The sequence below is a fragment of the Moschus berezovskii genome, chromosome 17, assembly GCF_049115385.1.
Source record: "Moschus berezovskii isolate FMDL1 chromosome 17, NW_MosBer_1.0, whole genome shotgun sequence".
In the NCBI taxonomy this organism is placed as follows: Eukaryota; Metazoa; Chordata; class Mammalia; order Artiodactyla; family Moschidae; genus Moschus; species Moschus berezovskii.
The window spans coordinates 23955362-24243719 of NC_142476.1; the positions used below are offsets into that span (position 1 = coordinate 23955362).

General features: G+C 38.7%; 1 protein-coding gene and 1 pseudogene across 1 annotated transcript; one reads left to right on the forward strand and one right to left on the reverse strand.

Annotated features, from left to right (window-relative positions):
- Window positions 1-65857: 65857 nt before the first annotated feature.
- Window positions 65858-219089, reverse strand: PLA2G4A (phospholipase A2 group IVA). The gene is made up of 18 exons (XM_055419083.2): window positions 218965-219089; window positions 191185-191287; window positions 175694-175775; window positions 150246-150394; window positions 149356-149469; window positions 135928-135965; window positions 133158-133299; window positions 121087-121223; window positions 111873-112095; window positions 110854-110968; window positions 102813-102950; window positions 102632-102724; window positions 98182-98253; window positions 93325-93567; window positions 85436-85620; window positions 77010-77205; window positions 75093-75250; window positions 65858-66443 (listed from the first exon to the last, which is right to left on the reverse strand). The coding sequence occupies exons 2-18, from the start codon at window positions 191215-191217 to the stop codon at window positions 66312-66314; spliced, it is 2250 nt and encodes a 749-aa protein (XP_055275058.2). The 5' UTR covers window positions 191218-191287; window positions 218965-219089; the 3' UTR covers window positions 65858-66311.
- LOC129551279 (ferritin light chain pseudogene) lies at window positions 194789-195644 on the forward strand (annotated as a pseudogene).
- Window positions 219090-288358: the final 69269 nt, after the last annotated feature.

Here is a 288358-nt window from a genome sequence, read left to right on the forward strand (position 1 = left end):
GAGCATAACACAGAAGGCATGAGAAAGGATTGAAAACCATCCACTAGGTAAATATTTAAATAGGAGCCAAGTTTACATCATAGTGGGTGAGGCATATTTCCACATGGTCTTGGCAACCTTTATTTATGATGTGGTCAAAAAATGACCCCCTAGGAGTCCATGTAGAAGTAGTAGCAGTTTTCTTCTGGAGGAAGACAGAAGTGGGGAACCCCAAATGGAGGCCAAAAGAGAAACTTATCCTTGTGAACTTGGCTTAGAAAAAGGCTCCAACTTAGGTCATGGATGCAGAAACACTGAAAATAAAACAGAAATACTGCATTCCAAAGGATTTGGGCAGTTAGAAGGGAGATTGGCAGTTACCTGCAAAGTAGAGAATAATGAAGGGTGCCAGTGATGAGCTCCAGGCCAGTCTCTCTGTGACAGGTTAACAGGCAAGATTCAATAGGCCGTAGTTATTCTGTACAAAAAGCCTTCTCTGCTTCTATTTGGTGGATAGTCAAGGGCATTATGATATAATGAAAACAGCAGAGATTGTGTAGGCTGAAAACTTGGGCTAAAATTCTGGGTCTTCTATCTACAGATTATGACAAAAGCTGCTGGCTCTTCACCAAAATGTTATCTCTTTTTTCTTGGACACCCAGTGAGGTTGCATTTCTCAGCTTCTCTCACAATTAATCATATCACATATGACTGTGTTCTAGCTAGAAGAATGACAACAAAAATAATGTTGGTGTGATTTTGACAAAAACAAAGATGCTTAGGAGTTGTCCTAGAGGGGTAATTAAGCATTTGCCAGGTGGTCTGTTTTAGAGTGTGTGCTATGCACATTCGCAAAAAGTAAAAAATGGAAGAATCCTCATGGTTCTCCCGAACTCTGTGTTCTTATTCAAGAACAAACTGAGTCCATGCTGCTAGTCCTCTTTTCACCATGAAAAGAAAAGAGAGGTTTTATATGTATTAGAAATGAACTTCACTAATAAAAGATATTTACAAAACATCAAAAGTAAGCGTCACACTTAACATTTGATGAAAATCAGAAATATTTTTCTCTACTATCAATTAAAACACTGTAATGGGGCATTTTGCCAGAGCACTAAGACACTAAACGAAAAACATTTTTAAAACCCTGTCAAAGAGAAATCAAAATATGCCAGACTTTGTTTAAGGAAACTATAAAATTATCCAGAATGACAGAAATAATAATCTGAATAAGTGAAGAAATTCATTATAATTCTCAAAAAAAAAAAATAGTCTTAAATTTAGCGTAATCCAAATCCCAATTCCAACAGAATTTTTTATGGAATTTGATAGGCTGATTCACAATATCATGTAGGAGGTCTTAACTATAAGAATATCAGAGACATTTTTGACAAAGAAGAAAGAAGTGTATTATGAAAGCATATCTAAACAACATACAGAAATTAAATTGGCTAGGATCACAATAGGGCTTCCCTGATAGCTCAGTTGGTAAAGAATCTACCTGCAATGTGCGAGACCTGGTCGATCCCTAGGTTGGGAAGATCCCCTGGAGAAGGGAAAGGCTACCCACTCCCGTATTCTGGCCTGGAGAATTCCATGGACTGTAAAGTCCACGGGGCAAAGAGTTGGACACAACTGAGCAACTTAATAAAAAAAGAAGAAGAAGAAAAGGATCACAATAAGAATAGCTTATCAATCAATCAAAACAAAGAATCAAGAAACAGACACATTAATAAATATAGATTTTGTAAATAAATAAAGTTGGTGTTTTTAAAACTTAAGGAAATGATACATCTTTCAATAAATGGGGTTGGAGCAGTTGACTACTAATTCTAAAAAATGGTAAAGTTAAGACTCTACCTCACAGAAATCACAAAATGGGTTCTAAATTAATTCAAGATAGAAGTCTAAGGAGAAGGAAATGGCGACCCACTCCAGTACTCTTGCCTGGAAAATCCCATGGACAGAGGAGTATGTAGGCTACAGTCCATGGGGTCGCAAAGAGTCGGATACAACTGAGTGACATCACTTTCACTTTCATTTTCATAAGTCTAAGGCAAATTTTAAGATAATTTTGAACAATATATCTGTAAGCCTGGAATAAGTGATATCATCACTTAAAAACAAAATATTAAAGGAGTAATAAATTTGACTACATCATGTATGGCAAAACCAACCAATATATTAATGTAAGGTAATATGCCTCCAATAAAATTAAAAAATTTAAAAAAAAGACTGAACAGCAACAGCAACAGCAAAAAAAAATTAAAGCCTTATCTATGATAAATGTGACCATAAACTTTTTTAAACCAAACAATAGAAAAGGGAAATATATTTGAAATCTTTATCACAAGAAAATAGCTAATGTCCAGCCATATAAAAACACAACTCTTACAAATTAAAATTTTAATGCTCTACAAAAATAAGGAAAGAATATAAATTGGCAATTTCAAAGGGGAAGACTAAACAACCAATAAACAAGATATGCAGCCTCATGGGTCAGGGAGGAAATGGGAATTAAGGCAACCATGTGATGCCATGTTTAAAAAAACAATCTAATTAGGGGGAAAATGCTATAATATCAAAAGCTATTGAGCTTAAAGGTGAAAAGAACTCTCCAAAACTGCTAGTAGTAAATTGGTATAGTCACTTGGAAAGCAATTTTGTGGTATTTGTTAGATTTTTTTTAATTGGAGAATAATTGCTTTACAATGTTGTGCTTGTTTCTGCTGTATAACAACCAGAATCGGCTATATGTATACATATATCCCCTCGCTCTTGAACCTCCCTTACATTTCCCAACCTCATCCCATTCTTCCAGGTCATCACAGAGCACCAGGCTGAGCTCCCTGTGCTATATGGAGCTTCCCACTAGCTCTCTGTTTCACACATGGGAGTGTATACATGTCAATGCTATCCTTTCAATTTTCCTTGCTGTGTCCACAAGTCCATTCTCTATATCCGTGTCTCTATTCCTGCCCTGCAAATAGGTTCATCGGTACCATTTTTCCAGACTCCATATATATGCATTAATATACAATATTTGTGCTTCACTTTCTGACTTACTTCATTCTATATGACAGATTCTGGGTTCATCCACATCACTAAAAGTGACCCAATTTCATTCCTTTTTTGGCCAATATTCATATATATAGACATACAAATACATATATATATATATATGTGTATATATATGTATGTACAAGAACTTCTTGAAGCACATCTCCTATGTCTTGCCACTTCCAACCCTAGAGATCTCTAGAGACCCATTCCAGTAGTGTGCCTGGAGAGATATGCATGAGGTATTGCAGCAATTTTTAGTGGTTAAAATTGCTTGTTTAAAAAAAGAGAAATAAGCATATATATCAACAAAATGATGATCCTTCAATATATTATATCCTTTTTCTGAACTTTTAGTATCTTATGGGAAAATGTTATCTGGATATGAGAATATACATTATCATTTATATCTTTAAAAAATAATACTATGTACCATTTTTGTATAGAGACATTTGTTTACGCAAATATATAGAAAGGCCTCATAGCGTATATGATATTCATTGATAGTAATGGCTACTTGGGCACTTCCCTGGTGGTCTAGTGGTTAAGAATCCACCATGCAAGGCAGGGAGCTGTATTCAATCCCTAGCCAAGGAACTAAGATCCCACAAGCTGTGGAGCAGCTAAGCCTGTGGGCGGCAACTGCTGAGCCCGCGCTCCAGAGCCCAAGTGCCACTGCTAGAGAGTCTGTGCCCCACACAAGTGATCCTGCATGACAATGAAGACCTGATGCAGCCAAATAAACAATAATGGTCACCAGAAGGGAAGAGCCTGGACGTTAAATGCGATGGTGAAGTAAGACATGTTGTTCAGTTCAGTTCAGTTCAGTCGCTCAGTCGTGTCCGACTCTCCGCGACCCCATGAATCACAGCACGCCAGGCCTCCCTGTCCATCACCAACTCCCAGAGCCTACTCAAACTCATGTCCACAGAGTCGGTGATGCCATCCAGCCACCATCTCATTCCCGGTCGTCCCCTTCTTCTCCCGCCCCCAACCTTTCCCAGCATCAGAGTCTTTTCCAGTGAGTCAACTCGTCGCATGAGGTGGCCAAAGTATTGCAGTTTCAGCTTCAGCATCAGTCCCTCCAATGAACACCCAGGATCGATCTCCCTTAGAATGGACTGGTTGGATCTCCTTGCGGTACAAGGGACTCTCAAGAGTCTTCTCCAACACCACAGTTCAAAAGCATCCATTCTTCGGCGATCAGCTTTCTTCACAGTCCAACTCTCACATCCATACATGACCACGGGAAAAACCATAGCCTTGACTAGACGGACCTTTGTTGGCAAAGTAATGTCTCTGCTTTTTAATATACTATCTAGGTGCATAATATTTTTGCATATATGACAATGAGAATACATTTATGTATTCATTATTAATTGTGTAATATAATAAAACTTAAAAATATTTTGGCATGTTTAGACTCCGCTGGAATGGGTTTCAGGAGCTATCTATATCCAACAGCTTAGTGAGGCAGACAGAATAATGGTCCCCCCCAAAAGGTGCATGTCCTAATCCTTGGACCATGTGAATATGTTACCTCACATTGAAATGGAGACTTTACCGATGTGTTAAAGACCTTGAGTTGTGAAAGTATCCTAGAATATCTGGGTGAATCCAATGTCGTCACAAGGGTCCTTATAAGAGGGAGGGAGCAGCGTCAATCAAAAGCTGATGCGTATACTAACGCATATATATGGAATTTAGAAAGATGCAAATGATAACCCTGTATATGAGACAGCAAAAGAGACACAGATGGATAGAACAGTCTTTGGGACTCTGTGGGAGAGGGTGAGGGTGGGATGATTTGGGAGAATGGCATTGAAACATGTATGTTGTCATATGTGAAACGAATCGCCAGTTCAGGGTCGATGCATGTTACAGGATGCTCGGGGCTGGTATGCGGGGATGACCCAGAGGGAGTATAAAGGGAGGGAGGTGGGAGGGGGGTTCAGGAAGGGGAACTCATGTACACCCGGGGCGGATTCATGTCAATGCATGGCAAAACCAACTAATATAATATTGTAAAATAATTAGCCTCCAAAAAGAAAAAAAAGCTGATGTGACAATGGAAGTAAAGAAAGCAAGATTGGATGATGCCACACTGACTGCTGGCTTTGAAGATGGAGGAAGGGATCACAAGCCAAAAATTGCAGGTGGCCGAGCCTGGCAGGCTACAGTCCATGGGGTCGTAAGAGTTGGACACAACTTAGTGACTAAACTACCACAATCCAAAAGCTGGAAAAGAAAAGCAACCAGATTCTCCCTCAGAATCTCAAGGAGGAACGCAGCCCTGCTGGTCCGTTTTGAACTTTTGACTTCCAGGTTGGAATGTAATAAACCTAGGAGTTGGTGGCAATTTGTTACTATAGCAATAGGAGACCAACAAGACTAGTTATAACAATAATTTATGAGTCAGTAGATAAATAAGGCAGGCGACCTTGATTATTAAATATCTTCTACTTCATTGTTGTTCAGATGCCCAGTTACGTCCAACTCTTTGCGACCCCATTGGCTGCAGCAGGCAAGGCCTCTCTGTCCACCATCATCTCCAGACTTTTGCCCAAGTTCATGTCCATTGCGTCAATCTCATACAAAAAAAGTGTTAATTTCAGGATATGTTTAATAAAAGTTCCTAAATACAGAGATAGTATATCAAAATACAGATAAAAGAGTAAATATAAATTATTAACACCAGTGACTGTTTTTTATTAAAAATGCTGTTTATCACTTTTTTATTCCTGTCAAGGACATTTTTAGTGATGTTATCTTGCTTCTGGGTCAAGTTGTGGAGATATTTTTAGTACTGTTTATGAATAAGTTCTCAGTTTCAACAAATATATATCCTACTTACCAGCTCATTCATCTTTTTAATCAGATATTGGTCTTACCTGAGATACAGAGCAAGTTTTTATAGCTCTTCCGCAGGCAGAAACCAGCGTTGTAGACAGGCTGGGACCATCAGAAGGCATCTATACCAGAGAGGGAGTTTTTCGTCAGCAAACTTTGCAGGTCACTCTAAGTTGCTTTATCTTCTTAAATAACAGAAGAAAAGCACACATTTTTACATTAATTTTTATTGGAGCATAGTTGCTTTACAATGTTGTGTTAGTTTCGATAGCAAAAGAAAATAATAATCAACTATACATATACATATATCCCCTCCCTTTTGAACTTCCTTCACACTCAGGTCACCGAAAAAACTACATTTTTTGTAAAATCTATTTTTAGAGTAGTTTAAGATTCATAGCAAAATTGAGAGGAAGGTACGGAGATTTCTCATATACTCTCTGTCTCCACACAGGCACAGCCTCCTTCATTATCAACGTTCCCCACCACAAACTAGTGACTAACAGAGAAGAAGCAGACTCACAGATACAGAGAACAAACTAGCGGTTACCAGTGGGGAGGGAGGGGGAAGGTGCAAGACTGGGATAGGAATTAAAAGGTACAAACGATTACGTATAAAATATATAAGCTACAAAGCCGTATTGCACAATGCAGGGGGTATAGGCAGTATTTTGTAGTAGCTATAGGTGGAATATAGCATTTAAAAATTATGAATCACTATGTTGGACACCTGTAATTTACATAATATTGTACATCAACTGCACTTCAATTTTAAAAAGTGAAAAAGAAAATCCCTCATCAGAGTGGTGCATCTGTTACAACTGATAAACCTACACTGCTGCTGCTGCTGCTGCTGCTGCTGCTAAGTCACTTCAGTCATGTCCGACTCTGTGTGACCCCATGGATGGCCTCCTACCAGGCTCCCCCATCCCTGGGATTCTCCAGGCAAGAACACTGGAGTGGGTTGCCATTTCCTTCTCCAATGAATGAAAGTGAAAAGTGAAAGAAAGTCGCTCAGTCGTGTCCGACTCTTAGCAACCCCATGGACTGCACTGACACATCATTATTTCCCAAAGTCCACAGGTTGCATTGGGGTTCACTATTGGTGGTGTATATCCTAAGGGTTTTGACAGATGGAGAATGTCATATACCCATCATTATAGTATTTTCACTCCTTTACAATCCTCTAGGCTCTACTTACTTATTCCTCCTTCCACTCAAGTCCCTGGCAACCACTGATCTCTTTACTGTCTCCATAGTTTTGCTGAGTAAAATTTTTTTTAAAAAAAGACTAACAAAGAGTATTTTTAAATTCCTGTCTGATTTTCCCTTCTGTTAAAATCAAACTGATCAAACTCACTCACCAATTGCATTTTCCACTGACAGCATTTTTCCATAAAGTTGTCTCCTGATTTATTTTTCAGTGTCAAAAAGCACTTAAAATATCAATGACCCTCTCCAGAACAAGTTCATGGATGAAAGCCCTTGACTGGCTACTGATGGATCAAGTTTATAGTCTACCTTTTTAAAAATAAAAAACTTTATCTCCAAGTCCAAGAATTTCAAAAAGACTACTTTTTAGAGAATACTTTGGAAAGTCTAGAGTGAGAGATGCTATTTTGGGGAGAGGAGTGGGATGAGGCGAGAAGAGGTTTAAGATAAACTTTCCCTTTGATGGGATTAGTCTATTATCTTGAAATTGAAACATAAGACAAATTGCCCTCCTTTCCACTTCTGCTATTAATGTCATCTTTTCAGTTGACAGTGTCTTATGGTTCTTGAGAAAGTTCTTCTGCTGAAAATCACACTGAGCACAGAGTGTAAGGGGGCAGGTTAGGAGGATGATAGAACACAGAGTAGTGGTCTGTATAATCCAAGCACTGAGGAAGAATTTACTTGGAACAGGTCATATTATTTTCTGTTTTCAAGGCAATTCAATTTAATCATTTTATGGAGCTCCCTCAAGTAGATGTGATTTTGTTCTTTTTAAATAGCAGATCAAGATAGAATCTGAAATCGAGAGAATCAGATTTTGAATTACATCTCTGCCAGTTCAGCTTCTTCCCTAGGATAGTTTTCATCCAGTGCTTTAAGGTTTTGTTTCCTCATCTGTTCAATGGAAATGGGAAACCTCCTTCACTTTCTGTCATGAGTACCGAGTGAGATAGAAGCCTCCTTGCACTGTGTCAGCACATACTAAGGATTCAGTGGACAATAAATGTTCCTGTTTGATTTGTATTTTTTAAATCATGGTGATAATCAGGAAAATTTATTGCTATCACTAATAAAATCCATCCACTTCTTTTAAGCCAATTTCTTCTTGCTTAAATCTCTGCAGTCCTAGACTGAACACATACCATGACACCTACTTAATTATGCAAATTGGGCAAGAAGTAATTTAATCCATAAGGTCAGTCAAATCCTCTTATTGATGGAATGGACTAGAACAAACAATTATGTTGGGTTAGGTAATAAAACTGAAGCAGATATCCTTTATATATCACATTTCTCCAGTAATGGAATACCCCAACTTAATTTCTACCAAGACTACATATTGAGAAACTAACATTAAATTCTGTTACTTGAGCAACCCTCTGTTCCCTGAGACATTTATCCTCAAAAAGGAGAATGAACCAAAAGGGGCACTATGGCGAAAGGCTCCAGGTTAGAGTGTGGGTCCATGAATAATTAGTCTCATTTATCCATTTAATCAATACGTGCATTTTGAACACACTAGTCAGGCATAGTTCTAGGAGCTGGGAATAGAACAGAGAATGAAACAAAGCCCAGATTAATGTCTAGGTCATACTATCAAAAATAATGCAAGACAGGATTGATAAGGGGTGCCAGCTTGGTAGTGGGAGCTGGGGAACAGAGATAGCCTTCTGAAAAGATGATAATTGGGCAGATGTATGAAGGAGTGTGCCATGCAGGTATCTAGGTGTAGAATGTTTCTGGCAAGGATTCTTGTACTAACGTTACACATTATATTTAGTGGCTTAATGGCGGTGACTAGGTCTCAACTAAAAATCTTCCAGAAAGAGTAAAACAACATTCTGAACTTACATTCAATTCAGTTCAGTTCAGTCGTTCAGTCGTGTCCGACTCTTAGCGACCCCATGAACCACAGCACGCCAGGCCTCCCTGTCCATCACCAACTCCCGGAGTTCACTCAAACTCATGTCCATTGAGTCGGTGATGCCATTCAGCCACCTCATTCTCTGTCATCCCCGTCTCCTCCCGCCCCCAATCCTTCCCAGCATCAGAGTCTTTTCCAGTGAGTCAACTCGTCGCATGAGGTGGCCAAAGTATTGCAATTTCAGCTTTAGCATAAGTCCTTCCAATGAACACCCAGGATTGATCTCCTCTAGAATGGACTGGTTGGATCTCCTTGCAGTCCAAGGGACTCTCAAGAGTCTTCTCCAGCACCACAGTTCAAAAGCATCAATTCTTCGGCGATCAGCTTTCTTCACAGTCCAACTCTCACATCCATACATGACCATGGGAAAAACCATAGCCTTGGCTAGACAGACCTTTGTTGGCAAAGTAATGTCTCTGCTTTTTAATATGCTATCTAGGCTGGTCATAACTTTCCTTCCAAGGAGCAAGCGTCTTTTAATTTCATGGCTGCAATCAGCATCCACAGTGAACTTGCATAATTAATGAATTTTAAAATATTTTTTCAGTTTTACAATTCAATGACATAACAAAGTCAGCAAGAATGGAATCTTAGAATGTGTATAATTTTCCAGTACTTTGGTAAAACCAGTCACCCTGGTGAGTCTGCAAAGAATCAGATGCAGAGCAATGTCCAACGAGCTGTTTTGTTGTGGACTGAAGAGGGAGGTGATTCCAAACTGGTAAACAGGAAAATGCTTTACCATAGGATGTGGATAAATGAGAAGTACAGTGGTGATGGTGGCTCAGAGGTTAAAGCATCTGTCCCCAATGCGGGAGACCCGGGTTCGATCCCTGGGTTGGGAAGATCCCCTGGAGAAGGAAACGGTAACCCACTCCAGTATTCTTGCCTGGAGAATCCCATGGACGGAGAAGCCTGGTAGGCTACAGTCCACGGGGTTGCACAGAGTCGGACACGATTGAGCAATGGAACGGAATACGGAACAGTGGTGATGGGCTTCCCAGGTGGCGCTAGTGGTAAAGAGCCCATCTGGGAGTTCTATCCCTGGATCAGGAAGATCCCCTGGAGGAGGGCATGGTAACCCACTCCAATATTCTTGCCTGGAGAATCCCATGGACAGAGGACCTGCAGGGCTACAGTCTACATGGTTTCAGAAGAGTCAGACACAAATGAAGTGACTTAGCACGTGTGCACCATGGTGACAGGGCACTTGGTGCCAGCCGTAAGAGGTGGAATTGTTCTGTTAGAGAAAAATTTTCAGGCCAACCAAAAGGCAAAATTCTTTAGTCTCAACAGCCTTAGACAGGAGCCACAGTTGTTCATCAAGAGATGTACCTAACACGCGTTCAATGGGAAAAGACACAGATGAACAAACAGCAGCTTCTTCTAAAAAGACAGTGATGCAAAAATGCCCTTTTTCGATGCCCAAGCAAAAACACAAGTTTATTCCATTTCATATGTCTTGGTCACACACATAATAAGTATTCAGTTCTCAATGCTATAAAACACTGCGTGGTGTGAAAATATTACATTTAAAGTAGAAGAAACAATTTAGCCTTACTCACCAAGCAGTTTTATGAGGGGGGAGTCTTGTCCTGAATTATAAAAAACCTGTCTTAATATTCTCTGCCATCATTTGGCTTGAGAAGACCTCTGTGTCAGAGGCCTTGGGCTTAGATCTCATATTTTTATGGGTTGCATTTTCAAAGGAATGCAGGTGGCTGCCAATATATCTGACACATGCTGATCAAGCAACTATACCTCAAGCAATCTGCTAATGCAAAATTTAATAATGTGATTGCAAAACTTGCACATGTTCATACTAGAGAAGCTTTTGCCTGTCTGATTCTGTATCTGCTTCCCAGGACTGATAAACTGATAAATTGTCTTGACCCTTCTCCTCGGTTTCTTCCTATTCAGTATCACAGACTCCTGGGCTTCTTGGGAAGGTTGTCTGAGCTCATTCAGAATAGAGGAGTCATGAAACACATGTCAGAAGTTTCAAGTTTGCTGTGGATTATCAGTTGTTGAAAGTGGTGCCATATTGTATAAGGCAGAAACTATGAGGCAATTTATACATGACAATCACATTATTAAATGTTAAGAGCCAAGCTCTGTGCTACATAAAGAACAAAGTGAGAAAAAAAAAACTGTTCCTAATCATAGGGTGACTGTAGTGATTTAAACATTTTGATAGATTCTAACTTGTCAGTTATATGGAAGTTTCAGTTCAGTTCAGTTCAGTCGCTCAGTCGTGACTGACTCTCTGCGACCCCATGAATCACAGCACACCAGGCCTCCCTGTCCATCACCAACTCCCGGAGTTCACTCAAACTCATGTCCATCGAGTTGTTGACGCCATCGAGCCATCACATTCTCTGTCGTCCACTTCTCCTCCCGCCCCCAATCTTTCCAAGCATCAGAGTCTTTTCCAGTGAGTCAACTCTTCACATGAGGTGGCCAAAGTATTGGAGTTTTAGCTTTAGCATCAGTCCTTCCAATGAACACCCAGGATCGATCTCCTTTAGAATGGACTGGTTGGATCTCCTTGCAGTCCAAGGGACTCTCAAGAGTCTTCTCCAGCACCACAGTTCAAAAGCATCAATTCTTCAGCGATCAGCTTTCTTCACAGTCCAACTCTCACATCCATACATGACCACTGGAAAAACCATAGCCTTGACTAGACAGACCTTTGTTGGCAAAGTAATGTCTCTGCTTTTTAATAGATTATCTAGGTTGGTCATAACTTTCCTTCCAAGGAGTAACTTGAGCATCTGAAATAAACAAGATGGGACATGTTTGAGTGATCAATTATAGAACACCTCTGAGTGCCAAAGCCAAGATATAATTGCACCTGGAGAATTAATTGAACATTAAGACATGTCTGATCAATTTATTTCAACATGGATTTTTTAATTCATTAAGGACCTTGGAATTGTGAAAATCTGTAAATAAAGTCTAGTATGATTAAGTCCTACAGGATGGAATCAGTTAAATATAGAAGTTGAGAAAATACACTTCTAAACCAGCATTTCGTTTTCTGGCAAAGATGGTAAAGTGAATTTTAAACATACAAACACACATACACATCAAACCACTCTTTATGTTTCTTCATTCTATCCATTGGCTTGAATCATTTTTCTTAATTTAATTAATGCTAAGCCACTCCAGTACTCTTGCCTAGAAAATCCCATGGATGGAGGAGCCTGGTAGGCTGCAGTCCGTGGGGTCGCTAAGGGTCGGACATGACTGAGCGACTTCACTTTCACACATTGGAGAAGGAAATGGCAAACCACTCCAGTGTTCTTGCCTGGAGAATCCCAGGGACGGGGGAGCCTGGTGGGCTTCCGTCTATGGGGTCACACAGAGTCGGACACGACTGAAGTGACTTAGCAGCAGCAGCAGCAGCCCATATTTGAAGTGACTTCACAACCCTAGAAGGTTACTGCTGCTGCTGCTGCTGCGTCACTTCAGTCGTGTCCGACTCTGTGTGACCCCATAGACGGAAGCCTACCAGGGTCCCCCGTCCCTGGGATTCTCCAGGCAAGAACACTGGAGTGGGTTGCCATTTCCTTCTCCAATGTGTGAAAGTGAAAAGTGAAAGTGAAGTCGCTCAGTCATGTCTGACCCTTAGCGACCCCACGGACTGCAGCCTACCAGGCTCCTCCATCCATGGGATTTTCTAGGCAAGAGTACTGGAGTGGCTTGCCATTGCCTTCTCCGCTAGAAGGTTAAGGTCATACCAAATTAGTAGTGCTAAAGGCTTTATCTAGAGCGTCTCAATTAATCCTCACAATAACCCTATAAGACATCACCATATCAATCCTGTCATGTGGGTTATTCAGTGAAAACACACTTGACCTCAAGAGCGTGATTACTGAGTGTGACAAAGGATGCCAAAGCATGTTAGACTGAGCAGATGGCCTCTTGTATCCAGCAAGGAGCCCTCACTAGACAATGGCACAGCTCTTATTTTTACAGTTCACACCTTGGCAAGGACAGCATGTTTCAGCAGTCAGTTATTTTCTTGACTTTTTCGGAAAGGTATAAATTTAAGTACCAATGTTCAAAACATTAAATGTAGACCAGGGAAAATCCAGCAATGTGAACAAGAAAGCCCAAGTTCAAGGGAGGCAGGGATTCACCGATATCTTCCAGATATCTAGGAGAATACCTGACACATACACAGTAGATACATAATAATATTTGTTTAATAAGTGGCCATATGGATTTAAATATACTGTTTGAATGCAAAGTTTTAAGTTGCATGTACCCATGTTTGGGGCAAGGGTCCATACTTTTCATCAGATTCTCAAAAGGGTCTGTGAAATGAGTAATGAGCCACAGCTGGAAGAAAGGGTTCTATGTGTTGGGCAGCAAGTAGGACTAGATGACCTCTAAAGACTTTTCAACTCTAACATTTGACCTCGAAATACTTATATCTCTTATAATGTTAGTATGTTTACACATCAATCACATCAGTCTTTAAAGCCCAACTTCTACTCATGAGATTGAAATTGCTTTTCTTAGAAAGGAGCTAAAAATTGTATTGAACCAGAGGGGAGCCTGATGAAATTCTAGAAACCTGTGATATAGGGCACCTCTAGCGCTGCTATTAATATTATAGGAAGCCCTGCCCTTTTGTCTTTTTTCCTATCAAGATTAGGCCACCATAAGCACCTCAGAACAATCCACGTGTTGTGAATTTCCAGCAGTGGGAGTAGATTTAATTTATGGCAACCACATTTTCTATTGTTTCATATAACTAATTACACTACTATGTATACTTTCTAAACAACTAATTAGTGCCTAGAGTCTATAAATATTTGACTTGTGTTTCTATAGAAAGTCTCTTATTGTCATAAAAATATAACAGGAAATCCTCTTTACTTGAAGAATGGATTTGTGGTGATCATAAATTCTAAACCCGACATTTGGGACACAAAGCCAAAATTTTTGATCCCCAAATTTATTATTCTAAAACCACATAAAACTCTACAGGAAAACCATATTAAATTATACCTTTGGTATGTGTGTGTCTTATGGTTCACAGGTAAAGATGAGAAATTATGAATTTTGTATACTTATAGCCTCAAATTATCATCATGTGCCTGATTCCAATTTCAATATTCTATAAAGGTTAAGAAGAAAGAGCAAAAATTCAGGAAGTTGAGATTTCCCTGAAGTTTGGATTGAAAAAAACAGCAGAATAAAAAGAAGGACAAGAGGGAGGTCTGGGAAGGGGATGCGGGCATGGTTACGCTAGATGAGCAAGAATTTCTCTGAATCCTCTGGCTCTAAGTTCACTTCCTCCCTCATGACCTGCCCTGATCTCCACCGTCTCCTAGTTGATTCCCTTCCCTCCTTCTGAATTTTCCCCACTTTGTTCTTAAGGAAATTCCTCTAACATGGTGTAAGGATCTCTATTCACAGTGCAAGCTTGGTACATGCTGTTCAACTAAACAAACTTGATACCATTTTAATCCTATTACGCAGTCCTAGGCTAAAGTTATTACAAAGCTTGTATTATCCCACAGTGAGCAGAGTGCTATCCTTGAACTTGGAGCTGCATAGAAGAAAATCAGGTGGAACTATTATGTCTCTCTGAGTGCCTCATTATCCCCGCCAAGGAAAGGAGTGTTTCCTGACTCTTCTCTGTTGTTCTCCAGCATGAAGCCTGGGTCTCATATTTATTGACACTTTTACAGTTGACCGTCAAGCTGCTTGACAGATTTCAACAGTGATGTTTAACAATGAGAAATAAATCATCTTCCCTACCAACACTGTGCTGTTGATGGCTCCCGCTCCTCACTTTCTTAGCTCTATTATTTATTATCATCTCCTAACATAAATAAAGAACCAAAAGTAGATTCATATAGTGTTGACCTGTGAACTACATTAGAAAAAGTGTAGCTTACTCAATATCATTGAAAAATAGAGCAAAATGCTAAGGATAAAAAAATGCCTTTCTTAAAGAATAAGGTTTGAAGCAGATGCTTTTGAGTCTATATTTTGTATTTACAAATCCTGGCAGATATGGACCAATGCTTATAAATAGAGATTTTTCTATGTGATATATTTTGTCATTTTTCAGAAAACACAAATATACTGAACAGGTCAAATTTTACTTCTCTTGTTGTAATACCCAGGTTCTTCCAATTTAATACATTGTATGTGCTCAGTTTTTGGTCGCTTCAGTTGTGTCCAACTCTTTGTGACCACACGGACTGTGGCCTCCCCAGTCATGCCCTCAGGGGATCTTCCCAACCCAGGGATAAAACCCATGTCTCCTGCATCTCCTCCATTGCAGGCAAATTCTTTACCACTGAGTCAACAGGGAAGCCTCAATATATTCTATATGGATATACTAAATATACATGTGTGTATCATTTTTAACTGTTTATTTATATCTAGTTATATATATATCAACTTTACATACATTATTTTATGGTATTTATTATTTTTAGAAGACTTACAGAAATGTGAATGCTTAAGACAGTTTAAAACTACATTGAAAAGCATAAAAATGTTATTTAAATTTGAGCTGAAGGAAGTGGTCTTTGAAAATAGCAAAAAGCTAAGAGCATTTCAATTATTTTGAATTTAATCATTCCCTATGATCATAATATTCTGTTAATAAACATATTCGTATGGAATATAATATACTCTAGACTGCACTTGGGCTTCCTCAGTGGATCAATGGTAAAGAATTTGCCTGCAGGAGACATGGGTTTGATACTTGATTCAGGAAGATGCCCTAGAGAAGGAAATAGCAACCTACTCCCGTATTCTTGCCTGGAGAATCCAGTGGACAGAGGAGACTGGCAGGCTACAGTCCACGGAATCATGATAGAGTCAGACACGACTTAGAGACTAAATACACACACAGATGGCACTTCAATTCAGTTCAGTCGCTCAGTCACTCTTTGTGACCCCATGGACTGCAGCATGCCAGGCTTCCCTGACCATCACCAACTCTCGATGTTTACTCAAACCCATGTCTGTAGAGTCGGTGATGGCATCCTACCATCTCATCTTCTGTCGTCCCCTTCTTCTCCCACCTTGAATCTTTCCAAGCATCAGAGTCTTTTACAATGAATCAGTTCATCTCATCAGGTGGCCAAAGTATTGGAGTTTCAGCTTCACCATCAGTCCTTCCAATTAATATTCAGGATTGATTTCCTTTAGGATTGATTGGTTCCATCTCCTTGCAGTCCACGGGACTCTCAAGATTGCATTTATACATCTATAATAGTGGGAAATTAAATTAAAATAATGAATTAAAACATTTGATAAAAGCATGGATACCATGGCCTCTGAGCATTTTGCCAGAAGGAGCCAGAGAGCTGAAGAAAGTATGTGATTTGAAAATTCATCTTAAATGATCTAAATGTTAAAAAGGAGGAGGAATGTGAGAGACTTGAATGTCATGAAAAAAATTTAAAACTAGCTAGAACTATCAGGTTTTAACTATGCAGTTTCAGTAAAAAAAATTAGTCAGGTGTGTGTGTTTTTTCTACCCAATGCCAGAGACGATTTATACAAAAGCACTTTGAAAAACTGTATGCCTGTGACTAAACAGAACTTTGCTAATTGTAAAATTTTTTGGACCTTGGAACAGGCTGCTAAGATAAAAAGAGTACAATTTTCTTCCCTGGATACTGTTAATGCAGAATAAAGAGTTGTCTGGCCTTCTTCCTGCACAACCTTTTAGGGTTCTTTTCATTTTGCCATTTTATAAAATTTTCTAAGGCTACAAGGATTAATATTGGCATTCTGCAAGCTCTCTTGACTTTGGACTTTTATTTCCATTTTCTTTAGCAAGGAAGAATCCAATCTGGGTAGTAAATGATGGCTTTGAGCTTTAGTACTTCGAGATTTTCTCCTACTTCTTGTTTGTTGTAAAATATGTAGCAATGCCTCATAGAAGGAAGCTGTGAGCTTTCTGTAGTATTACTGGAACAAATGAATCTTGCATGCTGTCCTTGGTACTCCCTTGATTGTTGCCCACATATCAAATCCTGCTTCATCAGAGCATGACATTGATAATCCTCATAAATTCAGTATGACTGTGATGAACAGCCATGTAACCCAAATGTTCATGGGTTCACTGATCACAATGTGGTGAAGCTTAGCCATTGTACTCTCTACACAGACATGATCTATGGATGTGGTCTCACTAGGTTAATTAACATAAAGCAATTTCACACATTAACCATCATTTTAATGTGGGTGAGAAAAATTTCGAGAATTATGACCTACTTGACTGTGTATTTGGTCCGTTCCCTTAGATAAGCATGACCATATAATCTATTATCCAATTTCAGTTCAGTTCAGTCGCTCAGTCGTGTCCGACTCTTTGTGACCCCATGAATCACAGCATGCCAGGCCTCCCTGTCCATCACCAAATCCCGGACTTCACTCAAACTCATGTCCATCGAGTCGGTGATGCCATCCAGCCATCACATTTTCTCTCGTCCCCATCTCCTCCCACCCCCAATCCCTCCCAGCATCAGAGTCTTTTCCAGTGAGTCAACTCGTCGCATGAGGTGGCCAAAGTATTGCAGTTTCAGCTTTAGCATCAGTCCTTCCAATCAACACCCAGGATTGATCTCCTTTAGAATGGACTGGTTGGATTTCCTTGCAGTCCAAAGGACTCTCAAGAGTCTTCTCCAGCACCACAATTCAAAAGCATCAATTCTTTGGCGATCAGCTTTCTTCATAGTCCAACTCTCACATCCATACATGACCACGGGAAACATCATAGCCTTGACTAGACAGACCTTGGTTAACAAAGTAATGTCTCTGCTTTTTAATATGCTATCTAGGTTGATCATAACTTTCCTTCCAAGGAGTAAGTGTCTTTTAATTTCATGGCTGCAATCAGCATCTTCAGTGATTTTGGAGCCCCCAAAAATAAAGTCTGACACTGTTTCCACTGTTTTCCCATCTATTTCCCATGAAGTGATGGGACCAGATGCCATGATCTTCGTTTTCTGAATGTTGAGCTTCAAACCAACCTTTTCACTCTCCTCTTTCACTTTCATCAAGAGGCCTTTGAGTTCCTCTTCAATTTAGGACACTTTTAAAAGCAAAGCAAAGGATGGGGGCTACTGCTGCTGCTGCTGCTGCTAAGTCACTTCAGTCGTGTCTGACTCTGTGTGACCCCATAGATGGAAGCCCACCAGGGTCCCCCGTCCCTGGGATTCTCCAGGCAAGAACACTGGAGTGGGCTTCCATTTCCTTCTCCAATGTATGAAAGTGAAAAGTGAAAGTGAAGTCGCTCAGTCGTGTCCGACCCTTAGCTACCCCATGGACTGCAGCCTACCAGGCTCCTCCATCCATGGGATTTTCTAGGCAATAGTACTGGAGTGGCTTGCCATTACCTTCTCCAAAGGATGGGGGAGTCATCAGTAACAGCCCTGGGACCACACATATGTATATGGGGACCATCCTAGGAAACCTGGGAAATGTGGCTGCCCTGCTCTGAATTCGAGCACTAACAGAGAAGAATGCTGTCCTGACTGAAGCACAATATTAGAGAAGCTTATCACTCCTAGTTATTTACTGAAAAGGTAGACTGCTAAGTGGGAAGACATAGGACAAAGGCATCTATCACTTTTCTTATGCACTGTAACCTCTTCACAAGATGCATATTATTAAAATTTAATTTCAGTGATGTCTATCTTTTGTACAATGAAGGTATTTGCTTTTATTTTAAGGGTTTTGATTTAGGTGGCTCCAGTTCTTACATCTTGCATAATAACTTCCCTGAAGAGAGTAGTATAAAGCAGAAGCAATCATTTCTTATCTCTTACAATTCTGGTAGTTGACTGGGCATAAAGTAGTCTTTGTTCCATGGACTTTTCTTGAAGTTGCAGTCAAATGGTGTCTGGTACGACTGTCATCTCAGAGGCTTCCCTCTTGTCATGACAGGTATTCATTGCTGACTATCAATCAGGACTTCAGATGGGCTTGCCAGCCAGAACCCCTCACAGCCATTAACAATACAAGATAAATACAGAATAAATACAAAATAAAAAGTTAAAAAGAAAAAACATGAAGATGTTCTTGAAAGAGAGAGAGATTCCTGAAGGTGATAGAGTTCATCTTGCTCAGGAAAACTCACAGAAACAATACAGTAACGCATGAGAGTTGGAAGTAATTTTGGTCTGCTCTAGGGTGAACTTTGATTATGACAATGAACTATGGGTCTTACAAGAACTTGTTTAACCATTTAACTCTTTGGGGTGCAGAAGAGCATCCTTAAATGTATTAAAATTGATCCCTTTCTCAGTAATTAGTGTAATTTCGAACTGTACCTGTAGTCATCAGAGTTTAATTTTCAAAGAATAACTTAGAATTGTGATCTTCCAAAAGTATTTACGTAAAACACTCATTCTACGTACCATCCTAAAACTTAAGTTCAAACTCAGAGTGACAAGAGGAAGGTACAGTTGATAGAGATGGTGATAAAGGTGACAAAGCTGGGGGAATGGCTTGAGACATCACATTAAATCAGCTACTTTCATGTCTCAGGCCAGAGAGGCTCGGAGCAGAGAGAATAGGCTGGAAATTATGGACCCCTAAGACCCACAGGGCTGAATGAGAAAACATGCCTGGAAATGTCTGGTCTGTAAACCCACAGTAATTCTGTCCCACTCCTTGAGGATATATGAAAATAGAAAAATTTTGTCTTGAAGCCAATTGTTCTGCTTCCTAAATTCTGTCTAATTTGATTCAAATTGCTCACTGATGTTATGAATTTTCCAATGCAGCATTCCCTCTCACCATAAGCTTGGAAAGAAACTATTTGGAAATTAAGTCATAATGCATTTTTCTTTAACTATTTCAAAATAATGGAAAGATCATCATCTAAATGTAAATACCTGGTCAGATATCTTTCCACTCTATCAGCATTAATTTAAATAAATGCCTGTAAAATTTGTTTGGTCTTCTGTTACTGTTTTCAGTGTAATAATGTTTGCAGTTTCATTTCTGGAATAAATCACTCATGTTTTAATTATAAGCACTACGTGCGTGTGCATGCGTGTTCAGTCAAGTCAGTCATGTCCAGCTCTTTGCCACTCCATGGACCAGAGCCTGCCAAGCTCCTCTTTCCATGGGATTCTCCAGGCAAGAATACTGGAGTGGCTTGCCAAGGGACTGAATCTGCATTTCCTATGTCTTCTGTATTGCAGGTGGACTCTTTACCCACTAAACTACCTGGGAAGCCCTGTAAGCAGAAGAGTACTGGGGGAAAAGAGCTTCCCAGGTGCCTCAGTGATGAAGAATCTACTTGGCAATGCAGGAGATGTGGATTTGATCCCTGGGTCAGGAAAGTTTCCTGGAAAAAAAAATGGCAATCCACTCCAGTATTCTTGCCTGGGAAATCCCATGGACAGAGAAGCCTGGAGGGCTACAGTCCATAGGGTTGCAAAAGATTCGGACACTACTTCCAGACTAAACAACAGCATCAACAACAGCTAAGAGAAAAAGTGAGGGTTAGAATTCTGAATTTGCAACTTACTAAATGTGTCACCTTGGATAAATTATTTAACTTTTCTGAGTTTCAATTTTTTCACCTATAAAAACAGGATAGTATAGTGTATAATAGTATTCAAAATGGTAACTATTAATACTAGATATTTATGTGGGAGGGCTTCCCTGGTGGCTTAGATGGTAAAGAATCCACCTGCAATGAGGGAGATCTGGGTTTGATCCTTGGGTTGGGAAGATCCCCTAGCGGAGGGCATGGGAACCCACTCCAGTATTCTTACCTGGAGAATCACATGGACGGAGGAGACTGATGGGCTACAGTCCATGGGGTCACAAAGAGTCAGACATGACTAAGCACAGCACAGCATATTCATGTGGGATCTTACCACAGATCACACCAGAATCAAAAGCAATCATATTCTGCCCATAAAATCTGGAGTGGTTTGTTCTTTCAGTGACAAGAAGAAGCCACAGGAATTGTTTTCTGATAAATCTGGAAACGCAAAGCTCTTGTTAACCATTTCCCCATCAGGACACAACTGAGAGACTATCACTCATCACTCACTATCAGCGACTACACCAACAGATATTTTTCATACCAAACGTTTAACTCCTGAACTCTAATAACTCCAAATGCTCTCAGAAAATGACTAGTCCTTTGTTCTAAAGATAGCCCTCCTTTTTAGAGAAGGAAGAAAGGAAGATTCAAATGTGAAAAGAAAGGACTTCTTTTGAAGAAGTCTATTTAATATGCGATACCTGTGATTCCTAGACTTTCCATAAAGGAAAAAAAATGAGTTATTTTAGTAACTCTTTGCTTGGATAATATTCAAGAGGGGCAGAGGAAATGATGAAGGTGTCTGATTCTGCTTTCCTGGTTGTTCTGAGGCAATTGAAGCTAATCTCTTTCTACTCTGAAATGATGACTGATAGACCTTTTCATTCAACATAACAGCTGGAAGTCATGAATTGATTCAGAATAATATGAAGAACTGTCCATCAATAATTTAGTGTATCAGTTTTTCCAAGTACATCAGGGCTAGATTTCTGGAACATATTTAGCCTGTGGCAAAGAATGTCATGTAGTCATTTATTTGGACTAGGGTGGGTTCGAGATCTGAAGTAGAACACCGGAGATACCAAAATGTTCCTTCTGCTTCTTCCAAAAAAAAGTCCACTTGGAGCAGTATAAACGTAAAAGAGGTCACAGGATGAACAGGAGAAAAGGGAAATGAAGACATAGCTAATGATCACTAGACAATATTTTAAAGGTTGGAATTTATGAGTTTGCAATGGAATGAATGTTTGATGTCTACCTATTGATTCCCCCATTCCCTTTCCTTAACTGACTCTGGATTCTTTGAGGATGTAGCTTTTTCTGCAATTCCTTTAATGTGAAACTCTTTACTCACTCGTGCCCAGGCACTGCAGTGTCCAAATGCACAGTGAACACTGTTAGTTTACCTGGCCGCCCACACTCATTGCTGCTCGTTTCCTTTCATTTTCACCTTCACTTGAACCCTCCTCCCTCCTTTAGCGTTCATGACGTTTCATTACACCAGAAACTAGCTGTATTTCTGCTGATCGTGTTCCACCCGGCCTGGAGGCTGTCAGGGAAGCTTCACATTCTCCTGGCTCCTCATACGGTTTCCAGGCCCCTGGTGACTGTCCTCATTTCACAGAAGCTCCTTCTTTGAACCTCATCCCTCCAGCTGACACCAGCTTCGTTTAATTGCCCACGTTTCTAGGCCATTTCTGTTTAACAAGGATATTAGCACCAGGTTCACTTTTCCTCTCTAGATTGGCTTCTTCTGTCAACCAAGGAGATCTGACGGGCTCAAGATCTCTATATCATAGCTCTCCAATCCACTCTAGTATAATGATAGTAATAATTCGTATCTAATTTTATAGCCCAATACAAATATTAGTCCCATCTCTAGATGAGAAAACAGATAAAGGTTTTTTTTTTTTTCATTTGCACAGGAGCTAAGTAAGAGAACTAAATATACATCCAACTCTGATCTCAAAAGCTGAGCTTTTGACAACTGAGTTCTGCTGCCTCCTAATGATCCTCATCTCGATTCGGGTTTCTTTCCTCAGTTCTAAGTTCTTTTAGCATGAAATGCATCATTGTCCACTTTGATTCACTTTTGAAATACTGAGCTACGAAACCTCCAGTTATAACTACCAACTTCGTGCATTCCATGTCTCACTCTTTCTGACAAAACCCTCTTTTAAAGTTCACCACAACTTTTAATATCTAGATAACACCCTGTTTTCTCAATCACCCTGCATTCCCCTATTTGTCATGCTGAATTCCATTGATAGAATAATCCAACTCTATTTTCAGTGGTTTCCCTCCCTTGCCTTGCCACCGCAAGTTTGCCAGCTGTCCTCTTTTTCACTCCAGACCCAGGGTGTTGCTGAAAGGGGTATTAACTGATTTTGTGCACATTTAACAGACATGGCAGCTAATACAATAGGATGAATATATACAACCCAATCTCAAAGAACATATAATCTGGAGGAAAATGGCATCCAATAGTTAAGCACAATAAATGTTATTTAAACAGTTTGTATTCAGTGAATACAGATAAAAGTCCATTTAAGTCCAGGAAATAAAAAGTACTGTTGGATGGTTGTCTATGTGAAAATTGAGGTCTCCTAGACAACAGGCAGAACTTTGGATAGAAGAAGAAAAAACAATGAGTCCTTTGTCAAAAGTTCTACATTATTTTATTAGTGAATAAAAAAGGGGCAGTTAGGAGGTTCAGTGTTGCAGTTGAAGTATTGGTGAAAATAGGAGCTATCACTTTTCTTCTTTTGACAACAATCTTGATTTTCCTTTGGGAATTCACCCTTCCACCTCTCTGTGTCCGAAATTGGCCCAAATACAGTGAATAAGAGAACTTTGGCAAGAGCTACCAAAAAAGAGACTGTCTCTTTAGAACTGAATTTGAACTTGAGCTACGGCAGACATCTAACCATCATGCAAAGTTTGAGAGTGAAACCAACCTGCCAAAGGCAGCATAAAGTAGCAAAGACACAAAGTTAGATCTCTGATGAAACTGTTGGAGATTGAAATTAGACTGCCCCTGAAACCAGCTCTACTCCTGGATAAGTTTTCAAGTTCATGAAATGTTAAGTTTCCATTTTTATTCTCCAGAGGTTTGGATTGCATTTTTCCATTACCCGCAACTGGAAAGAACCAATAGACCATACATAATAAGGAAGGTAAATGGAGCCAGACCTAAATAAAATGTACATGTTTCTTGTACATACAAAAAAGATCAGAAAAGAGGCTAATAAATTACATTCTTACAAGCAGATTGCCTGTATCTAAATTCCAGATTTGCTGCTCATTCTATGTGTAACTTTGGGCAAGTTACTTAAGTTCTCCATACTTTCATAGGTAAAGTGAGAACAATACTAGTTCCCATCTCATAAATTTGTTATGAAGATAGAGTAATCAAACTCTTAGAATGATCTCGGTGCTATTTGTCAGAGCGGGATAATCTGAGAAAGGTAAGGAGTGTAGGAGAAGTGGAGAAGAGGAATTGCAGCAGAAAAAGTGAAAATTTATATTTAGAAAAATCAAACAGTGGCATATGGAAAGCAAAGTGAAAGAAAGTGTAAGTGTGAGTCGCTCAGTCATGGTCAACTTTTTGAGATTCCATGGACTGTGGCCAGCCAGACTCTTCTGTTTGTGGAGTTCTCCAGGCAAGGATACTGGAATGGGTAGCCATTTCCTTCTCCAGGGGATCTTCCTGACCCAGGGATCGTATCTGTGTCTCCTGTATTGCAGGCAGATTGTTTACCATCTGAGCCACCAGGGAAGCCCAAGCTGGAGAAAACTCCAAGATCCCAAACAGGCTGATGTCAAAGAGAGTTTTGGAGGGAGAATGAAATTTCATGGTCTGAGGCCTATGAGGGTAAGAGGAATGGGGAAAGATTTTAAGAATGGAATAGATTTTCAAAAGGGTTAGAGTGGTTTATCAATTGGTCTTTTACAAATCAAAGAGATGAGGCAACAAAAGTTGTAATGTGTATCCTGCTCTAAGCCTGGGCCAAGCAAAGCTTCAGCTCATAGCCGTTTTATGTATTCTTTGACAGCATCACTGGTTTAAAAGCAAGATAAAGAGAAGGACAGAGGAGTGGAAGCAAAGTTGAGAAAAGATTGAGGAGCATGTGGAGGTTTTCAAAGGCTTTCTCATGTCTAGTGGTAGAGGAGTCAATTGATTTTCATGATGAAGGAATCCTATTTCTTTAAAAAATAGAAACAAACAGCTTCCCTGGTTAGCCATGGTGCTATCTCCTGTGGGGAAGAGGAGGTGTTTACACATACATGTGTTAAGTGCCAAAACACTGTTGACTGAATAATATATGCACCATCTCATTACTGACTTCAAATCTCTTCTCCTGTTGTGCCCATGGATGAAAAAAGGAGAAAAAAAAATACAGTCCATCTCACCTGCTGCTGATTCATAGACACTATCAAGATTTGTAGTATCATTAAAATATTTGAGGGAAGTCTATGTATAAAATATCCAAGGTAAAACCACCTTTGTACTCAGTCATGTCTGACTCTGTGGCCCCATGAACTATATAGCCAGGTTCCTCTGTCCATGGAATTCTCCAGGCAAGAATACTGGAGCAGGTTATGCATGCCACCTGGGAAGCCCATCCAAGGTATGGTCTGTCTGTATTTGAACAGTAGCAATAATTAGTCAAGATTTTAAAATTAATGACCTAATTACCCAAGTGTAACAACCAATACAGACAAAGATGTTTTCCACGAATCTCCTGGCACTAAAAAACTGGAAGCAATCTAAATGCCCATTAATATGGAATGGTTAGATTAATTACAGCATAATAAGTACATTTTTGTGTTGCTTAAATGTGTTACAAGTGTGAATCAATTTCATAATTAGAAAATTTTAATGTCAAATTATATAAAAACTGTAATGTGTGATGTAGCTGCTGAAAACAATAAGGTGGATATGTATGCACTTACATGGGAAATATTAATGATATAACATTTTTAAATTTAAAAAAGCTACAAATTATAGTAGAATCTCACTTTTTAAACGAATGATTAAAATTCAACTATTATTGGTGCTATTTGTATATCCTTAGAAGAATTGTACAAGGTTACATATCAAACTGCTATCAATGGTTATCTACTGAGATTGGTACACAGAAGATTGTAATTTTTTAACATATAGCTTTTGTATTATCTGGATTTTTAATAATTACATATTTATTTTATTTAGCATAAAACAAAACAATAAACTGTAAATAATCAAATATTTTAAAGGATATTTAAATAAGTGGCTTTTTAAAAAGCTATTTTAAATCATGTGACGAGCTCTTTTTCAAGATCTTGAAATATCATTATCTTGATGTTTTTTCTGTGAGTACAATAAAGGAAAATGAAATACTTGTATGTGGGGAATAAAGTTATATGTAAGATTCAGAAAAATATAACTTGTGTAACTGAGAATCAGAATTCATGCTTATTGTCAAGAACATTATCTGGATATTTGCTACAATCTAGAGACCCTTAAGAATGAACTAGGATATTTATATGCTAAATATTCACTATTTCATTTCAGTCACCCATCGTGTCCGACTCTTTGTGAACCCATGGACTGCAGCATGCCAGGCTTCCCTGTACACTACCAACTCCCGGAGCTTACTCAAACTCATGTCCATCGAGTCGGTGATGCCACCCAACCATCTCATCCTCTGTCATCCCCTTCTCCTCATGCCTTCAATCTTTCCCAGCATTAGGGTCTTTTTCAAGTATCAGTTCTCATCAGGTGGCCCACATCAGTCCTTCCAATGAATATTCAGGACTGATTTCCTTTAGGATTGACTGCTTTGATCTTCTTGCAGTCCAAGCGACTCTCAAGAGTCTTCTCCAACGTCACAGTTCAAAAGCATCAGTTCTTTGGTGCTCAGTTTTCTTTATAGTCCAACCCTCACATCCATACATGACTATTGGAAAAACCATAGTTTTGACTAAATGGACCTTTGTCAGTAAAGTAATGTCTCTGCTTTTAAATATGTTGTCTAGGTTGGTCATAACTTTACTTCCAAGGAGCAAGCATCATTTAATTTTGTAGCTGCAGTCTCCATCGGCAGTGATTTTGAAGCCCAAAAAAATAAAGTCTCTCATGGTTTCCATTGTTTCCCCATCTATTTTCCATGAAGTTATGGGGCCAGATGCCATGATCTTAGTTTTCTGAATGCTGAGTTTTAAGCCAACTTTTTCACTCTCCTCTTTCACTTTCATCAGGAGGCTGTTTAGTTCTTCTTCACTTTCTGCGATAAGGGTGGTGTCATCTGCATATCTGAGGTTATTAATATTTCCCCTGGAAATCTTGATTCCAACTTGTGCTTCATCCAGCCTGGCATTTTGCATGATGTACTCTGCATAGAAGTTAAATAAGCAGGATGACAATATACAGCCTTGATGTGCTCCTTTCCCAGTTTGGAACCAGTCTATGGTTCCATCTCAAGTTCTGTTGCTTCTTGACCTGCATACGGATTTCTCAGGAGACAGGTAAGGCGATCTGATATTCCCATCTCTTGAAGAATCTTCCACAGTTTGTTGTGATCTACACAGTCAAAGGCTTTGGCGTAATCAATAAAGCAGAAGCAGGTGCTTTTCTGGTATTCTCTTGCTTTTTTTATGATCCAACAGATGTTGGTAATTTGATCTCTGATTCCTTTGCCTTTTCTAAATCACCTTGAACATCTGGAAGTTCACAGTTCACATATTGCTGAAGCCTGGCTTGGAGAATTTTGAGCATGACTTTACTAGTGTGTGAGATGAGTGCAATGGTGCGGTAGTTTGAGCATTCTTTGGCATGGTCTTTCTTTGGGACTGGAATGAAAACTGGCTTTTTCCAGTCCTGTGGCCACTGCTGAGTTTTCCAAATTTGCTGGCATATTGAGTGCAGCACTTTCACAGCATCATCTTTCAGGATTTGGAACAGCTCAATTGAAATTCCATCCCCCCCACTAGCTTCCCAAGGCCCTCCTGACTTCTCATTCCAGGAAGTCTGGCTCTAGGTGACGCTCCCACTACTTAGCCATCTACCATTCCCTCCTGTTCTGCAACCAGTGTTTGCAAAATCTAATCTACTGTTTTGCTCTGGAGAATAGACAAAGACAAAAATGTAAATAGTGTGCATAAATAAATAATTGCATATGTAAATTCTTTAATGTGTTGTTATGTATTTTTTCATTAAAAAAATAAATTTTTAAAGAGACTGTTTTCTCCTGCTGAAGTCCAAATGAGTTGCCTTTTCATTACTTATCAAATTGGTAATTCTTCAGCAATGATTATGGAATGCATTGATATAGGTAAAAATCTATATTTTCATAACAAATCAATATAGAAAGTCTAAATAATTATGGCAGTATTATAATAAAAAAATTCTCTTTATGATTATAGTTTTAGCTGGAGTTATGTTTAATTATTAGACTATTTCCTTACTTCCACCTCTCCTTCTGAAGAGCTTAAAATTCAACAGATGTGACATACAAAGTGAAAATTCGTAAAAAAATTATAAATAAAATAAAATATTTTGTCGATTACTTTATTCTTTTTGACTCTGGGGTGAACTTGTCAGAAAGTTTTATTTAAAGAGAATTATGAGGTAAATTATTTTGTTATAAGCTGTTAATATTTTTTACATTCAAAATCACTTTTATCTATAAAAGAACTTCCAAAATATTTTTAGTGAATATTATCTTCATAAATATTGGTATTTCACTTCAGAAAATGAAGATAAGACACTAAAATACAGAGCAGTAAATGATATATAGTGAAATTTTATGACATAGATTTCTTGACTAATGCATTTTGCAATATAATGTGTTTGTATATTTATACAGCTTGACCAGGTTGCAACAATGAAACTTCCTTGGGATTGATATGAGGGTTCCATTTATTGTCAAAAAAAGAAGCTTATGTTAGTAATAAAAGCATGCTGTCCAAATGATCACCTCAAATTATAGAGAATTAAATTGGTTGTGATACAACATTGGGGAAAAAAACTGGTAAAAAAGTCTGATTATAGTTTGAGTGTTGTTTTGATGCCAGAGAGTATTTGTCCCCTACTGCAACATTATTGTGCTTTGACTATAAGGAAAAATATTAGAAAGGAGTATCATAAATATTAGTCTTTTTGTTTCTTTTCAATAGAGAACTTACCTTATGTTTTGAAAATTGTCCACTTTTGAATCTTTGTTTTCTCTTGAATATAGAAATTAAGAAGGCAATAAGTTTGTCAGATTTAACAAATAAAAACACAGCATGCCCAGGTAAATTTAAATTTCACATAAACAGAAAATAAATTTTCAGTAAAAGTATGATCAATAAGGATAGCCTCCAAATCCTGCAACCCTAGAAGACAAGATCTTGCTTTCCCAGTCTCCTATGGAGTGAGGATGTGACACAGAATGGTCCTGTGACCTAAGATTAATCAATTAGATGCACTAGATTGACCAGATCTTGAATCAGAAGAAGCAGGCACAGTGGGGACTCCATTTAGTCACTGGCCTGGCAGAAGCCACAGCAGCAGTGTCAAGTTTCTATGGTAACAAGGACACTTGTGATGCAGTGGTGCCCAGCAATGAAAGCTTTGGCATACTGTGTCCAGTAGCAGCAGCAGAAACAACAGTATCTCCACTGGTCTGATTCAGGGGTGTGGTTTGGCTCCTTAGCTTCTCTTCTTCCCAAAACATTGCCAAGTTCAATTCTTTGGAATTCTTGATGATTATTTGATCTACCCAACATCCTTTCAAACCTAGACAGCATATTGGAAAGCAGAGACATTGCTTTGCCAACAAATGTTTGTCTAGTCAAAGCTATGGTTTTTCCAGTAGTCATGTATGGATGTGAGAGTTGGACCATAAAGGAAGCTGAGTGCTGAAGAACAGATGCTTTTGAACTGTGGGGTTGAAGAAGACTCTTGAGAGTCCCTTGGGCTGTAAAGAGATCAAACCAGTCAATCCTAAAGGAAATCAGTCCTGAATATTCATTGGAAGGACTTATGCTGATGCTGAAGCTGAAGCTTCAATACTTTGGCCACCTGATGCAGAGAACTGACTCCTTGGAAAAGACCTGAGAAAGATTGAAGGCAGGAGAAGAAGGGGACAACGGAGGATGAGATGGTTGGACGGCATCACTGACTTGATGGACATGAGTTTGAGCAAGCTCTGGGAGTTGGTGATGGACAGGGAGGCCTGGTGTGCTACAGTCCACGGGGTTGCAAAGAGTCAGACACGACTGAACAACTGAACTGAATCGAACTGAACATCCTTTCAACAAATTCCTTTCTGTTGAAATAGTCCAGAATCACTTTTGTTCTTATATAAAAAGTGAAAGTCATTCATTCAATCATGGCTGACTATTTGTGACCCCATGGACTGTATAGTCCCCATGGAATTCTCCAGGCCAGAATACTGGAGTGGGTAGCCTTTCCCTTCTCCAGGGAAGATTCTTTACCAGCTGAGCCACCAGGGAAGCACAAGAGAGTGATCTGTGGAGGGAGAAAAAAAAGAATCTAAGCCTTTAAACACAATACATTTCCAGTCATTCTCTTGAAGACAGTAGAATCTTCACTCCCAAGAGCAACAGAGCAGTGTTGAAAGTGGGTGCTGGAGCAACAGCCCAGCTCTGCCACTTACTACCTAAGGAACATTGAGCGCATTGCTTATTTCTTCTGTGGTTCAGAAAAGTCTGTTTCCACACTTGTAAAATGAGCACAGGAATGGTTTCTATCTTATAGAATTGTCTTAAATTTCAAATGGTTAATATTTAGAACAGGTACTTGTATATAATGGGGTTTCCTGATGACTCAGACAGTAAAGAGTTGGCTGCAATGCAGGAGAACCTGGTTCAATTCCTGGGTTGAGAAGATCCCCTGGAGAAGAAAATAGCACCCCATTCCAGTATTCTTGCCTGGGAAATCTCATGGACAGAGCAGCCTGGTGGGCTACAGTCCATGGGGCTGCAAATAGTCAAACACAACTGAGTGACTAACACTTTCACTTTACTTTTCACTGGTATATAAAGAGCACTATCAGTTCAGTTCAGTTCAGTTCAGTCGCTCAGTCGTGTCCGACTCTTTGCGACCCCATGAATCACAGCACTATATACATGTTTAAAAAACATGTTTAAAAAACAACCCAATCATCATTCACAATTTTGAGCTGTATTCAGAAGCAAAAACAGTCAATCATAATTAGCATATTGGCTCTCTCCTCCAGTGCTAGAAAAGGGCTTCAGAGGAGACTTTCATGTGATAAACTATTTCATGACTCATACATGTTTGAACAAGCAAAACAGTCTTAATATTAATACCCAGACCTCTAGCATCATAATAAAAAACTAGTGAGGTAGGTGGCCTTATTTTAAAGTGAAATAGGTGAGATTTGATAGGAAGTATAAAAATATATATAAAAACATCCATATACCAACAACATCAACCCTCACCCCCCACCGCCAGCTTGTTGTGGTCTTAGAGAGATATTATCAATGGGCTAAACAAAAAAGGTGCATTTTGAGTGATCAGATAGCTAAAAAATCAATAGCAGATCATATAGGAGAATGGATTTGATTAATTAATTGATATTACAGGTCCTAGAGTTACATCATACAGGATGTAGAATTTTTAGTAGAGTCCATGATGAGAAGCAAGAGAGGGGAATTTTATCACCTCTTGATGAAAAGAGAGGGTTGTGTGAGTTGAGGTCAAGAGCAGGACAGAACAATAGTCCTAATGTCAGGAATCTGAGTGGGTATGAGAAGGAGATGGTGGGAGAATGACAGCTCCAACTGACAAATGACCCTTTATTGACTCATTTAGCAAATACTTATTAAGTGCCTCCCCTATACCAGACATAATTTTATCTAGACTCTGTTTGGAACAACAACAAAAAATAAGGGGTAGAATATATCATTAATGAGATAAAGTTAAGCCTAGAGCCAGTGCTGATTCTGCTTGAATTTCCTTAATCAATAGGCTGAAAAAGCAATAGACACCAAAAACCATTTGGCATAAACTAGAATCAAAAGGAACCACGGGAATAGATAGCACTTATTCCAAAGCCAGAAACACATGTAAGAAATGGAAACAGATTTCTTTTCTTGGCAATTAGTTCTGGAAATTCTTTTAAGAAAATACTGAATGTATTCTTTAAAAACTATGTTGATAAACATTTTGCCAGGATGGGGAAGTCCCAGGGGACATAGTCAAGTGAACAGAAACAAGGGTACTAAATTCTTTGTAGGGCTCCATTAAACTTAGTACACTGCCCAGTACCCAAAGGATAAACATTTTTCTTCTGAGTGTTTGGTAAACTGATTTTTCTTTAAGCTCCCCATCTTATTAATGGTTGAATTTAAGCAGTACGTCAAAACAGCTTTCACAGTTTTTCAAATACTCTATTTAGGGTAGGACAGCTGCTGCTGCTCCTGCGTCACTTCAGTCGTGCCGACTCTGTGTGACCCCATAGACGGAAGCCCACCAGGCCCCCCTGTCCCTGGGATTCTCCAGGCAAGAACAATGGAGTGGGTTGCCATTTCCGTCTCCAATGTGTGAAAGTGAAAAGTGAAAGTGAAGTCGCTCAGTCGTGTCCGACCCTTAGCGACCCCACGGACTGCAGCGTACCAGGCTGCTCCATCCATGGGATTTTCTAGGCAAGAGTCCTGGAGTGGCTTGCCATTGCCTTCTCCGCTATTTAGGGCAGAGGGGTCTGTAATTGCACAGATTTAGGCCATATTGTTATAATTTCTTTGGAAATTCTTATTTATCTTCAATTTTTTGGCTTAGTTGGTGTCCCTAACATGAGACCTCTAGCAAAGAGTAAATAAAGCAATCCATTCACATAATTTTAATGGCTCAAAATTCCTCCTTAAAGAGAAGTTGAGAAGTACCTTGTCACTGAGGAAGGTGGTAATGAACAACCTTCTTAACAACTTTCACATTTTAAGAAATATCTGTGTTTGGTGACAACAAAAATTGGAAAATGTATTTAGATTCCAGAAATGAAGAGATTATTGCATCAGATCAAACCTGACAAGAATTATTTTGGTACTTATTGTGTGTCAAGCACCATTTTAGCATCTCTCAAATGCATTACCTTAATTTTCAGAAGAATATTGTTAGTGTTAATCTCATTTCTCAGATAAAGAAGCAGGTTATAAAAATATTATTTGTGGGAGCAAAAGTACCATAAAGCTAGAATAGCATATTCTAATTCTACAGATTTGGGTACCAAAATATAGAGAGTTTGTTACTTAAAGTCATTCATCAAATCCAAATATAAAGCTGATTTCCAGCTCCATTATTTTTGGAATACTCACAGTTCCTTAAGCTTTCTAGAGCATTTGTATTTTTAAAAGTGATAAATCACCCACTGCATTTGGAGGGAAGATTACGCTACTTAATGCATGTAGGACACTTGGAACAGTGCCTGGCAAAGATAGGCACTCAGTAAATACTACAAACTGTTACTATTCATAATATTAATGCCAGAGTTTGAGCTTCTAACAATATGAAAACATTTGGGGATGGGAGAAAGATATCTGGAACAAGAGACTAAACAAATGGTCAGGATAATGTGGTTTAAAGTTTGACCCTGAAATAAGCTGCTATCTAGGCCCAATTTTTTCTGTTAAATCAAGCAGCATTTATTAAGCGTCTACCTGAAGTACAGGATTATGTCAGGTACTGTGGAGAACATAGAAATGAATGAAACAGTCACTATAAAACAAAGCATAAAGGGACAAGGATCATGTGAAAGTAATTCATTACCATGGCAATACAGAACAGATTCCTTTCAAATAAGGCTGTGAGCAAGAAGTAGCATCTGAGGCAGATAATCAACACAGAAGCTATTCAAAGAAAATGAATATCTTAAACACAGGGACAGTACGAGCAAAGGCATAAAACAAGAAAAGAGCTGGACTCATTCATTATCCAATCACTCATTCACCAAATTATTATAAGCCAGACACTGTCTGAGGTCCTAGAGACACAGAAATGAATAAAAAAAAGAAAAAAACACTTCCTGTAATCAAAGGCTTTGTCGTTAATTGGGAGAATACAGGGAAGCAAGTAAGAGTCACAAATTATTAGAGATACCATAAAATATATATAATAAAGACAACTGGGCGGGAATATCTGGTTACAGAGGCAAGTTCATAGAGTTTTAAATACTTCACAGGCAAGTGTCTGGCCAGTCATAGCGGTTTATGGCAAAAAGGGAACAATTAGTGAAAATAGACAAGAAGTGATGTCTCATAGGGATAAAAAATAAACCACTTACTTTACTAAAGATTTCTGATAATCCCAGGTAGTCTAGAGTCTGCAACTCAATAACCACAAAAATACAGAGGTATGACTAGATAGAAATTAAAATGAGACAGCTATGTGAAGCTGGTATACCCAAAGATATTCTACAGTCGATGTAAGATCCAGGTAAATTGCAGCCACAAAGAAAGTGACTTCCAGTCTCAGATTTGGCTCTGGGTAGACTGGAGTTGAAAAGAAAAATGTCTTCCTTAAAAGTCATAAACAACTGGGTGATATTCATGTGACACAAATTTTATGAATGTGGCCCAAAAAACTGCAAGTCAAAAGTTTAGTCTGGAGTAGATTCAAGTTGACAATCCTCCCAGGTTGCTATTAAATAGCTCGCCAGCTATCATTTTTATTGTTGCCAGTGACAAGTCAGCTGTCAAGTTAGTCACCACGTTTTGCAGACACTGGGATGCAGCACAAGCCTGATCAGAATAAGTGTTGTTCAATTCCCAAGGAGACAACTCATAGAAAAACCACAAGTGTAGAGTATACATCTTGCATAAATGTACTTGGCAGCCCTCAAAATTTCTTTTCTACTTTACAGTTTCTTTGGTACTTTTTATATTCTTGTTTGTCTTTGAGGTTCTCAATTTCACTGCAAAAAATCTATATATAGATTTATTCTTTCTTATTCTACTTGAGTTCATTTGGGTTCTTGAATCTAAATTTTGATGCCTTTTTAATTCTGAGAAAAATCTCAGCCATTCTTTCTCCCCATGTTGCTGTCCCCCACTCATTCTTTTCTTTTGTTCAGAATATCCTCTTTTTCTTCTGTTTTTTATTTCGCTCACTCTCTCTTTGATTTGCTTTATTTTTATCTCTCGATGTTAGATTTTGTGTAATATCTTAAGATTATCCTCCAATTCACTAATTTTTTCCTTGGTTTTGTCTAATCTTCGATTTGGCCTGCTTAACGAATTTTTTCAATTTTTCCAACAATAATTTATTTATAAAAGTACTTTCTTGATATTTGCTTTGTTAATTTTTATAGCCTCTTATCATTTCACCATACTTGAAGTTCTCTTTTTTCTTTCTTTAAATATATCAAGTATATCCTGTATCTAAGAATTTTAATACTTTTGTCTGATTTTTCAGTTTGAATTTCTGCTAATCTTGCTTATGGTGACCTGTTTCTAATGTGTTTAGTGAATTTACAAATTGTGAGCTTATGTTTCTTCTATATTTGTTGAAATTTTTAAGATCTACCATTGTAGATAGAATATTTGAAATGCTAAGATAAAATAACATTCAATGTAAAAATTTGTATCCAAAGAAACTATCTCCCAATATCAAGCCTGAAATAAAGAGTTTTTCCAAAAATTGGTAAAAAAAAAACTGAACAAGATTACCACAAAGATGCTTCACTAAGAATCTTCAAAAGATGAATGAGAGGTTGGAACAAGATGGCGGAGGAATAGGACGGCGAGACCACTCTCTCCTCCACAAATTCATCAAAAGAACATTTGAACGTGAGTAAAGTCCACAAAACAACTTCTGAATGCTGGCAGAGGACGTCAGGCACCCAGAAAAGCAGCCCATTGTCTTCGAAAGGAGGTAGGAAAAAACATAAAAGATAAAAAGCGAGACAAAAGAAGTAAGGACGGAGCTCCGTCCCGGGAAGGGAGGCTTTAAAAAGAGAGAACTTTCCAAACACCAGGAAACACTCTCACTGGCGAATCTGTGGCGAGCCTTGGAAGCTCAGAGGGCCACATAACCCTCTTTTTTTTTTAAGATTTTTTTAAAACCCACAGATTACCCGCCAAACGGTAACTCCCAGTGGAGAAGCAGCGCAGACGCCTGCATACGCCATTAGCAAGCGGGGGCTGGGCAGGGAGGAGCCGGCTGAACTGCTTAGAGAGAGGACTGGGCTTGAATGCCGCGAGAACAATTTGAGAGAACTGGGGAGAGCAAAGCAGACTGTGGGATAGCTTCCCCACGAAAAGGCAGAAAGCTCTAACCTATGACTCGGCCAGCCCCACTCACAGAATAAAGGACTGAGCAGAGTGAGCCGGCTGTGGCTGGCCCATCCCCCATCCCCCGCCGAGACAGGCAGGGAGCGCAGCCAGAGCCGGAGCGGGCAACCGCGGCCCCAGAAAGGCATCTGATACAAACTGCAGACAGGCTTGTTGCTAATCAGGACTTCTTGGGCTCGGGCCGGTTGATATCCCCCTGAGAAGGTGCGCCGGTTGTACACCCAGAAAACTGAGTGGCGGGGACTGGGGAGGCGATAAGTCGCAGAGACCGCGCTCGCCAAACACCTGGTCCCCTGAGCTGCTCGGACTGGGGAAGGCACAAAATGCAGGCCCAACCAAGTCTGCGCCTTTGTGGAGTACCTGAGAACCTGAACTTGAGCCGCTCAGACCTGGGAAGTGCATACAACCCGGTGCCGGCCTCAGACCATTCCCGGCAGAGCAACCTAGAGCCTGTGCAGTATAGACTGGGACAGCATACGTGCTGTGAGCGGGGGCAAACCCAGTGTGGCCGAGACGCTGCAAGCACTCCCCACAGACGCCAGAGATAATCGACTGCAGTGTTCCTCCCTTCCCAGAACAGGACTGAACAACTGAGCCTTAAAAAGTGTCCACCCACCCCCTAGTACCAGGGCGGAAATTAGACACTGAAGAGACCAGCAGACAGAAGCTAAAACAGAGGGAACCACCTTGGAAATGACAGATAGAGACGTCTAGAGACTACTCCAAGAATAAGACCAAAAACCAGAGGCAAGAGGCTTAAGCCCGAATCCTGAGAACACCAGAGAAGTCCTGACTCCAGGGAACATTAATCGATAGGAGCTCATCAAACGTCTCCATACCTACGCTAAACCCAAGGATCAACAAGTTCCAGAGCAAGACATACCACGCAAATTCTCCAGTAACACAGGAAAACTAGCCCTGAGCTTCAATATACAGGGTGCCCAAAGTCACTCCAAACCCACTGACATCTCATAACTCATTACTGGACACTTCATTGCACTCCAGAGAGAAGAAATCCAGCTCCACCCACCAGAACACCGACACAGGCTTCCATAACCAGGGAACCTTGACAAGTCACCTGTCCAACCCCACACACAGCAAGGAAACTACATAATAAAGAGAACTCCACAAACGGCCAGAAGAGGGAAAGGCCACCCCAAGCAAAGCATTATAAGCAAGATGAAGAAGCAGAGAAATACCCAGCAAGTAAAGGAACAAGATAAATGCCCATCAACACAAGCAAAAGAGGAAGATATAGGGAATCTACATGAAAAAGAATTTTGAATTTTGGTGGTGAAAATGATTCAAAATCTTGAAAGCAAAATGGAGTTACAGATAAATAACCTGGAGAAAAGGATTGAGAAGATGGAAGAAAGGTTTAATAAGGACTTAGAGGAAATAAAAAAGAGTCAATATACAATGAATAATACAATAGATGAGATCAGAAACACTCTGGAGGGAACAAACAGTAGAATAACAGAGGCAGAAGACAGGATAAGTGAACTAGAAGATAGAATTGTAGAAATAAATGAAACAGAGAGGAATAAAGAAAAACAAATTAAAAGAAATGAGAACAATATTAGAGACCTCTGGGACAATGTTAAACTCTCCAACATTCGAATCATAGGAATCCCAGAAGAAGAAGACAAAAAGAAAGACCATGAAAGAATACTTGAGGAGATAATAGTTGAAAACTTCCCTAAAATAGGGAAAGAAATAATCACCCAGGTCCAAGAAACCCAGAGAGTCCCCAACAGGATAAACCCAAGGCGAAATACTCCAAGACACATATTAATCAAATTAACAAAGATCAAACACAAAGAACAAATATTAAAAGCAGCAAGGGAAAAACAGCAAATAACACACAAGGGGATTCCCATAAGGATAACAGCTGATCTTTCAACAGAAACTCTTCAGGCCAGGAGGGAATGGCAAGACATACTTAAAGTGATGAAAGAAAATAACCTACAGCCCAGACTACTGTACCCAGCAAGGATCTCATTCAAATATGAAGGAGAAATCAAAAGCTTTACAGACAAGCAAAAGCTGAGAGAATCCAGCATTACCAAACCAGCTCTCCAACAAATGCTAAAGGATCTTTTCTAGACAGGAAACACAGAAAGGGTGTATAAACTCGAACCCAAAGCAATAAAGAAAATGGCTACGGGATCGTACTTATCAATAATTACCTTAAACGTAAATGGGTTGAATGCCCCAACCAAAAGACAAAGGCTGGCTGAATGGATACAAAAACAAGACCCCCATATATGTTGTCTGCAAGAGACCCACCTCAAAATGAGGGACACATACAGACTGAAAGTGAAGGGTTGGAAAAAGATATTCCATGCAAATAGAGACCAAAAGAAAGCAGGAGTAGCAATACTCATATCAGATAAAATAGACTTTAAAACAAAGGCTGTGAAAAGAGACAAAGAAGGAAATTACATAATGACCAAGGGATCAATCCAAGATGAAGATATAACAATTATAAATATTTATGCACCCAACATAGGAGCACCACAATATGTAAGACAATTACTAACAAGTATCAAAGGGGAAATAAACAATAATGCAATAATAGTGGGAGATTTTAATACCCCACTTACATCTATGGATAGATCAACTAAACAGAAAATTAACAAGGAAACACAATCTTTAAATGATACAATAGACCAGTTAGACCTAATTGATATCTATAGGACATTTCACCCCAAAACAATGAATTTCACCTTTTTCTCAAGTGCACATGGAACTTTTTCCAGGATAGATCACATCCTGGGCCATAAATCTAGCCTTGGTAAATTCAAAAAAGTTGAAATCATTCCAAGCATCTTTTCTGACCACAATGCAGTAAGATTAGATCTCAATTATGGGAGAAAAACTATTAAACATGCAAACATATGGAGGCTGAACAACACGCTGCTGAACAACGAACAAATCATAGAAGAAATCAAAAGAGAAATCAAAATATGCATAGAAATGAATGAAAATGAAAACACAACAACCCAAAACCTCTGGGACACTGTAAAAGCAGTGCTAAGGGGGAAGTTCATAGCAATACAGGCACACCTCAAGAAACAAGAAAAAAGTCAACTGTATAACCTAACTCTACATCTAAAGCAACTAGAAAAGGAAGAAATGAAGAACCCTAGGGTCAGTAGAAGGAAAGAAATTGTAAAAATTAGGGCAGAGATAAATGCAAAAGAAACAAAAGAGACCATAGCAAAAATCAACAAAGCCAAAAGCTGGTTCTTTGAGAAGGTAAATAAAATTGACAAACCACTAGCCAGACTTATCAAGAAACAAAGGGAGAAGAACCAAATCAATAAAATTAGAAATGAAAATGGAGAGATCACAACTGACAACACAGAAATACAAAGGATTATTAGAGAATACTATCAGGAATTATATGGCAATAAAATGAATAACCTGGAAGAAATGGACAAATTCCTAGAAAAATACAACTTTCCAAAACTGAACCAGGAAGAAATAGAAAATCTGAACAGACCCATCACAAGCACAGAAATTGAAACTGTAATCAAAAATCTCCCAGCAAACAAAAGCCCAGGTCCAGACGGCTTCACAGCTGAATTCTACCAAAAATTTAGTGAAGAGCTAACACCTATTCTACTCAAACTCTTCCAGAAAATTGCTGAGGAAGGGAAACTTCCAAACTCATTCTATGAAGCCACCATCACCCTAATCCCAAAACCTGGTAAAGACCCCACAAAAAAAGAAAACTACAGGCCAATATCACTGATGAACATAGATGCAAAAATCCTTAACAAAATTCTAGCAATCAGAATCCAACAGCATATTAAGAAGATCATACATCATGACCAAGTGGGCTTTATCCCAGGAATGCAAGGATTCTTCAATATCCGCAAATCAGTCAACGTAATACACCACATTAACAAACTGAAAAATAAAAATCATATGATTATCTCAATAGATGCAGAGAAAGCCTTTGACAAAATTCAACATCCATTTATGATAAAAACCCTCCAGAAAGTGGGAATAGAAGGGACATACCTCAACATAATAAAAGCTATATATGACAAACCCACAGCAAACATTATCCTCAATGGTGAAAAACTAAAAGCATTTCCCCTAAAGTCAGGAACAAGACAAGGGTGCCCACTCTCACCACTACTCTTCAACATAGTTCTGGAAGTTTTGGCTACAGCAATCAGAGCAGAAAAAGACATAAAAGGAATACAAATTGGAAAAGAAGAAGTAAAACTTTCACTGTTCGCTGATGACATGATCCTCTACACAGAAAACCCTAGAGACTCTACCAGAAAACTACTAGAGCTAATCAATGATTACAGTAACGTTGCAGGATATAAAATCAACACACAGAAATCCCTTGCATTTCTATACACTAATAATGAGAAAATAGAAAGAGAAATTAAGGAAACTATTCCATTCACTGTTGCAACGAAAAGAATTAAATACTTAGGAATATATCTACCTAAGGAAACAAAAGACTTGTACATAGAAAACTATAAAACACTACTGAAAGCAATCAAAGAGGACACTGATAGATGGAGAAATATACCATGTTCACGGATTGGAAGAATAAATATTGTAAAAATGAGTATACTACCCAAAGTAATTTATACATTCAATGCAATCCCTATCAAGCTGCCAACAATATTTTTCACAGAACTAGAACAAATAATCTCACAATTTGTATGGAAATACAAAAAACCTCGAATAGCCAAAGCAATCTTGAGGAAGAAAAATGGAACTGGGGGAATTAACCTGCCGGACTTCAGGCTCTACTACAAAGCCACAGTCATCAAGACAGTATGGTACTGGCATAAAGACAGAAATATAGATCAATGGAACAAAATAGAAAGCCCAGAGATAAACCCACGTATCTATGGACACCTCATCTTTGACAAAGGAGGCAAGAATATAAAATGGAGAAAAGACAGTCTCTTTAACAAGTGGTGCTGGGAAAACTGGTCAGCCACCTGTAAAAGAATGAAACTAGAACACTTCCTAACACCATACACAAAAATAAACTCAAAATGGATTAGAGAGCTAAATGTAAGACCAGAAACTATAAAACTCCTAGAGGAGAACGTAGGCAAAACACTCTCCGACATAAATCACAGCAGGATCCTCCATGACCCACCTCCCAGAATATTGGAAATAAAAGCAAAAATAAACAAATGGGACCTAATTAAAATCAAAAGCTTCTGCAAAGCAAAGGAAACTATAAGTAAGGTGAAAAGACAGCCTTCAGAATGGGAGAAAATAATAGCAAATGAAGCAACTGATAAAGGATTAATCTCCAAATTATACAAGCAGTTCCTGCAGCTCAATTCCAGAAAAACAAATGACCCAATCAAAAAATGGGCCAAAGAACTAAACAGACATTTCTCCAAAGAAGACATAAAGATGGCTAACAAACACATGAAAAAATGTTCAACATCCCTCATAATCAGAGAGATGCAAATCAAAACCACAATGAGATACCATTTCACACCAGTCAGAATGGCTGCTATCCAAAAGTCTACATGCAATAAATGCTGGAGAGGATGTGGAGAGAAAGGAACCCTCTTACTGTTGGTGGGAATGCAAACTAGTACAGCCACTATGGAGAACAGTGTGGAGATTCCTCAGAAAATTGGAACTAGAACTGCCATATGATCCAGCAATCGCACTCCTGGGCATACACACCGAGGAAACCAGAATTGAAAGAGACACGTGTACTCCAATGTTCATTGCAGCACTGTTTATAATAGCCAGGACATGGAAGCAACCTAGATGTCCATCTGCAGACGAATGGATAAGAAAGCTTTGGTACATATACACAATGGAGTATTATTCAGCCATTAAAAAGAATACATTTGAATCAGTTCTAATGAGGTGGATGAAACTGGAGCCTATTATACAGAGTGAAGTAAGCCAGAAAGAAAAACACCAATACAGGATACTAACGCATATATATGGAATTTAGAAAGATGCAAATGATAACCCTGTATACGAGACTGCAAAAGAGACACAGATGTATAGAACAGTCTTTGGGACTCTGTGGGAGAGGGTGAGGGTGGGATGATTTGGGAGAATGGCATTGAAACACGTATGTTGTCATATGTGAAATGAATCGCCAGTTCAGGGTCAATGCATGTTATAGGATGCTCGGGGCTGGCATGCGGGGATGACCCAGAGGGAGGATAAAGGGAGGAGGGAGGTGGGAGGGCAGTTCAGGAGGGGGAACTTATGTAAACCCGGGGCAAATTCATATCAATGTATGGCAAAACCAACCAATATAATATTGTAAAATAATTTGCCTCCAATAAAAAATAAACTAAAAAAAAAAAAAAAGATGAATGAATGAAGAAGAATGATCGAAGAAGGTCAAATATTCCACTCATATTATGAGCCAAAAAAAGAACTGCTAAACTTGAGTAAATTGAACAAGCAGGCTATATAAAACAATAATAAAAATGTTTAATATGTGAGACAAGTTTTTAGATAATAATGTCATGAATTGAGAGAAGAATAATTTGGGATACAGAATTTTAAGTTCTTTTTATTGATTGACAGGATGGTGAAAAATACTAGTTGTCTATAGAAATTTGCTAACTATATCAGCAAATATTAAAAGAATAAAATTATAAAAGTATAACTCTCAAATTAGCAGAAAGAACAAAATTGGAGAAAAACGAATTTTAAAAACACAGAAAGGAACAAATAGAATGCACTAAATAAAATGGAAGGAATAAAACCTAAGACCTCAATAAACATAAGCAATTTGAATAGACTAACTTCTCCGGTGGGGGTGGGGGGGGGAGGAAATTGTGAAACTAGACTTTTAAAAGCTCAAGATATACTCTAAAAGAAATGCAACTGAAACATCAAGATAAAGTTTTCAGTAAATTTCTAACATAAAAAAATATATACAAGTGCTAACCAAAGAAATCTGACATGACGAAAACAAATATATAGATGAGAGAAACAGAAGAAAGAGCCCAGAAATAAACCCACAGGTCTGTGGTCAATTAATCTTCAGCAAAGGAGGCATGAATATACATGGAAAAAAGACAGTCTCGTCAACAAATGGTGTTGGGACACCAGGACAGCCTCATATAAATTAAAGAAATTAGAACCTTCCCTCACACCATATATAGAAATAAACTCAAAAAAAAATGGCTTAAAGACTGAAATATAAGATTCAAGAGCCAGAATCCCTGGTTTGAGTTTGAATTTCTGCCGCTTGGTAGCTTTGTAATACGAAACTACTTATTTTTCTGAGAAAAGTAAATTATATACCTATAACCCTGATAGCTCAGTTGTTAAAGAATCCACCTGCAATGCAGGAGACCCGGGTTCAATTCCTGGGTCAGGAAGATCCGCTGGAGAAGGGATAGGCTACCCACTCCAGCATTCTTGGGCTTCCCTTGTGGCTCAGTTGGTAAAGAATCAACCTGGAATGTGGGAGACCTGGGTTCGATCCCTGGGTAGAGAAGATCTCCTGGAGAAGGGAAATGCTACCCACTCCTATATTCTGGCCTGGAGAAATTTATGGTCTGTATAGTCCATGGGGTTGCAAAAATTCAGACACAACTGAGCAACCCTCACTTTCGAGAAATGTTAAGTTTACAAAAGTTAGATTATCTTTTCACTTTCCATATTTCATCATTCATAAAGTTCACATGTTTCAAATTTTAACATCTTCAAAATTGACATCTTACAATCACTGGTGTCTCGGCGTCACTGTCAGCGATGTTGAAATTGCAACGTGTTTATCATTGACTGTGAATCTACAAACATGACTGTTTAATTCCTGGTAATACGACTAATTGCAATCCCTTGGTGTTTTGGTAAGTAAACCAAATAAGAATCTTTTGCGGAAGGAATATAAACTCTTACTGGCATCTAAAAATTTAGATGGAATTGACACTGTAATTAAGAATATTAATTCTTATGAATATTCTGAGTATCTAATATACAGCATTAGAAACTGAAATACTGAAGCTGAAACTCCATTACTTAGGCCACCTCAAGCGAAGAGCTGACTCACTGGAAAAGACCCTGATGCTGGGAGGGATTGGGGGCGGGAGGAGAAGGGGACGACAGAAGATGAGATGGCTGGATGGCATCACCTACTCCATGAACATGAGTTTGAACTCCGGGAGTTGGTGATGGACAGGGAGGCCTGGTGTGCTGCGATTCATGGGGTCGCAAAGAGTCAGACACGACTGAGCGACTGAACTGAACTGAATGTACAGCATAGTCACTAGAGGCTATTATCAGTTCAGTTCAGTTCAGTTCAGTCGCTCAGTCGTGTCCGACTCTCCGCGACCCCATGAATCACAGCACGCCAGGCCTCCCTGTCCATCACCAACTCCCGGAGTTCACTCAAACTCATGTCCACAGAGTCGGTGATGCCATCCAGCCATCTCATTCTCCGTCGTCCCCTTCTCCTCCCGCCCCCAACCTTTCCCAGCATCAGAGTCTTTTCCAGTGAGTCAACTCGTCGCATGAAGTGGCCAAAGTATTGCAGTTTCAGCTTTAGCATCAGTCCCTCCAATGAACATCCAGGATTGATCTCCTTTAGAATGGACTGGTTGGATCTCCTTGCAGTATAAGGGACTCTCAAGAGTCTTCTCCAACACCACAGTTCAAAAGCATCGATTCTTCGGCGGTCAGCCTTCTTCACAGTCCAACTCTCACATCCATACATGACCACGGGAAAAACCATTGCCTTGACTAGACGGACCCTGGTTGGCAAAGTAATGTCTCTGCTTTTTAATATACTATCAAGGTTGGTCATAACTTTCCTTCCAAGGAGCAAGCGTCTTTTAATTTCATGGCTGCAATCAGCATCTGCAGTGATTTCGGAGCCCAAGAAAACAAAGTCTGACACTGTGTCCACTGTTTTTCCATCTATTTCCCATGAAGTGATGGGACCAGATGCCATGATCTTTGTTTTCTGAATGTTGAGCTTCAAGCCAACCTTTTCACTCTCCTCTTTCACTTTCATCAAGAGGCTTTTGAGTTCCTCTTCACTTTCTGCCATAAGGGTAGTGTCATCTGCATATCTGAGGTTATTGATATTTCTCCCGGCAATCTTGATTCCAGCTTGTGCTTCTTCCAGCCCAGCGTTCCTCATGATGTACTCTGCATATAAGTTAAATAAGCAAGGTGACAATATACAACCTTGACGTACACCTTTTCCTATTTGGAACCAGTCTGTTGTTCCATGTCCAGTTCTAACAGTTGCTTCCTGACCTGCATACAGGTTTCTCAAGAGGCAGGTCAGGTGGTCTGGGATTCCCATCTCTTTCAGAATGTTCCACAGTTTATTGTGATCGACACAGTCAAAGGCTTTGGCATAGTCAATAAAGCAGAAATAGATGTTTTTCTGAAACTCTCTTGCTTTCTCCATGATCCAGCGGATGTTGGCAATTTGATCTCTGGTGCCTCTGCCTTTTCTAAAACCTGCTTGAACATCTGGGAGTTCACGGTTTATATACTGCTGAAGCCTGGCTTGGAGAATTTTGAGCATGACTTTACTAGCGTGTGAGATGAGTGCAATTGTGCAGTAGTTTAAGCATTCTTTGGCATTGCCTTTCTTTGGGATTGGAATGAAGACTGACCTCTTCCAGTCCTGTGGCCACTGCTGAGTTTTCCAAATCTGCTGGCATATTGAGTGCAGCACTTTCACAGCATCATCTTTCAAGACTTGAAATAGCTATTATAGTATACTTGAAATTTGCTAACAGGGTAGATTGTAAGTGTTCTCACTGAATACAAGCAAATAGGGCTTCAGTGATAAAGAATCTGCCTGCCAGTGCAGGAGACAATAGTTTGATCCCTGGTCCGGGAAGATCCCACTTGCCCCCTGGCAGCTAAGCCCCTGTACAACAAGTACTGAACCTGTACTCTAGAGCCTGGGAGTCAAAACTAATGAAGCCCTGTGCCCTAGACCCCTTCTCTGCAACAAGAGAAATCATCACAGTGAGAAGCCCGTGCTCGCCGCATCTAGAGAAAGCCTGTGAGCAGCAACAAAGACCAGACAGCCAAAAATATATAAATAAATAAAATCATTAAAAAAATAAAGTGGGAAGAAATATGATTCTTTAAAAAGCAAGCAAACAAAAATAATTAAAAAGTTAGTATGTGAAAGATGTGTTAATTAACTTGATTGCAGTCATTTCCCAATGTATATCAAATCACCCCATTGTACCCTTTAAATATATTACAATTTTAATTGTCAATTATGCCTCCATAAAGCTGGTGGGAAGATCCTAATCTAATCCTCCCCTGCCCTCCTGACCTGATATGTCATCCTAGGTATGAGCTGCATGGGGCATCCATCACCTCCATCCAATATACACTTTACATTCTTTGCCTCAAACACCCTGAAGTCATTTCAGCCCCAGGCCTCAATACTGGTTGTTGATTCTGCTTAGAATTTCATCCCCCACAAATTCCTGCAATTGCTTCTTCCTACTCCTTAGGTTTTCAGTGAAATTATATATCCTCTGAGAAAATATCCATGGTCACATGATCCAAAATAACCCCACTCTACTCCTCTATTTCATCTTATCCTCATGTTTGTGTTTCTATGTCACGTGCTTCTGTTTAAATTTATTTGTTAAATGTCTGTTTCTCCCCCTAGCCTGCATAGACACTTAAATTGCGTATAACTCCAAGAGGGTAGTGTTCTTACCCATCTTTGCAGATTGGTTCTAAATTTGTTCCTGGCCTTCAGTGGGATCTTTGGCTTGAACCAGTGAATGCTCACAGCCACCTAATGCAGTGGGTAATGGCATTCTTGTTTTACAATTGGAAATTCAGGCTTAGAATACTTGGCTCAAACACTCAGCTGTTAAGTAAACAAGATTCCAAATCCAGGTCTGTTGTTCACAACACTTGACTATCCTCCTAGGCCAGGAAGTGACTCTTTTTAAGCAACAGGAAATTGAGAAGACATTCTACTCAAATGCATAGTGGGAGTCTGTTAAGATATTTGCAACTCAAGATCCTTGGTTAGTAGGAAAAACAAAAGATAATTTTAAGACATTTTTTCATGTGATTTCCATTTGGCACAACTTGCCTTTTGCATGTTTGTAATATTCTTCCCTCTTCTCTGTTTGGCTTACTTCTACTTGTCCTTCATGCCTCTCTTTGATGCCATCTCCTCTTGGATATATATTCTGACTTTTTAGACCTGGGCTGGGTGCCCATATTATGTTCACCTAGATCACCTTGGAAATGAATCATCTTATTGCCCTGTATGTAATTAACTGTTTACTTGCCCAAAGTCCCCGAAGGGACATAGTCTTGATCACTGCTATTGTATACCTGCTACTGTGTCTAGCATATAAGGTCTGTGTACAAAACATTCAGTTGAATACGTCACGGTCCTTAAATGGCAATTGGAAGAAAAAAAACTGTCCACACTTTTAGCAAAATAATCACAATTCCATCAATAAATATTTACTGTTCTGGTCACTGAGGTTACGAAAGGGGACAAGGCAAGCTGCCATCTTGGAACGTAGTGAAAATCAACCAACTATATAGTGTCTACACTGTATCGTCTGCTTCTGTATGCATGCTCAGTCATGTCCGACTCTTTGTGACCCATAGACTGTAGCCCTGCCAGGCGCCTTTGTCTATGGGATTATCCTGGCATGAATACTGGAGTAGATTGCCATTTCCTCCTCCAAGGGATCTTCCTGATCCAGGGATCAAAGCTGCGTCTCCAGCTTCTCCTGCATTGGCAGGCAAATTCTTCACCACTGAGGCACTTGGGAAGTCCACACTATATAGTACATTATGTCAAGTGGTGATGAGTGCTATGGAGAAAAATAATCTTAAGAGGAGCAGACAGTAGCCCACGGTTGCTACTTTGCACACTATGATGGTATCCTCAAGTGAGGAAGACTAAGTATCCAAGTGACAAAAAATCCAGTCAAAGAAAAGGATGAGCAAGGGTCCTGATATGAGAGAGGATCTGGTAAGTTTCCAGACTGCATGACTGAAATAGAACATTTACAGGAGAAAAAAAAAAAAATCATAGGAAATGAGGTTAAAAAAGTAGCCCAGTCATGTGGTGGCTTTTAGCCATGAGGTTTGTTCCAAACGCAATAGAAGCCATTGGAGAAGTATCTCTTGGGTGCTTGACAAAGCGAATTGGGACACACTGACCTTTTCTACCCCACTGGGGTATCTCTTGGTTAGATTTCTTAAGGAAGTCATTCTTTTAGCTGCTTCACCCTCTAGCAAGCCCGTATGTCTTCCTGTCCAGATTGTTGTAGATTTTTCCCAGTACCACTGCCTATTCTTCTTTCAGATAATACATGGAGAGTCTCTGGTGGGAAAAAATTTTGAACATCTTACTGTTGGGGACATGTGGGTCACATCTGGATGTAATGGATTCCAATGGTTTAACTATAATAACATCCTCAGTTAATATTTGTTGCTTGGGTTTATCTTCTCTGAGCTAAGGTTGCCATTTTGTTTCTCTTCCTGATAAGTCATCCTTTCAGCATCTCAAGTTATAGCACATTATGGCAACACACCTCTGGGAATGCAGTCACCTGGGAACTAAGTCTTCTGTTTGACATGCTAGGTTTTGTGGGGAGTGTTAATTAAGTGACTTCCCTGGTGGCTCAGATGGTGTTGGAATGTCAATGAGTTTGTTCTTTCACTACTAAGTTGTTTTCTGTGGGTGCACACACACACTGTTATGCAATCAAAACCAAGAAGCTTTAGTGTTTTGCGAATTTGATGCTACAATATTAAGATAATAATTTTTTTTTCTTTTGCTTTTCAATTGTCTGGGATTACTGTATTAATCTTTATGAAACCTTGTAATAGATGATTACAATACTTAAGAATATATAAGAAAACACAATGAATTCCCCAGGAATAATATGGCACTGCATTGACCAGCACAATTTACTGACAAAATATGAATTGAAAAGTCATAAGTAAGTAAAGAGTGCCACACTGTGGTTATAGTCCCTAATTTCATATAAACTTGACCATAAAGTTTTTTGAAGCTAAAATAGGATTACTTTGTTGCTATTAAAGTTTCTTCCATAACTAATATTAAAATAAAAAATTTAAATCTGTCAGTTGTTTAGCTTAAAGATTCTCTTAAAATAGACACATATGGTGATTTATTATTCTTAATTAAAGGCCAAAAGCCACACTACTGGTAAATGGATGAGCAGTACTAAATTTTACTTTTATCTGATTTCAAGTTTTATGCTTTTGATAATCTATGATGTAAGCAAACGCTTATATAACCTAAAAGATATCCTCCACCTCACCCCACCACCACTGCAATAACTAATGATCGTGTCTTCACAGGATCAATTACTATACATATTTTTCATAAATCACAATACCTCAGACAGGACATATCAGATTGGAGGGACTTTACAGTAATCTTGTCAAACAGAAGAGATAGTAATATTCATTTTTTTTCAACCAAGGAGAATAAAATTCAAACCATATAGATACTAATGTTTATATGGCACTTAAGTGACAGAGATCAGACTGGGGTTTCTGGTTTGTAGTCAGTACATTTGGATGATTATGAGAACATGTGGGGTCAGAGGTCAGGAGACCAGGACTGCAAGCTAATCTCTGTCTGATTAGTTGTATAGTGGTAAGCAGGTTGGGAAGATCCCTGGAGAAGGAAATGGCAACCCACTCCAGTACTCTTGCCTTCAGAATCCCACGGATGGAGGAGCCTGGTAGGCTACAGTCCACGGGGTCGCAAAGAGTTGGACACGACTGAGCAATTTCACTTTCACTTCACTCACTAAGCAACTCACTTAAATCCATGAGTTTCTAGTTCTTTTTTTGTAAATGAATTAATTCTACTCCCCTTGCTTGTCTTTAGAGACTCTCCTATCAATCAAACGAAATAGTATATTAAGCACCTTTTTACAGACTGTGAAGTACTATACATGTTAGCTGTTTTATTATTTTCTTTTTTTTTTGTTTTGTTTTATTATTTTCTTTCTACCACCACACCATAAGAAAGCTTCAATAACATGGTGAAGTTTAATCATTGTTTTTCAAAATGCAATTAACCAATAACTGTAACCTAAGCTAAAATGTCCATTTTAAATTACTCATTCAAAATTAAGATTTTTATACCAGTCTGGGAAAATGCATAATCATCAAATTCTTATGATATCCTATCATTTAGGGATGCAATGTTATTGGCTTAGTAAAGAGTCTCCACTAAGTACAACATATGTATCACATGTAGTAAAGCAGATTTGGAATTACAGAAGGTGAGCTTTAAAGATAATGTGATAGTAATTCTGATATTAGATAAACCTTCAAAAAGTCCAAACTGTACACAAAGGAGATTAAGATAACTCACATCTCACAGGACCTAACATGGTAATAAATTTAGATGTTTGCTCTTTAAAATTGGCTAGAAGACCATCTCCTTGACTAGCAGGTGACAGCAGTAATTCCATAAAAGTTTCTTGAAAGTATTGCCAAGGAATCAAGGGGTATATTTCCTATATGTGGTTCAGACCTGTTTAAATTCCGTAACTCTAGGTTATCTGTTTTTATTCATAACATTAGTTATTAGTCATAAAATGAGTTCAAGCAAGTTCTGAAATAAGGTTATCTACATCCTTTTATATTACAACATTGTTATAAAATTAACATAACAGCTTTAAAGAGCATTTCCACATTCACAAAACAATGTAAGAAATTCTGGGCTTTTACAGCTCTGTTGTTGCATAGTCACTAAGTCGTCTAAAGGATAATTATCTACAGGAGAGTGCTGTAGTGCAGATAAGCACAGGGCGTGCAGGTGAAGGAAAGAAACTAGAGGAGAAACGGGTCTTTTTTGCCCTTAGGATGAAGGTCAGGAAAAAAGCGGAGAGCAATCAGCACCTGGAAAAGCTAGGATTTTGCAGAAATTCCAAGCCCAGGAACAATATGTAGAAAGGCATGGCTGAGAAAGTGTTAAAAACGGGAAGGTGATTCTCCGAGTTGGGTAGATCATTCACTTGTAGGTTTTCATTATGTCTCTTATTACTCCATTTTATTCCTGGGTATCTTTAAATTATTTACACTGGCAAACAAAATGAACAAAAAGATGGTAGAATCATTTTTTAAAATATGTGTTACACTATTGTAATCCAATTACATGATATTATACATGTTTTCTAAGTACAGGATATGCTCTGAAGTTATATTTCTCGTTAGACAAATGTAACTATATTTGCATTAACGGACCTATTGACGTGCCAGTGTTAGTCGCTCAGCTGCGTCGACTCTTTGCAACCCCATGGACTGCAGCCCACCAGGCTCCTCTGTCCATGGGATTCTCCAGGCAATACTGGACTGGGTTGCCATGCCCTCCTCCAAGGGATCTTCCCTATCCAGAGATCCAACCCTGATCATGCACTGCAGGCGGATTCTTTACAGTATGAAGGCGTGCTGCTGCTGCTGCTGCTAAATCGCTTCAGTCGTGTCCGACTCTGTGCGACCCCATAGACGGAAGCCCACCAGGCTCCCCTCGTCCCTGGGATTCTCCAGGCAAGAACACTGGAGTGGGTTGCCATTTCCTTCTCCAATGCATGAAAGTGAAAAGTGAAAGTGAAGTCGCTCAGTCGTGTCTGACTCTTAGTGACCCCATGGACTGCAGCCTACCAGGCTCCTCCGTCCATGGGATTTTCTAGGCAAGAGTACTGGAGTGGGGTGCCATTGCCTTCTCCCATGAAGACGTGCTAATGTAGAACAATTTTGAAAAAATGCTTCCATCTAGTGGTCAAACTGAGAATTTCAGTCAGTTCTGTCGCTGAGTCGTGTCGGACTCTGCGACCCCATGGACTGCTGCACGCCGGGCCTCCCTGTCCGTCCTCACTAACTCACCGGGCCTCACCAACTCCCGGAGCTTGCTCAAACTCATGTCCATTGAGTCGGTGGTGACATCCAACCATCTCATCCTCTATTGTCCCCTTCTCTTCCTGTCTTCAGGCTTTCCCAGCATCCGGGTCTTTTCCAAAGAGTCAGTTCTTTACATCAGGTGGCCAGAGTATTGCAGTTTCAGCTTCAGCATCAGTCCTTCCAATGAATATTCTGGACTGATTTCCTTTAGGATGGACTGGTTGGATCTCCTTGCAGTCCAAGGGATGCTCAAGAGTCTTCTCCAACACCACAGTTCAAAAGCAACAATTCTTCGGGGCTCAGTTTTCTTTATAAATCCAACTCTCACATCCATACATGACTACTTGAAAAACCATAGTTTTGACTAGATGTACCTTTGTTGGCAAAGGAATGTCTCTGCTTTTTATGCTGTCTAGGTTGGCCATAGCTTTTCTTCCAAGGAGCAAGCATCTTTAAATTTCCTGGCTGCAATCACCATCTGCAGTGACTTTGGAGCCCCCCAAAATAAAGTCTGTCATGGTTTCCATTGTTTCCTCATCTATTTGCCATGGACTGATTCACTTACATGCAAATATATCTCTCAGTGTTTCTTATGAGTTTTATATACTGATTAAATATCTTGTTATTCATTAACATTTAATAATTTCATATTTATTTTCATTTATTGGGGGTGCTAACAATTAAGTCTTGTACCTGGTCTCTTGATTCTTGAGGAAATATCTTCTGTAAAGAAAAAATAAGTCGTCAAAGAAAGACCTTGTATTTGTTCAAGTTTTGTTGTCAATTCTTAATTAATTAATTTTAATTGGAGGTTAATTGCTTTACAATATTGTGATGGTTTTTGCTATACATCACCATGAATCAGCAACAGGTATACATGTGTCCCCTCCATCCTGAAACCCCCTCCCACCTCCCTCCCTACACTATCCCTCTGGGTTGTCCCAGAGCACTGGCTTTGGGTGCCCTGCTTCATGTATCAAAATTGCACTGGTCATCTATTTTACATATGGTAATGTACACGTTTCAGTGCTGTTCTTCCAAATCATCCACTCTCGCCTTCTCCAATGAGTCCAGATCTTTATATCTGTGTCTCCCTTGCTGCCATGAGTGTAGGACCATAGGGACAATTTTTCTAAATTCCATATATATGTGTTAATGTGCAGTATTTGTCCTTCTCTTTCTGACTTACTTCACTCTGTATAATAGGTTCCAGGTTCATCCACCTCATTAGAACTGACTCAAATGTGTTCCTTTTCATGGCTGAGTAATACTCCATTGTGTAAATGTACCACAACTTCCTTTTTTTTTTAATTTTTTTTTATTTTATTTATTTTATTTTTTTTAACATTTATTTTATTGGAGGCAAATTACCTTACATTAATATATTGGTTGGTTTTGCCGTACATTGACATGAATCCGCCCCGGATGTACATGTGTTCTCTTTCTTGAACCCCCCTCCCACCTCCCTCTTCCCCATCTCCTCCCTCCATGTCATTCCCGTGCACCAGCCCCAGGCATCCTGTATCATGCGTCGAACCTGGACTGGTCACTTATGACAATATACATGCTACAATGCCGTTCTCCCCAATCATCCCACCTTCACCCTCTCCCACAGAGTCCCAAAGACTGTTCTATATGCCTATGTCTCTTTTGCAGTCTCGTATACAGGGTTCAGGTTTCCATCTTTCTAAATTCCATATATATGCGTTGGTATACTGTATTGGTGTTTTTCTTTCTGGCTTACTTCACTCTGTATAATAGGCTCCAGTTTCATCCACCTCATTAAAACTGATTCAAATGCATTCTTTTTGATGGCTGAGAAATACTCCATTGTGTATATGTACCAAAGCTTTCTTATCCATTCGTCTGCAGATGGAGATCTAGGTTGCTTCCATGTCCTGGCTATTATAAACAGTGCTGCAATGAACATTGGAGTACATGTGTCTCTTTCAGTTCTGGTTTCCTCGGTGTGTATGCCCAGGAGTGCGATTGCTGGATCATATGGCAGTTCTAGTTCCAGTTTTTTGAGGAATCTCCACACTGTTCTCCATAGTGGCTGTACTAGTTTGCATTCCCACCAACAGTGTAAGTGGGTTCCCTTTTCTCCACACCCTCTCCAGCATTTATTGCTTGTAGACTTTTGGATAGCAGCCATTCTGACTGGTGTGAAATGGTACCTCATTGTGGTTTTGATTTGCATTTCTCTGATTATGAGGGATGTTGAGCATTTTTTCATGTGTTTGTTAGCCATCTTTATGTCTTCTTTGGAGAAATGTCTGTTTAGTTCTTTGGCCCATTTTTTGATTGGGTCACTTAGTTTTCTGGAATTGAGCTGCAGGAGCTGCTTGTCTATTTTGGAGATTAATCCTTTATCAGTTGCTTCATTTGCTATTATTTTCTCCCATTCTGCAGGCTGTCTTTTCACCTTGCTTAGAGTTTCCTTTGCTGTGCAGAAGCTTTTGATTTTAATTAGGTCCCATTTGTTTATTTTTGCTTTTATTTCCAATTTTCTGGGAGGAGGGTCTTGGAGGATCCTGCTGTGATTTATGTCAGAGAGTGTTTTGCCTACGTTCTCCTCTAGGAGTTTTATAATATCTGGTCACACATTTAGCTCTCTAATTCATTTTGAGTTTATTTTGGTGTATGGTGTTAGGAAGTGTTCTAATTTCATTCTTTTACAAGTGTCTGACCAGTTTTCCCAGCACCACTTGTTAAAGAGACTGTCTTTCTCCATTTTATATTCTTGCCTCCTTTGTCGAAGATAAGGTGTCCATAGGTGCGTGGATTTATCTCTGGGCTTTCTATTTTGTTCCATTGATCTATATTTCTGTCTTTATGCCAGTACCATACTGTCTTGATGACTGTGGCTTTGTAGTAGAGCCTGAAGTCTGGCAGGTTAATTCCTCCAGTTCCATTTTTCTTCTTCAAGATTGCTTTGGCTATTCGAGGTTTTTTGTATTTCCATACAAATTGTGAGATTATTTGTTCTAGTTCTGTGAAAAATATCGTTGGTAGCTTGATAGGGATTGCATTGAATGTATAAATTACTTTGGCTAGTATACTCATTTTCACAATATTTATTCTTCCAATCCACGAACACGGTATATTTCTCCATCTATTAGTGTCCTCTTTGATTGCTTTCAGTAGTGTTTTATAGTTTTCTATGTACAAGTCTTTTGTTTCCTTAGGTAGATACATTCCTAAGTATTTAATTCTTTTCGTTGCAACAGTGAATGGAATAGTTTCCTTAATTTCTCTTTCTATTTTCTCATTATTAGTGTATAGGAATGCAAGGGATTTCTGTGTGTTGATTTTATATCCTGCAACTTTACTGTATTCATTGATTAGCTCTAGTAGTTTTCTGGTAGAGTCTTTAGGGTTTTCTGTGTAGAGGATCATGTCATCAGCGAACAGTGAGAGTTTTACTTCTTCTTTTCCAATTTGTATTCCTTTTATGTCTTTTTCTGCTCTGATTGCTGTAGCCAAAACTTCCAGAACCATGTTGAAGAGTAGTGGTGAGAGTGGGCACCCTTGTCTTGTTCCTGACTTTAGGGGAAATGCTTTCAGTTTTTCACCATTGAGAATAATGTTTGCTATGGGTTTGTCATATATAGCTTTTATTATGTTGAGATATGTCCCTTCTATTCCCACTTTCTGGAGAGTTTTTATCATAAATGGATGTTGTATTTTGTCAAAGGCTTTCTCTGCATCTATTGAGATAATCATATGATTTTTATTTTTCAGTTTGTTAATGTGGTGTATTACGTTGACTGATTTGCGGATATTGAAGAATCCTTGCATTCCTGGGATAAAGCCCACTTGGTCATGATGTATGACCTTCTTAATGTGTTGTTGGATTCTGATTGCTAGAATTTTGTTAAGGATTTTTGCATCTATGTTCATCAGCGATATTGGCCTGTAGTTTTCTTTTTTTGTGGGATCTTTACCAGGTTTTGGGATTAGGGTGATAGTGGCCTCATAGAATGAGTTTGGAAATTTTCCTTCCTCAGCAATTTTCTGAAAGAGTTTGAGTAGAATAGGTGTTAGCTCTTCACTAAATTTTTGGTAGAATTCAGCTGTGAAGCCGTCTGGACCTGGGCTTTTGTTTGCTGGGAGATTTTTGATTACAGTTTCAATTTCCGTGCTTGTGATGGGTCTGTTCAGATTTTCTATTTCTTCCTGGTTCAGTTTTGGTAAGGTGTACTTTTCTAGGAATTTGTCCATTTCTTCCAAGTTATTCATTTTATTGCCATATAATTGCTGATAGTATTCTCTAATAATCCTTTGTATTTCTGTGTTGTCAGTTGTGATCTCTCCATTTTCATTTCTAATTTTATTGATTTGGTTCTTCTCCCTTTCTTTCTTGATGAGTCTGGCTAGTGGTTTGTCAATTTTATTTACCTTCTCAAAGAACCAGCTTTTGGCTTTGTTGATTTTTGCTATGGTCTCTTTTGTTTCTTTTGCATTTATCTCTGCCCTAATTTTTATGATTTCTTTCCTTCTACTGACCCTGGGGTGCTTCATTTCTTCCTTTTCTAGTTGCTTTAGATGTAGAGTTAGGTTATACAGTTGACTTTTTTCTTGTTTCTTGAGGTGCGCCTGTATTGCTATGAACTTCCCCCTTAGCACTGCTTTTACAGTGTCCCAGAGGTTTTGGGTTGTTGTGTTTTCATTTTCATTCATTTCTATGCATATTTTGATGTCTCTTTTGATTTCTTCTATAATTTGTTCATTATTCAGCAGCGTGTTGTTCAGCCTCCATATGTTGGCATTTTTAATAGTTTTTCTCCCGTAATTGAGATCTAATCTTACTGCATTGTGGTCAGAAAAGATGCTTGGAATTATTTCAATTTTTTTGAATTTACCAAGGCTAGATTTGTGGCCCAGGATGTGATCTATCCTGGAAAAGGTTCCATGTGCGCTTGAGAAAAAGGTGAGATTCATTGTTTTGGGGTGAAATGTCCTATAGATATCTATTAGGTCTAACTGGTCTATTGTATCATTTAAAGTTTGTGTTTCCTTGTTAATTTTCTGTTTAGTTGATCTATCCATAGATGTAAGTGGGGTATTAAAGTCTCCCACTATTATTGTGTTATTGTTAATTTCCCCTTTCATAATTGTTAGTAATTGTCTTACATATTGCGGTGCTCCTATTTTGGGTGCATAAATAATTATAATTGTTATATCTTCTTCTTGGATTGATCCTTTGATCATTATGTAGTTTCCTTCTTTGTCTCTTTTCACAGTCTTTGTTTTAAAATCAATTTTATCTGATATGAGTATTGCTACTCCTGCTTTCTTTTGGTCTCTATTTGCGTGGACTATCTTTTTCCAGCCCTTCACTTTCAGTCTGTATGTGTCCCTCGATTTGAGGTGGGTCTCTTGTAGACAACATATATGGGAGTCTTGTTTTTGTATCCATTCAGCCAGCCTTTGTCTTTTGGTTGGGGCATTCAACCCATTTACGTTTAAGGTGATTACTGATAAGTATGTTGCCATTTTCATTATTGTTTTGGGTTCAAGTTTATATACCCTTTCTGTGTTTCCAGTCTAGAGAAATCCTTTAGTATTTGTTGGAGAGCTGGTTTGGTGATGCTGAATTCTCTCAGCTTTTGCTTGTCTGTAAAGCTTTTGATTTCTCCTTCATATTTGAATGAGATCCTTGCTGGGTACAGTAATCTGGGCTGTAGGTTATTTTCTCTCATCACTTTAAGTATGTCTTTCCATTCCCTCCTGGCCTGTAGAGTTTCTGCTGAAAGATCAGCTGTTATCCTTATGGGGATCCCCTTGTGTGTTATTTGTTGTTTTTCCCTTGCTGCTTTTAATATTTTATCTTTGTGTTTGAAATTTGTTAATTTGATTAATATGTGCCTTGGGGTATTTCACCTTGGGTTTATCCTGTTAGGGACTCTCTGTGTTTCTTGGACTTGGGTGATTATTTCCTTCCCCATTTTACGGAAATTTTCAACTATTATCTCCTCAAGTATTCTCTCATGGTCTTTCTTTTTGTCTTCTTCTTCTGGGACTCCTATGATTCGAATGTTGGGGCGTTTAATATTGTCCCATATGTCTCTAATATTGTCCTCATTTTTTTAAATTCTTTTTTCTTTTTCCGACTCTGTTTCATTTATTTCTACAATTCTATCTTCTAGCTCGCTTATCCTGTCTTCTGCCTCCGTTATTCTACTGTTTGTGCCCTCAAGAGTGTTTCTGATATCATCTATTGTATTATTCATTGTATATTGACTCTTTTTTATTTCCTCTAATTCCTTATTGAACATTTCTTCCATCTTCTCAATCCTTGTCTCCAGATTATTTATCTATAACTCCATTTTGCTTTCCAGATTTTGAATCATTTTCACAATTAAAATTCGAAATTCTTTGTCGGGTAGGTTCCCTATATCTTCCTCTTTTGTTTGTGTTGGTGGGCATTTATCCTGTTCCTTTGCTTGTTGGGTATTTCTCTGCCTCTTCATCTTGCTTAAATTGCTGTGTTCGGGGTGGCCTTTCCGTCTTCTGACAGTCTGTGGAGTTCTCTTTATTATGTAGTTACCTCGTTGTGTGTGGGGTTGGTTGGGTGACTTGTCAAAGTTCCCTGGTTAGGGAAGCTTGGGTAGATGTTCTGGTGGGTGGAGCTGGATTTCTTCTCTCTGGAGTGCAATGAAGTGTCCAGTAATGAGTTTGAGATGTCAGTGGGTTTGGGGTGGCTTTGGGCAGCCTGTATATTGAAGCTCAGTGCTATTCTCCTGTGTTGCTGGATAGCTTGCGTAGTATGTCTTTCACTGAAACTTGTTGACCCTTGGGTGGTGCCTGGTTTCAGTGTATGTATGGAGGTCTTTGATGAGTACCTATCAATTAATGTTCTCTGGAACCGGAGATCTCTGGTGTTCTCAGGATTTGGCCTTAAGCCTCTGCCTCTGGTTTTCAGTCTTATACTTGAAGGAGGCTCAAGGCTTCTCCCTCTTCTGTTTTCTGGTCTCCTCAGTGTCTAATTCCCGTCCTGATACCAGGATGCTGTGGTGGACACTTTTTTTTTTTTTCCCCAGCTCTCTTATTCAGTCCTGCTATGGGGAGGGAGGAACAGCTAACAAATATCCCTGGTGTCTGTGGGGAGTGCTCTCGGTGTCGGCTACACTGGGAATGCTCCAGCTTGAGGCGTGTGTGCTTTCCCTGTTTATGCTGCTTAGGCTTTAGTTTGCTCTGCTGCAAGCTGTCCGCGGGTGGCGCTGGGTTGCATGCACTTCCCAGGTCTGAGCGGCTCAGGTTCAGGTCCTCGGGTACTCACAAAGGCGCAGACTTGGCTGGGCCTGCGTTTTGTGCCTTCCCCGGTCCTAGCAGCTCAGGTGACCAGGCGTTTGGCGAGCGCGGTCGCTGGGACTTATCGCCTTCCTGGTTCCTGCCGCTTGGTTTTCTGGGGGCACAACCAGCGCAGCTTCTCAGGCGGATATCGACCGGCCCGAACCCAAGAAATCCTGGCCAGCAAGGAAGCCTGCCTGCAGCTTGGCACGGGAAGCCTCTCTGGGGCCGCGGCTGCCCCCGCCCCGGCGCTGGCTCCCCTCCCCGCCCGCGTCGGCGGGGGCTGGGGGAAGGGCCTCCCGCTGCCGGCTCGCTCCGCTCTGCGCCCGGTTCTGTGGGCGGGACTGGCTTGGGGCTTTTTCACAGGCTTTTTCCAGCCCTCTCGCCCTTCAGCTGCAACCTCTGCTCTGTTATCTTAAGTTCGAGCCCTCAGTTTGCCCTGGGGCGTTCAAGCCCAGTTCTCCCTCTAAGTGCAGCCACCAGTTCTCCCCCTAAGCGCACAGTCGTTCTCCCTCTAAGCGCGGGCGCCGGCTCTCCCTCTAAGCGCTGCCACCGGTTTTCCCTCTGAGTGCCGCCGCTGGTTCTCCCTCTGAGCGCGGGAGCCGGCTCTCCCTCTAAGCGCTGCTGCCGGTGCCTCCCTGCCCAGCCCCGACTTGCTAGTGAGGGGTGCAGGCGTCTGCACCGCCTCTCCGCTGAGAGTTTCCTCTGGGCACTTAGTCTGTGAGTTTTAATTATTTATGTCTTTTGTCTCCCAGTTATGCGGCCCTCTGAGGTTCCACTTGCCAGTGTTTCCAGGTGTTTGGAAACTTCTTTTGTTTTTTTTTTTTAAAGCCTCCCTTCCCGGGAGGGAGCTCCGTCCCTCCTTCCTTTGTCTCTCTTTTTATCTTTTTATCTATTTCCTACCTCCTTTCGACGACTATGGGCTGCTTTTCTGAGTGCCTGATGTCCTCTGCCGGTCTTCAGAAGTTTTTTTGTGGGATTTACTCAGCGTTCAAATGTTCTTTTGTTGATTTTGTTGGGGGGAAAGTGGCCGCCCCGTCCTATGCCTCCGCCATCTTCCTGTGCCTCAACTTCCTTATCTATTCATCTGCTGATGGACTTCTAGGTTGCTGTTGCAATATCCCGAAGTTACATGTGCCTTTTCAATTCTGGTTTCCTCGGTGTGTATGCCCCCCAGTGGGATTGCTGGGTCGTATGGCAGTTCTATTTCCAGTTTTTAAAGAAATCTCCACACTGTTCTCCACCGTGGCTGTACCAGTTTGCATTCCCACCAACAGTGTAAAAGGGTTCCCTTTTCTCCACACCCTCTCCAGCATTTATTGCTTGTAGAATTTTGATAGCAGCAGTTCTGACCGGCGTGAGATGGTACCTCGTTGTGGTTTTGATTTGCCATTTCTCTGATCGTGAGCGATGCTGAGCATCTTTTCACGTGTTTGTTCGCCATCTGTGCGTCTTCTTTGGAGAAATGTCTGTTTAGGTCTTTTGCCCACTTTTTGATTCAGTTGCTCTTTTTTCTGGAATTGAGCTGCATGTGTTGCTTGTACATTTTGGAGATTAATTAAAGTTTTTATACACCTTTATCATTTGATACTCATAGTCATCTTATGAGAATATAAAAGTATTTAATTTTATTCCCCCTTTTATAGGTGAGCAAAAACATAACAGAGTAAGAAATTTACCCCGAGGGTGTCATGCAAAAAACTGACTCATATCAGGACAATTCAGTTTAAATGTTCCATTTTCTTGATGCATTACAGATTTGTTTCATCATTAACTCTCTAGGTAAAGCTATGAATCCTTTATGTGATATGAATTGTATCGATTCTGTAAGTCTGGAATTTGGAAGATGTGAAGGTTTTCATAATGTAACGTATTAGTCGGCATAGGCTACTTAATGCCAGCGTAATGACTCCTAGATCTCAGGAAATTCACACAAGAAAGTAGTACTTCTCATCTTGATTCAGCAATAACTTACATCACCTCTGCTTGCAACTCATCAGGGAAATGAATGGGAGCAAATTACATGTTTGAAAAGGATTACTTTCCACCACAGGAGCTATACTCCATTTTCTCATTTATTAATGGGTATATAAAGCAAGGCTCTTGGATCATTAGGCTTGCAAAGCGTTCCTGTGTTTTTGCTTTTATTTCTGTTTTGTTTTGTTCCCATAAAGGACTTCAAGATCACAGAATTGTTTTCATCTTAATCCTTAGCTCATGGCATTTTCATGATTGGTCCATGTACGCATGTATGTGTGCTAAGTCACTTCAATCATGTCCAACTCTGTGCGACCCTATGGACTGTATAGCCTGCCACACTCCTGGGTCCATGGGAGTCTCCAGGCAAGAATACTGGAGCGGGTTGCCCTGCCCTCCTCCAGGGGATCTTCCCACCCAGGGATCGAACCCACATCTCTTATGTTTCCTGCGTTAGCAAGTGGCTGCCACTAGTGCCACCTGGGAAGCCTGGCCCATGTATAGCTCACTTCTAAGTACGTATATATGCCTGCATGTGTGTATTTAATAATGTAATAAGCACTCTGGACATAAGAGCAAATATGAAATTTCAGACTTTGGCAGCAAATTACATCTAATTGTGTGGTCCCCACTCCATCCACCTGCTGATCAACACACACTCCTTAAGCCAGAGTGAGTTACCTCACAGATGACAAACGGGCCAAGCTCAGTTTCATCTCTGCACCCCAGCTCATGTTGCGATTCAGACTTAGAACTTTCTCCTAACTTCTCATGGCTTCAGGAACCCACCTGTAAATGCTGAAGTCCATATTCTTCTTGCCCTTCCCCAAACATACATGATAACTAGCACATAATTCAGAAATCCTAAAGGTATTTAATATTTGTTTTTTATTTACTAAAAAAAATATAGTAAATTGCTTAATGACAAGGGTCTTCGTTTCATATGTGTCCTTCAAAATTTATTTTGTTTAAATGCATTATCCCATCAGCAAAAAATACTATGCCAATCCCTAAAATGTGTTTTCCCAGGTACAGAGTCACCAGACAAAATAAGTGGTGTGATTACTCTTTTAAAAATAAGTAGCCTTTAAACATTTCTGATCATTATTCTTGTTGTTTAGTCACTGAGTCCTATCCAACTCTTTCGCCCACCACTCTCCTCTGTCCATGGGATTCTCCAGTCAAGAATCCTGGAGTGGGTTGCCATTTCCTCCTCCAAAGGATCTTCCCAACCCAAGGATTGAACCTGGGTCTCCTGCATTGGCATATGGATTCTTCACCACTGAGCCCCCTGAGAAGCCTACGAAAACACACACACCATGACCAGCACAAACTATACCCATTGAATGAGGAGGTTGTATGAGATCCAATTGCCAGTTTGGATGGTCCATTTGAAATGGGCAAATTTGAAATGTCAAATAGGAGGTTTGAAATGTCAGGTAGCAGTATGATCAGGCTTCCTCGGGTCGTGTTTCAGACAGGTAGAACAAGTGAGGCAGGCACACTTTTAGCCTTGTTAATGTTCCCGGCCCCCAGCCCCCACCCCCAACACAGATTCAGGAGTCCTCCCTCTCATTTTGTCAATACATCAAGGTTTTAATGCATTTACAGTGGGGGAGGGGTGGGTTTTAGCACCTCTAGTAGGGGCAGGTTACTAGTTGATCTGAGCCAATATTTCTCTCTCTTTTTTCAAACCAGCATTTTTTGAATTCCAATCTCATTTTTCCTTTTCTGAGACCAATAACTGGGCTTTTCTAGCTAATTTTTCTTAAGTTACCATTTTAAGACATAGCCCTTCAGACCATGACAGAGATCTGGCCGCTGATGGTTCCTTGAAAGGCAGCAATCCTGTCGAAAGGTTAGCAAGGTGGTTTCCTCTAGCTTCCAGAAAGTCAAGTGTAGAATGCCCCAGAATCTTACTAAGAGCTAAAACGTTAGGTAACAATGTCAGAAATTCAGTAATTTCTGGCCATAAGGGCCATTTAAAAATTTTATTTCTGCTGAAAGTAAGGAAGACATGTTACTTCCACGACATTCCAAAATCATGAACTACTTCAAAATATGTCCACTGTCAGTGTAAATATTGGCAATTTTGCCCTTGGTTAAAGTACAAACTCATCTAAGAATATATAATTGATCCTGTTGGGTCAACATGGTCATAGGCAAATACGCTGCCTCAACAATATCAACAGGATTGCAATAGTATATCCAGCACAATATTTGCCATTGTTACCTTTTAAATAAAACCATCAGTGAACCATGAGAAGTCAGTGTTACTCAGAGACTTTTCCTGCAGATGATCCCAAGGAGTCTGGAGGAGATTTGTCAGCATTAAGTAGCTATAGATAAGGATGCTGATATTTTCCATTTCAACCTAATACTACTGAATACATTCTGGTTTTCATTTTCATATTTGTTGAGAATTTCATTCTTCCTCTGAGATGAGAAACCCGGCTTCCATTACACTGAACACATTTAATTAATCTCCACGCGTGTAACCCATTTACATCATCAGTGCTCTTCCTCTACCTGGATGTCTTCTGACACTCTGCTTATTCTGATGTCTTACTTTGATTCACAGTGGCTCCATGACTATCACCATCTCTTCCTACCTGTCTCTGCCCCCACTTGATGGCTTTAGGATGAAATAGTTCAAGAATTAAAGAGAGGAGAAGGAAAAGAAAAGAAAGAGAATGATCGCCAAAATTTTTAAAGAAGGTTTTCAATATCAGAATAAAGCACTTGTGTCTAGGATTATCTCTTTCATAGAAATGAAATTATGTGTCTAGGTATACAGACACGCACAGACATGCACACACACTAAACTTTATCTTAAAGTTTATCACACTTAAACTTAGTTAAGTTTATCACACTTAACAAAAATAAGTTACCTGAAATTTGTCAGCCTGTGCTGGGTGAAGTAAAGTAGGGTCCCAGTCAAGAACATGAACAGCAAGCAAATGCTTACTTCAAAAAGCAAAGAATTAAGCCAGAATTACCGGTGCACGTGGACAGTTTGCACGAAGACTAATAGCACATCTCACTTATCAGTCATTCATTCAGCCAGAGATAGGATGAAAAAACACATTGATAGATTTAATTTGCCATCGAAATGTGTTTTCGTAAAATCAGAACTCTAACAAATTTATAAATGAATAAATTGTTAACACTGAATTAGTTAACAAGCCTCTGTAAGTAGCAACATTTAAGAAACCAAAAGCCTGTGAACAACGAGAAAGCAAGGATCCTAGATCATTCCAGTTTTACAATCACTAGTCTTTAAAGTTTCCATCTAATTAATTTCTTGGAAGCACCAGCAATTATGATACAAATGCCATGAGGTCAGGGCATGGGACACCAGCTCAGACATTAGTAACCTTGGACAAGTCTCTTAGGCTCTCTGCTGGTGGTTTGGTCACTAAGTTGTATTCGACTCTTGTGACCCTATGGACTATAGGCTGCCAGGCTCCTCTGTCCAAGGGATTCTCCAGGCAAGAATACTGGAGTAAGTAGCCATTTTCTTCTCCAGGGAATCTTCCTGATTCAGGAATTGAAGCCAGGTCTCTTGCATTGCAGGCAGATTCTTTACCAACTGAGCTACAAGGGAAGCTCTCTGGTCTTGTTATTTCCCAGGAGTATTTTGAAAGACAAATTAAATATAAACAGTATTGCCACATCTTGAAAAAATAAGTGAAAATTAATTTTTTACATTTCCCACTCTGCTCTGGGCACATTAGTCTCTTTTCTATTCCTGGAACATGCTTGGTGCTCTACCTGAGAGCATATGCATCTGCTATCCCCTCTGCTGGGTATGTTCTTCCCTTAAATATCCACAGGTCCTGCCCACTCAGCTCCAGTATTCTTGCCTGGGAAATCCCATGGACAGAGGAGGCTGGCGGGCTACAGTCAATGAGGTTGCAAAAGAGTTGGACACAACTTAGTGACTAAATAGCAACAATAACCATCTCATTGTGATCTTCCCTAGGGCTAACATTCTAGGAACTTATTTTTACAGATTATTATTGGTCATCTCCATTAGAAAGTAAGGTCCTTAAAAGTGTGAAAGTGATTGAAGCTGGGTCTCCTGCATTGCAGGCAGATTCTTTGCCACCTGAGCCACCAGGGAAGCCCAAGGTCCTCGAAGGTAGGCACTTCTGTCATTGTCCAATGCTGTGTCCCCAGCCCCTGCAACATGCCTGATGGCCTGTAGAGGGCAATCAGTTGCCATGTGCATGGATCAACCAATGAATGAACTTTCAGGGTTCCCTTCCTGTTACCTTGTCTTTCCTCACAGGTAGAAACGTGAATGAAAGGTGAGAGGAAAAAAGACACATGAACAGAGAGATTAAAGAATGGTAGACTCAGAGCAAGAAAAGTAAGGAAGCCCTTCTCTTTGGGGTACTAACTCTGAACTTTATGGTTCAATAGTAACAAACCACAGTCATGCAATGCAGACTGTCCCTAAGACAAGTCTTACAGATGCAGCACTTGTCACTCTTCTGGATTTTCCTCTGAGGTCAACTGCTGTCTGTAGCACAAATAGGATAGTATCAGCAAAGTAAACTAGAAGGAGTTACATTTTTTTCCCTATATTCTGAATAAATATACACCATTTGCTCAAAAAACACATACTTTCTCTTCTAAGAAAAATCACCATGATTTAAAATGTTGTTTCACATTTGAGTTTAGGGTTAACAATTTTTGTGTCTGGAAGCCATGAATCTGAGCATCTGTCATAGCCACAGTGCAATAGTGCATTAAAGATAACAAACAAAAACTCAGTTACCTCTTGCTCATTTGTATACAGATGTATTTATTTCATATATGCATATATAAATAAAAAATAGTGTTGTCTCATGGCATGAATAAATCCAGTCAGTGAATTACATTCACACACAATACAAAGTCTTTTAAAGATTGAACCGTTAAATATTCTAAGGAACCACCTTTTAAAAAAGAGGACACATAGATAGTTGATGAGGAATGTCTAAAAAATACAGTATATGTCCCTACATTTGCATCAGGAAATTCATACTGATAGAAAATGTAGCTAAGCTATATTTTTACAAAATCCACATCATCTGTCAATCTAGCGAAGTTTTACAAGTATTGTTCTCATGCAGCTAAGTAACTGCAACCAGTTTCTTAAGATCAGTGCTAATACCTCTCCTGGGCTTTTAAATCCAGTTGTCGTGGAATTTCAAATGGCCTCTGCATCAGAAATCGCTACCCTTTCCAGTACACAAACTATGCTGTGGGTTTGCTTAGAAACTCCTTGTTGAAGAATCTTCTTGCCTCAACACTACTGAGGGAAACAGAGCAACGAGACGGATTCTGCCTTCTATATTCAATGCTTTCAACGAGAGCATTCTTTATTACCTGCAAAGAGAGGCAAAAGATGCATAATTAGTGTTGTTCGGAACGCACTGAGACAGTTGTTTGGGCAAGATATACGCATATCCATCTGTCTATCCCTATACATCGTCTATCTGTCACTATCATCCATCTGCCCATAAATAAGGCAAGTCTGAGAAGTTTACAACATCATCGCTCCTCCCACCCAGAGCTGGCGTGGCCCACTTGGCCTTGGAGATGCGTGCACAATAGGGTTTTCCCCTTTCCTCATCCAATCTCCATGGGCAAGCCGGGAGAAGAGAAATGTGTGACTTGGGTGATGCTAACCTACATTAATCTTCTGTGACTTATGTGAGATCCACTGGGCAGAGCCCTCTGTTCTCTAATGGTAACTTTAAACAAACTGTCATATTCTAAAAAGAGGGATTTATCATGGGAATGTGATACCTTTATTTGCTTTAAGATTTTTAATTTTATATATGTTTTTCCCAGAAGACAACTATATATATAATTTTAATTTTAGCTTTATTTTATAATTTTCCAATTTAATCATTATAATTAAAATTTATAATTTAGTTATAATTTTACAATCTATATATAATTATATATATAATTGTCTACTGAAAAAGATGAGTTCAAATGTTACTGAATCTTTTAAGTAAAGCAGATATCCACTGACCCCCATCTTTCCCATGAGTCAGGGAAACATAATTCTACAGAAATAGAAGAGGGGGCTTCAAGTCTATGATGGAGACCTTGCTAGAGGGCCTCCAGGTACAGGGACTTCTTGGCTGTGGAGATCAAGGGGAATTAACTTATATCTCCCAGCCATTTCTTCTTCTTTAAAATGGAAATAATAATATTAATCTGGGCTCTTGTGGGAACTGGAGATCATTTATTAATGCCTGGCACATAAGAAACATTTCACAACTAGTGTCTATTTATTGTTGGTATTTTCACTAACCATACATGAGAAAATTTAGGAGCTTTACCTTAGGTGGCAGGCTGTAATATTTACTAGAAATAAACACACCATATATAGCCAATAGCAGATTTTTTTATGGTAAAAGTCAGCAAATCAATTACACTAGCAAATGTGCCCTACTATGTCTCCTTTTAGTTAATCTCACTGTCATTCTAGAAATCATGTCAGCAAGTTTTCAGTTAGTTTCTCCTTCTGAAAAGAGCGCCAGAGCGACATGAGACATACCAACCCTCATTGCAGAGAACCCAAGTAAAATTAAAAATCAACTATTTACTTCCCAAATAACTAAAAACCTTTAAAATATATAAAAGATCACTGGGGACATTGCACTGATAATGACTGCAGTCAACCCCTTTACAATGAATTCACGAATACAAAAAACATATCAATGCTTGAGCAAAAACAACAACATGAGTATCACAAATTAGTGGGTTTATCATAGTTGGAATCTGGCAGATACTTTTAATAATAAAGGGTCATTATTATCAAGGAAAATGGATATCCACATTTATAACTCTGAAAAACCTAAATCATATGCAGTTAGAATGTGTAATCTGAACCACTAGGTGGCACATTAACACTATGAAACCATTAACCAGGATTTTCAGACTTGCAGAAAATACTCATTGGTTGTTCAACAGGAATGACTGAGCTTAATACTACATCAGTGGCTAAATTCAAACCTTTTGGCATGATGCGTGGTACAATTAGACATGTTAAAAGAGGCATTAAGTTATATTTGAGCCTTTCTATTTTCTTATTAGACTAGGAGTAATTATTAATAGGATAGTCACTCAGTCATGTCTGACTCTTTGCAATCCCACGGACTGTAGCCCGCCAGGCTCCTCTGTCCATGGAATTCTCCAGGCAATACTGGAGTGGGTTGCCATTTCCTTCTCTAGGGGATCTTCCTGACCCAGGGATCGAACCTGGGTCTCCTGCATTGCAGGCAGATTCTTTACCGTCTGAGTCACCAGGAAAGCCGCTGTTGTAAATAGTATTTACATCTAATTTTTTTTTTTCATTCCCCTCTGAAAGTCACTGAAACTCAAAATCCTTCCCATCAGTGTCATTCTAGCACAGATCCTCATATATCAACCTCCTCTATCCCCATCACCTATCCCTAAATAAGACATGGGTCATCTTTCTGGTACCATTTAATGGTCTCCCAATCTGCCAGATCCTTTAAATATTTGGCAATAAAGGCAAAAAGTAAGAAAACATGCAACATGTCATCACTGCCCAAAAGGAACAAACTTAGAAACATGAGATTGGAAGCACTCCACAAGTAAGCACTGAATTCTCAGAATAGAAAATTTTAAATGAGCCTTAAAAGAAAGTTACAGTATATTCTGCAAGAGAAGTAAGACTTCTAAATATAACAAAAGGCAAGAGGATAGTCTGGCCTAAATTACTATGGATTTGCTGGTTAATGCTTGCCTTCTGAATAAAAACTGAAGTGTTATGAAAGCAAAGGTCTTACTAGTCTTCTCAGTTTTGATTCCCGCACTTAGAACACGGAAGGGAAAGAATAAATATTTGTAAGATTAATGACTGTCCAGAAGGTGCTCACTGGAGATCAAATTAAACAGGATAAAGCTCAACCCATGGGGACAATGAGACTTGAGCTGAGGTGAAGGACAAGCAGGGTTTGATACGTGGAGTGGAAAGACCAGGTCTTCTCAGTAAAAGGATAGTTTCACAAAGAGGTTGAAGGCATGTACAGGAAATACCTGGGAAGTAGGCTGGCTGGAAAGGAAGCTGTGTTTGGAGTAACTAGGCAATAAGGCTGCTTGAGAGACAGATAGTTCAAAAGTGAGGAAAGAGTGAGAAAAAAAAAAATCTATGTCCCCATCTCAGCCCCTCAACAAAACTGTGTGGCTTCCAGAAATCAGCTACAGTAATCCATGACTCAGCTGTCTCACATAGAAATAAAAATACCTACCTCATAGGCCAGCTCTGAGTGCTCAATATTTGAAAAGGATGCATCTGGTTTATATCAAGCACTCAAAATTTTTCCTTGTTCTTTTCATGTTGGGCATTATTTATCCTTAGTTCCTAAAACAGTGCCCGGCATAGTAGATACTCAATAAATATGTGTTGAATTAATAAATAAATAAGATGTAAAAAGATTATAGGTAGCATTAAAGGTAAATGAATTTGGGCCTAATATTTAAGGCCATGATAACCAACAAGGACCTAGTATACCGCACAGGGAACTAGACTCAATATTTTGTAGTAACCTGAAAGGGAAAAGAGCATGCAAGGGATGTATATGGAGAGAGAGACAGATATATATATAAAACTGAATCACTGTGTTATATACTTGAAACTAACTTGAACTTTAACATTGTAAATCAGCTATGCGTGCGTGCATGCTGAGTCGTTTCAATTGTGTCTGACTCTGTTCGCTCTCTTGGACTGTGGCCCACCAGGCTCCTCTGTCCATGGAATTCTCCAGCAAGAATACTGGAGTGGGTAGCCATTCCTTTCTCCAGGGAAATCAGCCATACTTTAATTAAAAAACAAAGAAATGCCTAGAGATATCACATTTTTAAAAGGTTATGATATATAATAAGCTGCTAAATTATTTTGTAAAAGATAAAAACTTTAACTTGTACCTAAATACTTTTAACATGATGATGAACTATCAACAAATAAAGAAATAGATACAAATACTTATGGATATATGTTTTTCCTCATTTTGAGTGAAAAGTGAAATTTGCTCAGTTATGTCCAACTCTTTGTGACTCCATGGACTATATAGTCCATGGAATTCTCCAGGCAAGAATACTGGAGTGGGTAGCCTTTCCCTTCTCCAGGGGATTTTTCCAACCCAGGGATCGAACCCAGGTCTCCTGCATTACAGGCAGATTCTTTACCAGCTGAGTCACCAGGGAAGCCCTTTCTTCATTTTAGTTAACACCTAATATTTAATACTTTATAGGATCATTGGAGAAAGAATTTTAAAAGCTCATGATTATTCAGCATTGGTATATATTGAATAAACTGTCACTGTTTTTATAGTATGCCTGCTATATTAAAACACTGAATGAGTGAAACTGTGTAACAGTAATTTTCCTGGGATAATTGAATCATCACGGTCTTGGAAAAGAAACCTCAGAAGGTATGTTACCTCCAGATCAAGGTGGCAGTTTATGGGTAAAGCATGTAACCACATTACCTGGTCAGCATGCATTTCATGGAGTTACTCCATGGTCAGGCATCTGCCTCCAGAGTCCTGTATCCTGACACTCGCTACCCGCTTCTCCTATCATATTAAACTCTTCAACAGTTTCAGCCAGTAAGTCGATGACATTTTCTAAACGAATTGTGGACATTTTATTACATATTTATTTTGGTACTGGCCATTGTGATCAGTATCTCTAGAGGATACAAGGCAAATAAGGTAAGCCATTGCTTTTAAAAGGTTTAAATGTACAATTAAAAGCAGAAGATAAATATGAACACGGATAAAAATTAACATCATTGTCATATTACCCATTTCAGTTTATTAAGTGTCTCATGCATGCTAAGCTCGTAAATTATCTTATTTTACTAATCCTCATCCAGATCTTATAAAATATATATCACTCTTTCCATTTACAAATGAGGAAAGTAAAATTTGGAAAAGTTAACCAACATGCCCAAGGTCACACAGCAAAAATTTGAGCATCAAATTTGGTCTGACTCCAAAGCCTCTGCATTTTCCACATACCACCTGTATACCAGTGTAAGTTACTGTATGTTAGGTTTCCCTTAAAAAAAAAAAAAAAAAGACCAAAAAAAAAAAAATGATATGCTGCCACTGTAAAAGCACTTGAGCAATGTTCAGTGAAAAAGAATTTGGGAGGACTGAGTAAGTGCAGAAACCCGACGTTAATGAGAAACCCAGCCCACTGTCACAAGTGAAAAGAAACAGAAGCTTCTTAAGACGAACTGGAATTTAGCTTCAGTGAAGCTGGCCCACTGAGATCTCTGGAAAACGAAGCAACAGAAGCACACAGCCGTCGGAGACAGGTTGGTCTTTTCAGAGTCAAGGTTTAAGACGGAGTGTGAATTGAAGAGGAAAATTTGCCTTAAGTCACGGTGGTCGTGGCCACAAAGTTGAAAACTGCCTCCATGGGACAGGCAGTCAGATGTCTGTGCGTTAGAGGAGTTTGTATTCACAGTGTCCACAACTGGTGAGCAAGTCTATGGCAAGTAAGTGTGTGCTGTGTTGCTGCTGTGTGAATTAGTCACTTACTCTCGTCAAATGGTGTGGGAGCAAGTGACTTAGCTCATGACTGAGCCTAATGACCCAGCAGCCTACCTCAGAGTTTGGCTGTTCTTTATTTCTCATCACTTACCAAGAAGCTTTGATTCTGATAAAAAATATTTTCCTGGTTAAAAACAAGGAGTGGGCATCAACAAAGGAGAGATAAATGTCAGTGAGAACTGGAAGTCGTACCTGGGTATGAGGTGCACACACACATATACACACCCAAGAAAAATCTCAGTGGTTATAGAATTTAAGAGGGAAGCCTAAATTCATTCATTCAAAAATACATGCATTTACTGCCTAGGCTGCTATTACCTGTACGGACTTATTTCTATTCTTACTTCTCACCATTTGCAAAGGTCTTGACATATATTCATCATGGTGCAGGATACAGACACACATAGGTATAGTTCCCACTTATTAAGCAGCTTCTGCTTGCAGGGAACTGTTTGTTCATCCATCACCTGACTGAGGGACTTCCCTGGTGGACCAGTGGTTAAGACACTGCCTTCCAAGGCCAGGGACATGGGTTTAGTCCTGGGTTGGAGAGCTAAGATCAATAATACCAATAACCTCAGATATGCAGATGACACAACCCTTATGGCAGAAAGTTAAGAAGAACTAAAGAGCCTCTTGATGAAAGTGAAAGAGGAGAGTGAAAAAGTTGGCTTAAAGCTCAACATTCAGAAAACTAAGATCATGGCATCCAGTCCCATCATTTCATGGCAAATAGATGGGGAAACAGTGGCAGACTATTCTTCTGGGCTCCAAAATCACTGCAGACAGTGACTGCAGCCATGAAATTAAAAGACGCTTACTCCTTGGAAGAAAAGTTATGACCAACCTAGACAGCATATTGAAAAGCAGAAGCATTACTTTGTCAACAAAGGTCTGTCTAGTCAAAGCTATGGTTTTTCCAGTGGTCATGTATGCATGTGAGAGTTGGACTATAAAGATGGCTGAGCACAGAAGAATTGATGTTTTTGAACTGTGGTGTTGGAGAAGACTCTTGAGAGTCCCTTGGACTGCAAGGAGATCCAACCAGTCCATCCTAAAGGAGATCAATCCTGAATATTCATTGGAAGGACTGATGCTGAAGCTGAAACTCCAATACTTTGGCCACTTGATGCGAAGAGTTGACTCATTGGAAAAGACCCCGATGATGGGAAAGATTGAGGGCAGGAGGAGAAGGGGACGACAGAGGATGAGATCGTTGGATGACATCACTGACACAATGGACATGGGTTTGGGTGGACTCCTGGAGTTGGTGATGGACAGGGAGGCGTGGCGTGCTGCACTTCATGGAGTCACAAAGAGTCAGACACGACTGAGTGACTGGACTGAACACCTGACTGAAAACTCACTGCTGCCACCATGATAGGTACTGTTACACTTGTTTCAGAGGTGAGGAAATTGAGGCTCAAAAAGTTTAAGTAGCTTATTCAGTCATAAAAATAGCCCATCTAAGAGCTAAACATGATATAAAGCCCATGATCTTGCTTCTACTTACTGTGTCAGATAACTTCTTAGAAGTAATGAAAACCTGCTTAATTGAATGGCTTGTGAAAAATCTGTGTTTGATGAGCTCTAAGTCAGGACAGTTATTTTGGGATTCAGTCTGGTTTTGTTTAGGCATTAACTTTTTCATCTATGTGTCAAACAAAGATGAATTCTTCATACTTTGAAGAATGCTTGTAAAATATATAAATAGAACTATATCATTCCCTAAATAGCTTAGTGTTTTATATAAACCAGAACTGAAAACAATGAGAGAAATGAAGTTGTGTAAATTATATACACCTATATGTATATATATGCCATATATATATACACATGAATATATACATATATGTTGATATACAGATATACTTGTATGTACCCTTTAATTTTCCCAAGTCCAATGGGTATTTATACATTCCTATAATCTATTTTTTTAATCCGTTTGAGGACAACTGACCAAGTTTAATACATTTCATCCCAATGAGAAGACAATGCAATTATTGTTTACTGGCTTCATACTGGAAAAATAGGATTATTGCTTTATTAACCCTTAGTTCTTTTTTGTTAAACAGCATGAAGTTTTATAAAACACAACTCTATTCTGAGAATATCTGCTCCCTAAAATTACAGATTAAAATGTTGATTTTCTTCTATTATTCTTTAAGTTTTCACCATCACCACAGAAACACTGTAGCATACAGATTTCAGATTTTCACTGAATAATAAGATAAAAGAAAAGGAATAAATCTATTTAGAAAATGAGATGTACTATAAATGTTGTTATTCATGTTTTACTTGAACTATCACATATTATTCACAAATGAACACTGACAAGAAACACTTTGGAGTTGCAGAAACTGAAGGTTATTGGGAAATTTTCATATGTTTAAAAAAAATTAAAGCTATTGATTAATAAATGTATTATGGTATAACTGTTACAACTGCACACACTTGATCATTACTAGTTTCAGACCAAACTAAACAAACTATATGTGCCAGAATTCTATTAGATCACAAAAATCTTATGAAATCTCATATGCACAGAAGACTCATTCACACATGGTACATTCTTTTACTCCATTCATACAAACTCCAAAAGGACTGGCAAATCAGGTGTCATGCCTTTTCCTATCCATTTAATTTTTCTTTCTTTTTCTTTTATGCTTTTTTCTAACGTACAAAGTCCAGGTAGACTCATGAACTTGGGCTTTTACCACTGATCATCATTTGTCAGACACTATAATGTGGAACCACAAGCCAACATGACTGCAGTTACACAACAGTGGTCCTAAATGGTGAGTTAGCAGCTAAAGAATTTTACACAGATACAGAATCTCAGCAGCAGATATACTAGTGATAGGAAAAACACTGAAGAGAATGACTTGTTTTAATGTTTCTGAAGCAAGGCACACTTGATATCTCCAGGGCTAAACTTGGAGAAACTGCTACTTCAGGAGACCAACGGTTCCAAGAACCACAAAAATACCGTCAGTTCCAAGATCCACAAAAATAAATCATTTAAAGGCATGAGTCTGTTCATTAAAATTCATGCTATTTTTGTAGATTAATTACACTTCTGGTAGCACTCACTTCTCTACTCATATTTCCATTGGATCACTTTTCTTCCAACTTATACTTTATCATATGATAAACCTACTAGATATTTTGGGAAAGAAGCTGAGGATTAATTAATCCTTCAAACGATAGCATAAAATGTGAGCTCTGCCAATTTGGAGGCACTGGGTTTCTTATTTGTGAATTTTATGGGTTCTTCTGGAGATTAATAGAATTCACAAAAAATGAAAATGGTACATTTTTGGGTGGTATCATTCATAAAAGTTATTTTTAATGAATTAAAATGGGGTATTGCTATGTTCATGTGATATGGACATATTTGACATTGTCAGTGATCATAGGAGATACTTACATCAATGTTGTTCAGGGTATTGAAGTACATGAGATCATGTAGCCTTTTAAATGCTTGATTTGGGTATTGAAAGTTGAAGGTCGAAAACGGTGATTCAGGGTCATCAAAAATATCAAAATCAGCCATTTCTTTCTCTTCATTAGTTTCTCTCGGAACACCTAAATATAAGAAGAATTTCAAATGATGTTATTTCGAAAACCACAAATTATCTCTAAAGTCCAGAGCATAAAACATACAAATAGCCATAAACACAACCTTGGGAGCCCCTTCAGGAGTCATATAACCCTTAGTATATAAACACTGTGAGGCCTCTGCTCATATACCCTGGACTTGACCATTTCTGTGTACTCTGACTGGGTACCTTCCAATTGCCAGAACCTGCATCTCTGTGCCTAAGGGCTTTCTGCTGCTACTGTTTAGTCTGACTAAGTAGTGTCTGATTCTTTTGCAACCCCACAGACTGCGGCCCACCAGTCGCCTCTGTTCATGGGATTTCCCAGGCAAGAATACTGGAGTGGGTTGCCATTGCCTTCTCCAGGGGATCTTCCCAACTCAGGGATCAAGCCTGTGTCTCCTGCTTGGCAGGTGGACTCTTTACCATTGAGCCACCTGGGAAGCCCAGAGGGCTTTCTACCCCTCCCTGTATCTGCTCAAGGCTGCTTTGCTCATTAGCAGCAGGCTGGAAGTTCCAGTCAATAATACTCTGTCCCAGGAAGCAGTCAACCAAAGACTTTATGGTGTTGGTATATAAATTCCTTGGTTCCCTTGCCACTTGCTGTGTAAGTGGAAAGCATGATCTGACTATAGAGTCTATTTCATTTCCTAGAGTTTCCCAGTAGGATCAGGTTCTCCTTGTGGTAGCAGGTCTACTAACACAACTTTTGATGTCTGCCTTTCTTCCTTTTATCAGTTCTCAGCTCTCTTACTAAAGTTTCCTACTTCACCCAAATAAACTATTTGCACTTGAACCCTTTGCTTGGAATTTGCTTCTGGTAGAACCCAAACCCAGACATTAATTAACTGTCTTCATGTCACAAGAATCCCCTCCACAGCCTATTTTTGAGAATTAATAGTGATAGAAAATTCAAAATTTCCTATGCTTTAGGTATTTCACTGTTCAATAACTAAAAATTCCAGCTAATTCTTCCTGCTTTTGTGTTGAAGTATGACTCAGGAGAACCTCCACCTCTATTGACCTCTTCTCTGATTTCGTCCACTATCTAGAAAAAGATCACTTTCCTCCCCATAGTCTCAAATCTTCCATGACTATTTTTTCATCTTTTCTTTAACAGCTACATTTTCTGGTCTGAAAATCATATAACTTTGAGGCATTTAGTATCTTGCTGGTCAATCTCTAGCTGTCCTTTTGTTGATCAGTATCTTCCAGGATATAGAAGAGTCCATTGACTCCTTTTGATGTGGCAAAACAAAATGCCGGTGCCTTGAACTTGATTCTCTTTTTCTAAAGGAATGTAACATGGTGACCTAAAATTACTATCCATATTGTACTGCTAGATTTTATGAATTTTTATGGTCAGTTAACATTCCCACAATTTTTTGTACGATTTGTTCTGAAACAAGGCCTCCCTTACAAAGGTAGCAATCAAAATATTTAACAATGCCTATGACAAGGGCACCGATTCATCAGAACAAATATAACCCGAGATTGCAGAGTAAAGCCCCAGGGGTTTTATTGAGCTAGTTAATCACCCTTCAGTTTCTGGATTGTGAGGAGCTCAGGAGACTCTGGGGTGAGAAAGAGGTGGAGTGCTTGGGGTCTCAGGATGGTAGCCATTTATCAAGGTAAAGGAAGTGTTCAATGTTGTAACAGCTGGTATGGCAGTGCCAGCATGAACCACCTTAATGTCATTACTCTTTATCAGCTTTCTGCCTTACAGACTATAACTCCCGATATACCTGGAGCCTTGTACTTTCTGAAGTTGATGTTGGCCAGAACAAAGTGAATGATAGTCGGGCAATCTTTCTCGACATCAGGATTCTTGGGTTTAAAAACATAGCATTCCTTCAGTCCTTCTCGATCGAACACGTAAGGATCAATCTTTGGAAAGGGGAGCTTGTTCATTTTAGCCCACTTTTCTGCAAGTAGAAGTTCCTATGGATGAGAGGGAAAGATCATTTGTTCAGCTGGTCTGCTCATCATTCACTGTTCATTAGCTATCTACTGTGTTAGTATGCTCCTTGCTAAAGATGAGCAACGATCCTGTTCTTAAGAAACTTATCAATCTCAAAACATACAAAATTACTCCATAAACAAACTCACGATCATTTTTTTAGTTCTTTATATAAGGCTAGTTCCACAGGAGGCATTGGAAAAATTATTAATGAACTGAACTTACTGAAATTACACTGATGCAATTGCTAGAGATTCTGGGCAGGCTTTCCTGGTGACTGAGTGGTAAAGACTCTGCCTGCAAGGCAGGAGACTCAGGGAGGATACCCAGAGTAAGAAATGGCAACTCACTCCAGTATTCCTGCCTGGGAAACCCCGCGAATCGCAAGAGTTGGACACAACTGAGCGACTAAACAACAACAATGGGATCTGGGCATTTACAAGCCACGTGAATGTTTTTTAACCCTTCAAAGTTAACAAAATCTGTTGAGGTAGAATGAGGAACACTCTGTTACTGATTTTTTACCTGCATTTTCTGCACAAAACTGATTAAAGATGAATACATTTTGTGAATGCAAAAACATTTGAGCTGCTCGGAATTAGCTTCTTTTTTTTTTTTGCTTCTCTTTATGAAAAGAAGCTGTTCTGTTGACACATAACATGACCAAGAAGGACATGTTTACTGTTGACTACTGAGGTTTTAGGTTTGTGTTCGCATGAAGGATGACTAACACAGAAGGTAAATACAAAAAATAATTCCAACTGGAGAACATAAATCAATACAGAGAGGTGCAGTGAATAGAGCTTATTTCTATTGAAATTCAGCTTAAAGGCACAGGGGACAAGTAAGAAACAGACCACGGTAGCGGGGAAAGCACTGACTCTGGGGCCAGACTGCATGAGTTAAAGGGCACGCTCTGGGACCTTGGGCATGTTCCCTAAGGTCTCTGCACTCAATACCCTCAAATATAAAATAAAGACAGTAAAGATAATACATATCTCATAAGACTGTTATTAGAATTAAATCAATTAACATGAGTACAATAGTAGCATGCCTGTCACATTACTTTCTATACACTTTTGCCAAATAAAAGTCAGTAAAGAGAGGAAAAGATATGGAAGCGGGAAAAGTGAAGAAAGAAAAGAAGAAGAAGGAAGAGATAGCGCAACAGTATTGGGGAAATCCCTAAAGAGCAGAAGCTTTAGAGAAATGATCACTACCACCTTCAGTTTTTTTTTTTAACTACTCTTGTCATCACATTGATTCCTTCAATGATAATCATTAGTTGTCAATCTAAGCTCTATGCTAGGAGGTGGGGACATAATGGTGAGTAAAACTCTTATTCTTACAGGATGAACATAGCCTGGTGGATGAGAGACAGTAATCAAACAACCCTTTAGGTTTAAAACTGTGGCAAATGCTATGAGGAAAGTATTTATTTGCCATGAGATTTTGCAGCATACCTGGACTATTTCCTCACAGTGCATATTAATTCACCCAACATTATGATTGAGCACATATGTTCCAGGCATAAGAGAGGAGCTATCCTTGAATACTTAGGGATCATAAATTAATGGGGAAGGTAAAGAATAGATATGACAGTGCAGTATGAAAGAGATAGGGAACATGACGGATGGCTCCATACCTGGGCTGTGCAGCCTGAAAGGCCCAGCCTGTCTTGACTTGCAAGCTGGATGATCTGAGACAAATTGCTTAGCACAATAGCTCCATATGGAAGAAATGATTTTGTGTACAAAAAAAGAAAAAAGAAAAGGCAGTGATGCTCCTCTAATGGCACCATAGGGATCATAAGTAATGACCAACACACATGGACAGGTTGTGTACTGTTTTTGAAGTAGCAGACTCCCAATCCCATTCTGGGGCTTCCCAGGTGGCTCAGTGGTAAAGAATCTGCTTGCCAATGTGGGAGCTGCAGGAGACAAGGCTTCGATCCCTGAATCAGGATGATCCCCTGGGGAAGGAAATGGCAACCTACTCTAGTATTCTTCCCTGGAAAATCCGATGGACAGAGGAGCCTGGAAGGCTGTAGTCCATCAGGTTGCAAAGAGTCGGACACGACTTGGTGACTGAGCACACACACACAATCCCACTTTATCTACATTTCAGCTGTTTCTTATTTGTTAGCAACTTATTTGTAAATAAATGAGCTTTAAAATAAAGTTGATACTATTATCTTCCTGAGCATTGCTGTGAGGATTAAGCGAAATCATGTATTTCTTTAAACTCAGTAATTTATATTTAAGAAAAGTATTTATTTATATGTGAGTTTTCCCCCATGAATTATTTTAATTGGATGAAAATTGCTTTACAAAGTTGTGTTAACCTAGTTAAGAAAATAGTAACTTTAAAATAGCACCTTACATTTAGAAAAAAATATATATATATGCTTTTCATTGAGCGTTCACTGTTTCTGATGCTTCTGGAGTGTCATGAACATCAAGCTGATCGACTCTCTCAATGCCATACACTGAGAAATAAAAATCTGGGAAAACAGATTTATATTAAAACATTTGTTCCATAACCTGTCAAGCTAAATATGATTATATTTCACTGAAAATCCCACATGTACACAGGGACAATTGCATGTTTGAAACTTGAGAAAACTTATCTCTAAATTCTTTTTCTTCCTGTTCAGCTGAATTATTCAGCCTGTATTTCTTGTCTAGCACTGTTCAGAGTTATTCACTAACGATTATTCAACATCAAAATAAAACCAAAAGTTCACACTGTGGGACTGCATGAGAGCAGGGGAAAGGAAGGGCTCTGCAGTGTTTACAAACATGACTCAAGGCTGTGGCCAGCGGCGCGCGAATGTGTGGAGAGAGGAAACGGGCCTTGCGTGAGGCAAAAGACCGGGCTATTTTTAGATGGATGTTTTATGCAGGAATCAGGAAGTGATGGAAACTTTCCCTTTCCTTATATGAGCCTGGTGTGGAAAGGATTAAAACCCGATGACTGTAAAGGCAGTGATTACAGGATGGAAAAACTGTCTCCTCTCCTCCGACGTCTCGTTTTACTGTTTGTAAAGGCTGAGAAACAATGACACAATTATGAGTGGAACAGACGAGTTTGAAAAGAATATTTTAAAAGAATGCGGTGAGCAAAAAAATTGCTATTCCACAAATTACAGTAGAACTGAGTTCTAACCATCCATTTTGGTTACTGCTTGACACCGCAGATTTCCACAGACTAATTCATGGTAAATGTACATAGTATTAACTAAAATGATTTTCTGTGAAGATAAAAAGTTGAAAGTATCCTTCAAAGTGATACTTTGCAGGATGTTTATACTCATTTAAGAGTACTAAAGCACTTTGAAAGATAGGAAAAATAATCTGACTAATATAAAAATATGTACAAACTACAGTGTGAATGGCATATATATGCCATTTTATTTATTTATACATGTAGATAAATATATACGCTAAATTTATTATATTTATATACATATTTATATACTTATAAATATAATAAATTAGCTTTTCTCCAGAGTAAATTAGGTTTTTTCCTCTAGGGCATGTGTTTTCTCATTATTTAAAATCTATTATTAGATTGGTTAGAGGAGTATAACTGTGTAAGTAAATTTACAGAATTCTAGGAAATTTTTGAAGGAACTAATGTAAGATACAATGGATAGAAACAACAATTTAGAATTTATTATTTTGTGGTTATGATCATTCTCACTTCCAAAAAAAGTGTTAGGTCCCAAAAGCTTTACAATGCAATAGGTACAAAAATAATTTTCTATATATAATAGTGTACAGAGCACTTTACATTTCTCCTTAGTTCTTCTTCACTGAGAGGTTACTGTACATTCACAAAAATATGTAAGGAGAAATTAATGTTGAGTATATCTCCTCATGACAAGGCCTCTAATATTCCATGACCAAACAGGTGTAGTGGGTTGAATGGTGGCCCTCCAAAAGATAAGTCTAACCCCCCAGGACCTGTGAATGCAACCTTATTAGGAGAAGCGGTTTTTGCAAGTGTAATTAAGTTAAAGGTCTGAAGATGAGATCATTGTGGATTAGCTGGGTGGGCCATAAAATCCAATGATGAATGGTCTCATGAAAATGCACACACACCAAGGAGAAGGCCATAGGAAGACGATTCATGTGATTCATGGGGTCGCGGAGAGTCGGACACGACTGAGCGACTGAACTGAAGGTGGTGGAGCTCTGATTCATGTATAAAATGATGACTTTGACATTTTACACTTCCACTGGTGAAATGAATAATCAGGCTCTTCCACCTCCAGAATGAGCTCCTAAATTATCACAATGGAGTCATGCATTGAAACTCACCTCCCCATTGCTGCTCATCCATCATCAAATCCTGCTCTTGGTTTTCACAGTCACCCTCCCTGGTGCATACTTCACCGTCCTACACTTACATTACAGTAAATCCCTCTTAATTTTAACCTTTTGCTCTCCATCCTCCAATTCATCCTATTTTCCGTTATCAGATTAATCATTCTAAAAATTCCAATTTCATGAAGTCATTTGTCTGCTGGAAATTCTTCACTGATTTTCCATTTGCTATCAGTTCAGTTCAGTTTAGTCGCTCAGTCGTGTCCGACTCTCCGTGACCCCATGAATCACAGCATGCCAGGCCTCCCTGTCCATCACCAACTCCCGGAGTTCACTCAAACTCATGTCCACAGAGTCGGTGATGCCATCCAGCCATCTCATTCTCCGTCGTCCCCTTCTCCTCCCGCCCCCAACCTTTCCCAGCATCAGAGTCTTTTCCAGTGAGTCAACTCGTCGCATGAGGTGGCCAAAGTATTGCAGCTTCAGCTTTAGCATCAGTCCTTCCAATGAACACCCAGGATCGATCTCCCTTAGAATGGACTGGTTGGATCTCCTGGTGGTACAGGGGACTCTCAAGAGTCTTCTCCAGCACCACAGTTCAAAAGCATCAATTCTTCGGCGATCAGCTTTCTTCACAGTCCAACTCTCACATCCATACATGACCACGTCACCCAACCATAAATCCTTCTTTAAAGCCCTCCTAATGGGAGTGTAAAATCTATCACTCTAATAGATCACTCCTCAGATGTGCTCATTGCCTTTTCTGTGCCATTTTCATCCTATTTCACTTATTTCCCTGCTTATCTACTCCAGAACACCCCAATCTATTTTTGAATGGGTCTCTTATAACACACATAGTTATTGCTGCTGTTTAGTTGCAAAGTCAGGTCCAACTCTTTTGTGATGTCATGGACTGTAGCCACCAGGCTCCTCTGTCCATGGGATTTTCCAGGCAAGAACACTAGAGTGGGTTGCCATTTCCTTCTCCAGGGGATCATACTGAATCGGATTCTTCCTGAACCATTGGCAGGTGGATTCTTTACCACTGAGCCACCAAGGAAGCCCTATATACATGGCTGTATAAGTTTACATAACATACATAGTTACATAAACCCAAATAACTATTTAACAAGAACATTTCTCAATTTCCTTCCAAATGACTTGTGTTTAGAAGTCTCCCCACCTGCCAAAAGCTAAAATGTTTTAGACATCAAGAACCACGTTTTACCACTAACTGCTGCACACAGCACAGAAAGAAGAATATGTATAGTATAGATAAAGCCAGGCAGCCAGTGAGGCGAAAAGAGTGTTAGAGTCTCATCCTGGATCCTTGGAATCTAGTCCACCTGGACCATTACTTGCCTAGTATTTCCCCAGCCAGATCCTGCACCATGTACCTTTTTTTTTTTTTTGAGGTAGACCATTTTTAAAGTCTTTGTTGAACTTGTTACAATATTGCTTCTGTTTTATGTTTGGTTTTTGGCCTGAGGTATAGGGGATCTTAGTTCCCCAACCAGGGATGGAACCCATGCCAGATGCATTAGAAGGCAAAGTCTTAATCACTGGACCACTTGGAAAGTCCCCTTGGCTATGTTCTTTTCACCCATTGCTGTTGTTTAGTCACTTAGTCATATTCTTCTATGACCATCATGGACTGCAGCCTGCCGGGCTCCTCTGTCCATGGGATTTTCCAAGCAAGTATACTGGAGTGGGTTTCTATTTCCTACTCCAGGGGAATCTTCCCAACCCAGGGAGTGAACCCATGTCTCCTGCATTGCAAGCAGATTCTTAATGGCTTAATGGGAAGACCTTTCATCCATTATCTTATTTAATTTCTTGGCATGATAAGGTTTCTTATCTCATAAATCCTTGTTTCCTTCTATGAATACTACTACCTACCTCAAAAAAGGTGAAATATGAAAGCACTTTTAAAATATGAGGCTTATATATGTTAAAGAGTTATTATAACCACTATTGGGTCTCAAGAACATCGTAATTATGTACAATAGAAATGAAAACATGTCCAAGGACCTGGGTTACCACCAACTCTTCCTAGTTGGGAGATTGTGAAACATTTCACTTAATCTCTATGAGTATCTGTTTCTTAATTTATGAAACAAAGATATTAACTTCATCTCTATTATAACATTTCATTCATTCACCCACAAAACATATCCTATATACCATAATTTGGGCTAGCACTTGTAATTAGAACCAAATGATTAAAACCAAACACAAATACACACACACACACAAACACACACACAAGTTAATGTTCTAGTCTCCAAGGAGTTCAGAGAGTGGAAGCAATATGTATGCAAACAAATATAGGCAGTATAATATGAAACTTGCTGTGTTAGGAGAATTTACTGTCTTTCATACTAAAACTATACCTGTGGAGGTCAAGAAAGGTAATACTTGAGCTATATTGAAAGGAAGTTTAAAGTCAAGGGGACAAACAACATTCATGTCTCACTTAGATGCTGCCCAGCAATCTTTCCACATGACCCTAATTAGAAATTTTCCTTGTTTCTTCAGACAGGCAGACCTGTTGTCCTTGTACCCCTGGCTCTACCTCCTCTCTACTCAAAAGATAGTGCTGACTCTGATTTCCTCTAGAAGTTAGAAGTCATCACATGAGTACTTTCCCATCTTTCCATCTCTGTGCCTACAACAAGCCTCCAGTCCACAACCACAATACCCCGCTTCTCTCTTGTCCCAATATGGATGTATCCAGACTCCTCTCTATCTGTATTTTGTATCTCCCCTCCACTCCCCGCCCCTACAATCTCCCACGGATGTGATTCTGTTGTATATGCCATTGCTCCATCCCCACAACATTGCTTCATTCATAAGTCCTAGACATCAAAACAGTTAAACACACTCAAGTATTTCCAACCCACCCCTCCACATACATGCAATTTTCCTATTCCCCACATCCTCCTGTAGATATAGTCCGTTTCCTTCTTCCTGGAATAATTTATAGGATTGTCTCCATTTTCTTAACTTCCACTTAACCTTCAAATCACTGCAGTATGACGTCTGCCCTCCCAGCCCTATTGAAACTGCTCTCATCCACTTAACCAAAAACATCTTGTTGTTAAATATCTTCAGTTAGTTTTATAACACTGCATACTTCCTTCGTTTTTGTACTTTTCCCCAGATACTGCTGTTGAATCATCAAGATACTATTTCATGTCTTCTTCTCTCCTCATGGTATACATTCCCCATGCACGGCTTTGAAAAGTTAGAGTAAAAGTCGTTCAGTCGTGTCTGACTCTTCGCAACCCCATGGACCATACAGTCTATGGAATTCTCCAGGCCAGAATATTGGAGTAGGTAGCCTTTCCCTTCTCCAGTGGATCTTTCCAACCCAGGGATTGAACCCAGGTCTCCCTCACTGCGGGCAGATTTTTTACCAGCTGAACCACCAGGGAAGCCCAAGAATACTGGAGTAGGTAGCCTATCCCACTCCAGGGGATTTTCCTGACCCAGGGATGGAACTGGGGTCTCCTGCATTGCAGGCAGATTCTTTACCAACTGAGCTACCAGGGAAGCCCATGCATGGCTTTCCTTGGCTTTACTTATCTTTTATCTGCTATCTCTCAAATTTCAGGCTAATTTGCTTCCTGAACTTCAGATATATTGTATTGTTCTTGTCCTGCTCAGGACTGTGAACCTGAATGAGGCTTGGGAAATCAATTAAAGGCTTTGTAAGTGGAAAAGTGATTGAATCACATCTGTGTTTTAGAAATATTACTCATAATAAAGTAGAAAATAGGCTAAAGGGATAAGAAATTGGGGTTCAGAAGACTAAGATAGCTTCAAGACATGCAAAAGAATATGGTGGATGATGGGATGCTATATAAATTCTCCTTACCTTGAACGGAGGACTGGAGTCACTCGGTCTTGCAGAAAAGTCAAAGGAGATGATGAGATCAACTCCCCTCTGAGGTCTCAGGATCAACGGGTATGGAAGGTTAAATGTGAGGCCACTGTCCACCACATGAATCTTTTTACTTTTGACATCCAAAGGCTCATATATCTGCTCAAATTCATCAGGATCTTTAAAAAGGAAAGAAACAAACAGAATGGATTAAATGATCACTTAACATTATTTGTTATGTAAATATGTGTGAAGAATTCCATATGGTTAGACCCTCAGGCCTTGGAGACTCTTCGTCTATAATATCAGAGTAAAAGATTCTATCAATAAGAGTGCTGTGAGGAATTTAAGATTTTTTTTTTTTTTTGGATGTGGACCATTTTTAAAATCTTTATTGAATTTGTTACAATATTGCCTCTGTTTTGGTTTTTTGGCCATGAGACATGTGGGATCTTAATTCCCAGACCAGGGATCAAACCCGAACCCCTTAGGTCTTAACCACTTGACTGCCAGGGAAGCCTCTGCTGTGAGAATTAAGTGGGACAAAACATTGAAAATGTAAGCAAGGCTCAGGCCCTAGGAGTAAGTCTAAGCTGTGCACCATGAGCCCTGCTCTAGCATTGCTTACATTACATAGGTCTTCACTGATTTAAAAACACTCACTTAGGCATTAGCTTGTTTAAGACTTAGAACAGATGTGAGGTAGAGGATACTATAAATGGAGGATGAAATACATGAAATTCGTCTCTAAAGTGGCACAGCTAGGGAGCGACAGAGTCCGAAGGATCCCAGAAGCATCTCTCTAGGTGATGGAAGTCCAGGAGAATAGACCAGTCAATTGAGCAAACACGCACTGTCTGCTACTCTTTAGGCACTACTTAAGTGCTGAACAAGAGATGCCAACTCTGCTCCAATAGAGCACACTGCTGGTAAATCAGCAAACAAATGTATTAAAAGATGGTTCAGGCACTGATAAAAGGAATGAAAAAAACAATAGAGGGTAATAGGAATGGGGGGAGGTGCTTCTCTGGTGACTCGATGGTAAAGAATCCACCTGCCAATGCAGGAGACACGGGTTTGATCCCTGATCCGGGGAGATCCCCTGAAGAAGGACATGGCTACCCACTCCATTATTCTTGCGTAGGAAATCCCATGGACAGAAGAGCCTGGTGGGCTATAGGCCATGGGCTGCAAAACCATGGATGCGACTTAGTGACTGAACAACAATAGGATAAGAAGAACTTCAGTTGGATGGTCAGGAGAGGCCTCTCTGAGAAGGAGACTTTAAGACTAGATTCAGGCACTTTCCTGCGAGTCCAGCAGTTAAGAATCTGCCCTCCAATGCAGGGGACATGGGTTCAATCCCTGGTCTGGGAACAAGACCCCACAAGCCATGGGGCAACAAAGGCTGCACCTCATGCACTGGCAGGTGGGTTCTTTCCCACTGGCGCCACCTGGGAAGCCCCTTTGTTATATTACATATATATCATCAAACCCAACTTTAACATCTGTCCCTCTGAAATTTTTATTGTTTAACAGTTTTATAAGATAAAAATTTGTGAGTCTGTGTAAGTTTTAAAATATTTTACTAAGATGCTGGAAAATTTTTATTTGGGTATTTTTATTCCTCCTAAAATCAGCTTTATTTGAGTGTATATAATATATTGTATAGTAGTAGTGCTCTGTCACTTAGCCATGCCTGACTCTTTGCAACTTCATGGACTGTAGCCCTCCAGGCTCCTCTGTCCATGCGACTTCCCAGGCAAGAATACTGGAGTGGGTTGCCATTTCCTTTTTCACAGGATCTTCCTGAGCCAGGGATCGAATCCGTGTCTCCTGCATCACAGGCAGATTCTTTACCACTGAGCCACCTGGGAAGCCCATATATTAGTAATTTCATATATAAGATTTACCAGAAGACAAAGGAAATATCACTTATATCATTTTAGAGGTAAGGCTATGAGGCCCTAATAGGTCCAGTGTAACATAGTAAGAATCAAGATTCAAAGCCTGGTCCACGAAGTCTAAACCCTACACACAGTGTCACACTGTCACTTCAGAAAGTGAGTGGCACAGCCATAACTAAAGAATTTCGAAACGGGTAATTTTAAAACTCAATGACTGCAATGCACAGAGGTAATCTACACATGCATCTATCAATCATGAAAACCACGTTGATATGCATATTTCACAATAAGCATATAAATTTAAAACATTAATGGGAATATTTGTTTACAATGCAGTGATTTTCCCTAAATAAAGAAACTACAATGATAATTCACAAATAATTCTTTTGGTTTCATAAACTGATGCTTTAAATTTCAGCTAAAAGGTTAACTAGTAACAGATTATTTCTCTCTTATTCTAACTGATTTGCTCCCTCTCATCATGAAACTCATAGTCTCCTTTTTCCCTCTTTTAAGTCCAAGATTACATTTGAGAGAAAAATCTTTATGTAGACCAACTCACAGCTCTGGCATGTAGCTAACCACCATGATTCCAACTATCCACCTAAACTGACAGGAAACAATATTTCTTAACTCTGTTGTAAAAAATACAGTTTTGCAAGATATTACCAGATATTCTATGTAAAAAATAAGAGTTTCATGATTAAATCGGTTTGAGAAATACAGGATTCAAGAACTTAAAGTAACAGCAAATTATAATGTGTGTTCCCTATATTCCTTACTATGCCTTGGACTAACAGCACTTTTTAGAGGAGATGCTACTTAATCCTGACAATAACTCTAATAGACAGTTAACAACTATTTCTATTTTAAAGTCAACCTTTGGGGTAAACAGTAAGGACTGCTGCATACTCACTAACCTACAGGTTCGTCGGGATCAGGGTGCTGCTTTTAGTTTCACTCTAATTTTCTCTTGTTGTTTAACTGAGGTTGTGCTTAGTAATGGCACAGGACTGTCCAGCTAATAAATGACACAACTGGGATTCAAATACAGCTGCTGCTGCAAAGTCGCTTCAGTCGTGTCCGACTCTGTGCGACCCCTTAGACGGCAACCCACCAGTCTCCCCCGTCCGTGGGATTCTCCAGGCAAGAACACTGGAGTGGGTTGCCATTTCCTTCTCCACAAATACAGCTAGTCTGCTTTTAAAGTACTATACTTGAGCAGTCTTTAAGTAGGACTTCTCAAACTCATTAGAGCATCCCATTGCATTGTGAAGAGGGATGTGGAGTTGTTAGTTTTACCAAACTTATTTGAACTTGATCCCTATTTATTACCATCCACTAAACGACGAGTTGACTCACTGGAAAAGACTCTAATGCTGGGCGGGATTGGGGGCAGGAGGAGAAGGGGACGACAGAGAATGAGATGGCTGGATGGCATCACCGACTCGATGGACATGAATTTAAGTGAACTCTGGGAGTTGGTGATGGACAGGGAGGCCTGGTGTGCTGTGATTCATGGGGTCGCAAAGAGTCGGACACGACTGAGCGACTGAACTGAATTGAACTGAACTGAAGATGTTATAGAAAGTTTGATAAGTGCCCCTATGAAAGAACATCCTCCCATAAAGTAAAGCATACATGGTTTCCAAACCTGTGAATGAATGAATCAGGTTCTTTGATAGGTATGGAAACGTGCTCTGTTTTATAATTATGAACCATTTCCTTAAAGTGATTCTGCTATGGAAATTTTATGATGGTCATTTTACAAATACCTCAACTGATTCCATTTATAATGCACAAATATTTGGATGTTTGTGTTTTGAACTCTTCCCTAGATGAACTCATGTCTTGATTTCTTATTCCAGATGGCGTGTGTTGCAGAAAATAACATAAACACAAAAGTAAACAGGAAAGAAGTCACGTAACTAATGATCAGCTCATCCAAAATTAGTTTCCACAGGTATACAACTATTTTGAAGCAAACAGATGAAGGGAGTTTTATCATCTGGTTTCTCTTGTTTTCAAAAGAGGGACTGCAAGGTGAAGTCATAAGCACAAAATTAGCACACTAACTTTTTCTCATTTTAGTCTGATTGTTTTCAGATCCTCAAATTTTAATCTGTTTAAACAAAATAGTAAAGCAAATGTGCAATTTTCCCAACATAATATATAGATAAGATAAAAAACTCTAAATATAAGATAAAAGAGAAGTAACCTTAGTGTTTTAATTAAATTGTAGTGTTTTAATTGTATAATAAATAAAACTTTTAATGAAGACTTTATGAACCAAGTTGACTACCATTTATGCTAAACCTTGTAACTTTTCATTCCAAACATACAATCATTCTAAACCTTGGAAATAACCAGAAGGAGATAAATGGAGTCCATCTTGGTAAAAGTTTTATCTGAAAAAGCACTAATCAATTCAGTACATTCAGTCTTTGAATGAACTTGTCACTCATCTGACTGGATTTTTGACTAGTCAACATTCTGTATACATTTTTTCAATCAGATAAATACAAAATAACAAATATAATTTGATGAGATATACACTGACAATACTTAAAGTTCCTTCCAAAGTTCATTACTTTAAAATAATTTTGGGCTTCCCTGGTGGCTCAGACAGTAAAGAATCTGTCTGCCATGCAAGAGACCCAGGTTTGATCCCTAGGTCGGGAAGACATCCTAGAGAAGGGAATGGTTACCCACCCCAGTATTCTTGCCTGGAGAATTCCATGGACTACAGTAAGCTACAGTCCATGAAGTTGGAGAGTCAGACACAACTGAGCTACTAACACTTTAATAATTTTAGGTTAGAACAAATCAAAATTTCCCAACAAAAGAAATATTTATTTAATATCATATTTTAATTGTAATATTAAAATATGTAATATATTTTAGGATGAAAAGAAGAGGAAAATGAAGAACAATCTGAAATAAGATGAGCATAACCAAAGAGGCACACTTCCTAAGGGTACTAAATTTATCTAATAAAAACGTAGGATGTCCAGTTAGATTTGAATTTCAGATAAAGAGCAAATAATTTTTATACGAGAATGTCCCAAATGTTACAAAGGAGCATACTTATATTCTCTCTCTCTCTCTCTCTATATATATATATATATATATGAATTGAAATTCAAATTTAACTGAGCACTGTGCTTTACCTAGCAATCCTAACACTTCCAAATCTACTGTGAAATCACCAGGAAGTTGTTAAAATGTTGAGTGCAGAGCCCATGCTGGGTAAACCACAGAAAGATCAAAGTGGTAACATAAAACAGATGTAATAAGCACACACAAGGAAACTTCCATTTTTACATCAGCAAGACAATGACTAATAAAACCAAAGGCTATGAGGAAGGGGGTGAGCAGAAGGGAAAGGCTTCTGAGCAATGTCAAGAGGCCTATTCAAGTGTCCCAATTCCAGTTCAGTTGAGCAATTCTAGGCAAACATGATGCTGTCTCCCTTGATTCCTTTTCTATGGAGTAAAATACTAATTATTCTTTCTGGTTCTAAATGCTCTGTGAGGCTAAGTTGTTTTTTTTTTCCAAGCCCATCATCACTCATCTATAAAGCCTAAGTTTCTAAAGAAGATGCATTTAACTGGTATTGCAACAGCAATAAGGAAAATCATCAGTTCAGTTCAGTCGCTCAGTCGTGTCCGACTCTCCGCGACCCCATGAATCACAGCACACCAGGCCTCCCTGTCCATCACCAACTCCCGGACTTCACTCAAACTCATGTCCATCGAGTCGGTGATGCCATCCAGCCATCTCATTCTCTGTCGTTCCTGTCTCCTCCCGCCCCCAATCCCTCCCAGCATCAGAGTCTTTTCCAGTGAGTCAACTCGTCGCATGAGGTAGCCAAAGTATTGGAGCTTCAGCTTTAGCATCAGTCCTTTCAATGAACACCCAGGACTGATCTCCTCCCACACACAAATAACATCACTGATTGCATGGTCAAGGGTTTTTATTTTGGAAGAATTGAAAAGGAGACACTGACTTTATCACAAATATTCATTGACTTTTATTATAGTTAATACGAAAGGGTTTGCACGGCAGGTTTATAATCAGGTATATCTCATATCCTAGTCTTTGATGTCACAAACATAATGCAAAATATAGTGAGTTCCCACTTCTCTTGTTTAAAAACAGGGGTAAATTTTGCTTCTGCAATTTTTAAACTCAAGCAACAAACAAACAGCATTACCTAAACAAAAACATCTAAAGCCATGTCCTAATTTTGACAAATATAGGTAGAATCCTTCAACAAAGAGTAGCAGAAAGTTTTTTGGAAAATTTTCCATTTACATTTTCATAGCCTCCTGTCAATGCTCTTAGGCAGAAATGATTGAAAAATGACATTTGGGCAGTTAAGGGAAACAAGATGGCATGATGAAGCAGAAAAAGTTTACGCGCACAGGAGCATTATAAGAAAGATGATTATGTAGTGATTAGTCACCAAGGCAGATTTACCTTTTAATTTGTAACACCCATGGAAATGAAGAATCGAGGGAAGCATTCTTCAGTTTGGCTAACTGACAATCCTGAAAGTGAGTGGGTTCTTAATGAGATTCTTAAGGGGCCTTAAGAAAGTTACCTAATCTTTCAGAGAACTGGAGGGACAAATTCAGTAGCCTGTTAATGTATGATATTCCTTTTTCTCTTTCTGACTTTACTTCACTCTGTATAATGGGAACTCTATGGGGTCCAGAAAGATAGTAGTGATGAACCTATTTGCAGGGCAGCAATGGAGACGCAGAGAGAACAGACTTGTGGACACTGTGGGAGAAGGAAGGAGAGGGACGGATGGAAAGAGTTAACACTGAAACATATACATTACCATGTGTAAAACAGATAGCCACTGGGAATTTGATGCATGAAGCAGGGAACTCAAACCTGGTGCTCAGTGACAAGCTAGAGGGGTGAGATGTGGTGGGGGGTGGGAGGGAGGTTCAAGAGGGAGGGGACATACGTATGCCTACGGCTGATTCCTGTTAATAGTTGGGCAGGAACTAACACAATATTGTAAAGCAACTGTCTTCCAATTAAAAATAAATTTTAAAAAATTCAAGAGCCAGAAGGACACTGCAAATAGGGAAACTCAGCTGACTCTCACCCCTAGGGGGCAGGCATTACTGCTCTGCACTCCTAGGGGCAGGGGTGGGGAGGACTTCATACATAAGATTCCCTCCCAGCTCTGGGTCTGCTGAGACTTACTTCCTTTGCCAAGGAGAAACACCCACATGAGATTTGAAGGAGGAAATGAGGCAGAGACTGCGTTTGTGCTATTTCTACTGCCAAGCACTGTTGTGGGGGCGTTTGTGGGGGTGATTCTGAAGTTTTTTTGGAATCATTCCTAGATGCTTAGCCTGGAGCTTGCTCCTCCATGCCTCAGAACAGTTTTGTAAGCACCCAATCCCATTCTTTAACCCCCTTTCGCTTAAATAAGCAAGAGGGTTTCCTGTTTCCAGTGAGTGAGCCTTGACCGACGCAGGGAAGCAAAGTACCTCTCAATATCTCAATGAAAATTGTTGATGCTGACATGACAATGCCGTTTCCTGTCCAGTGTATTTTTTCTTCCAAAAAAACAATAATTCATAGTCCTTCCCCCATTAAAAAGAAAAGAAAGTGAAGTCGTTCTGTCGTGTCCGACTCTTCGCAACCCCATGGACTATAGCCTGCCAGGCTCCTTCATCCATGGGATTCTCCAGGCAAGAATACTGGAGTGGGTTGCCATTTCCTTCTCCAGTGGCTCATCTGGATCCAGGGATCGAACCCAGGTCTCCCACATTGCAGGCAAACTCCTTACCATCTGAGCCACCAGGGAATTTCCTCCCCCCATTAAACGCATGTTTTAAAATTGGATTATAAATGAGTTACTAGTAACAATAATTAAAATGCTCCTCCCCAGAGAAGGAAGAACCACCTTTTGAATTAGCTTCTGTGGGTTACACATCGTGTACCTACCTGCGACAGCAGCATCCAATTCATCTTCATCCAGGGACTCTTGCGTGGTAAAGTCTCTCAAAGGAGACATTGGATAGGATGTATTGAGATTCAAGCCCAGCATGAAGTTGTGCACCTTCCCGGCACGTCCTTCTCTGGTATTGAACAAAGCTGAGTCACTCACCAAGGCCATGAGCATACGTTGGACCCAACTTGCTTGATTATCATTTTGATATTCCCTTTCTGCTTCTTCATTTTCAGTGCCTAAGGAAAAAGATCATTATACATTATCCAAAATCCACATAAATGAAAAAAAAGATCTCTGGACTATGGAATGTTAACATTAGGGGAATGCAGGCTCTCAGTTCCCTGACCAGGGATTGAACCCATGCCCCCTGCAGTGGAAGCACAGAGTCTTAACCACTGAACTACCAAGGAAATCCCTCCAGTTTTTGATTCAACAAATGTTTATTCATGTAAATTAATACAGTCAATATTTTAGTTAATCATTTTTGTTCTTAAATTGTTCTTACTTTACCCTCTACCAACTTCCCTGGTGGCTCAGACAGTAAAAGCATCTGCCTACAATGCTGGGGACCCAGGTTTGACCCCTGGGTCAGAAGATCCTCTGGAGAAGGAAATGGCAACCCACTCCAGTACTCTTGCCTGGAAAATCTCATGGATGGAGAAGCCTGGTAGGCTACGATCCATGGGGTCGCAAAGAGTCGGACACGACTGAGCGACTTCGCTTTTCTTTCTACCCTTTACCTATAGTCAGTCTAAAGGCTACATTCTTGACAGTGTTAACTTGGCTTATTCCTTGATTTCCAGAGAAACTTCTATTTTTCCATTTTTTTTCCCTTTCCCCAATTCTTTTCTTCTCTTTTCTTGGCTATGGCTATGCATAAGAGGGAATATCCATAGTAGCTAATCCCCTTCCTTTCCCAAGTTTCCTTCCCTGCCATGTTTAATAAACATCCAGAAATCATGCAAACTGAAAGCAGACAATTGAAGGATTCAACATATATTTGCTTCTCAATAAATGCCCTCTGAAATGTCATTGCACTCTTGCTTATAAAATTTTGGGTTTAAAAGTCTATAATAGCGACTGAACTGAACTGAATTCATGCTTTAAAATGGCTTAAAATTAGACAATCTTCCAAAGGAAGCAGTTTTCAATGACTTTTTCCTTAAAATCGATGCACTCGTCACTACCACTGGGAAGCCATACTGTGTCATTATTTAGAGCACTGGTTCCAGAATCAGAGTGCCCAGATTCCAATCCTCTCTCCACTGTTTACTAGTTAATTGAACCTTTTCAGTATATTCCTTATCAGTAAACCTCATTGGGTTGTTATGAGGATAAACCAAATTAATTCATTCATGCAAATTTCTTAGAAAAGTGCCTGGCCTACATTAAATTCTCAGTAAACACTTGTTGTTAGTAGAAGTAGTTGTAGTAGCAGCAGCATCGTAATCATCATCAATATTCTTCATTCATAACTCAAATCTAAGAACATTGTATGGTAGAGGATATCCCCTTACCTAGAACACTTCTGTTCAGATTTCTGGGAACTTTGAATATAAATATAAATGCATACATAAATCTATATGTGTGTGTGTGTGTATTGAGGAAAAAGAGAATCTATATTCAAACTTCATAATTTTCAATAAATGCTAACTAAACATACATAACACTATAATATCTTCAAAAGATTAGCTTAACTGAGCTCAGTAAGTGAAGGGCTCTTTCTCTCCATAACCAATCCAGATGACTGCATAGTCATGAAAAAACAAATATACACTCCTTTCTACTCCCACACTTTTCTAATGTCAAATATGACAAAGAAAATCTTTCACTAGAACAAATCAAGTTTTAAAATAGGTGATTTATATCTTCAGTTACACAGGATATGAATAAGATACTCAATTATTTTCCAAAGATTTGGTGCTTCCTCTTCTTTTCCTTTTTCATCATCACTATTGTTGTTATTAAATTTATCTCACTTCTATACCAGCAATGGATCTACCTTCCATATGACATATTTGGAAATGGCAACAAGATAACATAAATGATATATCTTGCTTATTAGCTTTAATACTAATAGCAAATTTCTATTTATTAGCCTTTCACAATTTAAAGCACTTTGTATGCATTTGCTAATTTTATGATTACAGCAATTCTGTAAGAGGAGACAAAATGATGCCAGTACAGATTTGAAAAAACTGAAGCTGAAAATGCCGAAAAACCATGTTCAAAATCACTTGACTAAATACAAAGAAGCCTCAAGAGAAAAAGAGAAGCTACAGACTGGGAGAAAATATTTGCAAAAGACTCATGTGATAATGGGGTATTACCCAAAATGTACAAAGAACTTTTTAAAACTCAACAATATGAAAACAAACATCCTGATTTAAAAATGGGTAAAAGACCTTAACATACACCTTGCCAAAATAGGCATACAGGGGACTTCCCTTGTGGTCCAATGGTCAGGACTTCACCCTCCAAAGCAGGGGTGAAGGCTCAATCCCTGGTCAGGTAACGAAGACACCACATACCTCCAGGTCAAAAAATCAAACAGGAAACAAAGGAATATTATAAAAAATTCAATAAAGATTTTAAAAACTGTTCACATAAAATCTTTAAAAAAAGAAGACATAGATGACAAGTACGTTTATGAAAAGATGTTTCATCACATGTCATCAGGGAGATGCAATTAAAACCGAGATAACACTACACACCTATTAGAAACGTCAAACTCCAAAACAGACAACACCAAATGCTGGTTAGAATGTGAAACAACAGGACAATCAAACACTGACGGTGGAAAAGCAAAGGGGTACAACCTCTTTGGAAGTTTCTTACAAAATAATTATACTTGGATCACATGATACTGCAGTCACTCTCCTTCATTTTTACCCAAAGGAGTTGAAAACATATGCACATAAAAATCTGAACATAGATATTTATAACAGTGCCATTCATAATTGACCAAATTTGAAAGCCATCAAGATGTTCTTCAGTAGGTAAATGGATAAACTGTATAATACCCAGACAATGAAATACTATTCAATGATAAAGAGAAATGAAGCCATGAAAAGACATGCAGGAAACTTAAATGCATATTACTAAGCAAAGGAAGCCAATCTGAAAAGTTTATCCACTGTATGATTTCAACTAGATGACATTCCAGAAGGCAAAATGATGTTGACAGTGAAAGGATGGGGTTGCCACGGGGAGGTGGGTGGGAAGCAGAGGTATATTTAGAGCACAGAGAATTTTAAGGGTAATGAAACAACTACTCTTATGACACTATAATGTTAGATATGTGTCATTAAACATTTGTGAAAACCTGTGGAACACACAATATCAAGAGTGAACCCTAAAGCTTAGACCAAACTGGGTGATAATGATGTGTCAGTATAGGTTCATTGACTGTAATTAATGTACCTCTCTAATACAGGATGTTGAAAGTGGTGGAGGCAATGTGTGTGGATACAGGGAATATATGGGAATTCTCTACTTTTTGCTCAATTTCGCTGTGATCTAAAACTACTCTAATAAATAAAGGTTATTTAAAAAGAAAAAAGAATATTAACAGCTAATAAGAAACCCTCAAAAACACCCTAAATATCATTCTCCAATGTTGGCTGGTATTGAAACCAAAGCAGCCATATATTCAGAGGGTCCTTGAGCTTCTCAACTTTAAGATAATCTGCCAGCACCGGCAGAGGTGATCAAATGCACCGATGATTTTGGCAATTTACTTAATAATCAATAAGCCATTATTAATCTACTTGATGGTCCTAACATCAGTAAAAAATTAATTCTATGAGTGGTAGGCACATGCTGTCCATCATTTTTTCTATCCCCCTTCATTAAAAGGAAATTCAAAATAGAAGAAAAAAGACCTGAACAACTGAAAAATAATAGCCTGGCTATGAAAAGAGAACTTTAGTTTCAGTGTTGATTAAGCAAAGATAAAACAGCCTCTTCTAGTAGCCTTACCTTAGCTGATGGAGTTCATTAAGTTTTGGACAAAAAAGTATTTAATCTCTTTTAAAATCTAGATGATTTTATTCAAACTATAACAGGACATGTTCATCTAGTTGTTGTAAAATCTTCTCATTGTTTTTTTTTTTTTTTGGTTTTTGAGTTATTTGGAACATTTGCCCAAATGGCTCTGTCCAAATGTAAAATCATTCCATTTTACCACATAACAATTGCAACAAATATGCCAGATCTTTCCCAGAGCTCTTCCCTGACTCCACACTGACTATTGTGATCCACACAAGGTGAAAACTGCCTTGTCAAGGTGTAAAAGAACTCATTTATACAACAAAGCGATACACAACACAAAAAGTTCTCAATAAATCCACTCCATCACTATTCTCAATAAATCTACTCCATCAGTACTCCCTTTCAGAGAGAGAATTGTGGCAATGGGATAAAGCTCAGGAATGGAGTGAGAATTTAATTTTTCAAATGTTACTTAATAATAAGATTTTAAAGGATGAAACGTTAGTTATTAAAGCTACATAAAAATGTTCCCACATCACCATTTCTATGCTTAGAAACCTAGTGCTCTAATCAGATTTAACACAATTTAGTATTTCTGTTATACCATCTCAGTTTGTTCTCTGTTCCACTGATAAAATTTTTGAGGTATATAAAATAAAATGAAATAAGCTATACTTATATGTCGCATATTTTATTGCATATATGGCACAGATTCCATCTCTGAATTGAAAGCTACAATTCTGTCACTCAGTGCCTTAAGCAGAGACTACCGTTAGTATCTTCAGTGAGAAAATCAGACCAAACATTCACAGTCTTTCTTCCTGCAGTTCTGTCAGAGAAGTTTCCAGCTCTCTTACCTTTGGGTTCTTGTGCTTCGTCATCACTGTCTGAGCTATCATTACTCACAATATGCTTTGCTGTAATATTTTCTGTGGAAAGAAAACAAAACAATGAAAGAATCTCAGGTGTCAAGACTCACAGTGAAATTTACTGTAAGGAAGTACTCTCAGCAAAACCACAGTGAGCTCTACTAGATTTATCAGTGTAAATCTAGATCAATTAAGTAAATTTAAACGTATCAGATTTACTAGTATTTTTCAAATTTCTCATTGGAAAACAAAACTTCCCAGAGCATGAAAAATTAGTTTAGAATTTATTCATATGTGATTTAAAGGGGGAATTTTTATATGTTTATATTAATTCTGACAGGAAGAATAGCTTGATTATAGAATTATTACCAAAAGATACATTTTTCTGTAATTAAATATGTTGAAATGATGTTTATGAAGGTCAATATAAGGTAAAGCCAAAATCTACAATGGGGCTACAACAGTTAATATATTAAGATGAATGAAGTTACTAATATGAGGGGACTTTTTTAAAAATAATAATGGATATCATCTATTGAAATATGTGTTTTGGTTTTGATTTGTTCTCAGAGTGTATTAAAGGAACAGTTATAAAAACTAAAATAGAAACCATAAAGACAAAAATAAGAGTAAATCATTATACCTAGCTCTCTTTTTTCAAGTAAAAAAGGACATGGACCATTTTATAATCATCATTTATAGAAAAATCAAACTTTGGGGGGACATTTACATGAAATCCTTTTCTGTAGAGGGACTTTTTTTTCCCCTTCTATTAGTCAATAGAATTTTTATTTTTTTGACTGACTTCAAATTTATAATTTTCAGTGATAGAACCATTTGGGCTTTTAAAAATCAGAAAAATATAGGTATAACACTAGGTTTGCCCATACTACACTCCAAATTGACCTTAAAATCTTTCTTTGAAAGAGAGGAAAATGAAACTAAAACCACCTCTGAACATCCCTTTAAGAGGCAGGCTCTAGTTGGCTGATGAATGAAAGGGTCACCAGGAGTCCTGAGATTCCCCTCAGTCACTCACCTCTCTGGTCTCATTCCTGGAAACCCTTCCCTAGTCTGAGATAACATGCATCCTGCTGGCCGGGGCTTCTCAGGACACAATATTCCCCTTAATTCTGACACACAGGGAAAGTAAACAAGCTGCCAACCACTGGTCTCAAAGGGGACACCTAACAACGAAGAATATTCTCAGGAATATTGAGTATAAACATTCTCCTTTTCCTCGGCCTTCAGCTATTGTCTCACCCACCCTCAGCTGTGTTGTTTCAGTCCTATTCTCTTCCTGTCTCAGGAGGAAAAAGCAACAAACCATGGGCTTATCTGGATTATTCAAGAGAGAAGAGCAAGAGAAGCAAGCCTCACAAAAGGCAGTAATTCTGTTCCTTTACTCTAGGGTTTTTCTTTTTTTTCGCCTAAAATCTTCATATAACTTAGAGAAAAGTTCATTATACCCACAAAATTAATGGTGAGAACAGGATATTCATCTGGGACACAATGTTCATTAAAATAAGTCACATCAGAGCATTTCAGCATTAAACACTTTGCCTTGCAGTTACCCTTAGGAGCATGTGGCTCTGTGGTTAAGATCGGACAACGCTCCAGAGTTCCACCAACCTTGGCGGCTTGTTCCCTGGGTGATGCTCAGAAGACAGGAGCAAGTTAAAGGACAAAGTGCCTCTTTGGTTGCTTTTATTTTTATCCTAAAGTCTTTCACTCTAGGGAGATCATAAGATCACTTTCATGTTATTTATTAAGAATCACACCCAAAATATTAAGGACGATAGAAAGTTGCTGCACTTAATACATACATCACATATTGAAAATCAACTCTTAAGGAAGAGTGACTTCACACTTCTTAAAAGTTAAGTTGGGGTACATCAATTAAAGTTATAATTGTATTTTTGTCTTGCATATAGAGCTTAATTAAATCAGCTGTCATTGTCTGCAATAACTAAGGACAGCTTGTTAGAAAAAAATCCTATAGTAAGTTGTTAAGGTGCAAGTGTTTTTCAAAGAGATTGTTGAAAAAGTCATGTATGTTGTTCTGTTAACTCTGAAATAGATGTGGGATTCTTCGGAGGCACAGTAGAGGAGGTACGGAGGTACTTTGAGGCTAATCTCCAGGATCCTTCTCACACCCTGCTGGGTTGGCCCCAAATTCAATTCAGCATTCCCTTGATCCTTCCTACTTCCAGTCAAAATAGTCATAAGGAAAATTCAGGGTTGACTACAATACAGACGGCATGGCACCTGAAAGGTCCTGAATGCATGTTTTGTGTAAATCAAATTTATTCATTAAAGATAACATGTTTCTATGGCATTAATATTATAACAAATGAAAACTACTGGTCTTCAATTGAGTTCGTCTACTTTTTACAAGTTGTATAAAAATGACTTTTAGTTTATTATGGGCTCGTGAGTTAGATTTGAAGAAAATTATTAGCGGTAATTTATTAACTGTGATTTGAAATTTTTTTTTCATGTTTTTGGTATGAATTAGCTATAAGATAGAGAAGGAAATGGCAACCCACTCCAGTGTTCTTGCCTGGAGAATCCCAGAGATGGGGGAGCCTGGTGGGCTTCTGCCTATGGGGTCACACAGAGTCGGACACGACTGAAGCACCTTAGCAGCAGCAGCTATAAGAAGCTAACAGAATTCTAATGGGGTAGTATTTAAGAGGTAAATAAACTATCAAGCTTGAATTTAAGTGTCACAAGCTTCAATTTAAGTTGAATTTAAGTGTTCAACTGTTGATGAATCTAGTCGTCCAAAAGCTGCCATTATTCACAAAAGGAGAACACATCTCCTTCGACTCATGATGGAGTTACATCCCAATAAGCCTACTGTAAGATGAACATTTTGTCAGATGCATCAGGCATGCATTTAATACATCTATTCTACTGAACACCACAGCTTAGTCTAGCCTACCTTAAACATGCTTAGAAACTTACAGTTAGCCTACAGTTGGGCAAAATCATCTACCACAAAGTCCACTTTATAGTAAACGTTGAAGAGCTCACATAATTTATAGAATGCTGTACTGAAAGTGAAAAGCAGAATGCTTGAGAGGGTGCAGAATGGTTTTAAGTATATGGGTTGTTTACCACTGTGATTGCATTGCTGACATGAATGGAAATGGCAGCTTGCTATTGGGAGGGAGTATTGTACTGCTTCAGAGAAGGCAATGGCACCCCACTCCAGTACTCTTGCCTGGAAAATCCCATGGATGGAGGAGCCTACTGGGCTGCAGTCCATGGGGTTGTTAAGAGTCAGACACGACTGAGCGACTTCATTTTCACTTGTCACTTTCATGCACTGGAGAAGGCAATGGCAACCCACTCCAGTGTTCTTGCCTGGAGAATCCCAGGGATGGGGGAGCCTGGTGGGCTGCCGTCTATGGGGTCACACAGAGTTGGACACAACTGAAGCGACTTAGCAGCAGCAGCAGCATTGTACTGCTTATCGCTAGCCTGAATAAGATCAAAACTCAAAATTTGAAGTATGGTTTCTACTGAGTAATATCACTTTTACACTATTGTATAGTCAAAAAATTGTCAATTGAACCATAGTAAGTCAGGGACCACTTGTATTCTCTAATATGAATAGTGTGTTTTGATACATAATAACTAAAAGGAATAAAGATGCTCTAGTAAAATTGATTCCACTGTAGGTATATACACTGAAATACTACTCAGCCATAAAAGGAATGCATTGAGTCGGTTCTAATGAGGTAGACAAACCTAGAGCCTATTATACAGAGTGAAGTAAATCAGAAAGAGAAATATAAATATCATATACACAGATCATATAAATATATGCAATCTAGAAAGATGTTACTGATGAATTTCTTTTCAGGTCCGCAATGGAGAAACAGACATAGAAAACAGACCTAAGGACATCGGGGGAAGAGGAGGAGAGAGAGGGTGAGATGTGTGGAGGGAGGAACATAGAAACTTACATCACCATGTGTAAAATAGATATCCAATAGGAATTTGCCATATGACTCAGGGAACTCAAACAGGGGCTCTGCGACATTCTAGTAGGGATGGGGAGGGAAATGGGAGAGAGGTCTGGGAGGGAGGGGACATGGGTGTACCAATGGCTGATTCTTGTTGATGTGTGACAGAAAACCACAAAATTCTGTAAAGCAAACATCCTTCAATTAAAAAAATAAAGTGGAAAAAAAAAAAAAGATTCTCAGAAATCAGTAGTTTCTGTGAACTCCACAACTTCAATGTCAAAACAGTAGTTAAGAGGTAAAAGCATATATTATTAGCAAACAATTATGTTGATTCAACTAAAATATTGATAGCATTAGAATAATTACAGTTTTATGAAGATTTAACTTTATATGTATGTGTTAATGAAGTTAATCAATATAGCATAATTATGATCAATGAAAGCATGTTTTTACAATACCTAGTTCTTCTTCCATTGTGGAACCTTTACTTTGTGATCCAGAAACTCCCAAGACTCTGTTGAACAATATAGAAAAGGCACTACCCCAGACACCTAAAGGAGAGCAAAAACAGAACATGACTTAGAATGTACCAAGATTTGAAACAGTCAAACAAACTCATGGTAGATTTGAATCACTTACCCATTAAGAAATGCAAGGGGTTTTCATCATATTTCTTTACAACTGTTCCCATAAAAAATTTGCTTCCAAATAAGTCAGGTGCCATAAAAGTACCATATTTAGCCATGCCAATCTCAAACGGACTAAATTCAACCCAATCTGAAATGATTTTTAAAAATGCAATCCATTAGTAGAAAAATACTAGAGATACACACACAGATTACTCCAACACTGGCATAATTATTCTCATTCATTTAAAATATTTTAAAAAATTAACAAATATCTATCATGTATATGAAAGTGAAAGTGTTAGTCACTCAATCGCGTCTGACTCTCTGCAACCCCATGACTGTAGCCTGCCAGGTTCCTCTGTCCCTGAAATTCTCCAGGCAGGAATACTGGAGTGGGGAGCCATTCCCTTCTCCAGGGGATCTTCCCCACCCAAGGACTGAGCCTGGATCTTCTACACTGCAGGCAGATTCTTCACCGTCTGGGTCATCACAAGAGGAGAAGCGGGTGACAGAGGATGAGATGGCTGGATGCATCATCGACACAATGGACATGAGTATGAGCAAACTCCAGGAAGCAGTGAAGGATGGGGAAATCTGGCCTGCTGCAATCCATGGGGCCTCAGAGTCAGACATGTCTTAGTGACTGAACAACAACAAACAATCATGTACATGCCAAGATATCAAAATTGGGGAGGAAGCTCATAGATGAATAAGATGAGAACACAAAAGGATTCCATACTTCACACACATTGAATACCCTTTGGCATTTAAAAACTCAGATGTCTTTTATAAAGTGAAAAGTGAAAGTGAAGTCACTCAGTCATGTCCGACTCTTGGCAACCCCATGGACTGTAGCCCACCAGGCTCCTCCATCCATGGAATTTTCTAGGCAAGAGTACTGGAGTAGGTTGCCATTTCCTTCTTCAGGGGATCTTCCCAACCAGGGGATCGAACCCTGATCTCCCGCATTGCTGGCAGACACTTTACCATCTGAGCCACCATCTTAATTAGACCGTTTTAAAACTGCTGACTCAGATGTTTAAAATCCATGGACAAAAGAAATTAAACTCTTTCTGATAATGGAAGCAGACTATAAAAATGGAAGAAAGTGGTGTCTAACATTTGCCTTTTCTTCATCTTTCCTTAATTTTGCCTATTAACCATTATTCTAACTCACAATATTACAATGCAAGGCTTTTATGTTGTATATATTCAGAAATGCATAAGAAGAGAGCCAACAGTTTATTTTCTCAGAGCAGAGGCTCTGCAGGCAGAAACTTGGGCTCAAATTCTGTTGTGTTGTTTACTAACTATGCAGCTTTGGGTAGATTACATGTGTTCTCTGTATCTTAGTTTCTTAATCTGTAAAATGCTAATAAAATCATTAGATAGTTTGCAAGATTTTGGGGAGGAACCAGTGAGTTAAGAAACTTAAAGAACTTAGAAGAGGACATAGTACATGTTAATCACTCAGTAAATAGTAGCCACTATTATATTTCATGTATTCCTGTGGTTATAACTATGTCTAAAAATCATCTGAATCTTAATCTATCCAAACAGAATTCCAAGCTCTGAATCCCACAGCCTTGTCAGTCTCTCATCTTCCCCTTCTTCGTAAATGGTACTTCTTTTCATATATTCATACCACCATCCATACCATCCTTACCATACTTTAGAATAACTCATTTTTAGAGTTTATATTTTTTTTTAATGTGGGACATTTTTAAAGTCTTTATTGAATTTATTACAAGATTGCTAAATACTGTTTTTTTGGCCACAAAGCATGTGTGATCTCAGCTCCCTGACAAAATATTGAACTCGACACCCCCTGCATTAGAAGGCGATCACTTGACTGCTGGACTGCCAGGGAAACCCCCAAGATTATTCTTGATGGTCCTTTTTCTCTTATATCTCAAAGAGAAAAAAATCAAGTTCTGTAGGCTCTATCATCAGATGTGGTTAGAAACTGGCTAGTGATCCATTTGTTCACCAAGACCATACTGGTATAAGCTGCCATACTCTCTCCTGGATCTTCACAACAGCCTCTTAAAACATTTTCTCTATTCCCCTGCTATCTTTTAGATACCCTGTTGCCAGAATGAATTTTTAAAGACACAAATCACAGAATACTAATGCCAGTTGAAAACTTTCCAATGGCTTCTTATTTACTGAAATAAAAACATGGTCGAGAAGTGTTCACCATGGTCTAGCTCATGCTCCCTGACTGACCCACGTCCTAAACAATCTCCTAGCACATTTTGTCTTGCTTTTTCCACTTCAGCCACATACCTCCTTAATTTCCTCCAAGAGACCAAGCTCATTCCCACCTTGCAGCCCTTATGCTCATTATTTCCTTCTGTAATCATAAGGCTTACTCCTTCTTACCCTTTAGTTCAAAGTCTTTGTTGACCATTTTCTATGGAATCCAACTACCATGCAGCCCTGCCTAACCCCACACCCTCTGTCCTCCTTTTTTCATCTCAGTTTTCCCCTTTCTAAAATTTTTGCATGTCTCTAACCCCTTATCCAACAATCTGAAATCCAAATAACTCCAAAATTCACATTGGATTTTGCAATTCCTTTGCTATTCATTCGATGGTAAAATTTGCCCTGAATTCATTTAGTAGAAAATCAGTCTTAATCTTTACATGAGGCTTAATCTTTACATATTCCACACAATGTGAATATCAATACATCCCACTGGAGAAATCACTATTTGATTATAAGACCCCAGTGGGGCATTATGTAATATATAGTATAAGCATATATAATATACAGTGTAAGTATAACTTCAAAATCTAAAATATTCTGAATTTTAAAACATCTGTCCTCAAAGTTGTGGAAAAAAATCATGGATATGTATGCTTTTATTATTTACTCAATAATATAGAATGTTCTACTTTTGTGAAACACGTTATAAATCACAATTGTGATGAGAACACAATGCAATTCATTTCACATCAAAGCCAAATGGCATATATACCCTTCATGGCAAAGTGGTCTGTTTTATAATGATTTACATGGAGTTAGTGAGACATGACTAGCAATGAATCAGAGACCATCAGGAAACTTTCTATATCACCACAAGTAATTTCTTATCTGTGAGTTTCACACCCTTATCCACAGTACTAAAACAAAGATTTCCTGCTTCCTACTTCTCCAGCAATCTTTTATTGTTTAATGCTGTGGTTTCGTGCACACAGTAAAGAGAGACATTTTTGAGAGGCAGGTTTGCTCTCTGATCCTTACTAAAGAAGTCACCATGGTATTTTGACTACTATTTCTCTGCTGCTGAACTAGTACATTTCAAACTTGAACTTCTCTCATGAACCCCCATCTATTCATCACCAACTCCCTGTTGTGCATTTACACTTGGGTATGCTGTCATCACATCCCACTGCACTTGCCTGGAAAGGAATTCATCACCTTTCTTCCTGGTCTAGCTCACCTGTTTCTATAAACCGTGCTATCACAGCCCAGAAAAAGACTCTTAACTGAAATCACTTATACCCACTCACATCAAATCCGTCCATCCATCACACATTTCACTGGTAATATTTAAGCTTTGCACATCCATCTTCTCTCTTTCCTTATCGGGATCTCCCAGGTTCTAAGCCCTTATTTACAAAAACATAGTAATACCACTGCTTTCAGTTTCTTTCCGTGCCAATCTACCCATATGAACTATCAAAATACTTTTTTTCAAAAACACAACTTAAATAGCTTCCTACCAAAAATCACGAAATGTTTTCCCTTATCATAATTGAATAAAAACATTTCTATCTGGAAGTCAAATCTTTCTACAGCTTGACACTAATGGTTTTTCCAAATATATCATCTACTCTTCACCAGTTCATACATTAACCAAATCTAGTGTCTTTTTACTTCTCCCTGAAACACACCTTTGGCTTCCCTTCTGAGCATTTTCTTATACTGTTTTACACAAAGATGATGTTTCACCCCCAATTGGTAGATCTTTCCAAGTTCAACTTGAACCCGAGTTCTACCACCTTTATGAAGTCTTTCTTACAACTGCACTAAGTCTCTAATATCTTACACTTTTTGTCAGGTTTATATACTCTAAACAGACAACAGTGTTCTGTGTGTATTTTTCTTGCCAATAGGAATGGAATCTTCTTGAGGAAGAGTACTATGTTTTTATTCTGTAATGTCTGTTAAGGGACTTAACATGATGTGAAGTTGTAAATTGTGCTCAGTAATTGCAATTCAATGACCACGCAAATTAAAGGTTGAAATCCTATTAGAAATGTAGTGAAGTAGAGGAGTCAAAAATATGTAACCATTTAAACAACTAACATTTATTTGCTTAAAGTCTTCAAAAGGTGAAAATGTTTAAAACTTTTCTAAGAGGGAAGAAAAACATTCTCTAGTATTATTGAAATAAAGTTGATAAAACTTCTGTAAGCTAAGATAACTGGGATCTTTGACTTTTTACAATATAATTCAAATATTTTAACTTTCTTCCTGAATAGCTGATCCATTTTAATCTAAGCAAATTTTAAAGGCATAAAGTATAGACATGGCTCTCTTTTTTATTTTTCCACAACTCAAGCTCTTTGAACATTCATAACATGCCCCTTTGAATGTCTTATCTGCATGCAAGATCCACATAACTATGCTTCATGGTTTTGTCCAACTCTGTTGGAAGAAACTGCTTGAACCTCCTTATCATAGGAGCTTAACAATGAAGGTTAATGGGGCTTGTTTTATCTTGGTAACGATATCTCAGTTAGGCAGTTGGCCCAAATCAGGCACGTTCATGTTGAAAGACTACTAACTGAACATAAAGTAGCCTTTTCCTACTCTGGATGAATCAAAAATATTCACTCGCTAAAATATTATTCATTCTTTAATTATTTTACTGAGATTTTTTCTTGAGAACAGCCACTGACTGGAAGTACAGAATAAAAAGAGTCAACTGTGAAAATACTCTAAGAATCATAACAGTGATAACAAAACTATTATATTTTAATGTCTTTTTCACATTCAGTCTTATCCATATCTCATTCAATTGTCTCAATAGCTCTGTAAGATAAAACTGATTTATTAATATCCTTTTTAATAATGAAAATAAGAATCAGAGAGAGTAAGAGACCCACTTAAGGTGTATATTTACCAACCAATTTCTAAGCATTCCAAGATTTCACAAGACACCAGCTAAAGGAAAACAAACAAGCAAAACAACAACAACAACAAAAACAATTTATCATGGCCTTTTCTTTTCATATATGATAGAACGTGAATCAAGAGAAGTTCTAGATATACAAGCTGGATTTAGAAACAGCAAAGGAACCAGAGATCAAGTTGCCAACATTCGTTGGGTCATAGAAAAAACAAGATAATTTTTTATAGAAAAACATCAACTTCTGCTTCATTGACTACACTAAAGCCTTTGACTGTGTGGATCACAAAAAAAATGGAAAATTTTTAAAGATACCAGACCACCTTACCTGCCTCCTGAGAAACTTGTATGCAGGTCAAGAAGCAACAGTTAGAACCAGACACAGAACAACAGACTGGTTCCAAATTGGGAAAGGAATACATCAAGGCTATATATTTTCACCCTGCTTATTTAACTTCTATGCAGAGTACATCCTGCAAAATGATGGACTGGATGAAGCACAAGCTGGAATCAAGATGGCCAGGAGAAATATCAATAAACTCAAAATGCAGATGACATCACCCTAATGGCAGAAAGAAAAGAGGAACTGAAGAACCTCTTGATGAAGGGGAAAGAGAGAGTAAAAAACTGGCTTAAACTCAATATTCAAAAAACTAAGATCATGGCATCTGGCCCCATCATTTCATGGCGAATAAATGGGGAAACAATGGAAACAGTGACAGACTATTTTCTCAGGCTCAAATATCACTGCAAATGGTGACTGCAGCCATGAAATTAAAAGACACTTGCTCCTTGGAAGAAAAACTATGACAAACCTCGACAACATATTAAAAAGCAGAGACATTACTTTGCCAACAAAGGTCCATCTAGTCAAAGCTATGGTTTTTCCAGTGGTCATGTATGGATGTGACAGTTAGACCATACAGAAGGCTGAGTGCTGAAGAACTGATGCTTTTGAACTGTGGTGCTGGAGAAGACTCTTGAGAGTTCCTTGAACTGCCAGGAGATCCAACCAGTCCATCCTAATGGAAATGAACCCTGAATATTAATTGGAAGGACTGATGCTGAAGCTGAAGCTCCAATACTTTGGTCACCTGATATGAAAAGCCAACTCACTGAAAAAGACCCTGATACTGGGAAAGATTGAAAGCAGGAGGAGAAGGGGACAGAAGAGGATGAGATGGTTGGATGGCATCACTGACCCAATGGACATGAGTTTGAGCAAGTTCTGGGAGACAGTGAAGGACAGGGAAGCCTGGTGTGCTGCAGTCCATGGGGTTTCAAAGAGTTGGACGTGACTGAACAACTGACAACAACAATGATCTCTTTCACAAAATGTGGCTCCTTATTCCTGCTGAGTTGCCATGATTATCCTAGGACATCCTAGAATGAAATCGAATGTCTAATCTCCATCTGACAACTAAATTTGCTTTCATATACAAATTCCATTCATCTTTAAAATCCAGACCTCTAACTTTTTTCATACAGTTTGCACAGAAGATTCCAAACTGTTAAGATTTACTGAAACTTCATTTGGGCTTACAATTAAGTTCTTTACATACTTTACCTCATTTACTTAGCAAAAACTACGAGAATCTCATCTTCACTTTAACAAAAGAGGAAACAAGCTAAAAGATATCATAATTTGGTCAAGGAAACAGTGCATAGTACCATTCTGCTCTTCTTTTGCCTTAACTTCTTTAATAACTGCTGTAAATTTCTCAAACAGATTACTAGGTCTTACAGGAAAAGGGTAACATACTGTGGAGGGGAAGAGAGTTCATACTTTCATGCCTGGAGCACTACAGTCTACACCATCAGCAATCAGAGAAATCAATATTTTCGTAAAAGGAGCAAAGTATTTCAAGACCAATTCTTAGCTCTTCTACTTACTTTGTATGTGGCAATCATTGAATCTTTCTGAAATTTTGTTTTTTCTTCTTTGAAGCAATGATAAATAGATTTCCCTCCCTCCCTAGATTATAGTTTATGTTGAATAAGATAATAAATATGATAAGTGCTTTCTGAACCATATGCATGGGAAACATTTTCATCAAGATAATTGATAGACACTTGAATGAATGATTTCCAGGTGTTCTGCTTTTATAAACTATTCCAAATATTGCTTGAGGGTAGTCAGTTGAAGAAAAAGTGAGACTTGGAAAAATGCAAAAGAATTCTAGATATAAATCTAGAATTAATTTCATGCCATTTACAATGATTTTTTTTAAGCTCATGATGTGACTAATGTCACTGAGGTACTTTTCCTACAAATACAGTGAACCCTACCAGCCACAGTCATAGATGCTACCACACTGCAAACTAGGACAGTGGCCCCCAGAAAGAAGTAGAGAGTCATGTATTTTGAAAGCACGCACCGAGAAGCAGCGCTACAGAAAAAATAAATGTTTATATCTGAGACTTAACAGAATGAGGCATTTTATTCACCATCTGTCACAAATATAGACTGGTACTTTTAAGGTGCTAAATTATAAAAATTAGAATAGAGTTTTCAATGATAAACATATGTCATGTTACCCAGTTTAATGAACAGACAAGCAGCAAGCAAAAAGATATCCATTGCCTAAAACAGGCAAGCTATCTTGTTAAAAATCCTTGACAAATGGATAATTAAGATTGAATATTGACTACAGTCATGATTTACTTTTTTATATCTCCTTTCCCACTGATTTGAATGAAGATATATTAGTAACTAGTTTCATAGGATCTCTCTACAACCAGAAAATTATCTAGTGTAAAATATTCTTAGATTTTCAAATGTTTTTCTGTTACAGAAAACATATTAAAATAAGCAACTAAAATTGCTTATGATCTTCCTCTAATGAAAATCATTAAAAACCACAGTTCCAAGTTTCCAGAAAATGTTTTGCAAGAGGAAATTCCATACCTGCAAACATCAGCTCTGAGACATCGGGTTTGACATGGAGACAGGTGAAAAGAGGCAAAGGACACTGTCCAGTATTGACTTTTTCCTTCAAACTACTCAAGGTTGTGTTCATTCTCTGTCCACAGAAGAAAGAAAAGGTTTTACATATAGAAACTGTTACAGATAAGAAAAAAAAAATCTATGTACAATAGTGCTTCCAATCAAGACCCTTAAAACTTTTATGATAAAAATTAGCCTTATTATTATCTAGAAATCTTTGATCTCGAAAAAAAATAAAAGCTCACTGGAAGTAATTATCTTCATTCTAAAAAGCAGCCATAACTCTGGGGACTATGTTGACATTTGAACTGGAAAATGATTTGGCAGCGATGGAGCCCAGAAGGAATTCAGCCCCCAGATTCTCTGGCACAGGCTCCACCCGCCTACTTTATCTTCAGATAGAATATCACCCGATGGCCATGTGTCAAATGTGTTTCTTCCATGTGATTCATTCCTTTTTTCCTGGCTTTCTCCAGGCAACCTCCATTCTTCCTCTGCCACTTAAATATTACTTGTATTCACCTCTTTATCTAAAAATATTGCTACTTGGGCAGAATGAACAATTGAGGGTTAAAATGTGGAGCTTTCTAAAGAAAAAGAATACAAAAGTATTTCCCTATACATCAAAACTGACCCATGGGGAGTTCCCTGTAAGTCCAGGGGTTAGGACTCCTCACTCAAACTGCTGAGAGTGTAGGTTCTGTCCCTGGTTGGGGAACTAAGATCCCATAAGCCAAGCAGCACAGCCAACAACAACTACATATAATTGACACACATAGCTAGAATAATTTAGTAGGCACAATTGTAGCATTAAATGAAGAAGAGTTCTATCTGGCAGGCAGTATGTACTCAGTGCATGTTTACAGGGTAATGGGAGTCAACTGACTTTTACAAAAATGCAGCACATTTTGTTTTATTTAAAAACATGATATACATGGTCTTCTCTTATTAAAAGGATTGTAGACAGAGACAGAGCTTACATTGTGAATTAGTGTTTCTCCTATTAACATCCCGAAGATATCAGTAAAGGTGACAGGTTGTCCAGAACTTTTTTTCCTCCATAAAGACTCAACATATCTTTTAATTTTCTGTGGTGTGAGAAGTAAAAGTGGGTTGTAGCTGACATTTTTCATTAGCTCTTCGTTAATCTCCTCTGGCCCTTTCTCTGGAAAATCAGGGTGAGAATATAGGGTTGACATATACCTGTAAAGAAAATAAAAGATAATCAGTAAAGATAAAGGGCATCACATAGTAAGTAGTCTCCAAAGAAAGCAGGCATCTCTGCTATCAGAAAAAGAAAGAATAATGGAAGTAGTTGATTAACTGATCTGATCAAAGCTGCTGCTGCTGCTGCTAAGTCGCTTCAGGCGTGTCCGACTCTGAGTGACTCCAGAGATGACAGCCCACCAGGCTCATCTGTCCCTGGGATTCTCCAGGCAAGAACACTGGAGTGGGTTGCCATTTCCTTCTCCAATGCATGAAAGTGAAAAGTGAAAGTGAAGCTGCTCAGTCGTGTCGGACTCTTAGCAATCCCATGGACTGCAGCCTACCAGGCTCCTCTGTCCATGGGATTTTCCAGGCAAGAGAAGTGGAGTGGGTTGCCATTGCCTTCTCCATCTGATTGAAGATATTAACTCATTTAAGAAAAGAATGCATCAATCAGAAAATAACTGGTCTACAACAGACATAAAGGGGAGGTCTCAGAGGAAACACTGGACTTCCCTTGCATAGTACAGAGGAGAGAATGCCTACTGGGCCAACTCTCCACTCTATTCTCCAGGAATGGGCATCCCTATCTGACCATCAGACACTGATGACACAACACATTGAGAGCCATTTGAATAAATGGGACTTTTCTGGATATAATGGGCTTCCCTGGTGGCTCAGACAGTAAAGAACCTGCCTGTAATGCAGGAAACCTGACTTTGATCCCTGGGTCAGGAAGATCCCCTGGAGAAGGAAATGGCAACCCATTCCAGTATTCTTGCCTGGAGAATTCCATGGACAGAGGAGCCTGGTGGGCTATAGTCTATGAGTTCCTAAAGAGTTGGTCATGACTGAGAGATTAACACTTCACTTTTTTTTTCCTATATATAATACTAGCCAAACAATCTGATAATTTCACTTTCCATGGTGATTATCTATAGGTAGAGAATGTGCTATCCAGACTATTGTGAATGCCTAATTCTCCTGATACATGTGGTTTTTCTTTTAATTGTACATTGGCCAACAAGACAAAAATCCCAAGCCTTGCCAACTGTAAGTCTCAGAATTTCTGAGAATACAGATCTAGTGGTGAAATCCTAGAGAGAATAGTGCTGTCAGGTAAATGTTTTCTTAGGAAGATTCTGTCATCAGCCATTTGGCCACTTAAGGTGATGCTGGAAATCAACATGTAGCTTAGTATTTGATACTGAGATGATAGATGAAGCCACAGTCTTCCCGGAAACCAGTATCTTTACTACCATAGCTCTCATACTAAATATTAATTATTAGTTTTCTTAACAGTCTCCCTTAATTAGTTATGATCACCATCAGGGAAAGCTTTACTTATTTATATTTGTTTTTATCTCAATGACTAGCCAATGCCTAGTATATGACAAGCATGGTTGTTTTGAACTGTTGAACTGAGAGCACAAAATAATTAAATATTCCACCACTTCATCCAACCAAAGAGAATATAGTGAATATATTTAAATCTCCTGTTTCCTCATATTCAAGTCAAATTGCCACCACAATGATTTATTTTCCCTTCATACAGGGGATAAAACTAACTCTGGTATGTTCTAGGCCTGAACAGGCTAATTGCTCATAAGCTATTGTCTTGAAGATTTGTGATAGCTTTCAATTCTTCTATTTTAAAGATAAGCAGAGGATTGATGAATTTAAATAACAAGTTCACAGTTCCCCAATTAGTAACAGAAGAACTCAAATTTAAATTTGTCCTCTCCCCTGATAGGTTTTATTTCTTAAAAAATCTTTAAAATGAGTTCAGGTCTTAGAGACCAAATGATTCCCACAACATATTGAATTGGAATTTTTTGCTGGATTCAGAGTTATTTAGAGACAAACTGAGATTAACCATAACTTAACAAATGGAGAGTGATTATAGACTGAAAATGGAACATATGCTCTACAAAAAAATTAAAAATTCTTAAAAGATCTTTATTACATAAACATTTCTTAACATTTCTCACAACATGCAATAGTATCACTGACTCAATGGACATGAATCCAAGCAAAATCCAGGAGAGAGTGAAGGGCATGGGAGCTTGGCATGCTGCAGTCCATGGGGTCACAAAGAGTCGGATACAACTTAGAGACTGGACATAACAACAACAAGGATTAGGTCAAACAGGCTTACTCTGAACTCAAGCCTGGTATAATCAACAAACATCTACTAAAAATATAGCTGACGTTGCTAGAAAGATGGAGAGTCCATTCATTTCTATAGCTACTCCAATGTCTACTACATGATTCATCTATATAAACAAAGATCCAATTCTGGACCTCACCATACTTTTCAATAAATGCACATACTGGTGTAATGATATTGGTTTACATTTAAAGATACAATAAAAATGGAAAAACAAAAATTCTCTTTGAGTCTCTAAATGATCAGTTCTGGAACTATTCATAATGTGTTTCATCCTTTATGATAACATTAAGAAATTCTTTATTGGTCTTACTTATTATCAAGAATAAGTTCTACATCCATGGACCACTGGCTTGCCCTTAACTTACAACAAATGTATATTACGTAACTATGCATTGTTTGGATTTAGCCTTGAAGTCTAGAAAACTTAAACCCAAGCCTATGTCTCATGCCTCACAAAGCTACAGGTGATAGCATGAATTTTTAATTTAATTTATAGTTCTATACATATATGTATACAACACACATATATTGATACTTATTTCCCACTTCTATCTTTATTGTATGAAATCCAGTTTTACTTTACTTGTAAAACTACATTAAATCATTTCCTTAATGAAGCAGAATTAAAAACAAGGAAAAGGAAAAGAATCTACACAATGTCAGTAGAAATCAATTCAGTCACAGAATAAATTTTTTAAAGGTAGGTGAAAAGGAAACAATATGATAATTCTGCTATTGGAAGTTGTTTTTAACAGTTCAGCAGAAAGATGTAATTACTCAAATTTCATTTACATTACTTAAGACTTCTCTATATTTAGTTGGTCTTTCAGTGAATTAATGTATGACTTTAATAAGCACCTTCAGTTCAGTTCAGTTCAGTTCAGTCGCTCAGTCGTGTCCGACTCTTTGCGACCCCATGAATCATAGTATACTAGGCCTCCCTGTCCATCACCAACTCCCGGAGTTCACTCAAACTCATGTCCATAGAGTCGGTGATGCCATCCAGCCATCTCATTCTCTGTCGTCCCCTTCTCCTCCTGCCCCCAATCCTTCCCAGCATCAGAGTCTTTTCCAGTGAGCACCTTAGCCTCATAAATTTCCTCCAGAAAAATCTGGAGCCTCCTCTTTTCTTGTTCCTTCCTCCCAGTGTTAGACACTGGATCTAGATTGAAAATCCTTCCTCTCAGGTTAAGGGATTGCTCAAAATCTAGGACTTTGTGTCACAATTTCAGAGCTAGGTCTTTATAAGTGGTCAAATGTATATGGATGTCAGCTCAATTCTGTTTTTGCTCCATGAAGAATGGCTGCAGTCCATTTTCTGCTATCTAAAGGTTGAAGTTATCTCATTCACATAGGGAGTCTCTTTCCCCTTTCTTTCTTCCTATCTCATGAGAAGGTTGGCTCAAGTATACAAGTCCTATACAGAGACAGAAAGACCTAGAACACCTCAACCATTTGCACTGGAGCTAATGTTCTCTGTTTGTTCAGTATTTATAAGCCCATTTCCCTTAGAATTAACAAGTGTGAATTGGATAGACCTTTGATGACATCATTGCAGTGACATCTATGACTTGAATTTTTGCTTTGGTGATGGCTAAAAATGGAATAGAAGGCAATGGCCAATTTTCCTAAAATAACTTTTTAAAAAATTTTTTTGTATTCACCTTTAAGTTTTTCAACATATGTATATGATGGGACACCTCATTCTCTCCATATGAATGCATTTTAGGCTAAATACAAGTTAAGAAAACAAACAAACTTAAAATTATTCTGGACAGCAAGGAATTCTCAGTTCAATTCCTGATGCCAAATCACAGAGTTGATGTTTTAAAATATTACTGCCTGGTGCCTCAGGACCTTCCTAATCATAATCTTCAGGGATAAAGATTTAGAATTTCTGTGTTTAAAATGTTCCAGAAGTAATTCTCATATACAACTAATGCTGCACATGTCTTGATAAGGCCCTCAACACTGTGAAGCAAATATCCTGAAACCCTAAAGAAATTCTTAGATTAATTTTTCCCTAAAATGCAATTACTTATGCAAATCTTCATTTAGTCATTAAATATGTGACAAGTGGGAGAGGTTCACTGGCATACAAAATAAGCATATTCCCCACCTCAACCAACATATTTTTTCTAACAAAATCTTCATCTTTTAGTCTATCATTTTTTATGGGTCAACTGCTATTAAAATTGAATCATTTTTCAATGTCCCACAAATTCTTCAGACTGTTAAACTGAAAGTTTTCATTCTTGAATTCCATTTTATAGCTTCAAATCAGGTCTTATGGTCTATAGATACAGAACTGTTCTCATTTTTCCTTTCAATGATAATGACAGACAAATACAGCAGTCAATATCCAAGTCTAGCAATCCCACTACTGGGCATATACCCAGAGAAAATCGTAATTCCAAAAGACATGGTTCACTGAGGCAGTATTCACCATAGCCAGGACATGGAAGCAACCTGAATGCTCATCAACAGAGGAATGAGTACAGAAGATAAAGCATACCGACACAATGGGATATTATTCAAGCTATAAAAAGGAATGAAATTGGGTCATTTGTAGAGACATGGATGGACCTGGAGACCATCACTCAGATTGAAGCAAGTCAAAAAGAGCAAAACAAGTATCGTATATTAGTGCATGTACGTGGGATCTAAAGAAATGGTGCTGAAGATCTTATTTGTAGACCAGAAATAAAGATACGGACGTAGAGAGTAAACATAGAGACAGCAAGGAAGGGAAGGAAAGGCTGGGGTAAGTCGGGAGATTGGGATTGACATACATACATTATTGATAGCATGCATAAAATAGATAACCAATGAGAGCCTACTGTGGAGCACAGGGGACTGCTCAATACTCAGGGCTGACCTAAACAGGAAAGAAATCCAAAAACAAAAAGAGGGGATATATGTATATGAATAGGTGATTCACTTTTCTGTACGGCAAAAGGAATACAACATTGTAAAGCAATCTGCTCCAATAAAAATTAATTTATTAATTAAAAAAAGGAGAAAAAAATCAACAGCCCTTTGATACTCCAAACGAACAGCTGTGCTGAGGGAGCGCGCCGTGTTCACTGAGTTAGAGAACACAGGGCTACTGTCACTAGTCACTCAGGCCAGTCCTCCTGGTTGGCTAATGCACTTAATGAATAACAACCATCATCCAAAAGTCATTCCAGAAATAATTACTATAAAGGTAGCAGCAATTACAAGAGAAGCTTTTGTCTTACATAAAGTTCTCTTCTATGATCACAGAAAACATTATGGGAGGTCCCAGCCTTCCCCAGATATTCCCGTATTACCTAACTTGTGCCAGGGAATGGTCATGTATCAGCAGAATATAAAAACTTACACAAGAGTGTAATTTATTTCTCCAAGTCTTTCTGAATCCCTTCGTTTGAACTGTCTACCTACTCACCTATACTTTTCAAAAGAGTATTCTATTATGAATCACTTTTTCTTTTGTCTCAAGAAGTATGTCTTCTCCATGGTTGACAGCTTTTTATCTTGTCTCTATCCTGTCTCTGCCCAAATCTCTTTCTATCCATGATCCATCTGTTTCTTTAATCTATCCCTCCACACTATTTCCTTTATCTCAGACTTCTACAAAAACACTCCAATCTCTTATATTCTGAAAACAAAACAAAACCATTTCCTGGGTCCTATATTCCCCTTCTTGAAATAGTAAACGGCTCCTTCTAAGGTTCACATTCCCACCTTTTTTCCTTTCATATTCTATTCATTTCTTATTGGTAATTTCATGATCAAAGGTGCCCTTCATTTACCTTATCTACTTTAATTTTTGCTAAAACCATGAAAACTCTAAAGGGAGGAGGGAGGAGTGAGGTGGGAGGGGGGTTCAGGAGGGGGAACTTATGTGAACCCGGGGCGAATTCATGTCAATGTATGGCAAAACCAACCAATATAATATTGTAAAATAATTTGCCTCCAATAAAAAATAAATTAATTACAAAAAAATAAATAAAAAATAAAATAAAATAAATCCAGTTCTAAGCGAAGCTTGTCACAGATTTTTGCTCTATTAAAATATACACTACTTGTGAAGCACTCCCCATCCTTGGCTACTTTGCACTGTCTGTTAAGGTTTGTTTTCTTCTTCTTCTTCTTTTGGCCCACTAACTTTTTGAATGTTTTGGAGATCTACAAATGAAATGACTGATGATAATAACAGAAGTGGTAGAAGGCGGTGAAATTACTAAGGGAAGATGAGTAAATATAATAGAACAAAAGGGGGGTCCTGGAGAAAAGCTCATTTTAAGGGAAAAAGTAGTAGAAGTAGAAAAGACAACAATGAAGAGAGCAATCAGAGAGGATGGTGGTGGGGGGCAAGATAGGTGGGATTTGAAAGAGGGACAATTCAGTGTGTGAAATGTCTCAACTCCCAGCCTCATGTTCCCAGACTCCCTGCAAAAGTCAAGGAAAATAACTTCAAAAGACACCATTATATTTGGAAATTACGTGGTCTCCAGGTAAAAAAGGATTGTAAGAATTTTAGGAGTGTATATATGTGTATGCTTAGTTACTTTATTCATGTCTGACTCTTTGTGACCCTATGGACTGCAGCCCACCAGGCTCCTCTGGCCATGGGATTCTCCAGGCAAGAATACCAGAGTGGGTTGTCATGCCCTTCTCTGGAGAATCTTCCCAACCTAGGGATTGAAACCACATCTCCTGTGTCTCCTCCACTGCAGATAGATTCTTTACCTATTGAGGCATCTGGGAAGCCCTTAGGAGTACATGGCCTTTAAGGAAACAGAGTAAATAAAAGAAAGCTAATCTGAGGAAATCAGACACTAATGGATAGAGCAGAATGCTGTACACATAAAACAGTGACCTACAATATTTAAATGATTGCGCTATAATATTTAAAATTCCCTTGATTATTCTTTTTTCAGAACCCTGACAGGATTTTAGATGTGTCCCTAAGTTTATAACCAAAGCAATGACTGCAGCTCTGCTGCTGCTGCTAAGTCAGTTCAGTTGTGTCCGACTCTGTGTGACCCCATAGACGGAAGCCCACCAGGCTCCCCCTTCCCTGGGATTCTCCAGGCAAGAACACTGGAGCGGGTTGCCATTTCCTTCTCCAATGTGTGAAAGTGAAAAGTGAAAGTGAAGTCGCTCAGTCGTGTCCGACCCTTAGCGACCCCACGGACTGCAGCCTACCAGGCTCCTCCGTCCATGGGATTTCCCAGGCAAGAGTACTGGAGTGTGGTGCCATTGCCTTCTCCGGACTGCAGCTCTAATTAAGCCCAAATATACACCATTACACCCTGAAAATACCACTGAAGGTCTGGTCTTTCTCTATTAGATGAGTTCAAGAAGACAAGTTTCTTGAAATGTATTAGTCAGTGCTGGACCAAAGGGATCTTAAAAAAATAATGATTAGATAAAGAAAATTATCTGAAGAGTAATAATAAAATGCTTGAGTAGGTGAAGTTAATCTAAGGGTCCAAGTTTTCCCATCATATTCATATTACTCACTAAACAGGCAGGTGCCTGCTCTTTCCTTCAAGGGAAGGAATAATGATGGGCTACACCCTTCTTTCAAAAGAGATAAATCATGTTGAGGGGACAGACAAAATAGATGGCAATCATGGTTTCAGGTTCCTGTTTTTCAGCTAAAGAATCTGGTTCAAAATATTTAAGAAACTATAGATTCTTTAAATGTTACTCTCTAGGTAGAATAGATAGATGTACAAGAGAAGGTTATGGTTGAGTTGAAACAAGCCAGAATAGGGGATGGAAACCCTGAATTTCTATGTTGGCTCTGCTATGATTTGGACAAATCACTTGACTTCTGAGTCATATTTTCTTTGCTTGAAAAAATGAAGAAGCTCATAGCCAACTCACGGGATGAGAAGATACAGAAATTTTAAAATACAGACATATATATTTTATTATATATATATTGTAATTATATAATATATACTTATATAATACTTATGTTATATAATTACATACAATACAATATTATAAAAGATAAGTTTTACCACAGGCTGAATGACTAAAAGGCCTTGTAAACCGTTCTGTAATAGGTGATATTTTTATTTGAGACAGCTAAGCAAGACACTTGATTTTCAATGTGCTTGTGTGAGGTAAGTACACCAAAAAGTATATAGTATCATCTTTAAAAATGTTTTACAAATAGATATTCTTGAAAAGGCAGACCTACAATATACAAATATTTACAAATATTATACATACTGATACCTTAACTCCGTCCAAATTTAGTTGAACTTAGATATATTTAAAGGATTAATTTCATAATTAGTCAGATATAAATCACTGAAATTTATTGCATTTATTCATTCAAAAGTTGTTTTCCTTCTTTTATATACTAAAGTATCTTGCATTTCACTCTATTTGCCCTAAAGAAGAAAATGAATACCTAGTGAATCATGTAGACTTTGACATGATCACTGCAAGATTACAAATCAGTAAATTATAGGAAGATTAAATTAATTATGGGTGGAGTACGTTATTCCACTTATGAGATATTTCTATAGAATTAGTTCAATTGATCTATTTTTTGTTTTAAGTTTAACTATTACATTTTAAGTCACAAATAGATTTAAAGGGAGCAAACTTCTGATATCATGAGAGTCATCAATAGGTATGAATTTGCCTTAAAAATATTTTTAAGAAACAAATTTTGGCATCAAGCTGGAATATTTCAGTAATGTGAAGTTAACGACAACTTTTAAAACACTCTTTACTGGTTTCAGGTAGATAAATGCTGAGAATTTAGGATGATAAAACCAAGATGTAAACTGTATACTAACCATGTGGACCCAGAAAGACCAGCAATGTAGGTGGCACAGTCCAAAATCCCTGATTCATACAGTGCCTTCATCACACCAGAGAACCCCACCATGGCTCGAAAGCCCCCGCCTGAGCCCAGTATGGCCACCACAGGCACCTGGAATGATGAAACACAGGGTTACTTGTCAAATAAAATCATAAAATATGTCATGCTCATTTCCATTTTGATATGTCCCACATTTGGTAAATAGAGATTATAAGTTCACTCATATTTTTATATTATCTAACTGTTAGATATAAAATAATGCTTAAGAAAATCAAGAATTAATGTCTACTAGAATGCAGACATTATTAAAATGGCCAACTAACCCTATTTGAAAACAATAATAATAGCAACAGCAATCCTTTACATTTGCTTGACTCTTTGCAGTTTGGGACTTGCTTTTGGGTGTACCTTTTGTTTTAACTGATCCTTTCAAAATTTCTGTAAATGAGCAAAAACAGTATTTGGTCATTTTGCAGATGGAGGGATGCTATTACTTATATAAGATCTATCAGCTGGTAATCTATAGTTGAGTAAGCACCTTGCCTTCTTGGTCCAGAATTCTTAGCGATCCTTTATGCTGACCCACTTCAAAAAATATGCTGTTGTTTAAGCCATCAAAAAGAACTTAATCATCTTAAAGACATATAAAATTTATTTCTTCTTTCTTTAATTCATTCATCAATCTGATTAAGCAATCTTTGTGTTTCAAGCATCCCCACAGTGGGTCTGGGGAATATAGTTAATTTACGTGAGGCAGAAATGTAATAGTAATTAAAACAACAACAACAACAAAAAGGAATAAATGACATTCATTGAGCTCTAATTGTCTGGTAGGAACTGTTCTCAATGTTTTATAGCCATTGCCTTATTTAATCCTCACGAAATCCCTATGAGATTTCCATTTTACAAGTGAGGAAACCCAGGCCTTGAAAACTTGTGTAGAGTCATGTAACCAGTAAGTAGCAGAGCTGAGTCAAGAGTCATACTCTCAGCCCTGGTAGCATGCCTTAAAGTCAAGTGTTACAGGTTGGCAGCACATCAGGTCCAGAAGGTACGGTCAGTTCCAATCAGAAGGATTGGAGTGGTGGAGAAAGCTTCACAGGCAAAGAAACCTGAGCTTGATGTAAAAGATGCAAAATTATTCCATAAGGAGGGATAAAGACGAAGGAGAAGGCTGTTCTGGGGAATGGGAGCAGCAAAGACAGAGGAGAAGGCTGTGCTGGGGAATGGGAGCAGCATAGGCCAATGAAGAGTACTTGCAGCAAAACAGAGAGGCATAGACCTCTGTAACATGACTGAAATGCAACTATGTTTCTTTGGAAATCTCACGTAGAGTCATGCAACCAATAAGCAGCACAGTTGAGTCAAGAGTCGTACCCTCGGCCCTGGTAGCATGCCTTATCTCATGTGTGAATAGCTTTCAGGGGACCCACAAAGTCAAAAGTCTTTGCACAATAACAAGAAGAGCTTACCTTCTTTTTTTCATTCTCATTTTCTTGTGAAAGTAAAATGGAGTTTTCCAGAGACTACATGGTATTAGATATAGCAACAGTTTGAATTTAAAAACACAAATGAGAATAACCTGCATTGAGTTTCAAGCACTTAAATCCTAATGCTTGGGTGTTTACTCACCAATGGGATAAATACAGATATTCATGACATCATTATTTGAGAACTAAAAGGACCAAAAAGGCTATAGAATTCTTACATATAGAAAGGGAAGTCTATAGAGGTTAGGTCTTATTGGAGGTAGAACAGTGAATGGCAGGGCAACCAGAACTGATTTCCTAACCCAGGGCTCTTCTGCAGCACTTGGTGGCTATCAAATTTCAAGCCAATTGAAGCCCTCTTTCATGAAAACACAGTGCAATGAAGCAATTGAAATGGCTTTGAACCTGTGTATATGAGCAGAATGCTCTGAAACATAGTATTAAAATTGTAAATAAAGTAAAATATATAAGTTCTGAAAAACTTCTATGGGGAGGGATAAAAGCTAAGATAAGAAACTAAAGTGGGTTACAAAGTGGGTGAATGGAGTATAATAGAGCATTAAGAGTAGTTGTAAGGATGCCAGATTAGAAATTAGGAGAAGGGATTTGAGTTAGGCATTGAATGAAGGGCTGAGTTTATAGGTACTATAATAATAACAATGATAATAATAAACCATTTACTGTTACTATATGTCAAACACTGGATCTAAGGTCAGGCTAAGATAGGCACAAATAAGAAAAAGTATGTGATTCTGAGACGAAAAGATCAGTCTTAGTAGTAGGACTATACTAGGGAGCTAGGAAAAAAAGATTATGAAAGACTTTAAAGGGAAAAAAATGTCAAGGTTGACATTGTAGAAGGAGGAAGACTATTTATATTCAAAAATTATGTGGGGGCTTTTAAGTCTGTTGATTTGGTTACTTGCAACACTGTGTTATTGAAAATAACGTTAAGCCCAATACAAATAAGGTAGTTCAGAGTAAAAGTAACAGGTAACGCTATTTCAGTTCAACATATAATACAAAATCTACAATATTATTCCAAGAGAAGTTTCATAAGAGAAGTTGGAAAATTGAATGTAAGACCTCTTTAATCCTAAGAAAACAATTCCCCAGATGTCCTTCTTCACATGCCAGGAGCCCAACACATACTTATGGATGACAATCTTATGTTAGGAATTTTCTGAAAACAGCCACTTATTAAACTGGGACTCATGTAACTCAGTTCTCATCAATGCTTTACAGTAACTCTGAAGAGGTTTTCAGGTCAGAAATTTGGATTGCTATCAGTTGAAAGAAAATACCGTATTATTTGTATATAAAAATTAAATAATGAAATAATTGAACTGTACAGATGATAATTTACAACCTTATTTATTGCACATGAATTACTATGTTTTTGTGCATCATTTAATTTTTGCAATTCTATGAGATATATCTTATTGCTGTTTTAAAGATAAAGGCATTGAAACATAAGAAACATCACTTTTCCACTGTCATAAAGCCAGAAAGTGGTGTCCTGTGGATTTAAAGCTGGGTTTGTCAGATTCTGAAGTTTTAAATTCACTGTGCTCCACTTGTAAAGATTCCCCCATAACTACGGGGAACTTAGCAAAGGAAATCCTCTTTGAAAAACATAAAATTTGGGGATAGGATTAATAAAATTTTTGCTACTGGTAACATTCTGGATTCGATAAATCATACAGGATATGCATTTTCAAAATATAAAATTAAAAATTTTATTAACTATAAAAAGAGAGGAAATTTAGACTCATGAAGAAAATTTATTTCATTTAATCTTGTGTGTATGTGTGCTCAGTTGTGTCTGACTCTTTACAACCCACGGACTGTAGCCCACCAGGCTCCTCTGTCTGTGAAATTTTCCAGGCAAGAATACTGGAGTGGGTTGCCATTTCCTACTCCAGGAGATCTTCCTGATCCAAATATCAAACATATATCTCTTTTAAGTCCTACACTGGCAGCCGTATTCTTTACCAACTGTGCCACCTAGGAAACCTCCTCAAAAGGAGATTATTATTATTTTCATGTCTCAGATGAGGAGGTATTTAAGTGCACACATTATACCATATCTGCATCCATATTGCTGATAATCAGAATGTGAGATGCGGAGTCACGGACACATAATTCATGCTCTTTCCTTTTCCCCATTATTCAAAAAGAAAAGAGTAATCCTTGTTGAGAGAAACCATTTGGTATTTAGCTAAATTATATATATATATTTTTTGCCTTGGCTCATTGTTGCTGGGATCTTCCTGATCAGGGATTGAACCTGCACCCTCAGCAGTGAAAGCACACAGTCCACCAGGGAATTCCCTCAGTTACATTTCAGATTTATGCATCACTTCAGATGCCAGCACAATTTTATGTAATGAATAAAGACTAACTTTGGATGTTTTAATAGTGGTAGTCATTCTGAAACAACTTACAAAGAATAATGGGGGACTTATAAGGTACAGATGTTAGTCCTGGCTCTAAGTCTAAAAAAATGAAACAAATAAAAGTTGCTGTGAGATTTTAGGTTATATTTAGACTTAACTGCACCAATATTTGTGAATAAATAATATCAATGAATATTTCCCATACTTCTGTCATATGATTACAGGAAATGAATTTTATTTACCAAAAACCCTGTGTTTTGATTAAATTATTCTTATGCATGGGCTTGCGGATATTATTAATTTCCTCCTTTGCAAAATAAAATTTGAAAATGCTCAAGGATTTTTTTTATTTTATGTTTTAATAGACTTTAAGTTCCAACAATTATATAAGACTTTTGCCTTCTTGGCTCCTGTATTAGTCAGAGTTCTCCAAAGAAATGGAACCAGTTGGTAGGTAGGAAGGCAATCTATCTATCTATGTATGAAAGTGACTCACACAATTATGAAGAATGACAAGTCGAGATTTGCAGTTGTGGTCCAAATGCCAATAGGTAAGGAACCAAAAGAGCTGATGACTCAGGTGAAGCCCAAGTCTGTTGGAGAATTTTCTCTTGTTTGGTAAGGTTGATCCTTTTGTTCTATTTAGACCTTCAACTGATTAGATGGGGCCCACCCATATTATAGATGACAACGTGATTCTTCAAATTTCACTGATTTAAAGATCAATCAAGGGACTTCACTGGTGGTCCAGTGGCTAAGACTTCATGTTCCCAATGCAGGGGGCTCAGGTTTGATCCCTGATCAGGGAACTAGTTCCCACATGCTGTGACCAATAATTCTTATACAGCAACTAAAGATTCCATGTGAAACATGTAACACCTGGGCAGCCAAATAAATAAATAAATACTAATCAAATAAAAAAAATCCTCCACACTGATGAAAATTGACTATCACAAGTCCACCCCTTCTCAGCTCAGCAGCAATATGCATCCTTTTAACCATACTTAATCTCCAAATAAAGGCAACAAGGTCACACTTCTAGCTAAAATGATATAGATTTTCTGTGCGCAACTGAAAATGCACTAATCCTTTCCCCAGAAAAGAATGCAAAGTCCTTAAATATGCTTATTCTTCTCCTTGATACCTCATAAGTTAAATATGAATCTGTTTTGTAATTCTGTGCGTGCATGCACACACACACACACACATTCATAATAAATTAAGGAAGAAATATTCATGGCAAATGCAATCTCATTTCAGTCAGCTGGTATTTCAGTCAGCTGGTATTTATAACTACCTCCTATCACTATCCATTCTGTATTTCCTTTGCCTTCAACTAGCACCTCAGCTGGTGAGTGATCTAACCTTCATTTCTAAAAGTTCTGGGTCATTAGTAGTCCTTCTTGGATTGGGTTCTTAGAGTTTTCCATTGATGTAACTCAGGGCATGGTAATACTAACAGACAGACACCCCAGAGGATCTCTTGTATCTCTGATACACTCTTCCTTACCACATCATAGAGTAATTCCATCCCTCTTTAATAGTCAGGAATCAATTACCCCCACCCGGAGAGTGGTTCCCTTCTTTACCTGCTGAGTAAAGAGGAGCCCAAAAAGGTCAGGGAGCAGTCCTAAATTATAGTTCAGTGGAATCACTGTTCCACTTTCGGTGGAAGCATTCCTTCCCCAAAATTAAGACCTCTAAGTCAGGAAGAGTATAAGGTCATGCAGACAGGAAACAAATATTTTGCTAGTGGGTCACTAGGGGTAATAGTGAGTGGAACCACTTCCACTCTTGGAGTCATGAATCCTGGGGATAAACAGCACCAATTTTGGATGCTGATTCAGAGGATTTAAACCTCCCAGAGAACCATATTTCAGGTCTGCAAGGTATTGCCACTGAGCTGGCACTATAACTGAGTCTTCAAAAGGCATTCTGCCATTCCATCACACTAGTTACTTCATGGTGGTGGAGAAGATGGTAAAGCCGGTAAATCCCGTGACATGGTGCATTGCCATACTTCATTTGCTGAGAGGCGATTTCCTTGATCAGAAGCAATGCTGTATGGAATATTGTGACACTAAATAAGGCATTTTGCATGTCTACAGATGGTAGTTTTGGCAAAATTCTTGAGTACAGGGAAGGCAAATTTGAATCTAGAGTAAGTGTTTATTCAGGTAAACAGAAAACATTGCTCTTTCCATGATGGCAGCAGTCTGGTGACCCATAGGAATGATGCCATGTCAGGGACTCAGCGTTGGTCTCTGCTGCTGGCTGACTGAGTACTTAGTAGCTGCTGCAGCCAGTTCAGCCTTGGCAAATGGAAGTCCACACTGCTGAATCCAAGCATAACCTCCATCCCTGCCATGATGGCCACTTTTTTCATGATCCTATTGGGTGATGACAGGGGTGACTTGTGAAAGAAACTGACTGGTATCCACAGAACAGTTCATCTTATATACTTCATTATTAAAATCCTTCTCTGCTAAGGCCACTCTTGGTGGGCATAGGCCTAGGACACAGCATTCATACACCTCCTATACAATTTTTTCCTTTTTTGTCATCAGTTTTCTAATTGTGTTCATTTAAAGTCCCTAACCAAGCAGCCCAACCATTGGCCATAGGCCATGTATCAGTATATAGTTGCATGTCTGGCCATTTCCCCACCCAAACAAAATGAAAGACTAGATGCCCTCTTTTAACTCTGCACTCTGGGAAGATTTCCCTTCACAACTTTCCTTCAAGGGTATCCCAGAAACGGGCTGGGGTCCTGCAGCTGTCCTCTTTCAGGTGCTACCGAAACATTGTGCAAAATCACCTGTGACAAGAAACAAGTCCCTTATGAGGCTCTGGATGCAGGATGAAAAAGAGAGGTTAGGGTAACAAAAGTGGGACACTTGGGCATTTGGTCCACTTCTTAATGGAATTAATGTGTATCTTCAGGGCCTGGTCAGCCTGATTTCATATATAAAACTTCTATAGTATGATGGAGAAGGCAATGGCACCCCACTCCAGTACTCTTGCCTGGAAAATCCCATAGACAGAGCCTGGTAGACTGCAGTCCGTGGGGTTGCTAAGAGTTGGGCACGACTGAGTGACTTCACTTTCATTTTTCACTTTCATGCATTGGAGAAGGAAATGGCAACCCCCTCCAGTATTCTTGCCTGGAGAATCCCAGGGACAGAGGAGCCTAGTGGGCTGCCGTCTATGGGGTCGCACAGAGTTGGACACGACTGAAGTGACTTAGCAGCAGCAGCATAGTATGATGGAGTGCATCTGTGCACACCCAACTTTATGGCTTGGTGGGTCAGATAACATGATGGTCAGCTGAGGTCACATGATAACTTGGTCGCCCATAGTTAAGCATGCAATCTCTGCTAAGGCCCAGTAAGCAGGCCAAAAACTACTTTCCCAAAGGATAGTAGTTAATCAAAGAGGATGGCAAGGTCTTGTATCCAAGGTTCCTCTGCTGCAATCCACCTACAAGTACCTACCCCAGCCTGCAAAGAGCATTCCTATCTGCCACACACACTTCAAGCAGCAACAGATCTGAATGGTCATATGGTCCCCAGGGCAGAGCAGCTCACAACTTAACTGAGTCCTACTGTAGAGCCTTCTCTTGTTTGGGACCCCATTCAAAACTAGCTAAGGGGAGTGCCAACTGATTGTCCAACCATGTTTACGACTAAAAGGAGTAAGAATTGACACAGCAAAGTGCTACTGTCATAATGAAGGTAGAAGCGAGAGGAAGAATATTCTTAATATTCAATAAACAAAGAAATAAAAATTCCTACTGATAACCCAAGGTTGATTTGTATTACCTCCTTCTTTGAAACTATTTGGCTTTTTCTCCCCCTCTGTCACTAGACAGTCTCTTTTTTCTCTAGTTTTTCACTTAATTTATCTGACAAACTTAAGTACAGAATAGTAGTCTAGATAACAGAATACATTACTTAAGGACTACTTGGACTCCTATTTTCATACAAAGCCATTTATCTGTGTATTCCTTGTATTCTGCCTTGAGAAGAAACAGTTCCATCTTTATTCTTCCATGAACGTTGGAGCAAAATTTCCTTCTCTCATTTCCCTGCTATTTTAATTTCAAATCTGAGTCCCCTAACCAGTTCTTGCTCTCTTTATAGTCAGTTAAGTGGGAACATGAAAACTGTTAAGTAGCGTTTCTTTTCAAATAAGAGACTGTAATCTGGAAACTTCATCTGATTAAAAGCTATTTTGGAACAAGAACATTTAAAAGAACTGGCCTTTAAATAATCCAAATATGACAAAAATTCCCACACACAAAGTGTCACAGATCTTACTCACAGGAAAGACCTCAGCCCATTTTATTTATGGAGGAATTATATTCATCAGAGACACTGTTCCAACAACAAGCTCACTTATCAGATTTTAATTCCACAAAAACAAAGTTGAAAGAGAAGGATGATTTGAAGAAATTACTTTTGGGGAATACATAGAGCCTGGAGAAATGGCAGCTGATCGCAGTGGCTGCAGACATGAGAGCATTTAAACCACTTCAGTCTGGGCAAAGAGTTATGCTTTTTAGAAACTTTTCATCCAAATGACTAAAATCAATACATTTTAGAACTTTTTATTATCAAGAATAATTTTTTTTTAAAGTCTTGGTGCTGAGGAGAAGAAACTCTTGGGTTACTCAAACTGTTAACTATTTGACTTATTCAAGTGGCTGAGATGTTAAAGAATCTGCCTGCAATGCAGGTTTGATCCCTGGGTTGGGAAGATCCCCTGGAGGAGGGCATGGCAACACACTCCAGTATTCTTTCCTGGAGAATCTCCACGGACAGATGAACCTGGCGGGCTACAGTCCACGGACTCGCAAAGAGTCAGATACAACTGAATGACTAAACACAGCATTATCCAAGTAGGAAAGCTAAGGTTTTATTGAATTTGACATTGCCCTGGGGTGTTATGTAACAGCAATACCCACATATTGATTTAATAGCTACTATTGGAAAAGACTCTGATTCTGGGAGTGATTGGGGGGCGGGAGGAGACGGGGACGACAGAGAATGAGATGGCTGGATGGCATCACCGACTCGATGGACATGAGTTTGAGTGAACTCCGGGAGTTGGTGATGGACAGGGAGGCCTGGCGTGCTGTGATTCATGGGGTCACAAAGAGTCGGACATGACTGAGCGACTGAACTGAACTGATTGTATTAAATGCTACTATAGTATTAAGTAACCAAGATGTGCCTTGCACATTGTTTGGGCTGCTTTACAAGCCTTTATACTTATCCTTTTAGTTGAATAAGAGACATTGTCTCTATTTTACAAGTGAAACACAGGGAAGAAGCAAGGGACCCAAATTCCTTCTGCCAAGATTCATTCTACATTTTAAGTCGACATTGGTGTCCTAAACTGGATGCTGCAAAATATTTGTTGAAAACTGGGAACAAGACAGGCACCATCTCTGCATCAATACTGTGTAGGACTCTTCTGTCTTAGACAAACTGCTGTAGCAGTCTGCTCCTTTTACCTTCAGGAGGCCAACTAGCCGGTACTGAATCAAAGGTGAAGATCTTGGCAGGGAGCAAGGGAAGTGGGAGCGTAAGAGGCCCTTGGCCCAGGAGAAACACAAAATAGGAAAATGATACTTGTGTTATGGGAATGGGTGGTGCTGAATACATCTAAGTGGATGATTTCTGCCAAGAGAAAAAAGTCTCAACCAAAACATCAGAAGTTTTAATTCTAGGAATGACTACCAAAAACATGAGTTTAATATTTTTGAAGACTAGCCCAGAGAAAAGCATAATTACCTCATTCTCCATCTGCTGCAGAAAAGCCAATATGTATGAATAGTAGGCCAAATTTCATTTTCCCAGAAAGGCTCCTTTTCACAACAGGAGTGCCTAGGAGATGAGGCAGCAACTTTCCTTTTGAAAAGGAAAACCTATGACCAAAGGCCACTGGACTTTTGTGGCAATATGCCCCCCAGACTTTCAAATCAACCCTTCAAACTGTGATCTTTTCATCCAAACCTGTCTCCTCCCCAGCGTGTTTTAGTCACTCAGTTGCGTCTGACTCTTTGTGACAGTTGGACTGTACCTCTGTCCATGGGATTCTCCAGGCAAGAATACTGGAGTGGGTTGCCATTCCCTTCGCCAGAGGATCTTCCCAACCCAGGGATCGAACCCAGGTCTCCCGCATTGTAGGCAGATGTTTTACCGTCTGAGCCACTAGGGAAGTCTCGTTAACTGAGACAATAGTCAACCACAAGATGAAGGACTGAAGTCTCATTTTTTCTTAAATAGAAACATCCATGGAGGTTTGCTCCTCTTCCAAGCTTCCTTTAAGCAAAAACTCCCCATCAGCAACATCTTATTTTATAGTTTGCTCCTATCATACCAAAGACATTTCAGCATCAGCAGACCAGTTTTTGACCACAATACCCACCTAGAAACACAGGTAGATACCCTGTCATCACATATGGAGCAGGTCCACATCTGGTCCCCTTACTCAGAATTTCTCTCTCATTTCCAGTTGCATTTGGTCCTTAATTTACAATAATCCCTGGTCTGTGAGTACATGCATGGGGATAAATAGGCATGCTTATAGATGTATATTGTCTTACACATTTAATAGGGGCTTCCCTGATAGCTCAGTTGGTAAAGAATCCGCCTGCAATGCAGGAGACCCCAGTTCGATTCCTGGGTCAGGAAGATCCCCTGGAGAAGGGAAAAGCTACCCACTCCAGTATTCCTGGGCTTCCCTTGTTGTTCAGCTGGTAAAGAATCCACCTGCAATACAGGAGATCTGGGTTCGATCCCTGGGTTGGGAAGATCTACTGGAGGAGGGAAAGGCTACCCACTCCAGTATTCTGGCCTGGAGAATTCCATGGACTATACAGTCCATGGGGTCTCAGAGAGTCAGACACAACTGAGCAACTTTCACTTTCATGCATTTAATATCTTCCTAAAAGTAAATTATATTCATCTAAAATATTCAATGAACAGAAAAGCTCAAAGCAATAAGTAAAAAATATTACCTGATATGCCGTTAAGAAGAAAGTCCATTGTTATCATTTGATGAGCATCACTACAGCACTTTTTTTAATGTTGTTTCATTGAGGTATGATTGACATATCTTATAACTGTTTTAGGTGTACAACATAATGATTTGTTATTTGTATATATTGTGAAATTATCACCACAATAAGTCTAGCTAATATTCATCCCTATACATAGTTATAAAATATTTTCTTGTGATAAAGACTTTTAATATCTACCTTTAGAAATTTTAAACTATATAATACAAAATTGTTAACCATGGCAGGAATTTACTTTGTAGATTTCAGAAAGAATAATAGACCAATAGATGGATGGGTGGGTGGATGGACGGATAGATAGGTAGCCAGGTAGATAGGTAGATAAACACACACTTACATACATAAATCAGAGAAGGGGTAAGTAGATAAACAGACAAAAACTGGATTATATATAATGTTACTGAATAACATAAATGCCATTTACTTTGCTGGAATTTAAGGGAAGAAAAAGGAGTTAAAGTATAATTGAAGGATTGTACTTTCAATATTCGTTGACAAACTTTTTAAATTTTAACATCTCTCTATAATTAGAATCATGAAAAATATTCACATGTGGAGATCATTGTTTTAACTACATGGTCAACTTTGGATATCTTTTCACTCCCTGCTATGAAACAGTAATAACTTGAAACATTTCCTTTTATCTCCCCTATTCATGTCTTTTAAGGGAAAAAAAATTGTTTATTGTTGTCATTTAGATTTATAACATTTTGTTCTGGTTCAGTAATGACAATTTCCACAATTATTTAATCTTCGTTTGTATTAAAATGAATTAAATGACCCGTTTACAGGTTAAACTTTTCCTACAAATGAAATGAACATCTCATTTGTGCATCAGTATGCCTATGCCTCTTTTAAAAGTTACATCTGATAAATACTACCAAACATGGGCAGTCCTTGTGATGATCTTCCTCAAAGAGTTTCTATTTATGAAACACTCACCTTACCTTAGAGAGATAAAGAAATAACATTCAGTCTCAATGTCTTCACATTTGAGAGGAATTTGAGAGAAAGCACAAACAAAACTGTTATTAAACTGCAAAAACATTTTGAAAAATTTCCAACTCACATCACGTGTAGAATGCAAGCCTTCACTATTCTTTGGACCCAGCAGTTTCTTCATGCTTTCCTTTATGTTTTCCTTTCTCTGTTGTCTGAAAGCTTTCTCCTGGTCACACAGAGCCATACTAAATCGGAGGTCTGGGGATGAACTGCATATGAAACAGAGATAATAAACTAAGGTCCTCAAGCCGATAGCCTTGTTATACATCACCCAGTTCCCACAAGCCCCCGTAACTACACTGATATATTCTTACTTCTTCCCTCAAGCCGTTTCCTAGGAGGGGACTGAAATGAAACTATAAAACGATGCTATTGCATCTTATCACAGCAACAGCCAAGGGACACGCCTCAGTTTTATCTCCTGTTCCTCACAGGGAACCACTACCTGAAACTTGCTCTTTCTTTTTCTGATGTACTTATTTATAATTTTACATTATACATTTAGGTCTAAATAATATAGAGTCATTTGATAGGTTTTCAATATTTTGTATAAATGCTATCAACCAGAGTATTCTGCAAATCACTTTTTCCAATGAACTTTTTTTTTGAGGATTCATTTGTGTTTATAAGTAGAACTAATTCTAAATATCTTTACTACTCTGAGGCATTTTCATTATGTGATTATTGCACAATTTATGTATCCATAAGTATTGGTGTTATGTCCATTTTTTTAACTACTACAAGCAGTATTACCACAAACATGTGGAAAAGTTTCCTGTAAGACATGCTCTTTAGGAAGAACACCTCATTAAATTGTCACAATAGATACACTTATAAAGTGCTTTTATTTTACAAATAAGTAAAAAAAGTGATTAGAAATATTTCAGCCGTTAACAAAATTAGCAAGAAGATACTTCAATCCAGGACTTCTCATTCAACAACTCACGTTCCTTGTAATACACCATACTGATCATTATCTTACATTAAGCACAAGAAGCATGATTTTTAAAAGATCTACAAATAAAGCAATGAACACAGATGTTTAGAAGATATCAGTATGAAAATACGTAAAAGAAAATTCAAAACATTTTCAATACTTTTGCAAATATAGTAATAAAAGTATGGTTCATATCTTCTGTACTGTCTTTAAGCTCTCTAATTAATTTCTTTCCTGATTTTATTTTTTATTTAATTGAAGACATTCATAAAAATTGAATTTTTCTTTAAAGAGCATTTCATTTTAGAATCTAGACAAGTTAACACATAAAACTAGAGTTTGATAAAAGTTTACTGTAGATATATAGTAAATTGCTTCTGGACCTATGTACACTATTTAGCTGCAGCTTTTTTCCTACATTATTTTTGATAATTCTGCTTTGTTAAAGCTAATAGTGTCCTAATTACACCAATGGAGACCATTTCCCATTAAAATGAATAGCACTACTTTCATAGTCAAGTAACAAAAATATTTCTAATCTCATGCCAAAATATATCACTTACAAGCGAGAATAGATGTAATGCAAAATAACAGAAGTAAAAAAGTTGGACTGTCCTTTGATACATCCTGATATATACTGAAGGGCAGCAGTAACCTATGTAATAATTTTCTAAGTTGAATCAACATTATCCAGGGATCAAAGTAAGAAAAGTATATAAACCCTATGTCAATGTATCCATACTCATTCATTTAGCAAATTATAAGATATAAAATGTTACACTAATTCTGTGGTGTTCATGTAAATAAAGTTTATATTAGTAACTTTGGTAAAAACCCACTTCAAAGAGATGCAGAGAGCTTGAGGAAGGTAGCATCTATTGACATCAGTCTTAGGTCAGAGATGAAATTATTCTCAAGGCCGGCCTGACTCCCCTAAGGCCCACCACTTGAAAATAAATAAATTGAATTTCCAACATTCATTATTGGAGGCCACTTTGAAAGAACAACACACATTGTGGAACTTAATCATTTGTTTTCCTGTTGATCATTATGAACAAAGGCGGTCTCGGTTTTGTGTTTCCTCTTAGATTTTCCTGTGTATGTTCACTGGCATGTTTTTTAATATCCATCTGAATCAACCATGAAAAATCAGCTTCAATAGCTGTATTTATTTCTATGGGAATAGATATTTAACTTGATGGAGGGCCCTTTCTAAAGGCTCTTCTGACAATTATGATTTAACCACCAAATTATCAGAAACTTAAGCAAAGAATATTAGCTTTTTTTTTTTAATGCTATAGCTATTAGGAGAGAGCTAAAGAAAAGCAAGGTACATTTAGTATGCATTTTTGATACTCAAAGCTGCCAGAATTACTTCATATATTAAAAGCATATACACAATGGAGTATTTCTCAGCCATCAAAAAGAATGCATTTGAATCAGTTTTAATGAGGTGGATGAAATTGGAGCCAATTATACAGAGTGAAGTAAGCCAGAAAGAAGAACATCAATACTGTATATTAACGCATATATATGGAATTTAGAAAAATGGTAACCTGAACCCTGTATAAGAGACTGCAAAAGAGACATAGGCATTTAGAACAGTCTTTGGGACTCTGTGGGAGAGGGTGAAGGTGGAATGATTGGGGAGAATGGAATTGTAGCATGTATATTATCATAAGTGACCAGTCCAGGTTCGACGCATAAATTTTCCTCTGTTCATTTCTTTGCATTTGTGCTTTTTTAATAAAAATACTTTTAACTGTAAAAAAATAAAATAAAATAAAAAATTTATAGTCATTTCATCTTTTAAAAAAAATAAATAAAAGCATAATGCTTAACAATTAAAATCAGTGGATCACTCACAATATTTTCCATCCGATGAAATAAATGCACTTACCAAACTTCAAGAGACATTTCCAGAATCATTTCAGTGACCTAGAACAGACAAATTAGTCAGTTAGGTCATAAAATGGATGTGTGTTATATACAATGCAAACAAAGTCAAAATAATTTTTGAGTGACAATTGACTTTTAACCTAAAACTATATTAAAAATAAAAGTACCATAGTTCTATTAAGATCTTAAATTACAGGTACATTTCAATAAATAATTTTTGCTATTTTTTCATGAGATAAGCCTACTTTATAATCACTTTTTTCTTTTAATTTTTGGCTGTGCCATGGGGTATGTGGGATCACAGTTCCCTGAACAGGGATCCCACTGTAGGGCATGAACCCTCGTCCCTACAGTGGAAGGGCAGGGTCTTTACCACTGGACCACCAGAGAAGTCTGATACATGATTTTAACAAGCATAAGAATTGCCTTGATAGGGTTGTTATCCTCTTTCATCAAAAAAAAAGCAGTGCATTTAAAAATCGTTTTTCAAAAATCATAAAAATTTTCTGAGATTTAAAACTACAGAAATGTGTACCATTATTCAGGGGCTATCCCCAGGCCTCAAAATCAGGGACCAAAGTTAAAGAAAACCTGGATGAAAAGTCACATTTGCGCATTTGTGACAAACATACGCTGCAGTAAACCAAAGATAAAATGCCTGTCCAAGGTGGACAGCGGGACCTAGAGGCCAGTCAACTGCGGTCAGTGTGAGAAACATCTGAAATTGGGATGCAGGGCTCAAGTTTTTATGTTTTCAAGACTGTGTGAGCCAACCAGACTTATGGGAGGACTCTTCCAACAGGCCGATTGGGTTTAATGAAGAAAAGAATGACTAACATCACAGAGAAAAGGGGTATTAAAAAATGTCTTTCCAGAGACTATAAATATATAAAAGACCTCCTCAATATTATCCTTGCCATTAGTGATAAATGATGTAACTTTAGATTGTTACAAGAACCAAATGAGAAAATGTTTCAAAGTTTGCTGCACAATTGTAAGATGGTGCTATTATTTTTATTATATCAGTTACCTTAAGAAAATAGTTTGAATGAATGTGTTGACTACCTTCAAATAGAACAGAACTAGGATATGCCTCTTAACATGGGAAGAGTATATTTTTTGAGCCAACATAAAATGCTTCAGATTATTGACTTTTTCTTTTTTTGGTTTCAGAAGATGGAATAAAACAAACTATTCGGAGCTTTCCAAATGTTAACATAATCTCATGGATAATTCTCAGTACTGAATTTTATGAGTAAGAAAAAGTCATGGCACTTATCTGTACAAAAATCTGTCTCTCCCACTAGATTGTAAGCTCTGTCTTAAGTAGGTCTCTATTACAAGTTCATTGCACAGTGTTTGGCAAACAACATACAATCAATAAGTTTCTGTTGAATTACTGTGAATGTGTGTGTGGAAGAGCAGCATATAAGGTGTCATTTCCTGACATAGGCTGGCCCCACCTACACAGTAGTTCTCATAAGGAATTCTATGAATATTCAGTATTACTTTGAAGTTGATGAAATAATCAAGAATCCCAGTACAGATGGAATTATTCATGCATAGATAAATTATAGTTCAGTTTTAAGTCAAAAAGGTGATTGGCTTCTAAACAATTTATGTAATTGCTGTGCATTCTATCAAGAAAAGCACTGCTCAAACCGCATTTCAGCACTTTTCCATTCCACATTCCAAATGGAGTCTTTCCCAAAGAGGGGCTTGGAAAACATTTTACACTGAGCAGATGGTGATTCAGTTCAGTTCAGTTCAGTCGCTCAGTCGTGTCCGACTCTCCGCGACCCCATGAATCACAGCACGCCAGGCCTCCCTGTCCATCACCAACTCCCGGAGTTCACTCAAACTCATGTCCATCGAGTCGGTGATGCCATCCAGCCATCTCATTCTCCGTCGTCCCCTTCTCCTCCAGCCCCCAACCTTTCCCAGCATCAGAGTCTTTTCCAGTGAGTCAACTCGTCGCATGAGGTGGCCAAAGTATTGCAGTTTCAGCTTTAGCATCAGTCCCTCCAATGAACATCCAGGATTGATCTCCTCTAGAATGGACTGGTTGGATCTCCTTGCAGTATAAGGGACTCTCAAGAGTCTTCTCCAACACCACAGTTCAAGATGGTGATTACAGCCATGAAATTAAAAGACACTTACTCCTTGGGAGGAAAGTTATAGCCAACATAGACAGCATATTAAAAAGCAGAGACATTACTTTGCCAACAAAGGTCCGTCTAGTCAAGGCTATGGTTTTTCCAGTAGTCATGTATGGATGTGAGAGTTGGACTATAAAGAAAGCTGAGCGCTGAAGAATTGATGCTTTTGAACTGTGGTGTTGGAGAAGACTCTTGAGAGTCCCTTGGACTGCAAGGAGATCCAACCAGTCCATCCTAAAGGAGATCAGTCCTGAATATTCACTGGAAGGACTGATGTTGAAGCTGAAACTCCAATACTTTGGCCACCTGATAGGAAGAGCTGACTCATTTGAAAAGACCCTGATGCTGGGAAAGATTGAGGGTAGGAGGAGAAGGGGATGACAGAGGATGAGATGATTGGATGGCATCACCGACTCGATGGACATGGGTTTGAGTGGACTCCGGGAGTTGGTGATGGACAGGGAGACCTGGCGTGTTGTGATTCATGGGGTCGCAAAGAGTCGGACACGACTAAGCAACTGAACTGAGCAACTTACTGAGATATTCAGTAAGAAAAGCAAGTGGATAAAACACAGTTGCTTGTTTGAAAAAAAAAAAAAATGAAAACTGGTATTAAAATGAGACTAGATTTACTGTTTTTATCTACAAAGGGCAAAAGCCCCAAGAAAGAATGGAAATTAAAAGAACAAGATTACAATATGGAGTTTTCTAACTCATGGAAAGATTCAAAGTTGGATGGGCTTCCTAATTCAATATGCCACCTCATGACAGAAAGTGGGAAAAAACTGGCTTCTCAACTGGTAGATCTCTAAATATTTTACATTAAAAAATATCTGATACCTGAATATATCTAATGCCTACTTGTCCCAATAATAATAAAAGGAAAATTAACTGCTATGTTTATAGTCATATTTGTTTTCTCCATGAGAATGTCCCTTCTACATCCAAATGCAACATTTCTTGGCTAAGACACTCATGATCCTAGACAGACCGATAAGACTCTTTAAATGAAGGCAAGAGGAGAGAAGAGAAGACACGATTTTTCCGAAATTTGGAGTATTATAGAAGGTGCTGCCATGCTTCTTGTCACATGGATTCAGGTCCATACTTCCATGTATTGCCCCAGAGGACCACCCATAACCTGGAGGAAATTTTAAATTCTCACACTTGATGCTCTATGTTTAGACATGCTATGAAGATGGACATTCACAATCTCTCTGCATCTTTCACCTGGAATGTATCATTACAGATAAAAGAGCCACAAAAATATGTACTTCCTGTGAGGCATTAAACAACTATTGAAAACTCCTTCCCACACACTGCATGAAGCAGTTCTGCATCACCCTCTTCCAGGTTGCTTGCATTAGCAAGGCTATTAAAAGGAAAGGTGGTCAAATCTCCCTGGTCTCCTCAGCCCCAAAATACACTTAGCCAGGACGATGAGGAGAAGTCCACCTCTTCTAGGAATTACTAATATAAGAAGCAGGCTAAATTCACTGCATATTCTAGGGAGAAACAACCATCTTTTCTTTGAATTTCACAGTGTAAAACAGTTTTAGATGCTTACAATGGAAGATGACCAGTTGGGGCAGGCAGGGGAGGGGAACTATAGGCGAGAAACTATTTTTCTAAAGCCATTTCAGACTTAAAAATAATTTTTAAAGTATCTAACCCACTAATTATCTCACAAACTTTCCAGGGTTATTTTGAAATAATAAAGCAAATAAAATAAGCACAGTGCCCAGCATTAAGAAAGTCCTTTAGAATTATTTCCAAAAGATGTACACAGTCAAATATGTTTTAACTTGAAAATATATCCTATTAGTAAAGAGCTCTTCAAATATGCCATACCATCACTTATTATAACACTCCAGTATTTACAAACTTTACTTTCAATAAAACTGGTTTTGAATTCTGATCCCTCCTAAGTAATTTACCCATTCTCCCCCCTTGTTAGAAACAAAGAGCAGCTTATCACCATGTTGACTCAATATTCATGACATCTTTCAAGAGAATTACATGATAGTTTCTACTTTATCTGTATTTACCTGACCTATGCCGGATAACAAAAAAATTATATCAACAAATAAGAGTCATTTTTACAAAGAATCATGTTTACATAAACTGTAACTTCATCCTATGAAAAAGGAATCGGATGTGGATGTAAAAAAGTAGGCAATCCAGGTGCAGAAGGGAAATTATAATCTCATCAGTACAAGTCACATCTAAATAAATTTTGCATGTTTAAAGTTGAATGATACGCTGCTAAAATCATCTTTTTAAAATACATATGATTTTTTATATCACTGCAAACTAGCATTTTTTAATTGAGATGTAATTCCATATACCATTATGTTAGTTTCAGGTATATAACAATGATTTGGTATCTGTATATATTGCAATAGGATCACCGCAGTAAGTTTTGCTAACAAATACAGTTTCTTAATAAAATTAAATTTGCATTCACTACCAGGAATCATATAATCCATCACCCAACAATTCAGGGCAGTTGTACCTCCCAAAATATCCCAGGCGGTCTTAAAAGATTTGAAAGACAAAAAAGTACACTATTATTTCTGTAGCCATGTTTCACTTTATCACAGAGTTTTCCTGTTTACATTTGACAACAGTCTCTTTTTCCATAAAGTCCCTTTATTTTAACATGGAGATTGGAAATTCAGAAAGAACTGTGTAACTGTCAGCTATCATACAATAAACCAGACTTCTCATAGCACTACTATGAAACCAAAATACTACCTCTTTTTCAAATGGGAATCTCTTATGCTGTTAAGTTTTTCTCTTTTTTAAACTTCATTTACCTTAATTATGCTCGTCTGAGCACTTTCCAGGTTTTCTGTATTTCCCACATTCATTTATCCATTCATTCAAAAATGAAAGTATCTGATGCCTGTCAGGTCAGATAAGTAACATTAAACAGACTGAAAGTGTTCTAGTCCTTGATGGCGCTTCGGTCCAGAAGAGGATCCCAAGGATGCAAGGGCACTCTCAGATGCCCTGAAGTTTAAATGTTATAAATTGAAGTATCAAAATAGATTCACTGCTAATTTTCATTGCTAGTATGCCAAAATACAAATGCGTTCTCTCATAAAGTCAGAAATTGTTTGACCTGTGTCTGAACTCTGCCCTGTGTTAATACAAGGGCATTCACATCTTAGCTGAAGATCTCCCAAATGTCTCACAAAATTATATATTTCTCTTGCTTTCCCTCCAAAGTCTGCTCTGTCTCATTCACTGTGCTAAATTGTAGTCTTTGCCTTCACACATCAATACATAGTTGTTCAATGCAATCGTTCTGATACTAATTCACCATCAAAACTACCTTTTCTTAATTTTGTCACTATCTTTTCTATAGGACTCTCTCATTCATTTTCAAGTCGCAATCAGGAATGCACAATAACCAAAGAAAACATTCAAAGTTAACATACCACAGAAACCATGAGATATGGCTATTTTAAAACAACAACACTAACTTCTAAATAAATACGTCCAATTGAAACACCATACAGCGGGAAATCCAAGACTACCTTCCTCAGAGTATTGGCCAAGATAAAGATTCATCTAGAGAATAAAAAAAGTGTAATTTTTACCCATCTAACTTCAAAACCTTAGCATGTTCATGATTTTCTTGAAGTGTGTGATTTTACTTACACAAAACATACTAAATTCGGAAGAAACCCTATCTTTCCTCTTAAAAAAGGGATACTGCAAGAAATGCCACACTTGATATATTCAGTAACAGGTGACTAGAGCATTTTTGATTCTGAACTGGGTTGAAACAATGATCACTAAATGTACAGTCTCTACCTGTATATAAAGAAGTTCATTTCGGTCACTAAGTTCAAATCAGCAAGTATAATAGTTAACTTAGGTTCACGAAGCACTTGACAAATACTTCAATCCAGCCAGTATAATTATAATGAGAATGTTTAATATTTATTTGGTGCTTAGTGAGACAGGCACTGATCTAAAACTTTCCATCTATTAACTCATTTAACCATAACCACAACCTTTAGAGGTAGGTACTACATATAACTCTGCTTCACAAATAGAAATGCATGGCTAAAAGAAAAAAAAAAAAAATTCATCCGACATCACACAGTGAATAAGTAGCCAAATCATGATTCCAACCCAGACGCTCTGTCTGACTCTGAGCCTAGGGCCTGAAAAGCTGCACGTCTCACCAGTCTCACTTGCAAGACAACTCTGACTCTCTCCAAACTCATGATTCCAACAAGCACAGCCTAACCCAGATTTTATGAATGTTAGCTGGGAAACAAAACTGGGGGCTCAAATTGGTTTTCCCCTCAAAAAAAAAAAAAAATAGAGAGAGAGCGAGCATTCTAAATTGAATTGAATGATAAATCATAGTCTCAGAAAAAGCTGAAAAACTTCCTGCTTTCCAACTTCAGTTGATTCTCACTGTCACTGAGCAATCATTCCATTCTCATTTTCCTGACACATTAAAGCTAATGCCACACTTATTGTTTGCTCACGTCACCCTGTGTTCCTCACACCTATACTTGCCACTTACAACAGAGCTAGTCTGTTAAAGCTATATCAACCTTTCTGTTTTCAATATCAAACCTTCTATATCTTTACCTACCAACTTTTGACTTAGTAATACTTCTGAGGAAAAAGCCAAATCCTGTTTGCTCTAAATTCCCCCATGACCTGGTCAAAAACCTTCCGTGACTCACTGATATCAGTAAGATAATCCTCGAATTTCAGCGTCTTGAATTTGAGCCCTGCTCAAGTTTGATCTCCACGTACCTATTCTTCCTTCACACATGAATGCTCCACCCACCCCCCACTCCCCACCGGCACTTGTCTAGATGCCATTTCCTGAACATGCTTGTCGTTCCTAGTCCTGAAACTGTGAGCAAAGGCCCAGGGCTCTTCTCTCCACCAGAATGGCCTTCTGACCTTTCAGTGACCCAACCGCAGCCTTCCCTTAAGAGCAAGCCCCCGCCATGGACCCACATGGGTCCACTGTGACCACAGGCCTGTCCTCATTTCCAGCCACCCTCCCTACTACTCTGTGCTCCAACCACACTCTCCCTCTCACTGTTCTCAACAAGTCACGCAAACTTCTGCTTCAAGACCTTCCCACTCCGAGCACCTTCTGCCTTCAGACAGCATCACAGATGCTGTTCTTAGTCACATTCTTGGAACTGCATTTGCAACCCTCTTCACAGACATACGCCTACTCCCCTCTCCTCCTTCCTTGATTTATTCAGCTCTCTATCCAACATAGGTATCCTTTACTTATTTCTCTTACTAGGTATTGGGTTAGGCAAAAAGTTCATTCAGGTTTTCTGTAAGCTGTTATGGGACTAACCTAAACAAACTTTTTGGCCAATCCAATAGAATCCTTCCAGGAGGGGAAGGATTTCTGTCTGTTTGTGCATTGCTGAATAGGTAGTGCCTGAGAGTTGGACTGTAAAGAAAACTGATCACCAAAGAATTGATGCTTTTGAACTGTGGTGCTGGAGAAGACTCTTGAGAGTCCCTTGGACTGCAAGGAGATCCAACCAGTCCATTCTAAAGGAGATCAATTCTGGGTGTTCATTGGAAGGACTGATGCTAAAGCTGAAACTGCAATACTTTGGCCACCTCATGCGACAAGTTGACTCACTGGAAAAGACTCTGATGCTGGGAAAGGTTGGGGGCGGGAGGAGAAGGGGACGACAGAGAATGAGATGGCTGGATGGCATCACTGACTCTGTGGACATGAGTTTGAGTGAACTCCGGGAGTTGGTGTTGGACAGGGAGGTCTGGCGTGCTGTGATTCATGGGGTCGCAAAGAGTCGGACACAACTGAGCAACTGAACTGAACTGAACTGAAAGACTGTTCACACAGTAGGTGCTCCATTGTTATTTGCAAAATGTATAAATGGATGAATAATTCCTCCTTATAATTCTCATTGTCTACATTGCATGATTTATTTGGTACTTGCAATTACAATTCATAAATCCTAAACTCTAGTTACTGATGTCCTGAAGTGTGTTTAGGGATGAAACAGGCTATTGTCTGCAGTCTGTTTTCTTTTTTAATTATAAATTTATTTATTTTTAAATTGAAGGATAATTGCTTTACAAAATTGTGCTGGTTTCTGCCAAACATCAACATAAATCAGCAGTAGGTATACATATGTCCCATCCCTCTTGACCTGCAGTTCGTTTTCAAATGTATCCAGGAGACTTTCCTGGGTGCTCAGTGGTTAGGACACCATAGTTTCACTGCTGAGAGGCCGGGTTTGATCCCCAGTCAGGGAACTAAGATCTCATGAGCCCTATTATGACCACAAAAATATATATATACATACATACATAAGCATGTATCAAGATGGTTTGATGGACAGACAGAAAGAGATGTGAAAAGCATATAGAATAAAATGTTAATTGTAGAATCTAGGTAGCATTTATATGGGTATCCAATGTAAAAATATTTCAATATTTCAATATTGTATATGCTCGAAAATTTTGATAAGAAAATTTAAAGAAAACAATAATACCTTTGAAAGGCCTTTTTTGACTACATACACTCCATTGCCCACCAAATGTTCTCTGTCACAGCCTCTATTTGATTTTCCCCATAGTGTTTATCACTGGCTGATGTTATGTTGATTATCCTTTTGCTTCCTGGTGCCTATTTACTTCCCCATCAGCATGCAAGCTCCCTGGGAACCATCATCTACCATATCCTCTGCTGTCTGCCCATCACCTAGAATATTCCCTGGAACACCATCAGTGTTGAATAAATAAATCAATGAATAGTGTGTCATGAGACTGCTCATTCTATTACTTATCAGCTTATCATGAATGTTTACTCCTTCTCCAAACACACCACTAGTTCCCTGAAAGTGAAACTTTTGATAGCTTTCCTGATATTAAGTAAAGTTTTAAGTACACTGTAAAGACTCTGATTCTCATATTAAAAAATAAGCTGCTGCTGCTAAGTCACTTCAGTCGTGTCCAACTCTGTGTGACCCCTATAGCTAGGTAAATACTTCAAAGATGAATTAAAAAGATTTTTTAAATTATTACATTATCATTTTATTAGATATCATTATTACATTATCATTAGATTTTAATTATTACATTATCATTGTCCATATCTGTAAATGGGAAGCACTGAAAACTTCTGGGTAAAAACAGCCAAGTGATAAACAAGACATTCTTTCTAGTGCATAGCAATTCATGAGTTAGAAAGTATCTAGAAATAAGTTAACGGAGGGACTTTCCCTGGTGGTCCAGTGGTTGAGACTCGGTGCTTCCAATGTAGCAGGTGCAGTTTCCAGCCCTGGACTGGGAAGATTCCATATGCCTCAGAGCAACTAAACCTATGTACCACAACTACTGAGGCCATGCTATACAGCCCTTGCTCCTAGAGCCCGTGCTCAGCAACAAGAGAAGCCCCAACAATGGGAAGCCTGCACATCAGAATTAGAAACTAACCCCTGCTTGCTGCAACTACAGAAAAGCCAGCTGGCAGCAACGAAGACCCAGTGCTGCCAAAAATAAAGAAATAAATTTAAAAAATAATTAATTAAAAAAAAAAAGAACTCTCATTCAGATTGAAACTACAAAGGACTCTGGAGAATGGTGTAATGAAAAAAAAGTTGCTTGGCCAACTGTTTTTTCAAGCACGTTAAAGAAAACAATTATATAAGCTACTCAAAATTCAGGAATGCAGAAAGTCTCTTTCAGAGCCCAGCAGCCACACACCTGAGCATAGGAAATGACAGGAGAAGTAATGCATGTTTTCCTATAGTTTCTTCTCTTAAAATCAATCTTTGAGTCATAGACTGAAGAGCAGAAAAAACGTTCCATTTTGGAAAGGCCCGTCATGCTTACAAAGCCCTCAACAAGGGTCTGTTGAGAACTGACCTTAGTAACACGCCTAGGGGATGTTAGCCTTTCACCACCTCTAACTCTCTACCCACTGCCTACCAGCATGTACTTGCCAAGCTGTGTAACTTGTCATGCCTCAGCTTGCTTTCTTTTTCAAGACTCCATGCCTTGGTAGTTTCTACTAGAAACTAGAATGCTCATAACTGCATCTCTGCCTACTGAAATTCAGCTCTTTACAAATATTTATATACTGCTTAATAGGCACACACACACGTATGACGCACCAAGTTCTATATGAATGGATGGCTAATCTATGTGAGTATTATACATATTTCTATAATCAATTATTGTTATATATTTTATATGTGGGCTTCCCAGGTAGCTCTAGTGGTAAAGAATCTGCCTTACAATGCAGGAGATGCAAGAAACATGGGTTCTATCCCTGGGTTGGGCAGTTCACCTGGAGTAGGAAATGGCACCCCACTCCAGTATTCTTGCCTGTAAAATTCCATGGGCAAAGGAGTCTGGTGGGCTGCAGTCCATGGGGCCTCAAAGAGTTGGACACGACTGAGCACAATTTATATGTGATGTTATATACTTGATGTATAAACTAATATATGATCATATTTCATATAAAATTATATAAGTAATGTTCAAAATTCTCCAAGCCAGGCTTCAGCAATATGTGAACCATGAACTTCCTTCCAGATGTTCAACCTGGTTTTAGAAAAGGCAGAGGAACCAGAGATCAAATTGCCAACATCCGCTGGATCATCAAAAAAGCAAGAGTTCCAGAAAAACATCTATTTCTGCTTTATTGACTATGCCAAAGCCTTTGATTGTGTGGATCACAATAAACTGTGGAAAATTCTGAAAGAGATGGGAATACCAGACCATCTGACCTGTCTCTTGAGAAACCTGTATGCAGGTCAGGAAGCAACAGTTAGAACTGGACATGGAACAACAGACTGGTTCCAAATAGGAAAAGGAGTACGTCAAAGCTGTGTATTGTCACCCTGCTTATTTAACTTATATGCAGAGTACATCATGAGGAGCACTGGGCTGGAAGAAGCACAAGCTGGAATCAAGACTGGTGGGAGAAATATCAATAACCTCAGATATGCAGATGACACCACCCTTATGGCAGAAAGTGAAGAGGAACTAAAAAGCCTCTTGATGAAAGTAAAGGAGGAGAGTGAAAAAATTGGCTTAAAGCTCAACATTCAGAAAACTAAGATCATGGCATCTGGTCCCATCACTTCATGGGAAATAGATGAGGAAACAGTGGAAACAGTGTCAGACTATTTTTTTGGGCTCCAAAATCACTGTGGATGGTGATTGCAGCCATGAAATTAAAAGACGCTTACTCCTTGGAAGGAAAGTTATGACCAACCTGGATAGCATACTTAAAAGCAGAGACATTACTTTGCCAACAAAGGTCCGTCTAGTCAAGGCTATGGTTTTTCCAGTAGTCATGTATGGATGTGAGAGTTGGACAGTGAAGAAAGCTGATCACCGAAGAATTGATGCTTTTGAACTGTGGTGTTGGAGAAGACTCTTGAGAGTCCCTTGGACTGCAAGGAGGTCCAACTAGTCCATCCTAAAGGAGATCAATCCTGGGTGTTCATTGGAAGGACTGATGCTAAAGCTGAAACTCCAATACTTTGGCCACCTCGTGCGAAGAGTTGACTCATTGGAAAAGACCCTAATGCTGGGAGGGATTGGGGGCAGGAGGGGAAGGGGATGACAGAGGATGAGATGGCTGGGTAGCATCACCGACTTGATGGACATGAGGTTGAGTGAACTCCTGGAGTTGGTGATGGACAGGGAGGCCAGGCGTGCTGTGATTCATGGGGTCGCAAAGAGTCGGACACAACTGAGCGACTGAACTGAACTGAACTGAATAATTATATCAGAATATATTTAAATGTAATATACAATATATTTGCTCTATTATATACAAATTATATAGATACATATAAAGATAATTAACTCATTCAATCATAGTGATTCTCCTATGAGATATTGTCTCCACTTTGCATGCTCAGTCACTCAGTCATGTCCAACTCTTTGAGACCCCACGGAATGTAGCCCACCATGCTCCTCTGTGCATCAACTTTTCCAGGCAAGAATACTGGAGTGGGTTGCCATTTCCTCCTCGAGGGATCTCCACTTTACAGGTGAGTAAATCGAGATTCAGAGAAGCTAAGTGATTTTGCCAGGATGAAACAGATGGTAAGAAACAAAGGTGGGATTTAAACACCAAACAACCTGGCTTCAAATGACAAGGTGTTAACAGCTATGTTCACTGCTTGACCTGCTCAAAATCACCTACTGATACAGATCCACACCTGGCCTCCTCTCACAACACAAACTTTCTTTATTCTGTTTTCCCACTGCACTCTGTATATACCTCACTGATACTTAATCTTGCTGTGTGGTGGTTTCTTTTCATCACATATATCTCCCTATATCCATTTGCTTTCCCAGCCTCTATCTCACCTCCGCCCCAGATGAAGATAATTGAGGGAAGAGCTTCCTATATCTTATTCTTCTTTAGACGCCTTGAACACAACACAGTGATGGGTAGACTCCAGTAAACAATTGAACGAGGAATGAATGTAATGACTTCAAAATGTGGCCAGTGTATCTCTTGGCACTTGACAGAAAACATATAGAAGACATGCTTCCTGGAGCAGCTAAAGGGATCAGTGGGGAATATGTGACTGCAGTGTTCATAAGGCACCAGGGTTCCCCTGATTACATGAACTGGTCAGGTAGTCCTCAGGGCTTAAATCAGTTCTTAGGCATGCATGACCACTATTCTAAATTCCTGGTCTACAGGATTTTAGTTTGAAGATGTTAAAAGATTTAGTCCCAGTGAACAACTTGTAATTATCATGGAGGTTCATGAAGAAAGAGATAATTCAGGATGGTAACTGTTAGGAAAGGAGGTAAGATTAAGGGATATGTACATTTGGGTGAGAGGAGAGAGATTTGCAGTCATTTGAAGGGACAGGTCATGTGAAGGGACAGGTCATGTGAAGGGACAGGTCATGTGAAGGGACCGAGCTGCACCCAACAAGAATAAATTAATGCACTGACAAACTTTCTAAATCCTGGTCTACCAGTTGCTTACATTTCTCATTGTAAAGTGCTAGTTTCCTATAAACGTAAGTTTCCTGTAAAAAGAATCTAATGTTTGCTCAGTGTAAATAATTTTTCTAGAGTTTTATTATTCTTAAAAAAAATATTGAAATCTCAGAAATGTAGCACACCTAAGAAAAAAACAAAGGAAGGAAGGGAAGGATTTCCAAGCATTAAACTCCAGCTTTCCAGATTAACTAGATTTTATCTGACATAAGGTGGAAAAAGAATTCTGTTTTGTTGCTTACTTGATTGAAAATAAAAGGAACCTGTTTCTTCTCTCCCACTTTCATAGAAGATATGGGAAACGTTGTCGTCCCAAGAGTTTCATCCATAACATAATTGGCGTCCATTAACGTGATCTGTAGAGAGTAAAAAATAGAGCACAGGTATCAAATTTTTCTGGGATCTTTGGAAATTATATCTAAACTCTCCAACACACTTTAAAAAATGAAAAATTTCAAGTGATATTTAATAGTCATTTGAAATCCTAAATATTCTACTAGTAATAATACTTTGTATTTTCTGAGTGTCTGACATAATCATTTTTTTTTTCACTTTTGTGATTAACCTATTCATTATCACATTTTGAAAAATGAAATTTCTCCCCTATCAGAGGAAATGCTATTTTGGAATATGAGAAAGAAGTTAATGTGGAAAACTCATGCAAGTGGAAAAGATCTATGTGAGCTTATTTTAAAGCTAAGTATTTCAAATTTAAGCTAATAAAGTTAATTTATTTTGATACACTAATCAGTTGGCAATATTTTATCCTTTGTGCTTGGATCCTCCCTTCTAAAACAGAAAGAATGTTTTCTCCAAAGTGCAATTGATTGGCATGGTTTAGTCACTAAATTATGTCTGACTCTTGTGACCCCATGGACTGTAGCAAAGTACATGGTGAGGATTAAAGACTCTAGCCCCACCTAACTTCTGCATTTGTACATTCACATAGCTTGATGTGTGGCAGCTAGAAGCTCATCTACCATATACTGCACAGCTGTACTCCAACTACCTAACCAAGAAGAATGAAGGCAGTGAGAGGGAAAATTTGATGCTTTCAAGCTCAACTTGAAGATAACCCCCCAATGAGTCACTTGACCCCCACTGACCCACTATCCCCCAATGACTCACTTACCTCTAAAACATTTTCCTGATTAGGATCCAAAATAAATTCAAAGGTCTCATTCCACACAGGGTTTATGTCGTTATTGAAGTGTCTTGTTCTCTTCCTGCTGTCAGGGGTTGAAGAGATGAAAAGTTCCACATAGGGGTCTGGAGTGTCAACTGTAGACATTAAACACAAGTGAGAAGGAAGCAAAAATGTGATTAAATTCTGATTTATTTTTATTGACATGTGTTATCAGGTTATTTTCAGTGGATCTACAATTACATATTTGAAATGTCTGAGACCAAATAATATATAATGGAAGAACATTGTAGGTTATATGCTTTCTACATATTATTCCCCTGTACTTCCTAACAGTCCTTTGAGAGGGATTCATTTATTAGGCGACCTATTCAGAATTCCTCTGACTGCCTAGAGGTCATGGTCACTGCAATCAACATCTCAGTCCAACTACAGACAATGATAACAATCTCATTTAGCTAACCACAACATAACCTCTAGCCCAGGACTACAATGGTGACAAGATTATGAGCTCAGGATCATCATGATTGTTAATATTAGAAAAATTACCCAACCATATTATTTGCCAAGCCAAATAATGAAAGCCAGTGTGACATAAATACTGTTTATAGTTATAAGGCTGCCTTGGATGGTTGTACAGGTTGTACACTGAAAAACTTTAAGGGGAGGCATTTACAATAGTAGTCAATATATATTTCTGTATTTATTATGGCAGTATTCAATCGGATGGAAGTGAGTCTATCAAGGAAGTGACAGCTTTTTCTGTTGCATGTAAAGACCCACTGAGTCAGGACATGATATGGGTACCATTTTAAACTGAGAGAAGTAACTGCAATGAACTGTTTAAATTTCCTCCCTCTCTCTATATATATTTAATAGCAAGGCAACTGACCCTGTGTGTGGAAATATTGATCATTCTCTCTTTAGTGGCTCCTCTGAATCCTCATCTTACACTCCTGCACTTTTCCTGTAAGACTGTGAACAACCTGAGGTTAGGAACTCCTCTTTGTATCTTTAGAATCTAACAACTATCACAATATTTAAGGTCTCCTAACTTAAGGACTCAACTTTTCTTTTTAACACATCCTTTCCTGTGTGGCCATTATAACTCATAACCACAAAAACCAGCCATCAAATGATGACTGACAGGATTTCTGCTGAGCACTTCACATGCGGAAGTCTCATTCTAATCTCACAAAACAGCACTATAAAGGACTTCTAGTGTTGCGGCAACAAGAAATGAGAAATGTTAATATCACACAGCTAGTAAGTATCAAAGCAAGATGCAACTGCAAGGGTCATTCTCTCAATGACATCACACTCCTAAGTGCTAAAGAAGTGATCATAATGGGTGGCTTACCAAGGAAAGAGGAGCAGGAAAGGAGTTTTAAAGAAGAAGGGAGACAGGAGCAAGGGAAAAGAGAGAGAGTGGAAACAGAGGGTAAGGGTGGAAAGAGAGAGAGAAAAGTGCAAAAGTTCACACACAAAAAAAAAGATGCAAAAATTGAAAACAAAGGAAAAGCAAAAACAATAATTCTTAAGTGACTGGCTTTCAAAGAATAATTTTTGAACAATTTTTAAAAACATACTTTGTCCTTTTACAATAGTTACAGTAAAATAATGTAATTGATGCCCATCACAGTTCTTCTCTGTGGTCATCAGACTTTTTAAGTGGGCTTTTTTTTTTTTTACTGTTAAGTTAGAAGATCTACAAAAGAACAATAAGCATTTGGGATTGTCATTTAGTTAATTTTTCCACTTGGAGTTTATGTGTCATTGGTCAAGGGCAGCTGAGTCTTAAAACTGAGAGTATAAGAGAAATGCCTAGGGTTTTTATTAAATACACAGAACTTTGACCCTCATTCCATAAGAGCCATAATCAGATCTATAGAGAGATTGGGGATCTGTATGTTTAAACAATTACTCAGTTGATCTGAGGAGGTCATGTCTGTTCACACTTTTGATATCTTTATTTTAGACAGAAGGAAATAGCCAGTTATTTCCATTGAATTTATGTATTTCTTCATATCGAGATATAATTGATATATAACATTATGTAAGGTACACAATGTATTGGTTTAGAACACTTATATAAAGCCATTTCTAACTTGATGCTTTTCTCTCTCAACAGGTCAATGGTAGACAAATTAGAAAACAGAAGACTAGGCAGGAAGGATGGCAAGAGAAAATGGACCAAAGAAGAGAAGGAATGCTACAAGGGGACTCAACTCACTCCTCAACCAAGAGATGACCGTTCCTTTCCCTTAATCATGTTCTGCCATGTCACCAGTGCTCAGATTGCAAACCACAAATAAAACTACACATTTAGAATAGCAAGTAGAGGGCTTCCCTAGTGGTCCAGTGGTTGAAAATCCACCTACCAATGCAGGGAATACAGGTTTGATCACTGGTCTCTGAAGATTCCACATGCCGTGGGGCAAATAAGCCCATGAACCACAACTACCGAGCCTGTGTTCTAGAGCCTAGCTGTCACAACTAAGGAGCCCAAGAGCCACAATTATTGAAGCCCCCGATCCTAGAGCCTGTGCTCCAAACAAGAGAAGCATCTGCAATGAGAATTTCATGCATTGCAATTAGACGTTAGTCCCTACTGGCCACAACTAGAGAAAGCCCACATGCAGCAAAGAAGACCCAGAGCAGCCAAAAATAGCTAAATAAAATTGTTAGAATAGCATGAGGTGGAAGATTATAAAGAAAAATACCTTTCCTTTTCTGAGTAGAAGTAAATACATACTTTTAAAGAGAATATGCAATGGCACTTCACATTAAATGTATAAAAATGTAGCCCTTCCTCATCCCATAAGTTTAGTTTTTTATGGGACTAAAGCTCTCCCCCCCGCCCCAGAAATACTAGAAATGAAGAAGGAAATGGCAACCCACTCTAGTATTCTTGCCTGGGAAATCGCATGGACAGAGGAGTCTGGCGGGCTATAGTCCCTGGGTTCGTAAAGACTCAGATCCAACTTAGCAACTTAACAGCAAGAAAATACTGGAAAACAAAAAAACAAGCAAAAGCTAATCTTGAAAACAAAAAGTATGCCAAGAAGGGGAAGTAAACATAGTAAACATGATTCACTCATTCAACAAATATTTGGGTGTCTACTGAACGCCAGGGACTGCCCATCAAGAAGCAGTTTGAGGGAGCCAAACGTGAAAGTGTAGATTTGAAACATGGAAGTGAGTCAAATGCTAATAGCCTAATTTTAGAGGCAAGGAAGACAAGCAGATACACTAAACTAGTGACTAGTAACTCAGTCACCCAGGTTGTTGCACATACATAATGTTAAATCGTAGGTGGAGAAATGGCCTTATGAGGTTTGATCTTTATTTGAATCTTTGAAAAGGAGAAAGGACAGGTTTTCTCCAGTCAAACAAGAAAGAGAAAGTAGAAAGTGAAGTTCTCTGTGAGGAACTAGATAGGGGCAGGAAGCAACAAATTGAAGCGGCATGAATCAACTAGCAATATTACCATCTTCTCATTTTGGACTCTCATTGGGTCATATGCTTTTCCAGATTCTAACGCTTGCAAAATAATTAAGAAAATACCATATAACAATGATGCCAGCCCTCTGTTTATATTGCAGAACATCGACAAATTTTTTTTTTTTTAATCTTTTGGCCATGCCACATGGCATGAGGCATTTAGTTCCCCAGTCAGGAAGTGACCCCATGACCCTTGAATTGGCAGTGCAGTTTTAACCACTGGACAACCAGGGAAGTCCAACAGACATTTTTTAAAACAGAAAAAATTGAAATCTAGTGCAAAGCTGTCATTTTAGATTCTTATTTTTACTTTTGAATACAGTCAGTACTCTAAAAGTTTTTGTCAAGACTGGTGGTTTTTCTAGTTTTGCTTCATTAATAAAACACATCAAAGAGGAGACATCAAAGGCTGCTAGACAGTGGAAAACCACTGACAGCTGCAAACCGTGATACTGCAATCTGCATCATTGCTTATCTTTGCAAGTTAAGAAACAGCTGTAGCAGTGGTGGACAACACAGGATGAAAGGAAGTTTTAAGAAACTATTTTAAAATTGGATTAAGAGAATCACATATCTCAGCTCACTTTTTAAAAAAAAAAAAACAAACATAATATATAATCTTCATTGGCAGGAAGCTTTGAAAGGGGACATCAGTCCATTTTTGACAGCAAAACTTAGCCCATACTTTAGAGTAATTCCTAGAAATGCATTAAGGGGAGAAAAAAGTAAAACACATGAAAAAAAAACTTTATTTCATGCCTTTGTGAATTAATGTCTATCGGAATCAGCTGAGTCACTGATTCAGCTTCACCTTGATTAGCTCCAATGAAACGGGTGGTAAAAATGCAGTGTGTGGGCACAGACTTTCTTACATCGTATCCTTTTGTTTGAATCGTGACTAACAAAAATGTTGGGGGTGTGAGATACAGATCTTTTTCTGCTCCCATAAAGATGACATGAAACTACACGCATCAGAAATAACTTCAGAATTCCCGGGTTGTAAAACTTCTCATAAACTTCAGTAGTTGAAGGAGTGCCCGCCAAAAGTCATAACAAGGCCATCTGTCATTTCAGCTTTGTCTGAGTCATATATTATATGATTCATCACAGGAGCTGGTGGCAGCTTCCAAACTCCAAGTTTGATTTTAAATATGCTGTATTTGCTTTCTCATATCCACTTTGCTAAGTAGCACCTTAAACCCTTTGCTTCAAATGAAGATGACCCATGTACTGTGCTTAATTGCTTCAGTCCTGTCCAACTCTTTGCAATACCATGGACTGTAGTCCACCAGGCTCCCCTATCCATGGGATTTCCCAGGCAAGGATACTGGATTTGACTGCCATGCCCTCTTCCAGGGGACCTTCCTGAATAGGGGTCAAACCGAAGTGTCCAGAGTCTCCTGCATTGTAGGTGGATTCTTTACTGCTGAGCCACTGGTGAAGCCCAAAGATGCCCCATAATGTTAAAATTCATGTGATATACGCAGCAAAACAAACAACAACAAAAAAAAAAAAAGGAAAAGTCCCCCCCAAGTCTACAGTAAAATATCCCATTTTGGGGACTTTTCTGGTGGTCCAGTGGTTAAGAATTCACTTTTCAATGCAGAGGACTCAGGTTGGATATCTGGCCAGGGAACTAAGATCCTACATGCCTCTGAGCAACAAAGCCCGTGAGCTGCAATTACTGAGCCTACATGCCACATCTGAGAGTCTGGGCACCACAGCGAAAGATCCTGCGTGATTCAACAAAAGGGCCAAGTGCTGCATCTAAGACCCAATGCAACCAAAAAATTCCCATTCTGAATAGCTGCAATCCACTGACAGTGAGCTTAAAGTAGTGTTTCCCAAAACATAGTCCACTAAAGTATCTTCACAGAATCACCTGGAGTGTTAAAATGCAGACACCTTGCATTTTCAGAGTCTTCAGCATGGACCTGGAAATCTGAATTTTAACAACTTCATCAGATGATACTTAGGCACACAAGTTTGAAAAGTGGTGTTTAAAGTACATTATGACAATCATGTATCACGGGCTTCCCTGGTGGCTCAGATGGTAAAGAATCCACCTGCAATGCAGGAGACCTGGGTTCGGCTCCTGGGTTAGTAAGATCCCCTGGAGAAGGAAATGGCAACCCACTCCAATATTCTTGCCTGGAGAATTCCATGAACAGAGGAGCCTGGTGGGCTATAGTCTATGGGGTTGCAAAGAGTCGAACAAGACTGAGCAGATAGCACACACATGGCAATCAAATAAAGAACAATGGTTTAATAGCACCTACAGAAAAGTACAAACATTTTGGCATTGAGAAGTCAGCAAGCTCACCAGACTTCGTCATGGAATTATTCTGCCTGTAGACTATATTAAGCACAATAAATTAATTCATGTCTGTTTCTCTCTAGCCATTAAATACATTTTCAAGTGACCAAATGAAAACAAATCCAAGAATAAAGTACATGAGGGTGTGTGAGCTGGCAATCTATTTAGGGTGATGGACTAATATTCAAGTGTTCTGCTTCAGTTGCCACCAAAGTATGAATGCCATAGTAAGACCAAAAATTAAATAATAATTTGTTGAAAAAATGCCTCTGAATACTATTCTCTAATGGGGTCACTCCTTTAAACATTTATGATTTAGGAATAATAATTAGATGGAGAACTTAAAGCTTTCACACTTAGAGGTTTAAAAACAAATGTTTTATGATGCCAACCTTTCACTATTTCCACACTTTTTGTTGTCCAGTTGCTAAGTCACATCTGACTTTTTGCAACCCCGTGGACTGCACCACAGAAGGCTCCTCTGTACTTCACTGTCTCCCAGAGGTTGCTCAAATTAATGTCTGTTGAGTCGGTGATGCCATCTAACCTTCTCATCCTCTGCCGACCCCCTCTCCTCCTGCCCTCAATCTTTCCCAACACAGGATCTTTTCCAAAGAGTCAGTTCTTCACGTCAGGTGGCCAAAGTATTGGAGCTTCAGAAACAGTCTTTTCAATGGATATCCAGGGTTGATTTCCTTTAGAATTGACTGGTTTGATTCCTTGCAGTCCAAGGGACTCTCAAGAGTCTTCTCCAGCACCACAGTTTGAATGCATCAATTCGGGGCTCAGGCTTCTTCAGCACTCCCTGCACTATGCCAGCTCATTTACTGATATAAACTCTTGGAAAGTGATGGTTAGCTCCACTATAAACATATGAATTTCAGTAACAGTTTAGTTCCTTTCTTAAAGTAATATTTTTATTGACAGATAAGATAGATGCAGAAAAATTACTAATAGATTATTTTAACCATACAGTTTTCTGAATTTTCATAAAATGAATTCATCCATGATACCACCACCCGGATCAAGATACAGAACAATATCTGCACTCCAAAAGCCTTCCCCATGTCCTCCAGAAGGGTGACCATTACCCTTCTTTTACCACTAGAGAATATTTTTACTTTTATTTTTATCCTTACATAAACAGAATCAAGAACAGTATGTACTCCTGTTCATATCAGTCTGGCTTACTCTGCTCACCATTAAGTTTGTGAGATTCATCCATATTGACATGTGTAGAATAACACATTCATTAATTATTAATGCAAACTGCTTTACTATTTGAGCATATCATAAAATGTTTATCCATTCCACCGTTAGTGGACACTGGACTGTTTCTACTTTGGGCTATTACTAATGGTGCTGCTATGAACATTCTTGGATGTGACATTTGGTGCACACATTTTTATGTTTCTGATGTGAAATTCCTCAGAATGCAATTACTTGGATGTGGAATTATTATGCCTTTGTACATCCTGATGTTAATACTCACAAGGCAGAAATCATTCTCAGTATTTTATATTGTCAGTTTTGTAATTTTAAACATCTGATAGATATGTAACAATATCTCACTACAGATTAAATTCACACATCCTGCATGACTGTCTAAGGTTGAATAATGCTTTATGTGCTTCTATTGGCCTGTTGTATATGTTCTTGAGTAAAAGACATACTCAAAATCTTGTCCAATAAACTTGGAAGTATTTATTAGAAATGCTGCCTTTAACCCTAATACTACAATATAAACATTTCATTAATCAAGTGGTTGTATAAGTGTTTATGGACTTACAGACTGTCTACTGTATTCATTTAAGCTTGGAGCAACTCCAATTAGTATTATTACAGTTTATAATAAATAATAGTTTAATAATAAATTATTATTGTATTTTATAGTAAATTATTATACTGTAAATTATTGTTATTATTTTATTTCAGCACTTAAAAAATGTCATTCTGTTACCTCTTGGCTTCTATCTGGTCTGTTGAGGAATTTACTTTCAGTTTTTTGCTTTTCTCTTGTTCAGTCACTCAGTCGTGTCTGACTCTTTGCAACCCCATGGACTGCAGCACGCCAGGCTTCCCTGTCCTTCACCATCTCCCAGAGTCTGTTCAAACTCATGTCCATTGAGTCATGATATCATCTAACCATCTTATCCTCTGTCGCCCCTTTCTCCTCCTGCTGTCAATCTTTTCCAGCATCAGGGTCTTTTCCAATGAGTCAGCTCTTGCTATTCTGAATATGTCTTTTCCCCTCTGGATGCTTTTAGGATGTTTTTTCTTTGCCTTTAGTTTTCAACAGTTTTAATGCAATATGCATAATATCTCATTTTTTTTGTATTTACCCTTGAGTTCATAACAGCATTTTTAGCAGTTACTGAAAATTCTCAGTCATTATATCTTCAAATATTAGCTCTGCCCCATTCCTCTTCCCCAGAGATTTTTAAATCATACCCCAGATATTCATTATACTTTAATCTATATTTTATTTCACATTTTGTTCTCTGTATTTTCATCTGGATACTTTCTACTGGCCTATTCAGTTTACTAATTCTCTTTCTTCAACTTCCTTCAAACTATCGCAAACCCATCTACTGAACTTCAGTTTTCATTTATTGTGTTTTGAGTTTCAAATTTTTCAAATTTTCCATTTGCTTCTTTTCTATGCATCTGGATCCCTGGTAGAATTCTCCATCTTGCCATCTATTTTCTTGAACATATTATTCTTAGTTAAAGTTCATAGCCAGTACTCAGGGATCTATTTATTTCTCTTGATTTTTTTTTTTTTTTGGTCTATCTGGCAATTCTTGACTGAATGCCCAGAACTTTTCATAAAGAATTGTGAAGGAGCTAGATCTACCTCCTCAGAGGACTCATCTTATTCTCTGGCAAGCAATGAGAATGGGATGAATCTGCTCAATTTAATAAAAAACGGATTTGACTTAAAGTTCAGTCTACTTCTTATCCACTCTCATCCAAAACGTCTCAACTGAGAGTCTGGGGTTTCCTTGGCCCCTTTTATTTGGCAGTTCTAATACCCATTTTTCTTTTCCTCTTAGTACTATGATACTGCCAACAACACTGCTTTGCTTTTCTCATATTTTGTGTTGACTTCTTAGCCTGTTGCCTTGCATAAATTACAAATTTGGCTCCTACACATGGTGCAGGTGCTGACTTTCAGGCTTCTCTATGCTTCTCTTCTCTCGGGGATCTTGCCCCTCAAATTCTAACTGACTTGGTTCTGAAATCCAACTTTCATAGCCCCAAGTCCCTTGAGATTGCCAAAGCTCTAGTGGATTCCCTACTTCTTCACTACTTGGCCACATCCACATCCCCATCACTCCCACACCCACTGAGATTCCACAGTGGATTGAGCGGGAAGTGGCTAGCAGAATACCGGACCTAATTCAATGACTTCTCTTCTCACTGAGATCTTAGTCCCTCAAATCCTAGTTGACTCAGTGGCTTTTCAATCTTTCAGACATTGTAAAAATTAATTTACTATGTATTTTCTAAATTGCTCTTAGGAGAAAGGAATGCTCTACTGTTAGTTACTTCAGCATAGTCCAATGATCATTTAACTATTAACTTGAACAAACATATAACTAATCCCTATTCTTTTTTATTTCCATCCTCCACGTGGTTGTTCAAACATTTACTGCTTTTCTCGAGTCACCTACCCTACTCACTATTTCTCATCTAAGAAAACAACTCAGGTTCACACTTCACTAGGAAAACAAGAAAGAGAGGATTAAATGTTCTCTTCCCCATCCCTCACAATTTTAAAAATATATTTATAATTGGAAACTGTATTTATTCATATATAAACTCTTCCCTGATGTCTTAGAAGAAAAAGTTTCCATATACTCTTTTCTCAGTTTCAGACTATTCCACCTTCTCTCAGAGATTTCTCATTTATTTATCTCCAACCCCAAATGTAATCTACAAATATTTGTTTGGGCATGGCTACTTCCTTTCAACCTATAAATATAAACAAACATTGATTATTCTAAAAACAAACACAATTTTAACTGATTCTGCCAATTCCTCAAGATCTTTCTTCTCTTCCATTAAAGTTTTTGGAAAAATAATATAGTTTATATTTACTGCTTCTAAGTCCCATTACCCATAAACTCCTAACCTATTATGCCCTGCCTTATTTTATTACCATAATCAGTCTATTCTCTCTTATTTTGCAGTTTTGTTGAGATGTAATTGACAAATGACACTGTGTAAGTTTGAGGCGTACAGTATGATTGTTTGCTACACATGCTGCTGCTGCTGCTAAGTCGCATCAGTCGTGTCCAACTCTGTGCGACCCCATGAATCACCATTTTTTTTATTTTAGATGTATTTATTTATTTGACCATGCCAGGTCTTAGTCGTGGCACATGGGATCTAGTTCCCTGACCAGGGAAGGAACTCAGGTCCCCAGCATTGGGGGGGCAAAGTCTTAGCCACTGGACTACTAGGGAAGTCCCAGAAACATAATACAATGTTATTAGCTACACTCAGCATGCTGTACATGCTCCAGCCCCAGAACTTACTCTTCTTATAACTGGAAGTGTGTACTTTTTAACAAACATTTCTCTATATCAACATCCTCTCCTCATCAGCTCCTGACAGTCACCATGCCCCTATCACAACTTCAATATAAAATTCAATAAGTTTTTTTTCTCAATTTTCATTTGATTTGGCATATATGCAATGCCCTTTATGCGATTATCTTATTTTGTGTTCAAAATATCTCTTTTTTTTCTGATTCCCTAACTCCATCTCTGTTTCTTCATTGTATCTGAAATCTTTTACCCTCAGCTTACCACTAAACTTGGACTTTCTCTTCATTGGTCTTACAAATCTCCATTAGAATGTTTTAGAAGAAAGTGAACTCTTTAAAAAATTTAGTGCTCACATAGTCAAAACCATTTTAAAAGGAATTATCACAGTATTTACACAGTTTTGGGGTTTATTTGTGGTCCTATCACACAGCATGTGGGACCTTAGTTCCCTGACCAGGAATCAAATCCATGTCCCCTGCAGTGGATGGACAGAGTTCTCACCACTGGACCACCAGGGAAGTCCTATACAGTCTTCAGAATAATCAATGTGCACCCTTCAAGTCACACGGCACATATCAGTCCTATAGTAGAACTATTCTCAGATCCTCTAAAGTCAATCACCTTCAGGTTTAAATGGCAGTCATCACACATTCCTCCTTGCAGCCTTGAGGAAATGACGAATACAAGGTGATTGATTACATACCCACAGATCATCTATTGCTAAGTAATCCATTTTGAAATTTTTTCCCTAAATGCAAAAGCAAAGGAAAAACAAAGCAAAACAAAACCAAAAATCTAAACTAAAAACTTGTTCTTTTTTCTGAATTTCTTATTTTATTGAATAGAACCAACATTTCTAGCTGTTTGAGCCAGAAACATGAGAGTCATTCTCTTTTCCTCATAGCTCCTATTTCCAACTTTTACCTGTTTCACCTCTAACATGCTGGTTCCTCAGTTCCTCTCAAAATGTCACCTACCCAGTTCAATTAAGTCACCTGGACTAGTCACATAATTTTGTTTGTTGTTTATCTTCCCACATTCAAGCCACTCTCCATAATGCTGCCATACTTGTCTTTGTGAAACACTTTTGACCTTCAGTGCAAGCCTAACCACTTGATAACAGGCCTACAAGGGCCTCCCCCACTGGACCCCAGGTTTCTTTCTGGTCAGGGACCCTCCTCCAACAGGCATTAGAACATTCAGGCCATGGAGCATCTCTGGAATCCACACGTTTCAAACACGCTGCACGGTCACATTGATGGCAGAAGCATCTGTTCTATCCAAGAGAACATTGCTTCTCTTTTACTTAAGCATATCATTGTGTTTTCATTGGACAGTTTAGCTGATAACTAAACACTAGTCATTCATAACTAAATGTTATTCACGTCTTTGTCCTTGTTCTAAGACTATCCAAGATAAGGGTCCAAAGACTGTACACTTAAAAGATGCATGGAATGAGATGTTCTCTCTATGCTTCCCTTATCTAGTTCATAAGTCAACTTTTATTTTCCTCTCGGGTTACATTGAGCACTGCCAATCATGTCTCCTAGTGGCCTCGTCTTCATAAAATAAAAATAATTCCACATAATCTTTAACTGCTGCTGCTGCTGCTAAGTCACTTCAGTCGTGTCCGACTCTGTGTGACCCCATAGACGGAAGCCCACCAGGTTCCCCTGTCCCTGGGATTCTCCAGGCAAGAACACTGGAGTGGGTTGCCATTTCCTTCTCCAAATCTTTAACTAGCTTTACGCAATACTGTAGAAGTGGTGACCTTTATTATAGGCACAACCATCTCTCCTCTCTAACTTCTTTCTACTCTTTGTTAATATGTTTCATACTTCCTAGTACTTTGTCCTACCCTATTTATTTGTATTTTAATACACAAATATCAATGTCAGTTATTTTTTTCAAGTGCATTTGAATTTAACTTTTATTTCCAAGTAGTAAACACAAATATAAATGAATAAATAAGCAGATCTTCAAATCCCAGAGTGCCTTCCTTAATAACTCAAAAAATAAGGCAAAGTGCTAAGGGTTTATGAGTAGCAGCCCCTACTCTCTCCAGAATGGGCTCAAAATTAGAATTGTTGAAGGGCAACCCCTGCAAATTGCTGGAAATGCAGAAGCTGGAAAAGTTAGTGAAGAATTGATGTGGTTTAGTAAAACAGATCTCTGACAGTGATTCTATATAAATTGGGGAGAGACATGCAAAACCCTTATAATTAAGGCAGCACTGTCTGGAACTCAAATAATTATAGAATGCTTTTTCTTCATTTGAAATTATGAAGCCATTTTATTAACACTGTTTGGGGATCCCTTTATCAGGCAGAGTCTCCAATTTGAACACCTCCTATTTTTCATTTTCCTTTTTTCTCACAGCCTCTGATCTTGCATGGTGTCTTCTCAGCGTCACATGTTTCATTTTGAGATGAACATGAAACTATCAGAATGTACCATCAGCCAAATGGTTGTCAGAAAGAAAGCCCAGTAACATCTACTCACAATTGACTTGGTACATTTTGTACTAACAACTGACTTACTAGAGTAACGAAGCAAGCTACCATCTGGTGTATAGCAAAAAAAGACCTGTTGTAAAGAACGCTGGTTTTGATGAAAGAACAAAGATACATGGAAAATGACCCAAAGAAAGCTAAACGTAGGTCTAAAACAGAGCAACAAGTTTTGTAACCGCCTGCACTGCCCTCTTAATTAAATTTCTACGATACCTTTTTGGAAGAAAACAAAAATACTTCTGTTATCACCATTTCTGCTTGGAACATTTTAAAGATTCATAAAATAGGGATGTTTCTTGGAATCCCTTTAGGTTGGAGAGAGTAAATCTCTAGAAATTCTTCTGTAGTATTATAAATCATATTAATACATTTATATCATTAATTTTAGCTATGTGGTTTTATCAATATATTATATGTATATATAATTCCACTCTATGCAAGAATAATTCTTTTTCATTAAAACAGGAGTTCTTAACTTTGACATTACTGACATTTGAGGGTAGATAATCCTTTGCTCTGGGGCACTGTCTGTGATCTCTAACCACTAGAAGCCAGCAGTATCTCCCAATTATGATAATTAAAAATGTCTCCAGGGACTTCCCTGGTGGTCTGATGGTTAAGACTTCATGCTTCCAATGCAAGGGGTGCAGGTTTGATCCCTGGTCAGGGAACTAGTATTCTACATACCTCATAGGGTGACCAAATAAATTAAAAACTAAAATAAAAAATAAATCAAGATAAAAATGTCTCCAGACATTCCCCAATGTGCCTTGGGCCAAAACTAATCACCAGTTTAGAATCATTGCACTAGAGGGCCTTATCCCTGCTATCTGATATTTATTCTTGGGATAAATCATTAGAAATTAGCCAAATTCCCTAAGTGGTGTAATTCAATGGGCTATGTAAATCCCATTTAAAAATTTTTTTCTTATATTTTTTCCAAATTGAAATATCCCACATCCATATCCATTCCAGACATTAAAACTCTACTTAGGTTATAAAACCCATCTCTACCTCTATTCAAACTGTAAAGTCTTCTCAGGAGCTTACTGTCAACAGTTTTCAAAATTAGTAATACTGTGTAATCTAAACACACAATCTCTGAGCTATTTACACTCATTTCATCTTCCCAACTAGGTTATAAATAGCTCAAAGGCAAAGCTGCTGCACGAACAGACATCAGCATGAGACAGGCTTGAGTTCTCGCCCCAAAACAAACAGCTGTGTGATTTGGGGCTATTCATTTAATGTCTTTAAACAAATCCCTACATCGGTAAAATTAACAACATCACATATCTCACAGTGCTACAGAAATGAGTATATGAAATATAAAATCCTAAGAACTCTGCTTAGCATTTTTGTTTATTCATTTAACAAACACATTGTGTACATTATGCATCAAGCACTTTTCCAAGCATTTCACAATCTCATTTAATCCTCATTAAAAAAAGTCTAGGAGGGAGGAAGGATAAATTAGTTTAATGTTAACATAAACACACTACCATTAAGAAATATAAAATAAAAAACCAACAAGGACCTCCTATATAGCACAGGGAACACTTTGTAATAATCTATAAGGGAAAAGAATCTGAAAAAATTATGTGTGTGTATGTGTGTGTGTGTGTGTTTGTGTGTGCATAATTGATTTAGCTTACATTGATGACATTAATAATGCTGGGATAAGCACTGGGTTATGTGTAACATTTCTTTTCCAAAGTTGAAATTTCAGAACTGTTATTTCATTTTGCATCTGGAGGCTTAGATTACCCTTTAAACACCAACTTAAAATAATTTTGTCTAGGATTTTATCTAAAATATTTTATGAAAAACGTACTGATACATCAAATAAGGAATGAGAAGGTAAAAGTGCTTCCAAAGAGTAGTAAAATCTACAAAACCCCTCATACCAGATCTCAGTGAACTTTAACTAGTCATTTCAATCTCTGCATCATACAATTTTCTTTTAAAAAAAAATATTAAATATACTAAAATAATATATATAATAAGTGTCTACCCATAAATTTTAGACCAGCAGAACCACTCTTTGAAATGAAAACTTTAACAGTATGCTTTTCTTTGGAAATTTAAGAAACATTTAACCTGTTTTCTAATTTAATTCCACTAGATATTAATCACAGCGATTCAATATATTAATAGAAATGGTATATGATTTTGGACAAAGAGTGTCTACTTAGCACATAACAAGCAGCAGTAAAAATGGTTTTAAAAATTAGGGTTTTTTTCCTTTAACTTTAGAAATTTAAAGATACTTTGTAGACCACTGAGATATTAAATAACATGTATGAAAAACATAAAAAGTTTTTTAAGATGAAGAAGCTCAAGTATGAGATATATATCCAATAAAGAACTAAATGAGGGAATTCCCTGGAAGACTAGTTGGGTAGGATCCATTACTGATAGGTCTTAAAAAAATAAAAAAAGAACACATGGGTTGTGTCCCTACTACTACAGGTAATGTACTCTTCACCTTGACAGGAACCTGCTAATAAATTATCTCACAAAAGCATGGCTGCCAAATAAATATACCACTGGAATATAGCTCCATTTATCTTATTGAATAAACGTGGTGAAATCCACCAAGCATCCATTGATGTTAACAAAATATCATAAAATAGTACCATTCACTACATTTACCTAAAACACACAAATATATACCTGTAAACAAACCAAAAAATCTGCTGAAATTTAGATAGAGAGGAAAAACACTAACCATACTCACAAAACCATTTGACAACTTAATAAATTGTATGACATTCTAATTAAGTTCTAAACAACAAAGCCTTTCTAATACATTTCTATTTTCCCACCACACAGAAAACACTAGATAAGAGATAAGAGACAGACGTGTGTGTTCCGGAATACTTTGCTCATCTTGAAATTATTTTCCATGAAAAGCCCACTGGGAAATATTTCAGAAATTTTAGAGTCATGGGTGGATACTCAGAAATATTACAAAAATATTTAGTAAACCAGAATTCATGTTCAATCCCAACTGACGTTAGGGAAAAGTTTGATTCAGAAGAGATGACAACTGTAGTGCCATTTATAAAAAGAAGTATTTGCAATTCCATAATTAATCCAAGAAAAGATTAATTATGTTATAAATCAATCCAAGGTGTTACAAGTTTGAAACCTATGAAAATTTTGTATAGCTATGGATAAAAATAGAAGTGTTTATAATCTACAAAAATGCAGTATGAAATTGTTCTTTTAATTCTCTCTCTAGTGAGGCAAAAAAGGAAGCAATATTCAGGAAGAAAGGTATAGTTATACATATTTATGGATTTTACTCATTCATCCAAAATTCTCTGAGATCTTCCAGACTCAAGCACTTATTTTCTAAAAAGGAAGAAATAGGTCCCTGCCTTACAAGTACATGTGACAAGTATTTTGTGGGAGGGGGTTGTTTCTGTTTCACTGGGGGGCCACGCCATGTGGCTTATAGAATCTTAGTTCCCAGACCAGGGACTGAACCCTGGTCCCCTGCAGTGGAAGCACAGAGTCCTAACCACTGGACCACCAGGGAATTTCTGCATGTGATAAGTGTTAAACAGAGGCCTGGACAGCTGTCAAGGCGGCAAAGGAGTGAATTGTGCCTAAGAGTATCAATAAGACAGTGGAAGCACCATTCCACCATTTCTCTTGAGCTGAAAACGGAAAAAAAAAAAAAGCAGAACAAATTCTGTAAAGCAATTATCCTTCAATCAAAAAATAAATCAATTAAAAAAAAAAAAGACCAGAGTGGGACAGGGGCAGCGGGTGCGTGGCAAAGATCCAATCATCTGCTCAACACAGAAATTCAGAATGGAAATTTCCTGTTTCCAAGATGAAAAACTGAAAATTATGTCAAGTGCACAATCTACCTAGATAGAAAATTCTTTGATTCATATAAAGATTATATATAAGAAATTAATGTCTTTTTACATTCATATCCAAAATCATTTTAACAATAATATATAATATTCATCGAGTAATTACTATGCATGAGTTATGTGAATGCATCACATGTATCAACTCACTGAATTCCCTCAACATCTCTGCTGCTGCTGCTGCTAAGTCGCTTCAGTCGTGTCCAACTCTGTGCAACCCCATAGACGGAAGCCCACCAGGCTCCCCCGTCCCTGGGATTCTCCAGGCAAGAACACTGGACTGGGTTGCCATTTCCTTAAGATGAGAATAAAAAAACAGAGGAAACTTGCCTGAAGGCACAAGACTAATGAGTAGCATTTTGCCCCTGAAGACCATGTTCTTTCATAAATATATCCTGCCTCCTCCCTGGAGATTCTGATCACTGTGGAACTCAAGGACAGCTAGAGGAAGGGACTTTCCTGGTGGCCCAGGGGTTAAGAATCCGTGCTTCCACTATCGGAGGTCTGAGGTCGAACCCTGGTTTGGGAACCAAAATCCCTTATGGTCATGAACTAAGATCCCCTACGGTGCAGCAAAAAAAAATTTCACAAAAAAATGGCTACAGGAGAGGATAATGTATTTTCATAGTAATTTCTACATTGCCCTTGCTGCTAAATGAAGATTCTCAGAAGACTGAACAGGTGCTGTTTCTTTACATACAGACCCAACAGCACGCCTCTCGGCCCAACATTTATAAATAGGAAGGATGAGTTCTGACTGCCTTTCCCAGGGAATTATTAACACTTAGTGTTGGGAGTCACATCCTTTGAAGAAGGATGGTCTAGAGGTGACGGGATTCAGACTGCTGCTTTGGAGAGACAAGACTGGAGTTAAGAGGGCTACCTGTCCTAAAGCTCAAATGAGTTTCGGTTTTCTGAAGTTTCTGCAAGAGTTGAAAAGTCATGCTTCTGCTGTGCTGTGCACAGCGTGATAATTATGGCATGGTCACAGAGTCTGGTCTGTAAGCACTGTAGGCCTGAGCACAGGAGTAGAATCTCTCTCTGGTGTGGTATGTGGTCACCAGGAAGACTACCCTGAGACATAGCCTAGTGCCTGTCCAAGTGGAAAGCCCAGATTCATGCAAACAACATTTAGCTGAAGGTTTGATATGAACAACAGCAGCCACCAAGGCTTATGGCAGGCCCCACTCCTGATTTATAGGCAACTCGAAGTGCCTGAGGGCTTCCCTGGTGACTCAGAGAGTAAAGAACCCATCTGCAATGCAAGAGACCTGGATTTGAACTCTGAGTCAAGAAGATCCCCCGGAGAAGGGCATAACTACCCACTCCAGTATTCTTGCCTGGAGAATCCCATGAGTAAAGGAACCTGGTGAGCTACAGTCCATGGGGTCGCAAAGAGTCGGACACGACTGAGAAACTAAGCACCAACTGACTAAAATACCTGAAGGACCCTGAGGAGGGGGAGATTACCCATAATCCCCCACCTAATCTGTGAGCCAGGGGCTCAGAGCCAAAGTTAATGTGATTTAGAAAAATCATAAAAGATGAAATTTTATGGACTTGATTAGCGTGGAGATGAGTTGTTTCACTACACAGAGATGCGTGAACTCTTAGAGTAATTACTCCATAAGACTGAAAAACATAAAAAGCAGCAGAGAATGATTCAAAAGGAATTGAACACTTGCAAACAATTAGTACCTGATGCCTATTTTATATATGAATAGGTGTAAACAAACTTCTAGTTTAGTCAAACCAACTTAAAGACTCTGCACTTGCATGCCCCAGGTCACAAGCCCTGCATCAGTACTGTTGCTGATTCATCCTCAACTCCTCGCCACCCCAGAAAGTAGGAGTTAAGCCACAAGTGTGTGTTTTTCCTCTCTGTGCACCACCAAGGGGTACAAATCCAACGTTCTTCCTGAATCCCCACAAGAAGTCAGGTGGTCCAGAATATTTTAAAAGTCTTCCATTCCTTTTGAATCACCATGTTTTTATACATTCTTGGACAATAAGTGAAAGATAACAATTGAAACTTCTTTTGTGAAGAACAGCCAAGTTCTCAGTAATGATAAGCATTTATCCAAACTACCTACAGTCAACACACTTTGAGTACACATCTCAATCAAAGCTCTTTGCAGAGAGAGAAATAGTATTTCACAATGTTACAGCAATGAAAAGCAGAGTACCTCAATTTACCCTGCCTGGGTTCTTAGAAATGTCCTAAATAAAATCACAAATTACTAAATTGAGGGAGCATTAAACCATATTAAAATATTTATAGAGAATATATTCGTGTATATAAGAGGAAAAATATATTTGTGTATATGACAGGGAGAGTATATTTATGTACATGAGAGAAAGACTGCACTATATTTGTATAGCTATACAGTACCTTCCATACGTTCGATTATTTCACTTTAAGTGTGTACTCTGACCTTTGAAATGGTAAAAATAGATGCCTTACTCTCTTCATTGCTTTCATCTAGAATGATCATGCAATCATATTATAAATTTCAGAATTTCTTAATATAATTGTGGTGGATATTTAAGATGTTTGTGTTTATTTCTATCATTTTTCTCAAGGATAATATATTGAGCCATGTAATTAATCCTTTATAGGAATTTTAAAAATAAAAAATATTAAAGTGTTTATGGTTATTTCATTTAAGAAAAGGCAAATCAGCAGAAACCCCAAAACATCAGAATCTTTGCCTATTGTGGAATACTTAAAGTTTCGATGTTTTTTCTTTTCTCTGAGCTTTTAAGCACTGTGGACTCGGGATGTGTGTGTGTTAGCCACTCAATTGTGTTTGATCCTTTGCAACCCCATGAACTGTAGCCCACCAGGCTCCTCTGTCCATGGGGATTCTCCAGACAAGAATACCAGAATGAGTTGCCATGCCCTCCTTCAGGGGATCTTCCTGATTCAGGGATCAAACCCCCATCTCCTGAGCCTCCTGCGCTGCAGGTGTATTCTTTACCCACTGAACCACCTGAGAAGCCCCAGACTCAGGATCGGCAAACATAAAAGAAATTGCCTAGACCCTGCCTCCCCAAATGCAGTCTACAGATGGGCAATGTCTGCATCATTTGTGTGTTAGAATCTACTCCCCAGACCTTCTGAATCAGAATCTGCATTTTGGACAATATCACCTGGTGATTCAAAGCCACATTAAAATTTGAGAAGCACTATCTGGAGAGATTAGGTCAGCCTCAGATCTGCTATTTAAAAATGAGGAATTTGATGGAGATCTTGCTGAATTTATCTGACATAAAATACACTTTACCCATAGACAAAGACATTATGAAAAATTAAAGTGTGGGATCCTTAAAAAAAAAAAGAACCTTGAAAAGCTTCCTTAAAATATTAAGCAGGAAGATCTTGTAAAAATTGGTTTAAATACAATGAGTTCACAATTAACTCAAGTATTTTTATTTTCTTCATAGAGTCTAAAGGTTGGCATTAAGCTCTGTTGTCTCCTGAATGCTGAAAGAAGATCTATCTGCATTTCTACAACTGTCCTTAGAACCCCTAATGTTTATGATGCTAATTTTGTAAAGACTTCAGCATCCAAAGAAACAAGAATTCTAAGTACATGTGCATAATTAGGAATATTAAAAATGTTGAGCATTGATAGAGTATTTTACTGTTTCAAGAACACTATGATATTTATTATCTGATATCATCCTTAGGGATTTCATCTTAGTCAATGATTTCATCGACCTAGCTCTGAATTCTGAGACAAGCCTCCATTATCATGATCTGTTTTCCCCAACTTCTTTAAAGGAACAGAAATTCAGTGAAGGAGCTACAGCATTTGTGCCAGCTATTTCATTTGGTTATAAAATGAGATTTGTGGCCAGGGATGTGTGCTCTGTTTCATATATGCGCGAAGGAAACTAAATAACCAACTGAAATTGTACTGTCACTGTGCTCATTCTTCAAATATATATCTTCTATTAGAAGAGGAAAGGAGCAATGCAAAATACAGAGTTTAATATAATATTTAATGTAATATTAACTAATCCAACCAAAGCTTGGCACTGGCATGACTGACCGGCTCCTGGTCAGGTCAAATTAATGCAAACTGCTTCTTTTTAAAATAAGTCTATGGTGAGTCACTGACTCAATGGACATGAATTTGAGCAAATTCCAGGAGCTAGTGGAGCACAGAGGAGTCTGGCGTGCTGCAGTCCATATGGCCACAGAGTCGGATGTAACTTAGCAACTGAGCAACAACATGGTGAGTCAGGTGCGTATCTGAACTTCAAACTACCTCTTCATGTGGTGTGAGCATTAGAAGGTAGGAAAGCTGGCCCTGAAGGCCTGGGTGTTAATGATATATTTGAACAAACTGAGATTAACAGTGATGTCTGGAAAGGCGCTGTCTTGTCCTTGGCTGGCCCAGTGCTCTGCCGTTAAAAAAAACTAAAAAAAGGAAATGAGTGAGATGTTATGATTCAAATGTCAGCTCTTCCTCCTCTCAAGAGAGATTGTGGGGTGCTCCTGATGCTATGATGATGTTTTAGCAATGCAGGATGGTATTCCAAAATGAAGCTAGTTAGAATAGGAGGACTTTAGAAGGGACAGAATAAAAAAGATACAATCTTAGTATTCGATTTAAAAAAAAAAATCAGATATAGGTATTTTGTTAGGTGTCAGCTATTTGATTCAAGTGGCATCCTTGAGCCAGCTGCCACATGCACAGGAAAAACTGAAAAACCCAATAGCAATCAGTCATGCTTCTCTAGCAACATGCAAAACTATATGGAAATTCGCCTTTTTAAATAAATGTAGACACTATCAACAACAGAAGTGGGCGTAGTTTCCTGTCACCCTTTGCAGATCTTACGACATTTTTTTATAGTTCTATCTTTGGCTATCTTTAAAGAACTTCTATGTACAAACATGCCAAACTCTGTTTACTAGGTAATTTGTATGGATCAAGCTCACCAAGCAACGCCATCAAAACTCTTAAAGTGACAGCTCAGGCCAGCCCATGCCTTTTCTCACAATAATCCCCTACAACTTCTCAAAAATAGTTTGGCACTGTGTATTGTCCCTCTACTTTTTCTTACCAACCTTATTATTGAATTTATTTCTCTAAGACTTTCTGTAAACTCATCAAGGTGACATCAAGGGGTGGCAACAATTCCTCTCTCTCAAAAAAAGATTATAACTCAGGCAAGATAAAGTCAAATGACAAATGCTGTTTAAAAATGTTAAGAGAATCTCATAACACAATCCTTTCTCCAGTAGTGATTAATGTCAGGTGACTATTCTTTTCATGGGTCCTTCACTTTAAAAGAAGAAGCTTTGGGAAATTCTCTGGTGGTCCAGAGGTTAGGACTCAATGCTCTCACTGCTGTGGGCCTAGGTTCAACCCCTGGTCAGGGAACTAAGATCCCACAAGGCACTTGGCATGGCCAACAAATAAATAAGTAAATAAATAAATGACAAGCTTTCTAGAAATCAGGAGTCCAACCTGTGCTGTATATACTATGGGGATCCAAAACATACCAGTTGGCTATTTTGCGAGATGAATTAATGTCTCATGTTTATTTTTGAATAATGTTAGCAATTATCAACTCAAGTAGGTTTAAAACGACGTTTGTGGCATTACTCCCTTTCCAGTCCTAACCACAATAAATGTGTGTGTGTGCTTAGTCGCTCAGTCATGTCTGACTCTTGCAAACCCGTAGACCATAGCCTGCCAGGCTCCTCTGTCACTGGGATTCTCCAGGCAAGAATACTGGAGTGGGTTGCCATTCCCTTCTCTAGAACTACAATAAATAAGCACTGCCAAAGTGCCTGAGGATTATGGAGAAAGTACTGACTGCTAAGAAATCAGATTCATACTAGTTGAAGAGATTCAGAGTAGAATTTGAACTGCTGGTCACCTCACCTCAAGCATAGTAAAGATCATTGTCTCTCTAGGACAGAGTTCTGCACCAATATAACAGAAAAGGATACTGCTACTATATGTGGATGTGCTCAGTCATGTCTGACTCTTTGCAAACCCAAGGACTGTAGCCCTCCAGGATCCTCTGTCCATGGAATTTTCCAGGCAAGAAAATATGGGAGTGGGTTTCCAGTTCCTACTCCAAGTTAAGTAGTTCCTACTTCCCAACCCAGGGATTGAACCCATGTCTCTTGTGTCTCCTTCTTTGGCAGGCGAATTCCTTACCACTGAGCCACCCGGGAAACCCACACTACTTTGTATAAGAAATAACTAAATTTTTTAAAGTCAAATTATGTCAGTAACTTGCATGGCTGATGAGTCACTGACATAGCCTTTAGTCGAATTATAAATGGCTTTTCTAACTAACAGTACAACCTCTAGATTTGTAAGGCATGTGCTTTTCTCAAGGTCACAGGGTTACCAGATTTTAAATATGGCATCTGATTTGGCTTCTTTTTCACAGATAGCTTTCTTCTAGTAAACTCTCATTGAACTGATGAAAATTCAACGTAGTATACAAAGCAAAAGAAGAATAACAATAAAAACATTGGCAGAGGCATGATTAATTGAAGCGTATCAGTGTATGAGATAAAATTTAGAAAATAAATCCCTGATCAGATTAGATATAAAGAAATTGTCCTTGTTCCATCATGTCTCCTGAGAAGCATTGCTCATCACATCCCACCTCCTGGTCACCCCCTTATTTCCAACTTTTACTAACTTCCTGGATACTTCTTCAATCACTGAAGGCTTGAGCTCAAATTCTTCATTCCTTAGTATTTAACCTCTCTCTCTCGCGGCCCATTTTCATTGTGATTTCAACAAGCTCAAGTCACTCCTATTTTTAAATATAAAAAGCATATTCTACAGTCACCTCCAATATATTTAACATACTATGGCCAGATCATTTATTTTTTTAACTTTGTATTTCATGTTGGAATATAGCAGACCAACAGTGTTGTGATAGTTTCAGGTGGGTAGCGAAAGGACTCAGCCACACTTCAGTTCAGTTCAGTTCAGTCACTCAGTCGTGTCTGACTCTTTGCGACCCCATGAATCACAGCACGCCAGGCCTCCCTGTCCATCACCAACTCCCGGATTTCACTCAAACTCATGTCCATCGAGTCAGCGATGCCATCCATCCATCTCATTCTCTGTCCTCCCCTTCTCCTCCTGCCCCCAATCCCTCCCAGCATCAGAGTCTTTTCCAGTGAGTCAACTCTTTGCATGAGGTGGCCAAAGTATTGGAGCTTCAGCTTTACACATGTATTGATTCTCCCCCAAAACCCCCTCCCATCCTGGCTGCCACATAACATTGAGCAGAGTTCCCTGTGTTAGGCAGTAGGACCTTGTTTGTTATCCACTTTAAATACAGCACTGTTGCCCATGTCCCTCCCAAATTCCTTAACTATCTTTTCCCACCATCCTTCCCCCCTCCCCCAACAACCATAAACAGAACAAATATCTTTTAAAATAAAGGGCCAATCATGTGACTTGTGACTCAAAGGCCATCGAGTTCTTCCTGCAGTATTTCTGATAAAATTGCAGCCTTGTTGAATTAGTCTTGTTCTCCTTCCCCTTTGCTGTGTGTCTAACAGCTCACGACCTCACAGATACTCTGCCCTTCTCTCACCCTTGAACGTGCTGTTTTCTCTGCCTGAGCTTCTCCCTGCTCTGAGCACTAGATCCTCCTCCTTCAAGTACCAGTTTAAATGCCGTTTCAGCAGGAAAGACTTCCCTGTTTCCCAGACTGATTAATGACAATTTCCATTCTTTCCTTAGAACCCGTTCTGAGAGGTAGATTGCCATTTCCGTACTTTAGCAATAATCTACAACTAACTTTACCCAATTCACCATCACGGTACTTATTCATTTTTTCTTTGTATTCCCACATCCATAACTCCCGGTCATTTGAACGGTAAGATTAACCAGGAAAACTGCATTTTAAAACATAGAGAAGGATACTGCCAACAAGTTAATTCAAAATTATCCTCAGGCTTTCGTTCACATCATTTCAAACTGTCCCACACCAGTTTCTATAGCTATTTTCACACGTAAAAAACACAACTTAAAGGAGTAAGAATTAGATAAACTGCATTGTAAAAAAAATCCTATAGGCACAATATCTCACAGAGGCAGCTAATTTAAAGTGTTGACCCAGTCCTCTTTCCAAAGGAGAATACAAATGTCTTTGAAATCCGAAACTCTGTATGTCATAGGACAGTCATTTTATCTGACTCCAAGTACTCGCAACTTTGGCCACCTGATGTGAAGAGCTGACTCATTGGAAAAGACCCTGATGCTGGGAAAGATTGAAGGCAGGAGGAGAAGGGGATGACAGAGGATGAGATCGTTGGATGACATCACTGACACAATGGACATGGGTTTGGGTGGACTCCGGGAGTTGGTGATGGACAGGGAGGCCTGGCGTGTTGCGGTTCATGGGGTCACAAAGAGTCGGACAAGACTGAGCGACTGAACTGAACTCGCAACTGATGTAAAGTCAATGTAGAACACTATCCCGACAGATAAAAGAGCATCAGAGAACCATTAGAAATGTTATCATTCAAAGCTGTAGACAAAGATAATCACATCTCAAGAAGGGACGGCCCCTGGCTTGTCAAGGAACTCAAGCCACTGAAGAGTGGATCATATTTACATCTTTCAACAGAAGAACAAGTGAGGAAACTTACGCATGTCCCCAAAGGTTCCCTTTGTCACCTTTGTGGCACGTAGCACCACTACTGTGAACTTGTGGGAATAATGGTGCTCCACCTGGAAGAAAAGAAACGATAATGAATTTAAACAAGCCTGGAACATAGGACTCAAGCAAACTGTTCTCACTGCTTCCTTGAGACAAACGGAAAACATTCCAGTTGAAAGGAAGGAACATGCATACCAGAAACATTCTTTGCTTTTGAGGTTCTTCCTTTTTTGATCCTCTCCTCTCTGTGGCACAGACGACTGAGACGTTTAGATCATGCTTTGAAACGTCCCTACAGCTTGACTGCTAGGACAGCTGTGCAGTCCCTACTTTACAGGCTTTATCAAGCCCTGAGGAAAAATGTAAATAAGGACTGCAGGCTTTCTCAGCGTACAATCAGGCTTTGTACTGGGTGATAAGTAAGACCTGCCTTAGAAAGCTGAATTGCAGAGGAAGATGTTTGCATTATCTAAATTTGCTTGTTTTTATTGTTACTGTTCAATAAAACTATTTTTTCTGGTATAACTTTTCCAGAGCAGTTTTCAAAATCCTTTGGATCTAACACAATAACCAGCAAAATACTTAATTTTAACATATCTGTTAAAACCATACCTGACAATGTTAAAAGTTTCTATTAGCCTAATAGCTTGTATGCACATAGGAAATATTAACAGGTAGAAGACTTTATTTATTAAACACCTAATTGGAAATTAGTTCTCAAACAACTCTACTCATCAAAGCAGAATTGGAAAGCAGGAATTCACAAAAATTCTCTGAGCAACTGAAAAGATTACAGTCTTTATCTAAAGTTCAAGCATTTTTGTTTTAGGAGAGACTCCTCATAGCTCAGTTGGTAAAGAATCTGCCTGCAGTGCAGGAGATCTGGGTTCGATTCCTGGGTCGGGAAGATCCCCTGGAGAAGGAAATGACAACCCACTCCAGTATTCTTGCCTGGAGAATCCCATGGACAGAGGAGCCTGGCAGGTACAGTCCATAGGGTCACAAGAGTTGGACACAACTTAGTGACTAAACCACCACCACATTTATAAGTTATGTGAGTGTTTATGTGTATGTTTATGTGTGTGTGTGTGTACACGTGTGTGTGCATGCATGCTCAGTCATAGCTAACTCTTTGCAACCCCATGGACTGTAGCTCACCAGGCTTCTTTGTCCATGGGATTTCCCAGACAAGAATACTGGAGTGGGCTGCCATTCACGACCCAGGGATAGAGCCCATGTTTCCTGTGTTGGCAGGTGGATTCTTTACCACTGACCCACCTGGGAAACCCAAGTTACTCCTACTTTTCATAAGTTTAATAGACTTGCTAAACTGGTTGAAAAGTCCATAACTAATTAAAAGAAGCTAAGAAACTGACAATACTGAGAAGTGAGTCTAAAAGCAGGGAGACAGAAAAAAGAATTAAAGACTAAATTCAAAAGAACCAGCAATAGTGAAATATAGAAGTAAATGTTATAAAGTATTCAACAGTTTCTGGAGTTATCACTCTATCAACAGAGTAATTTATGTTCAGATTTATAACAGTATCAAGATGAGATGAAGTCATGAATAAGCATATCTTGTTTAAAAAGACAGAAACATACAAAATCTTTCAAGATAATTCTTATTCAAGATTATTGTCAAAGAGAAATACCTTCCATATTCAGAAGAGCTCTGAAGAGCCAAAGTTATTCCACATAAATGAAATTATCAATCATAAAAAAATGAATGCCTAAAAACAGGCATATTGTCTTATACTACTACCAAAAATCACACACACTCCTCCCACCAAAAAACAAAAAAAAAAGAGAAAGAGAATCTAAGGAATTCCCTGGTGGACCATGGGTTAGGACTCCGTACTTAGACTGCATGGGGCACAGGTTCATTTCTGGTCAGGGAACTAAGAAGCTGCATGTCTTTGGCATGGCCAAAAAAAAAGAAGAAAGAGATTGAGAATCCACTATCATAAGTAGAGACTTCAATACGCCTTTGTCGGAAATGAACAGATCCAGCAGGTAGAAAATCAGTACTGACAGAGTTGAACTCAACAAACCATCAATTAACTAGACATAATTGACAACTATAAACTACTTCATCCAACAGCAGCAGAATATATATTATTCTTAAGCTCACATGGAACAAAAATTCAATGTCTATTCTCACAATGGAATTAAATTAGAAATCAGTAAAATAATAACAGCTAGTGTAGCCAGTGGAGAAGGAAATGGCAACCCACTCCAGTGTTCTGGCCTGGAGAATCCCAGGGACGGGGGAGCCTGGTGGGCTGCCGTCTATGGGGTCACACAGAGTCGGACACGACTGAAGTGACTTAGCAGCAGCAGCAGTGTAATCAGAACAGTATGGTATTGATGAAAGAGTAGACAGATCCATGGAACAGAATTAGATCAGATCAGATCAGTCGCTCAGTCGTGTCCGACTCTCCGCGACCCCATGAATCACAGCATAGAGAACCCAAAAATAGACCAACCCACAAATAATCAACTGAATTTTACAAAGGAGCTAAGGCAATACAAAGGAAAAAACAAAGACTTTTCAACAAATGGTGCTGGAACAACTAGACATCCATATGCAAAAAAGAAAAAAAAATCCAGACAAATGATATCTGAGCCTGCACAAGAATAAGTAAATGCTCTTGAAAACCCAGTTTATGGATTAGCTTTCTCCACTAAAGAGAACTTTTCAATAACAATTATCATATATAATATTAAATAGCACATACTCCCCAAACCATCTAGGCTCTTTTTTTCATATCCTAGAACTTTTAATACCATGAGATTTTTCAAATGTCTAAAACCTTCCCTGTAAGATAAAAATGATTATCAATACTCATTTATTAACACGATTTTTGAAATTGCTACAAATGTACTCTTGTCAAATGTTTATTAATAACGTGCAAAGAGATGATATTGTTATTATAAGGATTCATTGAGAATGAACCATATGTTAAATATTCTAATAGATGCAAATTCTGTTTCCCAATAATCCTACAAAATAGATGCTACTATATATATTTACAGATGAGTAAGTGAGATTCTGAGATATTAAGTAATTTCCAGTATCTCACAGACAATAAAAGCTAAAATTGAATTAGAAACCAGTCTTCCTGTCCCCAGTGTCTTTATTCTTTCTATATTCCTTTACTTATAGAGAATAATAATACCAAAACCGATTCCTGATAGTAAAAAAGGGCTACTTCCATTTATTAAAGTTTTACAGATAGTTACAATCTAGTCTATTATATCTGAAGTTAATCTAAAGTCTCTCTGGCAATTGGGTAATTTTCTCTATCATTCAACTTTCCTTTTTAATCTGCTTTTATTTCCATTAGCCTCAAATCTATCTTACTAACTACAATCAGAACTTGTATATATGAAGTTGCACACTGCTCACAGAAGATAAGGAGCAACCACTTTCTTGGTTTTTATAAGTTAATTTTGGAGGCATCACAAATCTTCAGATGACCAGCAAATTACCTTCAAAACAAGAGTGTCAAAATTATGTTCTTTTTAAGTGCTGTAAAGAGCCATGTTTCCTGGGGCCAGTATCACATACAATCTCAAACTAGTATGGACTAGGCTAGCTTCTAACTTGGATAAGAGACTTTGGGTTATGGCTCAGGAATGATGCCAGAGGAAATAATGTTATTGAACACAAAACCAGTGTTCCCTGTGGTGCGGTGGGAAACCTAATGACTCAGCACAGTGCTACTTGGTAGTTGACAAAAGAGATGCCATATTTCAAGTGAGACGTCAAATATAAGCTCAATGCCCTGATTCAGTCACCAAGATTAAGCCTTGCCTCCAGGTCTTGGATTACCTTACTCTGAGTGTCTTTCCTTATCCAAAATCTTTTTCATAGTGAAAATCATGACGTCCCCTTTTTTTTTTTTCTACAACTACAATTTCCAAGTCATCATGAAAACTGCTACCGCATTAAATTCATTCTGGAGAATTATACTGACATCTGTAACTAAAATGATTGGGAAAAAAGAACTAATCAATTTATACAAAATCAATTTGATGATTATCCTAATCTGTTGAAACTTCTACTGTTACAAAGAAGAACCAAAGAACAATCATAAAACAAATCTGATGAAAGAGAAGGTAGATTCTGCACACATAATTTTTTTTTTTTCTGTTCAACTGCCATTGCCTAATTTTAACTCAAATTAAAACTAAAGGCTGTTAGGATTTTAAGGACTACAGAATCTCAATACTGAACACAGAGACTGTGATCACCATAATCAGCCACAGGCAACTTCAAACAGATCTCAGCAATTTTGAAAAGAATCACTGCATTGATGTCATCCAAGAGTCAAGATGCTTGCTTAGATAAAATACTTATTTTCAATGTCACATCCTAGTGTGATTTCATTCTAATACATTTAAGAGACACAGACCTTGTACACTGTTCTCCCACATTTTTTAAAGAAAAAAGCAATTAGTTTGTTTAAAATCAACAGTTCTATCTAAACTTGCTTTAAGAACTATTAGTCATGGATTGGCTGTATGTACAAATTACCCTAATGTCCAAAACACCAAATTTGGCAACAAAATTTAACTTTAGCAGACATCATTAAGGAAAATTATAATCAGAAATATGACTTGCGTTTCCTCTCCCTCATGGACAAGAAACTTTCCACTTGCACAATAAGAATTATATATGTTAAATATAGTAATAACATTATATTATAATATATGCATCTCTAAATATTCAAGTAGAGCTCATTTTCACTGGAATTAGAAGATTTTAGGTCCTATTAGGATTAAGATTTTAATCCTTTTAATCAGGATTACTGGGACTGCTCTAGCGGTGAAACGAGTACCAAATTTAAAAAATTGATAGTGACAATTTGGATCTAAAATACCCATTTAATGATATTCGCTATGAATGTATTGTGACTCTAATATCTTCAAAATATAAAAAGTAAATAATCACCCAAATATTAATTGATATAAATTCTACTCCAATGGTAATTACCCAGCTATAATGCCACACACACAATATTTTTTTTAACATTAGCTTTTTTCCCCTCTCTCAATACTATAAGCAGATAGCATTGGGGAAGTCCCAGAGAGAGAATCAGGTATGGCTTTCATGACGTAAGAGAAGTCATTTTTGGTCTGAGCCATTTAGGGATCTAAGCCTGGCCTCAATGCTTGCCCTTGAACAGGTCTCAGCAATTAATAATCTTAAGGGAACAAATGAATACAGGGAAAAAGGATTGTTATCAGGCAAGAGAAATAACAAAAGCAAGATAATATATAAGTTGTTAAGACTCCCAGTTCTATTTTAATGGTAAAGATAAGCCTGAAGCTGTCAACCACCAGATCAACTGGATCTAAGGGAAGATGATATTGACTTTTTAAGATGATGTTCATCTTTTCTTGGAGAAGGCAATGGCACTCCACTCCAGTACTCTTGCCTGGAAAGTCCCATGGACGGAGGAGCCTGGTAGGCTGCAGTCCGTGGGGTCACAAAGTGTCAGACGGGACTGAGTGACTTCACTTTCACTTTTCACTTTCACACATTGGAGAAAGAAACGGCAACCCACTCCAGTGTTCTTGCCTGGAGAATCCCAGGGACGGGGGAGCCTGGTGGGCTGCCGTCTATGGGGTCGCACAGAGTAGGACATGACTGAAGCAACTTAGCAGCAGCAGCATCTTTTCTAGCCTTTGTGACTTCAGTCAACAAAATCTTGGACTCTGTCAATCTTTTCTGCAATTATGCCAAACTAAAAGGCTCAAGCCCCTTCATGAAGATGCATGTACCCTGAGTTTAAAACTTCCCCAATTTTGCAGTTTGGGAAACACTATTTTGGGAAGGAAGCCTGGCATTCTCCTTGCTTGCCACAAGTAAAAAAAAACTCTTTTGCTTGATTGTGTCTTTTGGTTCAACACTCACCCAGTTTTCAGGTAACAATAATCCTGAAAAAAATCTACACCCTCCTAGGAGTAATTATGGCTAAGTTGAGGCCTGTGAAGTATAGATAGACCTTTGCCCTCCTGGAGGGCTCACTAGAACACAAAAAGCAGCATGTACACTTGAAAAGTTCTCCCCATAAGTCCTTAAAGTCCTTTGGGTGTCAGATATTTATTTGGTTTAGAATTACTGACCTAGGTGATATGTCATGTTCATTCAAATCTAAGATGTCTTTGCACTGATGATTTTCAGAGGTGAACTTTAAGTCTAATAGACCCAACAGACTTGAAAATATGAATATATTTACAGATACTATTTTGGATAATATACCCTTATTTTAAGGGACTTCTTAAAAACCTCTTTGTCTTACTTGTTCTTTCCCTTAAGCATTAATTGTAAAGTGATTAATATCTAAAAGACAGGCAAAAATCAGAAAAGTACTTACAGTATAGTGTTTTGTACTTCCCATCTTCATTTTCTACCCCTGCAGTGCTTTGATTTATAAGAAATATATATATATTAGGTATTCAGATAGTCAAATATACATATATCATCATAAAAATTTTATAATTTTATAATTATGCATTTTATAATCAAAGAATTGAGTTGAATTCTTGGTCACTCTGCTAGTGTCCAAGAATTGTTTGTTGATGTGGAGAAGCCTTCACACACATGTTGGAGCTACGTCCAGGAACCCCTTGCAGCCTCAGTTTCCTCATCTGTAAAATGGCAACGATAATATTACCAACTACCTGGGATTTCTCAAGGGTCCCCTGTTACAAACCCAGATTCCAACATTAGGATTTCACACAAGGCAATATTGAATGTCAAGTTTGGGGGATAATTTTACCATCTGTGGAAATCTTTTAAGATGATATGATTATCTTCTTGGAATTATCCAGAGGCACAGTGGATTTAGAGTAAAAGGAAGATGTTGAATTCCACTTGTGGTGGTGGCAGACTGAATAATCTGAGTTACCACTTCCCACAGAAAATAAATAAAAACTGAAGGAGGTTTTACAAGGTAAGTAAGCATTTTCCTAAAAGTAACTGTGATGTTTAATTTCATTTGTCAACTTGGCCACCAAGTGCCCAGATTAAACATCATTTCTGTGTGTGTCTATGAGGGTGTCTGCGGATAAGATGAGTACTTGAATCACTGGAGTTGTGAAAGGAAATTGTCATCTCCAGTGTGGGTTGGCATCATCCAATCTGTTGAGGGCCTGAAAAGAATAAAAGGAAGAATTTGCCCTTTTTTTTCCTATCTTACTGCTTGAGCTGAGACATCTCATTTTATGTCTTGTCTTGAACTGAATTACACTGCAGTCTGTCCTGGATATCCAGTTTGCTGATGGCAGATATGGGACTTTTCAGTCTCCATAACCTCATAAGACAATTCTTCACAATATATCTCCATGGCTAGATCAATCTGTTATAGTCTGAATGTTTGTGTCCCCCCAAAACACATGTTGACATTTTAAACCCTCAAAGATGATGGTATTAGAAGATGGGACGTTTGGGAAGGAAAAAAAAAAGAGATGCTTTGCCCCATCCACAAAGAGGACACTGCAGCTACAAACCAGGCCCTCATCAAATACAACCATGCTCATGTCTCGATCTTGGACTTCTCAGATTCCATAAATGTGAGCATAAGTTTCTATTGTTTATAAGCCAACCAGTCTGTAGTATTGTGCAGCGGCTTTATTAGTCGCTCAGTCGTGTCCAACTCTTTGCGATCCCATGGACTGTAGCCTGCCAGATTTCTCTGTCCATGGGGAGTCTCCAGGTTAGAATATTAGAATACTAGAGTGGGCTGGAGTGGAATACTAGAGTGGAATACTGGAGTGGGTTGCCATTTCCTTCTCCAAGAGATCTTCTTAACCCTAGGATCGAACCCAGGTCTCCCGCATTGCAGGTGGATTCTTTACCATTGAAGTCACCAGGGAAGCAGCCCAAACAAATTAAGACATTCTATCTATCTCCTTTTGGTTCTGTTTCTAATCAGAGATCCTGACTATTACAGTAACAAAGAACTAACAAGATAGGAATCCTTAATTCCCATGACAGATATCAAGAAGTGCAGAGAAACACAGAGATGAGCACAGTTTGACCACAGGACATTGACTGATCCAAAGAGGAGGAGGCTGAGAAGCTTAGGGATTAGGAACCTTCTAGGGATAAAGGACTTCCCTGGTGGCTCGGAAGGTAAAGCATCTGCCTACAATGCGGGAGACCCAGGTTCAATCCCTGGGTTGGGAAGATCCTCTGAAGAAGGAAATGGCAACCCACTCCAGTACTTTTGACTGGAAAATCCCATGGACAGAGAAGCCTGGTAGGCTACAGTCTATGGGGTTGCAAAGAGTCCGACAGGACTGAGTGACTTCACTTTCACTTTCAGGGATAAAGACCCTAGTAAACAACTCCTTTGTTTCAAGCCTAAGACTCCACAGACTGCACCATAGGAATAACTTTGTACAACACCCCCCACCCCATACTGTCAGTCAGATTTAGTGTCATTCAGGAAACCCAGAGAACAAGTAACCTGAAACAGGGATTACCTTTATCCCAGACTGCTAGCTTCCCGAGGAGCCTGACTGAAAGCAGTGAAATTCTGAAAAATTACTTCTAGAGATTTTTCATTATAGTGATGTTCACCAAAATCAAAGGTAATTAGGAACACGAGGAGGTATCACACCAAGACTACCAACCAGGATTAACAGGCACAGAAATAGTCCTCTCCATGAAACGGTGAAACTACACTTACCAGGTTTAAGGAAATTGAAGTCAAACTTAAGTATGATTATATTAAACTTCAAACTATTTTTTAAAAATGGCTCAGAAGTTTTGAAAAAGAACCAAATCAAAATTCAAGAACTAAGAAGTAAGCCTGGTGACTTTCTAGGGATTCCCAGCCTGTGCTCTGTGGTGAAGAAGCAGAAATACGGACATTACTTTAAATGCACATACTTTTGCCTCAAATGGGAGGCTTGTGTCAGGGAACGGCTGGTATCAGAAAAACAGCAGAAGCTTATCATTAACCATCCTCTTCCTCACTTTGCTAGAATTTGTTAGTGCTCACCAAAAATATGCTATTGCCATAAAGCTCATTATTCCTTTGAGAACTGTGCTGGTACTTCTGTAATAGTTTTGTCGCCTTTATATTTCTGATTTCCCAACAGCAGTAGCTCATCTCCTGTGCCCCCCAGAAATATCTTACCTTATTAGGTTTCTAAAGAATACTTATGTACATAACACTTTATTATTTATAAAACCCTGTGGAACAGACATACAGGTACTATTCATTCTACATGTGAAGCAGCTAAAAGTTTAAGTGCTCAAGAGCACGTAACTGAAGTCTGGAATTACCACTAAAACACTAGTTCTTTGATGACCTACTCAGTGGTTTCCCCACCCCCCCATGTTACCATAATAATCTAGAATAATAGCTTTGTACTTTTCTGGTAACATTTCCAGTCATCCTACAATGACCTTTTTCAAAGGTCCCTGTATTTTAGCAGGCAGTCATGCTCGCATACCCAGGTGGCTGACCTCAGTGTGGACACAGCCTCAGTTTTCCGTGAATATTGGGGCACTGGCCCTCCATTGCTAATAGGTGGTGGGAAGAGCTCTGGATTTTTTTCACTCCAGGGAAGTGACTCATCCCTTCAGAGTAAAAAGATGGAAATTTTTTATGAATATTTTATATTTGATCTATCTTTGTAACACTGATATCTTCCTGATCCAGCACAACTTCAGTAGACTGTAGAGACATAAAGACCCTTAGGTTGGACAGAACCTCAGAACAGCTCTAGACCTATGGACATTGCATTCTGCCATAGATGTGTTACTCCATTTTCTCCTACATTCTTAAAAAGTTGACACCGCTGGAAACAAGAACTTGCTGTATCAGCCCACAGGATTCTCCAACATGTCCCTGCATCAAAGGTATGGTGAATATGAGTCCAATCTTCACTGCCTTGAGGCAGCTGAAACTGCGTTGGCCCATCTGGCACCCTTCACTACGAGTAAGTTGGCTTAGCTTTCCACATCTTTCCTTTTTAATAAAATTGTCCTGTGTTGAGTGCACTCACCTATATATTGTAAAAAGTATCTTTCTGTGAAAACTAGAGCAGGAAATTTTGTCACAAAAGCAATTTACACACACACACACACACGCATAGTTGTTGGTTTGTTTTTTTTTAAACACATAACAAAAACAAGCATGAATAATACCAGAAAGCTCTTAGGATCCTCTGTATTGAAAAGGGCTATACAATCACAGGGAATTCTGCTCAATGTTATGTGGCAGCCTGGATGGAAGGGGAGTTTGAGGGGAGAAAGAATACATGTATATGTATGGCTGAGTCCCTCTGCTGTCCACCTGAAACTATCATAATATTGTTAACTGGCTATATTCTAATATAAAATAAAAAGTTTTTCAAAAAGAAAAGGGCTATACATTGAAATGTTGATGGAGCATCCAATTCTGATGCTGGGGAAGGTCAAGAAAAATGTGATATAGGTATGTGGCTTTGGCACATTTCATCATATTAAGGTGCTATATAAGTAATTATTGGGCTTCCCTGGTGTCTCCAACAGCAAAAAATATGCCTGCAATATGGGAGACCTGGGTTCAATCCCTAGGTCAGGAAGATTCCCAGGAGAAGGGAATGGCAACCCACTCCAGTATGCTTGCCTGGAGAATCCCATGGACAGAGGAGCCTGGTGGGCTACAGTCCATGGGGTCGCAAAGAATCAGACCCAATCTGGCTATAGTTAACAAAATCTGCAAGGAAAGGTGACAGAAATGAGCCTTAAAATATCCAGATACAGTTTGATTTTAAATGTTATCCCTTGTTAAAAAAACAGAGAAACTAAATGGCCAGTTAACACGGTCAACTGCCAAGAGACCTGTAGGGACCGCACAGGCGTTAATAGCAAGTCCTGGTCAAAAGAGATAGAAAAGCGAAGGTCATCTGAAATAATAATGTTTTTCAAAATGTATTATCCTCCAACCATACCTAACTTCTTTCATTTCCTAATGGCATGTACTTTCTTACCTCCAGACTACTTACTTCACATTTTCTCGCACTTTTCCTAACCTTCAGGTCTGTGTTTACATGTCACTTTCTCAGGGAATTCCAGAAGGATTCCTGTTTTTAGTTATTCACATTGTATATTCCCAGAGTAATCTTCATCGTCTCCTATCAGAGTCGTTACGATTATTATAGATTGTTTGTCTGCCAGATACAAGCTCAATTTGGACACGACTAAGTGACTGAGCACTAATATAGCACTATGAGCTTGATTCAGGGATTACTTTGATTCCCAGTGCCTACTGACCAGGACTAGAACACAATGGGCATTCAATAAATTATGATAAAGGAAATTCCCTGGCAGTTCAGTGGTTAGAACTCCACACTCTCATTGCCAAGGGCCTAATTTCAATTCCTGGTCTGGGAACTAAGATCCTACAAGCTGCATGGTGCAACCAAAAACAATAAAAGTTTAAAAATAAAATAAATGATGATAAGTGCTCAGAAAAAAAAATATTAAAATAGATTTGGAGACAGAGTGAATTCGAAGTCCAAATGTTAAGACTTAGAATTATCATTGGTCTTCGTCTCAAGCTCAGGGTTATACACTTTAACCTTATCTTTCTTCTCAGTTTCAAGTGCCAAAGTGTTCCTGTCAATGAACACTTTGATTGCATTCTCTGAATTACAGAAATCATCCATATATCTTGAGATGGTAGAGTGAGGAAAAAAACTAATTTGCACAAAAAATATAGAAATGTCATCATTATGAAAAACCAGTTAAAAAGAACCTAACTTCATTGTTTAAATTCATCTACAAAAAACAATAATGCTGGAAGGAATATAGAATATTGTTTCAGAAAACAAAGATTATCTCAAATTAAACCTTGATTATATGCTTTTTACAAGAACCACACATTAAATAAAAGGAAAACATAAATTGAAAGCGAAAGGATGCATTTATCAAAGAAACTAAAAAGGACTATTTTAATAAAAGACAAAGTAAAAATTCAGTCTCTAATAATGAGATAAAAAAAACCTATTATAATGATAAAATATCAATTAAACAGAGATATATACAACTCAAAACTTTTATGCATTAATAATATATCTTAAGAATTCATAAAGCAAAAGTTGAATATGAAACACATTGTTGTATATGGAACATTTACCAGAATAGACAAATGTGCGAGGGCATCTCATGTAAAAACTGAAACAGTAAAAATTATAGAGTATATTCTCTGAACAGAAAGGAATGAGATTATAAATTAATGACAAAGAGAAACAAAAAAAATTACCAAATGTTTGAAAATTAAGAAATAAAAGTTTAACCTATGTGTCAAAAAAGAAATCATAATAAAATTTAGAAAATGCATTTAATTGAACAATTATGAAAATAAAATATTTTCAAACTTGTAAGCTATACCTAAAATAGATGGTCTACAATCAATAAAGTGGGAAAATAAATGAACATTAGAAATTAAAAAGGAAGAAATAAAAAAGGAATTATTCACCAATAGCAGGAATGTGTAAGTTAAAAATCTAAAAGAACCTACAAACTATTAGAATTAATAAACAAATTTCGTAAGTTCACTGCATCTGCAAAAATTATTTCCATATAAATGCAACATTAGTATTTTAGTTTCTAGTTGAACATTAGTTTAACGTTAGTTTCATGCATTGAGGGCTCCCCTAGTGGCTCAGACAGTAAAGAATCTGCCTGCAATGCAGGAGACCCAGGTTCCATCCGTGGATCTGGAAGACCCCCTGGAAAAGGGAATGGCAACCCACTCCAATATTCTTGCCTAGAAAATCCCACAGGCAGAGGAGTCTGATGGGCTATAGTCCATAATGTCGCACAGAGTTGGACAAGACAGAGACTAACGCTTCATGCATTGTAAATGGATTGGAAGATTCAATATTATTATCATGTCATCTCTCCCCTAAATTACCTACAAAATAATTTCAGTTCTAATAAAAATCCCAGGTTTTTTTTTTTGTGTGTGTGTGTGTGTATGTGAGTTGACAGAGTGATTTCAAAAATTATATGGAAATGCAGAAGCCTAAAAAAAGACAAGGAATCTCAAAGAAGAAAAAGTTGGAGGATTTACACTACCATTTCAAAGCCATAAACATTAAAGTAGATTGGTATTGGGACAAACAAAGACCAATAGAACTGAAAAGAAACCGAATCATACATTGCCTGATTAGCAAAGGTACCATTGCCATTTAGTGAGGGCATGAGGGTTATCACTGGACTAGATAAGTAGTATACTATATTCAGGGCTTCCCAGGTGGTGCTAGTGGTAAAGAACCCACCTGCCAATGCAGGAGACTTAAGAGACATAAGTTTGATCCCTGGGTCAGGAAGATCCCTGATGGAGGGCATGGCAACCCACTCCAGTATTCTTGCCTGGAGAATCCCCATGGACTGATGAGCCTAGTGAGTTATCATTCACAGGGTCGCAAAGGGTCAGACACGAATGAATAGACTTGGCACGCATGAGCACAGTATTCAGATAATGAGCTACTACACGGCAGTGTAAAAGTGTGAATTCTGCTACTCACAACAGCATGAATGAATCCCACAGACAAAGAGGGGAATGCAGGCATCTAATGAGGGTCAAGAATAGGAAAACTGATCTTTGGTAATAAAAGACAAATAACTGGTTAGTTTCGTGGAGCCTATGGACTGGAAGGGCCATGAGCAACTCTTTCAGGGTACTTATAATGCATACCTTTATCTGGATGACGGTTTCATGGGTGAACTACATGTGCAAAAATCCATCAAGCTGAACAGTTAAAATTTATGCACTTTATATATCTTATGCTTCAGTTCTTTTTCTTTAAAAAATCAAACACTAAAAGAAGCTTGCAAAAAAGAAAAAAGCTTTTCAGGAGTTTTAAGAAGAAGAGAATGACCAGCAGAGATGAGGGTGAGGGTACCTGAAGAATCTATTTAATTCAGCAGCAAAGAGGTCCTTGATGAGACCTTTTTGTGAAGTAGAAAAGCTGAATACAGCTTTCAATGGTTCAAGTTGTGAATGGAAGAAAGAACTACAAAAAGTTGCAATACATTAATCCTTGCTATCCAAGCAGGAGAGAGAGGATGGCAGCTTGTGGGAGCTTCAGGTAAGAGAAGAGTGGTTCAATTTAAAAAGAAATGAGGCTTTGTATTATTTCTTAGTATCCATAAAAACTATTTCTAGTCTATATAAATCTTACTGGATCTCAAGTGTTAAACTTAGCAAAGAAATTTTTTCTCCTCTGCTTCTTTGATCAGAAAAGAGAGCACACTTCTAATGGAATTTGAAAAGTTCCACACTAAATTCTGAAACACTCAACTTTTTACTAAAAATAACCCAACCTTAAAAGAGTTTGTTTAAATATGACTTGGGCTTCCCAGGTGGTGCTGGTGGTAAAAAATCTGCCTGCCAATGTAGGAGACACAGGAGGTGTGGGTTCAATCCCTGGGTTGGGAAGATCTCCTGGAATAGGAAATGGCAACTCACTCCATTACTCTTGCCTGGAAAATCCCATGGACAGAGGAGCCTGATGGGCTACAGTGCATAGAGTCACAAAGAGTCAGACATGACTGAGAGACTGAGCACATAAAATATATCTAACTAAAGGATAGTTTACAAAATTAATTACCCTGAAAATGCATACCAAAGTATAGTCCTTAGTGCAATAATTATTTTAGCTCTCTGTCATTTCATATGAAAGGTGCAGATTGACAATCGCTAAGTGATAACTACACTTTTTATTGTTTTATGAACATTCAATACTATTACAGATATTTTGGCATTTTCCCTTCCAAATCCCTCTTTTCTGGAAACTTACCGTGATAAAACAAAGAGATGAGTTAGTTTTATTACGGATTCTACCTTATTTGAATCACAGTTAAGTTCATATGATTTTCATTAAAAAATGTAAGACTTTTCATAGATATTTATACTTTTGTCCACTGAAAAGAAAGTTGCAAGTTAGGTTTTATTTGGGGCAAAATGAGGATTACAACCCAGGAGACAGAACCTCAGATAGCTCTAAGAACCTGCTCCAAAGAGATCAGTATATATGTGATTTTGGTGAAGGGTGAATACATGCAATCAAGCACATATTCTCCAGAAGGTTTCTACTAGTCTTATGAAGGTGTTGTTAGTCACAAGGAGCAGTTGTCACCATGAAAGATCTTAATGCTTTTTTAGATATGGAAGATACAAGAAAAATGGGCTCCTGAAAATATCTAATGACCTGTCCTGCCAGTTCCCCCCTCCCCACCTCCAGCACAGTAAATGCTGCCCCATTTATACTCTCTACCCTGAACTCCTTTCAGGGGGTGGTTGAAGGTCAGCAGAAGCATATGATTTAATACTTGCAGAGGTAGGTAGATGGCAAGTGCCAATTTGTAACTGACACTTACCGAGCAATATCAGCGATACTCATGCACAAAAGTATGTCTGACCCACTCCCAGAAGAATATATAAGCAGTAAATGACTTACTATAATGTGTTGATAAGGATCTATAAATGACATGTTGGTTTCAATTACGAGAAATCTCTTCACACTTCAAAAGTCTTCTTTGGCACTCTAACTTCTTTAAAACCTACAAAATAAACAATCCTTATTGTTAAACCTTTTCTTGGATGCATTTACAAGATTTAAATGATGATGAATGTGACTCTTTGGAAGTAAGATTCGACCCAAGGGGACTTGTGTGGTTTGAGCTCCTTAATTGTTTATAGGTGTGGGTATACACACATAACTTAGAAAAGGATAAACATATTCTGCTATTACTGCTTACTTTCCATATTTGTTCAAATTTATACTGTGAGTAATTATTAGGAAACTCCAGGATTTTTTTTTTTGCATTTTCCAAGTACTTCGTAAGAAATTTATTGAAATTATGGAAAATTAAAATTATTTTTGTACTATTTATAATCAAAAAGCCACATGCTATTGTTTTTTTAATTAGATCAGTACTACACACATTCACAATTTAAAAAAAGGAATGCTTTTCATTTTAGCTATGTGTTAAGAGTTTTAAAAACATATTCATGTTAAATTTCAATTTTTAATGCTGATGATTTAAAATACATGATTTGTTCATTCTAAAGTACCAGTTTAATTTGAAAGCAGTTAAATGAAATTCTAAGAGATTAGAAATAGTGCTGTACAAAATGATGGAAACAAGCAAGTGAAACTAGAGAATAACTGGGAACTTAATCTCAGTAAAGGAGCAACTACAGAGGATGGGGAGGAATGAATTTAGAATTTAGAGTTCCAGGCAGGCCGTTTGAGGAACTGAGAGAAGACGATGGCTGGTAAATGGTGAGCAAGAGTAAAAGTGGCTCATGATGAGTTTGGAAATATGGGGAGGAGCAGATCACACAAGGCCATGGAAGCAACAACTGTTCACCGAGATATAGCTCACCCACCCTCCAGGACTCAGCTTAAATGTCACCTCCACTGAGAAGACTTTCATGATGTTCAGAATATGTTTGGTTTGCCTGTTCCTGGTTTCATTTGTACCTTGTACTTCTTTTTCAAGTCTTTCATTGCACTTACACAATGTCTGCCTTTCCTGAGAGAACTAAAGATGCATAAAGTCGGTGACCGTATTTATCTTGTTCATACAGTTATCCATCCCTACGGCCTAGCGCTGTGCCTAAAATAGAGTAGGTTGAGGATAAATATTTGTTGGATAGATGGGTGGATGGATGGATAAATATTACATAATTTCAGGTTTATGTATGAAGGAAATTCACAGAATAGTACTGTTACTCTCTTTTGACGTCCCTCTTTTTCATTCCTAACTATTCTTAATGTGAAAGGATGTTAAATATCCATCTCTAATTTTAAAAGAAAAAAGGCGGAACAAGTGAAATCCGAGAAGGAGTGAGACTAGTACTCAAAATGTTTAGAGGAAATTTGTTGCTGGTGCCCAAAGTTTGGTTTCAGTAACTTTATTTCCTCTTTCCATTTCTAGCAACTCCATTCATAAGCCCTGTGCTTACCACCTAACTCTTCACCACTTCTGTCATTATTGTATCCTGCATCAGGACCTAGATAGAGGCTCTCTCCATATTAAAGCCAAAAATAGGAAACATGTATACAATAGCTAACTGCCCAGGTCTATGGTTTTTCCAGTAGTCATGTACAGATGTAGAGTTCAACCATAAAGAAGGCTGAGCACCGAAGAATTGATGCTTTCCAACTATGGTGCTGGAGAAGACTCTTTAGAGTCCATTGATCAGCAAGGAGATCAAACCAGTCAATCCTAAAGAAAATAAACCCTGAATATTCATTGGAAGGATTGATGCTGAAGCTGAAGTTTCAATATTTTGGCCACCTGATGTGAAGAGCTGACCCATTGGAAAAGACCCTGATGCTGGGAAAGATTGAAAGCTGGAGGAGAAGGGGACAACAGAGGATGAGATGGTTGGATGGCATCACTGACTCAATGGACATGAGTTTGAGCAAACTGTGGGAGATGGTGAAGGACAGGGAAGCCGGGGGTGCTACAGTCCATGGGGTCATAAAGAGTTGGACACGACTTAGCAACTGAACAATATAAGATATTATATTGGAGAAATCTAGGTAATGAATATATGGAAATGGAAATTTTTGCTATTTCTTAACTTAGATTATGTCAAAATGAAAAATATATCTTAAAAGTCCACTACATGTGAATAGGTGCAATTTATACATTCAATTTTCATTCCAAACTTACGTTCAAAAGAAGCAACATCAGTCATATGGGAAAACTGTTAGGTAAGGTTCATTTTCTTCCGAAAAAAATCATTGGTTATTATTGCCAGGCAGTGATGACATTTTCAGTTCCAGTTACAAATAGGCACCCATTCATCCTTTTGCCTCCCTACACTGTTAATAGTAGCAATAGATATCTTCAGTTTCTGTGGAATTATGACATTTCTGTCCACCTAGCCACAGTAAACACTGAGAAAATTCCACCCCCAACCCCCTGCAACTAGCATAGACTGGAAACATTATTGCAGCTAGTTTGCATAACCACTATCATGAATGCTTATAAAACAGCAGTTTGGAGCAGGGGTCGGGGGTTGATTTTACTAATCAAGCTGAATAACCAATCTTGGTGAGTGCACAGTCTTTTAAGTCTGAAGCAACAAATATGAAGCTCATAGTTTCTTTTATTCTTTACCTTCCCTGTAATTAGAAACTTCCTGAACACTAATGAGGGGGAAATGCAGATACACTTTTCAACACACACTTGCCTGTGCGACGTAACTGTTGGCTTTCAGTGAATGCTTCATAGTGTGTGGTCTGTCCAAAACCCTGTTAGTCATGTTGGCAGGAGAGATGGACTTCTCTTGGGAAGATGAAAAAAAAAAAAAAAAATACCCACAGACTAGAAGGTTTTGTCATTCTCTTTCCCCACCTACTGGCTTCTCTGGTGGTTCAGGCAGTAAAGAATCTGCACCATGCAGGAGACCCAGGTTCAATCCCTGTGTGGGGAAGATCCCCTGAAGAAGGAAATGGCAACCCACTCCAGTATTATTGCCTGGAGAATTTCATGGACAGACAAGTTCAGCAGGCCACAGTTATGGGATCACAAAGAATCAGGCACAGGACTGACTAACATTTTTCCCTGCCTGGAATTGCAAGACACAGGAAAATAAGGGGTTATCATGGACATGTGAAGGTGAACTGAAGGTGTTAGTCACTCAGTCATGTCCGACTCTTTGGGACCCCATGGACTGTAGCCCTCCAGGCACCCCTGTCCACGGACTCCTTCAGGCAAGAATACTGGAATGCATAGCCATTTACTTCTCCAGGGAAACTTTCTGACCCAGGGATCAAACCCATGTCTCCTGCATTGCAGGTGGATTCTTTACTGTCTAAGCACCAGGGAAGCCCAATCATGGACATACTTCAGAGATATTGCAGGTTTGATTCCAGATTACCGCAACAAAGATAATATTTCAATAAAACTAAGCACAAAAATGCTTTGGTTTCCCGGTGCATATTAAAGTTATGTTTAAACTGTAATGTAGTCTATTAAATGTGCAGCAGCATTGTGTCCAAAGAACAATGTACAAACCTTAATTTAAAATACTTTACTGGAAGTGCGCTCGGCGGCCCCGCGGATCTGTCTCTTGCTTCAACAGTGCTTGGACGGAACAGACCCAGGGACGCCCCTTGCTCCAGCCTCAGACCACCCTCCAACCTTTTTTCCAGTCGCAACCTCCAGAGTCAGCCACTCAACTGTCCACGATCACCGGGACCAGCCACCATTTTTTAACTCCTTATTACCAACCAATCATGAGCTCCCAGATTCGTCAGAATTATTCTACCGAGGTGGAGGCCGCTGTCAACCGCCTGGTTAACATGCAACTGCGGGCCTCCTACACCTACATCTCTCTGGGCTTCTATTTCGACCGCGACGATGTGGCCCTGGAGGGTGTGGGTCACTTTTTTCGCGAATTGGCCAAGGAGAAGCACGAGGGCGCGGAGCGTCTCTTGAAATTGCAAAACCAGCGTGGCGGCCGCGCCCTCTTCCTGGACGTGCAGAAGCCGTCTCAAGATGAGTGGGGTAAAACCCAGGACGCTATGGAAGCCGCCCTTCTTGTAGAGAAGAACCTGAATCAAGCCCTGTTGGATCTGGCTTCTGCCCGCGGAGACCCCCACATTTGTGACTTCCTGGAGAACCACTTCCTAGATGAGGAAGTGAAATTCATCAAGAAGATGGGTGACCACCTGACCACTCTCCGCAGGCTGGCTGGTCCCCAGGCTGGGTTGGGCGAGGATCTCTTCGAAAGGCTCACCCTCAAGCACGACTAGGAGCTTCTGGAGACCAGTGACCTTTGAAGAACCCACCTAACATCAGGGCTGCCTGAAGCCCCCTCTCTGCAGCAACTCGGCAGGTTTTTAACACCCTGGAGCCCTCTCTCAAGCCTTGGACCAAATGGAAACAATAAAGCTTTTTGCAGCATAAAAAAAAATAAATAAATAAAATAAAATACTTTACTGCTAACTAACATCTAAGCCTTTCAATTCAGTTCAGTTGCTCGGTCGTGTCAGACTCTTTGTGACACCATGGACTGCAGCACACTAGGCTTCCCTGTCCTTCACCAGCTCTGGAAATTGCTCAAACTCAGGTCGACCGAATCGATGATGACATCCAACCGTCTCATCCTCTGCCGTCCCCTTCTCCTTTCAATCAGTCCCAGCATCAGGGTATTTTCTAATGAGTCAGCTCTTCACATCAGGGGGCCAAAGTATTGGAGGTTCAGCTTCAATATCAGTCCTTCCAATGAATATTCAGGACTGATTTCCTTTAGGATGGACTGGTTTAATCTCTTTCCAGTCCAAGGGACTCTGAAGAGTCTTCTCCAACACCACAGTTCAGAAGCATCAATTATTTGGCACTCAGCCTTCTTTATGGTCCAGCTCTCACATCCACACATGACCACTGGAAAAACCATAGCTTTGACTAGATGGACCTTTGTTGGCAAAGTAATGTCTCTGCTTTTTAATATGCTGTCTAGGTTGGTCATACCTTTTCTTCCAAGGAGCTGCTGCTGCTAAGTTGCTTAAGTTGTGTCCAGCTCTGTGTGCGACCCCATAGACGGCAGCCCACCAGGCTCCCCCTTCCCTGGGATTCTCCAGGCAAGAACACTGGAGTAGGTTGCCATCTCCTTCTCCAGTGCATGAAAGTGAAAAGTAAAAGTAAAGTTGCTCAGTCACGTCTGACTCTTTGCGACTCCAGGGACTGTAGCCTACCAGGCTCCTCTGTCCATGGGATATTCCAGGTAAGGAGCTAACATCTTTTAATTTCATGGCTTCAGTCACCATCTGCAGTGATTTTAGAGCCCAGGAAAATAAAGTCTCTCACTGTTTCCATTGTTTCCTCATCTATTTGCCATGACGTGATGGGACCAGATGCCAAGACCTTAATTTTTTGAATGTTGAGTTTTAAGCCAACTTCCTTACTTTCCTCTTTCCCCTTCATCAAGAGGCTCTTCAGTTTCTCTTCTCTTTCTGCCATTAGGGTCTTATCATCTGCATATTTGAGTTTATTGATATTTCTCTTGGCAATGTTGATTCCAGCTATTGTTTCACCCAGCCCAGCATTTCACATGAGGTATTCTGCATATAAGTTAAATAAACAGGGTGACGATATACAGCCTTGACATACTCCTTTCCCAATTTGGAACAAGTCTGTTGTTCTGTGTCTGGTTCTAACAGTTGTTTCTTGACCTACATACAAGTTTCTCAGGAGGCAGGTAAAGTGGTCTGATATTTCCATCTCTTGAAGAATTTTCCACAGTTTGTTGTGATCCACACAATCAAAAGCTTTAGCATAGTCAGTGAAGCAGATTTTTTTCTGGAATTCTCTTGCATTTTCTATGATCCAGTGGATGTTGGCAATTTGATCTTTGGTTCCTCTAGCTTTTCTAAAATCAGCTTGAACATCTGGAAGTTCTCTCTTCATGTACTATTGATGCCTGGCTTGGAGAATTTTGAGCATTATTTTGCTGACGTGTGAGATGAGTGCAATGTGCAGTAGGGTGAACATTCTTTGGCATTGCCTTTTTTGGGATTGGAATGAAAAGTGACCTTTCCCAGTCCTGTGGCCACTGCTGAGCTTTCCAAATTTGCTGGCATATTGATTGCAGCACTTTTACAACATCATCACTGAGGATTTGAAACAGCTCAGCTGGAATTCCATCACCTCCACTAGCTTTGTTCATAGTGATGCTTCCTAAGGCCCACTTGACTCTGCATTCCAGAATGTCTGGCTCTAGGTGAGTGATCACACCATCATGGCTATCTTTGTCATTAAGGCCTTTTTTGTATAGTTTTTCCGTGTATTCTTGTCACCTCTTCCTAATTTCTTCTGCTTCTGTTAGGTCAATAACATTTTTGTCCTTTATTGTGTCCATCTTTGCATGAAATGTTCCTTTGGTAACTCTAATTTTCTTGAAGAGATCTCCAGTCTTTTCCATTCTGCTGTTTTCCTCTATTTCTTTACATTGATCACTGAGAAAGGCTTTCTTATCTCTCCTTGCTATTCTTAAACTCTGCATTCAGATGGATGTATCTTTCCTTTTCTCCTTTGCCTTTAGCTTCTCTCCTTTTCTCAGCTATTTGTAAGGCCTCCTCAGACAACCATTTTGCCTTTTTGCATTTCTTCTTCTTGGGGATGGTCTTGATCCCTGCCTCCTGTACAATGCCACAAAACTTTGTCCATAGTTGTTCAGGCACTCTATCAGATATAATCCCTTGAATCTGTTTGTCACTTCCACTGTATAATCATAAGGGATATGATTTAGATCATACCTGAATGGTCTAGTGATTTTCCCTACTTTCTTCAATTTAAGTCTGAATTTGGCAATAAGGAGTTCATGATCTAAGCCACAGTCAGCTCCCAGTCTTGTTTTTGCTGACTGTATAGAGCTTTTCCATCTTTGTCTGCAAAGAACATAATAAATCTGATTTCAGTATTGACCAGCTGGTGATGTCCATGTGTAGAGTTGTCTCTTGTATTGTTGGAAGAGGGTGTTTGCTATGACCAGTGCATTCTCTTGGCAGAACTCTGTTAGCCTTTGCCCTGATTCATTTTGTACTCCAAGGCCAAACTTGCCTGTTACTCCAGGTGTTTCTTGACTTCCTACTTTTGCTTTCCAGTCCCCTGTGATGACAGTGAAAGTCACTCAGTCATGCCCAGCTCTTTGTGATCCTGTGGACTACACAGTTCATGGAATTCTCCAGGCCAGAATACTGGAGGGGTAGCCTTTCCCTTCTCCAGGGGATCTTCATAACCCAGGGATCGAACCCAGGTCTCCCACATTGCAGGTGGATTCTTTCCCAGCTAAGCCACAGGGAAGCCCAAGAATACTGGAGTGGGTAGCCTATCCCTTCTCCAGTGGATACTCCCGAACCAGGAATCGAACCAGGGTCTCCTACATTGCAGATGGATTCTTTACCAATTGAGCTAGAAGGACATCTTTTTCTGGTGTTAGTTCTAGAAGGTCTTGTAGGTCATCATACAATCATTCAACTTCAGCTTCTTCAGCACTAGTGGTTGGGGCACATACTTTGATTACCGTGATATTGAATAGTTTGCCTTTACTGAGTCATAATCTTTTGCTGGTGGAGAGTCCCACCTCAAAGTTGATGGCTGCTGACTGACCAGGATGGTGGTTTCTGAAGGCTGGGCTGACTATGGCAATTTCTTTTGTGTGTGTGTAGCAATGAGACAACAGTGAAGTTTGCTGCATCAATTAATTCTTTCTCACAGGCACAAGTTCTCTGTAGCATGCAATGTTATTTGAGAGCATTTTACCCAGAGTAGGACTTCTTTCAAAATTGGAGTCAATCCTCTCAAACCTTGCTACTGCTTTATCAACTAAATTTATGTAATACCTTGATTGTTTTACTGTCATTTCAACAGTCTTCACAGCATCCTCAACAGTAGATTCAACCTTAAGAAAACACTTTGCTCATCCATAAGAAGTAACTCCTCATCCTTTCAAGTTTTATCAATCAGACTGTAGCAATTCAGTCACATCTTCAGGCTTCCTTCTAGTTCTAGTTCCCTTAGCATTTCCACCAGTTATTTACTCCACTGAAATCTTGAACCCCTCAAAGTCATCCTTGAGGGTTCGAATCAACTTCTTATAAACTTCTGTGAATGCTGATATTGTGTCCTCTTTCCATGAATCACAAATGTTCTTCATGGCATCCAGAATGAAGAATCCTTTATCAGGTTATCAGCTGACTTTGCCCAGACCAATCAGAGGCAGCAATAGCCATATAAAATTTACTTCTTAAAGAACAAGACCTGAATCAAATAAATGGCTGTTGTGTCAAGAGGCATGAAAACAACATTAATTTCATATCTATCTAAGCTCTTGGGTAATAACTGCATTGTCAATGAACAGTAGTAATATTTTGAAAGGACTTTGTTTCGAGAAGTAGGTCTCAATAGTAGGCTTAAAACATTCAATAAATCATGTTGTATACAGATATGCTGTCATCCAGGCTTTGTTGTTCCATTTATAGAGCACAGCAGAGTAGATTCTTAAGGGCCCTAGGATTTTTGGAATGGTAAATGAGTATTGGCTTCAACTTAAAATCACCAGATGCATTTAGTCCCTAACTGTAAAATCAGCCTGTCCTTTGAAACTTTAAAGCCAGTCAATGACTTCTCCTCTCTAGCTATTGAAGTCCTAAATAGCATCTTCTTCCAATAGAAGGTCGTTTCATCTCCACTGAAAATCCGTTGTTTAGCCACCTTCAGGGATTACCTTAGCTAGATCCTTTGGATAATTTACTGTAGCTTCTACATGAGTACTTGCTGCTTCACCTTGCACATGTCTTCTTTACTGAAACCTCAAGAACCAAGCTCTGTTAGAGTCAAACTTTTCTTCTGCAGTGTCCTCACCTCTCTCAATCCTCATAAAACTGAAGAGAGTTAGAGTGCTGCTCACCATTAGGCTTTGGTTGAATTAAATTTTGTAGTTAACTGGATCTTTCATCCAGACCACTGAAACTTTCTCCATATCAGCAGTAAGGCTGTTGGCTGTTTTGCTTTCTTGTCATTCATATGCTCACTAGAGTAGCATTTTTAATTTCTTCAAGAACTTTTCCTGTGCATTTCACAACTTAAGCTAACTCTGGCACAAGAGGCCTAGCTTCTGGCCCATCTCAACTTTCAACATGCCTTCCTCACTAAGCTTAACCTTATTTCTAGTGTTTCATTTAAAGTGAGAGACATGTGACTTTCCCTTTCATGTGAACACTTAAAGACCACGGTAGGGCCTATTAATTGGTCTAATTTCAAAATTGTTGTGTCTTAGAGACTAAATATATCTGATGAGGGGGACAGAGTTGGGGAGCAGACAGCGGGTAGAGTCTTCAGAACACACACAATATTGACTAAGTTTACTGTCCTATATGGGTGCAGTTTGTGGAGCCTCCACACAATTATAGTAGTCTTTTTATCTGTAACATGGGAGAAATGGTTCCCACACCTCACAGAGGCAATGGGAGGATGAACTGAAGAAATGTATGTTAATAATTAAGCACAGTACCTAGGAGGTCATAAGTATACAAAATTATCATTTGTTATTATTAGTTATGAAACTGATGCTTTCTCCCAAATTCCTGAGATTTATTTGGCTCTATGAAGATTTCTAAGAAACTCAGGTAGGCAAATTTGATGAACATCTTTTCTATAAAGACTGTGTATTTGTCATACTCAACAATGAGGTTTGATGGAGATTAAAAAGTACTGCTATTTCTGATTCATTAAATTATATGTATGTATATGCGACTTCACTTTCACTTTTCACTTTCATTGGAGAAGGAAATGGCAACCCACTCCAGTGTTCTTGCCTGGAGAATCCCAGGGACGGGGTCTAGGGGTTACACAGAGTCGGACATGACTGAAGCAACTTAGCAGCAGCAGCAGAGGCATACATATATATGTATGTGCATATATATATATATAACTCTAATTTATCTGCTTCCAAATTCAAAGCTTTCTCCATTATTCTGGATATAGAAACATGTTCTAAAAGCACTAAGGGTAGTTCATTACTGTTTGCATCATCATCCATAAATATAAATACACACACACACAGTTACTAAGACATCAGTAAAGTTTTAAATCCTTAAGTTATTTTGCTGTTGCTTTTCTAAAACCTAGGCTAAAGAAAGAGTTAGACACCACCAACAAGCACAGAAGAATGAAGAAACAATAAGAATTAAGTAAATGAGCTGCTTTAAATTAGAACTGTCTCTCAGGCTGTGTGTGTGTGCTAAGCCACTAAGTCATGTCCAGTTCTTTGCAACTCTATGGAATGTAGCCCACCAGACTTCTCTGTCCGTGGGATTTTCCAGACAAGAATACTGGAGAGGGTTACCATTTCCTTCTCCAGTGATCTTCCCAACCCAGGGATCAAACCTGTGTCTCCTGTATTGCTTGCATTGGCAGGCAGATTCCTTACCACTGAGCCACCTGGGAAGCCTGTCTCTTAGGCTGAACCTAATTTTAATACAAGGACTTCCCTGATGGTACGTTGGATAACAGTCTGCCAGCCAATGCAGGGAATACAGGTTCAATTCCTGGTCCAGGGAGATTCCACATGTGCTAGAACAACTAAGCTCATGCACCACAACTACTGAAGTCCATACGCCTAGAGCCTGTGCTCTGCAACGAGAGAAGCCACCAAGAAGCCCTCGCACCACAGTAGACAGTATCCCCTGCACCCTCAACAAGAGAAAGCCTGTGCAGCAACGAAGACACAGTGCAACCCAAAATTAAATAAATAAACACACACATGCGCGCACAAAATCTGTTTAAACAACTCTTCACTTCCAAGGAAATAGAAAAGCCATCATATACAAAGGCAGATTAATGAACTGGGTCTATTTCTCAAGCCAGGAAACCAAGAGTTTGTTTTGTGCCTCTTGAGCCCTGCAGTGAGATGCCTGCTCCCTCACTGATGTTCACCCACACCACTCCTTTTGAATTGAATTTTTCCACTCTGTTTTTATTCCTAGACCACTGACACTGCTTCTTTGTCCTCAAAATTGTATTATTGAAAGTTCATTGCTTATTCAGACAAGTTTATATGGAAAATCTGGAGTTTCAGAACAGAGAAAGATTCATGTGGTTTAAAACAGACAAGGCTTGCTGGAGAAAGCAGAAAACTGAGCTGATATTTGAAACCAGGAAAGGGCGCAGATGTCTAGAAAGGGCAGATGAAAACCTGTGCTGTGGGAAAAGGTCATGAATAGCAAGCTACAGCCACAGTGGAGATGCCCATCGCATCTCAGGCTCTCATCAGTGCCACCCAGCGACCCCAAAATGCCACCCAAAACCTTCCCACCCTCCCCACATACCTTCTTGGCCTTGCCATGCACAGTCTGTGAGATCTTAGTTCCTGGATCAGGGAATCAAACCCGGGCTCTTGGCAGTGTAAGCACAGAGTTTTAACCACTGGACTACCAGTGACCCCCTCCCCCACATGCCTTCAGTACAGCATAGTCTCTGCCTGTCCTTCAGGATTCTGCATGAACTCACGCTCTGAAGTAAACTGTCTCTTTTATCTACGTGGCTAGGGCCCCGTATTTTTCCTAGATATCTCTTACCACAGCATTATGTACTCTACAACCATGATTTAGAGGGTATGTCTCCTCAAGCTGTGAGCAATAAGAGGGAAATTCTGTCTCCTTCTCCCTGTATTTTTGTTGGACCTCAAGTGATCACCCAACTAATATTTATTAAATGATGAATGAACAAACTTGGGAATTTGTATGGAGTACAGGGGAAAACTGATTAAACCATAGATAAGGTTCTGCACTGAGTAACAGTTAAGGAGAAGTAGAACCTAATTATAGAACCTGGAATGACAAGCTGGAAAATATCTCAGCAATTACTAATTTAAATACTTAATCTTCAAAGTTCACATTAAGCATTTGCTAGATGCCAGTGATGCTGTGCTAAGTGATTTATATATATCATCTTGTTTTGTCTTCATAAGAGAGGGATTGCTATTGCCATTTTAGAAATAAAGGGTGAGTGTTTAAAATCAGTTTAAAAATCACTGACAACTCAAACAGAGGCAGATGGGCCCCCGTATACTGTACAAGAGAATACTGACTTCCAGAAAGACTAAGAAATGTTTCCCAGCTCATCCGGCTGACAAATGTTGAGCTGGCTCTAGAATCCTGACCCTCTAACTCATACCAAATTCTCTTTCCACATCATTCTGCCATTCTACAGAAGAACCCACAGCACAGGCAGAGAAGGGGGACACAGTGGAAGTGACACTTTGTATTCGTTTGCTAGGGCTACTGGAATAAAACACCACAACCTACATGGCTTAAACAACAGAGATTTATGTTCTGACAGTTTTAGAGGCCAGAAGACAGATCAAAACGCCCAGCAGGTGTGGGGGTTTATGGCTGTGCTGTGTCTTAGTTGCAGTATGTGAAAGTCTCTAGCTGTAGCTCTGGCTTCTCTTGTGGCACAGGGGCTCTAGACCTCAAGGGATCAATACTTGCAGTACACAGATTTACCTTCCCCACAGCATGTGGGGTCTTAGCTCACTAACGAGGGATTGAACCCATGTCCCCTGCATTGGAAGGTGAATTCTTAACCACTGTACCACCAGGGAAGTCCCATGTTTGGCTTCTTCCGATGCCTTTCTTCTTGGTTTGAAAATGCCATCTTCTCCCTGAATCCACACATGGTCTTTCCTCTGTACCCATGTTCCCCTGGTGTCTCTTTGAGCGTCCAAATCTTTGCCACCCCATGAACCATAGTCCACGAGGCTCCTCTGTCCATGGATTTCTCCAGGCAAGAATACTGGAGTGGGTTGCCATACCCTTCTCCAGGGGATCTTCCCGACGTAGGGATCAAATCCAGGTCTCTTGCGTTGCATGCAGATTCTTTACCATCTGAGTCACCAGGGAAGCCCCTTCTTATAATAACACCAGTCAGTATGATGATGGCCCATCCTGAGGGCCTCGTTTAACTCCGTCATCTCTTTAAAGACCTGATCTCCAAAAGCAGTCACATTCTCAGGGTCGGGGGTGGTGAATGGGGAGGGGCACAAATTAGTCAGCATCACAGTTCAGTAATATAAATGCAACAGATAAACAAATAAGCATACAATTATTAATGGAAAAAGGTGGCATTTGAGAAGGGAGGAGAAACCAGCAGAGAGGTCCAGATGTCATAAAATAGCCACCTAAACTAGGACCGTGAGGAGATAAAGAAGAGAGAGCACAGCATTGTTTAGATAGAGCAGCCTCCCTCATCTGGTTATTTTGAAAGCACACCCCATACGTGCACATGTGCGCATGCGCGCGTAGACACACACACACACACACACACACACACACACACACACACACACACACACACAGTGTACTTAAGTCAGACACAATGCATAATGTAGTTTATTTTACCCCTTCATGATTGGGAAGTACAAAACTATTTTAAGGACCAGAAAACTGGCTAGCCCAGTTTCACACGCTGCATTACAAAAAAGCAATAATGTCTCCTCACAGTTTGCTGTTATTTTTCCACTGTTTCACCACTTTGGTGGCAAAAAATAAGGAGCCACTCAGGCTCTATTTTAAGATCACAAAAAAGAAGCAGTCATAATCACCACCTAGACAGACCTTGTACACATTTGTAAGCTGAGGTCTAAAGATGTAAACAAACCTAGAGTTCACCCAGTTAGGGAAACAGCTGAACTCATCTTGCACTCTCAAGCTGGGGCCCTTCCTTTACACCCTTTCTCTCCTCTCCCTCCACCCCGCCAAAACACACAGGCTAAAAAGGTAACAGAGCCAAAATTAAAAGAGCATTTGTATATAACTTAGTTTGACCACTATTTCAAGTTACTAAGCTATTTTTTGGTGGTGTGAAGCAGGCTTAAGATATGAATCTGAAGGAAAGGAATAACTGAGTTTCTCTCTGTGATTGGTCAAGTAAAGCTTAAAAAGAGTCATTTTCATCTTCTATACTTTTTTAGATTTGAATCATAGTTATTAGATGCTGACCTACAAATCCTACAAGGATGGTTTGTTAAAAAGTCCTCTTCTCACAATGGACCTAGAGTCTATCATACAGAGTGAAGTAAGTCTGAAAGACAAAAATATCATATATATATATATATATATATATATATATAGAATCTAGAAAAATTGTACAGGTCAATCTATTTGCACGTCAGGAATAGAGACTCGGATGTAGACATCAGATGTGTGTGGACACAGAAAGGGAAGGGGAGGATGGGATGCATTGAGAGTGGCACTGCCATATATACACTGCTGCTACATCACTTCAGTTGTGTCCGACTCTGTGTGACCCCATAGACGGAAGCCCACCAGGCTCCCCCTTCCCTGGGATTCTCCAGGCCAGAACACTGGAGTGGGTTGCCATTTCCTTCTCCACCATATATACACTGCTGCTGCTGCTGCTGCTAAGTCGCTTCAGTCGTGTCCGACTCTGTGTGACCCCATAGACGGCAGCCGACCAGGCTCCGCCATCCCTGGGATTCTCCAGGCAAGAACACTGGAGTGGGTTGCCATTTCCTTCTCCATATATATATATATACACTACCATGGGTAAAATAGATAGCTAATGCGACCCTGCTGTATAGCAGAGAGCTCAACTCAGTACTCTGTAACAATCTTAAGCTGTGGGGTGAGGGGAGGTGGAGGACGGGAAGGAAGCTTAAGAGGGAAGAAATACCTGTATACATATAGCTGATTCACTTTGATGTACAACAGAAACTAATATCATATTGTAAAGCAATTATACTCCAAAAATAAAACGTGAAAAGAGAAGTTTTAAAAAATTTTCTTCCCCACACAGACCACTATGGAATAATGTCTCACTGACACTGAACAAACTACATTATGCTCATTTTCAGAAAATGTTCCATCTTTTATTTAAAAGAAACGGATCATGGAGAGGAATCAGTATTAACGCTTCTTAACTATACCTAACAATGTGGCACAAAATGCCAGGGAAAGGAATGGGTTTTGAAAAGTGCATTTATTTCTACAATTTTCTCTCTCCAGACCAGACAGTTTGTAAATATGTCCCCCTACGGTTTATCTGTGTTTTGGTGAGGGCTCCACTCCCTCTTTAATTGCTGCCTCTTTTTATGACGTATTCAAGATTGCCACAGCAGGGAAAGCCATATCTTTTTCTAAAGAAAACAGTCCAGGGAAAACCCCCAGGAAAACCGTCATGCTGGCTTCAGTGTTTCATGAAAGCCATTTTATTACTGGATGAGTTATAACATTCTGGAGAAGTTTTACTTTTCAACTCACACTGTAACTATTTAAAGCAGCCACTGAGGTTGATCTCATAATTGTCACGCTGACTATGATCTTGAAGTGGAAAAAAATGAAAGAAAAAATAGCCGGAGTTGTGGAAGATCAGAAGCATAGTATACCCACTCATCTCATGGGCTACTGGGAAGCTAAACCACGAACCATGACATGAGCGTTCTACAAATCCTGGATTGTGTAACATTTAATATGAATTCAAGTTCATCATTCTGTTTTCAGGTTGTAAAAAGTTTTAGAAGGGGCTTCTAGACACTGTGAATGACAATTCACTTTTGAAATAATCCAGAAATTTAGTCTTTTGCAGGATTAAGAACTCTATTCATAGAAAGTGTGCGACAAAGGAGGAATTCTCAGGGGCCCTTAATATGTTTTGTGTCTTGGATCTCTGGCAGTCTGGCAAAGCCTACAGACCCCATGATATAGTCTGACACTGAAAATTTCTTAAAAACACTGGGTTACAAAGGAAACCAATTATATTGAAATACATGGAATCGATGCAGTGTAGTAAACCTCTTAAATGGTATTTATGTATGCTTTGAAAGCTTGCATTTTCTCTCACTACCTCTGTGGAGTACACCCATGTAATTCTAAAATTCAATGTAAAATTTTTGAAGACAGAAGAATTTACAGAACTATAAGGGGTAAAACAATAGAAAACTAAATTGCTTTTCTACTACCTCTGATAGCACTGTAATAAACATGTAAACCCAACCTGAATATTTAGGGGTTACATATAATAAGTACATGGAGAAGGAAATGGCAACCCCCTCCAGTATTCTTGCTTGAAAAAGCCCATGGACAGAGGAGACTGGAGGGCTGCTGTCCACGGGATCACAAAGAGTCAGACATGACTGAGCGACTAACACACACACACATAATAAGCAGAGGTTGAAATGAACTAGAAATACTCATTTGCTCCAAATTATGAAATTTACATTTCCTCAACCTTTGATCGACAGCAGAGAACAGAGACAAGAACATTAATAAAACCGATAAGAATATTTCAGTTGAGCTTCTGCTCATCTGCGATATAAAGCCTCAGTGGGTTTGTGAAAATGCAAAATTACCAAAAGCAAAGTTACTCTCTTCCCTTCATTTCGGACAGGAAGAAGTTTGATAACTATACCACAGCCTAAGGAAATATGGGCAGCACCAGGAAGAAAGTCCGGGATGACTTTCCAATACATGTTAGACATGTGTCATTGAAATAGGGAAGGAAGGAGGACAGACAGGCATCTCCTGGGTGCCAGGCAGTGCGTCTGAGAAACATTCGAGCCAGAAGCAAACTCAAGTTCATCTGATCACAAAGAGCTTCGTCTCCGTACCTCCCTGCCCAGCCTGACACACACAGATTCACTGCTTCCATTCATGGAAGCACCTGGCCTTCAACAGTATAAAATTAGAGAACTTCAATAAAAGTAGTTATGAAAAATGGCTATTGAATCAAAAATTTATAAAAACAAGATTTTTTAAACTTTGAGGAAATATAAGAGTCAGTTTTTTTTTAATAACCTTTATAAAACTTTTTATTTCATATTGGGGTATAGCTGATGAACAACGTTGTGATAGTTCTCAGTGAACAGCGGAGGGACTCAGCCATATATATACATGTATCCATTCTCCTCCAACTCCCATCCCATCCAGGCTGCCTCATAACATCGAGCAGAGTTCCCTGTGCTGTCCAGGAGATCCTTGTTGGTTATCCATTCTAAATATAGCAGTCTGTACATGGAAAGACCCTTCTTTTCAATGGTGGATTGCAATCACTAAATGTTTCAGCTCTCATTATATTGCACAGCTGTAATGGTTCCAAGTTTATAACCACTGTCTTCTAGGGAGCACTGAGGTAGCCTTAGGAGCTTGCAGGAGTTGAGGAGTGATATATAAACCATACGCAAGAACCCAGCTAGACATCCAAGAAAGGTAGACAAGGCAACGGTTAAACATTTAGAACTTAATCTATCAACTAGGAAGGAAAAAGAGCCCAGCAGGATGGCTCCTGGAAATAGGTAAAGGCACTGAGAGTCACTGAAGTACAGAACCAGGCCTACCAGTTGGCTAGGCCCAGAATCCAAGAGTTTGAAAGAACAAAGACTCAATCCTTGCCAATCAGATGCTGGAAATCAAGCTAATTTGTGACTACTCCCTACTAGTTAATAATTACCCTAGAAAAAAGGATATGTATTCTACAAGCTCATGAATTTCTAAGTATTTTTGTTTCAGGTGTTTTGTTTTGTTTGCTTTGTGTATTTGGTGGTTTATTTTAAGGATTGCTAGATTTTCTGTCACTCTTTAAAGATTTCACTCTTTCTAGATTTCTTTCACTCCCACTGAAACAAAACAAAGCAAACCTCTCCAGAAAAACTTAAGGCCATTCTGGCTTCTCTAGGTTTGCTCCTAGCATTTAAACATAGCTGGAGAAAAATCACCAAACCTGGCAGACTGGTTTTTAACCTTAGGTTCACTTTCTCAGGTCTCAGAGAGGCTCTCAAGACTACACAGCATCTTTCTAAATTGTTCTGGTGCCCTTGTATGCCAACACTAGAAAGACTTTCTTCTCTCCTTCAAGCCTCTCACCTGACCCCACCCTCACTCTTGGCTGTGACCTCACTTCCCTTCACTGAAAAAACAGAAGGCAGAAGGCGGAAGTTCCCCATCTTCCCACCAGCGACTCTGCAAACTCCAGGCATTCAGGTTCTCCTTCTCCCTGTTGTGAAGGAGGCAGAGTTCCTCCTCCTGCTGTTACCCATGGGTGGCTTCTAGACACAAAATCCCTCTATCTTCCTCAGGTACTTCCTTCTAATAGCCATGCTGTTCTTTTCTAAGTTATCAAACTTCACTTTCTACTAGATCATCTGATTGGCAAACTTTGTTAGTCTCCCCCGACGTCACATTCCTTTTCCTTTCATGTTTCCACTTTTAAAAAAATAGTAGGAATACACCCCTTGCTTTAACGACTAGAAAAACAATTATGGTTACTATTAAAATATCCATAAATTACCAAATAAAGCTGAAAACAATCCCTTCCGACCTGTTTTCCGGTGCCGAAGATTGCCTTCTCCCTGGGTGTGTTTCCACTCCCTTCCTCCAGCAGTGAACACGTCTGGGCTGTCTCGAAAGACAGACTCCCACTTCTACACTCTGACCATGTCAGTACCAAAGATGCCCCAGCATAACTCCTCAAGTTTCTGCCAAGAGTATGTCTCCATTTTTATGCTGTGTTTCACGGACAGACTACTTGAAAGGGCCATTTGCTCACGGTGTATCTCTCCATGTCCTCAGAGTCCTCACCTCCCATCCCCTCTGCCATGGTATTGAATCCCCACCACTCCACTGGAACTGCTCTTATTAAGACCACTAATGACTTCCAAGTTTTCAAATGCAGTTGTCAACTTTCCTATCCTGTTTTTCTGGAACCACTTGGCTTCTTTGGTTCCATGACATCATCCTAACTACTGATTTTCCATCAGATTTCTTGACTGTTCCTTTGCAAGCTTATTTGCAAATGCTGTTCTCTGTCTGGAGCTCCCATCTAAGCTTCACCACCCTCAATCCCTTCCCCTTTCATGCCTGGCTTCTCAACCCTCACATCCCAGTTTAAATTTTACCTCCCCAGGAAACCTTTCCTTCACCTCCCCAGGTTATCCTGTACTAATAAAGTCCATTTGCTCCTCTTATTATTTGTTTATTATTTGCTTAATTATTCTCTCTCTCCTCCGAGAAGGAATTAACTCTTTATTCAGGTATGTCGTAAATGTAGCACAATGCCTAGCATGTAGTTAGTATTAATTAAAACATACTGAATTCGTGAAGGAAAAAATGTGCATAGCCCAGAGATCAAACATTCTTGGATAATACTAGCATCTGCCTTTTTTTTCTTGACCCAGCAGGTAAAATTCTTAAGTGAAAAAGTGAGTACAGACTAAGATGCTTTCTCTAACACTTCTTCTTTGAAGAATTTTAAAAAGGTATATGTTTCCTACTCTTTTCTTAGGCATGTTACATATATTAATGAGTGTGTGTGTGTGCTAAGTCACTTCAGTTCTGTCCAACTTTTTGCCATCCCATGGGCTGTAGCCCACCAGACTTCAGCTCTTCCCTGGAATTCTCCAGGGAAGAATACTGGAGTGGGTTGCCATGCCCTCCTCCAGGGGATTTTCCCAACCCAGGGATCAAATCATATTCATGAACAGTATCTAGAAATTATTTTCTTCACAGAAAATTATAATTTCTACAAGAGTGCTCTTTTCATTGTGACAATAGCTTATAAGGTATTAATCAACCAATTTATCAATGTAACACATAATTCAAGCAGACAGTAAGATTTCCTGCAAACACTGAATGAGTCTCACAAAACAGGTTCTTTTATTGCTTTTCACTGATAACAGAGGGGTCATTAGTGATAAAAATAAGAAAAAATCTCATATAAACATTGTGAACTTTTATATATTTTGATTATAAGCCCCTGGCTGTCACTGCCTCAAAAAATAAGTACCACACATCTTAATGTTTTGCAACTAAATTTTTAATTAAGAAGTCTTTTTAAATTAGAATTCTTGCTGTGAGAAATCATCCTAAAATATGTTGAGACACTTATCAATGATATAATGATATTCTGAAGTTACATTTGAACATGAATTCCCATTGCACACTGAAAGCAATGATCTTGAAAACTATTCCATGAACTCCAGAAATGCCCTAGCAGTGTCTCTTTGAGATCTCAGTTCATATAACCTCCACCAATTTTAAACTCGTCTGCTACTTCTTCATGACAGTTGCATGGAAAGGAAGTTGATACCTGTTTGAGGTAGATAATAACAGGGATTGATGGATATTAAGAAATCTTAATTACAAATGCAGGAATCTAGTATGTCCTCAAAACCATATGCATCTTTAGATACTTTCCCCCAGGATGTTCTTCTAGAAATTCTTACTTTTGCTCTAAATTACTTTCCTTACTGGACAGGTGGCGCTAGTGGTAAAGAATCTGCCTGTCAATGCAGGAGACACAAGAGACATGAGTTTGATCCCTGGGTTGGGAAGAACCCCTGGAGAAGGAAATGGCAACTCCCTCCAGTATTCTTGCCTGGAAAATTCCATGGACAGAGGAACCTGGAGGGCTACAGTCCATGGGGTTGCAAAGAATTGGACGCAACTGAGCACGTGTACACACATGCACTTTTCTTACTACTCACATAATATTGCATCAACTACATATAAAAAGACCACAAAATGGACTACCTTTTTGTTTCAAGAAATAAAAAATGAGAGCCTGGGGACAATTCTAGCGTTCCAGTGGTTAAGACTCCACACTTCCACTGCTGAAGGCATCAGTTCAATTCCTGATTGGGGAATTAAGATCCAGCATGCCAAGAAGAGGCTGAAGAAAACTTACAGACACCAGTTATCTCCCCTTAAACAATTCCAGGCAGACACTGTCTTTTCTACAATTACAGATGCAAGAATCTCGCAAAAATACATAAAGAGTCTAACGTCTCAATTTACTGCTGAGGTACAGCACTCATCTTGTTGAAGCTGTGGACATAAAAGTATGGGGCAAATAGGAAGTGTGTCAGTTTACAGACCAAAATTCAGAAGCTACCTTCTGACCTAATGTGTCAAGTGGCACAGTTTCATCAGCAGTCAAACATGACCTACTGTGTATTATTTATGAAGGAGTTTTATATATGTGTGTGTAACAAGTCACTCTGTAACTAAAATTGATTTTTACTCCAGAAAAAAAAAATATCTAGTTTAGGTAAGCTACTGAGTAGTTTGGAAAGGTAAAATAATGATGAGTTTTTCATACAAATGATAAATCCAGAGTAACTATTTTGATACAAATGCTTTAAACTGTCCACTAATATTAATGAGGCCAAAAGAACCATAAGCTCTGCAGGTTGTACTCAGAATATTCTAAAAGAATGTGCTGCTGCTGCTGCTGCTAAGTCGCGTTAGTCGTGTCCAACCCTGTGTGACCCCATAGACGGCAGCCCACCAGGCTCCCCTGTCCCTGGGATTCTCAAGGCAAGAACACTGGAGTGGGTTGCCATTTCCTTCTCCAATGCGTGAGAGTGAAAAGTGAAAGTGAAGTCGCTCAGTCGTGTCCGACTCTTAGCGACCCCATGGACTGCAGCCTACCAGGCCCCTCTGTCCATGGGATTTTCCAGGCAAGAGTACTGGAGTGGGTTGCCATTGCCTTCTCCGAAAAGAATGTGCTATACCAAATAAAAATAAAACCTTCGGTAGAATTAGTCTTTTTTGTACAACTCATAATATGTCTATTTTGTATTTTTGGATTAAACTTCATATACCTTATTTTCTTAAAGTAGCATCTATCTCTATACAGTGCTAAATAGTTACAAAGTAAGAAATTCTAAATTACATAATACTTCTTGAGACTTCCCTGGCAGTCTAGTAGTTAAGACTCTGTGCTTCCAATCCAAGGGGTGCAAGTTCAATCCCTAGTCAGGAAAATAAGATTCCACATGCCCCGCAGTGCCTCAGGCAAAAATAAATTAATTAATTAAATGGGGGAAAAAAGAAAAAAAACTTTTTTTATTAAAAAGGAGCTGATTCAACAAATAAATAAATCATATACTACTTCTTCAATCATTCTTAAACGTTTATGCAACTTCCTCTATTATGTCAGTTATCCCATTATAAGAACAGAATAGTTAATAGGGGAACTGTTGGGATGTATACTTTCTAGTTCTTCCCCTATCATTTTTTCTAATGTTAACACAGAGAGGAAGAGGTTGACAGTCTTAAATAACATGCATCAAAACTGGAAATATAAACCAATCAATTAGTCAATTGAAGCATACAAAATACATTAAAATGAAAATCATAAGACTTGGATACTAAATAAGCTAGAGCAAGTCCCCAACATATGAACTAGTTCTGTTCCAAGAGCGTATTCATAAGTCCAACAAAGTTAGCCTAGGTACCCAATTAACACAAGCGACTGTATAGTACTGTACTGTAACGGGTTTATACTAATAATATTTGTCACACAAATAATATACACATAAAAAAACTAACACAAAAAATAAAGAAAACATTTTAAATCTTACAGTATAGTACTTTAAAATGTACAGTAGTGTGGTATAACAGCTGGCATACAGGGGCTGCGACATATGTTCGCATCTTTGAAAGTTTACAAATTGAGGGTTTCTATATAAGGGACTTACGGTATTTAACTGTCCAACAACACCTCTTTCACATTTGTAAAATGTGAATATCTGCTCTGCTAACTTACATGGTTATTATGTGAACAAAGTTCTTAAGCAATCTCTTTCTTTATAAACTACAAAACGCTATGCAAAAAAAGGTATTATTGTCCCTCGGATATTTTGTTTCAAACTAGGTAATCAGAAAACAGACTGTAAATTAAATAAAATGAAAAACAAAGCTCAGTATTATAAAAATGAGTTTTTCATATTACGGAAGACTGAAATCACACATATTATGGATATTTGTTTTCTAACTCAAAATAGACTATTACCTAAAATGCATAAACTTCCCTGCGAACTTCAGAAGTCAAGCAAATGAGGAAGATTAAGGAAAAGGGAGCAGTTGATTTACAAGTGCACCCTCCTCCCTGTAAAAAGGGAAAGGAGGGAAATGAGTGCAACGTGATCTCAGTTCTTCATCTTTGACTCAGTGGTTATTAAACTTTGACAGGGATCACTTACAGACAATTGCTGAGTTTCACTAAAGCTATTGCAACTCATTCAATAAGCAATCAAACTGGTGGTACAGCGTCATAAATGGGCTTATGGAGAGCACTGACTTATTTAAGCTTATTTTACATTTGTATGATGGAGAAATAAATTTTATTTTCAAAGAATGTTCTAAGGGTGGACCAGGAATCAAAGAGAATCCAAAAAAAAGTGAGAATCACACACTGGCAAGGGTAGTCAAATGTGGGCGCATCTCTTTTTCTCAGGCGTGTGGTGGTATCAAAAGACAGCAACAAAATCGGCTCTGTTGTACTGCTTTCTTTGGAAAGAACTCCAGAACCAACTCTTTGGTTCTCCCAACTGTCACTGCCCTAGTGGCCAAGGAGTAGAAGATGAATGGCTAAAGCTTAAATTCATTGTCTCTAAGTTGATTCTTGACAAACATGGACACCATTTTTCTTACAAAGCCTTTAGAAAGAATCATCTGTAACCCTTAGTACTGTCTCCCTCTTCTCTGCATTAAGCAAGTCTGGACGTTCCTAAAACTGTGGGAGATTCAACAGAAGTTTTGGCCCTCTTCTCGGAAACGTCTTCTACTTCCCTGATTTTGTAGAAAATGACGGTCTGTGAGAATAAAAATAACTTGCTTTCATTTTTCTATGCATCTCACCCACTTTTTAAGAAAAGTTATCAGGAAACAATATGAACAATCCTCTAAACTCGAAAAAAGCAATGTTTACCGAATTTCTATTTCCATTTCAAAATCTGGCCTCTAATGTTAAGACCCCTAACACTCTTCAAAATTATTGAGGACCCGAAAGGGCCTTTGATTATACAAGTTATATCCATTGATATTTACCATATTAGAAATTAAAACTGAAAAAAAAGATTTAAAAATCACATTAAAAGAGGCAGTTCATAAACACACAGAAGAGGCTGTCATGAAAACTGTTCATCTTTATTTCTGAAAGAAATGCAAATTTAAACAAGATACCATTTTCATATAACTATTGTCTCAGTTTTTTGATTTGCTATTATTTGTTCTGTTTGAACGTTAACATCATGTTGGCTTAGGTAAATTATACTCATTCTATTTATACATGGATACAATATTTATCAACAGAAAAATGGCAAAAATAATAACTAGCACTCCACAATATTTTGCTGAATATTTTTTAAATCCTCTAGATACTCAATAAATATCATTATTAACCTTTTACAGTTGACTAAAGAACATTTTGATAAAGCATTTGACTTAACGATCTCACCTGTACTTAGGAGAACTTTTAATAGAACTTGAAAAATAGATTTTAAGAATCTATCCAGGACTTCCCTGGTGGCACAGGAGATAAGAATCCACTACCAACGCAGGGGAGACTGGTTCGATTCCTTTCAGAAGATTCCACAAGCCATGGAGCAACTAAGCCGGTGCGCCAAGACTGCTGAAGCCCCAGTGCAGCAACTACTGAGCCCTCATGCACCAGAGCCTATGCGCCACAACAGGAGAAGCCAGGCCAATGAGAAGCCCAAACGCTGCACGAAGAGCAGTCCCTGCTCGCCGCAACTAGAGAAAGCTGGCACACAGCAATGAAAACACAGCACAACCGAAAATAAATAAACAAACAAATTTTTAAAAATCTATCCAAATGAAATAAACATTTGTATTAAGAGGTCCTAAGTGAAACACTAGTCAGAACAGCAGAAAATTTTAATCCATGTAAAGATCTAGCAATTTGTAATCAGCCAACACAGAATGTCCACCGACAAAAAATTAGATCTTAGAACCATACTCTCTGGCTCATGGCTAGATCGCCATTGCTTGCAGAGTGCCTGACACATAGGAGGGCTTAGTAATATTTGTTTATTATATGAATGAATAGTAAAGGAAAACTAAAGACTATAAAAATGTCTTGAGAGAAAATTTCATGATTGAGGAGAAGCATGTTACAAAACAGCATGAACAGTGCATTAAATTGATTAAACATGGAGGTCATTAGACTAAGGTGACCCTAATGCCACCACAACCTGCATCAGCAAACCAAAATCTAAGCCGGTAAATACCTCAAAGTTACAAAATCGGAAACTAAGGACAATCATTCAGAAATAGCCAACTAAACTTTAAGCTGTAGCCAACCAACTCCTTACTCTGCTTCTGCTTTTCCTCTATAAAATCTCGACCCCATATAGTGTCAGTGAAGCACTCCCAACCACTTCTGGTTGGGCACGGCCTCAGGCCAATCACTTTTTCTTCAAATAAACTCAAAACATTTTAATATGCCTCAGTTTATCACAACAAGTGTGATCACAACTTCGTGAAACCTACATATGAATGAATGTATTATAGAAAAATGTCTAGAAATATAAAGAGACGTATAGACTTGAATCCCTTGTCTCTGTGCTGATGCATGCTAGTTACTCAATAAATATTTCTGATTGAATAAATGATATTGTAAAAGTAGCTACCCCTTAGGGGGACTACATGTGCAGTTATCCTTTTCTTCTTTGCAATTTCTATATTTGACAAGATTTAACCAATAAGCATGAATTACCTTTGTAATAAATAAGAATATGATAAAACATAATTATGCTGGGAAATGTCACTAAGAATTTTGGAGCAAAAGTAGCAAATATAGACATCCTACAATCTACTAAAAAAATAACATGTATCTTACTTCCCTATCATGTTTTACTGATTGCATTTGGCGATAAGAAATATCAGATGTTACAGAAAAATGGCAAGCTTAAGATTGTACAGCTAATTACTATTGGGGTGGAGTCTAGAATATAGGTCATTTGATTTCCAGGCAAGTAGTTTTTCCATTACACCAATTATTTAGAGTTCTGAAACACTAACTGAATAAAAACAATATTCACTATAAGGCAGTTCTTTACTTATAAGTGAAATAATTTGCTAATTATTTTATACTGTCAGAAAACTCCAAAATTCTAAGAAATACTATGCTTTCATATGACATGAATCATTTGGAGAATCTGAAATTCCTAAAAGTGTTTAAAACTTTGTGCATTTTAGAGGAGCATATGTCATTATTCGGGGAAGAGGTCTATAGTTTTCATAAGATTTGTAAAAGGGTCTGTGAAAATAAAAAGAAGTTGAGAATGACTAAAGCTTAACTCTGCAAGCAAGAGGAAGAAAAAAACTAATGGTAAATAAAAGGCATAAGAGAGGAAAAGGAACCACAGCTAATTCTGTCTTCCTCTTTTTTATTCCTGGAACATATTTTTTAATATGCAAATGATTTGGTTTTTATGACTTTGCTTTCTAAGCAGACACTAGGAATGATACTGATGGGTTAAAAACACAGGCAAATTACCTCTGTGGGATGAACTTTATCAGGTACTGTTAGCAAGAAACTGATAAATGTAAAATGTAAAAAAAAATTAACATTGCAAGTCACTTTTGAGATATTTTTCATTCATGTTTAATTGAGAAAAAGAAAATTATTAAATAGATTTCTTAGTTTCTTGTCCCATGAAATGTGCTTCCCCTACAGGAAGTTTGTAAAGCAGTTTTGAGCAAATGCAGATTAAACACTTCTCTGTGCATTTCACAATTATTGCTTAAATGACAATTTAACTCTTTCTTTGCGCAATGAAAGAATCAAATATCTGTTGGTTAATCCCAATACTCCACTTGATCGGCAAGGTCTAGAGATATCTGGAATATAATTTTAAAACTCTTAAGCAAGATTTGTTTCATTACTCTTCCCTGCAAACATCTCTTAGGCCACAATTTCAAATTTGTGCAACAAACAGAAATAAAACAAAACAGAAATTCCCCTTGAATTCAAAAGGTTATGCATGCAAATATCATAGCTTGAAACTGAAATACATCCAAATGGTCTGCCTCCAGTACCCTCCATCTCCCTTAGATGAATGAGTGCTTATGTCATCAACCAACCTGGAGACCATGTCTTGTTTTACTTTTTGAGGTCATTTCTAAGACTAAAACGAGTTCAATATAGGAGACTTAAATAAGCTAACCCACTATCATTTCAAATCCAGGTGGCCTTTTTAATTTTTAACAAATGCTTTCAATACGAAATTACCAAAATAGTGTTCACACTCAAAACTTAACTTTCTTATTTGAGCAAATCTTTTCCACATCTAGTTTCAAGCTCTGCCCTCCTGGCATGTCCAATAACTTAAAAGGACGAATCAGAAGACCAGTCATTCTACAACTAGTTTTTTAATGTTGTCTGTCTTTTCGCATAACACTGCTACACATAATACCCAGGTACGCTTTGCATAAATCGCCGAAATGACCGTTTTTTAATTAAACCTTAAATGAGTCGATAAATTCCTTCGCTAAAGATCCTCAGGGCTGTCAAACAGCAGGTTGCTGGAGTATGGGTATTGTCCACCACCGGGTGGCCTCACGTGGAGCTCTAACTAGAGCCACCTCGCTGCTGTTCTGAACGTTAGCTTTCTTTCCGGGCTGTAAATGAAGGAAACGCCTTATCTCGGACTCCACAGTGCATCTAGACCCCGGAAAGCAAACTGGCATTTGTTAGAAGGAAATTGAGGTCCCCGATCTGTGTCTCATTGCAAAAGGCAGAGGACATGCAGACTTTCGAGAGAGCGGTGACTCCTGGTCTCCCCTCCGTCCCTTCTTCCTTCCAAGCCAGGTAGAAACCAAAGGTTAGCGAGAGTGGGAGACCTGGAGCCAGCGGAGGTGGGGGTAGGGGAGAGTAAATAGATCGCTTACAGTTCCCAGAGTCACAGTGAGATCCTTCGGGCTCCTTTACGCCTCTAGCTTTCTGTCAGGATCCTTTCTTAGCCCGGGACCACAGAGAAGTTCAAGTCTTATCCTCAGTAGGAGGGGCCGAAATGTGGGCTGGTTTCCTCTCGTCTTTGCAGATGCGTTAAGGTGGAATTAAAGAGGAAGGGAGGGAAAGCGCTGTTCTTGGAGGAGCTAACATCTTAAATGTAAATGTTTACTTTTTAGAACTAGGAGTCTGAAGTCAGCCAACATGCTCAAGTAAAATGTAGGTTAACCAATTCTAAATTTCATGGATGCTGTGTGTGAGTGTGCGTGTGTGTGTTTGAAAGTACTTCTTGTCCTTAAGTAGTTACCGCTTCCTCCTTTTTTTTTCTAAACAAGAACTCAATTGAAAAGATGAATAACCAGAGCATTTTTTTTTTCCTCTTTACAAAGGCCAAGTTTATAACGAACCTAAAATATAGGCTATACATTTTGGAGATGAACTATTGGACCACTTTAAAAATAAAATCTATTTAAATATTTCCTCCCCAAACACCAAAGGCCAGTTAATAGCCACGTGTTTGTGAATCTAAGATTAAAGACATACCAAAGAATGTAATACATATGTTGAGATTTAGGGGGGAAAAAAATCAAATCAGGTTAAATCAGAAATATGCAAAGTAAATTCAAATACCGGATGTCACTGTAACAAAGAAGGTATATAGATTAAATTTATCCAAATTCCGTAAGAATCAATTAGTGCCTTTAAAGACTGACATATTCATTTAGTATATCTTGTTTTTCAAACACAGGATCTTCTAGTTTGGTCTTTTAAAATTTATTTTTAATTGGAGGATAATTGCTTTACAATGTAGTGTTGGTTTCTGCCATAAACAGCGTGAATCAGCCATAAGTATACATATGTCCCCTCTCTTGAAACTTGCTCCCACTGGCTACTGCACCCCATCCCTCAATGTTGTCACAGAATACCACGTTGCGCTCCCTCTGTTATACAGCCATTTGCCATTAGTTATCTGTTTTACATATGGTAGCATATGTGTTTCAGTGCTATTCTCTCAGTTCATCGCACCTCGTCCTTCCCCACTGTGTCCATAAGCTTGTTCTCTGTGCGTCTCTATTCCTTCCCCGCAGATAGGTTCATCAGTACCATTTCTCTAGATTCCATATATGCGTTAGTATATGAATTTTGCTTTTCCCTTTCTGACTCACTTCACTCTGTATAACAAGCTCCGGGCTTTATCTTTCATATTGAGCACACTCTTTTAAAATATTTTCAAAGAATATAACTTCTGCAGATGCCGTCATTACATCCTCTGGATTATTTGCTTTCTGTAGCCCAAGATCCAACTCCTTTTTGTCTTTATTTTCTCCCATAAATTCAAACTTCTGTATCATCAATCTCTCCTTCCTAAAAAAATGGCCTGTGGTGAAAAAGGTTTGTGATCAAAAAGTCAAGATCTTTTGCTTTCCAAAGAAGATTCTCAATTTCTGAAAGGTTAAGTATGCTAAGTAGAGGAAAAGAGAGCACACTGCTATTTTTTTTTTCTTTTTTTTACTTTTTCCCAAGGTAAAGAAAGAGTATGTTTTGCAGGGCACACATCCTAAGACTCTTGTGAAGAAAGACTCTTTTGAGCAGCTTCACCATGCTCAGATCAGTTTGATAATAAAAAAAATTGTACCTCAGTATTTGGAGGGGTTAGCCAACAGTGTGTAATCTGTTAAAGATAAAAGTTTTGATTCTGTTGTTCAGTCGCTCAGTTGTGTCTGACTCTTTGCGACCCATGGACTCCAGCACGCCAGGCTTCCCTGTCCTTCACCATCTCCCAGAGTTTGCTCAAACTCATGTCCACTGAGTCGATGATGCCATCCAACCATCCTGTCTTCTGTTGTCCCCTTCTCGTCCTGCCTTCAATCTTTCCCAGCATCAGGGTCTTTTCTAATGAGTCAGCTCTTCGCATCAGGTGGCCAAAGTATTGGAGCTTCAGCTTCAGCATCAGTCCTTTCAGTGAATATTCAGGACTGATTTCCTTTAGGATGGACTGGTTGGATCTCCTTGCAGTCCAAGGGACTCTCAAGAATCTTCTCCAACACCACAGTTTGAAAGCATCAATTCTTTGGCACTCAGCCTTCTTTATAGTCCAATTCTCACATCCATACATCTTTAAAAACATTTAATCAAAAAAAGTTTTGATTAAATGCTTTTAAAGAGAATTTCAGGGTATGTTATGATTAGGGTTAAAACATATGGGAGGACTTCCTTGGTGGTCCAGTGGTTGAAATGCCATGCTTCCACTGCAGAGGGCATGGTTTTGATCCCTTATTGGAGAGCTTCCACATACTACACAGTATGGCAAAACAAGCAAACTAAATGTATGGGCAAATGAAGCAACTGACAAAGAATTAATCTCAAAAATAAACAAGCAGCTCATGCAGCTCAATTCCAGAAAAACAAACAACCCAATCAAAAAATGGGCCAAAGAACTAAACAGCCATTTCTCCAAAAAAGACATACAGATGGCTAACAAAAACATGAAAAGATGCTCAATATCACTCATTATCAGAGAAATGCTAATCAAAACCACAATGAGGTACCATCTCATGCCGGTCAGAATGGCTGCTATCCAAAAGTCTACAAACAATAAATGCTGGAGAGGGTGTGGAGAAAAGGGAACCCTCTTACACTGTTGGTGGGAATGCAAACTAGTACAGCCACTATGGAGAACAGCGTGGAGATTCCTTAAAAAACTGGAAATAGAACTGCCATATGACCCAGCAATCCCACTGCTGGGCATACACACCGAGGAAACCAGAATTGAAAGAGACATGTGTACCCCAAAGTTCATCGCAGCACTGTTTACAATAGCCAAGACATGGAAGCAACCTAGATGTCCAGTGGCAGACGAATGGATAAGAAAGCTGTGGTACATATATACAATGGAATATTACTCAGCTATTAAAAAGAATGCATTTGAATCAGTTCTAATGAGGTGGGTGAAACTGGAGCCTATTATACAGAATGAAGTAAGTCAGAAAGAAAAACACCAATACAGTATATTAATGCATATATATGGAATTTAGAAAGATGGCAATGATGACCCTATATGCGAGACAGCAAAAGACACACAGATGTAAAGAACAGACTTTTAGACTCTGTGGGAGAAGGCAAGGGTAGGATGAATTGAGAGACTAGCATTGAATCATGTATATTACCATGTGTGAAATAGATCACCAGTCCAGGTTCGATGCATGAGACAGGGTGCTCAGGGCCAGTGCACTGGGATGACCCTAAAGGATGGGATGGGGAGGGAGAGGGGAGGAGGGTTCAGAATGGGGCACACATGTACACCCATAGCTGATTCATGTCAATGAATGGCAAAATCAACTATAATATTATAAAGCAACCCAATTAAAATACATAAATTAATTTTTTAAAAAAGCACAGGTAGATGTTCGCCTCTTTCCTCTCTTACTAAATCAGGCTGACTTAACTCCATCCTTATAGTGAATAATCTACTGCAGACATGTCTCTTCCTCTCTGGAATGGAGGTCAGATCACCTCCCATTGCCCGCATTCTATTCAGCTTGGCTCCCTACCTATGATCTCATTGTTTACATAGACTCCTTGATGAATGACGCCTATTCAAATTGGCTATCCTCACTTTGTCCTAGCTCCTCCAAAAATATTTCCAACGTTAGCCTCCTAGTTCCAAGGACCTCCACCTTAGGTAGTACAGCCCCTGCTTTCCTGCTGCTAAGTCACTTCAGTCGTGTCCAACTCTGCGTGACCCCATAGACGGAAGCCCACCAGGCTCCCCCATCCCTGGGATTCTCCAGGCAAGAACACTGGAGTGGGTTGCCATTTCCTTCTCCAATGTGTGAAAAGTGAAAAGTGAAGTCGCTCAGTCGTGTCCGACCCTTAGCGACCCCACGGACTGCAGCCCACCAGGCTCCTCCATCCATGGGATTTTCTAGGCAAGAGTACTGGAGTGGCTTGCCATTGCCTTCTCCGCATGACAACTCTAGATATAGCTTTCCTAGCCTGTCTCATGGAGAAGGAAATGGCAACCCACTCCAGTGTTCTTGCCTGGAGAATCCCAGGGACGGGGGAGCCTGGTGGGCTGCCGTCTATGGGGTCACACAGAGTTGGACACGACTGAAGTGACTTAGCAGCAGCCTGTCTCAATATATAGGATGAATTAGGTGTGAAGACTGTTATTCATCCTATGTACTGGGACTGCCCATCAAGAAGATTTGTTAGGAGGAGTACAGGTGGGCCCATCTGAAACTGAGCAATATTGTATGTAGCAACCTCTTTAAGTCCAATCCCACCTTATGCATTATTACTAGTCTTTAAGTTTCAGATCCTTTACCATTTAGTTGTGAAAATTTTGAAAAATTTAGACAGAAGATAATAAGGTAGTTTGTGTTGGAGAAGACTCTTGAGAGTCCCTGGGACTGCCAGGAGATCCAACCAGTCCATTCTAAAGGAGATCAATCCTGGGTGTTCATTGGAAGGACTGATGCTAAAGCTGAAGCTCCAATACTTTGGCCACCTCATGCGAAGGGTTGACTCACTGGAAAAGACTCTGATGCTGGGAGGAATTGGGGGCAGAAGGAGAAGGGGACGACAGAGAATGAGATGGCTGGACGGCATCACCAACTCGATGGAGGTGAGTTTGAGTGAAGTCCGGGAGTTGGTGATGGACAGGGAGGCCTGGCGTGCTGTGATTCATGGGGTCGCAAAGAATCGGACACGACTGAGCGACTGAACTGACCAACCGACCAACCAAATCACTAGATAAGTAAGCAAAAATAACAGCCTAAGAACCTGCTTAATTAACCGCAATAAAGTAGTTACTTGTCAAAATCCATGGCTTAAAAAGCAGAAAAGAAGACTCTGATGTTTTCATGACTGATTTTTCTTCCTTTATGTGCAGTAGCTTTCTATTCTCTTTTTCATTACTTCTAATTCACCTTTCCTATATTCTAAGCACATGAAAATGATCTGTCTCCCATGATCTTGGACTTGAGGAATAAGATACTATTTGATAGTTTAATCCATACATCCAATCAAAATTATTAGCCAACACAGGATGCTTTTAGAGAAACCTGAATAGACTTTAATACAGATTGCAGATAGAACAGAGAAGCTTCTGAATCGTCATCAGTGAACCAATTTACTTATAATAATATGCCCCTCTCGTGTACTGCTTCACTTGGATGTTCTAGTCCAAAATGCAACAATAGTGATAGTAAAACAGTAAATTGGTATTGTCACTGTTTGTCTGTCTGTGAATATAATTAATGAGTCATTCCTCTCTTTATGTATTAACAAAATCAAGTTAATAAGACACCCCAATCAAAGAAAAATGAAAGGAATTCTCACTTGTAAATTTTTTTGGCATCCAGCTAATTAACTCTCATCTTTCATTCAGACTGCCACAGAAACGAATCTCCTAGCACAACCTTCTCTTAAATTCTACTAAAATAATCCTACTTATTCGGCCAGGCTTACCTTAATTATACCTTGTCTGAAAAGTTTATTTACCCATTCCCCTTTCCAGCAGAATTATTCTTTCAATTTCAACATGAACACATATTAAAGCACTGATAAATTTGTATCACACCTGTCTGTCCAAGAAAAAATATTTTATGCTCCATGATGGTAAGAAACAAACCTTAATTTTAGTAAACCCTTTTTCCACACAGTCTATAAGAGCTCAAAGGATGTTTGTTGAATTTGTTATTGATGCTATTAGGTTCAAAGATGTCTTAAACCTAACACCCAATTAGCACCCTACTTGTCACTGCCGTTTCCATCATTACTAAAGAAGAAAAAGTCTGTTTTTTTTATGCCCCTTCATTGTTGTTGTTTAGTTGCTAAGTCATGTCTGATTCTTTGTGACCCCACAGACTGTAGCTGGCCAGGCTCCTCTGCCCATGGGACTTTCCAGGTAAGAATACTGGAGTGGGTTACCATTTCCTTCTCTAGGGAATCTTCCTGATCCTGTGTCTTCTATATTGGCAGGCATTGGCAGGCAGATTCTTTACTGCTGATCCATCAGGGAAGCCCTATGTCCCCCACCCCACCCCCTGAACACACACACACACTCATAAAATTCCTGGAACTATGAAGCTAATCAGAGACAAGGGTGAAATGAACCCTAATTAAAATGTATTTACAATTAATTTAAAAATTAGATATCATGGGAGTTCTCTGGGTGCCTAGTGGTTAGAATTCTGAGCTTTCACCACCATGGTCTGCGTTCCATCCCTAGTCAGAGAACTGAGACTTTGCACAGTGCAGCCAAAATAAATCAGTATTTTAAAAAATAAATAAAAATTAAATGTCATGATGAAAGCACAGATCTAGAGAGAGTATATTTATGAACAATAAGAACTCTATTTTAATAGCTAAATACCTACTAGGGGTTATCATCTATACTTTCAATGTACATTTACTGTATCCATATGTTTGCATCAATATTTTGACCTAAAATATGGAAATAATATTTTTCTCTCAATTACTATTGTTTTAATTGAACATGTTCAAGAGATTATAACTACTTTATGAAACTTTTTCCTCCTCAAAGGTTTTTTTAAATATATTAAGAGGACTATACCAAATAATAGTGTAGCATTACTGACACAATAGACATGAGTTTGCGCAAACTCCTGGAGATAGGGGAGGACAGGGAAGCTTGACATGCTACAGTCCATGTGGTTGCAGAGTCGGGCATGACTTCCAACTAATGACAACAACAACAATACCAAATAAAGCAGTAGTAATATCATTGTTGCTCCTTATCTACAACCAGTGCTGGGCCACATACTTTATCACTACACTTGCAGTATCATTAACCACTGTATTAAATTAGGAATTGTTGTCCTTATTTAGAACCCGAAGCACACAAAATCAGTAGTGAAGCCAGGATTTCAATCCAAGTCTGTCTGACAATTTCAGTGTATCATGCCATCTCTTATAGCAAATGTTGTTTGACCGTCTTTTCAGCCTATCCCAAGTCAGCGAAATCCCTGACTTACAAATTTATATTGTACAAATGGAGTCATATTTTCAGTGATTAATATGACTTAATACACAATAGAACCATGTTCAGGAACTTTTGACAAAACCAAGTGGTCCTAATTCATTTTACTTACTTGTGGCAATAATGTACAAGCTATTTTCTGTTCTTCAAGATCCCCCTAAATTTGGTAAAGTGAGCTTATGTCTAATTTCAGCCATTCTGTCAGAATGGGCACAAACCCAGTCACACAGCTCAGAAACTGACTTGCAGACACTTTATAGGGATTTAAAAAGTCTTGTGCCTTTGGAATTTAAATGTACTGGCAGTCATGCAAGAGGTTGAATCCATGTCTTTTGCTTTGAAGGTAATCTTGATTAGGAAGAATTACTGCTAAGCAAATGTCCAGAGTTCCTCAATTAACTGAGCTCTGATGATGTCAGTAGAGGGTTTCCATTAGAGAATGGTAATAGCATTTCTATATTTATGTTTATAAAGCCAGTGACTAAGCATCTCAAAAGCACTTTTGCTATTTGACTTTTTAAATATATTGTCAAGACCAACATTTTCTCTTTGGAAAATATGTTTTCATTCATTCTTTGTATATATAAAGAATGAATATATATATATAGTCTTTCTCTGACTGGAAACACAGCAAAGACAACTCTTGATCCTCACCCAAATAGCAAAAATAGTCACATAACAAATTTTAATTTCATTACATTTATAATTTAACCCTAAAGTCCAATTAGTCCCAAGTTAATTTTTTCGGATAGAGTAAAATTTGATCGTTTATAACCACAATAACAAAAATCCAGAAATTATAAAAAAAATTTCTGCTAATCTAACTCATTCCAAATTAACAAAATGATCCAACTGTTTTCTATATATAGATAGGACTATTAAAGAAAACAGTGCTGATTCAACAAATTTAAACAGTCCTTAATTAATACCCTACTGAAGTTTTTTGTTTTCCTGAAAATAGAAGTGGTCCAATAATTGATTTAAAAATAAAATGTTAGACTAATATCCTAAACAGTTGTATGTTCATTGTCACTTATAAATTGCTAAAGAAAGCATTGAAATATCACATAATATTTTCCTTTATCACTCAAATAGGAAGAAAGTAGAAGGTACGACTATTTTGCTATAAATAATAGTTCTAGAAAAGCATTCTCCTTTTCATTTGGCTCTCTAGATAGTTCTATTTACTTTCCTTAACAGCCATTCTGCTATTTGTAATAAACCCATGACTTAATTTATATATCGTCATTATTTTGGAATGTTCCACCAACTCTCATACATCATTCTCTTTGGATTTAATGTGTGTTTAGTAAACAGCATCAGTTCACCCAATTAATATGATTCGTTCATTTGATCCCTCATTCACAGCAGTTTTTAAATGTCCGTACTAGGAAATCCTTTACAAATTTTGTAATACACTTGGGGAAGCAAAAATTAAACTCAGTAAGCACAGAATTGCTACTGAAGTGGGCAAGTCACTTCATCCCTTGAAAATAAGGCTCGTTTACCCTGCCTCTATGCCAAGATTGGGCCTGAGAATTCCTGGAAACGTAACCCACCTTTACCAGGGCTCCATACAGCCAGTCCCCAGAGGTCTTGCCTACTTAGCCTGTGCCTAGCACATGGTTAGGCACTGGAAGAGTGAACAAAGTCCTTATTTCCATGGAGGTTACATCCTGGTACATGCAGGAGACAAGGAGCAAGATAAACACGATAATGACAAAAAGGTTTGAAACATGTCCGGAAAAGGCTGCTCTGAGGATACATTTTGACTTGAAAGATGAGAATAAGCCAACCAACCATGAAACCATGTGAGGGGAAAGTTTCAGACAGAACCAAGTACAGGCATAGAAACCTGTATTGTCACATGAACCATGGAAGACATATATGACCAAAAGCAACTACGAGTGTCTTGAACAGGAAATACAACAGTAAGGAAGAGACAAGAGAGCACTAAATCAAATCTGAAATCCAGACTGGGCCATGAATCTAGGGCTGGATTTTGGTGGCTAGCTGTGATCAATTTAAGCAGCAAAGGTAAAGGGAGGAATTAACGATTGAGAGGAAGTATAAAGGCAATTCTAAGAAACGAGAAGAGCTTGTGAAGAGAGCAGTTCAGAAATGTACACTGAGGGTCAGACTTTAAAAATTCATGAAAAACAGATGGAGGAATTTAGACATTTTCCTGTGATGAAGAAGAAACTTCCTGGACTTCTCAGGTGGTGCAGTGGATAAGAATCCACCTGCCGACGCAGGGCACACAGGGGACTAAGTTTTGATCCTTGGTCCAGGAAAATTCCACATGCTGAGGGGTAACTAAGCCCAAGATTGAGGGCCTGCAATCCGTGACCACTGAGCCCAAGCGCCCTAGAGCCTGTGCTCGGCAAAAGAGAAGCCACCTCAATAAGAAGCCCATGCACCACAAGGAAGAATAGCCTCCCCTCAACCCCACCACTTGCCACAGCTAGAGAAAGCCCTCACCAAAGCAATGAAGACCCAGCACAGCCCAAAATGAATTTTTTTAAAAAGAAAGAAACCTCCCCAGGTATCACCAAAGTGGAAGAAGGGGGATAATTTAGGAGTTTGGGATTAACATGTTCAGTTCAGTTCAGTTCAGTTGCTCAGTTGTGTCCGACTCATTGAGACCCCATGAATCACAGCACACCAGGCCTCCCTGTCCATCACCAACTCCCGGAGTTCACTCAAACTCATGTCCACAGAGTCGGTGATGCCATCCAGCCATCTCATTCTCTGTCGTCCCCTTCTCCTCCTGCCCCCAACCTTTCCCAGCATCAGAGTCTTTTCCAGTGAGTCAACTCATCACATGAAGTGGCCAAAGTATTGGAATTTCAGCTTTAGCATCAGTCCTTCCAATGAACAGCCAGGATTGATCTCCTTTAGAATGGACTGGTTGGATCTCCTGGCAGTCCAAGGGACTTTCAAGAGTCTTGTCCAACACCACAGTTCAAAAGCATCAATTCTTCAGCGATCAGCTTTCTTCACAGTCCAACTCTCACATCCATACATCACCACGGGAAAAACCATAGCCTTGACTAGACGGACCTTGGTTGGCAAAGTAATGTCTCTGCTTTTTAATACACTATTTCTAACTTGGTCATAACTTTCCTTCCAAGGAGTAAGCGCCTTTTAATTTCATGGCTGCAATCAGCATCCACAGTGATTTTGGATCCCAACAAAATAAAGTCTGACACTGTTTCCACTGTTTTTCCATCTATTTCCCATGAAGTGATGAGACCAGATGCCATGATCTTCGTTTTCTGAATGTTGAGCTTCAAGCCAACCTTTTCACTCTCCTCTTTCACTTTCATCAAGAGGCTTTTGAGTTCCTCTTCACTTTCTGCCATAAGGGTGGTGTCATCTGCATATCTGAGGTTATTGATATTTCTTCCAGCAATCTTGATTCCAGCTTGTGCTTCTTCCAGCCCAGCGTTCCTCATGATGTACTCTGCATATAAGTTAAATAAACAAGGTGACAATATACAGCCTTGACATACTCCTTTTCGTATTTGGAACCAGTCTGTTGTTCCATGTTCAGTTCTGACTGCTGCTTCCTGATCTACATACAGGTTTCTCAAGAGGCAGGTCAGGTGGTCTGGTATTCCCATCTCTTTCAGAATTTTCCGCAGTTTATTGTGATCCACACAGTCAAAGGCTTTGGCATAGTCAATGAAGCAAAAATAGATGCTCTTCTGGAACTCTCTTGCTTTCTCCATGATCCAGCGGATGTTGGCAATTTGATCTCTGGTGCCTCTGCCTTTTCTAAAACCTGCATGAACATCTGGGATTTCACGGTTCACATATTGCTGAAGCCTGGCTTGGAGAATTTTGAGCATGACTTTAGTAGCGTGTGAGATGAGTGCAATTGTGCGGTAGTTTGAGCATTCTTTCGCATTGCCTTTCTTTGGGATTGGAATGAAGACTGACCTTTTCCAGTCCTGTGGCCACTGCTGAGTTGTCCAAATTTGCTGGAATATTGAGTGCAGCACTTTCACAGCATCATCTTTCAAGATTTGAAATAGCTCAACTGGAATTTCATCACCACCACTAGCTTTGTTCATAGTGATGTTTTCTAAGGCCCACTTGACTTCACATTCCAAGATGTCTGGCTCTAAGTCAGTGATCACGTTATCGTGGCTATCTTGGCCGTGAAGATTTTTTTTGTACAGTTCTTCTGTGTATTCTTGCCACCTCTTCTTAATATCTTCTGCTTCTGTTAGGTCCATATCATTTCTGTCCTTTATCGAGCCCATCTTTGCATGAAATGTTCCCTTGGAATCTCTAATTTTCTTGAAGAGAACTCTTGTTTTTCCTATTCTGTTGTTTTCCTCTATTTCTTTGCATTGATCACTGAGGAAGGCTTTCTTATCTCTCCTTGATATTCTTTGGAACTCTGCATTCAGATGCTTATATCTTTCCTTTTCTCCTTTGCTTTTCACTTCTCTTCTTTCCACAGCTATTTGTAAGGCCTCCTCAGACAGCCATTTTGCTTTTTTGCATTTCTTTTCCATGTGGATGGTCTTGGTCCCTGTCTCCTGTACAATGTCACGAACCTCCATCCAGAGTTCATCAGGCACTCTATCAATCAGATCTAGTCCCTTAAATCTATTCCTCACTTCCACTGTATAATCATAAGGGATTTGATTTAGGTCATATCTGAATGGTCTAGTGGTTTTCCCTACTTTCTTCAATTTAAGTCTGAATTTGGCAATAAGAAGTTCATGATCTGAGCCACAGTAAGCTCCTGGTCTTGTTTTTGCTAACTGTATGCAGCTTCTCCATCTTTGGCTGCAAAGAATATAATCAATCTGATTTCGGTGTTGACCATCTGGTGATGTCCATGTGTAGAGTCTTCTCTTGTGTTGTTGGAAGAGGGTGTTTGCTATGACCAGTGCGTTCTCTTGACAAAACTCTATTAGCCTTTGCCCTGCTTCATTCCATGCTCCAAGGCCAAATTTGCCTGTTACTCCAGGTGTTTCCTGACTTCCTACTTTTACATTCCAGTCCCCTATAATGAAAAAGACATCTTTTATGGGTGTTTGTTCTAAAAGGTCTTGTAGGTCTTCATAGAACCGTTCAACTTCGGCTTCTTCAGCATTACTGGTAGGGGCATAGGCCTGGATTACTGTAATACTGAATGGTTTGCCTTGGAAATGAACAGAAATCATTCTGTCGTTTTTAAGATTGCATCCAAGTACTGCATTTCAGACTCTTTTGTTGACCATGATGTCTACTCCATTTCTTCTAAGGGATTCCCGCCCACAGTAGTAGATATAATGGTCATCTGAGTTAAATTCAGCCATTCCAGTCCATTTTAATTCACTGATTCCTAGAATGTCTATGTTCACTCTTGCCATCTCCTGTTTGACCACTTCCAGTTTGCCTTGATTCATGGACCTAACATTCCCGGTTCCTATGCAATTTTGCTCTTTACAGCACCGGACCTTGCTTCTATCACCAGTCACATCCACAACTGGGTATTGGTTTTGCTTTTGCTCCATCCCTTCATTCCTTCTAGAGTTACTTCTCCACTGATCTCCAGTAGCATACTGGGCATCTACCGACCTGGGGAATTCCTCATTCAGTATCCTATCATTTTGCCCTTTGATACTGTTCATGGGGTTCTCAAGGCAAGTATACTGAAGTGGTTTGCCATTCCCTTCTCCAGTGGACCACATTCGGCTGTGGTCCATGTGATCAGATCAACTAGTTTTCTGTGATTATGATTTCAGTGTGTCTGCCCTCTGATGCCCCCTCGCAATACCTACCGTCTTATTTGGGTTTCTCTTACCTTAGTTGTGGAAAATCTCTTCACAGCCGCTCCAGCAAAGTGCAGCCGCTGCACCTTACCTTGGACGAGGGGTATCTCCTCAAGGCCGCCCCTCCTGACCTTGAAGGTGGAGTAGCTCCTCTCGGCCCTCCTGCGCCCGCGCAGCCACCGCCTGTTGGACGTGGGGCAGCTCCTCCCGGCCGCTGGCCCTGGCCTCAGGCGTGGGGTAGCTCCTCTCGGCGCGCCTCTTTGCCTGGTCGGTTGCGCCGGGGCCAGCGTCTCAGATGCTTATATCTTTCCTTTTCTCCTTTGCTTTTTGCTTCTCTTCTTTTCACAGCTTGTAACCAACAAGTACCTACTATATAGCACAGGGAATTATCCTCAAAATTTGCAATAATGTGTAAGGCAAAGAATATGAAAAAGAGTAGATAAACATGTATAACTGAATCCCTTTACTGTACACTTGAAACTAGCCAAGAAACTGTCAATCAACTATACTTCAACAACAAAAAATATTTTTTACAAAGAGAATAAATGAATGTGGCAAATTTGAAAAAAGAAAAAATGACACTTCTCAGCTATTAAATGATGGAAGTAGTTAGTTACACTATTTTGTTTTGAATTTGGTAGTTGATTGTCAGAGATGGGTGTTGGTTTCTTGGCCTAGTAAGGGAATGACATTATTAACCTGGTATTTAGGAAGATAGCAGCAGAGACTGAAGAATGGAGACTATAATGTGGGGAGAGGAAACCCAGAATTATTACAGTGTCAAAAAGGAATGGTCAACTCCCAAGGGAGGAGACATCAAAATGGGAACGACTAAGTTGAGGCAATTTGACAGAACTCAGCTACAGGAATAAAACAAGCCATTTGATATGAGAAGATAATCTGTATCAGATGGATGATTCAGACACTTAATCTAGAGACTTAATGACTTATATGTGGTATGTATTTAATAGTGTTTTATTAAGAATTAAGCAATGAGTCGGATACAACTGAGCGACTGAAGATATAATCTCCAAATTTCCTCTTACTTCATATATTTATGTCTGAACAAGTTAAAACAGTTAATTCTTAGCTGGGATCAGTTTTGCCATCTGAAAGTTGTGAAAAACAATTTAGGGAAGAAAGAGATTCAGGATTATAAAATGTAGCCTCTGCTTTTAAGTCCTCAGAGGAGCAGACATGACTGCTTAAAGAAGAAACTCTTCTTTAAGACCCCAATGTACTGAAGTCTTCTGATGGAGTGTAAACTTTGAGATTAAGGGGGGTCTTCGCAGCATTACCCCAACTTTGTAAAGTAGAAGATTTACCCAAAATTGAACATCAAAGTTTAACCAAACCTTTGACCTCAAATTACATATCTCATTCTATAGCCTTTTCCCATTTCTTGTTCACATTTGATTAAATAGCATCACTGACTCAGTGGACATTAAGTTGAGCAAACTCTGGGAGACAGTGGAGGACAGAGGAGCCTGGCGTGCTGCAGTCCACAGGGTCACAAAAGACTCGGACACAACTTAAGACACTGAACAACAACAAATTCACAGATAAATTCATTGAGCCTTAGAAGTCAAAGAAAAAGCTCCCAAATAGGCAATGGGAACGTTTCTGAGTTTTGTCTACAGCTGCTTTATTTGTTCCCTGATAACTTTTTTTTTAATTGAAGGCTAATTACTTTACAATACTATATTGGTTGGTTTTGCCATACATTGACATGAATCCACCCCGGGTGTACATGTGTTCCCCCTCTTGAACCCACCTCCCACCTTCCTCCTCCTCATATCCTCCCTCTGGGTCATCCCCGTGCACCAGCCCCGAGCATCCTGTATCATGCGTCGAACCTGAACTGGTGATTCATTTCACATATGAAAATATACATGTTTCAATGCCATTCTCCCAAATCATCCCACCCTCACCCTCTCCCACAGAGTCCAAAAGACTATTCTATACACCTGTGTCTCTTTTGCTGTCTCGTACAGCGACTTCACTTTCACACATTGGAGAAGGAAATGGCAACCCACTCCAGTGTTCTTGCCTGGAGAATCCCAGGGATGGGGGAGCCTGGTGGGCTTCTGTCTGTGGGGTCGCACAGAGTCAGACACGACTGGAGTGACTTAGCAGCAGCAGCAGCATACAGAGTTAAGATTACCATCTTTCTAAATTCCATGTATATGCGTTAGTATACTGTATTGGTGTTTTTCTTTCTGGCTTACTTCACTCTGTATAATAGGCTCCAATTTCATCCACTTCATTAGAACTGATTCAAATGTATTCTTTTTAATGGCTGAATAATACTCCATTGTGTATATGTACCAAAGCTTTCTTATCCATTCGTCTGTCACTGGACATCTAGGTTGCTTCCATGTTCTTGCTATTATAAACAGTGCTGCAATGAACATTGGAGTACATGTGTTTCTTTCAATTCTGGTTTCTTTGGTGTGTATGCCCAGGAGTGCAATTGCTGGATCATATGGCAGTTCTATCTCCAGTTTTTTGAGGAATCTCCATACTGTTCTCCATAGTGGCTGTACTAGTTTGCATTCACACCAGTCAGAATGGCTGCTATCCAAAAGTCTACATGCAATAAATGCTGGAGAGGGTGTGGAGAAAAGGGAAGCCTCTTACACTGTTGGTGGGAATGCAAACTAGTACAGCCTGAAAACTTTTTTTAAAAATTCACATTAGAAAGGTAACAATTCCATTGTTGAGCATTTAGAAAATGTATGTGCCATCCTTTTGTGTTTATCCCTCTTGATTGTGGGTATTGTTTTCTTTTTATTCCAAGTCATGATTTTGTGTTCCCTTAATATAGAATCTTTTAGAAGTCAAAGCAACCACCATAAACCATGGAGATTACTACTGTGGACTCCCCACTTTCCTCCATGCCTTTCCCAATTATGTTTGAAAAGCGCAAATTCTTGTTGGGAATTATGAAAGGGAACAAACATGAAGACAGGGTAGAAGGGATCCAGGTGATCTGTGTATTTACAGAGAATTGGTAACCCCATGCCTCAGATAAAGAGCAGGTAACAAGACTTCTGCAGAATGGCTACCTGGTCACATGATAGAAGATTATTTGTGTAGGATTGCTGGTTCAGAGACTCTATTTAGAACTAAGGACTTTAGCGCCTTACACATAGTAAGTAATAGATATTATTACATAGTAGTACATAAGTAATACACAGTGATACACAATAGTATGCATTTGATCATGTATTTTTAGATTTCATCTTTAAATTTACACACATCATGAATTAATTCTTAAACAAAAAAGCCAGTTTATTCTTAGTGTGAACCACTTTTACCATGTGAAAAAGAGAAAAACAGGAGTTCCCTGGCAGTCCAGTAATTAAGACTCCACCCTCCCAGGGCTTCCATTGCAGGGGGCATAGGTTCGATCCCTGGTCTGGGAACTAAGATGCCATATGCCATGTGGCACCACCAAAAAAAAAACAAATGAGAAAAACAATTTGAGGAAGAATGAAAAGATTTGGGATTACAAAATGCACGATGATGGGGTTAACATTGGACTATATCCACAGGAGTTCATAGGACTCAAGCTTGACACAGAGGCATGAGAGCAATTCTTAGATTTAAAGGCATGCTGGGCTTATCACGGATGATGAAAATATGCCAAAATCTGAAGATTCTATTTAAAAATTTGGAACTTTACAATATCCACAGGAAATTTGCACAAACTTGGAAAATTTTAAGAGGAAATAAGTTTCAACAGTACTTGAAATTATATGTCCTAGCCAGATGGCAACTGGGAACAGTTTAACTTTGACTAGAAAAATAGAAGAAACATGTTAATTCTTACATTCTGGCTTATAGAAGTCATAGCCACTGGCCTAGTTATATAGAAGAAAAAAAAATAGAAATCATACACCTTAATAACCAGAGTTAACAATGGTTAACATTTGTTGTATTATCATTCTGGTTTTTTATTGTATGCATGTACATATGCTTTTTCATATCATCACACTATATACATTGTTTTATTTCTATTTCTCCCTATTCACAGCTTGTTGGAAATATTTAACATGCCAATTTTTAACAATTGTGTAGAATTACAATATATGGTACACTGCTGCTGCTGCTGCTGCTAAGTCACTTCAGTCGTGTCCGATTCTGTGTGACCCCATAGACGGAAGCCCACCAGGCTCCCCTGTCTCTGGGATTCTCCAGGCAAGAACACTGGAGTGGCTTGCCATTGCCTTCTCCGATATGGTACACTAGAATTTTTTAAAGGATAAGTATTTTAGGATATGCTGTTTCCAACTTTTCACTGTTATAAACAATGGTTTGATACATTTTTTGTAACTAAAACTCAATTGAAATCCAGAATTAATCAAGAGGCAAGCTTTGATTTGAGAAGCAATGGGAAATTTAACATTTACATGTTTCCTTGTGGAGAATACTCTAGATCAGGCAGATGGATGTCCACCATCCTATATATTCAAAGGGATCTAAGTGGAAAGGAAGCATTGTATACTAGAACTGGAAGAATGAACTTGCGAAGAGAATAGCAACCATTTATTGAGGGTCCAGAAAACGTACTGATGCTCTTTGATTCATGTTCAGCTGCACTGTGACAAGGTATTAGCCATATTAATTAATAATTAATAATATTCCCATATAAATGAAAGACTAAGGCACAGTTTCCCTAAATTGCCCAAGGTTAAGTTAGTAAGTGTTAGAGTGGAGATCCAGATTGAAGTCTTCCTGATTTCAAAGTCCATGGCTTTATAAATTTTTCTTTCTTTCTTTTTACATGGATAACTTAAAACAAGTTTGACCAACATTGTACATAGGCAAGATTTTAGCTAATAATAATAGCATTTATTCTGCTCTAAAATATGTAAGAAATGATGAAGGAAGCAGGAAGTTCAAATTTCTGGAAATATTCTTCTTGGTGGGCTAGTAGAGGTATGCTTGTATGTTCCTCTCCAGGTGAAGACTAAACACACAGACCTTCTTAAGCCTGCTTTATATAGAGACAAAATTACATGTTTATGTTTCCAAAGCTCTTTTCCAACAGATGAACTATTTTAGCTAAGAATAAAAGGGAAGTGAAAATATAATGTCGATAAACATTTTCAGAGATGCTCACTCACTGGATCTTCATTTTCTAAACATTTTCAATATAAATTAATATAGATGCAGCTATTTTCTGTGTCTGTTCCTTAGAAAAATGCCACAAGTCACGGAAGTCTTAAAATAAGAGGTTTTAAGTTTCTGTTCCTATTCTGGGGTTACTTTTCTGCACCCTTAAATGAAAGCATGATGACTCATCAGAATTGCGTTGTGTCTTCCAGGGGAATATTTACAAATCTAGTAGCTATCAAACAAAGGAAAACTCAGAAGCATCTGCTCTCTTCCAATGAATAAGCAACTAATGTTGCTTTCTGGGTAAGAGAGGTTAAGCCCCTGGTTGATGTTGTTGTTTAGTGGCTCAGTCATATCTGATTCTTTGCAAACCCATGGCCTGGGACCCCATAGACCACCAGGCCCCTCTGTCCATGGGATTTCCCAGACAAGAATACTGGAATGGGTTGTCTTTTCCTTCTGCAGGGGGTCTTCCGGACCCAGAGATCAAACCTGCATTCCCTGCATTGGGAGGCAGATTTTTCTATCACTGAGCCACCAGGGAAGCCCCAAGCCAAAGACACAGCTGTGGACCTAAGGTATATTTCAAACCCTTAAGTGACTTAGGGTATATTTGATTCACAAGTAAAGGCAACACTGGTTTTTATCCTGTCTTTCTGGTAGGTAGAGCTGCTGTTGCTGCTGCTGCTGCTGCTGCTGCTAAGTCAGTTCAGTCGTGTCTGATTCTGTGCGACCCCATAGACGGCAGCCCACCAGGCTCCCCCGTCCCTGGGATTCTCCAGGCAAGAACACTGGAGTGGGTTGCCATTTCCTTCTCCAAGCTGAGGCACACACAAACTCAGTATTGGGGCCATTGTGAATAAAACAAAATGTTATAGCTTTGTGAACTATATAACTAGAAAAATCATATACACAAAAATGTTATTAACTGTCCTTTCACAGGATTGAAAAGCCTTACCATTAACTGTGAGATTATATGCTCTTTGAATTTTGGTGTTAGGGACTTTCCTGGCCATTCGGTGTCTAGGATTCCATGCTTGTGCTGCATGGGGTGTGGGTTCAGTCCCTGGTTTAGGAACGGAAATCCTGCATGCTGTGGGGTATGGCAAAAAAGAATTCAATATAAAAATGACTAATAAAATAAATTCTAAAAAATTTTAGCATTAAAAAAAGCAATCCAAATTTTTATTGGGGTTATTGCTTTGTTTTGTTTTTTGGAGGGGAGACGGGATTAATTTTTGATCCCTGATAACCAAAGGTCTGAGAAACAATATTTTGAACCCTTTCCAGAAAGGCTAGAAAATCTTGCTTTCTTAAAATGCTTCCAACAGTACAAACATTTATAATCTCACAATGAGTGTTGTCATCAAGAAAGAAGACTTCCCAGGCTGCATAAATGTGACAAATCATCATACCAAACTTCTTCTTGCTTTTTCTGCAGTTAATGCAATCTACATTATTATCTGGTAGATGTATTTTCTAAGAGGCACATATAGATATACACACATACGTTCCCCACTTTCATTCATTTTCCTTCCAAAGCTTTCTCCAATAAGATCCAATAAGATCATGATCACTGTGGTACACAAATCTTTTGTCACTTTCCTTCAATGACTCCCCACTTCTTTTGGGATGCTACCCATTCTCTTTGACACCATCTCAGAATATCTTGACCCAATAATCATCATTTGTTTCTCATATTTGCATACATATATGACATTTATTTTCCTCTTTCTGACTTCACTCTGTCTCTGCAAATGAGTCAATTTCATTCCTTTTCATGACTGAATAGTATTCCACTGTATATATGTACCACCTCTTCTTTATCCATGCATCTGTCAACGGGCATTTAGATTGCTTCTATGTCCTGAGTATTGTAAGTAGTGCTGCTGTGGACATTGGGGTGCATGTGCCTTTCTGAATTATGATTTTCTCAGGGTATATGCCCAGTAATGGGATTTCTAAGTCATACAGTAGTTCTATTTGTAGGTTTTTTGTTTCTGTTTGTTCCATGGCTATGTAGAGTTCCTTCAGTTCAAAGAATATCTCATACTCTTGACTGTCTAATTATCATCCCATGTGTTCCATTTCTTTTTTCATCATCTCTGTCATGCTGGCATCTAGTTAACTTCAATGTTCAATTTAAACATTACTTTTTCCAAAAAGATTATACCAAGTCAACACTTCCCTTCTTCTGCCCAGACAAACCAGGCTTCTCCCCTTTTCCTTCTATTTCCCCAGTAATTCTCCATCTTAAAACTTCAAGTTGTTTATGCAATGCCTACATTCCCTATAGTTTCATGCTCTGGACTATTGGGGAGCAAACAAACTGTCTATTTTGTGCTCTGCTATAAAACCAATGAAAAGGTCAGCTTTCATTCCAATCCCAAAGAAAGGGAATGCCAAAGAATTCTCAATTCTACCACACAATTGCACTCATCTCACACGCTAGCAAAGTAATACTGAAAATTCTCCAAGCCAGGCTTCAACAGTACATGAACCATGAACTTCCAGATGTTCAAGCTGGATTTAGAAAGGCAGAGGAACCAGAGATCAAATTGCCATCAACCATTAGATCATCAAAAAACAAGAGTTCCAGAAAAACATTTACTTTTGCTTTATTGACTCTGCCAAAGTCTTTGACTGTGTGGATTACAACAAACTGTGGAAAATTCTTCAAGAGATGGGAATACCAGACCACCTGACCTGCCTCTTGAGAACCTGTATGCAGGTCAGGAAGCAACAGTTAGAGTGGTTCCAAATAGGAAAAGGAGTATGTCAAGGCTGTATTTTGTCACCCTGCTTATTTAACTTATATGAGAAGTGCTGGGCTGGATGAAGCACAAGCTGGAATCAAGATTGCCGGGAGAGATATCAATAACCTCAGATAAGTAGATGACACCACCCTTATGGCAGAAAGTGAAGAAGAACTAAGGAGCTTCTTGATGAAAGTGAAAGAGAAGAGTGAAGAAAAAGTTGGCTTAAAACTCAACATTCAAAAAACTAAGATCATGGCATCTGGTCCCATCACTTCTTGGCAAATAGATGGGGAAACAATGGAAACAGTGAGAGACTTTCATTGTGAAGGCTCCAAAATCACTGCAGATGGTGACTGCAGGCATGAAATTAAAAGATACTTGCTCCTTGGAAGAAAAGCTATGACTAACCTAGATAGCATATTAAAAAGCAGAGCCATTACTTTGTCAACAAAGGTCTGTCTAGTCAAAGCTATGGTTTTTCCAGTAGTCATGTATGGATGTCAGAGTTGGACTATAAAGAAAGCTGAGCACCAAAGAATTGATGTTTTTGAACTGTGGTATTGGAGAATACTCTTGAGAGTCCCTTAGACTGCAAGGAGATCCAACCAGTTCATCCTAAAGGAAATCAGTCTTGAATATTCATTGGAAAGACTGTTGCTGAAGTTGAAACTCCAATACTTTGGCCACCTGATGCGAAGAATTGACTCATTTGAAAAGATCATGTTGCTGGGAAATATTGAAGGCAGAAGGAGAAGGCGACAATAGAGGATGAGATGGTTGGATGGAATCACTGACTCAATGGAAATGAGTTTGGGTAAACTCCAGGAGTTGGTGATGGACAGGGAGGCCTGGCGTGCTGCAGTCCATGGGGTTGCTAAGAGTCAGACACAACTAAGTGACTGAACTGAATGATAGTACCAATTCAAAGCATGATACCTAAATAAGTTTATATTAACTTATTTATTACGTTAACTCAAAACCTGTATGCAGGTCAGGAAGCAACAGTTAGAACTGGACATGGAACAACAGACTGGTTCCAAATAAGAAAAGGAGTACGTCAAGGTTGTATATTGTCACCCTGCTTACTTAACTTAAATGCAGAGTACATCATGAGGAACGCTGGGCTGGAAGAAGCACAAGCTGGAATCAAGATTGCCGGGAGAAATATCAATAACCTCAGATATGCAGATGACACCACCCTTATGGCAGAAAGTGAAGAGGAACTCAAAAGCCTCTTGATGAAAGTGAAAGAGGAGAGTGAAAAGGTTGGCTTGAAGCTCAACATTCAGAAAACGAAGATCATGGCATCTGGTCCCATCACTTCATGGGAAATAGATGGAAAAACAGTGGAAACAGTGTCAGACTTTATTTTGTTGGGCTCCAAAATCACTGTGGATGCTGATTGCAGCCATGAAATTAAAAGACGCTTACTCCTTGGAAGGAAAGTTATGACCAACCTAGATAGTATATTAAAAAGCAGAGACATTACTTTGCCAACCAAGGTCCGTCTAGTCAAGGCTATGGTTTTTCCCGTGGTCATGTATGGATGTAAGAGTTGGACTGTGAAGAAAGCTGATCGCTGAAGAATTGATGCTTTTGAACTGTGATGCTGGAGAAGACTCTTGAGAGTCCCTTGGACTGCAAGGAGATCCAACCAGTCCATTCTAAAGGAGATCAGTCCTGGGTGTTCATTGGAAGAACTGATGCTAAAACTGAAACTCCAATACTTTGGCCACCTCATGCAATGAGTTGACTCACTGAAAAAGACTGATGCTGGGAAAGGTTGGGAGCGGGAGGAGAAGGGGACGACAGAGAATGAGATGGCTGGATGGCATCACCGACTCGATGGACATGAGTTTGAGCGAACTCTGGGAGTTGGTGATGGACAGGGAGGCCTGGCGTGCTGTGATTCATGGGGTCGCAAAGAGTCAGACACAACTGAGCAACTGAACTGAACTGAATAAATATTTTCAGTGAATGAATTTTTTCTGCTTAGCTTTCTAAGCTTTTTTGTCAGACTATTTTCTATTCTATTAGTTTCAATAACTGATCTTAATTCATTCAAGACACAATGTGATAAATCAGTTTCCCACTTTCCAAGGTTTTACTGCTCTGTTTTATATATGATAATAACATGTTTTCCTGTAACATTTCTTCTTTGTGTTACCAAATTCTGTGTCATGCTTCACAAATTCTTGTTTAATTTTTTTAAGATAAGATGCAATGAATACAGGGCCATTAATGACACAAGCCAGTATGCTTCTGTTTCTCATATTAAGGTTCTAGAGTGAAGTCTCAAGACTCTGCAACATACCTCAACTGGATGATTGAGGGCACTAGGGTTTCTTTGTCATTTCTGAGGGTGTGATATGGTGAAATGGTTGAAAGTAAACAGAAAAAGTGTTTTGTCAAATAATTACCTAGAGGAAAAGGAAACCACAATAGAAGACTATCTCATAACTGTGGATTAAGTTGTCATTTAAATTTAAAAAATTTAAATGTTGTTTAAATTTAAAAAAAAAAAAATGGTAGGCTGTTGTGTGGAGCAATGCTTACTGAAGAGAAGAAGCAATTGCAAACATTTTCAGGCCTTGCAAACTAAAATAATTCACTATTATGTGTAAAACCTGGGAAAGATTTCTGATTATATACTTGTTTTTAAACATATTTGTTCATCCAGATAATGGTCACTTTCAGGACCATCATTTTGAAATAAAAAGAGGGAAGGAAGGGGAGGGGCATGTAAAGGAAGGAAACTGCCTCAATTCACAAGAAACTTACAAATTTACGGGACAATGACCTTCAAAATCACCTAAGAAAATTCTCTTCAATTCGAATATTAGGAACTGAGACATGAATTGTGCTCTAATTTACATTCACCCAGTCCATGATATTTAAAGAGATCATTTTGTTGTTTAGTCACTAAATCATAGCCAACACTTTTGTGACCCTGTGAACTATAGCACCCCTCCTCCCCCGCAGGTTCTTCTGTCCATGGGATTTCCAGGCAATAATAGTGGAGTTAGTTGCCATTTCCTTCTCCAGGAGATCTTCCTCACTCAGGGATCAAACATGCATCTCCTGCATTGCAGGCAAATTCTTTACCACTGAGCCACTGGGGAAGCCCAAGTGAACCATTAGGATACCTTAAAAATGCAATGAATTTTAAGCAGCCCTTGGCACATTCCTAAAATTGGATTCTATTCCAGATTCCCTAGTGCTCTTAAGATCCATTGCTAGAGTTAAATTTGTAAGAACTCTCTCCATGTTATCCTACATTTAATGAGATTCTGTCATTTTCCCCCCTACTCAATATCTCCTATAGTATTCTTTTCTTTTCTGGTTCTAAAGCTTCAATTCTAATTCTCCATAATTCCTCATGTGGAAGATCTGTGATAAACACCAACTGATCTCTCTGTTGGGTCAGCCTGTACAAAGTAGCCAAAGCAATGAAAATAATTATCTCAAAGATCCTTTCTGGAGAAGGAAATGGCAACCCACTCCAGTATTCTTGCCTGGAGAATCCCAGGGACGGGGGAGCCTGGTGGGCTGCTGTCTATGGGGTCGCACAGAGTCGGACACGACTGAAGTGACTTAGCAGCACCAGCTATGTAGCAAGTGAAAAGAATGAGGCAGAGCTCTATTTACAATCATAGAAATATCTACATGATACCTTGTTAAGTTAAAAAAGCAAGTTGCAAATAATTAATATTGTATAAATGGCCATACTACCCAAAGCAGTCTACAGATTTAATGCAATCTCTATCAAATTACCCATGACATTTTTCACAGAACTAGAACAAGTAACCCTAAAATTTACATACAACCACAACAGACTCAGAATTGTGAAAGCAATCTTGAGGAAAAAGAACAAAGTTGGAGGCATAACCCTCCCAGACTTCATACAGTACTACAAAGCTACAGTAATCAGAACAGAATGGTGTTGGCACAAAAACAGACAGGGGTCAGTGGAACAGACTAGCGAGTCTGGAAATAAATCAACACAACTTTTGTCAATTAACCTTTAACAAAGGAAACAAGAATGTACAGTGGAGAAAAGACAGTCTCTTTAGCAAGTGGTGTTGAGCAAGCTGCACAGTCGCATGCAAATCAATGAAGTTAGAACACTCCCTCATACTAAACACAATAATAAACTCAAAATGGCTTAGAGACTTCAATGTAAGATATAACATCTTAAAAATCCCAGAAAAGAACATAGGCAAAACATTTTCTGATATAAATCATAATAATATTTTCTTAGGTCAGTCTCCCAAGGAAAAATAAATAAAAGGAAAAGCAAGCTAATGGGATCTAATCAAACTTTGCACAGTAAAGGAAAGCAAACAAAAGGAGAAAACAATCTATGGACTGGGAGAAAATGTTTGCAAACGATATGACCAACAGGGGCTTAATTTCCAAAATACATGAACAGTTCATACAGCTCAATAAAAAGTAAAAGCCCAATCAAAAAAAATGGGCAGGAAACCTAAATAGATATTTCTCCAGAGAAGACATCTAGATGGACAGCAGGCACGAAAAGATGCTCAGCATTGCCATTTGTTAGAGAAATGCAAATCAAAAATACTGTATATACATATATACATGATAAGTGAATCACTTTTGTTATACAAAGCAGAAAATTTCCAGCATGAAACTTTGCAAACCACTTTTGACGCAGTTGGTCACAACATCTCCATACACTGTACAATTTTTTTTTCATTTCAGTTTCATTTTTATTGTTCTTAAAATAATAAAGAATAAGATGTTGGGAAAGAAAAGATCATTTCCATCATAGCATATTACATGTTACTGTATCACTCAAAATCTTAAATAGTTCTCCATTGCCTAGTAAAATGAAAACATTTCTGCACCCGGACAGAAAATTCCCCTTCTTGCACACATGTCTGTAAGTTCAACACCATCCTTGCTGTGATCTTGGGCTAACTGGATAAGATAAGCACAGCAGTGGAAAGAACCCAGACATTGTTTCCCAGCTTTGCCCATCATCAGGTGTATCACCTTGCTGCTGCTTTTTATTCGCTCTGAGCTGCAGTTTGTAAATGATTTCACTCTCCACCACATTGACTTGTTGTGAGAATTAACAGACATAATGAAAGTATGAGATTTTTGGATGGCATCACTGAATCAATATGGACATTAGTTCTAGCAAACTTTAGGAGATAGGGAAAGACAGGGAAACCTGCAGTCCATGGGGTGGCAAAGAGTCACATGTGAACAACAACAACACAAATATAGCACCTGGCGTGTATTAAACTGGAGAAGGCAATAGCACCCTACTCCAGTACTCTTGCCTGGAAAATCCCATGGACAGAGGAGCCTGGTAGGCTGCAGTCCATGGGGTCGCTGAGGGTCAGACCCGACTGAGCGACTTCACTTTCACTCTTCACTTTCATGCATTGGAGAAGGAAATGACAACCCACTCCAGTATTCTTGCCTGGAGAATCCCAGGAACAGGGGAGCCTAGTGGGCTGCCCTCTATGGGGTCTTACAGAGTCGGACACGACTGAAGCGACTTAGCAGCAGCAGCAGCAGTGTATTAAACACACTCACATTTTTAACAGCTATTATCTTATGTATCTGCCCTGCCTGATTTCACAAAGGATTTATTTATTTTATTAATTTATTTTTAATTAATTAATTAATTTTACTTTACAATATTGTATTGTTTTTGCCATACATTGACTTGAATCCGTCATAAGTGTACATGTGTTCCCTATCCTGAACCCCTCCTCTCTCTTCCCTCCCCATACCATCCCTCTGGGTCATCCCAGTACACCAGCCCCGAGCATCCTGTATCATGCATCGAACCTGGACTGGCGATTCATTTCACATATGATGATATACATGTTTCAATGCCATTCTCCCAAATCATCCCACCCTCGCCCTCTCCCACAGAGTCCAAAAGACTGTTCTATACATCTGTGTCTCTTTTGCTGTCTCACGTACAGGCTTATCATTACCATCTTTTTAAATTCCTATATATGCGTTAGTATACTGTATTGGTGTTTTTCTTTCTGGCTTACTTCACTCTGTATAATAGGCTCCAGTTTCACCCACCTCATTAGAACTGATTCAAATGTATTCTCTTTAATGGCTGAGTAATACTCCATTGTGTATATGTACCACAGCTTTCTTATCCATTCGTCTGTCACTGGACATCTAGGTTGTTTCCATGTCCTGGCTATTATAAATAGTGCCAAGATGAACATTGGGGTACATGTGTCCCTTTCAATTCTACTTTCCTCGGTGTGTATGCCCAGCAGTGGGATTGCTGGGTCATATGGCAGTTCTATCTCCAGTTTTTTAAGGAATCTCCACACTGTTCTCCATAGTGGCTGTACTAGTTTGCATTCCCACCAACAGTGTAAGAGGGTTCCCTTTTCTCCACACACTCTCCAATATTTATTGCTTGTAGACTTGGATAGCAGCCATTCTGACCGGCATGAGATGGTACCTAATTGTGGTTTTGATTAGCATTTCTCTGATAATGAGTGATGTTGAGCATCTTTTCATGTTTTTGTTAGCCATCTGTATGTCTTCTTCGGAGAAATGTCTGTTTAGTTCTTTAGCCCACTTTTTGATTGGGTCTTTTATTTTTCTGGAATTGAGCTGCAGGAGTTGCTAGTATATTTTTGAGATTAATTCTTTGTCTGTTGCTTCTTTTGCTATTATTTTCTCCCATTCTGAAGGCTGTCTTTTCACCTTGCTTATAGTTTCCTTTGTTATGGAGAAGCTTTTAATTTTAATTAGGTCCCATTAGTTTATTTTTACTTTTATTTCCAATATTCCGGGAGGTGGGTCATGGAGGATCCTGCTGTGGTTTATGTCAGAGTGTTTTGCCTATGTTTTCCTCTAGGAGTTTAATAGTTTCTGATCTTATGTTTAGATCTTTAATCCATTTTGAGTTTATTTTTGTGTATGGTGTTAGAAAGTGTTCTAGTTTCATTCTTTTACAAGTGGTTGACCAGTTTTCCCAGCACCACTTGTTAAAGAGATTGTCTTTTCTCCATTGACTATTCTTGCCTCCTTTGTCAAAGATAAGTTGTCCATAGGTGCATGGATTTATCTCTGGGCTTTTTATTTTGTTCCATTGATCTATATTTCTGTTTTTGTGCTGGTACCATACTGTCCTGATGACTGTGGCTTTGTAGCAGAGCCTGAAGTCAGGTAGGTTGTTTCCTCCAGTTCCATTCTTCTTTCTCAAGATTGCTTTGGCTATTCGAGGTTTTTTGTATTTCCATACAAATTGTGAAATTATTTGTTCTAAATCTGTGAAAAATACCATTGGTGGCTTGATAGGGATTGCATTGAATCTATAGATTGCTTCAGCTAGTATACTCATTTTCACTATATTGATTCTTCCAATCCATGAACAAGGTATATTTCTCCATCTATTTGTGTCCTCTTTGATTTCTTTCACCAGTGTTTTATAGTTTTCTCTATATAGGTCTTTTGTTTCTTTAGGTAGATATATTCCTAAGTATTTTATTCTTTTTGTTGCAATGGTGAATGGAATTGTTTCCTTAATTTCTCTTTCTGCTTTCTCATTGTTAATGTATAGGAATGCAAGGGATTTCTGTATGTTAATTTTATATCCTGCAACTTTACTATATTCATTGATTAGCTCTAGTAATTTTCTGGTTGAGTCTTTAGGGTTTTCTATGTAGAGGATCATGTCATCTGCAAACAGTGAGAATTTTACTTCTTCTTTTCCAATCTGGATCCCTTTTTTCTTTTTCTGCTCTGATTGCTGTGGACAAAACTTCCAAAACTATGTTGAATAGTAGTGGTGAGAGTGGGCACCCTTGTCTTGTTCCTGACTTTAGGGGAAATGCTTTCAACTTTTCACCATTGAGGATAATGTTTGCTTTGGGCTTGTCATATATAGCCTTTATTATGTTGTGGTATGTTCCTTCTATTCCTGCTTTCTGGAGGGTTTTTTTTTTTTATCATAAATGCATGTTGAATTTTGTCAAAGGCTTTCTCTACATCTATTGAGATAATCATCTATTGAGACAATCATTTTTATTTTTCAGTTTGTTAGTGTGGTGTATTACATTAACTGATTTGCAGATATTGAAGAATCCTTGCATCCCTGGGATAAAGCCCATTTGGTTATGATGTATGATTTTTTAATATGTTTTTGGATTCTGTTTGCTAGAATTTTGTTAAGGATTTTTGCATCTATGTTCATCAGTGATATTGGCCTGTAATTTTTTAAATAAGCTATCATCTACTCATTTTTAAATTCATTTATTTAACCAAATATATTGAACACTTCCTTGTGCCAGACATTATGTCAGATATTTGTAATATAAAGAATAAAATGTAATCCCTCACCCTGAAAAAGGCTCACATAGTATCAAAATGTAAAATTATAAAACAATGAGCCTATGTGAGAATAGTAGTACATTGTGCATTGGTGGATAACTGAGGGTAGAATCTTACACTCAACTAAAATTTGAAAGTTGAGGGACTTCCCTGGTGGTACAGTGGTTAAGAATTCACCTTGCAAAGCAGGGACTCAGTTTTGATCCCTTAGGTCAGGGAACTAAGATCACACATATCACACATACCCAGAGCAACTAAGCCCAAATGCCAGTACTACTGAGCCTGTGTGCTCTGAAGCCCGTGAGACACAACTCGAGCCTGTGCATTGCAACAAAAGATCCTGTATGCCATAACTAAGACACGATGCAGCCAAATGAATACATAAATAAATGCTTAAAATTTTGAAATTTGGGTCAAGAGAATGGGACACCTGATCTCAATCAATAGGCAAAAATGAGTTAATGTTACGAAGGCAAAAAGAGAACAAAGGCTGTCAGAGATATATGGGCAGATTACTGTGACAATGTGGTTGTCAGTATGGTTATTATTATTATAAAGATCTCCACCAGAAAACACTGCCTCAGATCCAAGCTAACTTCTGCTTCCTTACTTATAGCAAACTGTACTGAACTCTAACTTTGCCCAGTTTATCTATGACTGAATTCCACACCTACCCCAATACCCCGCTCTGAACACGTTCTCTCTGAACTGGTCTCTGCTTCTGTATACCTCAGAATCGTGGTTTAAGTTCCTGAGATCCTTCCTCACAGGGTCCTTACTATGCTTGCTTAGCCATTTGTTTCTTGTCTACTCCTTCTTGGCCACGTTAGCCTCCCAGGGTTTTGGAATTAGTCTGTCTGCTGGAATTTTTCCACCAGACTGGGTTCATTTCAGCCACACATCCCTCAGTATATGTGTGTGGTTCCTTCTTGACATCAGGTCTTTGCTTAAATATCTCATCTTCAAAGGGCCCTCCCCTACTCACCTCCCTTCCCCATCCCCAGATTTAAAAGAAAACCTCAAACTCAGTCTCTTTCATAGTATTCACTTTAATTTCTGCATTGCAGTTGTTATCTGTTAATTTTTCCCATGTGTTTACTATCTGTTTCTGACTCTTTCCACTAAGATGTAAGTTCCATGAGGTTTAAAGCCATGTCTCTTTTACTCCCTGTTGCATCCACAATCCAGTTCAGTCGCTCAGTCGTGTCCAACTCTTTGCAACCCCATGAACCACAGCGTGCCAGGCCTCCCTGTCCATCACCAACTGCAAGTCTACCCAAACCCATGTCCATTGAGTCAGTGATGTCATCCAACCATCTCATGCTCTGTCGTCCCCTTCTCCTCCTGCCCTCACTGCCCAGACCATTTTTTGGAACATAGTAAATTATCAGTAAATATAAGATTAATGAATGGATGAATGAATATCTCTATCAGCTGACCATAAGTTCCTGCTCTTCAGAGTCTCAATGCCTGTAAGACTCCTTTGCTTTCAGTTAACTCCTAGTTTTCTCTTATGATCTACCCCACTGGTTACATACAAGTCCCTAGATCCACATAAGCCTATAATTGAAGATCATCCATTATTACCCATCTCAATCCTAAACTCATACTTCATTAAATCAGCAATTTGACCCCTCTACGTTAGCCAACAACATTTAGTTGTCATCATTTAGCCAAACTTACTAATGTTTATCCTTGTCCCTTAACACGTCATTATCTTAGCTTTAGAATATGAATTTATTTTCAATGTCACTAAAGACCAAAATAAATTAATCATGTTTCCAAAGGTTTTTGTGGGGCACAGCTTAGCTCTTTCACTCCACCAACAGCTTAGACCTGACACTGAAGTGCTGGATCCACTCCTTTATCTTCCATGGAATTGTCACAGAGTTGGACTGTGTTTGCTCAATGGGTCAATTCTAGATGGCTGTGCTTGTAGGTCTCATTGCTTCAGCACCAAAATATCAAAGGTCTACTGTTCTTAGCTTTCTTTTACTTGTTATTACAGAAAGTCCATTTTCCTCAATAGGCAGAAAAGCAAATTTGTAATATTTGGGTGCTTTTCCAATGTATCTTGTTTACAGTTTTGTAATTTATTTTCCCATATTGTGTAGAAGGCAAAAAGACCCCAGATTTAGAAGAATCAGTGATATGTTTGTGACAGATGAGTGGTGAAAAGTAACATGTTATTGTTTAAGACCCCAACTCATCCAGGGCTTAGCTATAGAGGAAACAAAGGAGGGGCTCACTTCAATCATAGTAAGAGGCAGAAGATGAGAACTAGGTAAGTCTCAAAGTCAGAGAGAAATTAGCAACATTTTTTACTGGAGGCTGAGCTAACAAACTATCATTTTAGTGCTTATTATGTTTTCCTTGATTTGGTTCCAGAGTCTGAAGCAGAGCCAAGCAGTGCCCGTAGGTGTCAAAAAGGTCCAGCTATAAAGTTTGGAAAAAGGCAATGAAAAGGAGACAGGCAGGATATTATCCTGTTGGGTGCATCCTCTGGTTGGATCATACTTATTTGATCTCTGTGTTTATGAGGTCCATTTGCTGTTCTCTTGACTTTATTATTTTGGGCTCCAAAATCACTGCAGATGCTGATTGCAGCCATGAAATTAAAAGACGCTTACTCCTTGGAAGGAAAGTTATGACCAACCTTGATAGCATATTAAAAAGCAGAGACATTACTTTGCCAACAAAGGTCCGTCTAGTCAAGGCTATGGTTTTTCCAGTGGTCATGTATGGATGTGAGAGTTGGACTGTGAAGAAAGCTGATCGCTGAAGAACTGATGCTTTTGAACTATGGTGCTGGAGAAGACTCTTGAGAGTCCCTTGGACTGCAAGGAGATCCAACCAGTCCATTCTTTTTTTTTTTTTTGCCAACAAAGTTTTATTTTTATTTTTATTTTTTTTATTTCTAAAAAAGAATTTTATTAAAAAAGCACAAATGCAAAGAAATGAACAGAGGAAAATTTATGCGTCGAACCTGGACTGGTCACTTATGATAATATACATGCTACAATTCCATTCTCTCCAATCATTCCACCTTCACCCTCTCCCACAGAGTCCCAAAGACTGTTCTAAATGCCTATGTCTCTTTTGCAGTCTCTTATACAGGGTTCAGGTTACCAGTAAACCAGAAAGAAGAACATCAATACAGTATATTAACGCATATATATGGAATTTAGAAAAATGGTAACCTCAACCAGTCCATTCTAAAGGAGATCAATCCTGGGTGTTCATTGGAGGACTGATGCTAAAGCTGAAACTGCAATACTTTGGCCACCTCATGCGACAAGTTGACTCACTGGAAAAGACTCTGATGCTAGGAAAGGTTGGGGGCGGGAGGAGAAGGGGACGACAGAGAATGAGATGGCTGGATGGCATCACCGACTCCATAGACATGAGTTTGAGTGAACTCCGGGAGTTGGTGATGGACAGGGAGGCCTGGCGTGCTGTGATTCATGGGGTCGCGGAGAGTCAGACACGACTGAGTGACTGAACTGAACTGAACTGAACTGATTCCCATTTACATACACATGCATGGTGCTGTACTCCTTTTCTTATAAGCCTGATCTTAACCTTGAATATTCTCATTGGATCAGAATTTAATTTTAGTTATATTAACTCAAGGTGGTATTTTCTTGAGGAAAATAAGAGGATTTCTTGTAATTCTGAAAGCACTGAAAATTCACTCATCTAACATTGGTTTCCTTGTAGAACCATAATCCTTCATTGCTGTTGTTGTTCAGTTGTGTCCGACTCTTTGCAACCCCACGGACTGCAGCATGCCAGGCTTCCTTGTCCTTCACCATCTCCCAGAGCTTGCTCAAACTCATGCCATCCAACCATCTCATCCTCTGCTGTCCCCTTCTCCTTCTGCCTTCAGTCTTTCCCAGCATCCGGGTCTTTTTTAATGAGTTGGTTCGTTGCATCAGGTAGCCAAAGTATTGGAGCTTCAGCTTCAGCAACAGTTCTTCCAATGAATATTCAGGGTTGATTTCCTTTAGGATGGACTGGTGTGATCTCCTTGCAGTCCAAGGGACTCTCAGGAGTCTTCTCCAGCAACACAGTTCAAAAGCAGCAATTCTTCAGCACTCAGCTTTCTTTATGGTCCAATTCTCACATCCATACATGACTACTGGAAAAACCACAGCTTTGACTAGTCAAACCTTTGTTGGCAAAGTAATGTCTCTGCTTCTTAATATGCTGTCTAGGTTAGTCATAGCTTTTCTTCATATAACCTGCCAATCATTCAGTTGATTGAATATTAAGAGTTTGACTATATAGACCAGGCTTCCCAGGTGGCACTAGTGGTAAAGAATCCAACAGCCAATGCAGAAGACACTACTCACAGGAGCTTGAACCTACTGTGAACTGCGCCTATGAGGAATCTAGAATGCGTGCTCCACATGAAAATCAGCCCAAGAGCATTGCCCTCATTCTCCAGTCCATAGAAAAATTGTCTTCTGGGAAACGAATCCCTGGTGCCTGGAGGGTTGGGCACCACTGATATGGATGACTTTAATCTCTTTTACATTATCTTGTGTAAGAGGTAAACTACTGCCCTGTTATGTAGCTAAACTTATTTTATATTATGGGCTTCTCTCATAGTTCAGTCCGTAAAGAATCTGCCTGCAATGCAGGAGGTTCGGGTTTGATTCCTGGGTCCAGGACTCCAGTATTCTTGCCTGGAGAACCCCATGACAGTGAAGCCTAGCAGGCTATAGTCCATGGGATTGCAAGAGTCAGAGATGACTTACCAAGTAATCCAGAACCAACATTTCCTGTCATAGTTCTATTTTTTCATATTGATTCATACTCAAGTCTCTTCTTTTTGGGTTCATTCTTTCCCTGTAGAATTTGACCTCAGTCTCTCTTGAGGAGCTATAAATTATTTATCTTGGAATCTTTTAAAAATTCTGTAGCTCAAAAGATTTCAGTAGTAAGACTATTTTCATCACTATGAGGCAATCTCTCAACGAAGACAGTATAATATTCACATTGCTAGACTGCCACCCTGTATTTTCTCTCTTAACAAAACAAAAATGTATTTGTTGATTGCCACAGCCCTCTTAATTCCCTTTTTGTAAAAATTTATTCATGCATCCAATAAGCCTTATTCAAGTATTTATCACATACCAGTAACCAAAGAGGAATACTGAAGTAAAGAATGACTCAATACTTTCCTTCCAAAAGCTTGTAATCTAATTGGGGATATAAAAATACATACATGCATGAAAAAAAAGTTATGACAATAATAATAACAGTAGCAATAACATTCTTATGAAGATTTGCCATTGTTAGGGAACATTCTCTTATTTGATCCTACAATAATCCTGTGAAATGGATGACATTACCTTGCCCATTTTACATATGAGTAAACCAAAGCCTTTGCCACTAAAACAGAAACATTTAAGACAATTATCTACTTATTCATCTAAAAATAAGAATAATAGCTTCCTTAATAAGAACATATATATATTTTAGGGACAAATAAGATTCTCTAGCCAAAAAAATAATCAGTGGGAAGAGTAGCATTATTGGACATTTTTGCAAATTTCTGTACCTTCTGGCTGAAGAGAGGATGTCTAGATTCTTATACTGTCCCTGGTCTGTCCATTGCAATATATTGCTTCAGTTAAAGTGTATGAAGAAAGTCCAGCTTCACTCAGATATGCCATTAGGAAAAGAGAAATATTTTAATAGCTCTTTAACAATTAACTTTGGACTTCCCTGGTGATGCAGTGATTAAGAATCCACTTGCCAATGCAGGGGATATGGGGTCGATCCCTGCTCTGGAAAGATTCCACATGCCATGGAGCAACTAAGCCCTTGTGCTACAACTACTGAACCCACTCTCTAGGGCACATGCTCTTACAAGAAGAGAAGCCAGCACAGTGAGAATCCCATGCACTGCAACTAGAGAATAGCCCCCGCTCACCAAAACTAGAGAAATTTCATGTGCAGCAACAAAGACCCAGCACAGCCAAAAACACATCAATAAATGAAATTAAACAGTTACATTTGCTACCACACCACAATATAATATTCTTAAATGTGAGTTGAAATGTGGACTCTGAAACCAAATATCAGTAAATTTTTATACTTTTTTAATGTTCAAATTCATTGGCTTGTCTTATGCTTGAATAGATTTTTTCACTCATGCATGATTTTGTGGCAAATGTGTTTGTCTTTGGAAAATATTGGTTGATTGAGTCACACACTCTTTAAAACATTGGCACACTTCATTATAGAAAATGAAAGGTCACATTTGTTAATATTACTACCTGTCTCATCAGAGAAGTGTTTAGGTATTTGAAAACTGTCAAGCTCACAGTGCTGGATATAAGTTTTCCAAAATTCTGATTTTCATATGAAACTTCAAATGTTATTGTCAATAAACACTGTTAGCTGTTTTCCTTGAAGTGACAGTCTCACTTCATTCATTTTTGAGAGTGTGCATGCCAAAAATCAAAGTCAAAATAACCATAATCTGTCAGTCAGTGGGCCTTTCAATTCAAAGTGGTAGTTTCTAAAAATGTGACTATTTTAGCTCAAAGCTCAGACAACTGTATGCATGCTTTTTCCTTGAGACACCATCATATTCAGGGAATAGAACTGTTTTGTGTATTCTGTTTGTATTGCACAGACTATTAAAAAGGAGTATACTCAAAAGTTGAGGATTATTAATAACAAAATTACTATATTTTACTACTTCATAAAGGGTATTTTTAAGTAATGCTGACATTTTTTTTAAAAAAACTGAGATTGTATGGTAGTAAAGGATTCAGTGACTATAATAAGTACTAGTACTAGCAGTGAAGAGTACAGTGACTTCTAGTAGTTAAATAGGGCTTCCCTCGTGGCTCAGCAGTAAAGAATCCACCAGCCATGCACTAGATGCTGGTTAGATCCCTGGGTCAGGAAGACCCCCTGGAGAAGGAAACGGCAACCCACTTCAGTCTTCTTGCCTGAGAAATCCCATGGACAGAGGAGCCTGGCAGATTTCAGTCCAGCGGGGTGCAAAAGAGTCAGACCCAACTTAGTGAATAAACGGTTAAATGAATAATGGGCAGTTAATACCCTAGCATTGTTATGAAAATGTTTCTCCTTGTGGACTTCTTAATGGGATTTTGGGGCCCCCTAAGTACTGTTGCTTTAAAACATCTGATAATAGTTGATGTTTATGGACTTTTCATATGTGCCAGGACCTATTCTAAGCACTGAGTTATTTTAAATCTGATGTGATGTCATTTTTACTTCAATGAGAATTTTAAATGTGTCAAAGTGGAAGAATATAATACTTTTTAACAAAACACATCCAGTAAATGCTCTCAGTAACTCTTTCCCCATAGTTTCATTGAGAAAATGGACATACAGCACTGTGTAAGTTTGAAGTGTATGGCATAATGATTTGACTCACATACATCCCAAAATGATTATCATGAAAAGTGTAGAGAATATTTATCATCTCATGTGGATTCAAAATTAAAGAAATAGAAAAAAATGCAAATTTTTTCCCCTTGTGGTGAGAACTCTTAGGATATGCTCCCTTAAATGTCATATGACATACAGTAGTGTTAATAATATTTATCATGTTGTACAGTACATCCATAGTACTCGTTTATCTTATAACCGGAAGTGTATACCTTTTGACCACCTCCATCCAATCCTCCCACCTCCTACCCCCAACCTTTGGTAACTATGTGTGTCCATGCTCAGTCGTGTCCAACTCTTTGCAACCCCATGGACTGCAGCCCACCAGGCTCCTCTGTCCACAGGATTTTCCAGGCAAGAATACTACAGTTTCCATTTCCTCCTTTAGGGGTTCTTCCTGACCCAAGGGTTAAACTCATGTTTTCTATAAATCCTGCATTAACAGGCATATATCTGAACTATTTATCTATGAGTTTTGTTTGTTTTTGCCTTACAATTGACCTACAACACTATATTTGATCCAAAATGCTGGGATAAATATCAATAACCTCAGATATGCAGATGACACCACCCTTATGGCAGAAAGTGAAGAGGAACTAAAAAGCCTCTTGATGAAAGTGAAACAGGAAAGTAAAATGGTTGGCTTGAAGCTCAACATTCAGAAAACAAAGATCATGGCATCTGGTCCCATCACTTCATGGGAAATAGATGGAAAAACAGTGGAAACAGTGTCTTTATTTTTTTGGGCTCCAAAATCACTGCAGATGCTGATTGCAGCCAGGAAATTAAAAGACACTTGCTCCTTGGAAGGAAAGTTATGACCAACCTTGATAGTATATTAAAAAGCAGAGACATTACTTTGCAACAAAGGTCCATCTAGTCAAGGCTATGGTTTTTCCCGTGGTCATGTATGGATGTGAGAGTTGGACTATAAAGAAAGCTGAGCACTGAAGAATTGATACTTTTGAACTGTGGTGCTGGAGAAGACTCTTGAGAGTCCCTTGGACTGCAAGGAGATCCAACCAGTCCGGTCTAAAGGAGATCAATCCTGGGTGTTCATTGGAAGGACTGATGCTAAAGCTGAAACTCCAATACTTTGGCCACCTCATGCGAAGAGTTGACTCACTTGAAAAGACTCTGATGCTGGGAAGGATTGGGGGCGGGAGGAGAAGGGGACGACAGAGAATGGGATGGCTGGATGGCATCACCGACTCCATAGACATGAGTTTGAGTGAACTCCGGGAGTTGGTGATGGACAGGGAGGCCTGGCGTGCTGTGATTCATGGGGTCGCGGAGAGTCGGACACGACTGAGCGACTGAACTGAACTGAACTGAACTGATGCAACATAGAGATTCAATATTTCTGTACATTTCAAAATGATCACCATGTTAAGTCTAGTTACCATCTGTCACTATACAAAGATATTGTATAAGGATTGACTATATTTCCGATAATGTACATTTTATAACCATCATTCATTTTGTAACTGGAAATTTGTACCTCTTAATCTCCCTTACCTATTTCTCTCATCTCCCCACCCCCTCCCATCTGGCAACCACTTGCTTGGTCTCTGTACCTATGATTCTGTTTCTGTTTAGTTATGTTTGTTCATTTGCCTTGTTTTTTAGATTCCACGTGTAAGTAAGATCATGTAGTATTTGTCTTTCTCTGTTAAACTTATTTCACTTAGGATAATACCTTCTAGATCTATCTATCATGCTTTCACAAATGGCAAGACTATTTTTTTTCATGGCTGAAACTATATAGTCTACATCTTCTTTATCCTTGTGTCTATTGATGGCCACTTAGTTACTTTCCATATCTTAGCTAGTGTGAATAAAGCTGCAGCGAACCTAGTGGTGCATGTATCATTTAGAATTAAATTTTTTCCCTTTGTATAAATATCCAGCAATAAACTGGCTGGATTGATTCTCTGGCATTAGTCTTAGCAATACTTTTTTGGATATATCTCCCCAGGCAAGGGAAACAAAAGCAAAAATAAACAAATGGGACTACAGCAAACTACTTTTTTTAGGAACTTTCATACTGTTTTCCATAGTGGCTGCACTAATATTCCCACCAACAGTGTACAAGAGTTTTCTTTTCTCCACATCTTCATCAATACTTGTGATTTGTTATCTTTTTGCTAATAATCATTATGACAGGTGTAAGGTGATCTCACTGTGGTTTTGATTTGCATTTCCTTGATGATTAGTGATGCTGACCATCTTTTCATGTACCTGTTGGCCATCTGTGTGTCTTCTTTGGGAAAATATCTATTCATTCCTTTTACCCATTATTTAATCAGGTTATTTGTTATTTTGATGTTGAATTATATGAGTTTTCTGTATATTTTGGATATGAACCCCTTATTGCATATATCATTTGCAAAAAATCTCCCATTCAGTAGGCAGTCTTTTTGTTTTGTTGATAGTTTCCTTCACCGTATCAAAGCTTTTTAGTTTGACATAAACCCATTTTTAAAATTTTCGCTTTTGTCTCCCTTGCTTGAGGATATATATCCAAAAAACTATTGCTATGATCAACACCAAATAATGTGCTGCCTGTGTTTTCTTCCAGGAGCTTTATGGTTTTAGATCTTACATTTAGGTCCAGTTTGAGTTTATTTTTATGCATGGAATAAGAAAGTGATCTTGTTTGATCCTTTTGCATGTTGTTGTACAATTTTCTCAACACCGACTGCTGAAGAGGTTTTCTTTTCTCCACTGTATAGTCTTGCTTCCTTTGTTGGGGATTAACTGACTTTGTCTGTGTGGGTTTATTTCTGCCTCTCCATTCTGTTCTCTTCATCTGTATGTCTGTTTTTGTGTCAGGACCATGCTATTTTGATTACTGTGGCTTTGTCGTATTGCTCTCAGTAACTTGAGATCTAAAGTACATACTTTTAAATGATATTCACTGGTAAACTGTAATAAACCAACATTTTTGTGGGACTGTAAGTAGAATGAAATTTCCCCAGTTCTTAGCACCAATTTCTCCCATTGGCAAAACAATTAACCGAGGATTTTAAAGAGAATTATGCCTACTTGGTGTTACAGCAATTTTAGGAAGACCCAGTTCCTATCATCAAGAAATTTATTTAAGCTTAGAATTAGATTCTACTCAAAGATTTGCTGTTTTGTGGTGTATAATGCAAATCACTAATTTTTGGGGTGCTGGAGTATTAAAGGAAAAATTTTAAAGTATGTAAAATGACTTTAGGTCTGAGACCATTAAAAAAAAAACTCAGAGCCAGCTCAAATTCTAAGGCAAGAGTTATTAAGAAGGATTATTAATAACTTAATAAAAGTTATTAATAATTATTGACATTGTTCTATGGAAGTAGCTAGTAAGAGGGCGTTTGGAAAATAGGCACTTTTGACATTGGAAAACAGAAGATTTTTAGGTCTTATGGAAACATCAGTGAGTACCAACCACACTAATCTAGATAGTCTAAGTAATAAAAAACAATAAATGGGAAACTAGTTTCTCTAGACTTGGCACTATATCATTTTATCTATCTTGTTTGCTAAAGTTAGTTTCTTGTTCTGTAAAACTGGCCTAAATGCTTTAGGATTATCTAGAGCTGTCAGTATGGCAACCCACTCCAGTGTTCTTGCCTGGAGAATCCTAGGGATGGGGGAGCCTGGTGGGCTACCGTCTATGGGGTCTCACAGAGTCAGACATGACTGAAGTGACTTAGCAGCAGCAGCAGCAGAGCTGTCAGTATAGTAGAATCCCAAGACAGCACATTCCTGGCTAGAACGAGTCAAATTACAGGACAGTTTTGGTGTCAGAGACTCTAAGAGTAAAGGATCAGAATATCAGAATAAAGGATCAAAGGTCCCAAATCAACCTCTAAACTTTCCTGCAATTACTGAGTTTCATTGTAGCCTGGGAGGATGGAACATAATGTGTCCTCCATCATCATCATCTCCAGGAAAAAGGCCTGTCAGAAGAAACGCAGGGAAATGACATAGCATTCTCTCACAGGTCAGCAGGGGGTGTCACTTCACCAGCCTTCTTGTCGTCCTTTAAGCTCCTAGAGTTGGAGAAGAGATCTTTGAATGAACGAAGGATTCCAGTGAAATTCATCCCGGACAGCTGTGACTCTTCTCATTTTATTCCCGTCTAAAATGGCAACCCACGCCAGTATTCTTGCCTAGAGAATCCCGTGGACAGAGGAGCCTGGTGGGCTGCTGTCCATAGGGTCGCACAGAGTCAGACACAACTGAAGCAACTTAGCATGCATGCATGCATAGGAGAAGGACATGGCAACCCACTCCAGTGTTCTTGCCTGGAGAATCCCAGGGACAGAGGAGCCTGGTGGGCTGCCCTCTATGGGGTCACACAGAGTCGGACACGACTGAAGCGACTTTACAGCAGCAGCATTGATCTAATGTTTCCTTATGGTTTTCAGAACTATCTTTCTAGACTTCTGTAGAAAATTAATATATTGACACAGAAATAAATTTTGTTCCTGGACTCAGTTCCTATCTGTGTGTGGGCAGGGTGGGGGTTGGGGGGGCTCTCCCAAACCAATGAGCAATTCTCAGATGCCAGCAAGGTGTCCAAGAACTCAATTCATTTCTGATCCTATCTAACTGGAGATTGAATCAGATTCCACTGGAAAAGAGCTCAGTTCCACCGTACCCCCCTCCACTTCAGATGTCAGTCTCAGGTCCAACTGGTTACCTGTACTTCTGACCAATTGGTAATAAGTCAAAGTTTCCTCCAACCCCATCCTTGGGTTTCATTAGCTTGTTAGAATGGCTCACAGGATTCAAGAAAGTCCATTTACTCACTCAATCACTGATTTATTACAAAGGATATTAAAGGATATGAGCCAGCCAGACAAAGAGAAACAAACAGAGTGATAAGAAGGTGGGGAGGGGGTCCCACACAAGGAGGCGTTCTTGTGGAGCATGGGGCCTGACACAGTGGTACACGGAAGTGTTCTTATAAGAACTTGTTATGACCAGATAAGGAATGAGTGAGGAACAGATGGCTTTCAGAGATTTTTTCATTTTAATTGTTAAAAAAAAAAACAAATTTAAAATGTTTATTTAGAGCCTGTTGCGAATAGCAAGACACCCATGTTACGCATTTCACCTTTGGGTCAAAGAAGCATTTTCAGGAACTGAGCACAAGAAAGCAATTATTATAACAAAGAGACTTCCAAAGATACTCTTATTTTTCAGGAAACTTCAAAGGTTTTGAGAAATACGAGTCAGAAACTATAGCTGAAAACAAAATATATATGAGAAATATATTTAACCAAATATATATATATATAAATATATATATATGACCAGGGTTCAACCCCTGTGTCAGGAAGAGCCCCTGGAGAAGGGAATGGCAATCTATTCCAATATTCTTGCCTGGAGAATCCCATGGACAGAGGAGCCTAGCAAGCTACGGTCCATGGGATCACAGAGTCAGACATGACTGAAGTGACTGAGTACACAGCATTCACACACATATATGACCAAATATAAATATTTCTTATAAATCACAATATTGCAACAAAATTATTTAAAATTCTCAGCTTATATTTTACAAACATGTCCTTCTTTTTTAATCACTGTCACAAAAATCAACTCATTTTGAAACAGAATTAAAGCAAATTTCTCATTCTTTAAAAAAATTTTCTTAAAAAGCAGAAAATAATCAGAGTCAGCCCAGGAAAAACTATAGAATTCCTCAAGTGATATGGAGCATTACGGACTGTAGCTATAGAACTTTAGAATAGTGGTTGTTGGAACAAATAAGCAAAGTTTTCCTCAATAAAATTTAAGTCAAGTATTAAGAGACACAATTCACGCTATAGAGTTGCATCTTGGCACAACATATCATATGGGAAACTGGTAAAGATTCACACGGTCAGGGCAAGTGTATCAAGTTAGGTAAGGAGTGAGTGAGGGACAGTTGGCTTTAGGAGACTTTGCCATTTTTAATTGTTTTTTAAAAAAGAAGAAATTTATAGTGCTTATTTAGAGGCAAATATAAAACAGCTTGCAATTTGTTTCTTTTTAACTTTATTTTAAAATTTATTTTTAAAATATTATTAAAGTATAGTTGATTTAGAGTGTGGTATTAATTTCTGCTGTACAGCAAAGTGATTCAGTTATACACATATATACATTCTTTTTCATATTATTTTCCATTATGGTTTATAAGAGGATGTTGAATATAATTCCTTGTGCTATACAATAGGACCTGGTTGTTTACCTATCCTGTATATAATAGTTTGCATCTGCAAATCCCAAACTCCCAATTCTTCCCTCCCAAACCCTGCAATTTTTTTAAGTTTTAAAAAAATTCATGGGGGAAAAAAGCTATTTGAAGGAGCTAGTGAGGGAAAAGCCTATACTATTCCTATTCACAGGAGAAGGCAACGGCAACCCACTCCAGTACTCTTGCCTGAACAATCCCATGGACGGAGGAGCCTGGTAGGCTGCAGTCCATGGGGTCGAGAAGAGTCAGACATGACTGAGCGACTTCACTTTCACTTTTCACTTTCACGCATTGGAGAAGGAAGTGGCAACCCACTCCAGTTCTTGCCTGGAGAATCCCAGGGACCAGGGAGCCTAGTGGGCTGCCGTCTATGGGGTCGCACAGAGTCAGACACGACTGAAGCAACTTAACAGCAGTTGCAGCAGCTTCCTATTCACTTTGTGCACCGATGAAAACCAGGATGCTGGGCTGTGCTTTCTCTGTTGTCACAGCTAGGATCTGGACAATTGTCCTCACCAACTACTAATTCCCCCAGATGACTGCAACTCAACCAACTTTAGCAACTCTTGTGTTTAAGAGAATGTAGGAAGTAAGTTAATCGCATAATGTCTTTTGCGTTAATAGATAAACACAGCTCTGACCCTCTCATGATGTACTTTGCGGAAGCAATTTTCATCAGCTTGGTTATTTTCCTCCTCAAATGGGCCAGGCAATCTGGATCCGGGGGTGGATTGGTATAATTCATGAACTTTTAAATAATCAGGAAGGGAGAAATTTTTCTTTTTCTAGATTCTTTTGACAGGTCTAAAAATTAAAATGACATGAAACAGGGACTTCCCTGGTGGTGCAGCAGGTAAGAATCTGCCTACCAATGCAGGGAACATGGGTTTGATCCCTGGTCCAAGACATATCCCACATGCCTTGGAGCAACTCGGCCCATGTTCTGCAACAAGAGAAGTCACCACAGTGAGAAACCCGCACACCACAACCAGAAAAAGCCTGCACAAAGCAATGAAGACCTAGCACAGCCAAAAATAAAATCAATCAATCTATAAAATTATTTTTTTAAAGACATGAGACAGATTAACTAACAAAAGTTTAATAAGATGTATTTATAGGAAAGATACCCGAGGACTGAGCAAGTTACTAAAATGACTAAACAAGTCACTTAAACACTACCTTCAGCTAAATACAAAAGAGGATGTTGAGAGTAGTGGTTTGGAACCTCAAGTAGGAGGAAGGTAGTTTACACGGAGGTGGACAAGCAAATATTTGGTAAACAAATGTATGCGGAGCCATGGGAAACAATGAGACACAGAGTAGACGCTGATCTCCAGGCCCTACCTAAAGTTTCCCCCACTGTCCATGTTGTTGGTGGTGGTGCTTGTTCTTAAGTCGCATCCAACTTTTTTGCAACCCCATAGACTCTAGCCCACCATGCTCCTCTGTCCATGGGATTTCCCTGGCAAGAATACTGGAATGAGTTGCTCTTTCTTTCTGCAGGAGATCTTCCCAACCCCGGAATGGAACCTGCATCTTCTGTATTGGCAGGCAGGTTCTTTACCACTGAGCCACCAGGGACGCTCATTTAACCCAACTGTTTGCAAATATACCTGATGGTAGCTCTATTTGAGGAATAGGCCTTCTTTCTAAATTCTTCTGAGCAGTTAGGGGGGTGATCAAAGTTTCTTTCTGTTTTTTGGCCTTGATTATTTTCAGCTCAAAATATTATCCATACTGAAAAGATATAAATTTTGCTTCTCTACAGAACAAAGGTGAATATTTCCAAAGAAAAGGAATCTATCACTATGGCACAGAATTGTTTTAATTTTATCCTACCTTTGCAAACAATAATTTACCTATATACACATAGTCAACCTATGTAATATATATTTTCTGTCTTTTCAACATAGATGACAAGACTTGAAACTGTGAAAGTAAAAATGTTATGTGCCTGGTAATATTATAATGACAAATTGATTCATTATATGTTTGAAAGAAAGTTCACATCCTGGGTGATTTATGTTCACATTGCTGGAAACTAGCTATTTCAAAGTACTTATATTGCACTAAAAATCTCCATTCTTATGTGTGTCCAATGTGGATATTGGTTAAAATACAACAACCAGGGGCTAGGGAGAGTAGGTAGTCAAGAGGCAATGGTGTGAATAACCTTGTATGCCCTTCAGAAAATGACTGCGTAATAACCGTGTCCAGCCTTGAAACAGCATAGTTGATTATGTTTCTGAATACTCTATTCAGTCATTTCAAAACTTGTCCATGGTTAAAGAGTAACAACATGATTATTTCCTTTTTCCCAAGGGAATTACCAAATTGCAAAATCCTGTTACGAGGACCCAGGCCTCTGACAACATACCGAGCAGGAAAACCTCACTCAGAATAATTGTGCAGGCGGCTCCCTTGTTCTGAATGGGGTCTCTGGTGTGCTTTCGTAAACACTTTAATTTATAGACTATTTTGGAAAAAATGTGGCTTATTCATTTCCAGAACATTTTATGATACACCAAGACATCAGTGAATTTGGATACTCGTAGCTCACACCATGGTTTCAGCGATATTGTCTCAGAAGAGCCAGACAAAATTATTTTTATCTCCAAAAGTTAACAACAAACAGCAATGAGCAAAATTTTCAAATGAGAAGCTTAGATATTTGTTTTAAATTCTCTCCGAACTCCTATTCATTATTACCCCCTCAACTTCAGTAGTATTTATTCTTTCAGATACCCACTGGGACCACACAGTTTAATATCATCTCTCATTAAGGAAAGAGGAATAGACCTGAAAATAAGTAAATAAGGACATGCACTCATTCTCATCAATCTCTTCACTTTTACAGGTAACCAGTGTAATCCACAGATGGCCCCTTCTTTGAAAAGTTGTTGTAGACAATAAAAAGTAGAACACAAAGGAATTAGAATGAAAGATGTTAATGACTACACACAAGTTTCACCTGGGCTGGGACGTCCCTAGTGTTCCAGTAGCTAAGACTCTGAGCTTCAATGCAAGGGGCCAAGGTTTGATCCCTGGTCAGGGGTCTAGATCCCACATGCTGCAACTAAGAGTTCCAATGCCACAACTAAAGATTTTGATCCGGCACAACCAAAAGATAATTTTATTTTCTAAGTTTCATCTGTGCCAGTGCCTCCCTTTTCTCCATTCAATTCCGCTATTTCTTCTGCCCTAAGGACTTTAGGCTGAAGGAATCCAAAATCTGCTCTCATTTCAAACCACTCCCTGATCTATGTGTCCTTGAATACTCATACTTTTTCTTTTATAGAATGGTAAAGTATTCTGAGAAGTAAGGAGCTGGACCAGGTGGTAACGGTAGAAATAAAGGCATAGCCAACAATAGGTACCTGCCTTTAACAGTATGATCCCATGATTGGAAAAATGTTGCAAGTGCCCGACCAGTATATGTCAGACACTCAGAAAAGCAGCTTATCCCAAAGGGTTAGCAAAGAGGGACAGAAATGTTACTTTCAAAACTTCAATTAGAATTGACATATTCACACTATCAGTTCAGTTCAGTCACTCAGTTGTATCTGACTCTTTGCGACACCATGAACCACAGCACGCCAGTCTTCCCTGTCCATCACCAATTCCTGGAGTCCACCCAAACCCATGTCCATCGAGTCGGTGATGCCATCCAACCGTCTCATCCTCTGTCGTCCCCTTCTCCTCCCACCCCCAATCCTTCCGAGCATCAGGGTCTTTTCAAATGAGTCAGCTCTTCACATCAGGTGGCCAAAGTATTGGAGTTTCAGATTCAACATCAGTCCTTCCAACGAACACCCAGGATAGATCTCCTTTAGGATGGACTAGTTGGATCTCCTTGCAGTCCAAGGGACTCTCAAGAGTCTTCTCCAACACCACAGTTCAAAAGCATCAAGTCTTCGGCACTCAGCTTTCTTCACAGTCCAACTCTCACATCCATACATGACCACTGGAAAAACCATAGCCTTGACTAGACGGACCTTTGTTGGCAAAGTAATGTCACTGCTTTTTAATATGCTATTTGGTTGGTCATAACTTTCCTTCCAAGGAGTAAGCGTCTTTTAATTTCATGGCTGCAATCACCATCTGCCATGATTTTGGAGCCCAGAAAAATAAAGTCAGCCACTGTTTCCACTGTTTCCCCATCTATTTGCCATGAAGTGATGGGACCAGATGCCATGATCTTAGTTTTCTGAATGTCGAGCTGTAAGCCAACTTTTTCACTCTCCTCTTGCACTTTCATCAAGAGGCTCTTTAGTTCTTCTTCACTTTCTGCCATTAGGGTGGTGTCATCTGCATATCTGAGGTGATTGATATTTCTCCCAGCAGTCTTCATTCCAGCTTGTTCTTCATCCAGCCCAGCGTTCCTCATGATGTACTCTGCATAGAAGTTAAATAAGCAGGGTGACAATATACAGCCTTGACGTACTCCTTTTCCTATTTGGAACCAGTCTGTTGTTCCATGGCCAGTTCTAACTGTTGCTTCCTGACCTGCATACAGGTTTTTCAAGAGGCAGGTCAGGTGATCTGGTATTCCCATCTCTTTCAGAAGTTTCCACAGTTTATTGTGATCCACACAGTCAAAGGCTTTGGCATAGTCAATAAAGCAGAAATAGATGTTTTTCTGGAACTCTTGCTTTTTCAATGATCCAGCGGATGTTGGCAATTTGATCTCTGATTCCTCTGCCTTTTCTAAAGCCATCTTGAACATCTGGAAGTTCACGATTCACGTATTGCTGAAGCCTGGCTTAGAGAATTTTAAGCATTACTTTACTAGCATGTGAGATGAGTGCAATTGTGTGGTAGTTTGAGCATTATTTAACATTGCCTTTCTTTGGGATTGGATTCACACTATAATAATACATAAAACAGACAATGAATAAGTACCTACTGTATAGCACAGGGAACTCTCCTCAATACTCTATAATGATCTACTGGGAAAAGAATAAAAAAAGAGTGGATACACAGATTTAGAGAACAAACTTATGGTTACCGGGGGAAGGGATGGGGGAAGGATAGTTAGGAAGATTGGGATTGTCACATACATACTGCTATATTTAAAATGGATAACCAACAAGGACCTACTGTATAGCATAAGGAATTCTGCTCAATATTGTGTAACAACCCAAATGGGAAAAGAATTTGAAAAAGAATAAAATAAAAATATAAAAAATTAAAAAGAGTAGACATATGTATATGCATAACAAATTCACTTTGCTATACAACAGAAACTAACCCATCATTGTAAATCAACTATGCTTCAGTGGAAATTAAAAATAAATAAATAAATGGATGAATGAATAAAACTTCCCTCATGGAGGACAGATCAAGGCAATGTGAGCAGTGGCTGGAAGTGAACAAGAGTTATTTCACAACATTATTACTCAGAAATGTCTGGTCTCCATATCTCTGCATTGGGAGATATTCCAGAAGACCCTTAGAAATTCCATCGAGTACATCTATAGCAATAGTCTTGGCCATTTTCTGTACAAGTTTCTTCTTTCACTTGGAAGAAGAGGAGAACAACAAGATGTCACTGGTTGACCTAATATTTCTATGGAAGAAAAGAAGAGGCCTGCCTCTCAGAATCCCAAATGAGAAAGAAAAGTTATAACTGGTTGGAAAAAACAAAAATCTTTCCAATAAGGAAAGCGACCTCACAGTCAGAGAGCTAAGGAAGAAGTAGGAGTGATGTTTGACAATTATTCTTAATTTTATCTTGAATAAAATATATAAGAAACAATGGTAAAAACTATTTTTGCTTGATACCTTTTTCTTAATATTTTGATATCTTTTTAAAAAAACACAAAATATATTCCCTTTGAGTTCAATAAAGAGAGTCTCTCCTGACATTCCTCAAATAGTCCATCAAAAAGGAGATTTAGGATATATTCCAAGTGAAGTATTCTTTCGGTCTACAGGGAAAATCAGGAATATAAAGAGACTACATCATCAGTATCTTCCAATATTTGCAATCCAGGTCATATAGGCACTTTATTTGGGAATTTCTTGTGTATGTGTTTCCGTGTTTTGCCTATAATAATTTCCTCTCCATTAAAGTTTTGTTATTGCTGTTATATTAATAGCATAACAAAGTGAAGAAAACAAATTGAAGGACTATGTGGTGAATCCAACTTAATTAGTCAGTGATCACTGATAATTTTTTTTCTTTTATTTTTAAGCCATGCCATGAGGCATAAGGGATATTTCAGTTCCCTGACAGGGGTCAAAACCATGCCTGCTACAGAGGAAATTTGGAATCTTAACAACTAGACCATCAGGGAAGTTCCATTATGTTTTTAACCAACTAAATTTAATTCTTTTTCTTTTTGTGTACCAGCCATACTTCATTTCTTCTCATTTATTTATATTCCTTTTTATCTTATTCCACTGTTCAACTGTGGGCTTGTTTAGACTCCAGAAGGCAACCAAAGAACAAGTTTCAATAAATAATTTTAATGTTGCATAGTATATTAATTTTATATTAAAACATAATAAATCCTAAAAATTTTCATCATAGGGAAAATTTTTTTTTCCTATTTCTTTGATGTTGTTTCCATATGAGTTGATGAGTGCTCACTAAACCTATTGTGGTAATCATTTCATGATGTATGTAACCAAATTACCATGTTGTACCCCATAAAGCTATTAGTTCAGTTCAGTCACTCAGTCATGTTCAACTCTTTTTGACCCCAGGGACTGCAGTACACCAGGCTTCCCTGTCCATCACCAACTCCCAGAGCTTACTCAAACTCATGTCCATCGAGTTGGTGATGCCATCCAACCATCTCATCCTCTGCTGTCCCCTTCTTCTCCTGCCTTCAGTCTTCCCCAGCATCAGAGTCTTTTCCAATTACTCAGTTCTTTGCATCAGGTGACCAAAGTATTGGAGCTTTAGCTCCAGAATCAGTCCTTCTAATGACTATTCAGAACTCATTTCCTTTAAGATTGACTAATTTGATCTCCTTGCAGTCCAAGGGATCCCCAGGAATCTTCTCCAACACCACAGTTCAAAAGCAACAATTCTTTGACTCTCAGCTTTCTTTATGGCCCAACTCTCACATCCATACAGAAGTACTGGAAAAACCACAGCTTTGACTATATGGATCTCTGTTGGCAAATTAATGTCTCTGCTTTTTAACATGCTCTCTATGTTTGTCATTGCTTGTCTTCCAAGAAGCAAGCATCTTTTAATTTCATGGCTGCAGTCACCATCTGCAGTGATTTCAGTTGAGTTCAGTTCATTTCAGTGGCTCAGTCGTGTCCAAATCTTTGTGACCCCATAGACTGCAGCACGCCAGGCTTCCCTGTCCATGATCAACTCCCGGAGCTCACTCAAACTCATGTCCATCGAGTCGGTGATGCCATCCAATCATCTCATCCTCTGTCATCCCCTTCTCCTCCTGCCCTCAATCTTTCCCAGCATCAGGGTCTTTTCAAATGAGTCAGTTCTGTGCATCAGGTGGCCAAAGTATTGGAGTTTCAGCTTCAGCATCAGTCCTTCCAATGAATAGTCAGGACTGATTTCCTTTAGGATGGACTGGTTGGATCTCCTTGCAGTCCAGTGGACTCTCAAGAGTCTTCAACACCACAGTTCAAAAGCATCAATTCTTCAGCACTCAGCATTCTTTATAGTCCAACTCTCACATCTGTACTTGACTACTGCGAAAACCATAGCTTTGACTAGACAGAACTTTGTTGGCAAAGTAATGTCTCTACTTTTTAATATGCTCTCTAGGTTGGTCATAACTTTTCTTCCAAGGAGTAAGTATCTTTTAATTTCATGGCTGCAGTCACTATCTGTAGTGATTTTGGAGCCCCCAAAATAAAGTCTCCCACTGTTTCCATTGTTTCCCCATCTATTTGCCATGAAGTGATGGGACCAGATGCCATGATCTTAGTTTTCTAAATGCTGAGTTTTAAGACAACTTTTTCATTCTCCTCTTTCACTTTCATCAAGAGGCTCTTTAGTTTCTTGTTCTCTTTCTGCCATAAGGATGGTGTCATCAGCAGTATCTGAGGTTACTGATATTTCTCCTGGCAATCTTGATTCCAGCTTGTGCTTTACCCAGCCTGGCATTTTGCATGATGTACTCTGCATATAAGTTAAATAAGCAGGGTGACTATATACAGCCTTGACATACTCCTTTCACTATTTGAAATCAGTCTGTTTTTCCGCATACAGCTCTTATTTTGTCTCTTGACCTGCATACAGATTTCTGAGGAGGTGGGTCAGTTGGTCTGGTATTTCCGTCTTTTGAAGAATTTTCCACAGTTTGTTGTGATCCACACAGTCAAAGGCTTTAGCTTAGTCAATGAAGCAGAAATAGATGTTTTTCTGGAATTCTCTTGCTTTTTCTATGATCAAACAGATGATGGCAATTTGATCTCTGGTTCCTCTGCCTTTTCTAAATCCAACTTGAACATCTGGAAGTTCATGGTTCACGTACTGTTGAAGCCTGGCTTGGAGATTTAGTCTGAATGTATCAAATCTCATTTGCTTAAAAGACATTTCCATCATTACCAAATCTGTTGTGGGAAAAGAAACAAAGGGTAAGACCTCTGGTTCTCTGTGATTTCCTCTCATAATATCTGCTCAAAATGTCCTGTATTTCTTAAATGGAAGGATGTTTCATCCAACATGATATATGAGGTCATAGTGAGAGATATTTGTATAGAGCTTATCCGTATCTGTTTTATGAATTGAGTTGCCTGTGAGACGGCTCTTAACTGGAGGTCCTGGAATATGGAAATCTATAAAAGATTAAAAGACTTGTGAGGAATGTGCTATATAGGAAAAGTAAAGCCTTGGTTTCAGGCAAGATTACTGTGAAGCCTGTCTCCAGTTTCCTGGTCCTCTCTGCACTTGTCCTCATTCATGGTGCCTCTTTCTCTGATCTGGCTTCCTCACCACCCCAATAGACACTTTTTTCTTTTAGCATCTAGTGGTCAAACAACTCCATGAGGATATTATCTGATTTATAGAGTCACATAGAAGTGTGCTCAGTCGCTCAGTCATGTCTGACTCTTTGAGACCCTTTGGATTGTGGCAGCCAGGCTCCTCTTTTCATGGGATTTTTCAGGCCATTTTCTCCTTCGGGGAACTTCCCAACCCAGAGACTCTACCCGTGTCTCCTGTATCTCCTGCATTGCAGGTGGATTCTTTACTTCCAAGCCATGATTACCATTCCTGAAAATATTTGCATCAAGAAATATATACTTTTTCAACAGGGACTTCCCTGTTGACCAGTGGTTAAGAATCTGCTTTGCAATGCAAGGACTGTGGGTTTGAGCCCTGACTGGGGAACTAAGATCTCACATCCACCAGGGCAACTAAACCCATACATGTCAATTAGAGCACAAACGAGGACCCACTGCAGTCCCCTCCACAAAATATATATATATATATATGCTCATTTTTTTTTCAGATTATTTTCCTTTATAGGTTATTACTAAATACTGAGTATAGCTCCCTGTGCTATACAGTAAGTTCTTGCTGGTTATCTATTTTATATATAGTTATGTTGTATATATGTTACTTCTAACCTCCTAATTTATCCCTCCCCACTTTCTTTTCCTTTTGGTAACCGTAAGTTTCTTTTCTGCATCTGTGGGTCTATTTCTATTTTGTAAATAAGTTCATTTGTGTGCATATATACGTACACACATATACATATATATAAGATTCCACGTATGAGTGACATCGTATAGTATTTGTCTTTCTCTCTCTGGTTTACTTCACTTAGTATAATAATCTCTAGATCCATCCATGTTGTTGCAAATGGCATTATTTCATTCTTTTCATGGCTGTGAAATACTACATCATATAAATAAATCATTTTTTTAATCCGTTCATCTGTTGATGTACATAGAGCTTGCTTCCATGTCTTGGCTATTGTAAATAGTGCTGCAGTGAACATTGGGTGCATATATCTTTTTAAATAATAATTATTTTCTGGATGTATGCCCAGGAGTGGAATCATGTGAACTATGATCACATCATAGTTCGATTTTTACTTTTTTAAGGAACCTCCATACTGTTCTCCACAGTGGCTGCGTCACTTGACATTCTTATCAACAGTGTAGGAAGGTTCCTTTAAAAAATACAAACTTGAGTATAAATAAATGAAATAGAATGACGTTTCAAACATAGTTTGGGTGAAAGGGCTTGGGGACAGGTAGAAGCAGTGGCGAAAATACAAAATGGTAACTTCTGATGCACTGGGTGGAGATGTATCTACCACATTTATACACAGCACCTAGTCTTTATACCACAGTCTTACTAATTATTGAAACTGGCACTATGGGAAGAGCTTCAGATCAAGAATGAAGATCTGACATATAGTTCTGGATTTTCTCACCCTATCTGAATGATTCAGACTTACTCTTTACTTCATTTCCACAGCAACTTCCTTTAGCTGTTTTATTTTTAAAGTATAGAAATTGAGTTATTGTGTGCGGTATAAAATAAAAACATCCTTCCAAAATAGCAAATATTGAAGTTTAACAGAACACTCTATTAGCATCTCTTGGCTGAGTTAAAATGCTGGCTTCCTGTGAAATTTCCTATTGTTGAACCCTGTCAAGACTTCCATTTGTAAATCCAAATGACATAATCTAAAATGAGTTATGACTTCCTATTCAAACTCCCACAGAGGCTCTGAACTGATAAGGAATCTTTTGAAAGGGACTGTTCCTCCCAAGGGATTTAGAATCTAACAAAGAATAAGGTAAGTAAATGTTTACTGATGCTTTGGAAACCAGAAAGCAAACTGAGTTCAGTGAGTGAGCAGATAGTCTAAGTATAATAGTAATACGACTATAAAGATTCTTGAGATACACAACCTATTGGATTTTCTGTTTACCTGTTTTACTTCGAGAAATCCTAATTATTTGCTCAGGGGTCTTTTGCTTCTTTATGATTACATAATTTCTTTAGTAAGTAACAAATTTTACTACTCTATACTCCAGTTTATAAGGAGTTTATAAGGAAAAAGTATGAAAAACACAAACAGAAACACACATGACCCAAACACAAACTCATAAATGACCACAGCTCTGCAATGCATCATAAAAATACTTGACCGTCAGGCAAGGAAAAAATTAGCAGGTTGGGAAGAGAAGTTGAAGGAATTGTCTCCAGTGTTAATTAAAGTGACGGAGCCAAAACCTGGATGGAGGGGAGTTTGGGGGAGAATAGGTACATGTGTATATGAGGCTGAGTCCCTTTGCTGCCCACCTGAAGCTATTACAACATAGTTAATGATCTATACTCCAATACAAATTAAAAAGTTTTTTTAAAAAAAAAAGAAAGAAAGTGACTGAGCCAAACTTGGTCAAAAAGTTTAATCAAGCTCTCTGAAGGAGTTGGGTATTAATTTGTAATAGTCTTCTTTTATTCTTACATCCTCACATGAAAGCATAGAAAATTTGTTATAACTTTCTAAATGACTATAGTCTTGTACTTAATTTTGATAAGATACTCTTTATAATAAGCAGGGTGGTTTTTTTTTTCTCTTTATAAGAGTTTATAGACTAAAATTCTTTCCCCCAGATTACCTTTCAAGCTATCTAAAATTCCAAGTTAATTTCAGATACATAATTGAACCTATGTATTCTACTTTACTTGACATCTCTTAGATCTCTCAAAGGTACCTCAAACTCAGTGTGACAACACTTAAAAGCACAACTTTTGTCTCATACTTGATTCAGTTCAGTTCAGTTCAGTTGAATCGCTCAGTCGTGTCCGACTCTTTGCGACCCCATGAATCACAGCATGCCAGGCCTCCCTGTCCATCATCAACTCCCGGAGTTCACTCAAACTCATGTCCATCAAGTCGGTGACGCCATCCAGCCATCTCATTCTCTGTCGTCCCCTTCTCCTCCCACCCCCAATCTTTCCCAGCATCAGAGTCTTTTCCAGTGAGTCAACTCGTCACATGAGGTGGCCAAAGTATTGGAATTTAAGCTTTAGCATCAGTCCTTCCAATGAACACCCAGGATTGATCTCCTTTAGAATGGACTGGTTGGATCTCCTGCAGTCCAAGGGACTCTCAAGAGTCTTCTCCAGCACCACAGTTCAAAAGCATCAATTCTTCGGCAATCAGCTTTCTTCACAGTCCAACTCTCACATCCATACATGACTACTGGAAAAACCATAGCCTTGACTAGACGGACCTTTATTGGCAAAGTAATGTCTCTGCTTTTTAATATGCTATCTAGGTTGGTCATAACTTTCCTTCCAAGGAGCAAGCGTCTTTTAATTTCCTGGCTGCAATCAGCATCTGCAGTGATTTTGGAGCCCAAAAAAATAAAGTCTGACACTATTTCCACTGTTTCCCCAACTATTTCCCATGAAGTGATGGGACCAGATGCCATGATCTTTGTTTTCTGAATGTTGAACTTCAAGCCAACCTTTTCACTCTCCTCTTTCACTTTCATCAAGAGGTTTTTTAGTTCCTCTTCACTTTCTGCCATAAGGGTAGTGTCATCTGCATACCTGATTAGTGCCGCCTTTCTCAGTGAATGACATACACATTCAATTGTCATCCTTGATAATTGTCACCATTGATACCTCCATCATCATGTCTGTTGATATTATTTTAAAATATCCCTTAAATCCACGTACACCTCTCTTGCTTTCCATTGTCACCACCTGTAATTCAAACAAGGTCTCCCAGAGTAGCCCCCTAATCTGGTTTTCCATATAGTTTCTGTTTCTTACCATTGATCCCCTCATCTGTGGGGAGATGGCGAGTTGGTTAAGGTGTTTCTTCCCATTGATCCAGCCATCTCTAGGGGCTCATTAGAATATAAATCTCATCACATTATCTCACTTTGGCAAACTCTTCAAAAGTAATACATTTCTTTTCAAATAAAGAGAAGACTCCTTGACATGTTCCAGGAAGTTCTGACCGACCTAAGTCCAGATCACCTCAGCTCTAGCCTTCTTAACTGCTATTTTCTTCCTCACAGTCCTCATTCAAACTTATAGCTTCTTTCCGATTCTGAATATGACAACACGTGTTGACAAGGGTGTGGAGAAATCAGAACTCTCATATAATGCTGGCTGAAATGTAAAGTGAAGCAGTCCCTTTTTAGAACAATTTGGTAGTTTCTCAAAATGTTAAACACAGAGTTCTCATATTACCTAGCAATTTCATTCATAGGTATCTACCAAAAGAAATTTTTTAAGATGTTCACAAAAGACTTGTACATGAATATCCATATGTATTCATTCATAAAATTCATATATATTTAGTTTTATTCATTATAGTCAGAACATGGAAACAGCCCAAATGCCCATCAACCTGATAAATGGATGAACAGAATGTAGTATGCCATGAAATATTATTCCGCAATGAACGAGAATGAAGTGATACATGCTACAACATGGATGAGTCTTAGAAATATATTACGTGAAAGAAATCGATTACAAAGGACCAAATACTATATGACTCTATTTAGATGAAATGTCCAGAATACATAGAGACCAAAACTAGATGAGTAGTTCTAGAGGCTGGAGGGGAAGAGGAACATGGAGAGTTACTACTTAATGGGTGATGGGGTTTCTTTCAGTTCAGTTCAGTCGCTCAGTCGTGTCCGACTCTTTGCGACCCCATGAATCACAGCACTCCAGGCCTCCCTGTCCATCACCAACTCCCGGAGTTCACTCAAACTCATGTCCACTGAGTCGGTGATGCCATCCAGCCATCTCATTCTCTGTCGGGGTTTCTTTGGGGGATGCTTAAAATGTTTGAAAGTTAGGTTCTAGTAATTGTTGCGCATCTCTTAGAATGTATGAAAAACCACCATGCGTGCACACTAAAGAAGTGAATTTTATGGTATATGAATTATATCTAAAAACTGTTGTAAAAATAAATACAACATATTAGCTAGTGGAAATCTAATAATATGTACAAAATGTAGGGGTGCGTGGACTGAGGAAAGGCATGGAACAGAGTTCATGGGATAGATGATGTGAAGTCTGAATTACTTGTCTTTCACCCAACCTTATCTGTCGACACCTTGGGAGTCAGTTTCATCAGGCTTTGGCTGCCCAGACACATAAATATTTTTAAAAAATAACCATAATGTTTAGTGTAGAATGGAAAACATGTTCCAGAACTTTCAAGCATGTAATTTCCAGGAAGTTAAGCTTTGGGCAAATCCAATTTCCCCAGCTAGATCTCTAACAGAGGTCATTACAGCAGGTCAGCTACACCTGAGTTTATTCAGTGATGTATTTTTTTTTTCTCTCTCTCTCTTCAAAGACTCATAAATACAAGAATTGCCAGGAGACAAGAACCTCTCGAACATTTTATTCTCACAGGATGTTGAATAAGTAGTCTTTAAAACCCACTTCATTTATCTGGTTGTTAACTGTGTAACCAAAACAATTCAGGTCTCCAAATGTTTGCTCAGATACTGCAAACCTAAACAATATTAAGTAGCGCACTAAAGACAGGAAAAGCCTCCTGGAAACTGTTGTAATACTGAGCACTTTGGTACCATAGTCAAACTTATCCAGTAGGAAATGTGGTCTCTTTTATCAATACATATGCTCAGAAATTACAGCAATCAAATCCCTAATCTTCTCTCTATAGACTAAATCTGTGCAAAATGAAAAAAAAAAAAAAGTTTTAGACGGTCCAAGCCAGAGTTCATATATACCATTAACCTAGGGCACAGTTTTTGTGGTACTATTGGCTACTTGTTAGTACTGTTCCATCAATCTCACACAATGAGTAAACAGTAACATGAAAAATGTAATTTAAAAAATGTGAGAGTGTACTAAAGTCAAATTTTTATTGTAATCCGGGAAATGAAAAGCTTGCCATTCATGTCTCCTTCATACTGCTGGATCAAAGTAACAAGAACAAGTTGTTCTATTAATAACAAAAACCTGCATCACAAAGTATACATATGTTTTGTGACCTTAAAATTTCCAGCAAAAGAAATGTCATGTCAAAAGACCACTGTGATCATGAAAGAATAGCAATCTATGGACCAGGAAGAAATGTGTGTTAGCAGAGTCAGTGACCAATCCCTGGATAATATTGGGAAACTATGTTTTGTAATATAATGGAAGTGTGCTGAGTCAGAGTTGAAGTTAGCCTGTAATGATAGACTAGCAGAATCAGAAAACAATATGAACAAATGATGTAATCCTCACATTTCCACTGACTCACTAAAGTTGACTATATCTTGACCTCCAGTGGGGATGTCAGCTGTCCTCTGTTCTGCATAGGTCTCATACTGGACAAGAAGAGAGGAAAACAAAATCCGAAAGGTTTGGAATGGGGAAAGTCAAGCATTTTTGTGGGGTGCTCAGTTGCTCAGTCGTGTCCAGCTTTTTTCGACCCCATGGGCTGTAGCCTGCTAGGCTCTTCTGTCCATGGGATTCCCCAGGCAAGAATACTGGAGTGGGTTGCCATTTCCTCCTCCAGGGGATATTCCCAAACCAGGGATCAAACTGGCATCTCCTGTGTCTCCTGCATTAGAAGAGGATTCTTTACCACTGAACAACCTGGGGAAGGTCAAAGAAAGTTTTTTATGACAGTTTGCCTACCTAGTAGAATATCTACAGAAAAACTTATCTTGTATTGTGAATGTTAGTTTGCCACTAGCATTTGGTTTGTGCTATTAAAGGTTTTTTATTGAGATTTATTTTACTGTAGCAGAGTAGATAGACTTCAAAGATACAGTTTTGACAAATGGATAAGCTCATGTAATCTACACCCAATCAAAATATAGAACATTTTTATGGGTCCGGAAAATTCCACTTATGCCTGTTTCTAATCAATTGCTTCTCGGCGGGGATAGCTTCGTTCAGATTTTTCATCATCATCAAAAAATATTTTTTTGTACTACCAGTTTATGCAAATATGTTTTTCTTTATGTCAGGATTCTTTCATTCTGTATAATACTACTGTGTGCATCTGTAATTTATTCCTTTTTATACCTGAGTGGTATCCCTTTGTGTATTTGTCTATCCATTCTTCCATTAATGGAAATCTAGTCTGTTTCCTCAGAGAAGGCAATGGCAACCCACTCCAGTGTTCTTGCCTGGAGAATCCCAAGGACGGGGGAACCTGATGGGCTGCCGTCTATGGGGTCTCACAGAGTCGGACACGCCTGAAGCGACTTAGCAGCAGCAGCAGCAATCTGTTTCCTGATTTTATTAGAAATAAAACTACTGTGAATATTGTTGCACAAGTTTTTTTAGATGTATTATTCTTTCTCTTGAATAAAACTGGACTTGCTGGATCATAGGGTAGAAGTATGTTTAAGTGTTTCAAAAACTACCAGTTTTCCAAAATAGATACACCATTTTACACTTCCACCAACAATATTCTATTATTGCTTTACACGTTCATCAACATTTGATTATGTCTTTCATTTTAGTGTTTCTAGTGAGTGAGTGAGTGTTAGTCACTCAATTGTGTCTGACTCTTTGTTACCCCATGGACTGTAGCCCACCAGGCTCCTCTATGCATGGAACTCTCCAGGCAAGAATACTGGAGTGGGTGGTCATTCTCTTCTCCAGGGGATCTTCCCAACCCAGGGATCGAACCTGGGTCTACCGCGTTGCAGGCACGTTCTTTACTGTCTGAACCACCAGGGAAGCCCAGCCTTTCTAGTAGCTACATGTAATTATTTCACATGATAGTTTTAATTGGCATTTTTCTAATGATTAAAGATGCTGAACATATTTTCATGTGCCTATTGACCATTTGTATGCCTTCTTTGTGAAGCATCTGCAAGGCTGCTAGTCATTTTTATATTGAGCTGGTTATTTTTGTATTACTGAAATGTAGCTAACTTTCTATATTCTGAGTGCCAGTTCTTTTCTCAGATATATGTGTTGTAAGTATTTTTCTCATTGCCTATGGTGTGTATATTCGTTTTCTTAGTGATGTCTCCTGCTGAACAGAAATTTTGAATATTAACATTCAATTTATCATTATTTCTTTTAAATTTAGCTTTATTTCTGTGTCATTTCTGAAAATAATTACTCAATACAAACTTGTAAATATACTCCCCTTTTTACTTCTAGGAGCTTCATAGTTTTGCCTTTTGCATTTAGGATTATCATTCATTTCAAATTAATGATAGCATATGACTTGAGGTAAAGGTCAAGGTTTGTTTTTTTTTTTTTCATTTTCCCCACATGGATACCCACTAGTTTTAGCACCATTTATTTAAAAAATAATTTTTGCTTCTTTTAGGTTCTTTGAATTACGTACACAAATTTTACAATTATCTTCTCAACTGCTACTTTAAAAAAGCCTGCTAAGAATGTGATTACAAAGGTCAATAGACCAGATTTTCCCAGTGGTGCAATGAATAAGAATCTGCCTGCCAATGCAGGGAACATGGGTTCGATTCCTGGTCTGGAAGATTCTACATGCTGCAGAGCAACTGATCCTGTGTGCCACAACTCTGGAGCCTGTGCTCTAGAGCCCATGCTCCACAACTAAAGAAGCCACTGCAATGAGAAGCCCATGCACTGCAACTAGAGAGTAACCCCTTCTCACCACTAGAGAAATCCCACTGCAGCCACAAAGACCTAGTGCAACCACAGATAAATAACGCAGTGTGCACTTGTCAAAAAAATCAATAGAACAATCTGAGGACAACTGTACGTTTAATCATGTTGAGTCTTACAATTCATTATTCCTAAGTATTTATAATTTTGTTATTATAAATGCTATCTTAAATTTTACTCTCCAGGGTTAGAAACATAAAAATACAATTTAGTTTTGCATATTGGCTTTGATATTAAAATTTGCTAAATTTACCTATAAGTTCTAGTAGATTTTGTATAGATGACATAGGAATTTCTACGAGTTCAATCATGTCACCCAGAGAGACAACTTTATTGTTTCCTTTTGTATCTGTATGACTTTTATCTCTTTTTCTTGTGCTAGATAGGACCTCTATTACAACTTTAAATAAAAGTTATAAAAGTGGACATCCTGCAAGAGACTAAGAAGGCAGATTACAGACTGGGAGAAAAATTTGAAAAAGATGTATGTGATGAAGGACTATTATTCAAAATATACAAAGAAATCATGAAACTCAACAATAAGGAAATGAAAACCTCACTTTAAAAATAAACAGAAAACCTCAACTGACACCTCACCAAAGAAGATATACAGATGGAAAATAAGCATATGAAAAGAGACTTAGCATCAAATGGCGCTAGGGAAATGCAAATTAAAACAATTAGACCTATAGGCATATTATAGCTATTGTAACCTATTATACCTACTAGAACCCAAAACACTGACAATCCAAATACTGCTGAGGATGTTAAGCCATGGGAACTCACATTCACTGCGGGTGGGAATACAAAGTGGTACCGTCACTTTGGAAAACAGTTTGGCAGTTTCTTACAAAACTAATATGATCCAGTAATTGTACTCCGAGGCATTCACCAAAATGAGTTGAGAATGTATGTCCACATGAAAACATGCACAAGAATGTTTATTCTTTTATTCATATTTGCCAAAACTTGGAAGAAACCAAGATGCCCTTGTCCTTCAGTAGATGAGTGTATAAATAAACTGTGATACATTGAATCACAATTGAATATTATTGTGCAGTTGAATATTATTCAGTGCAAAAAAGAAATATGCTCAAGCCTTGAAAAGACATAGAGGAATCTAAAATGCATATTGGTAAATGAAAGAAGACAATCTGAAAGGGCTACATAGTATATGCTTCAGACTATATTACATTCTGGGAAGAGGAAGATTATCAAAACATTAAAAGGACCAGTGGTTGCCAGGAGTTTAGGAAAGGAGGAAGGATGAATAGGCAGAGTACACAGGATATTTAGCAATGAAACTATTCTGTGCAATGCTACAGTGATGAATACATGTGATTATACTTTCATCAACATCTGTAGAATGTACAGCACCAAGAGTGAACTCTGATGTAAAGCATGGGCTTTGGGTGATATGATGTGTCATTGTAGGTCTACGGATTGTAACAGGTATCTTTCAGGAGGGAAGTGTTGATAATAGGGGAGGCTGTGCATAAGTCAGCACCAGGGGTATACGAGTCTCTGTCAGTTCAGTTCAGTTCAGTCGCTCAGTCGTGTCCGACTCTTTGCGACCCCATGAATCACAGCACGCCAGGCCTCCGTGTCCATCACCAACTTCCGGAGTTCACTCAAACTTATGTCCATTGAGTTGGTGATGCCATCCAGTCATCTCATTCTCTATCGTCCCCTTCTCCTCCCTCCCCCAATCCCTCCCAGCATCAGAGTCTTTTCCAGTGAGTCAACTCATCACATGAGGTGGCCAAAGTATTGGAATTTCAGCTTTAGCGTCAGTCCTTCTAATGAACACCCAGGATCGATCTCCTTTAGAACGGACTGGTTGGATCTCCTTGCAGTCCAAGGGACTCTCAAGAGTCTTCTCCAGCACCACAGTTCAAAAGCATCAATTCTTCGGCGTTCAGCCCAGGGACGCCCCTAAATGTATAAAAGTAGCAATTTTCAAGGGAGTGGGCAGAGGCACTGACCTAGCCCAGTTACACAGAAAGCATGTTGCAGACCTGAGATTCAGTTCTGACTCTAAACTCAATGCTCTTACACATGCAGTATCTCCCTATTTAGAATCATTGATGAAATGCCTAAAGCACTCAATTGGCAGAGCACTTTATCTATTACATACTCTACCTGTTCATACCCAATCTCAATCTAAGCTTTGGCATATTTGCTTAATATTCTTAATCTACTTCTAAAATGCTGCATTTTCACAACACTGCAGGAATCCATACAAAGAAATGAGTAATTAACGTTACACACCAAAAAAATTATACATCAAAAGTATCAATGACAATTAGAACATTTACAACATGTATTATAAAAGATTGGTATCTTTAATACTGAAAACATAAATAATTCATTTAATAATAAAGAAGTTCAGTTCAGTCACTCAAACGTGTCTGACTCTTTGTGACCCCATGAATCACAGCACGCCAGGCCTCCCTGTCCATCACCAACTCCCGGAGTTCACTCAAACTTATGTCCATCGAGTCGGTGATGCCATCCAGCCATCTCATTCTCTGTTGTCCCCTTCTCCTCCTGCCCCCAATGCCTCCCAGCATCAGGGTCTTTTCCAGTCAGTCAACTCTTCGCATGAGGTGGCCAAAGTATTGCAGTTTCAGCTTTAGCATCAGTCTTTCCAATGAACACCCAGAACTGATCTCCTTTAGAATGGACTGGTTGGATCTCCTTGCAGTCCAAGGGACTCTCAAGAGTCTTCTCCAGCACCACAGTTCAAAAGCATCAATTGTCTAACTCAATGAAACTAAGCCATGCTGTGTGGGGACACCCAAGACGGGCGGGTCATGGTGGAGAGGTCTGACAGAATGTGGTCCACTGGAGAAGGGAATGGCAAGCCACTTCAGTATACTTACCTTGAGAACCCCATGAACAGTATCAAAAGGCAAAATGATAGGATACTGAATGAGGAATTCCCCAGGTCGGTAGGTGCCCAGTATGCTACTGGAGATCAGTGAAGAAATAACTCCAGAAATAATGAAGGGATGGAGCCAAAGCAAAAACAATACCCAGTTGTGGATGTGACCGATGATAGAACCAAGGTCCGGTGCTGTAAAGAGCAGTATTCCATAGGAACCTGGAATGTTAGGTCCATGAATCAAGGCAAATTGGAAGTGGTCAAACAGGAGATGGCAAGAGGGAACATCAACATTCTAGGAATCAGTGAATTAAAATGGACTGGAATGGCTGAATTTAACTCAGATGACCATTATATCTACTACTGTGGGCAGGAATCCCTTAGAAGAAATGGAGTAGCCATCATGGTCAACAAAAGAGTCCTAAATGCAGTACTTGGATACAATCTCAAAAAAGACAGAATGATCTCTGTTCATTTCCAAGGCAAAGCATTCAATATTACAGTAATCTAGGCCTATGCCCCAACCAGTAACGCTGAAGAAGCCGAAGTTGAACGGTTCTATGAAGACCTACAAGACCTTTTAGAACTAACACCCAAAAAAGATGTCCTTTTCATTATAGGGGACTGGAATGCCAAAGTAGGAAGTCAAGAAACACCTGGAGTAACAGGCCTTGGAGCACGGAATGAAGCAGGGCAAAGGCTAATAGAGTTTTGCCAAGAGAACGCACTGGTCATAGCAAACACCCTCTTTCAACAAGACAAGAGAAGACTCTACACATGGACATCACCAGATGGTCAACACCAAAATCAGATTGATTATATTCTTTGCAGCCAAAGATGGAGAAGCTCTGTACAGTCAGCAAAAACAAGACCAGGAGCTGACTGTGGCTCAGATCATGAACTCCTTATTGCCAAATTTAGACTTAAATTGAAGAAAGTAGAGAAAAACCACTAGACCATTCAGATATGACCTAAATCAAATCCTTTATGATTATACAGTGGAAGTGAGGAATAGATTTAAGGGACTAGATCTGATAGATAGAGTGCCTGATGAACTCTGGACAGAGGTTCGTGACATTGTACAGGAGACAGGGACCAAGACCATCCCCATGGAAAAGAAATGCAAAAAAGCAAAATGGCTGTCTGAGGAGGCCTTACAAATAGCTGTGAAAAGAAGAGAAGCGAAAAGCAAAGGAGAAAAGGAGACATAAGCATCTGAATGCAGAGTTCCAAAGAATAGCAAGGAGAGATAAGAAAGCCTTCCTCAGCGATCAGTGCAAAGAAATAGAGGAAAGCAACAGAATAGGAAAGACAAGAGATCTCTTCAAGAAAATTAGCGATACCAAGGGAACATTTCATGCAAAGATGGGCTCGATAAAGGACAGAAATGGTGTGGACCTAACAGAAGCAGAAGATATTAAGAAGAGGTGGCAAGAATACACAGAGGAACTGTACAAAAAGATCTTCACAATCAAGATAATCACAGTGTGATCACTGACCTAGAGCCAGACATCTTGGAATGTGAAGTCAAGTGCACCCTAGAAAGCATCACTATGAACAAAACTAGTGGAGATGATGGAATTCCAGTTGAGCTATTTCAAATCCTGAAAGATGATGCAGTGAAATTGCTGCACTCAATATGTCAGCAAATAATAAAGAAAAGCACTTAATAAAACTATGGTTAAAAGGTATTAAAGGTATTATCTTTTTTTCATAAGTTAGATAAGTTCTTCAAAAAGATTAAATTATCATGTGATTATAAAATAATAATATAAATAATATTATAAAACAATATAGTATAAAATTATATTAATATATAATTATATATTATATTATTATATTATAATAATATAAATAATAAAATTTATTTATAAAATTAATGTCATGAGTGTGGAATCATTTTCCCTCCCTCTATCAGACTGGAAAGATGAGAGAGAATCTATGCTCTTATTGTTGCTTTGAGACACTGGATCTTTTGTGGCAGTATACTGCCATTTCTATGTATACCAGGCTTTGTTTATTTTTTCCAATAACCACTATAAAAATAATACAGCTTCCCAGGTGGCACTAGTGGTAAAGAACCCACCTGCCAATGCAGGAAACAGAAGAGAGACATAAGACATGAGGTTGGAAAGCATAGAGTTCTTATTCACTTCCTGCTTTGTGCCTTTAACTCTTGTGTGGGGCAAGGCTCTTTTTGTTTGCAAGTGACAGAAACCTGGCTCAACTGGCTTAATTTTAATTTTAACTCAATAAATTTATTGAGTTATAGAGCTGAGAAGTCCAATAGGAGAGCCAGCCTGGGAAACTCTAGGAAATGAAATCATCTTGTCAGTTCCCCTTTTCTCCTCCCCTACTCTTCCTTCCCCCCTCCCTCCCCCTCCTCCTCTCCCTCCTCCCTTCACCTCCCTCCTCCCTTCCCCTCCCTCCTCCTTCCCCTCCCTCCTCTTCTTCTTCTTCCCATTTTTATATTGAGGGGGATGGTGACCAGAGTTAATAATACTGTTTCAGCATATTTGAAAGTTGCTAGGAGAATAAATCTTAAAAGTCTTTATCACAAGAGAAAAGAAAAATTGTAACCATACCCTTGCCTGGAGAACCCCATGGACAAAGGAACCTGGAGGGCTACAATCCACAGGGTCACAAAGAGTCAGACACAACTGAGTGACTAGCACTCACTCTCACTTGATGACGAGTGTTAACGCGCATGCCAAGTTTCTTCAATTCTCCAACTCTTTGCGACCCTACAGACTGTAGCCCACCAGGTTCCTCTGTCCAGGCAAGAATACTGGAGTGGGTTGCCATGCCCTCCTCCAGGGGATCTTCCTGACCCAGGGATGGAACCCTTATCTCTTGGGCTCCTGCGTTACCACTAGCGCCACCTGGGAAGTCTGGTGATAAATGGTAGCTATTGTGATTATTTTGTAGTTGCCTTTGACTCGTGCTTGATTTATAAGTTAATTTCCAAACATGTGGGATTACAAAATAGTTATTATTAACTATATCAATAGCTTAATATGCGGTTATAGGATATATTTTAGTATTTGAAATTTTGAGATTCTTTTATGACCTAGAATATAGTGAACTTTTTGTAAATACTTTATGTGTACTTACAAAACATAACGTATTCTGCACTTGTGTGCAGTGTTCCATATTTGTTCAGTAGGTAATTTTTAACTTTTATTATTCAAATCTTATATCTCCATACTGATTTTTTGTATGTGCCTGTTTGTTTTACAAAATACTGTGAGAAATGTGTTAAAATGTCTTACTGTGGTTGTGGATTTTCCTATTTCTTTGTAGTTTTGACTTTGCTTTTTCTATTGTTGAGGTTACAGTTTGCTTAGCATGAAAATTAAATATTAATACATTTTTCTGATGCATTAAATCAAGAAATTAATTCTAATCATTATAAAAAAAAACTTTAATCTCTAGTATTATTTTATCATAGAATTTTATCTGATGTAGTATTAATGTAGCTATATGTGTTTTATTGTGCTGTTGTTTGCATATCGTTGTATGCAACTAGCTAAAAAATGTGTAAGATACTACTCATTAGATTTATTCGGTTCATTTTAAAATAACTTCTACGGGCTTCCCTGATGGCACAGTGGTAAAGAATCCACCTGCCAATGCAGGACACGTGGGTTCAATCCCGAATCTGGGAAGATCCCACATACCACAGGGCAAGTAAGCCCGTGTGTGCGTCACAGTTACTGAGCCTGTGCTCCATAGCCCAGAGCTGTAATAACTGAGCCCACATACCGCAGCTACTGAAGTTTGCTCGACTAGACCCTGTGCTCCACGACCAGAGAAGCCACCGCGGTGAGAAGCCCAAGCAGCACAAGTACAAAGCGGCTCCTGATTGCCGCAGCTAGAGAAAGCTTTCCAGCAGCAGTGAAGACTCGCGCAGCCAAAACTAATCAAATAAACAAAAATTTAAAATAGCTTCTAAAACTTTGATAACAATATAATTAGGTCTTTCGACATGGAGCAAAGTTTGCAATACATTACTGAAAAAACAATACCAAATATGATAAATAGCATATTCTCATGGCGGAGGAGGAGAATGTCCGAGGGGTGTATGTGTGTGTATGCTCATAGTGAACTGCTTCGGGTAGTTTGTCCTAGGTAATGGAATGTTGGTGATCTTTGATTCTTTTTGCTTCTTTATATTTTCTAAAATGAGATTTGGGAATTTGTTTTTAAAGAAAACTTTCTAAAAAAAAAATTAAGAGAAAGGGAAGAGTGTCAAATGCACAAGGAGAAACCAACCTGTAACTGGACTGGAGAGCCTCATTGACAACAGCAATGTCTTCAATACCTAACAAGCAGAGTTTAGTGGATGGTTTGAGGCTGGGATTAGAGTATTAATGGACTTCAGAGTAGGAAAAACAAGGGAAGGACATGAAAAAGATGATGTATGAATGGTATGTGAAAGAAATGAGAAGGCTTAACTTTATTTTTGCTTAGATTAAAAGAAAAGTTAACCTGTTCCTTGGCAAAGGGGAAGAGAGAAGATGAAAATATAAAGGCCAGCTGATGGAGCCAGACAGGGGAAAGCCTTAAGACACAAGTGACAGTATCTTTTTAGAAACAGAAACCAAGGGGAAACATGTAAGGATTGCATTCTGTACATTCCTTTCAAATCAAGAAGCAAAAAATCAGTACCCAATGTTTACAATCAAAGAGGCATGCAAGACCTTCAGGCATCCCTTGGGGATATTGTGGGTTCAGTGTCAGACCACCACCCTAAAATGGTTATTGCAGTGAAGTGAATCTCATGAACTCTTCGGTTTCCCCGTGCATGTAAAAGTTTATGTTTAACTGCATTGTAGTCTATTAAGTATGCAATAGCATTTCATCTAAAAAACAGTGTACATACCTAATTAAAAAATATTTTGTTATAAAAAAAGAAAAAGCTAACCATCATCTGAGCTTTCAGTAAGTCATAATCTTTTGGCTGGTGGAAGGTATTGCCTTAATGTTGACAGCTGCTGACTGATCAAGGTGGTGTTTGCTAAAGGTTGGGGTGGCTGTTACAGTTTCTTAAAATTAGACAACAATGAAGTTTGTCACATTGACTGACTCTTTCTTTTATGAGCAATTCCTCTATAGCACGCAATGCTGTTTGAGATCATTTTACCCACAGTAGAACTTCTTTCAAAATAGGAGTCAAGCCTCTCAAACTACTGCTTCTGCTTTAAGTGTAGGTAATATTCTAAATCTTTTGTTGTCATTTCAAAAATCTTCATAGCACCTTCTCCAGGAGTAAATTGGACCTCAAGAAACTGCTTTCTTTGCTCATCCATAAGGAGCAGCTTCTCATCCGTTCAAATTTTATCATGAGATTGCAGCGATTCAGTCACATCTTCAGGCTGTACTTTTAAATCTAGGTCTCCTGTTATTTCTACCACATTTACAGTTACTTCCTCCACTGAAATCTTAAACCCTTCAAATCTTGAACCCAATCTAAGAGGGTTGGAATCAGCTTCTTATAAACGTCTGTCAATGTTGATATTGTGACCTTTTCCCATGAATCACAAATGACCTTCATGGTATCTAAAGTGGTGGATCCTTTCCAGAAGGTTTTCCACTGAACTTGCCCAGGTCCATCAGAGAAATCGCCATCTATGGCAGCAATAGCCTAATAACGTGTATTTCTTTAATTAAAAGACCTGAATATTGAAATAACTCCTTGGTCTTGGGTTACGGAATGGACTTTGTGTCAGCAGACATGAAAACAACATTAATCTCATTGCACATCTCTGTCAGAGTTCTTGGGTGATCAGGTGCCTTGTCAATGAGAAGTATTTTGGTAAGAAGCTCTTTTTTTCTGAGTAGTATGTCTCAACAGTGGGCTTAAAATAGTAAGTCATGTTGTAAACATGTATGCTGTCATCCAGGCTTTGTTGTTACATTTATAGAGCACAGGCAGAGTAGATTTAGCATAATTCTTAAGGGCCCTAGGATTTTCAGAATGGTAAATGAGGATTGACTTCAAGTCACCAGATGCATTCACCCCAAACAAGAGTCAGCCTATTTTTCGAAACTTTTTGAAGCCAAGCACTGACTTCTTCTCTCTAGCTATGAAAGTCCTAGACAACATGTTCTTCCAATAAAAGCTGTTCTATCTACATTGATAAATCTGTTCAGTGTACCCTCTTCATTAAGGATCTTTGTC

Excerpts from the sequence above, each read along its gene's own strand:
- PLA2G4A (XM_055419083.2), bottom strand. The coding sequence starts at position 191,217 with ATGTCATTTATAGATCCTTATCAACACATTATA. Across the intron at positions 150,395-175,693 it reads GGGAACCTTTGGGGACATGC|TTGACACTCCAGACCCCTAT; the intron begins GTAAGTTTCCTC and ends TAATGTCTACAG. Across the intron at positions 112,096-121,086 it reads GGTCTTTCTGGGTCCACATG|GTATATGTCAACCCTATATT; the intron begins GTTAGTATACAG and ends TTTTCTTTACAG.